Here is a 241,839-nt window from a genome sequence, read left to right as displayed (position 1 = left end):
CAGTCTCCATAATTAACTTGCTCTGTATCTCCACTCTCTCATTCCTCCCTAGCCACTATTTCAAACTGAACTAAACTGTTCACAACCTGGACATCCTGTTTTCCTCCGAAATGAGATTTCAACCCAAACTCTCTCGGCCAAGGCTCTGTGATAAACTCAGTCACTGCATTTCTCTTCTTTTTTATGTGTCTCCCCACGTCTTTGATTAAGCTTTTAATCACGCCATCAAATTTCAGTTTCAGGATCAATGCCAAATTTTATCTGAGCACATGTCAGCATGTGGCTTGAGATGTTGTGTTGTCTTATTGGCTATAATAATGTTGGTCACACAGGAGGAAATTGACTCCCACCACCCTCTTCTACTATTGTGGCAGCAGGACCAGGAGTTAATATTGAACTGTGTTCTAAGCAGATATAAATATGCTCCTTCCAGCTACCTGAAAATGGAATGATTTAACACAGAACATTTGCTTCAATTTGTAACTTGTTTTATTTGACAATGAAAAATTTACAGAGCACGTTGTATCATGAGACATTTTCTGTCAATGTAATTTTTTATCTAGTAATGCTAAAGTAGAAAATATTCACATGCCATACCATGTTTTGTGAACATGCAAACTCTGAGAAGGGCAGGAGTTTCCTATTTGCAAATTAATTGCTTCATATTTTTCACATGCAAATAATCATTCAACTTCCCACAGAATGAAATTTGGCAGAGGTCAATCTTGAGAATCGACATATGCTCAAATAATAATTTAAAATGATTTCTTTCCAAGTCTATTCTGTGGGGAAAATTAATGCTGGAGTCCTGTTGCTTCCATCATTGTCTGGCTATGGTCCAGTCTTACCTTTGGATTATTGAGTGAAGGAGGAAAGGAGATTTTTTATTTGTCAGTGCATCTATTATTCAATGAATTTGATTTTATTTAATATGGATTCTTATTTCTTAGAATATTTGGAATTTTCAATCATGTTTTCTCTAGTAAAAGGTAAAGTCTCTACAGTCTGACCAGACTATAGGCTGCTCTCTCATTACAGAGAGGTGACTGGTAGTGGTTTAACCCAAGGGTCACCATTGTCTCAGGTGAGGGACCAGGTCAAGAAGAAGAATCCTTCATGGTAACCTCAGCTGGTCTGGGGATTGAACCCATGCTGCTGGTATCAGTGTTGCAAACCAGCCATTCAGTCAACTGAGCTAACTGACCTCCTCTCTAGTGGTCATATAAATTCCTTGACTAAGCTCTAAACCCAAGCTTCTGTGCCCTTTTAAGGGAAAGAAATTTGCCATCATTGTGTGTTTTGCCTACATGTGACTCCAGACTTAAAGCAATGTGACTCTCAAGGGCCAAGCAAACTATCAGTTCAAGACTAATGAGGGATGATCAACGAATACAGTCCCTTGTCTGCAGTGTCTGCACCCCATGAAAAAAAGATAGATGAGCAGAATTTTTGTAATGCATCTACCAAAATACATATTCGGACTGCTTAATGTATCAATTTACAATCGTTCTTCATACTATAATTACATGATTTGATAGTAATGCAGAAGTTGCCATAGTCCTATCAGCTGTGCTCTCATTAGAGATAGATGACAGTTGGTGGTAGGTCATACTTCAGGCTAGGGGAGAGATTGAGAAGGAGAGTGTGGGAAATGAACCTAAAATGTTGGCATTACTCTGCATTGCATAATATGCAGATAACTGAGCATGGGTTTGAAAGTAATTTCTCTTTCTTTTTATATTTCATTTTCCAACACCTCACACTGCCACACCTTTCTGATGGTCACCTCCTGCTTTGCTGTGACCTCCCCCAACTTCTTCTGTAACTTTCACATAACTGCTGATGGTCATAATTTCAGCTGTGGTCCAAAGTTCCCTCTCAAAATATGCTCCGCCTACCTATGCTTCTTTAAGACACACCGTAAAATTCACATCATTGACCAAGCTTTTGGTTTCCTTCTCTTAGTTAAACCTTTAGCTCTGCATCTTTTATTGGTCAGGCTTCTGAAGTGGTTTACTACATTGTGTGTTGTCTGACCTTTCAGTCTCCCAATAGCTTACATTTTCTAAAAGCGAATGAAAATTTGGTATACTGATTTCTAATATGTTTATTTAACACATTGATTTATGGATACAGAGTACCTTACTTTGAATTGCATGATTCTTAGCCATGATTTATACTTAAACTAATTAAATAATTGCACTTTTGTGACTTGAATTTTTAGCTGTTTTCAGACCAGGTAAAAGGCATGGTATCCTTTATTCCTACAGAACGAAAGGAACAGTTTGGTGATACCACCACGTTGGCCATCCACCGAAGAATACAAGACAATTTCTAAAAAACTGCTTCCCTTTTGTGGGTGGTGGTGGTGGTGGGGGTGGGGGGGTGGAGTTAAGAAACATGTAATTCTTTCTCAGCTGTTTTGAAGGAGCTTGCATAACATGTTTAAATTTGAGTAAAAGTTTCATTGAGGTGAGGTCACCATCGTTCCATAGGGTTGTCTCTCATCAGAGAGATGACTGGTGGTTAACCTGTGGGTCACCGCGCCTTAAATGAGGGGCAAAGTCGAAAAAGTAGGACCTTCAAGGTAATTCCAGCTGGTAGGAAATTGAACCCATGCTGTTGGCATCATTTTGCATCACAAACTAGCCATTCTGCAACTGCACCAACTGACCCCAATTATAAAGCCTTATTCCAAGGTTTAAATATAGAATATTAAATAGTTGCTTCAGTTACAGAATGATTTCCTATCAAAGTGTGGAGTTTGCACATTCTCCCCATGTCTGCGTGGGTTTCCTCCCACAGTCCAAACATGTGCAGGTCGGGTGAATTGGCCATGCTAAATTGCCCATAGTGTTAGGTAAGGGGTAAATGTAGGGGTATGGGTGGGTTGCGCTTCGGCGGGTCGGTGTGAACTTGTTGGACTGAAGGGCCTGTTTCCACACTGTAAGTAATCTAATCTAAACAAAGTAATTGATATTCAGTTGCTCCAAATATCCTCATGTATGTAGCAAATCGCTGAGAATAATTTCTGTTCTGCATTTAGTTATCTTAAATCTAAATAGGTAATTGTAATTGTTTTTGGGTACATTAAGAAACAAACTTGGGTGAGATACCTGAATACTGCTGGTGCATGGAACTATCCCTCACTGTTTTCAGGATAGTTGGATGGAGGAGATGAAAAGCAAGTAAACTAACCATAAAAAACTTGCAACCACAGTAGTCTTTGATTTGAAATAATCCACTCTACATCTACTAATGCTTCAAAGGGCAAGAGTTTTAATAACTATAATATAGCTGATCTGAGCATTGTACCCGTAACAGGCCACACCAGCGCTACTTCATTTGATTTTGTTTCTTCATTTTTCTTTCCTTGACTGGGAAGTTGCGCGATGTCTTCAAGAGGCATGGCTCGGCCCTCGACGTGCAACAGCTTCTGTTCCAAGGCACCACAATCGAAATACTGAAAAGCAAATTGCAAATTTTTACACAATTATATTGTAATAAAACCTTGCATATTTTAAAGGAAATAAAATGACCTAAAGAGCTTTCAAAAACTATTTTGAACATTGGGTCACACAGAAAATATTTGGTCACATGGTCAAAAGTTGGTCAAAAAGGTAGGTGAGATAAGAAGAGAGGTTTGTGGAGGAAATTCCAAAGATTAGGGTCTATGCAGCTAAAGGTATGGTGGAGTGATTGAAATCAGGGATGGGCAAGAATCATTGAGCAGTTGTATAACTTGAGATGGTTATAGAGAGGGGAAAAGAGCAATGTTGTCAAAAGATTTGCAAACTAGGAGAAAAAATTTAAAATCAAACTTCTTTTAAATTTGTTCATGAAATGTGAATGACTTTGGCAAAGTCAGCATTGTTGTATATCCTCAACTGCTCTTAAAGGTACCTTACTGTCTTCAACTGCTATTGCCCATTGGTGCAAATACATCCATGGTACTGTTCAGAAGTGAGTTCCAGGATTTAGACCTGGAAGTAACAGTGAGGAAGTGGAAATGTAGATCCCGCAGCATTCTGGGGTAGAGAATTTCAAAGATTCACAAGTCTCTGAGTAAAATATTTTTCCTTTCATTCCTAAATGGCTTTTCTGTCTCCCAGTTCTCACCTCCCATACAATGCAACCATCTTACCTGCACCTACCCTGCCTATCTCTTTAAGTACTGGATATAAACTGCCATTCTGTCACCCCCAGTGGAATGCCATGATCCACTCCTTTATCAGCATTCTGCAAGGATCATTCCCTCTGGGACACATTGGTTTATTCTTCATTCCCAACACCTCTCCATACCCCAAGGTATTTTCCCATGCAATTGCCTGTTTACCTCCTCCCTCCTCAAGGCTCCAGACATACCTTCTAGGTGAAGCAGCAATTTACCTGCACTTCATTCAATCCAGTCTACTGTATTTGCTGTTCACGATATGATCTCTAATTTAGGGAAATAATATGCAGACTGGATGGCTGCTTTGCAGAACTCCTATATTCTATCCATAAAAAAATGACCCTGAGCTTCCATTTGCCTGCCACTTCAACATATCGCTGTGTTCCTATGCCAAAATTTCAGTCTCAGCTTGCTACATTGTTCTAGTGACCCTCAGCACAAGCTTGATTAAAGGGTCTCATTTTCCACTTGGGCACCTGCAGCGTCTAGGACCCAAAATCAAGTTCAATAAATTTAGAGACTGATTCCATCCTTCCATGTCTTTTAACCCTGGTCCTGTTATGACGTGCACTGTTTTCAGCACAACCAACCTTTCTCACTCACCTAGTCACATGATATGGGTTGCTTTCAGCACAGCCTTATCATTCTCTCCACATCTCAGCTATTATCACTTATTCGGTTTATCTTCTGTCTTGGCCTACTATCAATAATCCTGTCATCTGCCTACCCCTGTCATATCTCTCTGGGCTCCCTCCCCACCTTTCAGTATAAATACCACATTTCCCTAGCTGCTCTTAGTTCTGAAGAAGATTCACCAATCTCGAAACTTTAGTTCTATACTCTCCCCAAAGATGCTGTCAGAGAAAATGTCATAGAGTCATAGAGATGTACAACAAGGAAACAGACCCTTCAGTCCAGCCTGTCCATGCCGACCAGATATCCCAACCCAATCTAGTCCCACCTGCCAGCACCCGGCCCATATCCCTCCAAACCCTTCCTATTCATATACCCATCCAAATGCCTCTCATATGTTGCAATTGTACCAGCCTCCACCACATCCTCTTGCAGCTCATTCCATACACGTACTCTATGTGAAAATGTTGCCCCTTAGGTCTCTTTTATATCTTTCCCCTCTCACCCTAAACCTATACCCTCTAGTTCTGGATCCCCTCGCAGCACCTCGCATTTATCTGAATTAAACTCCATCTGCCACTTCTCAGCCCACTGGCCCATCTGGTCCAGATCCTGTTGTAATCTGAGGTAACCCTCTTCACTGTCCACTACATGAGTTTCATCAACAATTTCTATTTTTTCTTTGTTCTATATTTCCAGCATCTGCAGTTCTTTATTTTAATTCTTTACGTATTTTGTAGGTTGCAATGAGATGGGGTTATTCCTTACATTCTAAAGAATAAAAGGCCCACTTTGTCAAATTTGTCTTCATAGGATACTCCTGCCATCCTGGGAACAAGTCTGGTGAATTGTACTCCCTCTTTGGCAATAATATCTTTCCTAAGATAAGGGGGCCAAAGTAGCATTCACTACTTCAGATTCTATACTCAAATCCTTTTGTTATAAAGACCTTCCTATAATAGAGTGCTGACCTTGCTTGCTAGCCTTCAGTAACTAATTGATAGAAATAGCCAGATCTCTTTGTACATCTACATTTTCCAACCTCTTATCGCTTAAGAAACACTCTGCATATCTTTTTTCCTACAAAAGCTGATAACCTCTCATTTTTCCAAATTATATTCCAGCTGCCACATTCTTGCCCACTCACCAACTCTATCCAAATCCTCTTGAAGCTGCTTTGCATCTTCCCTACAGCACATGTGCCTACCTAAGCTTTATAACATCCACAAATTTGGAAATATTACATTTGGTTCACACATCTAAATCATTAATATAGTGTTGACAGCCTAAGCCCCATGTACTGATTCTTGCTGTAGCCCACTAATCACAGCCTCCCAATGCCTAACCTCTGATTGCAAACTGTTAGTCAAACCCTGATCCATGCCAGCATATTACCTCCTATCCCATGTGCTTTAATTTTGCTCACTAATCCCCTATTTTGAAGTTTATCAAAATCTTTATGAAAATCCAATTCCAGTCAGTAACATCCTCAAAAACTGTATTTGTCAAACACAAATCCATATTGACTCTATCCCAATCAGATCATCATTGTACAAGTGTCTGTTTATCACATCCTTTTTAACAGATATGATGTACTAACGGGATTAAAATTCAATCTACTGAAGTTACCTACTTTGAAAATTTGTGCATCCTACCAGGAAAAAGATGTATGGTTTACTTCACATTTTTCTTACAGCTGGTGGACAGTACAAAATGAATTTACAATAGATTCTGGGTTTAAAATATCTTTTTCATCTTAGAATTCCTTAGATAAGTCACAAACACACATCTGTGTCTTCTCCAAAACTGTTTGAATCTTCAGGCCTGGTTTCATCAGCATTATAGTGTTGAAATTACCCTGGCTTTGGCACTGTCACCCTCAAGCTCTCCACAATATTTGACATCACTGACCATAAGCAATATAATATTTATCAAACTGTACTTGTATGATTACATTCCAAGCTATGCAATAGTAAATAATTAACAACATGATCCAGCAATTGCTTTTCTTTATTTTACAGTCATCTCCATTTCCACTCTTGCCTCTGTGTCCTCAATAACAGCATCGGCAGCCCTCCATATGTATACATCCTGTGACCACTTTAGCCACACTGTCTTTAACACAACATGGAAATAAGTTGAACATTTTCTTATCTGAATGGCTTCTTCCCAACTTACATTCTGTTCGCTCCCACTGTAAACTCTGCAAATTTGTCATCAGCTTCACCTGCTTCCCTGGTCATGTGCTGTACTAAGCCATGCAAAACTTTAAAATGACCCACATGCTATCCATCCCTGCAGTTTAATTCCAGATCTAACCACACCACCACGAATAAAATCTTTGCCTACACTTCTGTTACTACTATGCAGTTTTCTGGCCTCCAGTTCACTCTTGCCATTCTGAAGAAATTTTGCTACCCTACATTGAGTTTCACTCATTCATTCATTCATGATCCCATCTCTGATCTGGATTGGCTCCATCAATTCTTGAACATACTGAATTGAAAATTTTAGTTCCCTTCCCCACACAATCTCTACAAGCTCAGCTAAGTTTTATGTCCTTTAATTTTACTTTGTCACATTTCCTGTGCAGAGTGTAGGTGATGGCCTCATTTGCCAGGATTCTTTTCCAAACCATTCTATTACTACACTTTCCATCTGATTAAAAAGAAAACATCTTTTCAACAAAGCCTGTAGTTGTCCTTTCCAATATTCTCAATTTGGCCAAGTAGCTTTCACTTACATTAACTGCCTGGGATATTTTCTGTACTAGATGTTACATAAATACCAATTGTAGCTATAAATGTACAAATTATTGGTTTGATATTACATTTTCCTTTCAATGGAAATAACTAGCTTTATAGAAATGAATGTACATGAAATCTACACATGTTCTTTTAAAATACTTTTGATGCATCACAGATATAAATGTTTATATAAATTTGACATAAATCTCCCAGAATTTTGAGGGAGGCAAGGAAACAAATTGCTGGAGCATTGACAGATATCTTTGTATCCTCTTTGGCCACAGGTAAGGTCCCAGGAGACAATGCTGTCCCATTGTTTAAGAAGGGTAGCAGGGACATTTCTGAAAATTATAAGCCTATGAGCCTCACGTCAGTAGTTGGGAAATTATTAGAAAAGATTCTCAGGGACAAGATCGATATGAATTTAGAAGCAAATGGACTTATAGTTTTAGTGATAGATGGTTTTGTGTGGGGGAGTTGTGCCTCACTAACGTGATTGAGTTTTTTGAAAATGTGATGATAACGATTGAAGAGGAAAAAGTGCCTGACGTTATCTACATGGACTTCAGTAAAACCTTTGACAAGGTCCCTCATAGCAGATTGGTACAGAAGGTGAAGTCACATGTTATCGGGGTGAACTAGCAAGATGGATACAGAACATGGGTCAGTCATAGGAGACAGAGGGTAGCAGTGGAAGGATGCTTTTCAGATGGAGGGCTGTGACTAGTGGTGTTCCACAGGGATCAGTGCTGGGACCTCTGCTGTTTATGACTTACATAAACAAATTGCAGGAAAATGTAGCTGGTCTGAGTAGTAAGATTGTGGACGATACAATGATTGGTGGACTTGCGGATAGTGAGGAAGATTGTCAGAGGACACAGCAGGAGAAAGATCACTTGGAGGCATAGGCAGAGAGATGGCAGATGGAGTTAAATCCAGACAAATGTGAGGTGATGCATTTTGAAAGGTCAAGTAAGGGTGGAAGCTATTCAGTGAATGGCAGAACCCTTGGAAGTATTGATATGCAGAGGGATCTTGGTGTGCATGTCTACAGATCACTGAAGGTGGCAACGCAAGTAGATAAGGTAGTTAAAAAAAGGCTTATGGAATGCTTGTCTTCATTGGCAGGGTCATTGAGTATAAGAAGAGGCAAGATATGCTGCAGCTTTATTAGTGAAACCACACTAGGAATATTGTGTACAGTTCTGGTCACCACACTACCTGAAGGATGTGGATGCTTTGGAGAAGTTTCAGAAAAGGTTTACCAGAATGTTGCTCGGTATGGGGGATCTTATCTATGAAGAAAGGTTGGTTAGATTAGGTTTGTTTTCACTGGAACGCAGGAGGTTGAAGGGTGACCTAACAGAAGTTTATAAGATTGTGTATGGTGTGGATAGAGTGGAAAGCATTGGCTTTTTCCAAGGGTAGAGGGGTCAGTTACTAGAGGACACAGGTTCAAGGTGCGGGGTGGGGGGGGGGAGGGGTCAGGGAAGTTTAAAACAGGTGCAAGTTAAGTTTTTCACACAAAGGGTGGCGAGTGTTGGAAAGCTTTGCCAGAGGAGATAGTGGAGACAAAAAAAACCCTGCAGATGCTAGAATCCAAAGGAGGAGAAGGTGGAAGCAGACTCAATAAGCAGCATTCAAGAAGCACTGAGATGGATAGAGGAATAGGAAGGGAATAGAGAGATATAGATCTTGAAAGTGAAGACAGTTTTAGTATGGAAGGGCAAAATATGGCAGTGGAGGCTTGGAGGGCTCTGTTCCTGTGCTGTATTGTTCTTTGTTCTTTTGTTCTGACATTGCAGGCTTCTCAGTTCTACTCAGCTGTTTTTTTTAAATAATGAGACTTATCAACAGCTATCACAAGGAAAAGAGAATTGTATTGCCCTGAAGGAGAAGAAAAAAAAATCTGATCTAGAAGAAAAATGGGCCTATTGATTAGATTTTTAAAAAAATACCAAAAATTGAAGACTAGGATTTGGACGGCCAAATGTGATTCAGAAATCTCACATGTAATCTTATTCTGCTGTTAAATGAAGTGGTTACAATTGTTCCCAACTTTTAATTCCTCAAAAACCAGCAAATTAGAGAAAGGGAATAAACAATTCCAGATACTTCTAAAATATCAATTCATGTGCAGTCAGTTCTTTTATAACATGGTGGTTCCGTTCTTGTGCAACCCCGCTTTATAGAAAAATCACACTTTAGAAACAGCACTTTAAGTGTTGGTGATGTAATAACATTATAGCCAATATATGTTTTAAAAGTTCATGCTTTAGAACAGCACCCCCAATTCATCAATCGTGTTACAGCGAATTGGTGTTGCTTAAATGTACATTATAGCAGAACGCATTGTTTCTTTAAACCTCAAAACATTATGACAACGGTTTACAGCATATTTGCAAGAGCAATTTTATCATAGACTACATTGTAAGAGTGACTAAATGTGTAAAGTTTCTAATTTGCTCTGATTTTGATTTACATGTTTTAGTATTTCAAACATAGAGTTAATTTATAAAAGAGTTGTTCTCTACTAAGGCATATTACTTTGTGAAAACCTAATAAATAGTAGCATAATAAGATTACCTAATGGTGCTGCCATAAGGAAGTCTCTGAAGGAAAGTGGGAGATCATTGTTGACAGTGAAATTCCAAAACATTTTGTTTTGTTTATCATTACTTAATTTTGGAACTGGACTCCAATAATTATCAGGATTTACACTTTAGCCAGGACTCTCTTTAACATGACAACATATGTCTGAACAATATTAAATTAAAAGGGAACATACATCATTGCGCCATTATCTTTATATAAATGTATATTTGATAAGTTTTCCAATACATTTATAGCTATAAAAATACAATTTTACAAATAATAACACTGAACTTCGTTCTGTATCTTCATACATGACCTATTATTGAACAGTATTATGGGTAACAACCAAAGATTTTAAAACTTTCTTTCAATTTCACTTAACTAACCTTAAAGTATTTTTCATCTTCCTGCAACAAGTAGGTGAGATTTTGTGATACAGACTTGCCCAGTTGGAACTGTGGTTCATCATCACTTTCTGTCATTTCCTCTTTAAAATACGGTTGCATTGATGAAACTTTCTTCTCTGATGCAAGCAATGTTGCACTCTTGAGTTTTGGTAGGCTGTAGCTAGCATCACGGATTTCCACAAGGGCATCTGTTTAAAAATAAAACTTTTATTACAATCCAAAAACTGATTGCCTGAAACTTGAGAACTTGAGATTGGCTTAACGTAGTGAGTAGCTGACTTTTGCAATTAGAGATCACATATTGAATGCTCGGTCTTGCTAAGCTAGTTGGTGGCAGTTTGGCATCAAGTGAACTTTTGGCTTCAATGAGGCTGGGCTACTGAAGCCCTTCATGACTCTTTAACCACGGTATTTTAATTATTCCATTGAGCAGAAACACCACTGTTTCTGTCCACCATTTTTCAGCATTTTCATTTTATTTTTAATGAAAGAAAGAGCATGAACCCTGTTCAAACAGTCCTAATAGCTGCACTTCTAAGTTCTGTTATCATCCATGTAAAACTCATTTGCACTTACCTCAGTGATTGCTTATCCTTTGATGACATGTTGAAACCAAGAGTGTGCACAGCATTATTCATGGTCTAGCCAAAGTTCTAAATTCTCTACTTCTGAATTGTATTCCTCTAGAAATGAACTCAAGTGCATAGTTGTAATATAATGATTTTATGAAGCTGCATTGATTTTTTTAAAAAAATAATTTTTATTGAAAAATAGATTTTTTAATATTACAACAAATATGAAACAATACAAAGAAAGAACACAAAACAAGTTTAAAAACCCAAACCGCTCTCAAGTACAAATGTATGAATATATATAAAAATATATTTTAAAAACCCAAATTAACTACTTAACTAAATACATAATAACTAACAACAACCTGATAAATAATATTATTCTCCCAAACTTTGAATAATATTACAGCTCAGCAAAACAAACACTAACTCTTGAATAGCGAGAGCATTAATTTTCACTTACATTTGCAGATCCCCCTCTCTGGATAGTGGAATCATAAAGCACAACCGTTACTGTTATATAAAAGCCCTTATTAGATGCTCCATAACAATCTTCCTCTAATGCAACAAGCCCAGGGATTTTCAGACACCCACCCTAACAAGATATTCTTTCTTGCACAGAAATTGAGGATGATGAAAAGTTTTTTCTTATGTGCATCTACAGGGATTACATTGGGCAGGCCAAGAAGAAGAGAGGTAGAGTCCTTCTCCACTCTTACATCCAAAATCCCCTCCATTGCACCCACCATAGCACTTCAGTATGTTTGATGCCAACCACAGGACTAGAGACAATGGGTAAGAGAACCCATACTAACTTTACACTTGGGCTATGTTGAAGATACCCCTGGTTTAAATTTTGATAAACGATCTGGAGCCAAATGGATCCTGTGGAGAATCTTCAACTGTAAAGCATGGGTCCTATTGCAAATTGATATCTTTCTTGTGTTTTCCCAAATATCTTCCCATGCCCCTGAAGAGACCTCAACACACTTCTCTCTCCCATGTTCTGAATTGAATTGAATTGAATAGAATTTATTGTCACATGTACCAAGGAACAGTGAAAAGCTTTGTCTTGCGAGCAATACAGGCAGGTCACATTGTGAAGTGACTAGATAACTAAATAATAGGTATACAACAGCAAAAACAAAAACACAGGTACAGGCAAATGTTAAGAGTTTAAGAGTCCATTCAGTATTCTAACAACAGTAGGATAGAAACTGTTTTGAAACTGGCATGTGTTCAGGCTTCTGTACGTTCACCTTGATGGTAGAGGCTGTAGAAAAACATTGCCATGGCGGAATGGATCTTTGAGAATGCTGGCGGCACTTTCCTTGATAGCGGGCCTGGTAGATGGATTCTATAGATGGAAGGTTGGCCTTTGTGATTGTCCAGGCTGCGTTCACTACTCTCTGTAACTGTGTCCAATCTTGAATGGTACAGTTGCCATACCAGGGAGCGATACATCCAGAGAGAATGCTCTTGATGGTGCATCTATTGGCAAGGGTATTTGCCGTCATGCCAAATTTCCTCAGCTGCCTGAGGAACAAGTCAACTAGTAAGAGGGCACTTTGCCTGAGACGTTTCAATATCTAACCCTATTGAAACAGGTCCCCACAAGCCCAATCACTCATGTAAGATAAAAGCAAACTTGGTTGATAGTTTTTAATGTCCGGGAGATCCACTCCCCCTAGACTGTAAGGCAATTGCAGTTTAGCTAATTTAATAAGGGGCCACTTAAGATGCCAATTAAAAGAGCTGAACCAGCCATTCAGTCTCCTGAACGATTGCTTATTGAAAATCGGGGGAAGCATCCGTATAGGGTCCAACAAACAAGGAAGAATCTTCATAAGAGCTATCCAACCTAACCATGAGACCGGAAGCACCTCCCATCTTTGAAGGTCTTGTTTGATTTTGTCAAATAATTGAACAAAATTAGCTTTAAATAACCAATCAAGAACTAGAGTGATGAATATGCCCAAATACATAACACCCCCCACCCCCTGTGACCACTTAAAATGGGAATCAAGATTTGCCCTCAAGACCTAGCACCTTCGTAACACCACCCAATGGCACAGCCTCTGATTTTTGCAAAATTAATCTTGTACCCAGAAAAGGTGCCAAACAAGCTGATGCATTGTAACAGACGAGGTACTGAAACTGCTGGATTTGACAAAAAAAATGAGAACATCGTGCAAGCACAACAAAATCTTGTGTAATTTTGACCCCACTGCTGGAGCTGATACATTGGGATCCCTATAAATGGCTTCCTTCAATGGTTCAATCACCAATGTAAAAAAACAATGGCGAAAGGGGACAGTCCTGTCGGCTGCCCCTAAAAATGATAAAATTGTTTGATTGTTCAAAATTTGGGAGAAGATTTGTAGCTCGGGTGCTCGTTGTTGTGGTTCTGTTCGCCGAGCTGGGAATTTGTCTTGCAAACGTTTCGTCCCCTATCTAGGTGACATCCTCAGTGCTTGGGAGCCTCCTGTGAAGCGCTTCTGTGCTGTTTACTCCGGCATTTATAGTGGCCTGTCTCTGCCGCTTCCGGTTGTCAGTTCCAGCTGTCCGCTGTAGTGGCCAGTATATTGGGTCCAGGTCGATGTGTTTGTTGATAGAGTCTGTGGATGAATGCCATGCCTCTAGGAATTCCCTGGCTGTTCTCTGTTTGGCTTGCCCTATAATGGTAGTGTTGTCCCAGTCGAATTCATGTTGCTTGTCATCTGTGTGTGTGGCTACTAAGGATAGCTGGTCGTGTCGTTTCGTGGCTAGTTGGTGTTCGTGTATACGGATCGTTAACTGTCTTCCTGTTTGTCCCATGTAGTGTTTTGTGCAGTCCTCGTTCCGAATGGAACGAGGACATGCCACAACCCAAAGGACTAGCCACACTACCATACATCAGGAGCATTTCTGAACTGACAGCCAGACTACTGCGACCACTAGGACTCATAACAGCACACAAACCAACAGCCACGCTCAGACAACAACTCACCAGAACAAAGGACCCGATACCCAACATGAGCAAAACTAATGTAGTGTACAAAATCCCATGCAAGGACTGCACAAAACACTACATCGGACAAACAGGAAGACAGTTAACGATCCGTATACACAAACACCAACTAGCCAGGAAACGACACGACCAGCTATCCTTAGTAGCCACACACACAGATGACAAGCAACATGAATTCGACTGGGACAGCACTATCATTATAGGGCAAGCCAAACAGAGAACAGCCAGGGAATTCCTAGAGGCATGGCACTCATCCACAGACTCTATCAACAAACACATCGACCTGGACCCAATATACCGGCCACTACAGCGGACAGCTCGAACTGACAACCGGAAGCGGCAGAGACAGGCCACTATAAATGCCGGAGGAAACAGCACAGAAGCGCTTCACAGGAGGCTCCCAAGCACTGAGGATGTCACCTAGACAGGGGACGTAACGTTTGCAAGACAAATTCCCAGCTCGGCGAACAGAACCACAACATTGTTTGATTGTACCCCAATGGTAATGACCACAGCAACAGGGTCACTGTGGAGAATCTTTACCCATCTTATAAGAGCTTTGCCCAAGCCAAACCGCTCACGAATACAAAAAAAGGTACTGCCATTCAACTCAGTCAAATGCCTTCTCTGAATCTAGAGAAATCACCAATCCCTATATTGACTGTTATTGATATGCTTGAGTTATATTAAGCAGCCTACTAACATTATTGGAAGGTCTGCAGCTCTTTATGAAGCGTGTCTTTAACAATAGAAGGTAACACAGTTTACAGCCGTAACACAAGAGTCTTAGAGAGGATTTTAAAGTCAACATTTAAGAGTGAAATGGGCCTGTAAGAAGCACCGTCCTCCAGGACCTTCCTTTTTAAAGAATAAACAAAATTTTGGCCTCTGTTAGAGATGGCAGGAGACAAGGGCCTGTCAAAGTAAGCCTTCTCGGCTGCCTTCAACCATGCTCCGAGGAGACATTTTTGCTCACCCTTCTACCACTTCCTAGTGGCAGAATAGGAAATAACTAGGTCCTGGCATTGGCTTTGGCAGTTTCCCAAAAGACGGATGGGCTATTAACCAAGCCTGAATTAATGTCTGGGAAAGCTCTAAATTCCTTAGAGAAGTACTCCACAAACTTCTTATCTTTAAGGATAAAGGGATCCATTCGCCAGTGCCTCAGACCCACTATAGCGTCTTTAATCTTAACCAACAGTACACTGGAGCATGATTGGAGATGGTAACATTACCAATCGCACAAGATGCCACCAAATCCAGGGTTGCCACAGGGGTCAGAAAAAAATCAATCCTGGTGTGACATCTGTGTGGATTAGAAAAAAACTGTAAGATCCCTGCTTGTAGGGTAGATACGCATCCAGACGTCCACCAACCCTAACTCCACGCACAGATCCACTAATTGTTTAATTTGTAGAAAGGGTATCTGGGGGCCTTCGGGAAACTGTTGGCTGTAGGATCCATAGTACAATTAAAATCTCCCCCTATAATGATATGCCGGGACTCCAGACTGATCAATTTGGAGAACACATCTACCAGAAATTTGTAGAGATGGCTGGAGGGCAGTAAACATTTAAAACACCATATTCTTCCCCGTTTATCAGGGCTTTGAGGATTACAAACCTCCTGTGTGTGTCTTTAATACACTCTAGTAACTTAAATGGGAGATTCCTCCTAACCAATATAGCAGTTCCCTACTTCTGGTATTAAAAGAAGAAAAGTAAACCCAATCAAAGCCATTCTGCTGTAGTTTCAAATGTTCCTTATCATTCAAATGTGTCTCCTGTAATAAAGCATTATCCACCCTTTCCTTTCTAAGACCCGAGAATACCTTTTTCCTCTTAATTGGTGAGTGACTCCCCTTGATCTTCCAGGTACACTATTTAATCAAGTCATTAGCCATAACCTTCTGCAGTAACATTTAGATTCCAGAGAGGAGGAACTCGAATTACAAACCGCTAAGCCTTAGTGTCGTAAGATCCATTGAACATAAAAACTGCATAAATTAAAACCACTACAGTAAAACAAACCCACAAAGCTATCAAAGACTATATACAACAAACAAACCCAACATATACAGCGCCAATGGCGCTGAAGAGGGGAACTCACCCCCTGCCCAAAGGGGGCATCTACACATCCCAAAACCCAACTTCCCATCCCACTGCCAATACTGAAGCTAGAGCATTTAAATACCTGAACCAGGCATAAACTGCCCGTAAGTAGGCATCTAGCCATCCCAACCATTTTCTCTCCTCCTAGCTAGAGCCGCACCACAAACACAAGCAGAAAAGTAAGAAAATACACCTTGAAATAGCAATGTGAACAAAGAAATTTTGAAAGAAAACAATAGGTGAGTACCCCATCCATATTTTGGTATAACTTAACTTAGAAATAGAAAGTACACACCTAAACCGCCCCGAGCATAGTTTAGACCAGATTATTACCAATAATAAAAAAGAAAAGAAATCCCTGACTGGACTTGCTCCTTTTTTTTTTAAGAGAAAAGTAGAGACATAGAGTCATAGAGATGTACCCAAACAGCATTATTATTTGTACATACAAAATTGTTTACATTAAGTTAATTTGTCCACAAAGTCTCTTGCCTCCTCCGATGTGTCAAAGAAATATACAGATCCATCTAAGGTGATCTGAAACACTGCCGGATACCTCAGAGAGTACTGGATCCTGAACTCCCTCAGTCTTTTCTTGATGCTGTCATAGGAGTTTCTTTTTCAGATCACCGCCGCTGAAAAGTCCTGGAAGAACATGATCTTAGAGCCCTCGTAAAATAGGGCCTTCGGATCCTTCCTTTGGATTCTGGAAGCTTCCTCGATTCTTTCCTCATCTCTATAGTGATGAAACGGCACCAAGATAGGACGAGGACAGTGGTCCAGACCTGACCTCCGTGCTGTGACCCAGTGAGCCCTCTCAATCTTGAAGCTTCTCATTCCAGCCTCCAAGTTAAGGAATTTCGCCAACCAGTCCTCAATAAATTCCACCAGCCGCTCACCCTCCTTAGCCTCCGGCAGACTGACAATCCAAATATTTTTTCTCCTGCCCCTGTTATCAAAGTCATCAACCTGGTCAAGCAAATTACAGACATGCATCTCCAGGGCCTGAATCCTATGCTTGGAGGAACCAGTATCAGCTTCCACCACTGTGGCTCTGTGTCCTACCTCATCTGTCCTTTCCTTTAGGTCTCCCAGCTGCTGTTCATGCTTCTACAGCATGATAGTGATCGGGGCCAGTTTCTCCTCTATCTGCTTGCTCAATATCTTGCAAGATTTCATGAGCTCCTTTACCAGGACCTGGTAGGAAATCAAGTCTGAGGATCCTGCAGGCTGGGTCCGGGCCTGACCTCAGACATACCTGCTCCCTTCTTCGGTATCCCTGGACACCGAGGTAAGTTGCTCTCTAACAGTTTCCTGGGACTCCACAACCTTTCCAGAGTTCCAGAATATTGTGTTGGTCTGGGTAGGGTGGGTTAGGACTTCGTTCCGCTTGCGATGCGATCTTCCTAGATCACTGCCATTTTGGATCCCCACAGCATTGCTTTTTAATGATTTGCTTTTCAGGACACCAAGATATCTTCGTGCATATATGTTGTAGTTTTATTTTCCAAGGGGTAGCTGGCCTCTTAGTCTGAAAAATGCACCACCATACACTTGCTTTATTGCAATTATGATTTACTTGCTCATTCTGCATAGTCAGAGCACCAATTGGTGTAGAACATTCATTCTTACCTTCTATCAGTCTAAGTAGTTTTTTTTTTAACTCTTTCACCTCATGGCTTGATCTTTTCATGCTCTGCTTGCCAGTTCTAACCTCAATGTGTTGCAACTCAGTCAGAGTGTCTCAGCTCACTTGCATCATTGCCAAATTCCATTGCCTCATTATAGTCCAGAAAATTGGTTTTAAGGTTTTTCCCCTTTTTCAGGTTCCTCTGTGACCAACTACTACTACCCTCTACTACCCAACCACAGTGACTGGGATTTAGATTCTCTCTCACATCACTTTATGTCTTGACATGCTCACTTCCTATTCTTTTGTTGTTTCTCTGCTCCTTTGATGGCTGCTTGTTCAATTCTTACATATCTATAAGTAATTTCTTTAAAATATGGTGATACTTGTAAAGCAATGCATTGGACACTGTTTCTAATGGTAGCAGATTGCTCTATCCTAGATAGAGGGATTGAGCATCTTGAATGTTAATGTGACTGCATCAATATATAGGTAATAGTACTTTTAGATGGTAAGTAAGGTTTAAGGTTAAGAAGGTGAACTATATTGTGACAGAATATGCAGCCTCTGCCCTGTTACAGCTACTGTGCTGATATGGCTGGTCAATTTGAATTTGTTGTCAATGGTAACCCCCAGTATGTTGATGATGTCATGAAGGTTGAGGATAGATGACTTGCCTTTCTTCTGTTTGTAATGATGTTGACATGATACACTTGTGCAAATATCTCTTGTCATTTGTCTGCCCCAAGCTTCCATTTTATCCAGATCCTGCTCGATAGACTAGTGAACACCGTTTCACTATTGTAGTAATTGTGATTGAAACTGAATGTAAGAATTGTTAGCAATTGGATCTACTCTGACCTTATGGTATATAAACGTCTATAGAAAATCTCCTGAATTCTGGGTGGTTTGGAAGAAGACAATTGTCATATTATTGTCTTGTTCAAAAAGCAGAGAAACATGCTCACATCCCAATAGTAACATTAGACTTTATCTTTCAGTCAATGAAGAAGCAAGACCACTGCTTGTAAAACAATGCCTTTTCATTGGCTCCAACAGGAATTTGCTCTTCTGGATTGATCAAGAAAAGTACTGAAGAGGCCTTGTAGCGTGGTACTTGCTAGCAAGGCTACACTGCCTCTGTCACAAATTGGGCCTGACCATTAAGGGGTAGCTTCAGCTCTATTTCAATTTCTGAATTATAGGCCCATTTGCAGACCTTTTGATAAATGGTTTTTCATCATTTTAGATCTTTGGTTCCCTTTTAGTTGGAGCTTTTCCTCAACTTTTTAGTTCCCCCTTTTCCTAAACCTGCAGGAGACAAGGGTACCCTAGGATGATAGGATCAACAGGGAATCTGGAAAGGACAGTAGTATATAACTGTTTCTCATAATCACCAAGCATTTTGTGTTGAATAATCTCCAGCTATTGGTTAAATCCATAGCAATTCACACAGGCTTCTTGAACTGCCAAACTCTATCACCTAAAAGGACAAAGATATAAGATCCATGGGAACACCATCTGTTCCCTCCAACACCATCCGAACCTGGGGGGACCATATCACAGTTCCTTTCCCATTGCGGATCAAAATCCTGGAACTCCCTTCCTAACAGCATTATGGATACCTAAACCCAAAGGACAGCAGAGTTTTAAGAAGGTACCTCAACACATCTTCTCCAAAGTAAATAGAGATCAGCAATAAATTCTGGCCTTTGCCAATGACATCCACATCCCATTAATGAATAAAAACAATTTGTATTATCCTAAATCACTGCACATAATTACTTGAATAAAGTAACTCAAATGATCTGTCTTCAATGTCAAATGATCTGTCCATTGTTAATTACTAACCAATACTTATAGTTTATATGTGCATGTGTCTGAGGGATTATGCGTGTCTGAGGGATGTGCAGATTATGCGTGTCTGAGGGATGTGCACGTGTTTGAGGGACACGTGTGTGTTTGAGGGGTGTGTGTGTGTGTTTGAAGGACACTTGCACACAGGCGTGTGTTTGGAAGGACGCACTGTTGGAGGGTCGTGCATGTATGTTGGAGGGATACGTGCGCACGTGACGTTACCAGGATGCTGCCTGGACTGGAGGGCTTATCTTATGAGGAGAGGTTGACTGAGCTCGGACTTTTTTCATTGGAGAAAAGGAGGAGAAGAGGGGACCTAATTGAGGTGTACAAGATAATGAGAGGCATAGATAGAGTCGATAGCCAGAGAATATTTCCCAGGGCAGAAATGACTAACATGAGGGGTCATAGTTTTAAGCTGGTTGGAGGAAAATATAGAGGGGATGTCAGAGGCGGGTTCTTTACACAGAGAGTTGAGAGCATGGAATGCGTTGCCAGCAGCAGTTGTGGAGGTAGGGTCATTGGGGACATTTAAGAGACTCCTGGACATGCATATGGTCACAAAGATTTGAGGGTGCATACATGAGGATCAATGGTCGACACAACATCATGGGCTGAAGGGCCTGTTCTGTGCTGTACTGTTCTATGTTTTATAAAATGTAGTATTACAGAAACATGAGTATTATTTAACAATGCAGAAAGATATATAATATTGTAAACTGAAATAAAGAATTCCTATGTGATTTACAATTTTTTTTCTTATTATTACCTGAAGGTTCACCTTTGAACGCTAATTTAGCTAATTCTTCTTCCAATATCCCACCATCTTGGCTCTTGGATCCAGGTGCACGAATTTTGAACAGGTTTCTATGACCATTGGAAATAAAGAATCATTGAATTATCATATAGGATCAATTTGTGGTGACATGAGTCTTATCTGGTGACTGGAGAGCTGGTAATCACATACATTGTCTTCTTTGGGGAAGGCCTAATGAATCCAGAGTCAACTAGGCACATGACAGGTCATTGGCAGACCTTTGCACAGGTGTCAGAAAGCTGTTCCTTCTCAAGGATACTGTGTCCTTGATGTTTTTCAGAGGGGTCATAAAACAGCCCAGGCTGTGAGTTGGCTGAAGTGGTACAGAGATGAAAGGGTTTACTGAGAAGCTTTTTGTGTATACGTAAGCAAATGAGTCTTTAGACTTCAGGCTTTCATGTTTTAAAAGTAACCTGTATACTGAAAGGGGAGTGGTCAGTCCTGGCAGCTGAGGCTTTTGGGACAGTGCAGCAGTGGGCTGTGTGGAAACAGGCTGCTCGACTCTCTCTCCTTCTGCCCTTCTAACTTCAACCTGTAAGCCCCTGTTTCATTTTTACTGTGTTTAAGGGGTTCGTTTATTGGGATTATTGCACTTATTTTTAAGAACAACATAATTAAGTCTAATTTGGGTGGACTGTTCTGTGGGTATTCTATATTCTGTTCTTTGTGTCTCATTTTGTAATTTTGTGAATAAATTGTTGGCTATTTTAAAACATGGTAGTCAAAATAGCTAACTTACTCTGGATAATTTTCATTGTACATTTACCAAAACAAATAGCAAAGTTACAGTCTGGGTTGCCTGCTTAAGAATGTTTTGAGTGGTCTGGCCTAGTCCATAGCACAGGATCAAAACTCTTGAGGCAGGGGTCTCTGCAACAGAGTATCACTGGCTACTCAAGGGCTAGCAGGAATCTTTCTCAGTATATTTTATATGCACTGGCTAATTCCAGGACAAGTACCTACTAAACAGATAATCTTATGGAGGGATCCAGTCAGGCCACACTAAAGTAAGGATGGGAGGAATTTTGCATTCCTTTAATCTGGAACGGAATGCCTTTGAGTGAGGGCCATGCTGCCACTCAGACAAACAGCCAATACAGATTATCTTGTTGTGCATACCACATGACAAACCTGCAGCTTGATCATTAAAAGCAGAAGCATTTGAGCCCCTGATGTGGTCACTGGTTGTTACCTGAGGGTTTCAATTGGTGGGTTGGTGAAGGATGATAAGAACCTTCCCATCCCATAATTAATTGGGGTGGAGTTGCTACCCTACTAAATGCTCTTCCTGCTTCCAAACATGCTACTAGAGAGGGCAGCAGGTTCTGCACATTGTATGAAACAAATGATTTTGCATCTATCAGGTGGAAACAAAAACATGTGATTTTATCGGCTGTGTCTTTTCTGACACTTTCAAAAATATGGCACAGTTGGCATAATATAGAATGGAGTTACATCTTACCAAAAATAAAATTTCTCCCTAAAATTTTGCTAAAAGGGTAACTTGTATATTATTTTGAGTATTACTACTAATATTTTGGGATTACAGTAAGAATTTATAACTTGGTAAATCCATTCACTCAAATCTTAATTACAGCCGATACCAATGCATTAAAAAGGCAATATAGCAGGTATAATAAACATTAAGAATAGCATTTCCTCCGGGTGCTCCGGTTTCCTCCCACACTCCAAAGATGTGCAGGTCAGGTGAATTGGCCATACTAAATTGCCCGTAGTGTTAGGTAAGGGGTAGATGTAGGGGTATGGGTGGGTTGCGCTTCTTCGGGGCGGTGTGGACTTGTTGGGCCGAAGGGCCTGTTTCCACACTGTAAGTAATCTAATCTAATCTAATCATTTAAGTATTAAAATTAAGACTGTACAGATCTATTAATAGTATATTGAGAAGGTAAGAGATGTCTAAATTACCTGCATACATTAAGGTCACTGATCTGGCAATCAAACAGTTGACTCAAAATTTTCAGATTATCCTGTTCAACTTTTTGTACTGCTTGTTCCAAATTAGTAACTTCGAGACTATATAGGTTTAGCTGCAGAAACATGAACATATAATAAGTTTATCAGTATCAAAATCTGACCAAACTTTCACCTGAAATTTCATCAGTGATGAAACAAGAGGTGGCTCACTGGTTAGCACTGATGCCTCACAGCACCAGGGTCCCAGGTTCTTTCCACCCTCGGCAACTGTGTGGAGTTTGTACATTCTCCTCACGTCTGCATGAGTTTTCTCCGGGTGCTCTGGTTTCCTCCCACAACCTAAAGATGTGCAAGTTAGGTGGATTTGCCATGCTAAATTGCCCACATGGTCCAGGCGTGTGTAGGTTAGGTGCATTAGTCAGGGGAAATGTAAAGTTATAGGGTAGGGGAATGGGTCTGGGTGGGATACTCTTTGGAGGACCGGTGTGGACTTGTTGGGCCAAATGCTTGTTTCCACACTATAGGAATTCTATGAAGTATGTTTGATACTAACCAGGAAGTCTCTGTGGCATGGTTTCTCCTGTAAGTTGACTTCCTCAACTTGCCTGTCAAAACAGTGACTTTCATTGAGTTCATTCTGGATTAGTGGTGCTGGAAAAGCACAGCAGTTCAGGCAGCATCCGAGGAGCAGTAAAATCGACGTTTCAGGCAAAAGCCCTTCATCAGGAATACAGGCAGAGTGCCTGAAGGGTGGAGCGATAAATGAGAGGAGGATGGGGGTGGGGAGAAAGTAGCATAGAGGACAATAGGTGTGTGGGGGAGGGGATGAAGATGATAGGCCAGGGAGGAGGGTGGAGTGGATAGGTGGAAAGGAAGATAGGCAGGTACGACAAGTCATGGGGACAGTGCTGAGCTGGAAGTTTGGAACTGGGGTGAGGTGGGGGAAGGGGAAATGAGGAAACTGTTGAAGTCCACATTGATGCCCTAGGGTTGAAGTGTTCTGAGGCGGAAGATGAGGCATTCTTCCTCCAGGTGTCAGGTGGTGAGGGAGTAGCGGTGAAGGAGGCCCAGGACCTTCATGTCCTTAGCAGAGTGGGAGGGGAGTTGAAATGTTGGGCCAGAGGACGGTGGGGTTGATTGGTGCAGGTGTCCCAGAGATGTTCCCTAAAGCACTCCATGAGGAGGCGTCCAGTCTCCCCAGTGTAGAGGGGACCGCACCGGGAGCAACGGATACAATAAGTGATATTGGTGGATGTGCAGGTAAAACTTTGATGGATGTGGAAGGCTCCTTTAGGGCCCTGATGGAGGTGAGGGAGGAGGTGTGGGTGCAGGTTTTGCAATTCCTGCAGTGGCAAGGGAAGGTGCCAGGATGGGAGGGTGAGTTGGTTGTAGGGAGGCATGGACCTGACCAGGTAGTCACGGAGGGAACGGTCTTTGCGGAAGGCAGAAAAGGGTGGGGATTTTACTGTTCCTCGGATGCTACCTGAACTGCTGTGCTCTTCCAGCACCTCTAATCCAGAATCTGGTTTCCAGCATCTGCAATCATTGTTTTTACCTTTCATTGAGTTGATGCCCAGGACTGATTTTGGTCCATACCCCACACTGTCACAACCCTCTTAGAAACTTACTGTAAATCTGGTAGTAAGTGCAGCAGCATTGATGTTAGTGAGCAAGTTAAGCAGCCAATGACATTGAAGTATTCACACATTAAACAAGATATTTAATATCCTTCAATTTTAATGTTCATTTTAGAATATAAAAATAATGATTATGATTGAATTTAAAAGGTAACATACAGATAAAATTGATTAATTCCACATTTTAAAAGAAAATCAGAATGGACAGAAAAATAAGGCTGAACATTCCCAGAAATCAATAAGTATCAATTTTGGTGTTTCTTGCTACAAGCCCTCACTTTCCCTGGGGGGGAAGGGAAAGTGAAAGCAACAGGGAGTATGGCGTTAAATGGAAAGACAAGCAGCAGGATAGCATGTGTCCAGGCGGATTTAAAATTGAGGCAGACTGGGAATGCAGAAAAAAGCAAGGATAACTTAGGACATCATATGACTTCCAATATCTCTTATGATAAGAAAGTTAGCATTAAGGTGCTTTACCTGAATGTGCGTAGCATTCATAACAAAGCAGATGAACTAATGGCACAGATCATAGTGAATAATTATGATGTGGTAGGCATCACAGAGACTTGGTTACAGGGGGGTCAGGACTGGCAGTTAAACCTCCAAGGATTTTCAACTTATCAAAAAGACAGGGAGGTCGGCAGAGAGGGTGGGGTTGCCTTGTTAGTTAAGAACAATATTAAATGTATGGCCCTGAATGACATAGCGTCAGATGATGTGGAGTCTGTGTGGGTGGAATTGAGGAACCACAAAGGCAAAAAAACCATAATTGGAGTTGTGTACAGACCTCCTAACAGTGGTCAGGAGCAGGAACGCAACATGTACCGGGAAATAGAGAAGGCATGTCAGAAAGGCAAGGTCACGGTGATCATGGGAGACTTCAATATGCAGGTGGACTGGGTAAATAATGTTGCCAGTGGATCCAAAGAGAGGGAATTCATGGAATGCTTACAGGATGGCTTTTTGGAACAGCTTGTCATGGAGCCCACAAGGGAGCAGGCTATTCTGGACCTAGTGCTTTGCAATGAACCAGACTTTATAAAAGATCTTAAAGTAAGGGAACCCTTAGGAAGCAGCGATCATAATATGGTAGAGTTCAGTCTGCAGTTTGAAAGAGAGAAGGCAAAATCTGATGTAATGGTGTTACAGTTAAATAAAGTTAATTATGAGGGCATGAGAGCGGAACTGACAAAAATAGACTGGAAGCAGAGGCTTGCGGGGAAGACATAGAGCAAAAATGGCAGGAGTTCGGGAGTATAATTAAGGACACTGTACAGAGGTTCATCCCCAAGAAAAGAAAGATTATCCAGGGAGGGATTAGATAGCCATGGTTGACAAAGGAAGTCAGGAAATGTATTAAAGAAAAAGAGAGATCCTATAAAGTGGCCAAGAGCAGTGGGAAATCAGAAGATTGGGAAGGCTACAAAAACAAACAGAGGATAACAAAGAGAGTAATAAGAAAGGAGAGGATCAAATATGAAGATAGGCTAGCCAGTAATATTAGAAACGATAGTAAAAGTTTCTTTCAATACATAAGAAACAAACGACAGACAAAAGTAGACATTGGGCCACTTCAAACTGATGCTGGAAGCCTAGTGATGGGAGATAAGGAAATAGCAGGAGAACTTAACAGTTTTCACAGTGGAAGACAGGAGTAATATCCCAACAATTAAAGGGAGTCAGGAGGCTGAGTTGAGTATGGTTGTCATTATAAAAGAGATAGTGCTAGAAAAGCTAAAAAGTCTTAAAATTGATAAAATCTCTGGCCCCGAGTTCTGAGAGAGGTGGCTGAGGAAATAGTGGAGGCGTTGGTTGAGATCTTTCAAGAGTCACTGGAGTCATGGAAAGTCCCGGATGATTGGAAGATCGCGGTTGTAACCCCATTGTTCAAGAAAGGATCAAGACAAAAGATGGAAAATTATAGGCCAATTAGCCTAACCTCAGTTGTTGGTAAAATTCTAGAATCCATCATTAAGGATGAGGTTTCTAAATTCTTAGAAGAGCAGAGTCTGATTAGAACAAGTCAACATGGATTTACTAAGGGGAGGTCATGCCTGACAAACCTGTTGGTATTCTTTGAAGAGGTGACAAGTAGGTTAGACCAGGGAAACCCAGTGGATGTGGTCTATCTAGACTTCCAAAATGCCTTTGATAAGGTGCCACACGGGACGCTGCTGAGCAAGGTGAGGGCCCATGGTGTTCAAGGTGAGCTACTGGGATGGATTGAGGATTGGCTGTCTGACAGAAGGCAGAGAGTTGGGATAAAAGGTTCTTTTTCAGAATGGCAGCCGGTGACGAGCGGTGTCCCGCAGGGTTCAGTGTTAGGGCCACAGCTGTTCGCATTATATATTAATGATCTGGATGAAGGGACTGGGGGCATTCTAGCAATGTTTGCCGATGATACGAAGATAGGTGGACAGGCAGATAGTACTGAGGAAGTGGGGAGGCTGCAGAAGGATCTAGACAGTTTGGGAGAGTGGTTCAGGAAATGGCTGATGGAATTCAACGTGAACAAATGCGAGGTCTTGCACTTTGGCAAAAAGAATAAAAGCATGGACTACTTTCTAAACGGTGAGAAAATTCGTAAAGCCATAGTACAAAGGGAAGGGAGTGCTAGTCGAGGATTCTCTAAAAGGTCAACATGCAGGTTGAGTCTGTGATTAAGAAAGCGAATGCGATGTTGTCGCTTATCTCAAGAGGGTTGGAATATAAAAACACCATTGTGCTACTGAGACTTTATAAAGCTCTGGTTAGGCCCCATTTGGAGTACTGTGTCCAGTTTTGGTCCCCACACCTCAGGAAGGACATACTGGCACTGGAACGTGTCCAGCGGAGATTCACACGGATGATCCCTGGAATGGTAGGCCTAACATATGAGGAATGGCTGAGGATCTTGGGATTGTATTCATTGGAGTTTAGAAGATTAAGGGGAGGCTTAATAGAGACGTACAAGATAATACATGGCTTGGAAAGGGTGGATGCTAGGAAATTGCTTCCGTTAGGTGAGGAGACTAGGACCCGTGGACAGTGCCTTAGAATTAGAGGGAGTAAATTCAGAACAGAAATGCGGAGACATTTCTTCAGCCAGAGAGTGGTGGGCCTGTGGAATTCATTGCCGCAGAGTGCAGTGGAGGCCGGACGCTAAATGTCTTCAAGGCAGAGATTGATAGATTCTTGTTGTCTCGGGGAATTAAGGGCTACGGGGAGAATGTGGGTAAGTGGAGTTGAAGTGCCCAGCAGCCATGATCGAATGGCGGAGTGGACTCGATGGGCCGAATGGCCTTACTTCCACTCCTATGTCTTATGGTCTTATGGTCTTACGATTTCTCATGCTATTCTCGAACCTTGATTCATTACCCTTGCACACCACCTCTATGGTACTCCTCTTGTCCTACCTTCCTTCTTGCTACAGGCGAAGGTACTCACTACTGTGGGAATCTCCTGGGATTTCTGGCATGGCGCAATTTTTAAAGCCTATTTCCTACATTCCAATCAATGAGTTTGGTGCCTGTCCCTGCCTACAAAATGTCCTGGCAAGTGTATTACAATGAAAGAAGACTGTGCACTCCAAGAAGCTGCACTAATATGGACAGCTATAATTGTAAGTGGATCAGGCATGTTCCATAAAGGGATGGTGAGGCTGGTATGTCCAATGCCAATGCCCATGGCTGGGTGTGTGGGCAATCACTGCCTATTGAATTTGCTCTGAGATATTAGTGACTGATGACCAACAGTCTAGTTTCAATCTGATGGTTGGGAGATTGGGAACTTGCATATCAATAAGGTGAGGTTGCGTAACAATAGCATGTTAATACAAATGGTTTTAAATAGGCCTCTGGCTATTCACTAATGAGATTTTTGTCTCATGGATCAAGACTTGGTTGGAAAATCAGACCTTTTCTTCTTGTTGAGAATCCCATTTCTGCAAATCTTACTCTATCTTTCTAACTGATTTGCTGATGCTTCGTTGTTCAGGGGCTGGGTAGATTCCACACAAAACGTTTATGGACAGTGAAGATATTTAGCAGCAATAACGCAAGTGGTACATTACTAAAAACCCAGCTTCACTTTATTCCATAAAATGTAAAAAATACAAGAAATTTTCCAGCAAGTCTAGAATTGAGAAGTGCATGTTTAATCAAATTGTGATGGCAATGCAAAGTGAAGTAGTGTCCTGAAAAAAAGGGCAGCCTGAAGTGAAGGGCAACCCCAAGGTGCCCTGCAATCATCTGTCATAAAGGTATAGTTTAATGCAGGGGGTCAAAAGAAACAGAAATAGCATAACATTTGGAAGTGAATCTAGATAAATCAACGATGGAGTTAAGTAGGATTTAGTGCAGATGAAGTATGAAATGGCAAAAGAACTAGAGTTACGGAAGCTTGATATTAAATTCCAGGAAGGAAAATTAACAAATGAAGAGAGAATAGAAATGAAAGCTTTGAAGAGAGAAGTAAATTAGGCAGCGGGATTTGGGTAAAGGCTTTGTTTACTTGAACTGGGAATGACTGGCAGATTGGACAATGATTTCAATTCATTCCCTGAATTTTGATTTGACTAGGAATATTTACCTTGCGCTTAAAATCAGTGTAAAAAGAGCTAAATGGTAATTTGTGTCCAGAATAAAGGTTCATTCTTTTGCAGAATATCTTAGTCGGAAAACCACTAGCATGAACAGTCTTCTGACTATGGAACAGCTAATACTTATGTTTCAGAACAAACTCATATCAATTCTGGATTTTCAAGAGAGGGTGGAATTTCTGCTTCCTTGAGAGGCATGGATAAGGGCAAAATAAGGTGAGAAAATGCAAGTAAAAATGAAAAACCCAGCAAGTCAATATCAGGGAAAAGCTATTTCTAATTATCTTGAGTTCAGAATCTTGTTGATGACTGGTAACTACCTTATTTCTGTGCATTTGCATCCCCTTAAAAATCAAAATTTCTTTATTTCTATGTAGCTTCCAAATTGCCTTTCCTTCTCAGAGAGTCTAGTTATCGTAAATTCCTGACATGAACATCAGAATGAATATCTGGCAATATGCATATTCCATGGACACAATCCTCTTTTACCCTTCCTTCATGCAAGTCAGCAACAGCAAAGCCACCAGATTCATATCACCATCTGCTGTGCTGTATGATTCTATGACCATGGCTGCTTTCAGACCAACTCTCAACTCCTTCAGCCAGTCAAGACCTTATTTTGGAACTCTGGAATACAATTGGTTTTGATATAACATGATAGTTCCATTTTTGTGCAATCTCATGCACCATGAAGATCACGCAATACCGCACCATTTAAACTAATGGGGCCAGAATTGCACCATAGCCAATACAGGTAAGGAAAGTTCATGTTCTACAAATAATGCTTTATATCCTTCAATCGTGTTAAAGCCAATTTGTGTTGAAGAAATATGCATTCTAGCAGAACTGATTGTACTGACGACTTGCACTCCTCTGCCAGGTTACATACCAAAACAAACATACAAGTCATGCATTTAGTTAGGATGCATCTTCTTAGTGCTTATTCACTTTATAGTTACTTGAAGGCTGCCAGCCTCTGTGACTTGCACGATGCCTGATGCTTTCTGCAGTCAAGGAGTTGGTCATTTGTCAAAGATGAGCAATACATGCTCATTACAACTGCTTTCACCTTTGGGACGCGTGAAGAGGTGCTCATCTCTCACTCATTCTGACAGCGACAAAGACCATTTAGACTTTGATGGCCAAAGCCTGCTGAGAGTGCCTTGCTCAGATTCAGGCTTATTCTCCTTGGCTTGGACACCTACAGTCTATGGAATCATAAACAAGGAGAGGTGGAAGGGCCAGGCATCTGTGGAGAGTCCTAAGGGGGAAGCTTCTGAGGTCTACTGATTGGTGCATGCTGATAACAACTGGTCACCTGAGAGGAAGGGGTACTTGGAATGTGATTCATAGAATCCCTACAGTTTCCAAACAGGCCAATCAGCCCAACAAGCTCACAGATGACCCTCTGAAAGCATCTCATACAGACTCACCCTCCTACCCTATTCCTGTAACCTTTCATGTCCCATGATTAATCTACCTAACCTGCACATCTCTGGACACAATGGACAATTTAGCCTGGCCAATTCACCTAACCTGTACATCTTTGAACTGTGGGAGGAAACCAGAGCACCTGGAGGAAACCCATGCAGATGTGGAGAGAATATACAAACTCCACACAGAGTCACTCAGGGTTGTAAATTGAACGCGGGTCCCTGTCACTGTGAGGCAGCAGTGCTAAGCTCTGAGCCACTGTATTGCCCCACATCCTTCACTCTCACCATGCCAGTGTTGTTGTGTATCAGTGCCTATAATGATGGTGTGCAGGTCCATGCACCTGTCTTACACACAATCCTGGATCTGGATCTCCATAATGGGAATCAGCCTGTTCTTAGAGGCAGCCAGCATGTATTGATAATGCTGGTGAATTCCTCCATCCTTTAATAAGCTTTCTAAGAGCCTCTAACAAACCCGTCTGATGTTCCTGTGGCTGTTTCTGAACTTTGACTAAGTCACTGATGCCGAGAATAGGGACTCATCTTCCTGCAGCTAAACAGGTACCTACTCTCCAGCAATCCTCGAAGTGTCACAGACATGGAACATTTCTTCCTTGAGCAACTGTGCAGATGTGTAGGTGATGCTCTCACCAGATTGTGCTCCTGAGTAAACACTGAGGTGAAAGTCTTTGAGCTGGAGAAGGGTGCAGGTGAAAGCCTTGATATTGCATCCTTTGAGGGAATAGTGGCTTCCTCTTCACATGAGGAAGTGGAGATGAGGGTCTTTAGTGCTGACTGCCTCAGGAGGGAGCTTTACTGGGAGCTGGTCGTACCCACACGAGAGGGAATTAGTTGTTGGATAAAAGCTGATGCCAGTTAAGAATGAGTGTTCCTAGTGAGTGAGTTGGAAATGCAGAGGACTAGATGGGTTATTATTTTGGGAGAATGAGGTAGCTAATAGCCACTGTGTGGATATGATGCATGCAATAGTGAAAGTTATTATTCATAGGCCTTAATGAGAGGCATGTGCAGTAATTTAGTTAAAGTGAGTAGTGACTCTGTGAGAGTGAGGCAAGAGAGAAAATGGTGGCACTTATCCTTGTGGAATGCAGGTTCCCACATTGCTGAACTGCTATGCCCAGTTCTGAATGGCAGTGGATAACTAAACAACTCACTGGAGACGAGGTTCCACAAATATTTCCCAGAGAAAAACTGTCACTGGTTAGTCATACCTGGCACAAAGGAAGTTGGTTGTGGTTATTGGAGGTCAGTCCTCTCAGCTCCAGGACATCTCTGCAGGAGTTCCTCAGGGCAGTGTGCTAGGACCATCTTCAGCTGCTTCTTAAAGACCTTCCTTCCATCCTAAGGTCAGACATAAAGATGTTCTCTGATAATTACAGAACATTTAACACCATTCGCAACTCATCAGATACCAAAACAATCCCTGCCCAAATGCAGAAAGATCTCAACAAGTGACAAGTAATAATTTGTGCCAGGCAATGGCAATATCCAATAAGAATTTAACCATTTGCCCTTGACATTCAATACTGTTATCATAGCTGATTCCCTCTCTATCAACATCCTGGGGTTTAGCATTGATCAGAAACTGAATTAGAGTCATAGAGTCAGAGAGATGTACAGCATGGAAACAGACCCTTTGATCCAACCTGTCCATGTTGACCAGATATCCCAACCCAATCTAGTCCCACCTGCCAGCACCCGGCCCATATCCCTCCAAACCCTTCCTATTCATATACCCATCCAAATGCCTTTTAAATGTTGCAATTGTACCAGCCTCCACCACTTCCTCTGGCAGCTCATTCCATACACGTATCACCCTCTGCATGAAAACGTTGCCCCTTAGGTCTCTTTTATATCTTTCCCCTAAACCTATGCTCTTTAGTTCTGGACTCCTCGATCCCAGGGAAAAGAGTTTATCTATTTATCCTATCCATGTCCCTCATAATTTTGTAAACCTCTATAAGGTCACCCCTCAGCCTCCGACGCTCCAGGGAAAACAGCCCCAGCCTGTTCAGCGTCTCCCTGTAGCTCAGATCCTCCAACCCTGGCAATGTCCTTGTAAATCTTTTCTGAACCCTTTCAAGTTTCACAACATCTTTCTGATAGGAAGGAGACCAGAATTGCTCACAATATTCCAACAGTGGCCTAACCAATGTCCTGTACAGCCGCAACATGACCTCCCAACTCCTGTACTCAGTACTCTGACCAATAAAGGAAAGCATACCAAACACCTCCTTCACTATCCTATCTACCTGCAGCTCCACTTTCAAGGAGCTATGAAGCTGCACTCCAAGGTCCCTTTGTTCAGCAACACTCCCTAGGACCTTACCATTAAGTGTATAAGTTCTGCTAAGATTTGCTTTCCCAAAATGCAGCACCTTGCATTTATCTAAATTAAACTCCATCTGCCACTTCTCAGCCTATTGGCCCATCTGGTCCAGATCCTGTTGTAATCTGAGGTAACCCTCTTCACTGTCCACTACACCTCCAATTTTGGTGTCACCTGCAAACTTACTAACTGTACTTCTTATGCTCGCATCCAAATCATTTATGTAAATGACAAAATGTAGAGGACCCAGCACAGATCCTTGTGGCACTCCACTGGTCACAGGCCTCCAGTCTGAAAAACAATCCTCCACCACCACCCCCTGTCTTCTACCTTTGAGCCAGTTCTGTATCCAAATGGCTAGTTCTCCCTGTATTCTGTGAGATCTAACCTTGCTAATCAGTCTCCCATGGGGAACCTTGTCGAATACCTTACTGAAGTCCATGCAGCTCACATCTACTGCTCTGCCCTCATCAATCTTCTTTGTTACTTCTTCAAAAAACTCAATCAAGTTTGTGAGACATGATTTCCCATGCACAAAGCCATGTTGACTATCCCGAATCAGTCCTTGCCTTTCCAAATACATGTACATCCTGTACCTCAGGATTCCTTCCAACAACTTGCCCACCACCGAGGTCAGGCTCACTGGTCTATGGTTCCCTGGCTTGTCTTTACCGCCCTTCTTAAACAGTGGCACCACGTTTGCCAACCTCCAGTATTCCGGCACCTCCCCTGTGACTATCGATGATACAAATATCTCAGCAAGAGGCCCAGCAATCACTTCCCTAGCTTCCCACAGAGTTCTAGGGTACACCTGATCAGGTCCTGGGAATTTATCCACTTTTAACCGTTTCAAGACATCCAGCACTTCCTCCTCTGGATGTCTTGAAACGGTTAAAAGTGGATAAAATTTTGAAATAGCTTTATAAATATCGTGGCTACAAAAGAAGCTCAGAGGCTAGGAGTTTTGCAGTAAATTCTCATCTCTGTTTCAGAGGTCATAATTGTCCTATAGCACAGAAGGAGCCCTTTCAGCCCGTTGTGTCTGCACTAGTTCCTCAAATGACCCTCATTACATCGTTCCTATAACCTGCTTTCCTCCATACTATTGCATATTATTTTTATTCAAAAAACCAAAACAAATGCTTCCATCACACTTTCACACTTTGCTGCAGTGCATTCAATACTCTACTTGAGTGAAAATCTTAAATGTTTCAATAAGGTCTTGTCTCATACTTCTAAATTCCAATGAGTACAATTCCAACCGACTCAACTTCTCCTCATAAAAATAATCCCTCCATACTTCTAGACTGACAAATCAGTATACCTTTCTTTCAATAAGAGGGACAAAATGGTTTTAACGGTCTTCCATCTATGGCCTGACAAATGCCATGTATAGTTTTTGCTGGACCTCCCTACTTGTATACTCCATTCTCTTTGAGATAAAGGTCAACATTCCAATTGCCTTCCTTATTACCCACTTAATGTGGATTCTATAGTTTCATAATTCATTTACTAGGATCCAAAAATTCTTCCGGGCTGCAGCTTCTATGGTCTTTCCTCATTTAAATAATCTCTTCTTCCTGCCAAAGTGCATAAGCTCACCATTTTTCCAAATTGTATTCTACCTCATTCAACCTGTGTATATGCTTATGTAGACTCCCTGTTTCAACTTTACTACCTGCCGTTCCAAGTATTTTATCATACTTCTCGACACTACAGTCACTTCCCTCATCTAAGCCATTAAATTACATTGCAAATGATTGTGGCCCCAGCACTGATCCTTTTGGCACACCACAAGTTACAGGTTGCCATCCTGAAAATGCTCCCTTCATCCCAACTCTTTGTCTTTCATTGGTTAACCAATCCTCCATCCATGCTAATATTACTAGCCACAATACATTATTAAAATCACAATTTCTTTTTAAATAGCCTTGTGTGTAATCCCTAATGAATGCCATTTGGAAATTCAAGTATATTACATTTGCTGGTTCTCCTTTATCTACTCTGCTTGTTACCTCCTCAAAGAACTGCAACACATTTTTTAGGCATGATCAACTCTTCATGAAGCCATGTTTACTGTATTTGATTATACTGAGTTTCTAAATGTTCTGCAATTACATCTTTTATAATAGATTATAACAAGTTATCAATAATAGATGTTGAGCTGACTGGTCTACAGTTACCTTTTTTTTGTCTTCCTCAATTTTTGAGTTGAACTGTTGAATTGGCAGTTTTTCCAATCTTCTGGGATTTTTCCAGAAACTAAGATTTCTTGGAAAGATTACTACCAGTGCATTCACCATATCTGTAGCTATTTCCTTAAAAATACTAGGATGCAACTCATATGATCTGGGGACTTATTATTCCTTTGTTCCACTAGTTTTTCCAGTAGTTGTTCTCTCGTGATAATTAATACTTATTTATTGCCACTATTCCATTTAGCTCATTAGTCATTTATTGTTTTTGCAATGCTATCAGCATCATTTCTATGAAGACTGATATAAAGTATTTCTTCAACTCATTTGACATTTTCTGCCTACCCACTAATATCTCCCCAAACTCATTCTCTAAGGGGCCTGTACTCATTGTTGTCTCTGTCTTTTTTTCCATATATTTAGAGAAGCTCTTACTGTCCATGTTCATGTTACTTGCTAGTTTGCTCTCATAGTTTGTTTTTCTCTTTAGTGGTTTTTAAATCTTCCCCAATTCTTTGCCACATTGTTTTTACTTTTAATTTAACTTCTCTGTTTATCTTCTTCAATTTATCCCTTTCCTAGAATCCTCCTCCTTCACTGGAATATATCTTTGCTATGAGTCATGAAGTAATTTTTAAAAAAGATTTACCATTGTTCATCAACCTTCTTTACAATTTCTGATCAAAAATAGCACGTAGGATGTTGATATTGGGAACTCAGGCACGGTAGTATCATCGAATGTCAGGGAGATGGTTAAATTATTTCCCACTGGTGATCATCACTATCTGGCACTTCTGTTGCTTAAGTGTTGCCACTTATTAGTCCAAGCCCACAAGTTGACCAGGTCTTGCTGCATATTGACATGGACTGCATCATAAGCTGTGGAGTTATGAATGGTGCTGATCATTAACTGTGAACATCCCACTAATGATCTTATGAAGGGGGGAAGGTTATTGATGAAGCAGCTGAGGATAGTTGTGTCAAGAACTTATTCTGAAGAACTCCTGTAATCATGTCCTTGGTCTGAAATGATTGACCTCCAACAACCACTAACATCTTCCACTGGGCTGAGTATCACTCTATTCAATGCACAGTGTTCCTCTGATTCCTACTGACATCCAGTGTGATGTCAGTCTTCAATATTGGAGAGATAGATTGTTTTTAACTGGGAAATAATTTGGTAGGCTAGAGAGTATCAATATCTCCAAGAGGTCTGAGTGAACCCATTGAGGTAAGACAAATTCAGCTTTCCAGGAGTATCTTGGACTTTTCCCATAGATTTGAATCCCATACTGGGAAGATGGAATTTAAATTCAATTAATAAACCTGGAATATAAAGCAAATTTCAGTAATGGTAATGATGGAAACTATTAGCTATTGTTGTAAAAACTTATCTTGTTCACTAGTGAAATCCCCATTCCTACACACTCTAGCCTACATTTGACTCCAGCACCACAGCAATATAGTTGACTCTTAAATGACCTATGAAATGGCTAAGCAATATTCTGTTCATGGACAGTTAAGGTTGGGAAATAAATGTTAGTCTTGTCAGCAATGACCATATCCCATGAGAGAATTTTAAAAACTTAGTGAATCCAATAACCAATTTTGGGCACAATCTAATTTTTATGCTGATGTATTCTCAGATATTGCAATGAAATATCACAATAAATAATAATTACAGCAGCACTGAATTTTTATTAATATTTTTAGTCATGAAATATTTAGTTAGCTCTGTAGTTTGGATATTTATCCAAAAATACAGTAGAGCACAGTACAGGCCCTTCAGCCCTTGATGTTGCATGAACTTGTGCAACCAATCTGAAGCCCATCTAACCTACACTATTCCATTTTTCATCCATATATTTATCCAATGACCATTTAAATGCCTTTAAAGTTGGTGAGTCTACTACTGTTGCAGGCAGTGCATTCTATGCCCTTACTACTCTGAGTAAAGAAACTATCTCTGACATCTACCCTATATCTATCACCTCTCAATTTAAAGCTATGTCTCCTCATGCAAGCCATTACCATCTGAGGAAAAAGGCTCTCACTATCCACCCTATCTAAATTTCTGATTATCTTATATGTCTCAATTAAGTCACCTCTCAACCTTCTTCTAACAAAAACAACTTCAAGTCCCTCAGCCTTTCCTCATAAGACATTCTCTCCATACCAGGCAACATCCTAGTAAATCTCCTCTGAACACCTTCCAAAGTTTCCACATCCTTCCTACAATGCAGTGACCAGAATTGTATGCAGTACTCCAAGTGTGGCTGCACCAGAGTTTTGTACAGCTGCAACATGACCTTGTGGCTCTGAAACTCAATGCCTCTACCAATAAAAGCTAACACATCGTGTGCCTCCTTAACAACTCTATCAACTCTGGCAACAAGATCCTCAATGCCTCTTCTTTATGCAGCTTGAATCCATTAACTCGATATCTTTGTTTAGTTAGGTATGATTGTATCTACTGAAAAGTCTTTTTCCTCTGATTGCAAATCATTCAAATAGATGATTAACTAATAACATTCTGCAGCTCACCAATATCTAGGCAATAGGGTTTAAATGATCGGTGGTCTTGCCATTGGACTCCAAGGTGTAAGCTTTTGCACATGGTCTAGAGAGGAAGTAGGCTTATGTGAAAAGAGTCTGTTGTGTTTAATACTTATAGATATTAATTAAAGAATGTAAGATGAAGTTAAAATAAATTGTATAATATTTGCTTACCTCTTTCTTTAGCCATGCATTTTCCTTTACTTGTTGTCGAGTGTATTTACCCATATAATTTACAGCATTCTGGACAGAAGAGCAAGTAGTTTTCAAAGAATCACATTGACAGATTGCTATATATTCATAACATAATTTGAATCATAGTAACCAGTTTAGACCAGTAGGAGGGCGAGTAGCAATAGAAGAAAAAAGTATCAGCAGAAACAGCAGCAATCAAAACAAGATAAACATAAAATGATAGTCCCAGATATTTCAGTAACACAATGTGGAAGATCATTAAACTAGCAAGAATACTGAACTCCAGGATTGAATCACATAATTGATTACTGACTGTACATGAAAAAGTATATTGTAAACATAAATAATTTGATAGCATCATGGATTGGAATTTCCAGAAAACCACGTAGGCCATTATTCCAATGTAGTAGTTCCACTGAATTCTGGCATGTCTGATTTATGCTGATTTTATTTGCTACGATCGTAGTTAAAATGGACTATCAGTATTCAACATTTTAATATCTGAGAATTTCATGGACAAAAAGCAATCTTTTTAAAAGGACAAGTAGTGACCTAAAGTAGTTGCCATGTTCGTACTTAACAAGTTGAGGCAGCTCATGGAACCATTAGTAGAGAGGATCAGTTTGAGCCAAAGTTAACATTGTTATAAAAGGGTGCTGAAACCCAATTCTGTGTCTCCTAGTTGATCCACACATTTCTATAAGTTACACATTGCGTTGAAAGTTTGCCTGTAGAGTATTCGGCTTGGAAAACAATGAGCATACTCAGGAATATACAAATGGACCTTTATCAACAGCTACTTAGAGTCAGAGTCATAGAAATATACAGCACGGAAACAGACCCTTTGGTCTAACTTGTCCATGCCATCCAGATTTCATAACCTAATTTCGTATCATTTACCAGAATTTGGCCCATATCCCTCCAAATCATTCCTATTCATGTACCCATCCAGATGCCTTTTAAGTGCTGTAATTGTACCAGCCTCCACCACTTCCTCTGACAGCTCATTCCAAACATGCACCACCCTCTGGGTGAAAAGGTTGCCCCTTAGGTCTCTTTTGTATCTTTCCCCCCTCACCCTAAACCTATGCCCTCAAGTTTTGGATCCTCCCACCCCAGGGAAAAGACTTTGTCTATTTATCCTATCCATACCCCTTTTGATTTTATAAATATCCATAAGGTCATCCCTCAGCCTCCAATGCTCCAGGGAAAACAGCCCCAGCCTATTCAGCCTCTCCCTGTAGCTCAAATCCTCCAACCCTGGCAACATCCTTGTAAATCTTTTCTGAACCCTTTCAAGTTTCATAACATCCTTCCGATAGGAAGGAGACCAGAATTGCATGCATTATTCCAAAAGTGGCCTAACCAATGTCCTGTAAAGTCACAACATGACCTCCCAACTCCTATACTCAATGCTCTGACCAATAAAGGAAAGCATACCAAATGCCTTCTTCACTATGCTATCTACCTGCAACTCTACTTCCAAGAAACTAATGAACCTGCACTCCAAGATCTTTTTGTTCAGTAACACTCCTCAGGACCTTACCATTAAGTGTATAAGTTCTGCTCTGATTTGCTTTTCCAAAATGTAGCACCTCACATTTATCTAAATTAAACTCCATCTGCCACTCCTCAGCCCATTGGCCCATCTGATCAAGACACCGTTGTACTCGGAGGTAACCTTCTTCGCTGTCCACTGCACCTCCAATTTTGGTGTCATCTGCAAACTTACTAACTATACCTCCTATGTTCACATCCAAATGATTTATATACATGATAAAAAGCAGTGGACCCAGCTTGTGGCACACCACCCTCTGTCTTCTACCTTCGAGTCAGTTCTGTATTCAAAAGGCTACTTCTGGGCAAAAAATGACTGGGAAAAATAGACTTAGAAGCAAGAATTGGAAGAATCTCCATCTTCAAGCTAATAGATCAGTGTTTGGTGGGGGAAAAAAAAAGCAACCTTAAAAAAAGTCTTTCACCAAGAAGTAAAAGTTATTTGTATACCATTTTGAAGAAAAAAAAAGGCAACAGCAATACAATTGTTTGTCAAGGTTTCATTTTTACAACTGAAGGAACCTAAAAAACTTTAAAATACAATTGTCTGTATAGATAATCAGCATCCTAAATTTTTAAAGCTTATTATCTTTGTGTGTTAGATATTGCATCTTTTTATTTTCCATGTGTTTAATAGATGGTAAAAATCCACTTTCACTCAAAGCCTTGGAATGGATTCTCCTTTGTTTTTGATCTGGATTTGGTTGATTAAGTTTAACTGCTGTGTGGTAGTTGCATGTTTTTAAAAAATATGTTTGTTGCAACTGACCATGATGGAGTTATAAAAGGGAATTAATTACCCACTTCACCTAATCATAAAAAGTTCCTCAGAGTGATTTTAGGTTTAATCATCTTCAGCTGCCTCATAAGGTCAGAAGTGAGGTGCTTGCTGATGATTGCACAATGTTCAGCAGCATGAAAAAATCCTCAGATACTTAAGCAGTCCATAATCATTGCTCAAAGGTTTTTGTCTTGCATTCATCAGGAGTAGAATGTAAAAAGCAGACTTCGGATGCTTGGCTTACATACCTGGCATCACACCTGCACTGAAATTCATATATCAAATTATTATTTTGTGTGGCTGGCAAAATGTCAATTTGGCTTGACTACAGCATACTGTTAGTGGGGAAAATCACTCAATGGCGTATGGCATATTATTAGTGCAAGACTGCAAGCTATACCTGCTGTTCAAATTTTTGACAAACTTCAATCTGAGAGAGGCTGGGCACATGGTGGACGTAGACCCTTTCATGAATTTTTGAAATTTGATCAGGATTTCTGTTATCGTGCAGGATATTTTTGATTTGCCCTAGCTCAGTGTCAAGCTTACTCAATGAGCAATGGCTATGGCACTGTCCAGGAGGTTGCCAATAGTAATGTGTGCGACTACAGAAATCCCAACACACGCATCGACCAGTACATGCAAGCTTCTGATAGATAATAGTTGACATTGGCAGACTGTACAATTAATATATTGAGGAAAAGGAGCTTATTTGACTGACCATTGAAATGGGACAATTTGAATGCAATATGGAGTTTATTGAGCTGTGTAAAGAAATTCTTTGCAGCTGTGAATTCAAATATTGCAAATATGTCACCTACACATTGGAAATATGCAAAGGATAAGAGTTTAGAAGTCATTCCATTGAAGATGCCCTACTCATGGTATGGTAGTAAGGCCTGGAGGGGATCCCATGGCAACGCCACCTATTTGGGCATAGATAATGTCACTGAAACAGAACTCAATTGCATGGGCAACTAAGTTTGTGAATTGGTTGACCACAGATTTAGGTATCGGTGGCACATCTAGATTGCTATGATATCGTGACATATTCTTTATAAAGTATTATTTAAACAAGCTGGTAATCTATCATGGCGTTATGGGTGTGTGTCTTAGGCTGTTTTGTCCAGTGACAGACTTTGATTTGTTTATTCAATCAGGAGCATGTATTCGGGAATACTCAGCATGGTAACCGCTTCTTGACTGTTTCATAGGTATGTGACTACAGCTCTGAATTTGGACCAAACAGCAGAAACATCCTGTCTATGCAGGAGAAAACATCTCTCCTCTCCCTTCTGTGAGTAGAGAAAACAATAGAACTTTCCAAGCAGCTAGGACTTTGGAATAGTGGGGCTTAATTTCCACCCCCCCCCCCGGCCAAGTGATTTGTGACTATGCTTAGATCAGGTTTACAAAATACAATTGAGTGCTAACTGAAATTAGTTTTAATTAATTTAATTGATTTTAATGTGAATTCAATATTTACTTTTATATTCAGAACATTGTTAAATGAATGTCATAAAACAAAAATAACTAATAATGTTATTGACTATAATTGTGAAAGTATTTGAAGTTAACTATTACAAATATATAAATAGTGATTAAAAATAGAATAGTGTACACATTTGAACTATAACTCTTATTTGGAAATCTTTGGACTGCCACTACCATCATGTAACACATATGATTTAATTTCCCAGAATATTTTGGTGTTTGATCAGTGAGGAAGTATTGAGGCAAACAACAATGATTATCAATAATGCCAACACAGCAAACTCCTGGGCACAGTATGTTCTGTTCAGTTTCACCATCTTTAATTTCGAGGAAAATTGTGAGCTTTCGTATTATATTTAAGGAGTTAAACTTATGCAGCACAAGCACTGCAATACATAGCTGTGCAACAAGAACAAAATAGAAACTGATCATTTTGGTTACCTCTGCAGCCATTGCCTTTTTCTCATCCATTTGTTCCTTCATTATTCTGTCAATTTCTTCCTTTGCTCGAGCTAAGGCTCGATGAAAGTGGTCTTTTAAAAACACAGAAAAGGTTAAAAATGGAAGAAAATACAACCCAGCTGCCTAATAACCTTTGGTAAATGAGTATAGTGCTACTCCATATGGCTCAGGAAGATCCCATTTACAGTGCCTTGCATATACTGAATTATCAAATGATTTTCCTCATCTGCAGCAACATAATTGGAGAGGAATTAGCACTCCAGCTGTGAACTCCAGTCTTTTGCCATGCTTACATATGATAAGTGGCCTACTAGACTATATGACACAGTAACAGTCTCACTTTTGAAATTGTACATTATAGTCAGTTCTGATATAACGTGATAGTTCCATTGTCGTGCCACATTGTGTTATAAGAAAACTGCACAATAGCCATGCCATTTAAACTAATGGGGATGGAATTACATTATACCCAATACAATTAAGAAAAGTTTGCTTTCCACAAATAACGGTCTAAATCTTTCAATCATGTTAAAGCCAATTCGCATTGAAGAAATATGGGTTATAGCAGAACCGACTGTACTTAAAATCAGATCTTTCAGATATGTTTCATTCACGAGCAGTGTGAATAAGGGTGAAAAAGTTGAGGAATAAAATGGCAAAAATTGAAAAACAAATTTTCAATGACAATAAATTTTTGGTTTTACTTTTAGGGTTTAAACAATAAGTTCTGAATCTTGTTACTGAGTGGCAGCTACCTTATTTCCATACACTTCCATCTCATTATTAGCTAACCATTCTTTATTTGTATACAGCTCCCACTTTTCCTCTCCTGTCTTGAAAAACTAAAAGGTCAAATCCCGACATGTAAGACTGGGCAATTGCTTGGCAGCAGTAGCTTGCCACTTGCTTCAGCAGACTTTCAGACAATTCTGTCTTCAGAACAATGTCCCTGCATGCACTTTGGACAGTGTCCTCTTCCACTGTTTGTTCAAGCAGGTCAGTACCAGAAAATTGGTCTTATCACCTCATCATGATTAATTTTGGAGCAACTAACCTACCACTCCAGGCCTTCAGATCTTCATGGACATTCATGATTTTCAATCCTCTGGAAGGTCATGGATATGGTCATTTGCCCACATGGACATCTACACACATCTCATTCACCTACCTAAATTAATCTTACACTATAAGACGACCAAGGAAATACAAACAGGAGAAGGTTATTAAGCCCCTCAAACTTGCTCCACAATTCAATAGGATCACTCCTGATCCAACATTCCTCACATCCGCTTTCCTGTCCTTTCCCTGTAACCTTTAATTTCTCGACTGATCACAAATACATCTGTCTCAACCTTAAATATACACAAGGACTCTGCCCCCACAACTCTTTGTGTGTTCAAAGACTTACAACTCTCTGACAAAAGAAATTCCTCCTCATCTTAGTTGTAGTTTGGCATTCCTTAATTTTGAGCTTGTACCTTCTAGTCCATGAGGGGAAACGTCCTTTCAGTATTTATCCTGTCAAGTTCTTCAAGAATCCTGCATTTCAATGAGTTCACTTCTCATTCTTTTGAATACCAAAACGTAGAGTCCCAACCTGTTTAACATTTGCTCACAGGACAATCCCTTTTTTTGTGCCCACTTAGACTCTGCCAACCTCTTACTTGCATTGTTTTTCAGTGCAAAGGGAATGGCAGACAATGCACTGTCAATGCGGGCTAGGTATTATGCTGTACGGCACCTTGCTTCATCAATGTTATACATACAGAATGTGCTCGGAGCATTTAGGACAAACACACTGCAGTTACTTTAACCAAATGGCCATTTCTGTAATTAGAGGTGCACCTTAGTGAGATCAAGTGGGACTACAATCAGTCAGGGGATACTTATATGCCCAATCAAGGCAATGATTCAATTCCTAGTGGATTGGCCTTGGTCAGCTAGGTGGTGAATTCTATCATCATCCAGTCCAAAACTATTTCTTGCTAATGTACTTATTCCACTTTGCACTCACATTGTGTATCACCTTAGTAACCTATAGAGTCATACAGCACAATAGAGTCATACAGCACAGAAACAAACCCTTCAGTCCAACCAGACCATGCCAACCATAATCCCAAACTAAACTAGTCCCACCTGTCTGCTCCTGGCCCATATCTCTCCAAACATTCCTTATTCATGACATATCCAATTGTTTTTTAAACATTGTAACTACTCGCATCCACCAATTCCTCTAGACGTTCATTCTGCACGTAAACCACTCTCTTTGAAAACAAAATTACACCCATATCTTTTAAAAAAATATTTCTCTTCTCACCTTAAAATTATGCGTCTTAGTCTTGAAATTCCCCACCCTAAGGTCCCCTCTCAACCTCTCCACTCTGGTGAGAAAAGTCCCAGCCTATCCATCTTTTCCTTATAACTCAAACCTTCAATTCTTAACAACATCCTGGTTAATCTCTTCTGAACCCTCTCCAGCTTAATAATATCCTCCATACAACAGGGAAACCAGAACTGGACACAGTACTCCAGAAGAGATCTCACCAACATCTTGTACAATTTCAACATAATGTCCTAACACCTATACTCAAAGGTCTGAGCAATGAAAGGAAACATGCTAAATGCTTTCTTAATTCCCCTATGTGTGATGTAAACTTCAAATAATTATGCACCTAAACCCCTAAGTCCCTCTGTTCTAAAACACTGCCCAAAGCCCTACTTTTAATTGTATCAGTCTTGTCTTTGTTTGTTTTACCAAAATGCAAACCTTCAATTTACCAAATTAAACTCCATTTGCCACTCTCCGGCCCATTGATCAAGATCTCTTTGTAATCTTAGAATCTTCTTCACTATCCACTATACCACAATCTTGGTGTCATCTGCAAACTTACTAACCATGCTTTCTATGTTCTCATCTAAATCATTTATATAAATGACAAACAAAAGTGGACCCAGCACCAAACCCCATGAAACACTGCTGGTCACAGGTCTCCAGTCTGAAGAACAACCCTCTATCATGACGTTCTGTTTCCTGACGTTAAGCCAATTTTATATCCAACTGGCAAGCTCACCCTGGAAATCCAAATATACAACACCTACAGGATTCTCATTATCCACATTGCTTGTTACATCTTTAAAGAACTTTTAGCAAATTTGACAAACATGATTCACCCTTCATAAAGGTTTTGACTTTCCAAATGTTTTGTTATTATTTCAATATTAGATTCCAATAATTTCCCAATGACACATGGTCTGTAGTTTCCTACTTTCTGCCTTCCTTTTTGAAGCATTTTTCTAATCTACTGGAACCTCTCCTGCATCTAAGGAAGTTTGGAATATTATAACCAATGGATCCACTATCCCTGCCACTACTTCCTTTATGACCCTAGGATGTAAGCCACCAAATCCTTGGGACTTGCCATAATATTGGTCTTTGTTGCAAAAGGATTTGAGTACAGGAGTAAAATTATCTTTCTGCAGTTATATAGAGCTACTTGAAGTATTGTATATAGTTGGGAGAAAGTGAGGACTGCAGATGCTGGAGCCCAGAGTTGAAAAGTGTGGCGCTGGAAAAGTGCAGCAGGCCATGTAGCATCCGAGGAGCAGGAGAATCGACGTTTCAGGCATAAGCCCTTCTTCAGGAATGAGGCTGGTGTGCCAAGTGGGCTGAGATATAAGGTGGGGGGGGGGGAATTTGGGGGAGGCGCACTGGGAATCCGATAAGTGGAAGGAGGTGAGGGTGAGGGTGATAGGCCGGAGAGGGGGTGGGGGCAGAGAGGTTGGGAATAAGATTGCAGGTCAAGTGGGCGGTGCTGAATCCGGGGGTTGGGACTGAGATAAGGTGGGGGGAGGGGAAAAAAGGAAGCTGGAAAAATCTACATTCATCCCATGTGGTTGGAGGGTTCCTAGGCAGAAGATGAGATGTTCTTCCTCCAGGCGTCATGTGGCCAGGGTCTGGCGATGGAGGAGGCCAAGAACCTGCATGTCCTTGGTGGAGTGGGAGGGTGAGTTAATGTGTTCAGCCATGGGGCGGTTGGGTTGGTTGGTGCGGATGTCCCAGAGGTGTTCCCTGAAACGTTCCGCAAGTAGGCGGCCTGTCTCCCCAGTGTAGAGGAGACCACATCGGGTGCAGCGGATACAGTAAATGATGTGTGTGGAGGTGCAGGTGAATTTGCGATGGATATGGAAGGATCCATTGGGGCCTTGGAGGGAGGTGAGGGGGGAGGTGTGGGTGCAAGTTTTGCACTTCTTGCAGTTGCAGGGGAAGGTGACGGGAGTGGAGGTTGGGTTGGTGGGGGGGTGTGGAGGTGTGGACCTGACGAGGAAAGTCGCGGAGGGAGTGGTCTCTCTGAAACGCTGACAGGGGTGGGGAGGGAAATACATCCCTGATGGTGGGGTCTGTTTGGAAGTGGCGGAAATGACGGGAGGATGATACGATGTATCCAGACGTTGGTGGGGTGTAAGGTGAGGACCAGTGGGGTTCTGTCCTGGTGGCGATTGGATGGACGGGGTTCAAGAGTGGAGGAGATGCGGTGGAGAGCATCGTCGACCATGTTGGTTGGGAAATTGTGGTCTTTGAAGGAGGAGGCCATTTGGGCTATTTGGTGGTGGAATTGGTCCTCCTGGGACCTCTCAGTCCCAACCCCCGGATTCAGCATCGCTCTCTTGACCTGCAATCTTCTTCCCGACCTTTCCGCCCCCACCCCTTCTCTGGCCTATCACCCTCACCTCCTTCCACCTATCGTATTCCCAGTGCCCCTCCCCCAAATCCCCCCCCTCAACTTTTATCTCAGCCCACTTGGTACACAAGCCTCATTCCTGAAGAAGGGCTTATGCCCGAAACGTCGATTCTCCTGCTCCTCGGATGCTGCCTGGCTTGCTGCGCTTTTCCAGCACCACACTTTTCAACTATTGTATATAGTTCTAGACCCTTATGTCTGGAGGGAAGTACGTGCCAGAGCTAAAAATGTGTTGGAAAAGGCTGGTGTGCCAAATGGGCTGAGATAAAAGTGGGGAGGGGGGGGGTGGAATTTGGAGGAGGAGCGCTGGGAATACAATAGGTGGAAGGAGGTGAGGGTGAGGGTGATAGGCTGGAGAGGGGGTGGGGGCAGAGAGGTCAGGAAGAAGATTGCAGGTCAAGAGGGCGGTGCTGAATCCGGGGGTTGGGACTGAGAGGTCCCAGGAGGACCAATTCCACCACCAAACAGCCCAAATGGCCTCCTTCTTCAAAGACCGCAATTTCCCCTCCGAAGTGGTCAACGATGCTCTCCACCGCATCTCCTGAAGAAGGGCTCATGCCCGAAACGTCGATTCTCCTGCTCCTTGGATACTGCCTGACCTGCTGTGCTTTTCCAGCAACACATTTTCAGCTCTGATTTCCAGCATCTGCAGTCCTCGCTTTCTCCTGGAAGTACGTGCCATGCAAGGAGTGTATTGGAGAGTTATCAGATTATTCCCTAGGATGGCAGGATTTTCTGATAAGGAAATTTTTAAAGGACAGGATTTTTAATTCCCTAGAGTTTTATAGAATGAGGGTTGATCTAATTGAAACTTACAAACTTCTTACAGAGCATAACAGGATTGATGTATCTTAGGTTGTTTCCCCTGGTTGGTGAGTCTAAAAGCTGGGGGCATCATCTCAGGATAAAGCCATTCAAGCCTGAGATGAGGAAGAACTTCTTCATTTAGAGAATGGTGAATATTTGAAAGCCTCTACCCCAAAGAGTTGTTGAAGGTCAATCATTGAATATGACAGAAATCAGTAGATCAAACTGACATCAAGAGATATGCAGATAGTGACGAGAAAATGGCATTGAGGTAGATGATCAGCTTTGAGTGGCACAGTGGCTCAGTGATTAGCACTGCTGTCTCACAACATCAGACATGACTCCCCGCATCTGCAGAAGTTTCTTCCGAGTGCTCTGGTTTCTTCCCACAGTCCAAAGAGTTGCAGAATAGGTGGATTGGCCATGCTAAATTGCCCATTGTGTCCAGGGAGGTGAAGGTTAGGTGGATTAGCCATGGGAAATGCAGTGTTGCAGAGACAGGGTAGGGAGGTGGGTCTGAGTGTGATGCTCTTTGGATGGTTGGTATAGAATCAATGGGCCCAATGGCTTGCTTCCATGCTGTAGAAATTCTATAATCTAAATGAATTGGCCTAATTGGTTGAATGGCTGTCTCTTGATTCTCAGACACTTAGGGATGAAGGAAGATTTTACCTGACAAGAAGGTGGATTGTTTGAGTAGGCTTTCAGGGTTAAGCAACAATCAGAATATTAACATATGATGGAGCAGACTCCATGATTGAGTGGACTACTTGTGTTCCTAATTTGTCTATTCATATGCTTTTCCTTTCAAAAATGATTCAAAATCTAGTTCCTGAATAACGATACAACTTGGGGTCAACAAGTGAGACATTTTAGGACAGAGCCAGAGCCTGGGGTAGGATGATCAGGGTAAGAAGAAGATCGATATGCAATAAAAATTAAGATTAATAATCCCAATGGTGGGACGGCTAGGCTCAGCAGAAATCAAGATTATGCTTTCCTTGAAAGTAACTTCTGCAGATGATCACTGTCGTAGATACTTTCTAAGTACAGTCAGTACTAGTGGGAAACCTAGGCCTTAGACCTCTTATTTGCATATATAAATAATTACTGCTTAAATTAATTATGACTAGAGGATGCTGACGATTATTTTGGACATTTAGGAAGTCATCTAGCACCTGCCTTAATTTCTGTTCTGAAATGTTAAACATATGACTCTATACCTTCGATTTCACGAAAATTTTTCACCAGCTCCACAAGTTCATTTTCTCGAACCGTAATAATTTTGCGATGTTCAATGCTTCCAACATTCTTGTACTCCAGCCAGTATGCTTTCACTTCTTCCTCCTTCAGAATTTTCTGCTCCACAGCTTTTAAAGAATTCAGCAACTCTGACTCAAACAAAAAAAAATACATTCAGTATTTGTACGAATTCTCAGCTCAGTACACAGCTCTTCCAGTTTGTCAGACAATCACAATCAAGAAGAAATAAGATAAATGTTAATAAAACAGGTACTCAAAGAAATCAGAATAGTTCATTCAAGAATTTGGAGAGAAGAAACGTTGAATAAATAAGTGTAATTTACATTTGAAAATTTCTTATTTGCAAACAAAACAAATGCTTCCAACAACATTGTTGTTTGTGAAGGATTAATGTATCAATTCAGCCCCTCTTATGGTTCCTAATTCCTTCATGGGAGGAGGGTGTCACTGGCTTGGCCAGCATTTATTGTACATCCCCAGTTGCCAAGAGGACAGTTAAGAGTGAACCACATAAGTCTGAGAGTCTGGAGTCACACGTAGGCCTGACCAGATAATGATGACAGGTTCCTTCTCAAAGGGCATTAGTGAAGCATATGGGTTTTTCTGACAATTGACAATGGATTCATGACTCTTAATGCCAAATTTTTATTTAATTCAAATACTACCATCTGTCATGGCCAGGATCACACCAGGGTCTCTAGAATATTATCTGGGTCTCTAGATTAATAGTTCAGTGATAATATCACAAGGCCATTGCCTCTCCAAAGGGCAAATACATACCTGTCTGGGCTGGAGAATCTGAGCTATGAGAAAAAGTTGATTAGGCTGGGTTATTTCCTTTGGGCAGTGAAGGTTGAGAGGTTTAAACTGAATTTGCAGGGGATTGGGGCACAGAGTAGTTGCAAGGTCTAATCAGATATAGAAGGAACACTAGGACAGTGCAGTAGGTGGAGAACAAATGGGCAGGGTAAATATATAGGAGGTCTAGAAAACTAAATTGTATCTACTTCAATGCATGGAACTTGACTGGTAAAGCTGATAAGAGCATTGATCAGCACATGGGAATATGGTAATGTTGCAATTGCCGAGACATGGTTCAAAGAAGGACAGGACTGACAGCTCAACATTGCAGGGTATTTGATTTGATTTGGTTTCATTTATTGTTGTCATATGTACCGAGATACAGTGAAAAGTTGTGTTTTATGTGCTCTACAGGCAGATTGTACCATACAAAGTGCATCAGGCTAACAGACAATGTGCAGAATATAATGTTAAAGCTGCAGGGACAGAGATCAGAATTAACATTTGAGAGGTCCATTTAAAAGTATGATAACAACAGAGAAAAAGCTGTTCTTGTATCTGTTCATACTTGTAGTCAAAATTATAAATCTTCTGCCTGATGGAAAAAAGTGGAAGAGAGTATAATCAGGGTGAGAGGAGTCTCTGATTATGTTGGTTGTTTTCCCAAGACAGGAGGAAGTACAGATGGAGTCAATAGATGGAAGGTTGGTTGATATGATAGCCTGAGCTCTGCTCACGACTCTCTGTAGTTCCTTGCGATCTTATGAAGGACAGTTGCCATACCATGATGTGGTGCATCCAGATAGGTTGTTTTCTATGGCACATCTATAAAAATTGGGAAGAGTCTTTGTGAATATACTGAACTTCCTTCACTTTCTGAGGAAGTAGAGGTGTTGTTGTGCTTTCTTGACCATCACATCAAAGTGATATAGAAGTTTTAGACACGATTGGGTGGGAAGTCAGAGGTGGGAGCATTCCATTATTGATAAAGGAAACCATGAATACAGTAATGAGGATAAAGCCCTGGAAGGGTCTTCAAATTAGGCCATTTGAGTACAGCATAGAGATAAAAAAGGGATGATTACTTCACTGAGTTTATAGTATTGGCCTCCTAAGAATCAGAGGAAGAAAGAGGAGAAAATATGTAGGCAAATCAGAGGAAGGTAAGAGAGATATAATGTTATAATTGTAAGGGACTTTGCTAACATTAACTGGGATCACCTTAAGTGTGAAAAGATTAGATGGGTGGAACTTTTAAAGTACATCCAGGAATATTTTTATGTCAGTCCGCTAGAGATGGGGCAGTTCTACACTTAAGCCTAGGGAATGAAACTAATCAAGTGGTTGAAGTTTCAGTAGGTGAGCATTTTGGGAATAGTGACCATAACTCTAAGTTTCAAAGGAATAAGGGTAATCCAGGAATTGGAGTGTCTAAATTAGATGAAGGCCAATACAGGAAATGGCAAACATAGATCAAGAGCAGATACTTCTAGTTAAGGCCACATATGGAAAGTGGGAGCCTTTTAAATGTAGAATAATGAGAATGGGGATTGGCAAGGGGTGGGGGGGGGGGGGGGGGTGGGGGGGGGGGGGGGGGGGAAGTGTCCTTTCAGAGTGGAGGGCAAGGACTGCAAGTCCAGGGAATCCTGAATGTCAGGGGATATCAATAGTTTGATAAAGCAAAAAGAGGAAGCATATGTCAGATCAGTGCATTTAATACAGGGAGATGGCATTCAAAAGTATAAAGAATGTGGGAGGTTGCTGAAAAAGGAAATTATCTTTGACAGATGAAATCAAAGCTTTTTATTGGTATATTAAAATTGATAAGATTACAAAGGACATGGTGGGACTGATTACAAATCAAAGGGACAATCTGTGCGTGAAGCCAATGGACATGGGAGAGGTCTTAAATGAATACTTTGCATCTGTATTCACAGGAGAGAAAGACATTGTAGCCAGGGATTTCAGTTAGGATGGTGAGTTTCTAGAACACATTAAGACTATTAAGGATTAAGTGGTAGATGTTTTAGCAGGCATACAGGTATATAATCCTTAGGGCCTGATGAGATGAACTCAGGCTGCTTTGGGAGGCATGGGGGGAGATTGATGGGGCTGTGGTGATATATTTAATATTTTGCCGGCCACAGCTGAAGTGTCAGATGACTGGAGGAAACAAATGTGGTTCTTTTGTTCAAGAAGGGCAGCAGGGATGGGCCAAATAATTACACACCAGTTAGTCTGAAGTCAGTGGTAGACAAATAATTGGAAAAAATTCAAAGGACAGGATTAATCAATACTTTGAAAGGTAGGATTGATCAGAGAGAGTAGCATGGATTTGTTAGAGGGAGATCTTATCTGACTAATTCAATTGTTTGAAACAGTAACTAAATATATTGATGAGGACAGTACAGTTGATGTGGTTTACATGGACTTCAGGTAGGCCTTTGACAAGATCCTGCATGGAACACTGGTCCAAAAGGTAAGTGCTCATGGAATCCAAGGCAAGTTGGCAAATTGGATCCAAAATTTGTTTACAAATACCAAGGCAAAGGGTGTTGGTGCAGGGTTGTTTTGGAATTGGAAGCCTGTGACCAGCAAGGTACCACAGGGATTGGTGCTAAAACCCTTGTTATTTGTTAGACGACTTGGATGTGAATGTAGAAGGTTCAATTCATAAGTGTGCAGATGATACAAAAATTGGTGTTGTTGATAGGAGGATGCTCTCAGACTACATTGTGATATTGATTGGCTGGTAATTTGGGCAGAATAATGGCAGATGGAATTTAATTCTGATAAGTGCAAGGTAATGCATTTGGGAAGTATAATAAGGGAAGGATATACACAATGAAGTATTGAGAAACAAAGGGACATTGGTGGACAAGTCCATAGATTCCTGAAGATGTCAGCATAGGTAGACAGGTTGGTGATGAAGGCATACAGGATGCTTACCTTCATTAGCAATGGTGCAAATTATAGGAGAAACAAAATCTTGTTACAACTTTATAAAACATTGGTTAGGCTACAGATAGAATACTGTGTGCAGTTCTGGTTGCCACATTATTGGAAGGATGTGATTGTATTGGAAAGGATGCACAGAAACTTCACCAGGATGTTGCTTGGGATGGAAGTCTCAGGAGAGACTGGATAGTCTAGATTTGTTTCTCTTGGAGCAGAGTAGGCTGAAGGGAGATCTGGCTGAGTTATACAAAATTATAAGAGGCATAGACAGAGTAGATCATGGGAATTTCTTCTCCTTGACAGTAACGTGGTGCTACTATTTAAGAAAGGTGGTAAGGAAAAGCCAGGAAACAATGTACCGGTAAACCAGACATCAGTGGTGGGCAAGTTATTGGAGGGAATCTTGAGGGACAAGATTTACATGTATTTGGAAAAACAAGGACTGATTAGGAAGAGTCAGCATGGCTTTGTGTATAGGAAATCATGTCTCACTAACTTGATTGAGTTTTTTGAAGAAGTAACATAGAGGATTGATGAGGGCAGAGTGGTGGATGTGATCTATATGGACTTCAGTAAGGTGTTCAACAAGGTTCCTCATGATAAGACTGCTGAGCAAGGTTAGATTATGTTGAATACAGGGAGAACCAACCATTTAGATGCAGAACTGAATCAAGGGTAGAAAACAGAGGGTGGTGGTGGAAGGTTGCCTTTCACACTGAAGACCTTTGACCAGTGGTGTGCCACAAGGATCTGTGCTAAATCCACTGCTTTATATCATTTATATAAATGATTTGAATGTGCACACAGGGGGCATTGTAAGTTTGTAGATTACACTAAAATTGGAGGTGTAGTGGACAGCAAAGAAGGTTACCTTGGAATACAAGGGGGTCTTGATCAGATGGGCCAATGGGCTGAGGAGTGGCAGATGGAGTTTAATTTTAGATAAATATGAGATGCTGCATTAATGGTAAGGTTTTGGGAAGTGTTGCTGAACAAAGAGACCTTGGAGTGTAGGTTCCAGGTTCATAGTTTCTTGAAAGTGGTGTCACAGGTTGATAGGATTGTGACGAAGGCATTTGGTATGCTTTCCTGTATTGGTCAGCGCATTGAGTATAGGAGTTGGGAGGTCATGCTGTGGCTGTACAGGACATTGGTTGGCCATTTTTGGAATATTGTGTGCAATTCTGGTCTTCGTCCTAAAGGAAGGATGTTGTGAAACTTGAAAGGATTCAGAAAAGATTTACAAGGATGCTGCCAGGGTTGGAGGGTTTGAGCTATAGGGAGAGGCTGAATAAGCAGGGGCTGTTTCCCCTGGAGCATCAGAGGCTGAGGGTTGACCTTATAGAGATTTATAAAATCATGAGAGGCATGGGTAGGATAAATAGACAAGGCATTTTCTGTGGGGTGGGGGAATCCAAAATGTGAGGGCATAGGTTTAGGATGAGAGTGGAAACATTTAAATGGGACATAAGGGGCAACCTTTTCACGCAGAGGGTGGTGCATGTACGGAAATGAATTGTCAGAGGAAGTGGTGGAGGCTGGTATAATTACAACATTTAGAGTCATAGAGATGTATAGCATGGAAACAGACCCCTCGGTCCAACCCATCCATGCCGACCAGATATCCCAACCCAATTTAGTCCCACCTGCCAGCACCCAGCCCATATCCATCAAAACCCTTCCCATTCATATACCCATCCAAATGCCTCTTAAATGTTGCAATTGTACCAATCTCCATGACATCCTCTGGCAGCTCATTCCATACACGTACCACCTCTGCGTGAAAAAGTTTCCCCTTAGGTCTCTTTTATATCTTTCCCCTCTCACCCTAAGCCTATGCCCTCCAGTTCTGGACTCATTTAAAAGACATCTGAATGGGTATATGAATAGGATGGGATTAGAGGGATATGGGTGTGGTGCTGGTAAATAGAAGTAAATTAGTTTAGGATATCTGGTTGGCATGAATGAGTTGGACAGAGGGTCTGTTTCCATGCTGTACATCTCTGTGATTCTAAGACTGTCTACGACCAGAGGGCATAGGTTTATGCTCAGGAGCAAATGGTTTAGAGGAGATCTGAGGAATTTTATTTTCTCCTGAGAGTGATCCATGCTGCCTGAGGGGTGATGGAGGCAAGTGCTCTTGCAACATTTAAGAAGCATCTCAATGAGTACTTAAAATGCCAGGGAATAATCGGCTATGGATTAAGTGCAAGTAAATGGGATTACTGTAGTCTGGTGTTTGTTCATTGACATAGACATGGTGGGCTGAAGGGCTTGTTTGCGTGCTATATGATTTTATGACGTTAAGATTGAGGGGCATCAATAAACTAGATAGGAAAGCATTTTCACTTTAAGATTTTGTCACATGAGATTTCTCATAGCAACACTTCTCACACGATGCTCATCACCTTGTTAATCTGGCATCCAAGGGACTGAAGGCACATCTCAGGGAATCGCGTAACCAGAGAGGTGAATGTTCTTGCCACTGACAGGTCCTTGTGACTTGTACGCCCCAGAGCCATGTTGAAAACTCAGCTGTACACCGTCTAAATGCTATGAACCAGGAATGACCCTCACTCTGTTCAGTCTCTAGAATCAGGACATGGCCCAGAGGAAATGGAAACTCACTCATTGCTTCATGGACAGTGATCTGAAAATCTTACGGAATGGGGAGGTGAAGAGGAGAACAATCCTTTTTCCAGCCAATTGACAAGGAGGCCATGTCACCAGACACAGCCAGCACAGACACAAATTGCAGCCCATGTCAGTGCTATGTCTCTGGTAAATTGGGATGCACAGCAGTGCAAAAAAGGTCAATAATCTTTTGCACTCCACAAGAATAAGTGCCATCACCTTCTCTCTGCTACCTCACAGGGATACCACTCACTCTAACTCTGCAAGTTCAGAAACATCTCCCCAAGGACCATGAGCTACAGCTCTCACCACTGCTTGCATTATGTCCACCCTAAAGGGTCTGACCTACCTTATGCTCCACACTAATAACCCTCCTGCCCCTCAGTGTTTCCAATACACTCAGTAGGGAAACTTCATTATCTCTTCTGCTCTTGCATCACCATTAATATCTCTGTCAAACACTTCTATCACACTTAATCTCTCCATTTTATCATAGAATAATAGCCTGCTTCCACCCTGTAGGGATTCTATCAGGCCCATCAAGTCTGCACTGACCCTCCAAAGAGCATCCCATCCAGACCCACACCCCTACCCTGTCCCTGTAACCCTACATTTCCCATGGCTATTCCACCTAACCTGCACATTCCTGCACACTGTGGGGTAATTTACTACAGGGAGAAAAAGTGAGGACTGCAGATGCTGGAGATCAGAGCTGAAAATGTGTTGCTGGAAAAGTGCAGCAGGTCAGGCAGCATCCAAGGAGCAGGAGAATCGATGTTTCGGGCATGAGTCCTTCTTCAGGAATCTTCCTGAAGGGCTCATGCCTGAAACGTCGATTCTCCTGCTCCTTGGAAACTGCCTGACCTGCTGTGCTTTTCCAGCAGTACATTTTCAGCGGCAATTTACTACAGCCAATCCACCTAACCTGCACATCTTTGGTTTGTAGGAGGAAACCACAGCATCTGGAGGAAACGCACAGAAACAAGGGGAGAATGCGCACTCTGCACAGACAGTTGCAGGAGGGTAGAATCAAAACCAGGTGCCTGGTGAGCTGTGCAGGAAGTAGGCTGCAACATCCAAGATAAGGAAGCTGTGAGAGTGGTCATCAGGTTCCTCACTCCTTACAAGTAGAATATTCTGTTTTAGCTGATAAGCATAACTGCTCATGTGGGGATGAGGGACCTTGATGGTGAACCAACCCAGTAAGCTCCATTGTGTTGTACTATACTGCTCCCATTCCATCAGTGCTAAATCATTCTTAATTGGTACAAGATTTTATCCTTCTGAGACAAATCCATGCTGGAACTCGTGGCACCCTGCAAACCTCTACAAAAAGACCAAGGCCAGAGATTCTCAGCTCCATCTCCATCTCAGAGTAGAATCCACTATGCTGTCTACATCTGCTACCTCCCTCCAGCTCAGAAGCTTTCACATTGGTTGGTACTTCATCTCGGTTGGCAGTCCAATCTGGTGAACAGTTCACAGTCATATCTCCTCAGCTAGTTGAGGGAAAAAAAACACCTTACATTTGGAAAATTGCTCGAGCTCAGGCATCTGCTCAGCCCAAAGCTGAAGGCAAGTCCCAGTTCTTGGCTAGTAATAACTTCATCAAATTGCACAGACAGGTAAAGGAACAATTGGCATAGTTGCCAAAACAATGTGGTACAAATGGATCAAAGGACAGAAGAATTCATCAACATTATCAGTACCATGTGGCTTTGGCATATTGATGAACACAAGTTGGCAACCACCTTGGAGAACCAGGTCCAGCATACTTGGTGTCTGACACATATGTGCACAGACCTGCACTCCACTGCCCTAGCCACAGGTGCTCAGCATCAAAGGCAAAGCGATGGTGTTGCAGTACCTTGACCTCACTGAAAAGGGTCCTTCCTCTTAGGGAAACAAGGTAGTATCAGTTGTCAGCCAAAATGGGGAGGAGCAACAGACAGACTCCCCACTAAACCCCTCAACCCTCAAGAAGCTTCTTCTCAGGGCACTCCCAGGTTCCTAACCCTTCCAGTTCTGCTTTGCCTGTGATCCCAAAGCTTGTATTAGTTTCAAGTGGAGTGGAGAGTGAGGGGGAGGTGGGGGTTGAGCAGGAATGGTGAACCTGCACTTGGGCAGGAGGACTTCAGCAGGCCCAAAGGCACCAGTGAGTGTGTGCCCAAGCCTTCCAAGACAGTATGGCCAACCACACAGCAGCTTCCCTCTATCTCAACTGCAGAAGTCAGGATTGCATTTTGACATAGTGGGAGAGAGAGGAAGAAGGAAACTTTTTGAGGACACATAGGTGGCATAGGTAAAATATAGTAAGAAACTTTTCACTTTTTAAAATATATGTGAAATTGCACTCTTGCATGAAAGGGCAAGCATCCAAAAATATCAACTTTACAGTCAAAGGCATAATCAGACATTTATTCAGCTACCCCAAAAGTCAAAGACTGCAAAGCTAACAAGGTCCCCATTTTTTTTTCACTAAGCAGGTGTTGCCTCCCATATCACAATCAGAACATTAAAGAATTAAATGAAGTCCAAACCTGGTTCATTCATCCTAGGTGTGGGTTTCGTTTAGGATATCCCTGGCCTCTTTGGCTCAATGATGCATTGCTTTGTCACACTATCTTGGATGGCCCTCCTGATCAGTATTCTAATCATCATCTTCATCCTCAGAAAATTTTGTCTGCATTCAACACATCTCACCTCCCACCTGTGTCCCCCTCCTTTGTCGGTTTTAGCTGTGAAGGGTGCAATATGTGACACTGGTGCAGAACATTTTCTTCAGGGTACACTGCAAATTTCCACCAGAGCTGCTAAGTCATGTTCAACCATTCACCTTTGCTCTGGTGGAAGTGTAAGCAACATTGTAGCCTTTTTTTGTTGATGAACCCTGCAGGTTGGTGAAAAGGCACTCTTTAAGCAACATTAGTGCAGCTGATAGAGCCCTGCACCTGTTGGAAGACAACAATGATCTAAAATCCTATTGCCTGGACTAGTTAATTCTTCTCATCACATTGGAAGAATATGATGAGCTGCGCTCTGGAAAAAATGACATCAGAAACAAATCAAATGCATTTATGAATTGAGGGCTGGGGGACAACACCACAGAACCCAACTTGCTTCCTAAAATGAGCTACTCGCATAAAAATTGTGGACAATTCCACCCTTAATAAACACTAGTTTGGGATTACAACATGGGGTTTCTGACTTCAAATCCAGTTCCTGCAGATTAAACAGTTAAGCGATGCTGTGCCAGAATGTCTTTAAATAATCCTTTCTGATAATTAAGATATTGAAAGTGTGGCCCGCAAATGCAGGATCTCCTGATTTTCCACCGCTTCCTTCACAAATATGTATCTGTTGCTAGTCCATGTATAAGTGGTGTGGCAGCTGCAGGAGGTTGTAGTCATTGCATGGGTTTCTTATATCTTCCACATTGTCCATGTAGTTGCATCAAGACCACAAGTACTCCAGCCACAGTGATCTTCATGTGAGATCTATAAGCAGATAATTTATAGCAAATGGCACAAAGGTAATACAAGTTTATTTGTTCATCCATCACAATGGAAGTATCCCAAGGAGGTCATTGTCGTGAGGGTCTTATACAATTAAAGCTTTCATGCATTGGTAGCAGAATTTTGCCAGAATGTGAACACGATTTCCCCGGAAAGAAAAGGCTCCCTTCCACATCACAGACCATGTCCCTGCATCCTTAGAATTCCATGTGAACGTGGCAGCTGCAATGCATTGTCCTACAAACCTAAGAATTCAGTATTTACATGAAATGAAAAGTTCTTATGCTGCTTTTAAGTGTGTTGTTCTCATGCTTAGATGAAATGACAAGGAGGCAATTGCTGCACACAATGTAATTATCATGATTGTATCAAGTCATAATTTTTGAAATGTATTTTTGCACAATGACCTGCCAATGCAATGCAAATTGAAGCCAGATGGGTGGCATTAGTGAATCAGTGGAGGCATGATCATTGAAATTACTAACAAACCCTCAACTTCTAAAAATATTACTCCACCAAAGAAAAAAGAATTTTTTTTTAACCAAATGTGCATATGGTCATATCCATTTGAATAGCTATTGCACAGTTTACTTCAATCTAACAAAGCAAGTTTCCAAATTAATTTCAATGTGAGTAAACTGTAGATTCTGACTGTGACGTACAAATTTCTGCCCTTTCCTTCATGTTCCCTTTGTGTTGCTTACTGTGTGGCACCCATGAGTTTTCAGCTGACCTCCTCACAACATTTCCTTTGTGCCATGTCTGTTAATGTGTCCACTTTACCTCCAAATCCTATAGCTTTGGAAGTTCCTGTGCACTTCATTGTCCTACACATGTAAAGATCAGAGTTGCTGTGAGCTTATGAACCTGCCTTTCCAGAGCTCCTCTCTAATTCACTACTGTCTATAATTGCCTCCCCCCCCCACTCCATGTGAATATTAAAGTCTTGAGAACAGAAATTCTGTTAATATAATTGAAAATACCTTGTGTTTGCTGTTTGTTTTGTTTAATTATTTCCAATTTTTCTTTTAAAGCTTGTGCTACTTGTTCATTGTTGATTTTCTCTTTGCGCTCTAGCTCTTTCTCCAGCTCCTTTGCTTTTCTGACTAGTATTCTGATGTGTTCCTTCTGCTCCTTCTTCAACTGTTCATTCTTACAAAAATGCAGATAAATTTAATATTATTAAAACAGCATTGGCCATGATCTTCAAGATATATTTGTCAAACCTTAGTTTGAAACCAACCATAAGTTAACAATGTAGATTGCATCAACACGTTAAGACATTATTGTAAAATGATATAGAACTCTGCTTGGTTTCTCCTTCATCAACCCCAGACCCAACTAAAAAATGCTAATTTGTTTCAAAGATGTTATAATCTGCATCTCATTAAGATGAAACTGTAATTTGATATTATAGTGCTGATTCTGTCAGTTGTGGCTTAGTTGATAGTACTCTCAACTCTGATCAAAAGATTGTGTCAGTCCAGTCCAGAACTTGAGCACAAAAGTCAAAGTTGACATCTAGAGCGGAGATGATTGACCTCCAACGATAACTGAAGTGTGGAGCTGGGAAAAGCACAGCCAAGTCAAGCAGCATCAGAGGAGCAGGGGAATCGATGTTTTGGGTCTGGATTCTTCATCTTTGTATTACGAAGGCACACAATCTGACGTTTCAAAAAATATAGGAAAATTTCATGGGCTACTTTTCATAAATGAGTTAGTGAAACCCAGAAGCAGGGAAGAAAACAGAAGTGTTTCTCAGGTACAGCAATAGGGGGATAAACATGCAATTGATATTGGAGGAGAAATTTGTACACAGTATTATTTCAAACACGTTTCTTTAATTATGTCTTCTGAGAAATCCACATGAGTTCTGAAGATAGCAGCCCCTGAAGGAACCTCCTCCCTTAGAATTTCGGATAGAATTCTATTTTATTACTTTTCATATTGAAATTGTGAATTTATTTACTATTTTGAGCAAATAAACTTACCCTGTATTTCATAATAATTGGGCCTGTCAAGTTTTTCTCATTGAGTTTATTTGTAGTTATAAAATACATGTAACTGTCCAATATAATTATGTCAACAGAATAAGAAATGCACACTTCAAATTTTAGAAAGACTGGTATCATAGTTCTGCACTTATTAGTGCAAAGTTTGAAAGTCTTATATAGTTGAAGAAGGGTTCTAATGAAGAGTCTGACCAGACTTGAAATGCGATCTCCATTTCTCTCTCCACAGACACACCTAGACCTCCTGAGTTTCCCTAGGATTCTCATTCATTTTAAACAACCTGCTTGGACATACCATAGCATGGCATATTCATGGCATGTGGATTGGACCTGGACATTTTAGCCCAGAGATAGGGGCACTACTACTATACCACAATCTCACAGGGAAAGCGGTGGCTTAGTAGTAACATCACTGAACTAGTAATCCAGAATCCCAGGTTAATGTTCAGAAGACATGGTTTTGAATCCACCTTGGCAGATGATAGAATTTGATTCAGTAAAAAGTTGGCTTAATGGTGGCCATGTAACCATCAATTGTTTTTAAGACTTATCAAATTCACCAATGTCCTTTAGGAAAGGAAATCTGCCATCTTTACATCGTCTGGCTGACATCTGACTCTAGACCATAGTAGTGGGGGCGATCATTGACTACCCTCCGGACAATAAATGCTGGCCTTAATTATTAAGGTCATAACATCCCATGAACAAATAAAATAGCACAAAAATAATGCCACATGGAAGAGCTTTACTAAGGTAACAGGCAGCAAATTGTCATAAATACAAATTATGCAGTAGCCAAGAGTTACATTACTCAAACAGTTTATATCAGCTGATTGTAAAGATTAGGTAGAGTTTAATTTGCTTAACATTACTTGTCTGTTTGGGAACTTTTTCAGATTTTTCATGATAATTATTTCGGCAAATAACATTTAGAATTTGCAAAGATGTTTAGAAAAGAATTTTAAAGTTATGCAAGTGCTATTGATTTTTATTCATATTAGTAACTTACATGTTCAATGTTTTGTGCCTTCACTTCTTCGAGCTGTTGTATTTCCTGCCTGAACCTTTCCTTAGCTTTTTCTTTTAACTGAAACCTGAGAATAATATGAATAGTTAACAAACTAAGCATAGTTCTTTTCCTTCACATTTTCCACCTGAATACTGTCAACTTTATCAGTGATTAAGGAGGACTGTAAAGTTAATTATTCACTATAAAGAGTTTTGAAGATGAAATAGTAAGGTGGGTAAGCAGGAGCCAAATGTATTGGTCAAGCAACAAGTTATAAAGTCGGTGTCACACAAAAGCTTAATGTGCCGTTTAAGATCTTGTGGAGCTTCCAGTGATATATCAACATGGAGGAGAATATTTTTATATTGTTTGTAAAGAGTTAGGAACCAGTTATTATGTTTAGGTGTCAGGGAGCCAAACGTACGGCTGTAGAATAGAATATCAGCCTAAAAAGTAGTCTTTTGATTACTAGACAACTTTCAAGTTGTATTACACACAAAAATTTCGAACCTTTCCATGTCAAATGTGTAATTATTTTTATCATATGGGAATGAGAAGATAAACAATGGCAGCAGTGAATGAGAAAGCCTGTAACAACTCAGATTACTGCTATTCAAGGTTTCAGACAGGAGTTGTGACCATATTGATGATTTTTCAACAAGATGCATCGTGAAAATGGAAGTTTAAGGACACAGATGAAAACTGATAAATTCACTAATCTGGGGTTCAGCCCACCCTGAAGCACAGAAAATATTAATTGGAAAGAATAAGCTAACAATATTTTAGTCTGTAGACATTGCCAGACAGATGAAGATTATAAGCATTATGAGCAGAGTGGGCAATGGGGACCCAATGGATATGGTGCATCAAGATTTCCAAAAGGCCTTCGACAATGTGCCGCACAAGAGGCTACTGCATAAGATAAGGATGCATGGCGTTAGGGATAAAGTATTAGCATGGATAGAGGATTGGTTGACTAACAGGAAGCAAAGAGTGGGGATAAATGAGTGCTATACTGGCTAGCAATCAGTGATTAGTGGTGTGCCTCAGGGATCAGTGTTATTCCCGCAACTATTCACAATTTGGAGTTGGGGATAATTTGGGGTTGGGGTTGGGGACCATGGGTAGGGTGTCAAAGTTTGCAGATGACACTAAGTGTGCAGAGGACTGTGAAACTTTGCAGAGGAACATAAATATATTGAGTGAGTGGGCAAAAGTCTGGCAGATGGAATGCAATGTAAATAAATGTGAAGTCATATATTTTGGTAGGAGTAATAGTAAAAAAAGGATTATTACTTGAATGGTAAGAAGTTGCAGCATGCTGCTATACAGAGGGAACTGGGTGTCCTTGTGTATGAATCACAAAAGGTTGGTCTGCAGGTACAACAAGTAATTAGGAAAGCAAATGGAATTTTGTCCTTCATTGCTAAAGGGAATGAGTTTAAAAGCAGAGAGGTTATTAGATTAGATTACTTACAGTGTGGAAACAGGCCCTTTGGCCCAACAAGTCCACACCGCCCCGCCGAAGCGTAACCCACCCATACCCCTACATCTACATTTACCCCTTACCTAACACTATGGGCAATTTAGCATAGCCAATTCACCTGACCTGCACATCTTTGGAGTGTGGGAGGAAACCGGAGCACCCGGAGGAAACCCACGCAGACACGGGGAGAATGTGCAAACTCCACACAGTCAGTCGCCTGAGGCGGGAATTGAACCCGGGTCTCTGGCGCTGTGAGGCAGCAGTGCTAACCACTGTGCCACCGTGCTGCCCACAAGATGCTGGTAATGCCACACTGAGTACTGTGTGCAGGTTTGGTCTCCTTACTTGAGAAAGGATATACTGGCGCAGGAGGGGGTGCAGAGGAGGTTCACTAGGTTGGTTCCGGAGTGGAGGGGGTTGGCTTATGAGGACAGACTGAGTAGATTGGGATGATATTCATTGGATTCAGAAGATTGAGGAGGGAATCTTATAGAAACATAAAATTATGAAGGGAATAGATAAGATATAAGTAGAGAGGATGTTTTCACTGACAGGTGAAGCTAGGGCAAGAGAGCATAGCCTCAAGATTAGAGGGAGCAGATTTAGGGCTGAAGTGAGAAGGAACTTTTTCACCCAGAGGGTTGAACATCTATGGAATTCCTTGCCCAGTGAAGTAGTTGACGCTGTTTTAGTAAACGTTTTTAAAGCTAAAGGTAGATTGTTTTTAACAATAAAAGGAATCAAGGGATATGGTGAGAGCGCAGGTAAGTGGATACGGAGTCCACGAAAACATCAGCAGTGATCTTATTGAATGGCAGAGCAGACTCAAAGGGCCAGATGGCCTACTCCTGCTCCTAGTTCTTAGGTTCATATGTTCTATGTAAGACGCTGACTACTCAAATGACTAACATTTAGTTAAGCCAAGAGAAAGGTAGCAGGTTTGATATAGTGAAACAGCATAAAAAGGAACAAATACCAAAGACAGAGAAAGATCTTGTGGAGCAGTGGTGACTATATGAATTCACAAATAGAAAAAGAAAATCCAGCATATGGATCATTCTACAGAGCATGTGTAAAGGCCAATCAAGGAAAGGATGAAGAATGAAGAAAGAAGTGACTGATAGATAAGTGACTGGAACCAGAATAATACGTCAAATGACTAGAAAAATAATCCAAAACATCCATACCCTAAAAGATGTTGGTGCATTGTGTAGGATCAAGCAAAAATCCCCAATATCTAAAATACCATGGACCTTTCAAAACTCTTAAAAGGGTAAAGGGGATTTCTGTGGAAAATACACAAACAACTCACAGAATTGAGATGTCTGGTTGGAACCATTGTTCAGCCTGGAATTCTAATTTACACCTCTCCAAAGGGACAATCAACCAAAACCAACAGACTTTAGCCTGAGACAGTTTTTACTCTTCAGGCTATACAGTGCAGACAGTACAAGCCTACAGAGATACCAGATGTTCAATCTCAATTGAAATCCATTCACCCAAACTCGAACGAATGATCAGAAAACTAATTAAGTTCAGAAGGAAACAACAGAAACACACGAAAAGCATACATTTGGCACAATCTGTATAATTGTTGGCCCTGAACTCACCTGAGAGAGCAATCTGAAAAAGCAATCCAAGCACTTCCAGAACAAGGCTACCAGACACAGGCCTGTTCCAAACCAAGAGAACTGACGGCTACTGACCACAACCAGCAGAACCATGGACTGAAAATTCTGCGATAACCGGCTTGACCCACACTACAAGTCCTCAGACACATCCGAGGTGAAAACCGGGCCTGTAAAACCAGCAGAAAGTAAAAACTAAGTACTTACCTGATAGATCCAAAAACAGACTCACTCCAAACAGAAAAACCTACACAGTCTGAAGTCTTCACCCAGGCTCCAGATACGGCAGGTGGGAACAACCAGGTAGCACTTCAAAACCATGATTTCTTTCTGGTGAGTTTAAATTCCTGAAATCCAAAGTTCCAAACTAGCAAACAAGGAGGGGAAGGTGGGTGGTGACAGTGCATTGGGACCCTAGGGTAGGCATTCTGATTAAAGACTAATTAAAACAGTTGTTTCCACGTGTATCAGTAGCATAAGGTTCTATCAGTATTAATCTCGATAATAGGGTATTTGATAGTACTGTTGTGCTCTGTACAATTGAGTCAATTTCCTTATTTATTGTATTTACCTATAGTTTCTTTAATTATACTTACCTTTTGTATTTTAAATAAATGCAGACATTTTTTTACCTTGAAACACCTGTCTCCTGCCTCTTCATTTCACATTCCCTAAGTCCAGTTTCTAGAACCAGGGATCAAGATTCGAACCACATAAACATCAGGAAATAATTGATTGCAAACAAGAATCCCGCAGTTGGGAATATAACATGCATAAGAATGATATATGAAATGTCTGTATGTAATAGTTCCGATAGAAAAGAAGTTCACACAACCATTCAGATCCAAAAAGGGTGAGAAATAAGTACTAACCATAAGTCAAAAGGTGAAGATTGATACCAGAGCACAAAATAACATTATCCGGTTCTGACTATACTAGAAAATTTTACTCGATAATTTGAAAGAAAATGGCTACCCAAGGAAAGGTGTTCTGAAAACAAACAATGTTAAAATGACAGTGTAAGGGGGCAACAGTGAAGAAAATCTAAATCAAAGGGTCATACAAAGGAAATGGTGTCAATTAGATATTCTATATAACTGAAACTGATGATCCTGCTATCTGAGAGTTGTGAAGGGATGCAATTATCTCAGTGAACCTGGATGTGAATGAGGTGGCACCAATTATATATCACCATACATATGTATACAGGGAGTTTGATGAAATAGTTGGATGTTTTGAAGATTTTATCATCATTGAGCCAGCAATAAAACTGATGATTCATTCTCCACTGAAAGTACCAATAGAACTAAAAAGAATCCTTGAAAGAGAGCTTGAAGTGATATAAGAAAAGGTGATCACTAGAAATACAGAGCCAAAAGATTGGGCAAGATCCCTGGTGCGAGAGAAGCCAAATAGATGGCAAAGAATTTCCTGGATCCCAAAGATCTTAACCAAGCAATAAGAAGGATCACTACCCTAATCGAACACTGGAGGAGATCACGCCAGCACTTGGGTTTCTTATCTGCTCATGGAATACAGGCATTTCTAACTACTCCAGGATTTAATGCTCATCCAGAATTGCCCAGACAGCAGTTAACAACATTTCTGTGGATCTGGAATCCCATGTAAGCCAGACCTGGTAAGGATTGGAGATTTCCTTCCCTAAAGCTCATTAGTGAACCAGATGGGTTTTTACAACAATAACCACATGGTGACCATTAGGCCAGTTTTTCACTAAACCAAATTTCACTATCTGCCATGGCTGATTCAAACCCATGTCTCCAGACATTAGCCTGGACTTCTGGATAACTAGTCCTGTGACACTGCCACTATCTCCTGAGCAGGGCAAAAAAGCATTCAGCAAGTCTAATGCTGCAAATGACGACGGTATTTTGAAGCTATATATGGAATCTTCACGGTTGACAACATTCAGCACATCCTTTGGATGCTACAAATTCCTGTGTGTCTATGTTTTGGCTATAAAGCAAGTTGAAATGTGTTTCTGTGAAAAGTAAATAAGACATGCAAGCACAGTAGATAGCCAGTTACATACAGTAAATGAACGCGGTCAAGGCTATATTTACATGAAGCCATGGAAAGAACCAGGAATGATGGGATCAAGCTAAACACACAAAAATACATCAAAGTAACAAAACGAGTTTCAGACCTGACAGAATCAAGTTGAATCCTGAGAGAATCAATTTGGAGATGGCAACTCTAAGAAATCAGAGAGGATTGAGAAGTTCCTTTGGTTTTATGCAATAGAGAATGTTTCCTCTCAAGCTTGGGGTTATGTTTCTGAATACCCTGACTTTAGGCAAAGGTTTGATTCCCTTCAGAATCTATTTTATATACAGAATTTTCCATGAACATTATCTGCCACCAACTTGTCAAAATTCTTTTACAGTTCTATACTATCCTTACAGCTTAGAATATTTTCAAGTTTTCTGTAAACTTGGAAATTGTCCCCTGCATACCAAGATCCAAATAATTTTTTTTAATCAGGAAAAGCTAGGGTCCCAACACTAACCCCTGGGGAACTCCACTGCAAACCTTCATCCAGCCCGAAAAATATCTATTGATCATTATTCTCTGTTTATCACTCAGCCAATTTCATATCCAATATCTCTTTTGTACCATGACTGACAACTTTCCTCATAAGTCTGTTGTAAGGCACTGCATTAACTCCCTTCTGGAAATCCATGTATATCACTTCATAAGTATTACTCTGATCAACCCTTTCCATTTCCTCCTCAAAAAAGTTTAAGTTAGTTAAACATGATTTCCCCTTTAAAAATCCATGCTGACTCTTCCTAATCAACCCACCTTTGTTCATTTTCAAAAGTTTTAAATTCACTTCTCGCACTTCGCCTGAATAAGGGGAAAGCAGAAAGATGATGACCCATGCAAATTCTACACTCACTTCCTTCAAAATCCTTGAATACATCTTAACCAGTCCATTAGACTGTAAGTAGTAAGAATAGAAGTAAGCTGTTCCACCATAAAACCTGCCCTGCAATTCAATAGGATCATGACAGAATTCAATATTCCTCATGTCTACTTTCATGCCATTCCCCTAAAACCCTTGATTCCCCATTGATCGAGAATATGCACAATGACTTTGTCCCCACAGCTCTCTATGACAAAGAGTTTCAAAGCCTCACAACCTTCTGAAATAAGAAATTCCGCCTCATCTCAGTCTTAAATTGGCACCCATTTATTTTAGGACACTTCTGGTCCTCGACTCCCTTTGCATTCAAGATTTTTCCAATCAACCTTATCAGAGACGTTATTGCACACTTCTGGAGCAGGTAGGAATTGAACCCAGAACTCCTGGTTCAGTGTTAGGGGGACTATCATTGTGCCACAAGCACCCTTCTCTTTCTGTTTAATACTGCTTGCCATGATGAGTGGTAAGAAGATTGATTTCAGTCAGCGTCCTCCTAAACATCACATAGTTCCCTAGTGCAGCCATGAATGTTGTCCCTTGGGATACTTACACATAAAAATATGTTAGTTCTTCGCTATGGTGTATATTGGCTCTTTACAGACAATAGAAAATATACAAATGTTACAACATGGAGTAAACTCTCCTGCGTAATTTAAAACCAGAAACACAAAAAAGATTTATCCCATGCAGTAATCTGTGAAAATTCATAGGCCAAGAACTAGTTAAAGTAAAAATTAACAACTTTATTTCTTAAAGTATAGCAGAGAATAATTAACTAACTACTATTTACAACTCCTTACACTAATTATCTTTTACCTTCCCTTCTATAATACGAGTCCAATAAAACTCCTGATTATAATTTACAAAACTAAACTTTTTATCTCAACACCAGGCAGCTTTCATTCTTCTTTGTATTTCAGTCTTCTTTTCTTCTTGGGGATTCTACTTCAAAGGTTACTGATCAATAAAGATACCTTTTAAGAGAGCTATTTTTTTGGGCAGTCTTTTTATATGCTGGTAGCTTGGCAGTTCTCCTCTTAACTGTTCAATTTGTCCAGGTATTATGCCCCAAAGCATCAGATTGTGTCATTGGTTTTTAAGGCTGTCAATATACTAAATTCAAACTGGATTGGAGTTTTTTTTAGGGGGTATAATTTAAACTGATTAGCTTAATTTGAATCTGTTTTGTCATTTCCAGGCATCCAGCTACCCCAGTAGCTGAAGCACCTGTTACATTGTATCTTATTGAGAACACTTGGTGCTGTCAGGTAAGTTTTGTTAGCTTTTAACTCTCAAAGGTACAGTACCATTTTTAAAAAGGTCTTTTATAGTTTTTATACCTTTAATTGAGATATATTACCTGCAAGGGTGAACAATAATCAGGAGTGAGAAACCAAGCAAGATTTTTGCCACCTAGCCCAGGAATGCTGAGGCTAATTACATCCTGCCACTACACTAGATGAAATTAATGAAGTAGCAGAACCATTAGTAAACATAAGATCTACATGGACTGAAAATCTAAACAATACATACACTGAATGAAGCCACAAAAGGGAATTACAAGAGGACAGTGCATGACAAAGAGAAACAAAAGTAAGCCGATTAGCAAAGATATCACAAAATAAGTCTGGTTCAAAAAGTAAATTCCTGCAAATTAAAATAACCCATATACTTACCGAAAATGGAGAAAAACTTCTGCCAAAGCCATTTTATCTTCACTGCCTCCTTTACTATCCTTTTTCTTTGCCATTTTCACTATATTGATTACTGTAATAAATATGTTTTCAAAGGAGTTAGTAAATTCAAAATATTCTTCCATGTTGTAAATTTGTTTGAAACTTAAAAAGCAATGCTCAGTAGTGAAGCAGTATTACAAGTATATGAGTACAGAAATAAATAACCATCCTGTGTTTTATTGGAATTCCTTCAAACATAAGAACTAGAAGCAAGTGCCAGCAATTCAGCTCCATAAGCCTGCTTCATCATTTAATACGATAAGGGTGTTCTCATCTCAGCCTCAACTCCACTTTCCTGCACTCTCTCTAATCTCTTAACCATTACTAATTAAAAGTCTGTGTCTCTCCTCAAAGGTATTCAACACCACCCTCTGTTTCCTGCTGTTAAGCCAATTTTGTATCCAATTGGCAAGTTCTCTATGAATCCCATCTGATCTAACTTTACTAATTAGCCTGCTATTGGAATCTTGTTAAAGGCGTTACTGAAGTCCAAGCAAAAATTGTCTACTGCTCTGCCCTGATTAATCTTCTTGGTTACTTCCTCAAAAAACTCAATCAAGTTTGAGAGACACGATTTCCTTTGCACATAATCATGCTGACTATCCCAAGCATTCTTCACCCCTCCAAAAGCATATAAATTTTATCTTTCAGGATCAACTTTCCCACCACTATGGCTTCTCCCTACATCCCCTCTTAAACAAAGGCATAACATGAGCCACTCTCTAGACATCCGGCAGCTCACCCTTAGTTGTAGGTGAGACGAATACTTTGCAAGGGGTCCTGCAATTTTCTCTGAGTCAAATACACACCTTGCACATTGCATTTGGCCTCACTGTTATCCGTACTCAAGTAAAACTGCAGTCAACATGGTGGTTAAAGAATCCCTTATGTCTAAGGCTGTCTGCAACTATTCTGGACATAACACTAAGTTCCCAGTATCATGTGATTTATGCCAGTAGCAGAAAAGTTTGTTTTTATGTGAATAATTAAAATGACTTCTCATTAGTTTAAAGTGAGAGTACTGGTTGGCACTTTGTAGCAACCCTGGGGGGAGTAGTAGTTCCTTCTTTCTGGGCACAACCCAAGAAGGGGCTTCCCTCTGGCAACTATCTGTTGGATGCCAGAATATGCCTGCTTGACCCCAATCCCACATACTTTTCTTTGATGATGCCTAGTCATTGAGACACCCTCTCCTGCAGCAGCAGTCTCAGCACTGGCCATCATGATAGTCTTTGAACTAAGATAGTAGCTTTTGGCCACTGCTGGTGATATGCCTCCTTGTGTCCTGTTAGCAGCTGGAGCTGAATTATTTCCCAGCCATGACTGCAGTATTTCCTGCTAATAAAAGCAAAATATTGTGGACGCTGGAAATCCGAAACAAACTCAATAAATGCCGGACAAACTCAGCAAGTGTGGCAGCTATTGGTTCTTCAGAAGAAAACTGAGTGGACTCGAAACGTTAACTTGGTTTCTCTCTCCACAGCTGCTGTCAGACCTGGCGCGTTTCTCTCGCATTTTCGGGACTTTTCTTCAATTCAGCCAGTTAACGCTGTCTCACTCTCTCTCTCTCTCTCTCTCTGCAAAGATACGGACAGAACTGACGATTTCCAGTGTGCTCTATTTACATTACATGAAAGGTATCTCAGTTCAGGAGTGTCTACTGGACCAGGAAAACAGACTTAGTCAAAGTGAGTTAACGGGGACGCTGTGACTTTGTCCTGGGTCACTTACCTCTCGGCCGATCTTTTTATCTCCCATTCGGACCAGATGAGCTTTCAGGGGCTGTACTTCCCGGTTGACAGAGATCAGATGGGCGGCCCCGCTCTGCCTTCGTCCTTCAGCGCAGCTTCTTGTTTGGACCTGGAGTCGTCGCTGAAGCCGTAACCATGGGCAACACGAGGACGCAACTGGATTGGTCAGAGCACCTCACGTTGCTAAGGGAATGGAGGGCAGCGCCTGCCCAGTGAACCCTGCGGGTGGGAGCATCGCCACTGAAGGTTTGGGTTCGTTGAAAGCGCTGTGGGTTAAAACTGCCAAAGATTCGGTGAAACGTGTTAGCATCTTTGTGTCCGTTGAATTTAATTTAAATCTGCTGGGAAAAAAATTGCAGTTTCAAAATAAGCAAGTTGGAGGTAACATGAATTATTCTGAAGCCAGTAATGTCGTCGTCATTGGACGCACTTCACTAATTCAAGATTAATCTTTTTTCGTATTATATTTACGGTACTTTGGAGTGCACTGTAGTGCAATTTATTTTTACATAGGAATAAGAATTTCATTTGATGCCTGTTAAATCCACAGGTTGCCAGTGCTCCAGATTAGGCGAAGGTGAGGACTGCAGATGCTGGAGGTTAGAGTCAAGATTAGGAATTCCTGATGAAGGGGTCCTGCCGAAATGTCGATTTTCCTGGTTCTCTGATGCTGCCTGACCTGCTGTGCTGCTTTTCGAGCACAGCTCCAGTTTACCCTGGAGTTTCGAGAAGCTAAAAATAATCTTTGAAAGCCTGTTGCGAAACACTCCAGTACATAATCAAATGCTTTAAAAACATATTCTACACTTAATTTTATTGGAACACTTTTCCTTCGGTTTATATTATTGGAGATAAGCAGAAAAGGCTTTTTAACGGATGTGGGAGAATCAATCACTTGGTACTGAAGGACCTGTTGGCTTCCCATTGGCATGGTGGGACCTTGTGGGACAGTGATAGCATTCCACCTTTGCACTTAGAGGTTCTAGGTTCTGGTCCCCTCTGCAATACAGGTGCACCATAACATGTCGAAAATATTCTTTCTTCGATTGAAATTGGAAGGAGATGCTCCTAAGGAAGGAAATGTGAAGTTAACAAAGTCAGGAGTCACACGACACCAGGTTATAATCCAACATTTGTGTATTTGAAATCACAAATTTTTAGAGTGCTGCTCCTTCATCAGGTGAAATGGAGGGAAGTGCACAGGGACAGAATTTATAGGCAGAAAGACATGGTGAGATAAATCCAGGTAATTAAGTTTGTCACCAGATAAGCACAAACAATGTGCACACACAACAAAAAGAAGAAAAAAAATACAAACAGTGTGAGTGAAGTGTGGACAGGCTGAATAACAAATCTTTGCAGGTGGTCAAAAGTGTCAAACGGTGTGAGTAAAGTGTCAAAAGATGAAGAGCAAATGAAGGGATGATCTGTGATTCACTTGATAGAGTTTTTTGAAGACGTAACAAAGAGAATTGATGAGGGCAGAGCAGAAGATGTGATTTATATGGACTTCAGCAAGGCTTTCCACAAGGTTCCCCATCGGCGACTGATTAGCAAGGTTAGATCTCACAGAATACAGGAAGAACTAGCCATTTAGATACAGAACTGGCTCAAAGGTAGAAGACACAGGGTGGTGGTGGAGGGTTGTTTTTCAGACTGGAGGCCTGTGACCAGTGGAGTGCCACAAGGATTGGTGCTGGGTCCTCTACATTTTGTCATTTATATAAATGATTTGGATGCGAGCATAAGAGGTACAGTTAGTAAGTTTGCAGATGTCACCAAAATTGGAGGTGTAGTGGACAGCGAAGAGGGTTACCTCAGATTACAACAGGATCTTGACCAGATGGGCCAACAGGCTGAGAAGTGGTAGATGGAGTTTAATTCAGATAGATGCAATTCTGGTCTCCTTCCTATCGGAAAGATGTTGTGAAACTTGAAAGGGTTCAGAAAAGATTTACAAAGATGTTGCCAGGGTTGGAGGATTTGAGCTATAGGGAGAGGCTGAACAGGCTGGGGCAGTTTTCCCTGGAGCTTCGGAAGCTGAGGGGTGACCTTATAGAGGTTTACAAAATTATGAGGGGCATGGATAGGGTAAATAGGCAAAGTCTTTTCCCTGGGGTCGGGAGTCCAGAACTAGAGGGCATAGGTTTAGGGTGAGAGGAGAAAGATATAAAAGAGACCTAAGGGGCACATTTTTCATGCAGAGTGTGGTACGTGTATGAAATGAGCTGCCAGTGGAAGTGGTGGAGGCTGGTACAATGCAACATTTAAGAGGCATTTGGATGGGTATATGAATAGGAAGCGTCAGTAAAAGAAAAGTGTCAGAAGGTTGATCCCCACAGTCAAAGGTCTAACTTATAAGGAAAGATTTGAGAAAAATTTGAACTATAAACCTGAATGAAGAAACTTGAAAAGTGATTTTCGTAGAAGAGCAAAAGGTAATTAATAATGGATAGGGTGAATAGCCAAGATGGTGATGCATGTATGAAACAAGCTGCCAAAGGAGTGGTGGAGGCAGGTACAATTACAACATTTAAAAGGCATTATATGAATATGAAGGGTTTAGAAGGATAGGGGCCAAATGCTGGCAAATGGGATTATATCAGTTTAGGATACCTGGATGGCATGGACATGTTGGACCAAAGGGTCTATTTCCATGCTGTATCACTCTATGACTCTGGAAGTGGAAAAATGGAAATTTAAACCAGAACTAAAAGATCCATCCATGCTGATTTGGAGATGCCGGTGTTGGACTGGGGTGTACAAAGTTAAAAATCACACAATACCAGGTTATAGCCCAACAGGTTTAATTGGAAGCATACTAGCTTTCAGAGCGCTGCTCCTTCATCAGGTGGTTGTGGAGTACACAATTGCAAGACACAGAATTTATAGCAAAAGTTTACAGTATGATGTAACTGAAATTATACATTGAAAAATACCTTGTTTGTTAAGTCTCTCATCTGTTAGAATGGACCATGTTAGTTTCACTAATTTTTTTTTAAAAAGTTACATTTTCAGGTTAACTGTAACAATTGGTGTCAGGCCAGATAAGATATTGAAGGTGTTAGCCCCTTTTGTTCTATTGTCTGTGCCTTAATGTTTAGACTGATTCTAATCTAAAAAATGAGTTAACAGAGTCTTATATGGATTTATGCAGTTTTTGAGCAAAGTACAATGTAACTCTGCAAGTACAAATTCACCCCACAAATGTGTCTGTGTGTGTGTGTGTGTGTGTGTGAGAGAGAGAGAGTGTAAGGGGTCTAAGTCTGTGACAGGGTGCATGTGTGAGTGTGGGAGCGTTTGTGTCTGTAGGAGTGTGTGTGTATGTCTGGGCTGGGGGGTTGTGAGTGTCCGAGAGAGTGTATATGTGTGTGTGTGAGTGTAAAGTGGTCTAAGTCTACGAGAGGATGCATGTGTGAGTGTGGGAGTTGTGGGAGTCTGTGGGAGAGAGTGTATATGCGTGTGTGTAAGTGTAAAGAGGTCTAAGTTTGTGAGAGTGTGTGAGTGCCTGTGTGCGTGACTGTGTATAGTTGTGTGTGTGTGTCTAGGGCGAGCCTTTAAACAACTGCCAAACCTCAAACAGATCATTCTTCGTAGCAAACTGCCCGGTTTTCATACAACCCTGTCATGGTAGGTGCTGCAAGACATGTCAGAGTGTGTACATGGATATCACCATTACGTGTGGGACACCTCTCACCATGTACGTGGCAGGTACTCATGCGACTAAGCCAACATTGTCTATCTTATTCGCTGCAGGTAAGGATGTCCTGAGGCATGGTACATTGGTGAAACTGTGCAGAGGCTACAGCAACGAATGAATGGGCACCGCACAACAATCAACAGACAGGAGTGTTCCCTCCCAGTTGGAGAACACTTCAGTGGTCCAGGACATTTGACCTCGGACTTTCGGGTGACCATCCTCCAAGGCAGACTTTGGGACAGGCAGCAGCGAAAAGTGGCTGAACAGAGACTGATAGCTAAGTTCGGTACCCATAGGGAGAGCCTCAACCTGGGTTCATGTAACACTACAGGTGACCACTATTGCACTATGCAGACACAGACATTCCTACACACATACACACCACTCCTATACACACTCAGACACACACACAGACACTCACACACACTCCTAAAGACACACACACTCCCAAACTCACACATGCACCCTCTCACAGACCTAGACCACTTTACACTCACACAAATATACACTCTCTCTCACAGACACTCACAACCCCCCATGCCAGACACACATGCGCGCGCTCACACACACACACAAAAACCCACACACACACATGCTCATATACTTGCAGAGTTACATTGTACTTTGCTCAAAAACTTCATGAATCCATGTAAGACTCTGTTAACTCGGTTTTTAGATTAGAATCAGTCTAAACATTATGGCACAGACAATGGAGCATGGGGGCTAACACCTTCAACATCTTATCTGGCCTGACACCAATTGTTACAGTTACCCTGAAAATGTAACTTTTAAAAAAAGTTTTGTGATTTACATATGAAAGAAGTGAAACTATCATGGTCATTCTAACAGATGAGAGACTTAACAAACAATCAAGATATTTTTCTATGTATATTTTCATTATATCACACTGTAAACTTTTGCTATAAATTCTGTGTCTTAAAATTGTGTACTTCACAACCACTTGATGAAAGAGCGGTGCTTCGAAAGCTAATGCTTCCAATTAAACCTGTTGGACTATAACCTGGTGTTGTGTGATTTTTAACTTTGTACATCCATTCTGAAGTAGTGTGAAAATGAAGTTAATCACTCAGCACCCTCTGGTGGCCTGGCAGAATGGTTCCTTACACAAAATTGACTGAAACTATCAATGCCTGTTGGAACTGAAAGCTGTTATTACAGTAGTAGGCAAAAAAAGTGTATCTCAAGCACTTATTTGTACAGTGACAAACCTTTCCCAGGATCAAGAATCTCTAGAATGGAAATCTTGCCAACTCTTTATAGTTGCCAGTCAATCAGAGGCCATCAGATCATAAAATCCCTACAATGTGGAAACAGACCATTTGGCCCAACAGGTCTACACCAACCCATCCCCATTCCCTATCCCTATAAACCTGCTATTCCCATGTCTAATCCACCTAAACTATGTATCCATGAATGCCATGGGCAATTTAGCATGGCCAATCTACCTAACTTGCACATCTTTGGAATGTGGGAGCAATGGGGAGAATGTGCAAACTCCACACAGTTGCTGGGATCAAACCCTGGTCTCTGGTGCTATGAGGCAGCTGTGCTAACTACCGAGTCACTGTGCTGCCCTGGGTCATTGACAGATCATTGAATTGTCTTCTTTTCAAATGCCATTTAAGGCTGGAACATATAAAATAGGAGCATAAGTAGACTGTTTGGCTAATCTGTTTGTGTTTTGAACTCTACACCCAATCTACCCCTGATAATCTTTGATTCCTTTGCCTAACAGGAATCTGTCTTTCTCTGCCTTAAAATATTTGATGACCATCTTCAGAGTTAAAAATCACACACCACCAGAATATAGTCCAACAAGTTTATTTGGAAGCACTAGCTTTTGAAGAACCATTTTGAAAGCTAGTGCTTCCACATAAACCTGTGAACTATAACCTGGTTTGGTGTAATTTTTGACTTTGTCCACCCCAGTCCAACACCGGCTCCTCCAAATCATTGCTGCCATTTTCTGAGGCAGTGTTCCAAAGTCACTGAGAGAAAGGTAATTCTCATCTCTGTACTGGTGAGGTGACCACAACATTTTTTTAAAAATGCCCCATGTCTGGACTCACCCACAAGAGGAAAATTTTCTTAAGCCCACCTTGTTAAGACCATTCCAACGTCGAAACGTTTAAATCAAGTCGACCCTCAATGAGATCAGCCTGTCTAACCTGTCACCATAAGTCATGCCAATTTTTCCTACTAGCAGTTTGGGAAACCTCTGAACGACTCCAACATTAAGCACATACAAACTCCCTTTTAAAAGAAAGAGATTAAAACTGCATACAAAATCCAAGATGTGGTCACACCAAGACCCTGTAAATCTGAATCATAACATTCTTACTTTAATTTTATTTCCTCTCAAAATAAAGGAAAGTATCCAATTGGGAAGCAATGGCCTCGTGGTACCATCACACCATCACTAAACTATTAATCCAGAAGCTATTCATTTTCCAAGTACCTGCATTTGAATCCTGCAGGAAGTGGAATTTTAATCCAATAAAAACCAAATCTTAGCAGGACTTATACACTTAATGGTAAGGTCCTAGGGAATGTTGCTGAACAGAGACCTTGGAGTGCAGGTTCGTAGCTCCTTGAAAGTGGAGTAGCAGGTAAATAGGATAATGAAGAAGGCGTTTGGTATGCTTTCCTTTATTGGTCAGAGTATTGAGTACAGGAATTGGGAAGTCAAGTTGAGGCTGTACAGGACATTGGTTAGGCCACTCTTGGAATATTGTGTGCAAATCTTGTCTCCGTCCTATCGGAAGGATGTTGTGAAACTTGAAAGGGTTCAGAAAAGATTAACAAGGATGTGGCCAGGGTTGGAGGATTTGAGCTATAGGGAGAGGTTGAATACACTGGGGCTGCTTTCCCTGGAGTGTCGGAGACTGTGGGGTGACCTTATAGAGGTTTATAAAATCATGAAGGGCATGGATAGGATAAGTTGACAAAGTCTCTTTCCTGGGGGAGGGGAGTCCAGAACTAGAGGGCAATAGGTTTAGGGTGAGGCGGGAAAAGATATAAAAGGGACCCGAGGAACAACGTTTTCACGCAGAGGCTGGTACGTGTATAGAATGAGCTGCCGGAGGAAGTGGCGGAGGCTGGTACAATTGCAACATTTAAAAGGCATCTGTATATGAATAGGAAGGGTTTGGAGGGATATGGGTTGAGTGCTGGCAGGTGGGACTAGATTGGGTTGGGATATCTGGTTGTCTTGGACGTATTGGACCAAAGTGTCTGTTTCCATGCTGTACATCTCTATGACTCTAAAAAAAAATCTGGAATTAGAAATCTATTGATGACCATGAAACCATTGTCAATTGTTGGTAAAAACTAATGCCCATCAGGGAAAAAAATCTGCCATAGTCACCTGATCTGGCCTACATATGATTACAGACCCACAGCAATGTGGTTAACGTTTAACTACCTTCAGAAATGGCCTAGCAAGCCATTCAGATGTATCAATTGCTACAAGGTCTCAACAAAGAAATGAAACCTGTGCAGATCACCCTAGCATTGACCAAGGCATCGGAAAAGGGAACAGCAGAAACAGTTCTGTTGACCCTTCACTGTTCTCCTTACTAACACCTAAGGCTAGTTCCAAATTTGGGGGAGCTGTCTCATGGACTACTCAAGCAAGAGCCTGATTCATGGAATCATATCTGACAAACAATGCTCCAGACACCACCATCATCATGCTTGGATATGTCCTGTCCTATCAGTGTGGCAGACCCAGCAGAAGGAGGGGCACTGTGGTATACAATCTGGAGGGAGTTGCCCTGGGAATCCTCAACATTAACTCCAGACACTGGGGGGGGGGGGGGGGGGGGTCACATGGCTTCAGGTTAAACACAGGCAAGGAAATGTCCTGATTACCACATAATGTCTGCCCAGAGCAGATGAATCCGTACTCCTCCACGTTGAATAATATCTGGAGGAAGCACGGAGTCCAGCCTTCACAATACTTCCAACATGTTGTGTGGCACTATTACTGTGCTAAATGGGATAGACACCAAATAAATCTAGCAACTCAAGACTGAACATCCACAAGGCGCTGTCCATCATCAACAGCAACAGAATTGTACTCAAGCATAACTGCAACTTCGTGGTCTGGCATAATCCCCATTCAACCAATATTATCGAGCCAGGGATGAATCCTCGCTCAATGGAGAATGCAGGAGGGCATGTAGGAGTAGCACCAGGCCTACCCAAAAAAGAGGTATCAATCTGATGAAGCTATCAAACAGACCAGAATTGAAATTGTATCCTTAATCTGTAAAAGTTCCTTGGTATAGGATCCTAGTCTAGCCAAGGTCTTGTGCAAACTTAAGGATCGGAGTCCAGAGTGAATTTTGTTAGACTGGTGCTTCAATCATTGAAATGGATGTAGTGGTATCAACCTCCATTAGGGCAGGGTGATCATTTAAACAGACATTTATTTTGATTGGCTATGATCTGGATGTTCCTATACAATTTAACTGTTCCAAACCAGATTTAAGTGGGCTTTCCAGTGTGTGCGATCTCCTAGACATGGGCCTATGAATTCTTTTACTGAATTTAGGTCTAGTGGGACTCTTTTGCTGTCTTGAGCTCATGTACTTGCAGCATCTACAATGGTTTGCCAGCTCGGATCCTGAAAAAAACGTTTAACCATTTGGCCAAGGATTTGGTTTTGTTTTGGGATTTTCCTGTGAGTTTACTGAGGGCACCTCTGTTCAGGATATGTCCTGAATGAGACTATGCAATTGCCTGTATTTAAATAGTGTTCCTCAAGCTCAGTCGGACTGGTGAAGGTGTCCATTTACATTGGAATACCCTGCAATAATATGCTTCACTTGCTGCATTTTTCATTGATAAACCCAATTGTAGTGCTTGTTTTAAGTCCTGATGTGGATGTGCTGGTATTCAATTGAGTGGACAAAGTTAAAAATCACACAATACCAGGTTATAGTCTAACAAGTTTATTTGGAAGTACAAGCTTTCGGAACGCTGCTCCTTCATTAGGTAGCTAGTGGGACAGGTTCACAGGACACAGAATTTATTGTAAAAGATCAAAGTGCCATACAACTGATGCAATGTATTGGGCAAACCTAAATTGCTGTTAAGTCTTTAGTCATTTAGAATGGGGATACATTATGGGGATTATTATGTAAATCCCAGAACTTTTTCAAGTCACAGTCCTGAGATGATGTAATGTTTGATTAAAAAAAGTGACATATCAGCTTAGACAATGCATTAAAGTTGTGAGGTTAGAGTCTATCTGTATCCCAACTTTGAGTCAGACTGGTTCTGTTTCCAAAGAAGGAATTTATAGACCGTCACATAGACTGACAACCTACAGATTGTGTGCTTTTTGAGCAAAATAGAATGTACCTGCAAATGCAAATTAACCCCATATACGTGTGCGAGTGTGTGTGTGTGTACGCACGCGACTGAGAGGGGAAGGGAGAGGGAGTGTGTGAGAGGGATGGAAAGAGCGTGCGAGTGTTTGTGTGCATGTGAGAGTGTATGTGCGTGTGTGCGCGAGTGTGATAGAGAACATGCCTGAGAGGGTGTGTGCGTGTATGTGTGTACATGTGAGTGTAAGAGAGAGTGTGCATGTCTCTGTGTCTGACAGAGCTCATATGTCTAAGAGAGGGTCTGTAGGTGTGAGAGTGAGAGAGAGAGAATGTGTAGTGTAGTAGGATCACCTATAGTGTGACATGAACTCAAGATCCCTGTTGAGGCTTTCCTTATGGGTACCCTGTCCTGTCAACCACTGCAAGATATGTCAGAGTGTTGACATGGATACTACTATTATACAAGGGGACACCATCCACCATGCACTTGGCAGGTACTGATGTGACTCAGCTTGTCAATCTCAGACACTGCAGGTGAGCATGCTCCAAATCATGGTTAATTGGTGAGACCAAGCAGATGCTATGACAACTGAAGAATGATCACTGCGCAACCATTGCCAGACAGTCATGTTCCCTCCCAATTAGGGAACACTTCAGCAGTCAAGGACATTTGGCCTGAGGTCTTTGGGTGCTTGTCCTCCAAAGTGGACTTTGGAATATACAATGCAGATTCCCTGAGCAGACGCTGATAGCCAAGTTCGGTACCCATGAGAACGGCCTCAACTGGGATCTTGGGTTCATGTCACACTAAAGGTGACCCCACTACTTCAATACACACACACACACACACATACTCTCACAGGCATATACTCCGTCACACTTGCTTACACACTGTCAGGCATGCACACACACACTCACTCCCTCTCTCTCCCTCACACACACATGTTCACACATGTAAGTCTATGGGGTTAATTTGCATTTGCAGATTTGTGTTTGTAGATACATTCTATTTTCTTCAAAAAGCACACAAGTAATTGGTAGTATTACAACACAGAAGTGAACCCCTGTTAATTAAATCAAACACTCAGAAAAGCTCACCTCATCTCGTAATCTGTTAAAATACGAAAGACAGAAAACTCTCAAATTCCACTATTTAAAGAAAATAACATCAATTTATTTTTTAACTCTAAAGGTGAACATTAAGCAGCAGTGCTAACCACTGTGCCACCCAAAGTCTGACAGGTCTACATCTGAATTCCTTTCAAAAAGAACAAAGAAAATTTACAGCCCAGGAACAGGCCCTTCGGCCCTCCAAGCCTGAGCCAATCCAAATCCACTGTTTAAACCTATTGCCCAATTCCTAACTATCTGTATCCCTCTGCTCCCCACCTACTCATGCATCTGTCCAGGTGCATCTTAAATGAATCTACCGTGCCTGCCTCTACCACCTCTGCTGGCAATGCATTCTAGGCACCTACCACCCTCTGTGTAAAGTACCTGCCACGTGTATCCCCCTTAAACTTCTCACCTCTCACCTTGAAAGCATGACGTCTCGTTATTGAAGCCTTCACCCTGGGAAAAAAACTTAACTCTATCTACCCTGTCTATACCCTTCATGATTTTGTAGACCTCAATCAGGTCCCTCCTCAATCTCCTTTTTTCTAATGAAGACAATCCTAACCTACTCAACCTCTCTTCATAGCTAGCACCTTCCATACCAGGCAACATCCTCGTAAACCTTCTCTGCACCCTCTCCAAAGCATCCACATCCTTTTATAAGGTGGTGACCAGAACTGTATACAGTATTCTAGATGTGGCTGAGCCAGCGTCTTGTACAATTTTAACATGACCTGCCAGCTTTTATACTCAATACCCCATCTGATGAAGGCAAGCATACTATATGCCTTCTTGACCACTACCCAATTGTGCAGCAATCTTCAGGGTACAATGGTCCTGAACTTCCAGCTGTCTCTGCTCATCAACTTTTTCCAAGACTCTTCCGTTTACAGTATAATTCGCTCTAGAATTAGACTTACCAAAATGCATCACCTCACATTTGTCTGGACTGAACTCCATCTGCCACATCTCCGCCCAACTCTCCAGTCAATCTATATTCTCCTGTATCTTTTGACAGTCCCCTATACTTTCTGCTACTCCACTAATCTTCGTGTCATCTGCAAACTTGCTGATCATACCAACAGTGCCCTCTTCCAGATCATTTATGTACATCACAAACAACAGTGGCCCCAACACTGACTCCTGTGGAACACCACTGGTCACCTTTCTCCATTTAGACAAACTCCCTTCAACTACTACTCTCTGTCTCCTGTTGCTCAACCAGTTCTTTATCCACCTAGCTAGAACACCCTGCACACCATGTGACTTCACTTTCTACATTAGTTTACCATGGGGAACTTTATCAAATGCCTTCCTGAAGTCCATGTATATGACATCTATAGCCCTTCCTTCATTTATCACTTGGTCACTTCCTCAAAGAACTCTATTAAGTTGGTAAGGCACGATCTCCTCTGCACAAAACCATGTTGCCTGTCACTGATAAGCCCATTCTTTTCCAAATATAAATAGATTTTATCCCTTTCCTCTCATGATTTCTGGTGGAAGACAAATTTCAGTTTAAAACTGAATCATTTGTATTGATATGTAGTTGTTTTGGTACAGTGAAACCAAAAATTAAAGTATTTTTATTGGATTTGTAATAAATGAAAAAGATGTGATCATCCTTTTCCTACAAGGCTATTTGAATGCAAAATTAAACACAATATGAGTTTCAATTTTTGTGCTCTTTTTGTTTCTTTAAAATTGTTTCTAAGACCAGCTGGAAGCATTTGTATGAAATATGAGATAAGCACATTCCTAAGATAACTAAATCTTCACCAAGCCCAGCTTTGTCTTCAAAATTCATTGAGCATTCCTGTATGTGTAGTTCTGGTTTGAACACATTTTTGTCTGACCCAACCCTTTGGGTATAACAAGATTCCAAGGTACATTTAAAAGGTAACAACTACTGCCTTTTGTCAGACTAAGGAAGCTAATGTATTCTTCTGTGTGAGAGCTTGGTTGCATTACTTTCATGACACATTTAATAATAAGTAATAAATTTAGTAGAGTAACAATAAATCAATGTTTGTTATCTCCAAATGTTTTCAAAGTTGTACATTTTATGACTCCTCCTTCTGCATACTTCTTGCTGTTGTAGCTTGCATTATCTACTTTAGTCACACCCAGAAATATCAACACATCAAAATACTTTTGAAATTACAAGGAGACAGCAACTGACAAACTGAGTTAAACAAAATTATTCTAACATTAACACAAATAATTTTGAAAAGGATGTATTGTTCCATTGGCATATTTGCAAGTTTACAGGAGGAAACAAATGTATTATTTTCTGTTGTCAAAATTGGATCTATACTATATGCACTGACTTAATGGCACAACTTTTCAGTCACGGAAATTCCTGGTTCAGTGTATATGCCTTGAGAAAAAGTGCCCAGAATTATGATCATTTCATTCCTGCTGGGTGCTGGGATGGAGCCAGGCCAACTAACCTCATAGGCTGACCCAGGTCTGTTGCGTGGCAGTCTGGCCTGTTTAAAAGATCTACCTTAGTTCTATGAGACTTAGTCCAATTTTTTGTTAAATATTAGGTCACCCATTCTTCACACCTCAAATCTGTGCACTATCCCACCTAATCCTATGCTCCATGCATGTCAAATTTGTGACAACCATAGACCTATGCCAAATTGCCAAAAACATAGACAGGAGCAGATTGAGGTCATTTGATCCCTTGAGCCTGATCTCAAAGTTGCTGATATGGCTTTAATTCCTTTTCCTGCTTGCCGGCCTCCACGCCCAAACCCTTGACAATCAAAACATGGCTAACACAGCCCTGAAAACATTCAAAGACCTGGCCTCCACTGACTGCTGGGAGACAGAATTCCAAGCATTGATAATCATTTGAGAGACAGAATTCCTCCTCAATGCCATAATAAATGGAATACCCCTTAGTTTGAAACTGTGTTCACTAGTTATAGATTCCCCCATGAGAGGAAACATCCTATTAGCATCTAGCCTGTCAAGCTCCCTCAGAATCTTACATGTATCATTTAGGTGACCTCTCATTCTTCTAAACTCCAATATCTATCGGGCCAGCGTAGTCAAACTTGCCCTATAAGACAAAGCCCTTCTCTCCAAGAGTCCACCCATAGAGTTTTGTCTGAACTGCCTCTAATGCAAGTGTGGTCATCTTGATGTAATGTACTTATAGAGTCATAGAATCATAGAGATGTAAGCACAGAAACAGACCCTTCAGTCCAACTCATCCATGCTTACCAGATATTCTAAACCAACCTAGTCCCATTTGCCAACACTTGGGCCCATATCCCTCTAAATGCTTCCTATTCATGGACTCATCCATGAACTTTTAAATGTTGTAATTGTACCAGCCTCCACCACTTTATCTGGTAGCTCATTCCATACACATTACCCTTTGCATTAAAAAAGTTGCACCCTTAGGTCATTGTGGAGGTAGTGAAGACTGCAGATGCTAGAAAGTCAGAGTTGATAAAATGTGGAGCTGGAGAAAGCAGGGCAGTGCATTAGAAGAGCAGGAGAATCAACATTTCAGACAGGACCCTTCATTAGGACTGGAGAGGGGGAAATGGGCTGAGAAATAAATGGGGGTGATGGAGCTTGGGGAAAGGTGGGTGGGGTGGTGATAGATAGATGCAGGAAGGTGGCTGGGAAGGAAGATAGATGGTTTAGGTCAGGTCAAAGGGGCAGTGCAGAGAGAGAGAGGGCTGGACCTGGGTTGAGGTGGGGATTGGGGAAATTTAGAAGTTTGTGAATTCTATGGAAGATGAGGTATTCTTATTCCAGTTTGTGTGTGGCCTTATTTTGACACTGGAGGAGGCCTAAGATGGACATATCATTGGGGGAGTAGGAGGGGGAGTTGAAATGGCTGCCAACTGAGAGGTGGGGTTGGTTGGAGTATGCAGGCTCCTGAAGTGGTCCCTGAGTTTGCGCTTGGTCTTTCTGATGTAAAGGAGACCACATCGTGAGCAATGGATACAGTAAATCAGTTTACAGGAAATGCAGGTGAATCTCAACTGGACTTGGAATGATTCTTAGGAGCCTTGGATGGAAATAAGTGGGGAGGTGTGGCGGTAGGTGTTGCACCTCCTGTGGCCACAGGGAAAGGTGTGGAGGAGAGATTGGTGGGGAGTGTGGACCTGACAAGGGAGTCACAGAGGGAACGGTCCCTATGGAAAGCAGATAGGGGTGGGGAAGCAAATATCTTTTTGGTGATGGAGTCACCCTGCAGGTGGTGAAAATGGCAGAGGATGATGAGTTGGATTTGGAGATTAGTGGGATGGAATGTGAGGACCAGGGGGACTCTGACCTTGTTGTGTTTGGAGGGTACGGGTTTGAGGGGAGAGGGATGGGAAATGGAGGGGTTGTTGTTGAGAGCATTATTGATAACGGAAAGGGGAAATTACAGTCCTTGAAGTAGGACGGCTTCTGGGATGTCCTGGAGTGGAATCATTCATCCTGTGAGCAGATATGATAGAGGTTGAGTAATTGAGAGTATTGGATCGCATTTTTGCAGGAATGGGGATGGGAGGAGGTGTAGTCAAGATAGCTGTGGGAGTTGGTGAATTTGAAATAGATGTTGTCACTAAGTCGATCAGCAGAGACGGAGAGGTCCAGGAGTGGAGGGAGGTGTCACAGATGATCTACATGAATTGGAGGTCAGGATAGAAAATGTGGGTGAAGTTGATGAATTGTTCGAGCTCCTCGTGAGAACACGAGGTGGCACTGATACACTTATCTGTGTAGTGGAGAGTTGGTGCCAGTATAGCTGCAGAAGAGGAACTGTATCCTACGAAAAGGCAGACACAGGTTGGACAAGTGTGGGTACCCATAGCAATCCCTATGGTTTGTAGGAAGTAAGAGGATCCAAAAGAAATTCTGTTAAGGTGGGAACCAGTTCTGCCAAGGGAATGAGAGTGTCAGTGGAAGGGGACTTGTTGGGTCTGTAGGAAAGGAGGAAGCAGAGGGATTCTGGGCCTTCCTCTTGGGGGATAAGGTGTAGAGAGACAACGTCCATGGTGAAGATGAGGTGTTAGGGGCTGGGGGATTGAAAGTCATGGAGAAGCTGAAGGGCATGGGTGGTGTCCCAAACATAAGTGGGCAGTTCTTGGACTAAAGAGGACAGGATGGAGTTGAGATAAACAGAGATGACTTCAGGAGCAGGTGGAGATAATCAGCCAACCAGGGCAGTCAGTTTATGGATTTTGGGTAGGATGGTGCAGGGTTGGGGAACTAGAAGGTTGGAGGCTGTGGATGGAGATCTTCTGAGGTGATGAGGTTGTCGATTGTCCTGGAGATTATTGCTTACTGATGGGAGGTGGGGTTGTAGTTGAAGGGGCGATAGTAGAAGATGTCAGTGAGTTGGCGACTGTCCTCTGCGAGGTAGAGTTCGGTGTGCCTAATTACCATTGCGCCTCCTTTGTCAGCCGATTTAATGGTGAGGTTGGGGTTGGAGCGGAGGAATGCGCATAGCATTGGGGAGAGGTTGGACTGGGTGAGAGGAGTGGAGAGATTGAAGCAGTTGATGTCGTAAAGGCAGTTGGAGATGAGGAGGTAAAAGGACCATCTATCACAATCCCACCTACCTTTCCCCTAGCCCCACCTCCCCATTTATTTCTCAGCCCCATTCCCCTCCCCAGTCCTGATGCAGAGACCTGCCTGAAACATCAACTCTCCTGTACTTCTGATGCTGCTTGACCTGTTGTGCTTTCTTCAGCTCCACATTTTATTGATTCTTGTGCCATAGCAGCTAGACTTCACTACTTTACACTTGAAATGGTAGCATGGTGTACACATTTGTAACATTGATGACACCGTATAATGCAGATGTCCCAAATTTTATCATATTTTTCCATAACTTCCATCTCTACCAGATATCTGCATAAGCATATCTGTTTACTGGCAGTTGCTGACAAAATGTATTACACTCCTTCTCACACTCCTTTTAACAGGTTATAGAGTGATGTACTCCCGTTTGGGTGATTTGGTTTTAGTTGTCAGAGAAGGGTGGTCAACCTCCGCTTTATAACAGCTACAAGTAGATGGAATAACTGTTAATACTGATACAGGAAGAGGAGAGGTGGAGACGTGTCCTCAATGAGTAAATGGGAAGTATGAATTGAAAGGATGTAAATAGTGAGAAGGAAGTTTGGGAAAATTAGATAAATGAGAGCTATTTATTGGACATAATGCATGCAATAGTCAGAATTGCAATCCATGAGCCTTGGTGAGAGGGGACCCTGTGAGTTTGAGGCAGCAGAGAGGAGATGGAGTCACTCACCTTTGCAAAGCAGAGAAGATCATCCACTTTCTTCCTGCACTGCCTTGTATTTTATTTTATCCAAGATGCAATACTGAGATAGGCTGTTACCTTGGTCTAGGCTATCTGAGTCTGATGGTATGCCTTCTTTGCCAGTCAGCAGAATCCAGCATAGCCTTCAACAGCACTTCTAGGTCTTTGTTGTTGAAGCAAGGACGTAATCTCTCACTAAGAGTCAGTCCTTAGTTTGCAGTGAACTGGTGTGCAGCTAGGCTTCAAATATTGTTCTGGCAGGATGAGAGGATTCTGGGTAATCCAAGATGGAGGACAGGAAAAATTTCTGTCTGTAACAGCTGCTCCATTTTTGAGGTATTTTAGGTGTTGGAAGTGATTTCCTCAAATTCCAGGAGCAGCAATTACTGTTTTATAAGCTGTTGCATTGTTTTATAACTTTGGAGGAAAAAATGTCAAAACAGCAGTACGTTTAAAAGGGAGAGGAAGCACTTGGTGAGGTCAGTGCAGGAGAGAGAGAGAGAGAGAGAGAGGAAAAAAAGAAAAAAAAGAGAGAAAAGAGAGAGAGAGAAAAGAGACTGCCATTGTTTTAAGGGTTTAGATGGAGAGGAATTTGTTAAGTGTGTACAAGGCAATTTTCTGATTCAGTACATGGATGTACCTACTAGAGAAGGTACAAACGTTGACCTACTCTTGGGAAATAAGGCAGGGCAGGTGACTGAGGTGTCAATGGGGGAGCACTTCAGGGCCAGCGTCCATAATTCTATTTGTTTTAAAATAGTGATGGAAAAGGATAGACCAGACCTAAAAGTTGAAATTCTAAATTGGCGATAGGCCAATTTTTACAGTATTAGGCAAGAACTTTCAAAAGCTGACTGGGGGCAGATGCTCGCAGGTAAATGAACGGCTGGAAAATGGGGAGCCTTCAGAAATGAGATAACAAGAGTCCAGAGAAAGTATATTCTTGTTAGGGTGAAAGGAAAGGCTGGTAGGTATGGGAATGCTGGATGACTAAAGAAATTGAGGGTTTGGTTAAGAAAAGAAGGAAGCATATGTCAGGTATGGACAGGATAGATCGAGTGAATCCTTAGAAGAGTGTAAAGGCAGTAGGAGTATACTTAAGAGAGAAGTCAGGAGGGCAAATTAGATGGCTTTGGCAAATGGCATTAAGGAGAATCCAAAGGGTTTTTACAAATACATTAAGCACAATAGGATAACTAGGGAGAGAATAGGGCCCCTCAAAGATCAGCAAGGTGGCCTTTGTGTGGAGCTGCAAGAGATGGGGGGAAATACTAAACGAGTATTTTGCATCAGTATTTACTGTGGAAAAGGACACGGAAGATGTAGGATTTGGGGAAATAGATGGTGACGTTTTTAAAAATGTCTTAATTACAGAGGAGGTTGTGCTGGATGTCTTGAAACACATAAAAGTGGATAAATCCCCAGGACCTGATTGGGTGTACCCTAGAACTCTGTGGGAAGCTAGTAAAATGATTGCTGAGCCTCTTACTGCAATATTTGTATCATCGATAGTCACAGGAGAGGTGCCGGAAGACTGGAAGTTGGCTAACGTGGTGTCACTGTTTAAGAAGGGTGGTAAGGACAAGCCAGGGAACAATAGACCGGTGAGCCTGATCTCGGTGGTGGGCAAGTTGTTGGAGGGAATACTGAGGGACAGGATGTACATATATTTGGAAAGGCAAGGACTGATTTGGGATAATCAACATGGCTTTGTGCATGGGGAATCATGCCTCACAAATTTGATTGAGTTTTTGAAGAAGTACCAAAGAGGATTGATGAGGGCAGAGTGGTAGCTGTGATCTACATGGACTTCAGTCAGGCATTCGACAGGGTTCCCCATGGGAGACTGGGTTAGCAAGTTTAGATGGAAAAGCACAGCAGGTCAGGCAGCAGCCAAGGAGCAGGAGAATCGATGTTTCCAGCATGAGCTCTTCTTCTGAAGAAGGGCTCATGCCCGAAACGTTGATTCTCCTGCTCCTTGGATGCTGCCTGACCTGCTGCGCTTTTCCAGCAACACATTTTCAGCTCTGATCTCCAGCATCTGCAGTCCTCATTTTATCCTAGCAAGTTTAGATCTCATGGAATACAGGGAGAACTAGCCATTTGGATACAGAACTGGCTCAAAGGTAGAAGACAGACATTGGTGGTGGAGGGTTGTTTTTCAGACTAGAGGCTTGTGACCAGTAGAGTACCGCAAGGATCGGTGCTGGGTCCACTACTTTTTGTCATTTATATAAAGTGGGGTCGCAGGTAGGTAGGATAGTGAAGGCGGCATTTGGTATGCTTCCCTTTATTGGTCAGAGTATTGAGTACAGGAGTTGGGAGGTCATGTTGCAGCTGTACAGGACATTGGTTAGGCCACTGTTGGAATATTGCATACAATTCTGGTCTCCTTCCTATCGGAAAGATGTTGTGAAACTTGAAAGGGTTTAGAAAATAATTTACAAGGATGTTGCCAGAATTGGAAGATCTGAGCCATAAGGAGAAGTTGAACAGGCTGGGGCTGTTTTCTCTGGAGCGTCGGAGGCTGAGGGGTGACCTTACAGAGGTTTATAAAATCATGAGGGGTATGGATAGGATAAATAGGCAAAGTCTTTTTCCTGGGGTGGGGGAGTCCAGAACTAGGGGACATAGGTTTTGGGTGAGAGGGGAAAGATATAAAAGAGCAACATTTTCACGCAGAGGGTGGTACTTGTATAGAATGAGCTGCCAGAGGAAGTGGTGGAGACTGGTACATTTGCAACATTTAAGAGGCATTTGGATGGGCATATGAATAGGAAGGGTTTGGAGGTATATGGGCCAGGTGCTGGCAGGTAGGCATAGATTGGGTTGGGATATCTGGTCAGCATGGATGAGTTGGACCAAAGGGTCTGTTTCCATGTGGTACATCCCGATGAGTAAGAGTCTAATTCCAAAAGATGATGCTGAAAAGCTCAGATCCATAATTAATGAGTTGAACAGCAGACAATTCCATGAGAGATGTGGCGATAAAGCATTGTAAGCTGAACACCAAGCATGTCACTGAAATAAATACTTTGTCTGAAAATGGGATAATTCAGCCCTACAAAGCATTTAGAATGTTAGTCCTAATTCCCAACTCTTAAAAATGCAAGTTGTACTTTCTGTTATGCCTTTGACGTTGATATTTCTTTGTGTGATCAACCAGCCAAGGCCCCAAAATTGGGCATTCTAAACTGACTACAGCCGGAGAAATCAGACCCGACACAAAATTAAACGGCAGCCAGCAACTATAATCTACAGAGAACAATGGAAAACAAGGTCAAATAGATTACAAAGGTTCAAGAGGAACCAGTTACAAGCATCTTGAGAGTTGTATATTGGCAGAAGGGTTGATTAGATTTTCTGACATCTTGATTGCCTGAGTATGTGCATGTTACAGCTCCTGGCATGGCTACAGGTGAAAGGTGGAGATGTGACCCCATTGGATGATTTGAACCCACTCATGACCCCAATGACTAATGGCCATAAAACATTCTGGAAGGTCTGTTGCAAGGGGTGATAAAAACACATACCTGGAAGCCAACTCCCTCGGTGAAGATTCAGTAAAGACTCAGTGAACACTCAAGGAAAACATGCAGCAAGGCCTGTGGCAGAAGACTGTGTAGCAACCCAAAATGATCTAGGAGAAGATCCCACTCTTACCTACAAGACACATCTTTGTAGAAGAGAGCCAGCCCGATGTCAGAGAGGTACGAGATTCAAACAGCCCAGCTCAATCACATGGACCATTGTGTCTAATTGTCATAGAGTCATAAAGATGTACAACATAGAAACAGACCCTTCGGTCCAACCCGTCCATGCTGACCAGATATATTCCAACCCAATCTAGTCCCACCTGCCAGCACTCGGCCCTTATCCCGCCAAACCCTCCCTATTCATATACCCATCCAAATGCCTTTTAAATGTTGCAATTGTACCAACCTCCACCACTTCCTCTGGCAGCTCATTCCATATATGTGCCACCCTCTGCTTGAAAGAGTTGCCCCTTAGGTCCCTTTTATATCTTTCCCCTCTCACCCTAAACCTATGCCCTCTAGTTCTGGACTCCCTGACCCCAGAGAAAAGACTTGGTCTATTTACCCTATCCATGCCCCTCATAATTTTGTAAACCTGTATAAGTTCATCCCTCAACCTCTGATGCTCCAGAGAAAACAGCCCCAGCCTGTTTACCCTCTCCCTGTAGCTCAAACCCTCCAAGCCTGGCAACGTCCTTGTAAATCTGTTCTGAACCCTTTCAAGTTTCACAACATCTTTCTGATAGGAAGAAGACCAGAATTGCACGCAATATTCCAACAGTGGCCTAACCAATGTCCTATACAGCCGCAACGTGACCTCCCAATTCCTGTACTCAATACTCTGACCAATAAAAGAAAGCATACCAAATACCTTCTTCACTATCCTATCTACCTGTGACTCCACTTTCAAGGAGTTATGAACCTGCACTCCAAGGTCTCTTTGTTCAGCAACACTCCCTAGGGCCTTACCGTTAAGTGTACAAGTCCTGCTAAGATTTGCTTTCCCAAAATGCAGCAGCTCAGATTTATCTAAATTAAACTCCATCTGCCACTTCTCAGCCCATTGGCTTATCTGATCAAGGTCCCGTTGTAATCTGAGATAACCTTCGATGTCCACTACACCTCCAATTTTGGTGTCATTTGCAAACTTACTAACTGTACCTCTTATGTTCACATCCAAATCATTTATATAAATGACAAAAAGTAGAGGACCCATCACCGATCCTTGTGGCACTCCACTGGTCACAGGCCTCCAGTCTGAAAAACAACCCTCTACCACCACCCTCTGTCTTCTACCTTTAAGCCAGTTCTGTAACCAAATAGCTAGTTCTCCCTGTATTCCATGAAATCTAACCCTGCTAACCCAGTCTCCCATGAAGAATCTTGTTGAATGCCTTACTGAAGTCCATATAGATCACATCTACCACTCTGCCTCATCAATCCTCTTTGTTCCTTCTTCAAAAAACTCAATCAAGTTTGAGACACATGATTTCCGATGCACAAAGCCATGTTGATTATCCCTAATCAATCCTTGCCTTTCCAAATACATGTACATCCTGTCCCTCAGGATTCCCTCCAACAACTTGCCCACCACCGAGGTCAGACTCACTGGTCTATAGTTCCCTGGCTTGTCCTTACCACCTCTCTTAAACAGTGGCACCACGATAGCCAACCTCCAGTCTTCCAGAACCTCACCAGTGACTATCGATGATACAAATATCTCAGCAAGAGGCCCAGCAATCACTTTCCTAGCTTCCCACAGAGTTCTAGGGTACACCTGATCAGGTCCTGGGGACTTATCCACCTTTATTCATTTCAAGACATCCAGCACTTCCCCCTCTGTAATCTGGACATTTTGCAAGGTGTCACCATCTATTTCCCTACTTCCTATATCTTCCATATCCTTTTCCACATTAACTACTGATGCAAAATACTCGTCCTTCTCAGGAGAGTGCTAGAAAGAGTGAATATTGTGGGAATTTGGGAAATGCTCACATGGTGTTTTAAAAGGGAATATTTTGTTAATAAAGTAGAGTTGAACCACAAACCAAATTCTGAGTCCCTTTGTCTGTCTCATTGACAACAGCACTTGAGTAAAATGTATTTAATACGTAAAACAGTCTAAGTGTCCAAGTCACGCACAGCATTTTCATTTCACTGATGTGCATTTTTGAGATGAAAGACTCAAAACCAGGAAGGAATCCAAGAGATAATGTTCGGACAGGATTTCCGTAAAGTAGAGTTTTGCACATATCCTGCTGAATATATCAGCAAACAACTTTTAAAATTCTTTCATCTGATTTCTTGTCTGACAGCCAACTAGATCAACAGGCTGTCTGTTTGTCTGTAAAGCAGCTGGGGGAGCACATACCTGCTAATGCTTATATTAGCAAAAATGATGTAGAGGTGCCAGTGTTTGACTGGGGTGGACAAAGTTAAAAATCACAACACCAGGTTGTAGTCCATCAGGTTTACTTGGAATTACAAGCTTTTGGAGTGCTGCTTCTTCATCAGGTAGCGAGTGGGGTAGAATCTTGGGACACAGAATTTATAGTAAAAGATCAAGGCGTCATAAAACTGGTGAGATGTATTGAACAAACCTAAATTTCTGTTAACTCGTTAATCACTTAGAATGGGGATGCATGTTTTGATTGATTACTGTGTAAATCCCAGAACCTTTTTCAAGTCACAGTCATGAGATAACTGAAGGTTTCATGAGAAAAAAGACATCTTAACTCAGACAATGCATTAAAGGTGTGAGGTTAGAATCTGACTTTATTCCAACTTTCTCAGACTGGTTCAATTTCCAAAGTAGGAATTTGTAAAATGTCACATGGGCTGATTGTGTGCTTTTTGAACAAAATAGAATGTATCTTGCAAATACAAATTTACTCTATCGACGTGTGTGTGTGTGAGAGTGAATGAGAGAGTGCACAAGTGTAGTGGGATCATCTTTATGTGACACGAACCCAAGATCCTAATTGAGGCTGTCCTCATGGGCCAAGTTTGGTGCCCATGAGAACAGCCTCAACCAGGATCTTAGGTTCATGTCACACTAAAGGTGATTTCATGACAATATACACTCACACAAACACACTTACACTCAAATACACAATCACTCTCTCTCACACGCACACCCTCTCATCGGCATATACTTCGTCACACTCAAACACACTTCACCGAGCAGACACAAACACTCTGTCTACGCACACACGCATAAAAGTCTATGGAGTGAATTTGCATTTGCAGATACATTCTATTTTGTTCAAAAAGAACACAATCAATCCATATGACACTTTATAAATTCCTACTTCGGGAATAGAACTAGTCTGACTCAAGGTTAGGATACAGACAGACTCTAACCTCAATCCTTTAGTGTATTGTCTGGGTTGAGATGTCAATTTTTTATTAATAAAACCTTAAGTTATCTTGGAACTGTGACTTGAAAGATGTTCTGGGATTTACATATTGTTATGAAGTTGAAGATGTGGCCTGTACCTTCAAGAAAGTGTGAATGCTGTTTTGGACTGAACTTACCTGTCAGATGACTAACTAGCATTCCCAGAGTGTACTGGAAAACTGAAAATATGTAACATTTCACTGTGAAATAGGTACCCAAGTTGATTGCTGTTCTGACAACAATTCAAAATTAACCAGTTTACGTTATGCTCAAGGATACTAAAACCTAATCAGGTTTGAATTTATTGTTTTCCCAACATTGAACCAATGAAATGATCCGATATTGGGTGGATAAAAAAGATAAACAGTTTGAAAGTCAGACAGTGTAACTGCCATCAAGTCAGAGAGAGAGACCCAAAATATTGAAACACTCGCTATCAAAGGTACCTTGTTATATGAAAGATCTTCACAGTAAAAAGAAAGAAGACAACTCAGGGAGATCTTCAGCCAGAAGCTGACAGACACTGATGATGACAACTGCTGTATGGTTTCAAAATTAAGTTGATGTAATCTTAGTAAGTGTTTTATTGGAATAGTGTATTGTTATAGAGTTGGAGGCAGATAATAAGCAGTTAACAGAAAGGGTGCCTTAGAGTTATGAATAGTTGTTGTTTAATGTTCACTTTTAAGACTTAAAGAGTAAATTGATATTATTTTCTTTAAATTGTGGAATTTGGGAGTTCTCTGTCGTAGAGTGATAGTGATATACAGCATGGAAACAGACCCATTGGTCCAACTCGTCCATGGTGACCAGATATGCTCTCCTAATCTAGTCCCATTTGCCTGCAAGTTGTCCATATCCCTCTAAACCTCTTCTTATTCATACACCTATCCAGATGCCTTTTAAATGCTGCATCTGTATCAGTCTCCACCACTTCCTCGAGTGGCTAATTCGATACACACACCACCCTCTGCATGAAAAAGTTGTCCCTTAGGTCACTTTTATATCTTTCCCCTCTCACCCTCAACCTATGCCCTCTAGGTTGACTACCTCACCACAGGGAAAAGACTTTGTCTATTTATCTTATCCATGCCCTTCGTGATTTTATAAACCTCTGTAAGGTCACCCCTGAGCTTCTGATTCTCCAGGGAAAACAGCCCCAGCCTATTCAGCCTCTCTCTGTAGCTCAAATTCTCCAACCCTGGCAACATCCTTGTAAACCTTTTCTGGTTCAGGTTTCACTACATCCCTCCGATAGAAAGGAGACCAGAATTGCACATAATATTCCAAAAGTGGCCTAACCAATGTCCTGTACAGCCGTAGCATGACTTCCCAACTCCTATACTCAATGTCACTCATATTTTAAGATTATGAGACAAAGTGAGCTTTTCTGCGTCTTTGGTTTAACCAACAAAAGGGTTCACCGCCATGTCATTACAAGATTAAATCTATTAAAACCTGCATCTCCATTTTACGTGATTAAAGACTTCACAGCAATCTGGGTTTGTTCAATACATGGTACCAGTTGTATGACACTTTGAATTTTTAACATAAATTCTGTGTCCTGTGATCCTGCCCCACTAGTAACCTGACAAAGGAGCAGTGCTCCGAAAGCTAGTACTTCCAAATAAACCTGTTGGACTATAACCTTGTGTGATCTTTAACATCAGCAAGAATGACAGTGGTCACTGGGTGCAAAAGGGGTGGTGGCAAGATAACTCTGAGTCAGACGTTGAGGAGAGAGCTGGATAAAATAAACAGTAGTGTTCAGTAAATTGAATATTGTAGACAATTATGGACATTGGAACAGGTGAATGAGGTGAATTGGATAGTCTAAGGAAGCACTCCTGGACAGTGATAAGAGTGTTACAATGATCATGAGGCTTCCATAAAAGATTTGTGTGACTGAGTATTTTCTCAGTAATTTCTAAAGTTAATAAGATATTACTTAAATACATAGAATCCCTATAGTATGGAAGCAGGCCATTTGGCCCCTCAAGTCCACACCGACCCTCTGAAAAGCACTCCACCCAAATCCACACCATTCCTGCAACCTTGCATTTCCCATGGCTAACTTGCCTTGCCCATCCCTGGACACTATGGGCAATTTACTTTGGCCAATCCATCCAACCTGCACATCTTTGGACTGTGGGAGGAAACCGAAGCACTGGAGGAAACACATGCAGACATGGGGAAAATTTGCAAACTCCACATAGATCGTTGCCCGAGGCTGGCATCAAAGGTGAATCCCTGGCACTATGAGGCAGTAGTGCTAACCACTGAGACACTATATAAACATTTACATGTATGTTTGCCATCCTAAAGACAAATTTTCACAAACATTAATAAAATTCCATTGGGTTTGAAAACTTTGAAATGTTTGCTTTTCCAAGCACATTCTACTCACCCATCCTCGGCGATTAAGATTTGACCCAAATTGTTAACTCCTTAGTTCATAATGAATTGAAAGGGAATCCACTAAAGGTGCAACTCATTCACTGCATTATTCTTATAAGTTAAAACCATCCCTGAAGGTGATTATATTATAGTCTGTTCTGCTATCATATGATAGTTGTGTTCTCGTGCAACCTTGTATTATAGAAAATTGTGCAATAGAAATAATGACACCTATGGGAAAAAGACGTTGGGACGAATCACCAAAAATATTAGTAAAAATTGAAACAAGAATAGTAGTTAGCCTGACACAAATTATAGCACAGTCTAAGTGAATGTTAAAATGATATATTTTAATGAAATAATACAATAGATTTGCCTTCCTATTTATACACCCATCCAGATACCTTTTAGATATTGCAATTGTATCAGCCTCCACCACTTCCTCTGGCAGCCCATTCCATACATGCACCACCCCCCGTGTGAAAAAGTTGCCCCTTAGATTCCTTATAAATTTTTCCCCTCTCACCTTAAACCTATGCCTTCTACTCCTACTCACCTCACCTGAGGGAAAAGAACTTGTCTATTTATCCTATCCATGCCCCTCATGATTTTATAAACCTCTATAAGGTCACTCTCAGCCTCTGATGCTCCAAGGAAAACAGCCCCAGCCTATTCAGCCTCTCCCTATAGCAAAAATCCTTCAACCCTGTCAACATCCTTGTAATTTTTTTCTGAACCCTTTCAAGTTTCACAGAATCCTTCCTACAGGACACAGACCAGAATTGCACACATTATTCCAAAAGTGGCATAACCAATGTCCTGTACAGCTGCAACATGACTTCCCAACTCAGTGCTCTGACAAATAAATGAAAGCATACCAAATGCCTCCTTCAATATCCTATCTACCTACAACTCCACTTTCAAGGAACAATAAACCTGCACTCCAGGTCTCTTTGTTCAGCAACACTCCCCAGGACCTTACCATGAAATGTATAAATCCTAACCTGATGTGCCTTTCCAAAATGCAGCACCTCACAGTTATCTAAATTAAACTCCACCTGCCATTCCTCAGCCCATTAGCTCAACTGATCAAGATCCCTTTGTATTCTGAGGTAACCTTTTTCGCTGTCCACTACACCTCCAATTTTGGTGTCATCTGCACACTTACTAACTACATCTCCTGTGTTCACATTCAAATCATTTATATGAAATACCGAAAAACAGTGGATCTAGCACTAAACCTTATGGCACACCACTGGTCATATTCCTCCAGTCTGAAAGGCAACTCTCCATCACCATCCTCTGTCTTGTACCTTTGAGCCAGTTCTGTATCCAAATGGTTAGTTCCCCCTGTATTCCACGAGATCTAAATTTGCTAGCCAGTCTACCATGAAAAACCTTGTTGAACGCCTTACTGAAGTCCAAATAGATCATGTCTACCACACTGCCCTCATAAATCCTCTTTGTTATATCAAAAAGCTCAATCAAGTTAGTGAAACATAATTTTTCACGCACAAAGCAATGTGGACTATCCTTAATCAATCTTTGCCTATGATTTATTCACTTTAGCCATCTCTGCATTCATGCCCTCATCATTTCTTTAATTTCAATTTTCTTAAACGTGTCTTAGACCCATTCCCATCTTCTTCAAATTAAAATGTAAAATTCAATATGTTATGATCTCTGCTACCGATGGATAGTATAGTCTGCTCTCTGGTTGGCTCCAGAATATGCTGTCTTAAGAAACAGTCCTGAAAACATTCTATAAACACATCCTCATCTAGGCTATCTTTGCCCATCTAACTTTTGCAATCCATATGGTGATTGAGATCTTCCACAATTATTGCCATGTCTTTCTGACCAGGTCACAACTTCTTCCTTTATGCTTCACTTACTGTTTTTTCTTAAAGGTCTGGTAGTCAATCCCCTCAAGTGACTATTTGACTTATCATTTCTCATTGCTACTCAACCAACCAGAATGCACTTCTCCTGTATCTCCCTCATTTAGCCTCACATTCATCTCTCTAATCTGATTTACGCTATATCAATCTGCATGTGGTTTGAACTTCCAAGACCTTTGAGCTTCTTCTAAATTTGTTGCCTTGCTCCTCATCCTGACAATGCAGAACCTCCTCTCTCATCCTACCCATGTCATTGATCCTAAATGGACCACGTTGACCAGATCCTCTCTCATCCATTGCAAGTTCCACCCCAGTCCTGAGCAAATGTCTGAACCTTCACATCTCACAGGCAACAGAGCCATAAGGACTTTGCTGCAAAGAATTATGTATATCTGACTATACTGATCCCTATTGCCACTGCATTTCTTTTTGCTACCTCTAGTTAAATAGCTCCTGTAACACCATAATTCGTTAACTCATCCTCCTGCAACCTTACTTTCATCTAAACAAGCTGAAGAGAAATAATTTGCCAATTGCAAAAAGGTTGAGATTTTACAGCTGTACAGGGTCTTGGGGAGACCACACCTGGATTATTGTGTACTGTTTTGGTCTCCTGGAATGATATTCTTGTCAGCCTGATTAATAGAATGACAGATTTAGTGTATGAGGAGAGATTTGGTTAACTTGGCCTGTGTTCACTGGAGCTGAGAAGAACGAGGTGGAGTCTCATTAAAATGCCTCAACAATTGACAAGGCTGGACAGACTAGAAGCAGGAATAATGTTGCCCCTGGCTGTGGGTTCTAGAATAAAGGGTCATGGGCTCAGGTTATGTGGTAGACTGTTTCAGAAAGAGATCAAGATATATTTCTTCTCTCAGATGTCCCTGGCCACAGAAGGCTGAATATATTGAAAAATAATTAGATATATTTCTCAAACCAAAAGGTATCAAGGGATTCTAGGGAGAGGCTGGAGGTATGACATTGTTATAATGATCAGCCACGATCACATTGAAAGGTGGAGTGGGCTTAATGGACCAAATGGCCTATTCATGTTTTTATTTTCCATGCTTCTAAAAGCAAAAACAGAATAAACCATAGTATACAAAATAATTAAGTAAATTGTGCCATATTCAATATCAATCACTTACCTGACTATTTCATGTGTTATTCTGTGTGCCTTTTCCTCTCCTATTATTCCTACATACTGATACCTTAGTGGCTGCAGGATGGCTGGTGGATTTCTGCTTGATTGCAACTGCAGGTGGTTTTGGAAGATGATTTCAAGGAAGTCTAGCCAATAAGGTCTAGCTGCAGGCTGCATAATGTTAGCAATGGGCAGCAGCAGACTAGGCTAACTGGCTGCTGGCAACTGTAAGGACAGTGAATAAGTGGCAGAAAGCATCCCTATCTGGATGCATGACGGTGAGGTCTGGCAACATCTCTTCAAGACCACAAGAAACTTCCGTGAGTTGTGAACACAGCTCAGTCCATCATACAGACCAACCTCCCATCCATTGACTTCATCTGTACTTCCCACTGCATCGGGAAAGCAACCAAGACAAACAAAGACCCTTCCCATCCCAGTTCTAGTCTCTTCCACTTGCTTCCATCAGGCAGAAGATATAAACGTTTGAATACATGTACAAACAGGTTCAAGAAAGCTTCTTCCCTGCTATTACATAGAAAAATACAGCACAGTACAGGCCCTTCGGCCCTCGATGTTGCGCCGACCGAAGCCTACCTAATCTACACTAGCCCAATAACCTCCATATGCTTATCCAATGCCCGCTTGAATGACCATAAAGAGGGAGAGTCCACCACTGATACTGGCAGGGCATTCCATGAACTCACGACACGCTGAGTAAAGAATCTAACCATAACATCTGTCCTATACCAACCTCCCCTTAATTTAAAGCTGTGTCCCCTAGTAACAGCTGACTCCATACGCGGAAAAAGGTTCTCACTGTCAACCCTATCTAAACCCCTAATCATCTTGTACACCTCTATCAAATCTCCCCTAAACCTTCTTTTCTCCAATGAGAACAGCCCCAAGTGCCTCAGCCTTTCCTCATACAATCTTCCTACCATGCCAGGCAACATCCTGGTAAACCTCCTCTGCACTCGTTCCAATGCCTCCACATCCTTCCTATAATATGGCAACCAAAACTGCACACAATACTGCAGATGAGGCCGCACCAGAGTCTTATACAACTGCAACATGACCTCAGGACTCCGGAACTCAATTCCTCTACCAATAAAGCCCAGTACACCATATGCCTTCTTCACAGCACTATTTACCTGGGTGGCAACTTTCAAAGATCTGTGTACATGGACACCAAGATCCCTCTGCTCATCCACACTACCAAGTAGTCTATCATTAGCCCAGTAATCCATCTTCTTGTTACTCCTACCAAAGTGAATGACTTCACACTTAGCTACATTGAATTCCATTTGCCACCTTACTGCCCAGCTCTGCAACTTATCTATATCCTGCTGTAACCTGCCACATCCTTCCTCACTGTCCACAACTCCACCGACTTTCGTGTCATCCACAAACTTGCTCATCCAGCCTTCAAGCCCCTCCTCCAGGTCATTTATAAAAATGACAAACAGCAATGGTCCCAAAACAGATCCTCGTGGAACACCGCTAGTAACTGCGCTCCAAGATGAACCTATACCATCAACTACTACCCTCTGTCTCCTTCCAGCCAGCCAATTCCTAATCCAAACCTCTAATGCACCCTCAATGCCATACCTCCGTAGTTTTTGCATTAGCCTACCATGGGGTACCTTATCGAACGCCTTGCTAAAATCCATATACACCACATCTACTGCTTTACCCTCGTCCACTTCCTTGGTCACCTTCTCAAAGAATTCAATAAGGTTTGTGAGGCACGACCTGCCCTTCACAAAACCATGCTGACTATCCTTGATCACATTATTCCTATCCAGATGTTCATAAATCCTATCCCTTACAATTCTCTCGAAGACTTTGCCCACAACAGAAGTGAGACTCACTGGCCTATAGTTACTCGGGCTATCCCTGCTCCCCTTCTTGAACAAGGGGACCACATTCGCTATCCTCCAGTCTTCTGGCACTTTTCCCGTAGACAACGATGACATAAAAATCAAGGCCAATGGCTCCGCTATCTCCTCCCTAGCTTCCCAGAGGATCCTAGGATAAATGCCATCAGGCCCAGGGGACTTATCTATTTTCATCCTTTCCAGAATTTCCAACACCTCTTCCCTACATACCTCAAAGCCGTCCATTCTAATTAATTGTGACTCAGTATTCACATCGGCAACAATGTCCTGTTCCTGAGTGAATACTGACGAAAAGTATTGATTTAGTGTCTCACCGATCTCCTCCGCCTCCACACACAACTTCCCACTACTATCCTTGACTGGACCGATACCTACCCTAGTCATCCTTTTCTTCCTGACATACCTATAGAAAGTCTTTGGGTTTTCCCTAATCCTACCAACTAAGGACTTTTCATGTCCCCTTCTCGCTGCTCTTAGCTCTCTCTTTAGATCCTTCCTGGCTACCTTATAACTCTTAATCGCCCCAACTGAACCTTCACGCCTCATCTTTACATAGGCCGCCCTCTTCCCTTTCACAAGGGATTCCAAATCCTTGTTAAACCACGGCTCCCTCACAAGACCCTTTACTCCCTGCCTGACTGGTACATACTTATCAAGGACACCCATTAGCTGTTCCTTGAACAATCTCCACATATCATTTGTGTTCTTCCCTTGAAGCCTATTTTTCCAATCCACGCATCCTAAGTCATGCCTCACCGCATCATAATTTCCCTGCCCCCAGCTATAACTGTTGCACTGCAGTGCACACTTATCCGTCTCCATCACTAGAGTAAAAGTCACCGAGTTGTGGTCACTGCCCCCGAAGTGCTCATCTACCTCCAAGTGTAACACCTGGCCTGGTTCATTACCTAGAACAAAATCCAGTATAGCCTCACCTCTTGTTGGCCTGTCTACATATTGTGTCAGGAAACCCTCCTGCACACATTGGACAAACACCGACCCATCTAACGAACTTGAGCTATAGCTTTCCCAGTCAATATCTGGGAAGTTAAAGTCCCCCATAACAACCACCCTGCTACTTTCACTCTTCTCCTGAATCATCCTCGCAATACTTTCCTCTACTTCTCTCGGACTATTAGGAGGCCTGTAGAAAACTCCCAACAGGGTGACCTCACCTTTCCTATTTCTAACCTCCGCCCAAACTACCTCAGATGGCAAGTCTTCCTCCATCACCCTTTCTACTGCTGTAATACTATCCTTGACAAGCAATGCCACACCTCCCCCTCTTTTACCCCCATCTCTGACCCTACTAAAACATTTAAACCCTGGAACCTGCAACAGCCATTCCTGTCCCTGTTCTACCCACGTCTCTGTAATGGCCACAACATCGAAGTCCCAGGTACCAACCCATGCTGCAAGCTCACCTACCTTATTTCTTATACTTCTGGCATTATACTTCTATTATTAGACTCTTTAATGGGTCTCTTAACTGTTAACATTTATCTCTGTCTAAACCTTCTTAGCAGCTGTTAGACTGTATTCTGAATTCTGTTTTGTTACCCTGATGGATTTGCATAATATGAACCACCTGTAAAGCATGTAAGACAACGCTTTTCACTGTTCCTTGGTACATGCGACAGTAATAAATCAAATCAAACCATCATCTTGAAGGGAGAGGCTGAACAGGCTGGGGCTGTTTTCTCAGGAGCGTCGGAGGCTGAGGGGTGGCCTTATAGAGGTTTACAAAATTATGAGGGGCATGGATAGGATAAATAGACAAAGTATTTTCCCTAGGGTGCAGGAGTTCAGAACTAGAAGGCATAGGTTTTTTGGTGAGAGGGGAAAGATATAAAAGGGACCTAAGGGGCAACTTTTTCACGCAGAGGGTGGTACGTGTATAGAATGTGCTGCCAGAGGAAGTGGTAGAGACTAATACAATTGCAATATTTAAGAGGCATTTGGATGGGTATATGAATAAGAGGGGTTTGGAGGGATATGGGCCGGGTGTTGACAGGTGGGACTAGATTGGGTTGGGATATCTGGTCAGCGTGGATAGGTTGGACTGAAGGGTCTGTTTCCATGTTATACATCTCTATGACTCTATGACCAGGTTATGGTTCAACAGGTTTATTTGGAAGCAGTAGCTTTCGGAGCATTGCTCCTTCATCAGGTGGTTGTGGAGTACAAGAAGGTACAACCACCTGATGAAGGAGCAGCACTCCGAAAGCTAGTGCTTCCAAATAAACCTGTTGGACTATGTCCTGGTGTTGTGTGATTTTTAACTTTATACACCCCAGTCCAACACTGGCATCTCCAAATCCTGAGAAAGGATGACAGCTTTATGCTGTAGAAAAACACTGATATTTTTATGGGTCACTTCCTCCAAAATCCAAATAATATATTGGAGAACAGGTTTTTGGTTTACTATGACATCTTGGAATTTTTTGTATGTGGAATCTACAGCCAATGCAGCAACACTCTGCTCATGATGGCAGCCATCTAACCTTGTATGTAACAGTTGAATTTCTACAATAATACATCAAAGATCCAGGAACTCACATGTATTCAGCAATATATTGTCAAATGCCATATCCCGTGACTACCAAATTTACCAGTAACCACAGGAATTTTGCAATACACCAGATTCCTGACATTCATGTACTATAATTACCATTCAGAATTGCTGCCAAATATTTATAAAGTGACCTCTCACACATGAACACGGCTGCAAGCCTCCCATCTGCATCTCATAGCTCACACATTACCAGATAACCAACCATGTCAGATCCACCCTACAAAAAAAAATTGGGCCACACACACTGACATGTTTTTCTCTCTTTCTTGCTGGACATGATAGTGTGCACAACAAAGGGAGCAGGATCAATCAGTACCGATCACAGTCATGGCTGCAAGTCCATCTGGAAATAGAAGAGTTAGCGTTCTCCATGATTTGGGTGGCCAATGTTAAGATATTCATTGCAGTGGGGCAGAAACAATAAGTAGCAGCAATATTGTCAAACCAAATCTTGAGCTTCTAACTCAAACAATGCACATCTTCCAGAAATAGAAAATAAAGCTAATGTGGATTTTTGCATGTCTTTGCAAATGGTAAAAGTGAAGACTATATTTTAGAAAAAGTATTTTGATATTAATAGGGATTACAAGTGCTGGCAAGTTGAATGAAGTGGTGTGTTTGCAGATTTCATAATACTATACTAAGCAGAGCTGATTGTTTGGTCTGCAGTAAAACCATAATTCACTACGTCTCTGACTGTGGAAGGAGAACATTTCACTCACAAGACACAGAGGTGGAATGTCTTTCATTAAATGTGACAAAGGTATTAGCTGATGCTAATGCACATTCATATTATGAAATTATGGTATTGGTATTTAAAATAATTTGGAACTTGTTTTTGACATATGACCTGTTAATGGAAAACTCTAAACCAAAAATGATCTTTTTTCATCTTTTGACCACTTCTCTCTGAAAGTATTGATTTTGATTGCTGTAGACTTTATGCACGCTTGTCATCTTCCACATCTTTCAAATGGTATTTCCATGTTGAATCTAGGTTTGATATTTTACTCTTCAGAGCAACATAACTAAGCCATTCCTGCCCTCACCAACATCCACACACACACACACACACACATGCAGGATATTTCTTTCTTCACTTAGTGAGACTGTGTTGCAGCACACTTGGCTTTTTAAAAATTAATTCATGAGTTGTGGGCATTGCTGGTTGGGCTAACATTTATTGCCCATCATTAATTGCCTTTAAGGTGGTATTGATGAGCTTCCTTCTTAGACAATTGCAGTGCATTTTGGGTAAGTAGACTCATGATGCTGATAGGAAGGGAGTTACAGATTTTTGACCCAGTAACACTGAAGAAACAGTGATATATTTCCAAGTCAGAATGGTGACAGGGTTGGAGGGGAACTTGGAGATGGTAGCATTCCCTAGTATCTGCTGTCCTTGTCTTTCTCAATGATAGTGGTTGTCAGTTGGGAAGGTGATGTCAAAGGAGCCTAGGTAAATTTCTATTGTGCATCTTGCAGAAGGTATACACTGCTGATGCTGAGCATTGGTGGAGGAGGGAATGGATGTTTGTGGATGTGATGCAAATAATGTTGCCTGATTTATCCTGATAGTGTCAAATTTCTTGGAGGTGTACTCACCATGCTAACTAACAGGAAACAGGAAGTAGAGATAAATGGGTCATTTTTAGTATGACAACCTCTTAGCTAGTAGAATGCCACAGAATCAGTGCTAGGGCTTCAACTATTTGTAATCTGGATTAATGGTTTGGGTAAAGGTACTGACTATCTTAAGTCAAAGTTGCTGATGATCTGAAAAATGTGTACGAAAACAGTTTGTGAGGAGCATGCAAACATCTTGAAAAACATTAATAAATAGGTTAAATGAGTGGTTCAAAATTTGGAAGATGGAGTATAATGTGGAAAAATGTGAGTTGTTCACTTTGGCAGAGAAAATAGAAAAGCAGAATATTATTTAAATATAGAGAGACTATAACATATCATTGTATAAAGGAATATAGGAGTCTTTTATACAGGAATCACAAACGTCAGCATGCAGGTACTGCAGGAAATTAGGAGGTCAAACTGAATTTCGAACAGCACTGATTATGGATAGTCAGCATGGCTTTGTATGTAGGAAATCATGTCTCATGAACCTGATTGAATTTTTTGAAAAAGTAACAAAGAGGATTGATGAGGGCAGAGAGGTAGATGTGATCTATATGGACTTCAATAAGGAGTTTGACAAGGTTCCTTATGGGAAACTGGTTACTAAGGTTAGATCTCATGGAATACAGGCAGAACTAGCCATTTGGATACAGAACTGGCTCGAAGGTAGAAGACAGAGGGTGGTGATGGAGGGTTGCTTTAGAGATTGGAAGACTGTGATCAATGGTATGCCACAATGTTCATTTCTGGGTCCACTGTTTTTCAACATTAATATAAATGATTTGGATGTGAACATAGGAGGTATAATTAGTAAGTTTGCAGGTGACACCAAAATTGGAGGTGTATTGGACAGTAAAGGTTACCTCAGAGTACAATGGGGTCTTGATCAGAAGGGCCAATGGGCTGAGGTGTGGCAGATGGAGTTGTGTTTACCTAAATTAAAGGTGCTGCATTTTGGAAAAGCAAATCTTAGCAGGACTTATACACTGAATGATAAGATCTTGGGGAGTGTTGCTGAACAAAGCGACCTTGGAGTGCAGGTTCATTGTTCCTTGAAAGTGGAGTTTGTAGGTAGATAGGATGGTGAAGAAGGCATTTAGTATTCTTTCCTTTATTGGTCAGAGCATTGAATATAGGAATTGTGAGGTCATGTTGCAGCTGTACAGGGCAATGGTCAGGCCACTTTTGGAATAATTTGGAGGAGTCGGTGTTGGACTGGGGTGGACAAAGTTAAAGAAATCACAGGTTATAGTCCGACAGGTTTATCTGGAAGCACTAGCTTTTGAAGCACTGCTTCTTCATCAGGTGGTTATGCAGCAGGACCATAAGACACCGAATTTATAGCAAAACGTTACAGTGTCATGTGGCTGATATATACTAAACAAAAGTAGATTACGTCTTTCATCTTTTAGAATGGGTTTGCTAGTTTCAGTTCGTTAAGATGTAAATCCCAGAACTCCTTTTAAGTCATAGTCTCAAGATAATTTCAGGTTTTCTAGCAAAAGTTGCCATCTCAGCTCAGACAATGCATTAAAGGTGTGAGTTTGTCAATCTTGAGTCAGACTGGTTCTATTTCTGAAGTGGGATTTATAGAATCTTACATGGATTGACTGTAAGTTATGCATTTTTGAGCGAAATAAAATACAAGGTTATGGGGTGAATCTGTATTTGCAGAATTATATGTGCGGGCATGCAGAAGAGACAGTGAGTGTGTGCATGTGAATGCATGCGTGTGGGTGAGTGCATATGAGAGAATTTGTTTATGTGTGTGAGCTTGATAAAGTATGTGTGAATGTGTGATGGGGTATAAGCCTGTGAGAGGGTGCATGTGTGTTGTGGGGGTTGTGGGGAAGTGTGTGTATACGTATGAGTGACAGCTTGGGTGCGAGTATGTACGAGTGTGTGTGTGTGTGTGTGTGCGTGTGTGTGTGTGAGAGAGTGTATAGTGCAGTGGGGTCACCTGTAGTGTGACATGAACCCAAGGTCCCAGTTGAGGCCATCCTCATGGGTACCGAATTGGCTATCAGCCTCTGCTCAGCCACGTTTGGTCGTTGCTTGTCTCGAAGTCCACCTTGGATTTGGTCACCCAGAGGTCTGACGCCAAATGTCCTTGACCACCAAAGTGTTCCTCGACTGGGAGAGAACACTCTTGGCTGGTGATTGTTGTGTGGTGTCCATTCATCCGTTGTCATAACGTCTGCGCGGTCTCGTCAATGTACCATACCTCAGGACATCCTTGCCTGCAGTGTATGAGATAGACAACGCTGGCCGAGTCACATGAGTACCTGCCACATAAACAGTGGGAGGTGTTCCCATGTGTAATGGTGCTATCTATGTTGACACTCTGATATGTCTTGCAGCGGTTGCAGTGACAGGGTTGTACAGTGTTGTGGTCAATGTTGTCCTGAAGACTTGGCAGTTTGCTGCAAACAATGATCTGTTTAAGGTTTGGCAGTTGTTTAAAGGTGAGAAGTGGAGGTATGGGGAAGGTCTTGGCGAGGTGCTCATCCTCATTGATAATGAATTGCAGACTGTGAAGAACATGGTGTAGTTTCTTGGCTCCTGGGAAGTACTGGACAAAGTTTGGGAGAAGATTTGTAGCTCGGGTGCTCGTTGTTGTGGTTCTGTTCACCGAGCTGGCACAATAAAGGGTATCTTCTCGGTTGCAACCCGTGTCTGTCTCCTGAGGAGGTCATTACGGTTTCTTGCTGTGGCACGTCGTAATTGGCGATTGATGAGTTGAGCATCATACCAAGTTCTTATGAGGGCATCCTTGAGCAGGTTCAGGTGTCCATCACATTCCTCCTCATCTGAACAGATGCTGCGTATGCATAGGGCTTATCTGCAGGGGATGGCTGTTTTAATATGTTTAAAGGTGGAAACTAGAGAAGTGTAGCATCGTGAGGTTATCTGTGGCTTTGCAGTAGAGTGAGGTGCTGAGGTGCCCATCCTTGATGGAGATGCATGTGTCCATGAATGAGACTGATACTAAAGAGTAGTCCACGGTGAGTTTGATGGTGAGATGAAACTTGTTGATATCACTGTGTAGTTGTTTCAGTGACTCCTCGCCATGGATCCAGAGGAAGAAAATGTTGTCAATATACCTGGTTTATAGTGTTGGTTGGAGGTCTTGTGCAGAAAAAAGTCTTTTTCGTATCTGTGCATGAAAATGTTGGCAAATTGGGGTGCAAATTTGGTCCCCATGGCTGTTCCATATGTCTGGATGAAGAACTGGTTGTCAAAGGTGAAAACGTTGTGGTTGAGGATAAAGTGGATGAGTTATAGGACAGTACTCGGAGATTGGCAGTTGTTGGTGTTGAGTACTGAGGCTGTTGCTGCAATGGAGTCATTGTGGTGGATACTGGTGTAGAGTCTGAAATGTCCATTGTGACAAGGAATGTTCCTGGTTCAATTGGTCCTTGGGTGCTGAGTGTTTCTAAGAAATCTGTAGTGTCATAACAGAAGCTGGCGGTCTCCTGTACAATGGGCTTCAATATGCCTTCAACATAGACAGAGAGGTACTCGCACAGGGTCCCATTGCCTGATACAATGGGACATCCTGGTGTGTTGGCTTTGTGTATCTTCGGAAGGCAGTAGAAGTTGCCTACACAAGAAGGATGAGGGAGCATAGGGAACTCTGAAGGACTAGACCAAAAGTCTTGACCAGTGTTTTTAGTTCATGAGTGTGCTCTTTGGTCAGATCAACCGGTAGTTCCTGGTTGTTCAGTTCTCAGTCCACTTCCTTGGTTCTATTCTGAATGACAACAGCTCCTCCTTTACCTGCTGGTTTGATGACAATGTTGTGATTGGTTTTGAGAGCATGGATGGTATTGTATTGTGGTGTTTGCTCTATCTTGTGGGTGCAGCTGATGAATCTGGTATTTATATATTTCCTGACGGTTTGAGCATACATGTCAAACCCAGTGCAGCGGTCCTTTTGGAATACAGTGCAACCTTGATTATCCGAATATCAATTCTCCTAATTTCAGGTTATCCAAAAAAAACTCAAAGTCCCATGGGACACACTGTTTGCTCACCGACTGGGGAGGAGAGATTGCGAGAGGACATGGCGGAGAGATCAAGAGAGGATGTCTGCAAGGCATTGTGGTGACTGGGGCCACACTGGCCTAAGCAATGACAGCCTGGCCGGCCCATGGTTGTGGTGGGTTGGGGACCTCAGGAACAGTTTGTCCTTCTTGCCCTTCCTCGCAATGCAACTTGTCCGCAAGCCACCAACCACCGATTGACTCCAGGCCCCGACAGAGAGCCTGATCTTTAAACCGCTGCCAACAGCCTGCAAATGAACAGAGGCCCTGGTGTGAATGTGCGAGTGATGTGCTGAAGGGAGTAGGCACCTTTTTGTGGGGGGGTGGTGGCAGGGGCGAAGGGGGTCTGATCAGTTATCCAAACGATCAGTTATCTGATAAAAATACTTCCCACCCACATTGTTTGGATAATCAAGGTTGCCTAGTAGTATATGCAACTCTGGTTTCCTTCCTGGAAGGATGTTGTGAAATTTGAGAGGGTTCAGAAAGGATTTACAAGGATGTTGCCAGGGTTGGAGGATTTGAGCTAATGGGAGAGGCTGAATAGGCTGGGGCTGTTTTCCCTGGAGCGTCAGTGGATGGGGGTAACCTTATAGAAGGGCAAATATAGCATAAACTGACAAGGTCTTTTCCCTGGGCTGGGGAGTCCAAAACTAGACAGCATAGGTTTGGGGTGAGGGGGGAAAGATATAAAAAGGGCCTAAAGGCCAACGTTTTCACACAGAAGGTGGTGTGTGTATGGAATGAGCTGCCAGAGGAAGTGGTGGAGTTTGGTACAACTACAGCATTTAAAAGGGCATCTGGGTGGTATATGAATAGGAAGGATTTAGAGGGATATGGGCCAAGTGCTGGCAAGTGGAACTAGATTAGGTTAAGATATCTGGTCAGCATGGATTAGTTGGACTGAATGGTCTGTTTCCAAGCTGTATATCTCTATGACTCTGTGACTCTTTATTGCTAGGTCGAGGGAGTGTAGAGGTTCAGGCAGCATTTGAGGAACAGTAAAATCGATGTTTTGAGCAAAAGCTGTATTCCTGATGAGGGGCTTTTGCCTGAAATATCGATTTTCCTGCTCCTTGGATGCTGCCTGAACTGTTGTGCTTTTCCAGCACCACTCTAATCTAGACTCTGGTTTCCAGCATTTGCAGTCATTGTTTTTACCGAGGGAGTATAGAGTAGAAAGGTCTTGATCCAACTACACAGGGTATCAGTCAGGTTGCTCCATCAAGACTGTGCATAGATTTAGTCATCTTACTTCAGGAGAAATATACTTTCATTGGAAGCCAGCATAGATTCATGACAGGTAGGTCATGCCTCACAAACCTCATTGATTTGGTTTTGAAAAGTAAGCTAAAGCAGAGGGCTGGGGAATGTTGTTGCATGTTGTTCAGGCTTCCAAAAGGCATTTAATAAAGTTCCACGTAAGAGACTGTTAACTAAGGTGGATTCCCACAGAATTGATGAGAAATTACTGACATGGCTGGGAAATTAGTTTTGTGGCAGACGACTGAAAGTAGGGATAATGGGTAGGTAATTAAATTGGCAGCATGTGATCAGTGGTGTCTGACAAGAATCTGTATCAATGTCTCAGTTATTCACATTATTTAGTAACAACTTGGCTCATGGCACAGAAAGTCATCTATCAAAATTTGCTGTTGATACAGTTAGGTGGTATTGTAGACAGTATTCATCACACGGAAACAATTCCTGATGAATCTGAAGGACCCTGTACCAACAACCAGCAGAACGAACGTCAAACAAAATACTCTGCGAGGACTGCAAAAAATATTACATTGGACAGACGAGCAGGAAACTAACCACCAGGATGCATGAGTACCAACTAGCCACCAAAGGACATGACCAACTGTCACTAGTACTTTTACACACAGATGAAGACAGACACCAGTTTGACTGGGACAATACATCCATCCTGGGACTGGCTAAACAAAGACATGCACGGGCATTCCTAAAGGCCTGGCATTCAAACCAGAATTCCATTCACTCATTTACCAACCTTTCAGAAAAAGAGCTGGAAGTGATATCACCCACCACAACAGATCAAGATGCAAATAGCAAGCGGGGCAGAACACCAGCACTTTACCGGAAGCTCACTGATGATGTTACCTAGCATAATGATGAAACATCTGAGAATAAATATACCAGCTCAGTGAGCAAACTTCCAATCTGAACCACAGCCTGAGCGACAAATCTTCTCTAAAATTGCATTTACTCTGTTTCAGATTTCCAGCATCTGCAGCATATTCCCTTTAACCATTGGAAGAGCCCTGTCTACATATTTTCAATGCTTTTATTATATACCAAATATAGAATAGAATGGGCACACTGGCAGATAACTATTATTTTTCAGTATTTGGTTATTACTCTTGGAAAAGGTAAAGCAAATTGTTCTGAATTGATCATTTATAGTCATTGGAAGCAAAAAAGGGATCACATGGTATCAGCTTTCGTGTATCGTCTGTTAAACAACTTGTAAATCAAAACTTAAATGAACGTATACAAAAGGACACAATACGATTAGAAAAAAGTATTCAATTACACATAGATCGCATAAACTCTTTCTCGCGGGTTTAGAACTGTTTATTTAACTGGGTTTGTTTAGGATTCCGGAGTCGAGCGGAAAATCCATGTGAGATTGCATTTCTTTGTTTGCATGCGATCCCGCCCAGTTTGGGCGTGAGTGTTTCAGGAATGCAGTGTGTTCATGAGTCTGTAGGGTGGAGACTGGAGATCTGGGTAGTCCGAGAGTACTCGAACTTGACGTTGTAAGGGTTTGTTGATTAATTCACTGTAGAACGTCTGTTGTCAGCTGGCTTTGTGAAGGTAAAGTATTTAGCTTGAGAAATCAGAAAAATATCTTCAGATCGGGAACCATTTGAACATTTTTTGACGTGTTGTTTGCGTTAGATCTTTTCTGACGAGGTTTGTTTTGGTGAGTTTAAGACCTGCATGTTTGTTCATGGAAATAGGAATGTTAGGCAGCTCACAGCAGGTGAGCACACTTGTAGGAGGTTTATTTGATTATAGGAGCGAGAAAATGTGAACATGCGTTTTTAACTGCAAACTAAAGGTACATTTTATACATACAAGTTGTGTCTTTAATATCGAAGTGTCCACAAATGGTTTATACAAGCGATCTACATTAAAATTAAAGCGACACGTTAAACAAACAGCAGTTCCTCCTAAAAGCGTAAAGGATAATGTATTAACTTCGTTCACAATAACTCTTTCTAAACTGTACGTCAGCTGTGCATAAAGTTGGATTGTTCACTGAAACGTAAAGCGAAACTATTTCATATCTAACTGTACTCTAAACCTGTTTTGTAATCACGCAATTGTATTTAACAATTTTATCTATTTTAAAATAGAAAATGGATACGTTGACTGGCCCATTGGAAACACTCGCCTAATGCAGAGCGTTTTGGGTTAAAATCCTGCTTCTAGCATTTAGATTTAAATTTATGTATACGTAGTACTGGGAATGTTGGTTTATTGTAGGGATCCTCTTTCAGACATGGTTTGAATCTTGGGTCCTAACTGCTTTTTAAACTGGGTGTTAACTGTCTCACGGCAATATTTGAAAGCAATAAAGTATTCTCCAGATATTCCTGCTTTGCCCAATGCCACTAAGAAAATGTTGAACATTTTATTTGTTCTTGGGGTGAGTTTTGCGTTCAATATCTAACCGCTACGAGGAAAGTAGTGGTGAACTGCTGAAATGTATCTGGTTTAGGGACATCCCATTGGGCTGTTGAGATAGGGGCCTTCGGCTTTTTGACTACTTGGTGAAGAAATGCCAATCTACTTTCAAGTCATGATGGTGTGTGGTTTGGAGAGTAACTTACAAGTAGTGGTGTTCCTACACCTTGTCCTTCTAGGGGACAGAAGATGTGTGTTTAGTGTCAAAGAAGCTTTGCACATTGCTGCAGTGTGTCATCTAGGTGATATTAAATGTTGTCACTATGGTGGTGGAAAAAGTGAATACGGAAGATGGTGGTTCTGAATGGGGCATGATCAAGCTGGTTGCTTTGCCCTCAATAGTATCTAGCTTCTTAGGTTTTTTTTGTTGTTGGAACTGTTCTCATTCAGGCAAGTAGAGAGTTTTCCATTGCAATCCTGATTTTTATCTTGTAGTTGTACAAACTCTGACCTGTCCTTGATGCCTTGATGCAGCTGTTTCTAGTCGATCGTAACCCCACCTCTTAAGTACGTTGGTGGAGGATTCAGCAATCGAAATCCATTGAGTGACAAGCGAGGTGGGTTATTGGCTGTCTATGTTACTTGTCATTTTAATAACCAAAAATTCTGTCCAGACTGCTGTCGAACGTTTTCAGCTCTTGCAAGGATGGAACAATATAGTGAGAGTTTTGGTCTCTTTACCTAAGGATGGGTATAATTGCCATGAAGGGAGTGCAATGGAGATTTAATGAAATTATTCCTATGATGAGGGAATTGTCCTATGAGTAACTTAAGCCAATAGTAATGAGGTTAGAATTTGAGGTGATGTCTTTGAAAAGTAGAAAATTCTTAATGTGTGGAAAAAGTGAGGACTGCAGATGCTGGAGATCAGAGCTTAAAAATGTGTTGCTGGGAAAGCGCAGTAGGTCAGACAGCATCAAAGGAGCAGGAGAATCGACGTTTCGGGCATAATCCCTTCTTCAGGAATGATTTCTGAAGAAGGGCTTATGCCCGAAACATCGATTCTCCTGCTCCTTTGATGCTGTCTGACCTGCTGCGCTTTTCCAGCAACACATTTTTAAATTCTTAATGTGAGTCAAGGTAGATGTTCGGAAGACCTTTCCCCGGTTAGGTTTCCAGATTGTAGTCTAGGTAGAGACTTGATCACTAAGGATTACTTTTAAGAAGAAATTTCTTCAAAGTATTGTTAATCTTTTGAAATTCGACTGTAGAGAGCTATTTAATGGCTGGTTGCTAAGTATATTCAAATCTGAGATTGATTGATTGATTGTTTTCCTTCGTATTCAAAAATCTAAGATTCTGAAGATGATGCAAGAAAATGGATTGAGGATTTGAAATCTGCCATGGTGCACAGCTGCTGATTGATCTATTGTTTGTATGTATTTCCAAACGTAAAATGATTCTCTTGTCTCCTAGTTATCTTCCCTTGGTCAGAGTAACTGTCTTTTGAATATGAATATTTCTATAAATGCAAATGTTTTGTCTAACGTTTGTCAAATGAATGTTGAAAAGATAGAAAGAAAAAATACTATTTGTTCCTGATAGAGGTCTAAATATCTGAAAGACTTTAATGTCACTGGGAATTTTGGGGATGTGGCATTTGTCAGTTTTTATTCTGTGGATCATTATGTTGTTGTTAAAATTTCAGGTCACTTAGTCATTAATTTTTGAGAGCCACGCTGAATTATTTTGTAGGTGGAAAAGTAGGCTTGCCTGAGCATTTATTACATTAACTTCACACACCTATTTCCTTTCACAATCCAGTCAGTTTCCTGTAAAGTAAGAATTCTAAGTTTTATTTGAGTAGAACTTTTAATTAGTAACTTTTTTTTATGCTGGAGAAAATGCTGACTGCAGATGCTGGAGCATCAGAGTCGAAAAGTGTGGCATCGGAAAAGCACAGCAGGTCAGGCAGCATCCATGGAGCAGGCAAGTCGACGCTCTGAGCTCTTCATTAGAAGGGCTTATGTTCGAAGCTTTGACTGTGCTCTTCCAACACCAAAGTTTTTGAATATGAAACGTTTCCAGTTTTAGAAACATAACTGGAGGGGGAAGGATTGAAGGGAAAAATATGGTTATGATCTGCACCAGTGAAAACCATGGCAAATGTATCACAAAAGCTTGCATTAAAGTTTGATTTTTTTTTAAATATAAAAATTTGTGCAGATTAAAATGAGGATGATGCAGTGAAGTATGCACATTTTCTACAACAATTGCTCCACTCATCACCAATGCCGAATGACAAGTGTCTCCCATTATTTTGGGATAAATATGACGTGGCCTTGACTCTATGTTGATTCCAGTAATGTAAAGCTGGCTACTGGACCGAACAGCGTTTTTTTAAAATTGAGAAACCAAGATGAAAACAGTAAATTACATCAGGAATTGTCCTTTGGTTTTCAATTTGGGCTTTAAAATTCTGTTGATTGAGATAGTGTGCTTTAAATTAAGTTTTTGTTATATCCAGAGACTGCTAGCATTTTCAGTCTGGCTTCCCAGTTACTTGTTGATTGTATGTCTAAATGATTTCCTGTGCTTTTCCAGTATGCTGACTCAGCCAGTCATTCTAGAGTGAAAACTAAATTTGCATTTGTTCTGAGATTAGGGGAAAAAAAGATTGAAGATTGCCAAAGCCCAGTTCCAGTAGAATCGAGCCATTTCAGTTTACAACTTGAAGTATAATGGCTCTGAAGAAGCTGCAAATTCTCTACTTTTTTGTTAGGATTACTTGAATCAAAGAAATTAATTCATAGAAATGTTTCTTGTGCTGTCAGTCAAAAATTAAGTCATTGCATGATTGTTGCTGATACTATGCAACAAAAGTGGAGATTTGTAATTACTCAGCTCTGACTCATTTACCTTGAGCACAAAGAATACATGTAATAATATCATTGCCTTTTTGTGAGTTGGACAGGTCTTGCTAGTTTCTCTATCCAAAATCACAGGATGTTTGTATGTACTGACATATGAAATATCTAAAGTTGTTTAAAAGACTTTGGTCATTGGGGTGACAGCAATTAAGTCTTGCTGGATATCTACTGTGTTTCAACTGATACTCAGCACTCTGTGTACAACAGACATTAGTAACTCAGAAGTAAATAGATAATTGTAGCTGTCTTTCTTCATTTTCTGATCATTCTGATGTAGAAATATGGAGCTTTCATCTGGCGTTTATATTATGTCACCATTCCATTTTAAGATGCAAAGCCATCAAATCCACATTCTTGTTCTAAAGGCCAGCAGCAAGCTGTGAACTGTGCTACCACCGAAGATGTGAAAAATTAAAATAATGTCACTTTCTACTAAACTTTTATTTGAAGTGGCAGGTGGAGTTGAATTTTAGATAAGTGTGAGGTGGAAAGGCAAAGCAGGCAGGGTCTTTATACTTAAATGGTAAGGTCCCAGGGAGTGTTGCTGAATGAAGACTCCTTGGAGTGCAGGTTCATAGTTTCTTGAATGTGGAGTTGCAGGTAAATAGGATAGTGAAGAAGGCGTTTGGTATGCTTTCCTTTATTGGTCAGAGTATTGAGTATAAGAGTTGGGGGGTCCTTTTTAGATTAGGTTAAATTACTTAGTGTGGAAACAGGCCCTTCGGCCCAGCACGTCCATGCCAAAGCGCAACCCACCCATTCCCCTACATTTATCCCTTTTACCTAATACTACGGGTAATTTAGCATGGCCAATTCACCTGGCCTGCACATCTTTGGACTGTGGGAGGAAACCGGAGCACCCGGAGGAAACCCACGCAGACACGGGGAGAATGTGCAAACTCCACACAGTCAGTCGCCTGAGTCGGGAATTGAACCCGGGTCCAGTTACAGCTGCTAAGGACATTGGTTAAACCACTTTTAGAATATTGTGTGCAATTCTGGTCTCCCTCTTGGAACACTGTTGTGAAACTTGAAAGGGTTTACAAGGACATTGTAAGGGTTAGAAGGTTTGAGCTATAGGGACATACTGAACAGGCTGGAGCTGTTTTCCTTGGAGTGTTGGAGGCTGAGGGGTGATCTTTATAGAGGTTTATAAAATCATGAGGGGCAAGGAAAGGGTAAATAGACAAGGTCTTTTCCCTTGGCGGGGGGGAATCCAGAACTAGATGGCATAGGTTTAAGGTGAGGGAGGCAAGAAGCAACCTTTTTCATGCAGAAGGTGACGCATGAATGGAATGAGCTGCCAAAGGAAGTGGCGGAGGCTGGTATAATCACAACATTTAAAAGACATCTGGATGGATGTATGAATAGGAAAAGGTTTAGAGGGATATAGGCCAAGTGCTGAAAAATGGAATGAGATTGGCGTTGGATATCTGGTTGTCATGGACAAGTTGGACCAAGGGGTATTTGCTGTGCATCTCTAAGTGCTAAGGAAATTGAATAATATTGATAGTGGTCATAAGAAGAGGAAGATTAGCAAAAAAATCAGACTCGTTATAAAAGCAGACAGGAGAGTAGTCTTCTTGAAGGCAAGCAAAATGCCCACTTGTGTAGCAAAGATTACTTTGTAGATTGTTTCAAGTTAAAACTATTATGGGAAAGGAGGCAGAAGTATATGCTAGAAAACATTAACTCAGGAACAAAGACAGAAAGTGCCTCCACATGATAAGATTTGTGAACCAAAATCTGAACCAGTCAAGAAGCAGTTGCATCCATTTGAGTGGATAATTTAGGTAGAATAGATTAACTTTTATCTGCACTTGCCTTGGAAATTCCACTATTCGATTGTAGGTATTTATTTTCATCAGCGGCTTTCCCCCTCCTGCACTACTATTTTCTGAAGGTAATTAAATAGACTTTTTTTTTGTTCATCAGCTGCACTTTTTAAAATTATACTGAAGACCTTGCAGTTGTGTTTTATCATGTTGTTCATAAGTGAAGCAATATTGTCTAAGCTGACTTTGGAAAGATTACAGAATAAATATTGGTCTTCCGTATAAGTTTAACTGTCTTGTCCTTGGACATATCTCATTTTTCTGGTCAATAGCACAAACTACATCAAATGATGCAAGATACTACAATCCTGTTTAGTCTAAATAATTTGCAAACCACGTGTAACATTACCAAAATTGGCTTATTTTATGACTCCAGTTTTGCCTGACTCAACCCCACTTCATCTGTTTTCACTGAATCCTTCTGTTATGGCTAGTTGCCTAAATTCTATGAATTCCTTCTTGCTTTTTATTTTATTTTGCTTTCTATTTTCAACATCCAAAACTCAACCACTGATGAAACACAGGTATTGGTAGGTGAACAAATGATTTGTTTCACTTTCCTAAACCAAGGATAATATGTGGTGCAAGAGAAACTATATTAGCATGTTTTGAACTTGTATCATGAAAAGTATAAAGTTGCGAATGTAATAATTTTACAGACATTGATGTAAATTAATGCTTATTTCTATTTAACACCATCTCTTCCGGGAGAAAAGACTTTTAATAAATAACAAATAAATAGTTGAAATAAGGCAGAAAATCTGTGATTTGGTTTAACGTGTTGTGGGTGATGAAAGCTTTTCTGTCTTGATCAACCATTCCTCTTTCTTTTAAAACTGCCGTTTGTGTTTCTTTGTGTATTTGTTAGTTCCATTCCCTTCTATTCATGGTTAGTATGCATTGGGCTAGATCTCAGGAATGCACTCAGATATAATAATATTTCTAATGGATTTCTAAAGCATTAGAGTGTCTTTGGTTAATGAAAGTGCTTTTTTTTTTGTAAGCCGGTCATCAGAGCCTAATCTCCAGTAGGTAACATGAGAAATAAGCAAATCGAGATTCAATTGTAATGCGATACTGAAACTAGCCAGTTTGTCAAAATGAAAGCACAACTACTCCGAGCGATAAGGGAGAATGAGTAGGTAGCTAGACAAGGTAGAGAATGGTACAGAGAAGATTGCAGGCTACTAGGTAATGAAGAGTGCCCAAGTTCACATTAGGACCGGATAGCTTGAATTTTTCTTCATGGCAAGGGAAAGCACAGGTACACAATATTTACTGGATTTTAGTAAAATATTTTACTGACCCCTCCCCTGCTCTGTCACCTTTGGTCTGCATTGCCCTTAACAGGGTGGGGGTGGGGGGGGAGAGACTTATTGGTGGTTAACAGATGGGGTTGGGCGAGTGGAATACCACAAATGATTTGATGATGAGGGTAAAAAGAAAGGTTTAGTTGTGATTAAGAGTACTTTGGGATTTTTTTTTAACAAAAGCATTGTAGTGCCATGAATGATAGATCTTAAAAGTTCAGTTGTGAGTGAGAGCACTTCTGTGTATAAAAATAAGTACCATAGTGGGGCTTTTGTTATGCAGTAATGTGGGGGGGGGGGGTGGGGGTGCAGATTCAAGACCTACCAGCTCCAGGTGTGTAAAAATATCTCTGAACAGTTTGATTAGAAAATATTTAAAGCATTATAAAGGGAAAAGTTCTTGTGGCAGAGTGACAGAGTCCCTGCCTCAGAACCAGGAAACCTGGGTTCAAGTCCCACCTGCTCTAGAGGTGTGAAATAACATCTCTGAACAGTTTTACTGAAACCGCAATGCTTTCATTATTTTCTATTTCCATTTGTGCTTTAATCTGGCTTCCTTGATGTCATCAAAACTATTAAAATTCCTTTATTTCAATGCAACAGACCAAACCGGTAAGGCAGATGAATTAAGGGTATGTTTGGGAACATGGACTGGAATATCTTAGCAATTAGAGACATGGCTCAGGAGTGGACAGGACTGGCAGCGGAATGTTCCAGGATACAAATGCTATCGGAAAGACAGAAAGGTGGTCAAGAGAGGACTGGCAGTATCATTTTTGATTAGGGATAACATTTTGGCTGTAGTTCGGGAGGATATTCCTGGGAATATGCCCAGGGAAGTGGAACAGAGAAATAAGAAAAGGATGATCATCTTATTGGGATTGCACTGTAGACCCCATCCCCCAGTAGTCAGTGGGAGATTGAGAAATAAATTTGGAAAGAGGTTTCAGCTAACTGTAGGAATGATAGGGTGGTTATGGTAGGAAATTTTAACTTTACAAACATAGACTGGAACTGCTGTGGGGTTAGGGGCTTAGATTGAGAGGAATTTGTGTGTGTGCAAGAAGTATCCACACACTGAATCAGAAAATGTACCCTACGAGAAAAGGTGCAAAATGTGAACTACTCTTGGGGAAATAAGGCAGGGCAGGTGTCAGTAGGGGAGCACTTTGAGGCCAGCAATCCTAATTCTATAAATTTTAAAATAATGATGGAAAAGGATAGACTGGATCAAAAAGTTGAAGTTCTAAATTGGAGGAAGGCCAATTTTGATGGTGTGAGCCAAGAACTTTCAAAGGTTGGTTGGGGATGGATGTTTGCTGGAAAATGAGAAGCCTTAAAAAATGAGATAACAAGAGTCCAGAGACAGTATGTTCCAATTGGTGTGAAGGGCAAGGCTGGTATATATAAGGGAATGCTGGATGACTAGAGAAAGTACGGGTTTTGGTTAAGAAAAAGGAGGAAGTATAGACAGCAGAGATTGAATCCTTAGTACACTTAAGAGGGCAATCAGAAGGGCAAAAAAAAGGAAATGGAATAGCTTTGGCAATTAGGGTTAAGGAGAATCCAAAAGGATTCTACAAATACATTAAAGGACAAAAGTGTAACTAGGGAGAGAATAGGGCCCCTTAAAGATCAGCAAGGCTGCTTCTGTATGGGGTCGCAGGAGATGGGTAGATATAAAATGAGTAATTTGCATCAGTATTTACTACGGAGAAGGATAAGGGAGATATAGAACTGGGGAAATAAATAGTGTCATCTTAAAAAAACATGCTTATGACAAAAGGAGGTGGTGTCAGATGTCTTCAAACACATAAAAGTGGAAAAATCCCGAGGTCCTAGAACTCTGTGGGAAGCTAGGGAAGTGATTGCTGGGCTCCTTACTGAGATATTTGTATCATCGATAGCCACAGGGTGCGATGCTGGAAGACTGGAGGTTGACTAACTTGGTGCCACTGTTTAAGAAAGGTGGTAATGAAAAACCAGTGACCTATAGACCAGTGAGCCTGACATCAGTAATGGGCAAGCTGTTGGAGGGAGTCCTGAGGGATGGGATTTACATGTATATGGAAAGGCAAGGACTGATTATGAGTAGTCAATGTGAAAGAATGTTGTTCATTTATGCAAATGTTAAATGACTGAGGTTCTAGCTTTTATTCCAATTGCCAGTTAAGTACCAAGATGTTAATGGTGACATCTGACAATTTATTAATTGAGCTAAAAGATGGTGTGTTTCTATCCCTAAATTATATTACCAAAGGACACTTCAAGTTCAGTTAAATAACTTTATGGTTTTAAGTACTTTAATCAATCTACTCAAAGATGTTATTACACAATTTTAGATTAGATTGGAATTAAACTGAGCCCCCAGCTCTGGTGAGGGTACTACCTCTATGCCACAAGAACCCTAATTTAGTTGTTTTGTATATCTTTAGTAATCCATTCTCATCAGAGATATTGATGGGAATGCAGATTGTATGCAAACACATGTGTTTGATAAACCTTAGCAGTTTCTTGTCTGGAATTTTCTGAATTACTTGAAGATTTGCTTTTGCAGTGTAACTTTCAGCTTTCTTTTATTTAAAAAAAAAAGCCCTCTCCTCTCCTTGTCCTTCTCTTTCCTTTCTTGTCCATATCTTGGATAAGGGAATAGCTAGTGTATACAGAATTTTCTGAAGATCCCACACACTCACTCAGTAATAAGTCATTTTTTTTCTCAGCATGAAAACATGGGTCAGATCCCAGCTCCAGTCCTCCCGTGAAGGCAGTATCAATCACTAAGAGTTGTACCTGAGCAGCCAGGTTTGTGTGTGTGTATGTATAATCACTTTATTCCCAATGAAGGAATTCCTGAGTAGCAATCATCAATTTTAAGGCCACAAAAGTAGTGTTTGACCCTGTGTGAATTCAGAAGGAATTGACCTGTCTTCACTCAATGATATGTCATGTTTTGTTATTTCCTTTAAAAGTTCCTTCTCAGAAGTTGGTGACACTGGCATAGGTGTATTTATTATCTAGCTTCAAATTTCCAGATCAGGTGGAGCTTTGTCTTCAACTTGCTGCTATCTTTGTGTCTTTCTGGGGGCAGGTGTTTTGAGTTGATAGTGTTCTTGTGGATATACTATCAAACAGCATATACTTTTGGTATTTTGCAACAAGAAAGATAGTATGCAAAAGCAGCAACCTGGCTTGATTTTTTTTTCCTCCTGTTCATTCAAGAATGATAAGGCTGAATTATTTGTAACTATCTACAGCCAGAAGTGCCAACTAGATGATCCATCTCAGCCTGTTTCACAGGATTCCACCATATGCCAGGCTTCAGTCAATTTGATTCACTCTGTATGATACTGAGAAAAGGCTAGAAATTATACAGCAAAGGCTATGGAACAAGATACTGTTCTGGCAATAGTACTGAAGACTTGTGCTCTGGAATCTTCCATGGCCCAAGACAAACTGGTCGAGTAAAACTACAACTCTGACTACCTGACAATGTGGACAATTGCTGAGGTTTGTTCTACAACACAGCAGGACAAATCAAACTCATCAATTATTGTTGTATCAGTTTACACTTGATTAGTAAAGTGATAGATTTTATCAAAAGTGCTATCAAGCAGCACATGGTTAGCAATAAACTGCTCATTGACACTCCATTTTGGTCCCATCAGGGTTTAGCTCCTGAACTCATTGCAGCTTTTGTTGCACTTGAAACGAAGAGCAAAATTCCAGAAGTGAGATGAGCGTGACTGCCCCGATATCAAGGCTCAATTTGACTGAGTACAGCATCAAATAGTCCTAGCAAAACAGGAACCAGTGTGAATTGATGGGGATTTGGCAGGGGTGGGGGGAAGAATCTCTCTCCTCTGGATGCTTGCATAGCACTAAGCAAGATAGTTTTGGTTGTTGGAGGTCAGTCATCATCATTAAAACTCCCCTCCTACGTGACCACCATCTCCTCAGGGTTGTGGCCGAGGACCAGCAATCTTCAGTTTACAAGTGCTATAAAATACTTTTTTTATTGAATTAAAGAAAGTTTTGTCTGACAAAATTAGAAAACAGTGTTAGGTCATCCAGCCCTTAGTGCTTGATCTGCCTTTCTCTCCATACCTTTTGTTTTGGTGGGGTGGGGTGGGGGGGGGGGCATCCCTTTTAGCTCTAAGAATGATACCTAATTCCTTCTTCAAAACATTCAATGTTTTGGCTTCCTCAGTTGCTTTCTGTGGCAGAGAATTGCTCAGGCTCACCACTCTCTAGGCGAAGAAATTTCTCCTCTAAATGGTTGTAAATGGCCTACCACATGTCCTTAGACTGTGACCCCAGTTGTGGACTGTCTGGTCATCATGAGCCCCTTCCTGCAATAGTTCAGTCCTGCAGTCAAAGCATTGACCCCTACAATACCTTACTTGTCACTGGCTGCCTCTTGGAAAATGACTCATTTACTGCTGCTCTTTGTTTCCTGTCTGCCAACCAGTTTCTATACATGTCAGTACACAACTCTCTATCTCATATTCTTTAACATGCTAACTTCACTGAGCTGCTGAGGAAATGAACAGAACCTTTCAATGGAAATTCATACCATTTCAAACTCTCCAAACTTCAGAAGAGACTATTACCCTTGCATATTTTCAGTGTTAAGCTGGCTGTTCATTGGGTTGAAGGAGATGTTCTTCCATGAATAAACTGCAGTAGATTTATGAATCTTTCATGAGTCACTAGAAGCCCTCCTTTTGGTGCTTTGAATCATGAACGAGAATCATTTGGACCTATGTTGGTTTGTAACAAAATTGTCCTGCTTTAGGACTTATACCGTTAGCATCTGAATAACAAGCCCATTGTTTTTTGCTTCTTCAACACTTCAGGAGTGCACAGTTTAAATTTAGGTCAACACTGTTAATGAAATTAACAATCACACACCAAAGGTTATAGTTCAACAGGTTTTGTTTGGAAGCACTAACTTTCAGAGTGCTGCTCCTTCATTAGATAGTTGTCAGGTAGAAGGAGCAGTGCTCCGAAAGCTAGTGCTTCCAATTTAACCTGTTGGACTATAACCTGTTGTTGTGTAATTTTTAATTTCGTACACCCCAGTCCAACACCAGCATCTCCAAATCATGACTGTTAATGAAGACAATGACCTGGATTTTGTGGCCAGTGATGAAGTAACAAAGCTTGCTACTGACTTGGGAAGGGGGTAGTGGGGAAAGCTGCTGCAGCAAGGATTTTTTAATCTTTTCTATGTTAATTTCATTCTTTCGAACACCACCTCAAGAGAATAATTGGCATCCACCAACAGTGATATCATCAAAACAGGTAAGCAGCCAATTGTCGTGAAGAATATCAGAACAATAACTAAGTAGTGAGTAACTTAGGAGCAAATTACTGCAATTGCTGGATTCTGCAGTAATTTTACATTTTTTTTGGTGCATTTTGTTAACTAAGGTGTAACAGATTTTGAAAGGCGTAAACTTTCTGCCTATCCCCAACCCCCCCCACTCCGCTGGAGATGAATGGTGTAAAATTGAAATTCATAATATTTCAAAAATCACTTGCATTTTCATCTGTTAGGACTTTTACAGTACACCCTATGGAGGAACAGGGTATCACAGATAATTTCTGCATTTAATGGCACATATGCAGAAGTCAGCAGTTAATCAGTTTTATAACTGTAGTGACGGTGAATGTAAGTTTTGTCATTCCAGCAACTAAATCTGTCCAGTTTCAGCATAAATGAGCATTGGCCCTTTTTAAAAATATAAGCCTTTCAGTGGATTAATTGTTTGCTTGATTTAATAAATCCTTTCTGATCTTATAATTGCTGTGTAATCAGATTTTCCTCCCAACTAACTTGATTATTCCAGTCCTAAATTTCAGTCACTGACGCAAGTTGCCTTTGATTTATGTGGTTATTAGAAATTTTTCTACTTCTGCATAAGACCATCAATGTAACAACGTTTTGGCATTGTACTCGAATAGTGACCTTCTCTCTAATCAAGTTTTAGTCATTCCAAAGCAATTTTTAAGGGCTACTTTATACTACAGTACATTAAATGGCTTAATGTTGCCTTTAAGACATAAAAGCTAGTCTTGATGCTTTTGGATATGCATGGAGAAAATTAGGAGTCAATCCTACTTTATGATAGCAGTGATCTCTGTTGAAAAATGTGAGTGAATTTGAGTGAGAACTTCGTTAAACTTGGTACAAGTAAGTAGCATCCCAGAGCTTGCTCACATTTGTAGGGTGCTATTAGAAGTGAAGAGAATAAAACTAATGCTAAAAAAAAGCGAACAGAAGGTGCTAGAAAAACTGCAGTCTGACAGCTTTTGTAGAGAGAGAATAAGAGTTAATGTTTTAAGTCCATTGACTCTTCGGAACAGTTCCAAAGAAGTTATTGGATTCAAAACATGTACTCTATTTCACTATCCACAGATACTACCAAACCTCCTGAACTTCTCCAAAACTACTTTATTTCATTTTAGATTTCTAATATCTGAAATATTTCACTTTCATTTCAGAGCTAGCGAAGTGCTTTTTATCAATGATGAAATTTGAACTTCAATCAAAATTTAAGACATAGTTTCAAGACAGACTTTGCTTTGGGCTTATTTGCATATACTTTATCTCATGATTTCATTATTTATTTGTAAATCATTGATTTTTGCATACAATTTAACCAGTTAAATATGAGAGATCAGAACACATACTATAGAAATGTTTAAGAGCAAGATAAGTTAAGTAGCTTCTAATTTAGAGAAGATATAAGTGGATATTCCTTTTCATCTCTAATGGCTGATAGTTAGTCATTACCTATCTGTACACATTTTGTGGTATTATTCTCTCAGAATCTGGAACAGAGTTATAAGTTTCAGTTGGTTCAGTTAAAGGTATCAGAATTTGATCTCTTCTCACAATAGTTTTGCTACACAGAGGAGGCTAGTTACCCTCCATGTTTGAACAGGCTCAATAAGCTGCTATTCTCCTGTCTTGTCTCCGTAACCCTGCACACACTTCTTTTAACAGGTTACAATCCATTTCCATTTTGGGTGCTTCAGTTGAACCTGCTCCCACCATACGCTGAGGCAGTCCATTCCAGAACTTAACCACTTGCTGTGTGGAAAACATTTCCTCCTGCATCACTTTTTTTTTGCTTTTACTAGGACTTTTGAATGTGTGCCTACTGCTGCCCCTGAGTTTCTCGCTACCTATTCTGTTCAAGATTCCTCGTGATTTTGAATACCTCCATCAAGTGCCTTTTCTCTGCCTTGCCGTTTATAAGAATAAAAAGGGAACACTTCTCTAATCTGCCTTCATAGAAGAAATTTCTCATTCCTGGAATCATTTTTATCAATCTGTAATGCACTCTTTCCCCATTACCTCCACACACTTAAATACAGTTATATGCTTTATATACGCTGATACAATGTACTCTCCTGCTTAACTGAAAACTAAAAGATGACACTCATTTGTAACTTAAACTTCAAATTTTAACAGGTTTAGTCAACTAGTTTTTCAAATTCTGAACAGCAATACTCACTTATAAATTTGCTATGATATCATTTTTAATTTTAATCAGGGCACCTCTGATCCTGCAGCTTGTGTGATACTGGATAATCCCAAACACGTGTACACACTTGCACTCTCTTATGCACACTTGCACTCTCTTATGCGCACTCGCATTCTCTTGCTATCTTTTACAGTTGCAAGCTCTCAAAATATTGAGGTAACTACTCAAGTTGTCCTGTGGAGCAGTGATCTAATATTGAATTGAGAACAGGTATCCTTGTGAAAACAGCCAATGTAATTAAGAAAACATCAATTCAGTGCTTCAAACTATAGTGTAAAAAAAACTCATCTGTTTTTGAATTGGAGGCAGCTAATATTTTCATTTTATCCAACCATCAAATCACAAACAGCTTCTAAATGTTTGTATCTCTTTTTTTGCCGAGAAGGTTCTTTTCCACTTAAATTCCTCTCCATCTAAACCCTTAATATAATGGCAGTCCTGGTCTGTTTGGAAGGTTAAAATTCCCGATCATAACCACCCTATTATTCACCAGAGAGCAAACTATCCTTGATCTGGTCCTGTTCAATGAAATAGGACTAACTAATGATAACCAATGAAACGGGATTAACTAACAGGAACTGAATACTTTTCCCTTTGATCTAGTTTCTTTGTTCTACCAAATTCCAAAATTTGGTTCCTTGCCCCCATTATCCAGTTTAATTTCCATGGACAGTGGAGACAATATTATGATTCCTTTTTGAATCTGCAGGCATAAAATTTTACCAATTCTGAGAGCCCAAACCTTTTTCATTGTAATAAATTCTATATTAGCTCTCCTAACTTGGAAAATCCCTGATTAGAAATACACATTTGCTGTGGTGACTGGTTGCTCTGAACTGAATTAACTTCTAGTACAGGGTAAAAACAATGACTGCAGATGCTGGAAGCCAGATTCTGGATTAGTGATGCTGGAAGAGCACAGCAGTTCAGGCAGCCTACTCTGTAATTCCTGCTCCTACCCACAGTTGGGTGAATCTTCCAGTCAAATTTCTACTGCTCCTATTCTACCCTGGAATGTTGCAGATACTGGGATAACTGGACTTTCAAGATTGATTTCTTTTTGATAGACAAGTTCATCTTGGGAAAATGGAGTTAAAGCCCAAATCAATATTATTTTCTTGAATGATGGAAGATGCTCTCAAGAATCTAGTTGGCCTGTTCCTTTATTTAAACACATTTATACTTATATATCTTGTTTGTCCAGAATCTGAATATTTTCTATATCTAGATGCTGCATCGGATAGATTTTATAGCTCAGAATTTTTTGAAAGAGACTTTTACTTGGAAGCCCATGATGCCTTATTTCATTATCTTGAGATGCACTTTTTCTGCATTTCACCATACAAACAAAATGGGTAAGAACTGTGTGTAACATAATTAGAACAGTACAGCACAGTACAGGCGCTTCAGCTCTTGATGTTGTGTTGACCTTTTATCCTACTGAGATCAAAATAACCTCAATACCCTTCATTGTTTTTACTACATGAGATGATAGTACAATGACTGCAGATGCTGGAAACCAGATTCTGGATTAGTGGTGCTGGAAGAGCACAGCAGTTCAGGCAGCATCCGAGGAGCAGCAAAATCGATGTTTCAGGCAAAAGCCCTTCATCAGGAATAAAGGCAGAAGCGTGGAGAGATAAGCTAGAAGAGGGTGGGGGTGGGGAGAAAGTAGCATAGAGTACAATAGGTGAGTGGGGGAGGGGATGAAGGTGATAGGTCAGGGAGGAGAGGGTGGAGTGGATAGGTGGAAAAGGAGATAGGCAGGTAGGACAAGTCATGGGGACAGTGCTGAGCTGGAAGGTTAGAACTAGGGTGAGGTGGGGGAAGGGGAAATGAGGAAGCTGTTTGAAGTCCACATTGATGCCCTGGGGTTGAAGTGTTCCAAGGCAGTAGATGAGGCATTCTTCCTCCAGGCGTCTGGTGGTGAGGGAGCGGCGGTGAAGGAGGCCCAGGACCTCCATGCCCTCGGCAGAGTGGGAGGGGGAGTTGAAATGTTGGGCCACGGGGCGGTGTAGTTGATTGGTGCTGGTGTCCTGGAGATGTTCCCTAAAGCGGTCTGCTCGGAGGCGTCCAGTCTCCCCAATGTAGAGGAGACCGCATCGGGAGCAACGGATACAATAAATGATATTGGTGGATGTGCAAGTAAAACTTTGGATGTGGAAGGCTCCTTTAGGGCCTTGGATAGAGGTGAGGGAGGAGGTGTGGACGCAGGTTTTACAGTTCCTGCAGTGGCAGGGGAAGGTGCCAGGATGGGACGGTGGGTTGTACGGGGGCGTGGACCTGACCAGGTAGTCACGGAGGGAACGGTCTTTGCGGAAGATGGAAAGGGGTTGGGAGGGAAATATATCCCTGGTGGTGGATTCTGTTTGGAGGTGGTGGAAATGTCGGCGGATGATTTGGTTTATTTGAAGGTTGGGAGGGTGGAAGGTGAGCAATGGGGCGTTCTGTCCTCGTTACGGCTGGAGGGGTGGGGTCTGAGGGCAGAGGTGCGGGATGTGGACGAGATGCTTTGGAGGGCATCTTTAACCACCTGGGAAGGGAAATTGCGGTCTCTAAAGAAGGAGATCATCTGGTGTGTTCTGTGGTGGAACTGGTCCTCCTGGGAGCAGATACAGAGGAATTGGGAATATGGGATGGCATTTTTGCAAGAGGTAGGGTGGGAAGAGGTGTAATCCAGGTAGCTGTGGGAGTCAGTGGGTTTGTAAAAAATGTCAGTGTCAAGTTGGTCATCATTAATGGAGATGGAGAGGTCCAGGAAGGGGAGGGAGGTGTCAGAGATGGTCCAGGTAAATTTAAGGTCAGGGTGGAATGTGTTGGTGAAGTTGATGAATTGCTCAACCTCCTCGCGGGAGTACGAGGTGGCGCCAATGCAATCATCAATGTAGCGGAGGAAGAGGTGGGGAGTGGTGCCAGTGTAATTACGGAAGATCAACTGTTCTACGTAGCCAACAAAGAGACAGGCATAGCTGGGGCCCATACGGGTGGCCATGGCTACCCCTTTGGTCTGGAGGAAATGGGAGGATTCGAAGGAGAAATTGTTAAGGGTGGGGACCAGTTTGGCCAAACGAATGAGAGTGTCAGTGGAAGGGTACTGTTGAGGACATCTGGAGAGGAAAAAATGGAGGGCTTGGAGGCCCTGGTTATGGTGGACGAAGGTGTAGAGGGATTGGATATCCATGGTGAAGATGAGGCGTAGGGGGCCGGGGAAATGGAGGTCTTGGAGGAGGTGGAGTGCGTGGGTGGTGTCTCGAATGTATGTGAGGAGTTCCTGGACTAGGGGGGATAGGACAGTATCGAGGTAGGTAGAGATGAGTTCAGTGGGACAGGAGCATGCTGAGACAATGGGTCGGCCAGGGTGGTCAGGCTTGTGGATCTTGGGAAGGAGGTAGAACCGGGCCGTTCGGGGTTCCTGGACTATGAGGTTGGAAGCTGTGAGTGGGAGGTCTCCTGAGGTGATGAGGTTCTGTCTGGTCTGGGAGATGATGGTTTGGTGATGAGGGGTGTGGTCATGGTTAAGTGAGCAGTAGGAAGAGGTTGGCGTTTGGCTTCAGCGGTGTAGAGGTCAGTGCGCCAGACTACCACTGTGCCCCCTTTATCTGTTGGCTTGATGGTGAGGTTGGGTTTGGAGCAGAGGGACTGGAGGGCTGCGCGTTGTGAGGGTGAGCGGTTGGAGTGGGGGAGGGGGGTAGACAGGTTGAGGCGGTTAATGTCCCGGCGGCAGTTGGAAATGAGGAGGTCGCGGGCAGGTAATAGGCCAGCGCGGGGTGTCCAGGTGGATGCAGTGGGTGCCTATCCAAGAATCGCTTAAATATCCCTAACGTATCTGCCTCTACTAACACCGCAGGCAGTGCATTCCACACACCCACCACTCTGCGTAAAGAACCTACCTCTGACATCTCCCTAAACCTTCCTCCAATCACCTCAAAATTATGCCCTGTTGTGATAACCATTTTTGCCTTGGGGGGATAAAAGTCTCTGACTATTCATTCTATGCCTTTCAACATCTTGTACACTTCTATCAAATCGCCCCTCATCCTTCTTCGCTCCAATGAGAAAAGCCTTAGCTACCTGAACCTTTCTTCATAAGGCATACCCTCCAGTGCAGGCAGAATCCTGGTAAACCTCCTCTGCACCATCTCTAAAGCTTCCACATCCTTCCTATAATGAGGTGACCAGCACTGAATACAGTATTCTAAGTGTGGTCTAACCAGGGCTCTATAGAGCTGCAGCTTAATCTTGCAGTTCCCCTGCTAATGAAAGCCAACACACCACACGCCTTAACAACCTGGGTAGTAACTTTGAGGGGTCTATGGACATGGATCCCAAGATTCCTCCTGTTCCTCCACACTGCCAAGAATCCTGTCTTTAACCCTGTATTCTGCATTCAACTTTGATCTTCCAAAATAAATTACACTTTTCCAGGTTGAACTCCACCTGTCACTTATCAGCCCAGTTCTGCATCCTGTCAATGTCCTGTTGCAACCTACAACAGCTCTCCACCAACCTTCGTGTCATTGGCAAACTTACCAACCCACCCTTTCACTTCCTCATCCAAGTCATTTATAAGAGCAGAGGTCCCAGAACCGATCTCTGCAGAACACCACTGGTCACAGAGCTCCAGGCTGAATACTTTCCATCAACTACCATCCTCCATCTTCTATGGGCCAGCAAATTCTGTATCCCCACAGCCAAATTTCCCTTTGTCTCATGCCTCCTCACTTTCTGAACGAGCCTGCCATGGGCTTATCAAACACCTTGTTAAAATCCATGTACACCACATTCACTGCTCTACCTTCAAATGTATTTTGTCACGTTCTCAAAGAATTAAATAAGGCTTGTGAGGCATGACCCGCCCCTCTCAATGTCATGCTTGACTGTCTCTAATCAAACAATGGTTTTCCAAGTTATCATTAAATCCTATCTCTCTGAATCCTCTCCAATAATTTGCCTACCACAAGACTATTGTAAGGTGTAAAACTGACTGGTTAGACAAAAACAAACTCAACAAAAGTAACATGAGCACATTCATAATCTGTTCTCCCATAAACAAATGTAAAATAGGTTGCTTTTATTTGCATAAGCTGAAATGTTGTTAATAGCAAACTCTAGAACTGGAATTTCCACTTTTACAGGGTGAGACAGAAGAGATGGAACAAAAGTCAGTGTCATGGTGGGAAGGCTTATCTTCAGCTATCCGGTGGTGAAGGAGTCCAGAACAGTTGTGACTCTGCTGTTAGAATTCTTCCTGAGTTAGTTGTAGGGATGAATAGGCAGGTAAGAGTTGATGTCCTGTGGGACTGAGATCCTGAAAGTTAGTTCATACAGGGGAGAACCCACAAGGTTTAGGAGAAGCCTTTAATCATTAATACTTTGGTGCATTTGAAAAGCTGCTAGAAGGATTTGTTTGATGCAACTGAGCAAAATTCCTGATGAAGGGCTTTTGCCCGAAACGTCGATTTTCCTGCTCCTCGGATGCTGTCTGACCTGCTGTGCTTATCCAGCACCGCTCTAATCTAGACACTGAGCAAAATTAGAGAGTTTAGTGGAAATTTGGGTAGATTTTAACTTGGTAAAGTTAGCTGTCAGTGAAAAACCTGATCTTGTGGCCATGGTTAAATACAAATTTGGAGTCCAGGGAAGGGTGAATATAGGCCAGGGGGTGATTGACTAAAGAAGGAACAATTGTTGAGACAGCCCATGACAAAGCAGCTCTTGAGATGGAGTCTCCAGGCTAGTCTACCAAAAGTGATCCTCCACGTTGGAGAGGCAGGACACCAACTTGTGGAACATTTCAGGGAACAATTCTGGGAAACACCAACCACTTCAACTCCCCCCTCCTACTCCGCCAAGGAAATGTAAGTCCTGCGCCGCCTCCACTGCCAAATCCAAACCACCTGACGCCCGGAAGAATGCCTCATCCTCTGCCTTGGGATCTTCCACTCTCACTGCATCGATGTCGATTTCACCAGTTTCCTCATCTCCCTTCCACCCACTTTTTCCCCAGATCCAACCCTCCAACTCAGCACCACCCTCTTGAACTATCCTACCTGTCCATCTTCCTTTCCACCTATCCGCTCTGACCAATCACTGCCCCCACCTACCATCTTCCCAGTTAACTTCCCCCTAGCCCCAACCACCCCCCCCCCCCCCCCCCCCCCCCCAACATTCCTGCTAAAGGGTTTATGTTCGAAACAGCAATTCTCCTGCTCCTCAGATTGGTGCCTGACCTGTTGTGCTTTTCCACTGCCACACTTTGACTGCTGAAGAGGAATTGTCATTGCTTGTGAAGCTCAGTGAGACTTGATAACCCACCATGTCATTAATGTTTGGGGTAGTTATCAATAAATGTATGGCATTAGACTTTATTGAATTACCTATTTGTGCACTGTGGGATGCTCAATAACTCTATATTACCCATGCTGATCACATCTTAATTCTGTGTTCAAAAATAAAATGTATATTTTATTGTAGGTTATATGACTGTGTTCTAACTTGTGTCATGAAGTATTATTATTTGTTAGAATCATGGAATCATCATCTTTTGAGTTCCCTGGGTCTCTCTCTGCCTACTTTATGAAAGAAAGGTTATTTTGTCTCTAACCAAATTGTGACATTGAGTCATACAGTACGGAAACAGACCCTTTTTTCCAGTTCATCCATGCTGACAACACAGTTGGCAGTCTGGGATCAAAACATAAATTGGAATATGGTATTATAGTCATGTAACAAACATAAACATAACATTACCTTCATTTTAAAAAATTCCTAATGCTTGCAGCCACAAATTAACTTTATTAAATCACTTGTCATTGCATGTCTATTCTGTAAGAGTTATTTTCTTCTTGTGCTATACAAATGCTAGATCTGTAATATGTCTTTTTGTGTTTGAGTCATTATACTTTTAAACTTTTTTTTTGTCAGCTTAAGTGCTTGATTTAATAGTTATTGTTTAAAAGTCAATGAGACAATTTAACTTTTCCTGCAGTGCACCATGTTTCCAAATTCCCTCTAAATGTAAGCAACACAACAGCAAATTCAGAATCTGAAAGTAAATGCTAAAAACTGTGGTGACTTTTATGCTGCAGAGATGATCAATTGATTCATCCACCCAATGCTAAAGATACTTCCTCTATGGTGTATGTTGATCGAAAGAATAAGAAAGAGAACTATCTGTTTTCTCCAAAGATTATTTTCCTCTCTCTCTCTCTCTCTCTCTCTCTCTCTCTCTCTCTCTCTCTCTCTCTCTCTCTCCCTATCCTGTCTCCAGGTTGTTAGATTACTTCTTGTCAGCATTGAGGGCTAATGCTCAATATCCTGAAGGTTCTAGAAAACAGACACATGCTAAAGATACTATGTGCTTTCGCCACATCATATGCTTTTCTGCCAGTGTATATTCTCGTGCATTAGTCTCCCCTTTGTAATTTGGCAATCCTCCACCCATCCAGTTTTTGGGTGAGATTTCCTGGTCTAACAAGAAGAGGATGATATGGCAAAGTTAAACAGTAGAAATTTAATCCACCTAACCGATTGTATCCATATCTGTAAGGTGAAAGTGTCTTGTTCTAATGGGATAATTAATGCTTTTGAAAAAGAATTGCAACAGGTATCGTCCATAGATCAGAAAGAAAATGTCATTTGCTAACCTACTAACACTATTTGGTTGCTTGAAAACCTCTAATCACAGCATGAGGAAAGATATTAAGGGATGGTCCAGGGTCACTTTTATCTTGTATGTTTGCACCTACAAAGATGTTGCCAACTTTCCAAAGGCCTTGCTGTGTTTACAAGGCAATGACTTTGTTTTTTTTTGTTTGAATTATCAAATGGAAATGCAATTCTGTCCCATTTATTCCAAGATGCCTTTTATTTTTGTCACATAATCTAGAGCTGGAGTACACAATGATAGTGATTAGCTATTACCAGCCATGCATATGGTGGCCTCTGCATATGGACAACGTGGATGTCCCATCTCCATGAGGCGCCATTTGTGCAGTCATCAAATTAGGTCAAATGCAAGTACGTTGCTTGCAGAATATCAAGAACACTGGTTTCCATTTCCTTCACTTTTGCCTGTATTTTAGACACCAAGTTCATATGCTTCCAAATTTGTTTGCAGTTCCAACTATAGCCACCATCATTGATTGTGTCAAATACAAAGTTAAACTGAGGCTATGGACAGCAACAGAAATTTGAGTGTTTGACTAGTTTCATTTTATCTATGTTCAATTTTCCCAACTTGTATTGGGACAACATGAATATAGTTCTTAATGAGGAGTAAGGAGTTCTTAATTTGGAATTAAGATGATGTGGGACAAAGTTCAAGATATAATTTAATTACTCAAACATCCTGTCAGACAAGGGAGACCTAAAGCCTGGCTAGAACCAGCCTGTATGTTAGGTGTCTGCTTTGAGGTGATTAAACTGTCCCCGTCTCGTTGGAAAACTAGAGTCCAACTGGAAAATCTCCACTTCATTTCAGTACTCTTTACAATATTCTTAAATGTTTTGAGGTAATGGTTTTGAAAGAGGTGATTATGAAGTTGCGTTAGCTCCACTTAATTTGCTGTCACAGCTTCAGAGGAGAAACCGGTAATCTTACCACTGTCTTGATGGAGACACATTTGTCATCTCTAGCTCCTGATGGTTATTCAAAAAAAACAATAGTAAAAGAGGATTACTGACCATGAAATACCCTGAATGTGTTTATTTTTGTGAGCGGTGCGGACAGAAGGATTGAGGCAGTGGAAATTACTGGCCCCAAATCTGTCTCCATTCCCAACTTTGGCACCAAAAAAAAATTTAGCTATATATAGTTAGCAAAATTAAATAGCCAGATTTTCTTTAAAAATCTGCAGATGCTGGAATTCAGATTCCATATCAGATAGTGCTGGAGAAACAAACAAGGTCTGGCAGCGTCTGTAGAGAGAAAGCAGAGTTAACATTTTGAGTCCAGTGCTCCTTCAGAACTGATGGCATCTAACATCAACCTCTTTCTCCCTGCATCATCTCCCACTAGCATTAAATATTACTTTTTTTCCTAGATGCTATCCATCTGGAGGAGGGTTACTGGACTCGAAATGTTAACTCTATTTTCAATCCACAGGTGCTGCAAAATTAGCAATATTGACTCGAAAAATAAATCCTGTGTCACAAAGAGATAAATAGCAGAACTCTGACTTTGATATGGCCCTTAAAATGGCACTACACAATAGTCATGAAATATGATTCATGCAAGCCTTAAATAGATCACAGGATGCATTTATTTGATTGCTCGAGTGTGTTAGGAAAAATTTCTTCCTAACCTGAAAATGAAGCAGCTGGTGTTTCTTGCCTGGGCCTCAATGATCATGATGAAGTCATGCTCGCAGGAAGTTAGAGGATTAGTTTTACTGCTGCTTCCTTCATTCAGGTGATAGCGTGTGGTCTATGACAATCTAAGCAAATTGTAACTTTTAAGCAAAATTTAGTTAAGATTGTTGGAACCATTGATTTTAAAATCATCAGGCATTACTGAATCAACAATTGTATAAATAATTGCCTTTTTGAGGTTATTCAATCAAAACTAACAATATTTTGAAAATGTGTATAATTAAACTGGAATTGATTAATAACACCTCTCTTGCCTTTTTCTGTTTTGTTTCAGAACCGGTTGACTGTTATTGGGAGCATCTAAGTGCATGGTGCAACTGAGGAACACTTACATCATTATGAACTTGTGGCCTGAACAATAAGGGAGTGAACAATTTAGTTTTGGCATATTTGAATATCTGAGGACATGAAGTTGACCTTCACTCAAAAGACTAGCATAACTTGGCTGATGTGTTGGAAACTTCCTGTCACTTGAAGTGTTATTGATAATATTTAGTAAATCTGAAAATGAGTCTCAAAGAAATGTAAAATCTAGATTTATTTTTTAAAAAAGAACTACTAACAGAAAGCATTTTGTTAATTGGGTTTAGTAAGTCTCATTTTAGCTGTCAAAATGATTGATTTAAGTCACCTAACGGAGGAAGAACAAGTCTCTATCATGAGGGTGCTACAGAGGGATGCAGAGTTACGAAAAGTCGAAGAAAAGAGAGTTAGGTAAGATTTGTAAAAACATACATCTGCTAACAAAAATCTGTTTAAATTGTTTATCATCTCTTTTTGGTATAATAATGAGCAACGTATGTGGCAGCACTCAACATGGTTCCAGAAGAGAGGCTAATGTCTGACCAAAATCATTGATTTTTGAGGAGGTGAACCCTATATCATATATTTGTACTGTGGAATGATGTGTTTTTTTTGGCAAAAGCACTAAAAAACTAATACACTAGCAGAAATCAGTGGAAGTTTAATGTAAAATGTACAAGTAGATTTTCAAAAACTGAAAGAGGAATAACTTTTTATTACAGGGAGGATGTTCCACTGTGGAGTACTCTGTGCAGTATCTAAAAGCCTGATTTATTTTGGTTAATAACCCAAATGCAGAAACTTATTGCAAAGCAGTCAAGTTCGCTGATCGTATCCATTGGGCTGGGGGTGGAAGTGAATGGACAGTGGAGAGTGAAACTAGGAGTCCCCGGAATAATTCAGACAAAAATTTACTAATGGACAGAAAGCTTCCACCAAATGAGTGTTGGAAAATTTTCCAAGCAAAAATGGCATGCAAACTTATTTTCTAAAAACATGAGGGTGTTACAGATGTGACAAAATAGAAAGATGCTGCAGAATAGCAATATTCAGTAAATTTTTCAGGTGAATACTTTCTCCGTAGTATGGGAATTTAGTGTGAAGCTTAAATCCATTAGATTTCCATTTTAAGGTTGCTGCATCAGACATACCAGCAATTGTCGGAACTTATTTAATCAGCCCATCAAAAATGACAAAAGCTTCTAGGTAAGAGTGAGGTAGTGATGCTGGTCCATCCTAAATTTGATAACTTGCACATATATTTCATTATGATTGTATGCCAAATACACACAAGGTTAGATGATCATCAAGTACAAGCATTGTTTAAAGGAAAGCTGCCGAATGTAAGTTTGTTTTTACAGACCCTTGGCTGTTTCTTTGAATTTGACAGCTGAAATTTGAAACATCCTCGTTTTTAATTGGGGAAATCCTCCTCTGTCTACAGACTACATTTAAAAAAAACTCATTCAAAACTGGAATGCCATTTGGATCAATGTATGACTTCTTTTGAAAGAACTCTCATATACCCTTTATGTAACCACGAACCCAATACCCAATAGGATTGGAGAATATTTTCATAAAAGATTTTTGAGAAAGTAAAAACTATTTTAATAAAGCCTGAATTCAAGTGCACTGCCTTATTCCTGCGGAAAAGAAAATTTCCAGAGCAAAAATCTAATCCTTTAAGTTCCTATTAAGTTTGCAAACAAGCAAGAAAGAAACCAGATTACAATCTCCTTCATGAAATAACTCCTCCAGAGAGGCCATGTCCCATCACCAAGTCCCCCTTTATTTACATACATGTGCCACCTGACACTGGACCAGCTTCCTCAGAGTCAACTTTTGGAGTCAACAGAACCTTTGACACTCCTGTTTGTATCTAGCAGCTCAGGCCCACCTAGACCCACCTAGCTGACCTTGTTACAGTCTCTACATCTCTGCCTCAAGGAGCAGGGACATTGGCCTGTTCATTTTCTTGTAGTCTCTCCCGAGGCATTTTTACACTGGGTTCAGTTCTTCCAACTCAGCCTCTGATACTGGCAACGTGTCAGACCGTAACATACCTTTTGTACCCAGAGCATGGGAGAAATTAATTCTTCTCATCAGGTAGTAAAGGCATCAAGGCTGCAATATCTGCTGTGTCCATCTTGGACTCTCTGAGGTTTCTCCAGTGATACATGGAGGGGGAGAACACACTGGTTCGGCCAGATTTTCTGGCTGTTCAGAGGGGCCGGTTATGTTTTGCTCTTGCCATGTTTGCAAGTTTGCAGCTTTTCATTTGATCCTCGTGCTTGTTTGGGATTGCCATGCCTACCCGAGGTTTCTCCGTTGGAGGACTTGACCACATTTCGACTACATCTCTTATCCATGTGGGTCTATTTCCCTGGTTTTGGTATGAAACTTTGTTTTCCTGTCGTCTGTGACCAACGTATTGTAAAGGTGCTTTCAGCTTTGTTATCATGGTTCCAGTGATTGATGAATGAACATTATGCATGTTCAGCCACTTTAAGTGGGCATTCACAATGACTAAGAATATTGAGCCCATGAAATGACAAGGGCAGCTGATGTGTAACTGAGCCCAGAGTTTACCTGACCATTCCCATGAATGTGGGGGAGATGCTGGTGGTAAGTTCTGTTCTTGTTGGCACATTGGGCATTGTCCCACCAAAGTGGTTATCACTGCATCCAATCTTGGACATAAAGCTTCCTCACCAACACCATCTTTTTGGACACCCTTAGACCCTGGTGGAGTTCTGGCTGTGACCTTTACTTGGGACAATCACTCCCCATAACAAAATACAATACTCTATGGTGATCTAGACTCTCTGGCTCCAGAAAGGTTCAAATTCTGGTTGTGATGGCCCCTTTGTTTCTCCCATCACTATCAGCTGTTTTAGTTGTTGCTTCCACAGTCTGATATTGTCAGCAGTTACGAGAAAAGTGTCCAGAAACGGACTATTCCAGTTGAGGCATCACCAATGGAGTATGCAGCGGGAGGCAGCTAAAGGCAACTGCACTTTCTACTTGGCCTCCTGGACAGTGTTCCAAATTGTAATAAGTCACACTGAGAGTGAGGGTCCACTGCGGATTTCGACCTGAAGCTAAGGGGTAGCATGGCCTTGTTCTTTTCTTTTTTGAGTAGACCTTGCAGGATTTATGGTTGGTTACTATTGCAGATTTATGTCTGTAAAGTTATTGGTGGAACTTTCTCACACCAAAGATGACTGCTAAACCTTCCTTCTCTATCTCCGGGATATTTGTGCTCTGCACTAGCCAAAGTATGGGAAGCATATGCTATTGGGAGTTTCTCTCCATTGGGCCATCTGAGAGTCAACATTACCAGATACTGTATGGGGAGGCTTCACATGTCAGCACCAGATGCTGCTTGAGATCAGTGTATCAATGTCTTAGACGGTGATAGCCACTTCTTCACTTCCAAAGGCTACACTCTTGGCTATAAGACCATTTCCCAGGCTTCCCCTTTTTCAATAGCAGATGTAAGTGTGCCAGAATGGAGTGCAAGGTACAAATTAACTTTTTGTAATAATTCATCAATCCAAGGAAGGACCTAAGCCCAGTATAGATGGGGGAGCTGGGCATCTTTGATCACCTTCAGTTTAATCTTCCAACAGGTGTAACCCAGTCTGGTTGACTCTGCAGCCTTAGGTAACTTGGGGTGCCTCGAATACATAGTTCCTCTCCTACGATGTATGCCCACCTTGGAGAAATGTCTAAGTACAATGTCCAAGTTCCTAATGTACTCTTTATTGGTCATCCTGTTATAAGCACATCATCCAGAAAAATGGCTTCTTGGGGTGGACTTTGGAGAACATTTTACATTGTCTGCTGAAAAATGGCGTCGGCTGATGATACCTCAAATGGCAGTCTCATATATTGGTACTTATGAGTATTAATTGTAATACTTATGGGAATTCTCAGCTAGTCTCAATTACAGGTAAGCATGGCTCATGGCCAGTTTTGTCAAAGACGAGGCAATTTTTTTTTTTTGCAATTGATTTGACCAATGCTGCCCATTCCACAAACTGTACTGGTTTGATGATTCCTTTGCTTTCCAGCGTCCTGATTTCTGCCTCCACTTCTGCATGTAGGATAATGGTACTGGGCAGAATCGTGGAATTTTTTCTTGGTGAACATACAAGGTGGCCTTGGCTCCTTTGATAGTCCCTTGACGATCCTGAAAAACCTCCAGGTACTAATTAGGACTTCACTCAGGCAGCCATTTTTTTTCTGAACACAAAATGTTGATTTAGTCAAGGTGCAGCTATCTCAACCAACATCCACCCCCCCCCCCCCCCCCCCCCCCCCCCCCCCCCCCCCCCGCCGTTCACTGTCTCCAATCCCCGTTCTGGCAGCAACTGCAATGGCTTGCCAGCTTGCATCCTGAAGAAAATGTTAGCCATTTGGCCAAGGCTTGGCTTGGCTTCATTTTGGGATTTTGCTGTGGCTGACCTAGAGTGCCTTTGTTCAGGATATGTACTGAGTGAGCTTATGCAATTGCCTTCACTCAATGGTGTTCTCCAAGCTCAGTCAGCTTGGTGAGGGTGTCCACTTCCAACAACAAATCTTGCAACTCATGATCCACTTGACATGTTTTCTTATGACAAAGCCAATTGTAGTGCATGTCTGAAGTCCAGCTTTTGCATGGTTATATCATTAATTCCACTCTCATCACCATTGAAATAACTCCACAGAGGCTTGTATCCCTTCGCCAAGTCACCCTTTATTTACCTCTGCATAGTACCTAACACTGGTCTGGCTTCCTCCGAATCAGCTCTGAATGAATAGAATCTCTGATACTCCTATTTATATCTATCCACCAGGGCTCCCTGATTGGGACTGTTAATCTTGTCCAATCATGGAACTCTTATTCTAAGGTCCAATTGCTAACCTTGTTATAAAGCTCTATACTTAGAATTTTGATAGTTTTTGGATCTGTAGGCTACCCACTGACTTAAAGCATACAAAATAGTTTATAATTGTCATAACAGGTTTTTAGCTATATTGCACAAAACTGAAAGAATAGTGTTTCATTTCAAAGCAAAGCCCTGGCCAATCGGTGAAAGGGAGCAGGGATAGACAGTTTCAACAGCTTTCAAAACCATTGGGGCTTTTCTTAAAGAGACAACTTTATCAATCAACTTAAATTGCAATACAAAAACAACACAGGACACTAAAAAGCTTTTCGTTTTTAAACATATTATAATTAGTATTTTTTCCATGTTATGGACCCTCCCTATCAAAGACTGACTTGCTCCTGTATCTCTCAATTTTAGGATCGAACATACTCCTCTAAGTACACATGACTAAACCTTACCCATACAGGTAAATTCTTTAAAGAGATCTGGAATTTTCTTACTAGCCAACCCCTGACCAGGCTGTTACATTCTTTTGCAGCTCTTGAGCATCCACTGGTATCTCCTTTTACCACTTTAATAAGCTCCACTGTCTGTCTTGTTTTACCACATCCATTTTCCCAGTGGTTTTCTTAAACAGCCAACATAACAACTTCATGTGTCCTCTATTATTGCAGTGAAAATCACCAGAGGGTTATTACATCTCTTCCCCACCCCTCATAGTTTACTACATGTTAAAAAGGAAACGTATCTTTACTATGTTCACTGAGATCTCTTTCCTTTATTACCTGAGGATTTCTCTGTTGCCTAATTTTTAATCTCTTGTACACCTGGAGGAGTAAGTTAAGAAATTAAAATTTTAAGAGCTAGAGGAGCAAATCAATCTTTGATAGTGAGGGGTTTGGTCTGGTCCATAACACAATGGAAAAAATACTATCAAAATATGTTAAAAAACAAAGTGTTTTTTTGCTGTCCTGTGTTGTTTTTTATTGCAATTTAAGTTTGTTGATAAAGCTGGCTATTTAAGAAAAGCCTCATGATTTTGAAATTGATGCTGGAAAAAAAAACAGAATCATCTGTCAGTTCTGCTAATCTTGCAGTTTTAACTCTGCACTTTCACGTGAATTATCATTACTTTAGGAAGTGAATTTTTGAACTCCTCCAATATAACAGTGTCTCTAAGAGCATCACATGTCTGATCTATTTTCAATGCCCTTATCCACCAAAGTTACTTAGGATTGGAAAGGATCAAACAATGTGCTTTGACAAGGTTCCCTCCTCCATTCCTAAAATATTATCTGAGGGTTCTGGCACTAGTTCATATGCACTTAAGATTGCTTTTTTTTTCCCATCTCCTCTCTCTTTCCAGACACTACCTTTTAGTGATACAAATATCTCACTAGTTCTACCTATCAATTTTGTTTGAATCAATCTACCCACATGGTCACTGGCCATTTCATTTGTTTAGTTACTTTCTCAAATGAAATGAATAAGGCTTCCTTGTCCCTCTTATCAAACTTTGGTAACACTTGGCCACATTTTAACAGATCCCCACCAGGATTTTGGCTATGATGGATTTGCTCTTTATCACTGTCCTTATCACTACTCTACCTTCCTACCTTCGTTTTATATCAACTGACCTCTTTCATTGTCAACTTCTGAAGTTCAGGAGCTCTCTCTTTGTCCCTCCTATTTTGCTAGGGCCTTTTTCTTCTGCATTTAATTGTAATTCAAACTCTCTCATTTACTTTTCATATTCAAGCTGCTTCATTTGCAATTGAATTTTGGCCATTTCTGTTATGGACTAGGCCAGACCACTCAAAACATTCTTAAGCAGGCAGCCCCAGACCATAACTTTGCAATTTGTTTCGGTGAGTGTACAGTGAAAATTACCCGGATTAAGTTAGCCAGGTTGACTACCAGATTTAAAACCGACAAAAAAAATTTATTCACAAAATTACACAATGAAACACAGAATAGAATAAAGAACTCCTACAGAACTCAGTCAGTCTGTCTATCTATCCTTAAGTATGCTGTTCTGGATATACACAACAGTCCCAATGAGCAAACCCTCTTTAAAACACAATACAAAAAAGGGTCAGATGCCTAAAGGTTGAGGTAGAAGGGCAGAAGAGAGAGTTTCCACACAGCTCACTGTTGAACTCCCAACCAGTTCTGGACTGAATTAAACTCTCAGCTAGAGAGCTGACCACTTCCCTTTCATTATACAGGTCACTTTTAAAACATGACCACTTTAGCCTGAAGTCTCATCTGTTTACATATAAACCAAAAGGCCTCTCAATACCCTTTAATCTCTGTACCAAACCAGCCTAATTGGAGCCCGGCCTGGTTTAGATTAGATTAGATTAGATTGGATTCCCTACGGTGTGGAAACAGGCCCTTTGGCCCCATCAGTCCACACTGACTCTCCTGAAGAGTAACCCACCCAGACCATTTCCCTCTGACTAATGCACCTAACACTATGGGCAATTTAGCATGGCCAAGTCACCTGACTTGCACATCTTTGAACTGTGGGAGGAAACTGGAGCACCCGGAGGAAACCCATGCAGACCCGAGGAGAATGTGCAACTCCAAACTGACAGTCGCCCGAGGCTGGAATCGAACCTGGGACCCTGGCGCAATGAGGCAGCAGTGCTAACCACTGAGCCACTGTGCCCCTCTGGAAAAAAAAGTCAAGGACAGAGTATCCTTGAGGCAAGGAATGGCTTTTAGAACAAAAAGGGGACTCGCGTTGTGACATTTCCAATTGTTGTTTGCATTTACAATTAGTAGGAATGCAGAGTTATTGCCACAGTCATCCTCCTGTTTCTCAGTGACGTAGACAACTCCCAACTTCAACTTGTTTACGAATTTCTGAAAGCTTTGCCTTGCTCATGTTTCGAGAACTCCCAGTGAGTTATTCAACACCCAGAAAACCTAGTGCCTGAAAGAGCCATTACTACTGAATGCAGCACCTAGGGGGGAATACAAACTCCAGCAGTCACCACTCCCTGTCTTTGAGCTCAATAATTCGAAAGCCAACTTGGAATTAGGGAGAGTTTGATCCTTATAAAAGCCCATATTTTTTTAATGGACCAGACCCAAGCCCCTTTCAAATATATCCTGATGAGGAGCTTATGCTTGACATGCCAATTCTCCTGCCTAATCGGTGCTTTTCCAGCACCACACACCTACTCTGACTCTGATCTCCAGCATCTACAGTCTTCACTTTCTCCTTATCCAGGAGATAGCCGAGATCCTAGCATTTTCTAATTTAAAGGTGAGTGCGAAGTGCTGTGTTCCAGATGCATTCAATTGGTGACACTAATTTGACTTTAGGCAAAACACTTTATTCCTACCCTACACTTAAAATACAAAAAAAAAGAAAGAATTTATGTAAATCTATTGGAAAATGTAACAGGCAATAAATTAACTGTTAAACAGCAAATGTTCCATTGTAATGACATCCAATAAACACACCCTTAACAAAGGCAAATTCAGTAAAACAGATTGTCTCTCACACTTTCTCCTGTCCACAAGGAAGCATTCCAAGCCATTTACTGTGGAAGGGAGAAATGTATAACAGATTCAAAACTGCAACTACTGAAAGCTAACTGAAAACCCTGGTCCTGTGGGAGCCTGACTCTATCCATTCATGCTGCTTCTATTGTTGCAACCTTTGTTAAATACCCCAAGGATACTCAAGCGGTTTATTGGCTTGGAACAGTTTACTCAGTATCTCTGTCTCAATCTCTTCATTTAAAAAATAAATCAGGACAAAATACACCTTCTAAAGCCATTGTATCATCTCAGTTGGAGAAACCAATAATATGACAACAGTTACACAATGATGTTCAGGGTAATGTTCCACTTGAGTTTACAGGACAGATACCCACGATAAATCATGCATTTAAAACACATTTCAGAAGAGGATTTAGTGATATTTGGGGATCTTGAAATATTTTACATTTGCATTTTAGGATGTTCTTTACTCCTCCTCCTCCAGCTTCCCCAAATGGTCGTGAACACTCCAATGAGACAAATTTTTAAACAGGGCTTCCAAAACCCAATGCACATCAATATCACACAAATAGTCAAGCCTTTCAAAGTCTGATTTGGATTTCCATTGTGAGATGGAAATTTGGTCCTGACCTCTATTTATAAAGTTCATGATTTGATTTGTGCTATAGATACCCTTGTGAACTTCGAACATTTGTAAAGTACTTGCCCAGCTCTGCACTCCCTTATGGAATTGCATCATTTTGTTGGTACTACATGCATTCCAGAAAGAAAAGTATCATTTCAAACTTTTCTACATTAAATTTAATTTGTTCACTTCATTAATTTGACTACCCTCCTGAATCTATCAATATGTTCCTGACTTTCCAAATTGAATTCCTCATTTTACATGTATATGTTGGAGAAAAGGGAAGCAATAGGAAACTTCAAAGGAATTTAGACAAGTCAAGCAGTTGGAATTAGTCTCATGAATTGTTATAGTCTGTCTTTTGAAAGAAATTGTCCAATCACCTGATGAAAGAGCGTCGCTCCGGAAGCTAGTGTGCTTCCAATTAAACCTGTTGGACTATAACCTGGTGTTGTGTGATTTTTAACTTTGTACACCCCAGTCCAACACTGGCATCTCCAAATAGTGTCACATTGAGTTACTAAACTCTCAGAATTCAGTTCATAATGCATTGAGTCTTAGAATTCTATAAGAAATGGGGAAACTGACTTCATTTACTTAACACTTGTAGCAGCTTAGAGACACAAAATATTTTTGAACAGAAAGTTACTGAAAATAAATTCTAACTACCAGTAACAAAGCAAGCCATAGGATTCCCTCCTCTTGAAAAGTCTGATTTACAAATTACTTTTGAAACATGCTTTGAGTTTATTCAGGATGAGTTACCATGTAAATTTGAGTTTGTTCATTGCATTCTTTGGAAGACTGTACCACAATCTCTAACTATCATATGACGTGTTTCAGCAATGATGCAAGAAGTCTTAACATTTTTATTTGTGTAATTTAACTCTACTTTCATTTAATTAAAAATGATTGAAAGGCAGTGAAACAGAGTAGCAATTGTTGCGTAGTTTTAAAGTTTGATCTTGTTTGTTATATTGCTGCGTTTGATAAAAACTCTGGCATCATAATTACTAATCTGTGACCACCTCATGATTCTGTCAAATTGAATTTCAAAAGATATTTTTTTGGGGCAGTGTTACTGGTAATGTATGCAGTTTCTCTTTACTGGGTTGTGATGTAACATAAATGTATGTATATTCTGTGCTACACCTACATCTTGGATTTCACTTTCCGATAATGTTGAGACATTCTAATTTACTTCTGCCTTTCCTGAAACATTCACACTGGGTACGCTGGAATATCTTTTCTATGTCAAGGCAATGAGCATCAGAATAATTAGTTGAATGCCACTAATTGCTGAATTTCTTTTTTTTTGTCCCTTTTTAGTCACTGTCATAATGACTTAGATTTATATCCCATTCAAGAATTGATTGCATGACAAGACTTTACTGTTACAAATAAGTTAATCAACACCAATTAAGTTACTTGTGCGACTCTCAATTACAATAGAGATCCTTCTTCCTAACCCCAAAAGCCCTGTGATATGTTTGTGTGTATATACACTGTACTTTTCACTGAATTGTCCTTACAGGAACCATAAGAAATTGCCCCCAACAGCCATCAGGCTGTCTTTTGCCTGTTCTGCTGAATCATAATGTCCAGTGTCCACCAAAAACATTGACCTATATCCTGAGAATTCCTAAACCAACTTCTGGCAATGTGACCCCATCCAGTAACTCCTTCTCCTAGCCACATCAGGTGAATCTTTTAGTATCCTTATCGCCCATTGGTCTTATCCCTTCAACCAGGGAACAAATCAACTTCTGTGTTGGGCCTCATGGCTCTCCCTTTCTGTGAAAGCAGGCCCATGGGTTTAAATAGGACTTGATTTGGTGCCCCCATTTTCCATGGTAACCAGGTCACATTGGCTTATCAGTGAGCACAACTGGTAGGCGGTCAGTTGCTTCATTTTATCTTGAGTTAAGAAAGACAGAAAGACATTACATGTGAGATTTTATAGGATGTTAATGAGATTTGTCTGCCAAAGTGGTACTGTGTTCTGAACCTTGTTTTAAAGTGTATCTTATGCTTGTAGTTATGATATTAAAACAAAACTCCAAAATCGAGCACTTAATGATCAATGGCAAGATACAGCTATGGATGGTTACAGCACAGAAATTGGGAAATAGGTCTACCCCAGTATTTATGCTTCATAGAATCCTGTTGGTGCCTTATTTCAGCCTGCTCTATGAACATATCCTTCTATTTAATTCTCCAAAAATGCCCCATCTTCCCCTTTTTTTAAATGCACTAAACTATGTGCTTTCAAATACTCTTACATGTTTGCCTTTGAGTCTTTCTCCAACAGTCTTCATTTGAACTTGTTAGTGATTCTATTTGTGTCCTCTAGTTTTGAACTAGAAACACTTTCTGCATCCTCTTAATGGCTTTATCCCTACCTGGGGACCCAGGACATAATTAATTATAAGACCATAAGACATAGGTGAAGAAATTACGCCATTTGGCCCATTGAGTCTGTTCTACCATTTAATCATGGCTGATATGTTTCTCAACCCCATTGTCCCACTTTCTTCCCTAACTCTTGATCCCCTTGACACTCAAACCTATTGATCTTGGTCTTAAATATACTCAATGACCTGGCCTCCACAGCCCCCTGTGGTAATGAATTTCATAGATCCATCACTCTCTCTGGCTGAAGAAGTTCCTCCTTATTTCTGTTCTAAAAGGCCTTTTCTTTACTCTAAGGCTGTGCCCTCAGGTTCTAGACTCTCTTAACAATGGAAACATCTCCCCTTCATCCTCTTTGACCAGGCCATTCAATATTCTATAAGTTTCAATAAGCCCCCCCCCCCCACCTCATTTTTCTAAACTTCGAGTTTAGACCCAGAGACCTCAAACGTTCCTCATATGTTTTTCTTTTCTTTTCTGGGACCATTCTTGTGAACTTGCTCTGAACCCAGTCCAGGGTCAGTATTTCCTTCCTGAGATATGGGGCCCAAAACTGCACACAATACTCCAAATGTAGCCTGACCAGAGCCTCAGAAGTACATCCCTGCTTTTATATTCAAGTCCTCTCAGAAATAAATGCCAAGATTGCATTTGCCTTCCTAAATACCGACTTAACCTGCAAGTTTACCTTGAGAGAATCCTGGACGAGAACTCCCAAGTCTCTTCGCACTTCAGACTTCACAATTTTCTCGTCATTTAGAAAACTTCCTATCAAAGTGCATGACCTCCTACTTTCCCATGTCTTACTCCATCTGCCACTTCTTTGCCTACTTTCCTAACCTATACAAGTCCTTCCGCAGCTTCCCTGTCTTCTTAATGCTACCTGCCCCTCTACCTATCCTTGTATTGTCTGCAAACTTAGCCAGAATGCCCTTATACATTAACGATCTAAATGAAAAGTTGTGGTCCCAACGATGAGCCTGGTGGAAAACCACTTGTCACCGGCTACCATCCTGAGAGAGACACTTTTATCCCCACACTCTGCTTTCTGCCAGACAACCAGGCATCTATCCATGCCAGCACCTTCCCTCTCACCATGGGCCCTTATCTTACTCAACCTCCTGTGTGGCAACTTGTCAAAGGCCGCCTTGAAGTCCAGGTAGATAACATCCATTGGCTCTCCATAGTCGAACATGCTCATTACTTCCTCAAAGAATTCTTGCAGGTTTGTCAAATATGACACCACCTTTATGAAACCAATGCTGACTTTGCCCTATTTAACCAAACACTTCCAAGTATTCAGAAATCTCATCCCTCACAATGGATTCTCGGATCTTACCAATGACTGAGGATGGACTAATCGGTCTGAAATTTTCCATCTTTTGCCTTGCTCCCTTTTTAAACAGGGATGTCACGTTAGCGATTTTTCCGTCATCTGGTTACGATTCCTGAAAGATCACCACTGACGCCGCTACTATCTCTTCAGCTATCTCCCTTTAGAACTGTGGGATGTAGTCCATCTGGTCCAGATGATTTATCCATCTTCAGGCCATTCAATTTTTCCAGCACCTTCTCCTTGGTGATGGCCACCATACTTATCTCTGCCCCCTCACTCTATTGAATTTTTGGGATATTACTTATGTCTTCCACTGAGACGACTGACACAAAGTAATATTCAGTTCCTCAGCCACTTCCTTGTTCTCCACTGCCATCTCTTTCTGTGTCATTTTCCAGTGGCCCAGTGTCCACCTTTGCCTTGCTTTTGCTCTTAATATATGTAAAGAAACTCCTACAGTCTTCCTTGATATTACTGGTTAGCTTAACCTCCTATTTAATCTTCCTCTTTTTATTTCTTTTTTTTTTGTTGCCCTGTATTGGTCTTTGTAAGCTTCCCAATTCTCTGGCTTCTTATTACCCTTCGTGACACTAGATGCTTTCTCTTCTGCTTTTATGCTGTCCATGACTTCCCTAGTCAACCATGGTTGCCTCATCCTCCCTGTACCATGCTGCTTTTTCCTCGGGATGAATCTCTGTTGTGTCTCTTGAATTCCTCTTGGAGACTCTTGACATTACTGTTCCACTGTCTTTCTTGCTAGGCTCCTCCTCCAATCAATTCTACCCAGCTCCTCCTGATGCCTGTGTAGTTGCCTTTATTCAACAGTAATACCATTACCTCTGATTCGATCTTCTCCCTTTCAAATTGCAAAGTAAATTCAATCATTATAGATACGGTCTCCGAAGGGTTCCTTCACCTTAAGCTGCCTTACCAAGTCTGCCTCATTGCACGTTAAATCCAGTATTGCCTGTTCTCTAGTGCGCTCCACCACATGCTGCTCCAAAAAACCATCTCGTAGACACTCTACAAATTCCTTTTCTTGCACCCCACTACCAACCTGATTTTCCCAGTCCACCTGCACATTGAAACCCCCCAAGATCACTAACTTTGCCTGTCTGACATATCCTTTCTATCTCTTGGTGTATCTTGCGACCCAATTCCTGACTACTGTTTGAAGTCCTGTACATAAGTCCTATTATGATTTTTAAAAAATCTTTTGCAGTTTCTTAATTCTACCCATCCAGAATTTACACCATCCGACCCTACTTTGTTTCTTACTATTGATTTAATTTAATTTTGTACTAATAAGGCAGCCTCACCCCCTCTCCCACTTAGCTGTCTATTCGATAGGATATATATATTCTTGAATATTCAGCTCCCAATCCTGATCCCTCTGAAGCCACAACCCTATGGTGTCCGTGATACCTTCCAATTTTGATCTGCGCCACAAGCTCATTTACCTTATTCTTTGTATGCATAGAGCTTGTCCATAGGGGATGGCTGTTTTAATATGTTTCAGGTGGAAGCTGGAGAAATGTAACATTGTGAGATTATCCCAGGGTTTGTGGTAGAGTGAGGTGCTGAGGTGCCCATCCTTGATGGAGATGAATGTGTCCAACAATGAGACAGATATTAAAGAGTAGTCCATGGTGAGTTTGATGGTGGGCTAAACGGGTTGATATCACTGCATAGTTGTTTCAGTGACTGCTCGCCATGGGTTCAGATGAAGAAAATGTTATCAGTATACTTGGTGCATAGTGTTGGTTTGAGGCCCTGCATAGGGAAGAAGTCTTGTTCAAACCTGTTCGTGAAAAATATTGGAGTGTAAATTTGGTCCCCATGAATGTTCTGTGTGTCTGGATGAAGAACTGATTGTCAAAGGTGAAAATGTTGTGGTCGAGGATAAAGCAGGTGAGTTGTAGGACGGTGTTCGGAGATTGACATTTGTTGGTATTGAGTACTAAGGCTGTTGCTGCGAGGCCGTCATCATGGGGGATTGCTGCGTAGAGTGCTGAAACATCCATTGTGATGAGGAATGTTCCTGATTCGACTGGTCTGAGAGTGCTGAGTTTCGGTAAGAAATCTGTAGTGTCACGACAGAAGCTGGAGTCTCCTGTACGAATTGATTTCAAGATGCCTTCGACATAGCCAGAGAGGTTCTCACACAGGATCCCATTGCCTGATACGATGGGACGTCCTGGTGTGTTGGCTTTGGGTATCTTCGGAAGGCAGTAGAAGTCGCTTCTGCGAGAAGAATGTGGAATGAGGGCACATAGGGAACTCAATGTCTGGATCCAAAGCCCTGATCAGTGTGTTTAGTTCACAGGTGTGCTGTATGGTCGGATTGGCTGGTAGTTGCCTGTAGTGTTCCTGGTTGTTCAGTTCTCAGTACACTTCCTTGCAGTAATCTGTTCTATTCTGAATGACAATGGCTCCTCCTTTATCTGCTGGTTTGACGACAATGTTGTGATTGGTTTTGAGAGCATGGATGATATTGTATTGTGATTCTGTGATGTTTTCCTCTACCTTATGCATGCAGATGATGAATATTATAAATAATTAGATTTTAGCTGTCGGTGAGCTATGAATGTTGACATATAACTCTATTATTTAGAATTCTAACTCTCTTGTGAAACCTTCCACCCTCAGTGTCCCTAGCTGAAGATTTAGCTGAAATGATCATTTTGCTTATCAGGATTTGTTATTTGTTGATGTCTCTTCTCCAGGTGTCATGGAGACACACGGAGTGATTTGTTCATAAATTGTAAACTCTCTTAGCTGCTGCTTAAAAGCTATAGCTTTCAGGAACTGGTGAGGAAAATTAAATTGGTTTTCTTCAAGCTTTAGTTTTTTTTCAATCAAATTGAGAGAGCAATGCTATCTCTCTCTTCTTGGAGGTCTGAAAGTCTCGGACAGTATTGTTCATGTCCACAAGCTGTTCTACTATCTAGGACCGAATCTCTCTCCTCTCCATTGCCATCAGTCAAAACTCTACAAACCAATCAGGTAGTTGTTTTCAGCTGTATCTCACTTTGAATCAATGTCTGGTGCCAACCCATCCACAGTAACCTTCCCCCACTGCCTGAACAAGCAGTATTTCAAACAGTACTTAGAATAAGTGTTCGTGACTTGTTTTTTTTAAAAAAAGGCAGCAATTCGTTTGACAATCTCTGACTTTTAAAATAGTCCTTTTTCCATTTCAGTCTGCAATAAAAAATATAGAAAAATACAGTGTTTACAAATTGAAGAAAAAATTCTAGGCAGGAGACTGGGGATCGATTTTCTGTTGTTGTTTGATATAGGACTAACTGACACACAGGGTTTGGGTTTAATGTCTCACCTGTAAGATGGCATCTTTGTCAGGGCAGTGGAAATTACTGTGGTTTTTCAGGTTTCTGATTGGAAGAATGTTATTTAATCATCATGACTACTTCAATTAGCATGTTTACTTTCTCACTATTCAACCACTAGAAATATCACTGGTCCTTTTGAGAAATCTGAAACATATCTTGCTGCATCATTGACAGAAGAGTTATTGAACATCTTCACAAAGTTACTTTTAAAAATAGGATTAGACCTTAGACTTGCATTGGAGTTTAGTGTTTCAAATTACAACAACATGTATTAATGTAATGCCTTTAAATTATGTATTCTAAAGGATTTTTTAATCCTTCATGGGGTGTGGGTGTAGTTGGCCTAATATTGCCTAATTTATATAAATTATGAACAGTTGAGGCCTCCACACTGTTCCCTTTGGTGCATCATTTCTTACAGTTTGCCAACCCAAAGTGTTGGGCTAACTGTCCCTTGATTGGGTTGGCTTGCTAAGGCTATTTCAGAGGGTGGTTAAGAGTCAACCACATTGCTGTGAGTCTGGAGTTACATGTATTTGGACCAGGTAAGGACAATAGATTTCCAACGGAGTATGAGTGGCATTATTTCAAAAATGCATTATTTTAAAAGCATTGAAATAATCTTAGTTGTGGTAGAGTCAAATAAAGTTTACGTGTTTTCCCACCTTCAAGTGTATAAAGTGATTTGTGGTTTACCTCTTCCAATGCAACTTGCTTTACGTTGACTTAATGTAATATATTCGAGGAAAATATGCTGGGTTAATTGGAAGCAATCTAAAGTAAAGTTAGCTACAATCATTATAAAGAATGTTTTCAATAACTACTCATTATATCCTAATGTTATAATGTCTTGGCATTGAGTATGTTAGATTCAATTAACATGTAAGATTCCATTGTGTAGGAGCAAGGCCTTTACAAAGCAACGTAAAATTGCAACTGTTTGAATGATTATTTGCAGCTTTATAACTCGATAAATGCCAGAGATCAATAAAAACTAAGTATCAATTGCTGGACCTAGTTCAGCAAATGATTTTTTTTTTGTCAAACATTACAAATTCACATTTACTACTGCAAACTGTGGCTTTTTTTTCAAAATGTGCTTTTGATCCTAAGGATACTTTTAAAACCTGATTTTTCCAGCTACATTTGATGTTGACTTTTTCTTTTTATAATACCCCTGTGGAAGAGGTTTACATTCTCCAAATGCTTTGTTTTGTTTGGAATTTGTCTTGGGTTTAATTGGAAATGGATGAATCATGAGAAAAAAATGACATTGTATTCTCTAAGTGCTTAAAATATCTGAAATGAGGAAGTCTATCAGAAAATTGCTTCGTTCTCAAAGGTGCTGGATACATTATCCATTGTCTAAACAAACTTGCATAACATGTTGTGGATTTGGCATCATCCGATATGTAACACCTTTTAAAATATGTTGCTGCAAAAAAAAAAGCTTTGAGCTGAATTTAGAGAACGTGGTGCTGATTCTTGCATCAGCCCCAGAAGCAGCCGGCATTACTGCACAGGAGAAATGTGACCAACTATCTGCATTCAGGTGATGCCCAGTCAATTACTAGCCTAGAGCCATGGGGATGGGTCACAAACTGCTGATCACCTGATACCAAATCTACATTCAGTCCTTCTTTAAATGTTACGAACAGCAAAGCAGAAAGACACTGCTCTAGAGTGGAGCCCTTCAATGTGAAGGCTCATCAGTGCATGTTGTAGGAATCTCAGAGAAGGAGGAGTGTTGAATCCAACTCCAGGATTATGGTTTCATTACAAAGTCAAGTAAACTGTCAGGATGGTGCAGGGTCTAGATTAGAGTGGTGCTGGAAAAGCACAGCAGCTCAGGCAGCATCTGAGGAGCAGGAAAATTGACGTTTAGGGCAAAAACCCTTCATCAGGAATAGAGGCAGGGTGCCTGCAGTATATCCCTGGTGGTGCGGTCCGTTTGGAGGTGGCCGAAATGTCATCGGATATATTTCCCTCCCCACCCATTTTCCCTTTCCGCAAAGACCGTTTCCTCCGTGACTACCTGGTCAGGTCCACACCCCCAAAAAACCCACCTTCCCTTCTTGGCACCCTCCCCTGCAAAACCTGCGCCCACACCTCCTCCCTCGCCTCCATCCAAGGCCCCAAAGGAGCCTTCCACATCCATCAAAGTTTCACCTGCACATCCACCAATATCATTTGTTGTATTCGTTGCTCCTGATGCAGTCTTCTCTACATCGGGGAGACTGGACGCCTCCTAGTAGAGTGCTTTAGGGAACATCTCCGGGACATTCTCACCAATCAACCCCACCACCCCGTGGCCCAACATTTCAACTCCCCCTCCCACTCTGTCTAGGACATGCAAGTCCTGTGCCTCCTCCACCGCCGCTCTCTCACCACCCGACGCCTGGAGGAAGAACGCCTCATCTTCCACCTCTGAACATTCAGCCCCAGAGCATCAATGTGGATTTGACCAATTTCCTCATTTCCCCTTCTCCCACCTCACCCCAACTCCAACCTTCCAGTCCGCACCGTCCCCATGACCTGTCCTACCTGCCTATCTTCCTTTCCACCTATCCACTCCACCTTCCTCTCTGACCTATCACCTCCATGTCCACCCCCATTCACCCATTGTACTCTGTGCTACTTTCTCCCCACCCACACCCCCCTCTCATTTATCTCTCCACTCTGCAGGCACCCTGCCTCTATTCTTGATGAAGGGCTTTTACCTGAAACGTCGATTTTCCTGCTCCTCGGATGCTGCCTGACCTGCTGTGCTTTTCCAGCACCACTCTAATCTAGACTCTGGTTTCCAGCATCTGCAGTCCTTGTTTTTACCAGGATGGTGCAGGGGACATGCCACAGGGAAAATGCTGGGTTTATAAATTCTCCGCCAGGATACAAGAGGAAGATGGGAAACGTTTTTTCCCCACGAGCAAAATGAACAGACAATCTTGTCTGACCAAAGTTGCCTGGTCAGAGGTTGTAGAGGAGGTCAGCAGCCACAAGGCCAAACAATTCTTCTGCAGTGCTGCAAATGTGTCAATCATCTCCGTTCTGCAAGAAAGATCCAAGATGGTGGCAGAGTACAGCACTCCAGCCGGAACTCATCCACTTTGTGTTCCTTTCTTGTTCTCTTCTTTCTGTTATTTTTCTCTTCTGTCATTTTCCTCTTCTGCCAGTGGCCTGGAGCAGAGCAGGGGGTGGCCATTGGAACAGGGATGGTGGTGAGCAGGCTGCAGTGGACTGACACCAGGGACACCAGAGCAAGGATGGCGGCTGGTTGGGAACCAGTGGAGCCTGGTCAGACAACGAGGAAGTCCTTTATAGAAAGACTACAATGACTATCTTTTTAGCTTTACTTCTTATTTTCCTAATTTACATTATGTATATCTGTAAAATAGTTTTTCCTTTATTTTCTCTATTTGTAGCTAAGATTTGTACCTAAGATGACACTGTGTGTTGACGACCATCTCCACTTTTCACTGTACTGCTGTTCTTTGTAACTTGAGGACATGTGACAATAAACATAATTCTACTTTGAAAGTCCTATATTCCATTCAAGTCACAGGGGATTGTATATAGCAATGTAGGATGGAAAGCTCCATGGGGACGAAGTGACCAATTCAAGCTGACAAGGAGAGCACCCCCACTGCTACATGATGCCTGTTACCTTCAGTGTAAGAGACAGACCTCTAGTTTTGCTTACCACCACTCTGCAGCTTAAGAGCAAATGTATGGAGAAGGTATTTAGGAGTCCACACACCACCTTGTCAGTCCAAACTGGGAGACTCCTGTTGTATGTTTTGGAATGCCAGCCACTGTCCACTAATGGTTCATGTCTCAGAATTCTCTTCCAAAGTTTCTTGGCAATCAAAGGTAGAAGTAATTGTTTTGATTTATTTAACCTTTTTCCGAAACTTTTGTCTCCTTTTAAATGAATACCATTGCATTTCCAAAGTTGTTCCAAGTAAAATCATATTGCATTTGTCGCTTTTATGAATATTTTGAAGAAGAAATACTGCATATTTAAACTGTGCTTACTTAAGTTTGAGATTGCTGGTATTAATTTAGAGTCACTGTTTCTCTGGCTGCTCATGTATTGTTAAGGTTTTTTAATGGGCCTCTGATTAGCTTTAAACATATTTTTGCATATTCTTTTTCCAGATGAGTATCTGTTTTCCTTTCCAGTCAAGGAGATTATTTTGATCCTCATTCTCACTGTTTTAAAATGTGCTTATTCATTTAGGGATGGGTTTGCTTTGTCTAAACTTGTTTGTTTTTGATATGTATTTGCATGCTCAGCATTACCTTTGTAAAGACATTGAATTGCACTTTAGATGTCAAAAAACATAATTTCTCTCCACTTATGTGCTATTTCATTTTCTTGTTTCATATAATTCAGTGTTTTTAAAGTCCGGAGTGTTAGAAATTTTAGCTTCACTGTTGCTTATCATTTTCTGTTAAGCAGACATGATCCCAGAGATAAAGGAAATGTGGGGGAAAACAAATGAATTTCATACCCTCAAATGTGCATAGTTAATGGTCAACAAAATAATGAATACTTTTATTTCTCCTCCCCTCAGACATGTGCAAGAATCAGTTAAAAATGATGTTCAGCGCAAGAATATGACTGGCGAGTGGTTTTACAAAGCCAAGGCAAAAAGACACAAAGACACATTACACGGAGCTGAGTTAATCAAAGCATCCATGCGGAAAAAGAAACCCATGACTATCTGTAGGTTTGCTTGATTTACTGATGTAATGATCCCTCTTTCTTGCCCAGCAACTGACGAGCTGAGTGTACCAGAGCATGGGTTAGGAAAAGTCCACTTGGACCCATTGAAGTGTACTTTGAGCCTTTATATCAAATTCATAAAGGTCTGGATATTGCAGTCCCAAAAGTGGTGAATGCTGAGAAATTCACTACCAATGAGGGCCACAGTGATACTGCAACTTCTGGGGAACCCACAGGCTTAAATATAGAATGTAGTGTGCCTAAACATGTTCCAGAGTAATCTAATGCTGCCTGGACCTGTTAGTCATGGGGCTGACTTAGCACTTGTATTTAGTTTTGATTTTTGTTTGCTGCTCCTCGCAGTCTCAGAGTTCCAATCATTAGAATCTCTGCATTTAGTTTGATTCAAAAGCATTCTTCCTCCAATTCCACACCCCCAGGTAGGGTGTGGGTGTGAGGGGGTGGGGAGGGAGCTACTGTCAGAACATTCTGCACCTGAACCATGCTGGGTCTAGTATTTTTGTGAGTTGCATAACTTGGGTAGCAGAAAGAGCTTTAAACTAAACAAGTAGTATGGGTTCAAGCTGAGCTGGATTTACCAAAACAAGGGGTAGAGTCCAGGAAAATATAAAGATCAGAGAATGGCAGGAAGGCACAGCCAAAAGAAAATCTAAGAATAACCAAGAGTCCTAGCTAGATCTTACAAAGATAATGAAAATCAAAACTAAAGATTCTTACTTCTGAATGTATGTAGCATTCATAATGAAGTTAACCAAGTTAATAGTACACATAAATAAATATGATCTAATTGATGATGACAAGGTTTGTGTTTTGAATATTGAGTATATCGCCCTCAAGAAGAATTGGAAGCTGGGTAAAGGTAGCAATGCTAATGAAGGATGGCATTGGTACAGTGGTTAGAGATGGCCTTGGTTCAGATGATTTAGGATGTTGATCAGTTAGGCAGGAGTGAGGGCTATTAGAGGAAAGAAATTACTAGTCTGAGCAGTCTACAGGCTGCTGAACTAACTAAAATGTAGGATAATGTGTACAAGAAGAAATATTGGGTGTTTGTGATAAAGGGATGGCAGTTAATCATGGGTGATTTTAATTTACTTAAACTTTGAATGCTTTTGAGAAAGTTTCTTAGAGGTGCATGTTCTGGAATAGACCAGAGAGCAGTTTATATTAGACTTGACAATGTAACAGGCTTAACTTGGAGTAAAGGCGGCGACTATAATATAGTTCGATTTTCAATTTGAAAGGGAGAAAACTGGGTACAAGATGAGGAACTTAAATGTGAAGTTGTCCATTCATGACAGGAAGAATAAAAAAGCAGAGTATTAATTAAATGGAGAATGACTGCAAAATTTCAAGATGCAGAGGGATCTAGTTGTTCTAGTGGATGAAACACAAAACATTAAAAAGGTATAGCATGTAATTAATAACACCAAAGGAAAATATCCTTTATTAGGAGATGAATTGAACATAAATATAAGGAAGTTATGCCTCAGTTATACAGGGGCATTTGTGAGATGACATCTTAAACTTTTGTGCTGCATTGATTTTGTTTAAGGAAGGATGTAAATATGTTGAAGGTGTTTGTGAGGAGGTTTACTAGATTGATACCTGGTTTGAGTGGGTTGTCTTGTGAGGACAGACTGGGCTTGTTTCCATTGGAATTTAGTTTGGAGAGGTGACTTGTGTGAAATCTGTTTGATCATGACAATCTGGTCAAGGTGGATGTGAAAATGGTGAGTTCAGAACTCTGAGACACTTGTAAGAATAGGAGTTGACCTATTAGAACAGAGTTCAGAGAGTTTGAAATTTTGATACTCTCTGCCTCAGTCGGTGGAGGTGGGTTAATTGAACATTTTAAAGGTGGAGATAGATTCTTGTTGGCCAAGTGAGTAAATGGGAATGTAGAATGTAAAACACATATCAGCCACGGATCTTATCGAGGGCCTGAAGGGCTGTATTTTCTAGATTTCATATGTTCCTAAGCCAGGGAAATGAACAGAAAATGTTTCCAAATTTAAAATAATTACAGGAATTCATCTAGCTCTGCAACTGTCAGGCACATTCTATGTGGACCTCAATAGGTGGAGAAGCCACAGGTAGCAAGATCAACAAAGCTTCAAAGCTCAAATTAGTGAGAACTCTTGTAAAGACTGCAAAAATAAAGGGAGAATCTCCTGATGAAATCGAATTGAAAATTTTAAGCGGAGGGGTACTGTATCACTGCAGTCATCTGTATGTGTGAGGAAAAAACATGAAAGTAGGAAAAAATATGCTACAGTTTTAAAAAATACATTCAGTTCCCCTCCTCCACCATAGTAAAGACCTGCTATGATACTGCTGCTCTGATATTGCTGATTTTTATAAAAAGTGAAATGCCCTCTTCATTTCTTGCTAATATATTTATCCTCAATTGACTTCTAACTTACCTAAGCTGTCATTATATTTCACTGAATAAATCCCAATTTTCACTCTCAGATGAACGGCTCCAGTCCAAGGAATTAAAAGAGAATTCCAAGAGCTTCATGAATAACATTGAAAAAAGTGTCTATGTATCTCCTGAACTTTCTGTTTTTCTAGAAGAACCAAAGTTGGAAGATCCTCACACAAGGTATTTTCTACAATTTGATGCAAACCACCTCCGCTGGAGCCAGTGGACACGTTCTAGTGTAGTGAAGCATTGTGGCTAACATTTCCGTTTCTAGATTTCTATTTTATTTGATTTTCTGTATGATATGAATTTTCGTGGTGGATGGCAAACATAATTTTTTTGGAAATAAAGTCCATTTGAAATTTTTGAGTAATCATCGATGTGAGTCTAAATTAAACCTGACCTGAAGTTTTATATTCAAAATCAGCTGAGGCATTATTTTGAATTATAATCTCAGGGCAAGTAGCTTGTTAAAGGATTATTTATCCCATAATGGAGACATTCCATCTTGAGTGTATTAGAGTAGCTTCTGCTGAAGAGTTGTGGTCCTTTTGCAAATGACAACCCCTTGTACATTGTTTGCTACCTCTAGTTGCCTATGTTACTGGCAAAGGTGCTTTGAGGTAATTTGCTGCCAACAATCTTCCTCCTCTTTGCTTTTACCTTGATTGTATCTTATTGGTAGAGGATATGCCACCAGAGTATCTGCAAAAGAGCAAGTGTTCCTGGATAGGTTCATTTAGTAGTGCGGTAAAATGTGAGGAGGAAAGCATAGATTATAGGATAATTATAGATAGGCTGGTCAGATAATTTGAAACATGGCAAAGGAATTTAATCATGAAAAATGAGAGATATTGTAGTTTGGGTAGATTCACAATGCAAGAGAATATGTAATAAATGGTAGGGCCCTAGGAAGTACAAAGGATCAGACTGATTTCTGTGTGCGTGTCCACAGATCCTTGAAAGTGATGGGATGAGTGGATAAAGTGGTTAAGGAAGCATATGGGACACTACTTGTTAAGGCACTGAACATAAGAGCAGGAGGTTATGGCTGAACTTTGTAAATATTTCTTAGGAGAAAATGAGGGCTGCTGATGCTGGAGATCAGAGTTGGAGAAAAGCACAGCTGGTCAGGCAGTATCCAGGAATGATGAAGGACTAATGTCTGAAATATCATTCATGGATGTTGCCTGACTGGCTGTAACTTTTCCAGCCTCACACTCTTCAAAAATATTTGTTAGACCACAATAGTAATAGCGTATGCATTTCTGGACATTACATCGTAATAAGAAAGCATTTGCATTAGAGAGGATCTGGAGGAGATTCAGTAGGATGTTGACAGAACTGGAGAATCTCAGCTGTGAAGTGAGACTAGATAGGCAGAAGTTCTTTTTCTTCGAGCAGGGAAGGTTGAGGGGGTGAGCTTTTCCCCTTAGTAGAGGGACCAGTAATCTTGAAAAACCTTTAAGGTAGAGAGCAGGAGTCTAGAGTGGGATTAAAGGAACATTTATTTTCCACCCTGAGTGTGGAAATCTGAAACTCATTACCTAAAAGGGTGGAAGAGGCAGGAACATACAGAGAATGCTGGAGAAACTTTGCAGGATTGGCAGCATCTCTGGAGAGTGAAATTGAGTTAATGTTTTCGGTCCAATATGACTTGCCTTCAGAACTGAAGAAGTGTTAACTTGGACTTGAAATGTGACCTTTCTCCATAGATGCTGCTAATCCTGCTGAGCTTCTGCAGCATTCTGTGCTTGTTTCAGACTTCTGGTATCTGCAGTACTGTGCTTTCTTTTAGTAGCAGCAAGATCCATTATAATGTTTTAACCAGTAAGACATAAACTTAAGTTAGAATTTTGGAAAACTAGACTAGTTGTAGGGAGAGAAAGGACCATTTTGTGATACTTGTTGAGAACAGTAGACAGGGATTCAAAAGTAAAGTTGTGGTGGTGTAATACCTTTTTGAGGTTTGGTTGGTTTATTGTTACTGTGTAGGGACATTGTAGTACTGCCTTCTATTGACTAGAAATTCAAATGTTCCTGATATCATAGTGTATCTTTCACATTGACCCGTGGTGTTTCTAATGCATCTCTAACTTGCTAATGGAGGGTGGGGTGGGGGTGTGGGGGGAAATCATCCAGACCACAGAATACTTTCCCACATTGAGTGAAAATCAAATTATAAGTCAAACTGTACCACGTTGAGAGAGTACAGAGCATTATCAGCCAGCATTGGGATGTAGTTGTCAGAGAAATTACTTTATAGTAAAATTAAAATGTAGAAATTGACTATTTGCACAAAAATGGCATAAGGTGGCACTTTGGGAGCACATTGAACTGATTATGTTTAGATTGAGCGTGTGGTGCTGGAAAAACACAGCAGGTCAGGCAGCATCCGAGGAGCAGGAGAGTCAACATTTCGGGCAAAAGCCCTTCAAACACGACTCTCCTGCTCCTCGGATGATGGCTGACCCGCTGTGTTTTTCTAGCACCACACTCTCGACTCGAATCTCCAGCATCTGCAGTCCTCACTTTTGTTTGATTATGTCTAGGTGTATAAATTAGAGACCTAGTAAATAAATAATGATTTCAGAATTGTAAAGCAACATTTTATTCAAAACTTCATTTCAAGGAGACTACAATGAGTTAAATTAGTATTTATGTTAGCGATTTAGACAATCAACACAGCTTTTTTGTTTAGGTGGGGTGGTAGCTGGTATGTATCAACAACTAACTACCAAGTCTATATAGAAGCCATTGTCAGACACAACCTGGTAGATCTAGGTTGGGTATGTTCATATCAAAACATGCTCCTTGATATTTAACTATATGTTAGTGCTTCGTACAAGTCGAGTATTGAGTGTGCACAACACATAGCAATTTTTAAAAATACTGAACATATAAAAAAGGGCAAATTTGTTAGTGTTTAGCTTAATAGGAGCTGGCAGACGAGAGCAGAGATTAGCACATTGTTGTTTCTACTTGCAAGATATAGTCAAAGTCTATCTAAACAGACTGAGTGAAGTTCCATTTCCCTCAAGGCTCTATGGGGGAAGGGATAATGAAAATGAGAGCACGGTCCAGCATGTAGGACTGCCTGTGCCAACACTGTATAAATGTTTTGGAGTTTTTCTTCAATGCCCTTTTTTTCCACTTTGATATCAGCTTTTATCACACTTCCTTTCAGACAGCTTATTCTGGATCATAACAAAATGCTTTTCTTTAAAAAAGAAAAAATCTTGCCACCTTGACTTTTGGTTTTTTTTGTCAATAACTTTAAATCTTTTGTCCTTTGGTTATTGATCCATCTGATACAGCAAAAAAACAGTTTCTCCTTTCCTGTATCAAAACCCTTAATGATTTTAAACACTTCAGTTAAGTTGGCCGTTGATATTCTTTGCTTAAAAAGGACAACCTCAACTTCTTTAACCTTTCCACATAACCAAGACCTTCCATAACTGTAGGGAGTTCGAGTAAATCTCTTCAGTATCTCTTCAAGGCTGCGACATCACTTCAGAAATGTGGGGCCTGGAACTGGGTATAATAAAACTGCCCTAATCGGTTATTTTATTTAATGTAGCTTGTTTCTGCATCTGATGTATTTGTACATTTAATCATTAAAACCAAGTAATTTTTGAGTTTATGTTAACTGTCTCTCAATATATTCTTCTCTCATCATAAATTTCATCTATCTGTTTCTGTGCCTCCTTTAAAATTATACCCTTTAGCTTATATTGCCTGTTCTCATTCTTTCTATCAAATTGAATCACTTCACTCTGCCTGTGTTAAATTGAAAATGCAATTTCTTTGCCCATTTTATCAGTCTGAGTCCTGATTTAGTCTGTAACTGTTGTTCTTTATTGCCCACTATATTTAATATTTGTGAAATTTGAAATTATGTGCTGTATTTCCCAATAGTGGACATTAAAATATAACAAAAAAGAATATGGTTCTAATACTCAACAAACATTGTACAAGTTTATTAAAGAGCAAGACAGCAACTAGAGCAAAAGTAGGAACCCTTAAAGAGGAATGAGGTCATCTTTTTGTTCAACCTCAGGAGGTGGAAGTGATTTTAAATGAATACTTTGCAGAGTTTTTAACTGTGGGTAAAGGAGTGGAGGTGAGAGAGCTCAGAAATAAATATTGATGTTTTGAGTTATTGAGTTATAAGGGAATACTGGATAGGTTGGAACTTTTCTCATTGGAGTATACGAATTTGAGGGATAACCTTTATTGAGATTTTTAAAATCATGATGGGTATAGATAAGGTGAATGGCAGGTGTCTTTTCCCTCAGCTGGATGATTTCAAGACTAAAGGGGCATATTTTTCAGGCGAGAGGAGAAAGATTTAAAAAAGACATGAGGGCAGGTTTATTTTAAGAGTGGTTTGAATGTGGAATGAACTTCCAAAGGAATGGTGGATGCGGGTACAGTTATAACGTTTAAAAGAAATTTGGATAAGTAAACAAAAAAGAAATGTTTGAGGGGTATGGGTTAAGTGCATACAGGTGGGACTGATCTAGTGTGGGATTATGGTCAGCATGGACTGGTTGGACCAAAAGACCAGTTTCTGGGCTGAACACTCTGACTTTGACTTACCCATGAAGACTCGAGTGAACAAATCTGAAACCTGATACAGTTGTTTAAAATTGTAATTTCCAGTGTCCTGTTTGGATGAAATTTTTATAGCAATAACTAATCTGCAGTATTTTTAGTGTTTGATTTTATTTGTGGCACATAATTAGTAGCAGACACGTTGATCTTAGAAATTACGTTCTTTGAACTTTTAAGATGGATTGAACTACAGCCCTTGGTTAAATAATGAATCAAAAATAGAGTGCTGGAGAATCACAACAGTCCAGCAGTACCTGTAGCGAGAAAAACACTTAATATTTAGAGGTAAAAACAGTGACTGCAGATGCTGGAAACCAGATTCTGGATTAGTGGTGCTGGAAGAGCACAGCAGTTCAGGCAGCATCCAAAGAGTTTCGAAATAGACGTTTCGGGCAAAAGCCCTTCATCAGGAATAAAGGCCGTGAGCCTGAAGTGTGGAGAGATAAGCTAGAGGAGGGTGGGGGTGGGGAGAAAGTAGCATAGAGTACAATAGGTGAGTGGGGGAGGGGATGAAGGTGATAGGTGAGGGAGGACAGGGTGGAGTGGATAGGTGGAAAAGAAGATAGGCAGGTAGGACAAGTCCAGACAAGTCATGGGGACAGTGCTGAGCTGGAAGTTTAGAACTAGGGTGAGGTGGGGTAAGGGGAAATGAGGAAGCTGTTGAAGTCCACATTGATGCCCTGGGGTTGAAGTGTTCCGAGGCGGAAGATGAGACATTCTTCCTCCAGGCGTCTGGTGGTGAGGGAGCGGCGGTGAAGGAGGCCCAGGACCTCCATGTCCTCGGCAGAGTGGGAGGGGGAGTTGAAATGTTGGGCCACGGGGCGGTGTGGTTGATTGGTGCGGGTGTCCCGGAGATGTTCCCTAAAGCGCTCTGCTAGGAGCCGCCCAGTTTCCCCAATGTAGAGGAGACCGCATCGGGAGTTAATATTTAGAGTCCAGTGACACGGCATCAGAACGGACTCAAAGTGTTAACTCTATTCTTCTCTTTATCGGTGTGCCAGACCTGCTGTTTTTCCAGCAGTCTATTGTTGATTCAGATTTCCATAATCCACAACTTTCATGTTGATTTAACTTAGTTAAATGTTTGCTTGCTTTTCTCATGACACCAAACAAGTTAGGTGAGCTTATTGTTAGTCATGGGTATGATTTCATAACTCAGTATTCAAACAGAACTCTCAGTAAACTTTGAATGACTAAATACAAATGAAGAGTTATCTAAAATGGATAATTCCAGTCATAATTTCATACTTTTTCTGTTGTGATTCTGTTCACCGAGCTGGGAATTTGTCTTGCAAACATTTCGTCCCTTGTCTAGGTGACATCCTCAGGTCTTGGAAGCCTCCTGTGAAGCGCTTCTGTGCTGTTTCTTCCGGCATTTATAGTGGCCTGTCTCTGCCGCTTCCGGTTATCAGTTCGAGCTGTCCGCTGTAGTGGCCGGTATATTGGGTCCAGGTCGATGTGTTTGTTGACAGTCTGTGGATGAGTGCCATGCCTCTAGGAATTCCCTGGCTGTTCTCTGTTTGGCTTGCCCTATAATGGTAGTGTTGTCACAGTCGAATTCATGTTGCTTGTCGTCTGTGTGTGTGGCTACTAAGGATAGCTGGTCGTGTCGTTTCGTGGCTAGTTGGTGTTCATGGATGCGGATCGTTAACTGTCTTCCTGTTTGTCCGATGTAGTGTTTTGTGCAGTCCTTGCATGGGATTTTGTACACTACATTAGTTTTGCTCATGTTGGGTATCGGGTCCTTTGTTCTGGTGAGTTGTTGTCTGAGCGTGGCTGTTGGTTTGTGTGCTGTTATGAGTCCTAGTGGTCGCAGTAGTCTGGCTGTCAGTTCAGAAATGCTCCTGATGTATGGTAGTGTGGCTAGTCCTTTGGGTTACCAGAACAAAGGACCCGATACCCAACATGAGCAAAACTAATGTAGTGTACAAAATCCCATGCAAGGACTGCACAAAACACTACATAGGACAAACAGGAAGACAGTTAACGATCCGTATACACGAACATCAACTAGCCACGAAATGACACGACCAGCTATCCTTAGTAGCCCCACACACAGACGACAAGCAACATGAATTCGACTGTGACAACACTACCATTATAGGGCAAGCCAAACAGAGAACAGCCAGGGAATTCCTAGAGGCATGGCACTCATCCACAGACTGTCAACAAACACATCGACCTGGACCCAATATACCGGCCACTACAGCGGACAGTTCAAACTGATAACCGGAAGCGGCAGAGACAGGTCACTATAAATGCCGGAAGAAACAGCACAGAAGCGCTTCACAGGAGGCTTCCAAGCACTGAGGATGTCACCTAGACAAGGGACGAAACGTTTGCAAGACAAATTTCCAGCTCGGCGAACAGAACCACAATAACGAGCACCCGAGCTACAAATCTTCTCCCAAACTTTGATCATACTTTTTCTTTTAAGAACTTTAAAGTATAATGGATTGTACATTGCAGGAGTTGGCCAGAGATTTTCCCCATTTTTGGTTTTATGCATGACAAATCACTTTTTGATCAGTAATGTCAGTGCTGATAGTGATTTGTTTGGTGAGGTAACTAGATCCAATTTTGCCAAATATGACTGAATATCATTTTGCTATTTGTCCATATTTACATGTGCAGTATGGTTATTGGACATAATATTGGTGAGCAGTAAGTGTCCATAAAATTATCAGAAATCATCAACTTTGGGTGTAGTTGGTTGGGGGGTGTGGGGAGAGGGGAATAGGGAGGAAGAAATAGTTATTCAAAATGCAATAGCTAATTTTGAAAAGTGTGATAAATTAAATTAGACTGCTCAACTCAGTTTGGGCCTTCGTGGACTGCTCTTTGGTAATAAATAAACATTTTTCTTTGCAGCACAACTTTACATAAAAATAACAGCGCTCCTAAACCGCAACCAACACCAAGACAAAGCACTCCATCAGGAAAGGTATGCTTCACTGTAATGGTCCAGACACTGAAGCCTCAAATTTATTATTATTATTATTATTAAAAGAAGAAACATGAGTTTGTTGATTGAACAAAACCGTATTTAGCCTGGGGTGGAAAAAGTAAGCACTGCCTTAAAGCTGAATAATGGACCACAGTAGCCAATACTTACCTTCACATTCTAGGAATTATTTGTTAAGTTTAAGAAATAGTTTCAGACCCAAGCTTTTTTTCCATTGTGTGGAATTCATCATGCTATAATTACTGTTACTTAGATAGTGCTTTAAGAGATTAATAGTTCTTCTCATTTCAACAGTTTCCTCATTTCATGTCCCCTCACATTATCCCAGCCCCAAGCCTTCAACTTGGCACCATCACCTTTCCTATCTATCCACTCCATCTTCCTCTCCGATCTAACACCTTCCCCCTCACGTTCATCTACCTATTACATTTTCAGCTACCTTTGCCAACCCCGCCCCCCGCCAGCCATTTATCTCTCCGGCCCACGAGCCTCATTCCTGATTAAGGGCTTATGCCCAAAACATTGATTCTCGTGATCCTTGGATGCTTCCTGACCTGCTGTGCTTTTCCAGCATCACACACTCGACACTGAACTCCAGCATCTGCAGTCCTCACTTTCTACTCATTACATATTATGTCTAAAATAGCCTTTTACTGGTTGGTTCCAAAATGTATTGTTCTAAGAAACCATTCTAAATGTGAACTGATCCTAGGCCAACTTGTCCACATGATTTGTCCAATCTATATGAAGAATCGAGTCATTCATGATTATTGCACTAATGTGCTTACAAAGTCACATTATTTTCTATTTCTACTTGTTTACAGTGCAACTATTGTTTAGGAGTCCTGCAGACTACATACACCAGAGACATTTTCCCCTTCTTTCATATTTTCACCCAATCTGATTCAATGACTTAATCTTCTGAAGTGGTAGCCTCTAGCAGTGTGGAGGTGTCCTTAACTGTTGACACTGCGCTGGTAATACAGCCTACAAGAATGACATGCTGTACTGCAAATAACAGTCTATTCCCTTATTAAAGTATTCTCTACAATCCTTTTCACATCCTGAATCCACCTCTATCATCAGTCTGCTCATCCATTCTGTAGGCCCTACTCTCCTCTACACAAGAACTCCAACCTGTAGGAGCTAAGGGTCCTTTCTGATCCCACACCTGCTGCACTCAGTCACAACCTTTCATCTGTGACTGAAGAATTTAACTTAAAAGGTATGACTGCTTCGTAGAAAGTATGTCCAAGTAACATTTTCATTGTTTTCTCATGCGTCCAGTATGCTGATTTCAGACTCTATCTTTTCAACTTTGCATTGAATTTCTTTGATACAGACACTTGCTGTACATGTTGTTGTGGACTGTGTTGGTGTTTAGAAGATCTCTCAGACTGCAGCTGGTACACATCATCTGTTTGATGTCTAATTTATTTAACTAGCTAAGCTTTCAGTTTTTAAAATATCGTGTCTAAAGTTTTTAATCTCGGTAATTTAGTTTATGAAATATAATTATATGCTTCGGGTATTAACCATAAATGAGCTTAAGACTTAGTTTGTTTTATCAATCCTCTTGGTTATCATTTTTATATCTCGGACAGTACCTCTTAGCTTCATTTCACCAACTTTCCATACTTCTTAAGTTCTCTTGAACACTGGTGAAATGCTTACTGAAGCTTATCTGTGCTAACACTTTTAAAATATTATTTTAAATCCGTTAAATGCTTAATTTCATACACTTTACTGCAATTTCTAATTTAGTGAAACAAAAATGCAACACTATATAAGCTGCTAAATTTAACTGGATTTCTGTAATTTTGTACATGAATTTTTTTCCCTACTTAATATGAACTCTTGATTCAAACACGGTCCATCCTCTCCCCTCATCCTGCTTTGGTTTTGCTCAGGTCCTGATCTCAGGTCCTGATCTCAGGCCTGCTGTGCCACCGTTCTTGATATTACTCTTCAGTCTTGAAGTCCTGCTCCTCCTGAGATATGATCCTCAACAAAACCCCAGTTTAAACTTGTGGACAACATAGATGTCTCCTGTAGCTAAAATGGAATAAACTATTTTTCTTAAGGGTTGAGATGTTCCTTTGGTATAAGTAGACAGGGTGGGGGGGGAAAGAAACATTTCCTCACAAAATCAGATTTGCAGACTTTGTTTTTATTTAAAATCTCTTCTGTTTCCTGGTTCTTAGTGCACTGTAAAACATAAGTGCAGTGTTCGACTGATAGTTTAAATGGATAAGCAAAGAACATGTTATAATAATTGTTGAACAAATGTTCCATTTAATAAAAGCTTTCTTTTTGTGGAGAATTCAGTGGACTTTGTTTTGGTTTCAATAGGAACACAATTTGTCAATTTGACTTGATGATTTATTAAAATATTGTTTTAAATTTTAAAATGTTTTTGCATAGTGTCAGCTTTGGCTTACAATAGCACACTTGTCTCTGAGTCTTGGTTGTGGGTTCTGTCAGATTAAAGATATATATTGAATCTAAGGCCATGTCTAATGGAATAAAAAAGTTGCCATTGTATCAGGGCTGCATGATCATAAGCAAGAGAATCCCCTACAGTGTGGGAAGAGGCCATTCAACCCACTGAATCTGCATCGACCTGCTAAAGGGCATCACACCTTGACCCAGCACCCCCCCCACCTTCCCCATAACCAACCAAAGAGAGAGACAAGTGGTGGTTAAACCTGGAGGTATCACACTTCAGGCTAGGATGAGGTTGAGAAGGAGAGTTCTTCACAATAATCTCAGCAGACACATGAATTCAACCTGTACTGTTTGTCTTACTCCACATTGCAAACTAGCTGCGCAGACAACTCAGGTAACTGATCCCCTCCAGCTGCATGTATGTTAAGTCTTTGCTTAATGTTGATTAATTTAACACTTTAACAATGTTCAAGTGAAGAAGAATATTATTTAACATTTGCCAACTTTAGGATTGTTTGCCACTGCCTGGTTGCACATATGCAGCATCTTCAGTCTCTTACCCTCTTTTGCCCACTGTTTTCTTCATAGTATCTCTTTCATTCTGTTCCTCCTCACCCCTGAGCCTTGTGTGTCAGAATTCCTTTTGCCCTGGTCTTGCTTTCCACCTCTGTTCTTATCTTAGACCTTCTTAGATTTGTCCTTGCTTTTGCGACCGAGTCTTCTGTTTTTTCCTAATGCTGATCAGTGCAAGTAATCCTGGGTAAAAGCAAATTACTGCGGATGCTGGAATCTGAAACCAAAAGAGAAAATGCTGGAAAATCTCAGCAGGTCTGGTAACATCTGTAAGGAGAGAAAAGAGCTGGCATTTCGAATCTAACTGACCCTTTGCCAAAGCTAAAAAAGGGAGAAATAGGGAGGTATTTATACGAGGCTGAGAGAAGGTGCGTCATGGCTCCAGAAGCAAAGGGAGCAATAAAAAGGTGATAATGACAGTGCATGGAGAGATTATAGGGAGACTAGGAGCTGCGAATGACCAAGGCTGAAGCCAGTGCTATGTGACAAAATATGTGGCGGATGGGGAGGATGGGTGAAGCAGAGGCAAAATGGAAAATGGGAGAAGGATAGCAAAGGGGGAAGAGGAGAGGAAACAGGTGATGAGAGTGTGGGGAGCGAGAGAAAGAGAGACAATCAAGAAATAAGAGGTACAGAACAGTGAGAAAATTATAAAAAAAATAAAATTACGGAGCAGAATGAAAAGAGGGGTCGGGATGGGATAATCATCTGAAGTTGTTGAATTCGATGTAACGTGTCTAGTCGGAAGATGAGATGCTGTTCCTCCGGTTTGCGTTGAGCTTCACTGGAACATTGCAGCAGGCCAAGGACAGACATGTGGGCATGGGAGCAGGATTGTGTGTTGAAGTGGCACGCCACGGGAAGCTCCTAATCTCCCCATAATCTCTCTATGCACCGTCATTATCACCTCTTTATTGCTACCTTTGCTTCTGGAGCCATGACTCACCTTCTCTCAGCCTCGTATAAATACCTCCCTATTTCTCCCTTTTTTTAGCTTTGACAAAGGGTCAGCTAAACTCAAAGCGTCAGCTCTTTTCTCTCCTTACAGACGCTGCCAGACCTGAGATTTTCCAACATTTTCTCTTTTGGTTTCAAGTAATCCTGGGACTCCCCTACTACTACCTGCACTGACCATCTCCTGGCACTAGATGGAGCCTGATCTATTTAAAAGTACTGTATTGGTGAGCTTATGAGAGTTTAAAATATTGTATTGTTTTTATTTTGGGATGTGGTGATTGAGAGTTGAAATAAATGTAAAATTCTAAAGGAACTGCTAATTAAATACACATTTTAACCAATTCATGCATTTGAATCAAACAGTTGAGCTCCTCCCTTGAACTTGTTTTTCAAAAACATTTGGCTCAATAAACTGTTTAATAACCTGAGAGCAGAAATATTTTGAGCAATGCTACTTTTTTATGTACAATAACAGAAGTAAACAAATTAATACCAAACTAAATATCAAATAAAAAAGTAATTATGGGGAACACTTAATTATTGATTAATAGAACAGCATTGAAGTCTTGTGAAATAAAAGTTGAATTTTGAAAACTTCCAGGTTTTTTGAATCTATTCTCTTAACTGTATACTGAGCAATGAGTATATAATGACTCATTAATTATTAAAATGTACATGTAATTAATCTTTTTTTTAAAATGAGTATGTTTTGTTCCTGCTTGTGGCAATCCCAAATGTATATCCTCGTGGATCAATTGGAATAATTTTCACAATTTTACTGAATCAAAATCTCTAGTTCTTTTGAATATTTGTACAAGGTTAACTTGTTCTGTGAAGAGCCTGTTTGCTGTAATCTTTCTATGTAATTAAATTCTATGTAATTTCAGTCTTTTCTCTGCACCCTCATTTTATAAAGAATATATGTAGTATGAGTTGGGGACAGGAGCAGGTCACTTGGCCTAGCAAGCATGCTCTCCCTTTCAATAAAATTGTGGATATTTTGATTCTGGTCTCAATACCACGTTCCTGCCTACTTCCATACTCTTTGACTCCTTTATTAGTCAAGAATCTATGTAAGTCTCCATTTAAAGATGACTAATCCTGCCTCCCCCACTCTCTGGAGAAGGGAGTACCATAAGCTCATGACCCTCTCAGAAGAAATTTCTCCTCCTCTGCCTGAAATGAGAGAGCCCTTCTTTAAAAGTGTTTCCCCTACTTTTCACCTGTCCCAAAAAGAGAAACATCCTGACAGTATCCTGCCTGTCAAGTCTCTTCGGGATATTGTATTTCAAATTAGTTGAGCTGACACTTTTTGAATGTCCTGTATTTGGCCCGATGTATGTTTACAGATAAATTGCCTGCAACCACATTGAATTTGTGTAGCTGTCAACTCCATCTTTGTTTTTGTATATTCATTCTAACACATTAATGCACTTAAATTTGTGAACATAATTTTTCAGCAAAGAGAAAATCCTTTCAACAGAACATTTTTGGCAGATGACATTCCAAATGGAGAGAAGAAATCACTGCAATTGGTTGGTACAGAGTCAGTGTCCGTGACTCCTTTAACAGGTAAATACCAAAGGTCCATTAAGAGAGATTAAGTATTTATGCTGGAGAGAAATATTCTCTTTAAACCACATCCTATTTTCTTAGCTTGGTTCAGAGATTTTCCACAATTGCCAGCAGTATTTTCTGAGTTGTGTGCTTAATATCCATATCTAATGATGGGTGTAGGTGGGCTAGGCTACTAGTCTTCATAAATATTCCATAAATGTGAACAGTAGTCATTCAACCATGAATGAAGTTGTTTTAAATATGATTTTAATCTTTTTGCGGCATTGTAGATAGTTGTTATTATTATTACCTAGTAGTTGGAATGAGTATTATTCACTTAAAAGATTTTGAATAAACTCCTATTTTCTTGGTTATACGATTTACAAAAGGAACTGAAAAGCTTTATCTTAAGACCATAAGAAAGAGAAGCATTCAATGTTTTGAGCATGCTTTACCATTCATTCAGATGAACTCTCTTTTCCTGCTATGTGTATCTAACCTGTCCCCTAAGCTATCACATAGCCCATAATTGTTTTGATCAAAAATCTTTTTACTGCAGCTTTAAACATATTCAATGACCCAGCCTACAGTGCTTTCCAAAGTCCAGAATTTCAATGACAAAGGACTCTTTTTGTGAGGAAATTTCCCCCCAAAAATCTGTCACATCTTCCACTCCTTATTTTGAAACTGTTCCAGTTCTAGATTTACCCTTTCAGCACCTACTCTATTAAGTCCCTTTCGAATTTTGTGTTTCACTAAGAAATATGTAATTATTCTGGACTCCAGTTCCTGTTAGCTGAAGTTGCTCAAAATATCCTCGTAATGCAGCCCCTTCATCCCATGAGTCAATGTAATGAGCCGTTCCTAAACTATTTGCAATGTAAGTGTAGCTAAGAAATTACTTGCGGAATAGTGTATAGCCCTCTAACAGTAACCACATGGTAGGCAGAACACAAAGGAAGAAATATCAGAACGTTGCTGCATTAATCAAGGGAAATTTAAATCTATATAGATTGGAAAAGTCAAATGGGCAGAGGTAGCTTCAGTGAGTTCCTAGAATATACTTGAGAGGGTTTCTAAGAACATCATGTTCTGGAGCCGATCAGAGAATAGGCTATGGTAAGTTTGATATTTTGCAACACAATCATATTAAGTAATGATCTCATAAGACTTCAAGGTAGCAGTGATCATAATAATTAAACTTTTTCATTTAGTGTGAGGGTTAGAGGAATGGGTCCAAGACCCTGCTTTTAAAAGTTAAATATGGCATTTGAGTGGATGATAGAGGAACTGGTTAAAGGGAATTGGCAAATTAGATTATAGAATCAGAATATACAGTAGATACATTCCAATGTGTAAGAACATTTCCGAGGTACAGACCCACCATCTGTGGCTACCTAGAACTATTAAAGATAGTTTCAGACCTAAAGGAAAAGCATATAATTGGGCACAGCCATGTGGCAGATCAAAAGATTGAATTTAAAAAAAAGAATGATGCTCAAAAAAATTCATGAGAGAAAAATTAGAAATGAATGGAACCTAGCTAGAAATATACAAAGAAAAAAAAAGAGAGCATCAGTTCAGTAGAGTCTGACCAATTATTGGAAAATAAGGAAATGGCAGATGAATTGAATGGGTCTTCACTCATGTAACATCTGAGAAACAATAATAAACCAGGAAGTGGACCAGGGTGGCATGGTGGCTCAGCGGTTGGCACTGCTGCCTCACAGTGCCAGGGACCCAGGTTTGATTCCAGCCTTGGGCGACTATGTAGAGCTCTCACGTTCTCCCCGTGTCTGTGTGAGTTTCCTTCAAGTGCTCTGCTTTCCTCGTGCAGTCCAAAGATGTGCAGATTAGGTGAATTTGCCATGCCAAATTGCCCATAGTGTTCAGGGATGTGTGGGTTAGGTGCATTGGTCAGGGGAAATGTGGAATGGTGAGGTGAGGGGATGGGTGTGGACGGGATGCTTTTTGGAGGTTGGTGTGGACTTGTTGAGCCAAGTGGCCTGTATCCACATGTAGGGATTCTATGAACTCTGTGCGATGGAGTATTATAATCATCAGATGACTGCTACAAAATAAATTGTTTTGTAGTTGCAAGCTGATAAGTGCCTGAGTGCACTAGAAGTGCTTCCTGAGTTAGTTGATGCTTTGGTTTTAATTTTCCAAAACTTCCTTGATCTTGGAAAGTTCTCCTTAGATTGGAAACTCGCAAATAAAGTTACTTCTTTTGATAAAGGGAGGGAGACAGAAACCAGAAGCTACAGGCCAGATGGGTTTAATAAAAATGATAGAAGCTATGATTTCAAGAAGTTATAACAGGGCACTAACATAAATTCAAGGTAATCTGGTAAAGTCAACCTTGTTTTCTGAAGAGAAAGTAGCGTTTAGCTAATCTGTTGGAGTCCTTTGAGAAAGGAGCATATACTAAGGGTAAAGGGTAGCTGGTGGATATACTATAAATGTGTTTCCAGAGGGCACTTGATAAAATTCTAAATACAGTTATTGTGGAGAATGAAAACAAATACAGCGAGTTGCATATGAGCATGAATAGAAGATTGGTTAGCTAACAGGAAATGGGAAGTACACATAAATTAGTCTTTTGGGTTAGCGAGCGTGGTGTGTTATAGGAATCAGTGCTGAGACCTTAATTGTTCACAGTTTATATAAATGAGATAGACAAAGTTTGTTTTCAACAGAATTGTGGGTTTTCAGGCTAGGAGAAAAGTGGAGTTAAGGCCACAGTGAAATCAGCCATCATCTTATTGAATAATGGAGCAGGTCAAATGGCCTTGGCCCAACTTCAGCTTCTTTATCATCTTATCTTGCGGTAAAGAGGTAAATGGAATCTATTTCCTCTATTTGGGCAACTGTCATTTTTGATGAAAAATTATGGAGGCACCCTTTAAAAACTAATGAGAAGAAGAATGGACTTTTACACAACATATTCATTTCATGCATAAAATATCTTAATTTAAAATGTTTTTAATTTGCTAATGTTTTGTACGTACTGATATGAAGAATATTCCTACTGGGGAACATAATGCTTTTCATGATTTTAAAATCGTGCACATCAAATGCTCCTGAATCAGGTACAGCACAGTTCGGCGTAGAGTAAATTTTCTCTTAATTAATTAACGATGTCCCAAAGTCTCAAATAGCAACAATACAAAATCTCTTATTCTCAGCAGTAACAATAACTGGGCCAAATTACTAAAGATGAATCATCATCCTTTAAACAGTATTTACATTTATTTAGATCCAAGAACTCGTGGGCTGAAATTCTGCAGTTATGCCAGAATTTTGACTTTTAGTACTTTGTGGCATTATTGAGGTGTGGAGATTATCTGGGAGGGCATCTGAACTGTACTTGTCTATGTCAGTATTGATGCATCTTGAGCACTAGGTTACACATTCGTCTGTTTGTGAACACTTTGCAACAAAGCTAATTAAGAATGATTTAACTGAGTGCTTTCCTGCCTTTCTGGGTAAAATTTTCATTTGACAGTATGGTTAATTATGTGTAATAATCAGGTTAATTTTATTGAATCTTAAAAAACTGGACTTGATGGTTTTTGAAGGATTCTATCACTTCCTCCACTATTAAATTATTTTTTTAAAATTCTAATCCAGAACATGCAAGCATCATCATCACCATCATTTCATTCAAATATATTGATTCCAATTATTTCATTTCCATGGTATTTTGTTTTCATGGAATACTTCCAGGATATATATGGCTTTATATTTTTTACTGGATGAATTCTTGGGAGCACATCATTTTGGGTTCAAGTATGTGTTACGTCACACTAATAAATTCCTCAAGCTTCTGGAATTGTTATCTTCGCCTGGAAAAGGGGTGTTCTTTATAATTATGCTGGTTAAAATACTCAGTTGTTTAAAATGGGGAATATTTTAAATACAAAGCAACTCTGCAGGAAATAAAGGATAAGAGATCCACGTATTTATATTTCCCATCCCTTGCTAATGTCAGCACCCAAAACTGGAAATTATTGTATTGTTAGCTGTGGTGCCATTAGTAGAGGCCTAACATTGCAGATTTTAGGCCCACTCCAAAGACCTAAGCACTCAAATCGATACTAACACTCATGTAGTATGATGGGATGAGATGTCCCACCAACCATCTACTTGTTCTCTAAGTTAAGCATGAAAGACACTGTAGTGTATTCAAGGAAGCAATAGAACTCTCTTTCACATCCTGGTCAATATTTATCCCTTTGTCAAAATAACAATAACATTGATTTATGTGGTTATCATGTTTTGATGTGGGAGTTGGCTGTGCATAAACTTACTGCTGGCTTTCAAACCTTGCAACAATAATTACATTTTAGAAGTAATTAATTGGCTTTAAAGGCCAATGTACCCAGTAAGTTTTTTTTTCTCCATATTATTACTATTTAATTTTGAATGTTGATTGGGAGAGGTATATGTCAAAAGCGTCTACAGCCATTTGGCACTGTTAAATTTTGACCTGGTACTGATTTCCCTTGGTATTAATGTTTACGTGACATTGGTACATGCTGCTACATAATTTTCAGCTTGCTGGACACATGTCTAATGTTGATCAAGATCAAATTACAATTATTACTATCTGTGAGCATGGTTGTGGTCTTTTATCCCACTTTTTTTTGTATTGTGACTTCTAATTTTCTTTCTTGCTTTTCATTATTGTTGCTTACCTGATATCAGTGCATGTTGTTACATAATTCTCAGCAGCCTTCCCAATTGATCTTTCATACATTTGCTAAATCTAATATTCTGTATATACAAAATTGGATTTAGAAACTATGGCTGATGATATAGACCAAAATGAGATCTGATGCATGTGTACATTTCTGCAATGAAACTTTTCAATGCATTTTCTAAACTACTTTCTATTTTAACACTTGAAAATTAATGCATCCCTGATGTCAACCAAAACAATTGGATTCTAACCTTAAATTCATTGGAAGCTCATGATTGTGTTTCTTATTTTCAAGTGGCTTTGTTTCTGCCCTCTCCCAATTTGTGCTGTTGCTGGTGTTACTGATTTGTGCAGGTTCAGTCATCAAAATGCTTGCTTGTGAAAGCAAGGGACATCGAGAACTTGATTTTATGACCTCCCCTCCACCAAATGATGGATGGAAGAGATTTAAGATGGAAAATGGGGTGTGAAATATGAGAATTGAATAAGTTAATGCCATTTATACCCTCTTCTTAAAATTTTAAATTGCAAAAAATCCATCCCTCAAAAGATAGACAGGGACCTAAATTTAACAGTGAGTTGGGTAAAGGTCTGAAATGCAGGTGATGACTTTCCGAGGTAGATAGATGTTTGCACTCCTTGTGAATGGGGCACTCCATTACAGTTTTTACTGGTCCCTCGCGAAAGCTTTTGGTCTAAGCCTGCCTCAAGGTCCAGTCTCTCAATTGTAGCTTGAAGATGAAGTTTCCTTGGCTCCTTGGCTGGATCATTCTTTTATTCTCTCAAAGGATCAGGGCATTACTGGCAGTACCTGTTCTTTTCTTTCATCCCTAACGCTTAGACAATTTCAGAAAGCAGTTGAGTGTTTCTTGAAATGGGTCTGGAATGTTTTTTTAAATAGATTCATTTTGTGGGATGTGGGCATTTATTATCTGTCCCTAGTTGCCCTTGAGAAGGTGGTGAGCTGCCTTCTGCTATGGGTTGATCCACAATGCCATGAAGGAGGGAATTCCAAGATTTGGATCCAGTGACAGTGAAGGACAATCAAGTCGGGCAGTCCAGTTAAGTAAGCCAGATTTAATTCCGTCAGTGGAATTGTAGTGGTTAGTATACCTCACTCTGACAGCTTAGTTGCTGATTGTTTCTGCTGGCAGTTAGTAGGATTCTACAAATCTTTGCTTTCCATAGTTGCTACAAATTGAAATTGACCTCTTCCTGAATTTGTGGCTTCTCTACAAACCAACTGCTGGACATGGGTGTCATTAGTCGATTTTCCCTGAGAAGTGGGAGGAGGAAGAGGTGGAGAAAGAGAAGGCAAGATGACAACATAGACAACCCTTTTTCTGCTCATGCTACTCATGGTGAGCTACAGAGTGAGGTAGTGAAACCGCTATTTCAATTTCCCCAGTCCTCTACAGTCCGTATTACCTATTTAGTGTACCATTGTCCATTACAACATCCTCTGGCCACATGCAATAATTAAATCCATCACCATGTAAACATTCCGATCTGCATTTTTCAATGAAATCATACTGCATTGCACATACAATTCAAATCACACTTGGACATTCAGTTAGTACCTGTCCTTTACTTCCCTTTGCATATCTTCATGCTTTACTGCCACTGAGAGCCAATGCCTCACCAAACCCAGTAATCTACTGGGAAGACTTGCTGGATTGCTATGATATCCTTCAAACCATTTTCCATGCTGTAATCCACAGTCAAAATGCCAATAATCAGCGCTTGCATGCAGCAAGCTGATCTTGCTTAGCTGCTTCTAATACAGCATTCAGGCAATGAGCGGCTGCTATTTGTGCTACCAAAGAAACTGAGATAGTTGCTTTTATTCATTACACAAGTGTACTAATGCTAATAAAATTAGCCACCACTTCCTTGTCTGAAAGGATGAGCTCAAATCTCTGTCAGCTGGTGCTGGCTCATCATTTGCACTTTATTGACACTTGGACTAGCCTTACCATCTCTGTTGGCTATAAACCACTTGGAGAAAGTGAGGACTGCAGATGCTGGAGATCAGAGTGGAGAATGTAGTGCTGGAAAAGCACAGCCAGTCAGGCAGCATCCAAGGAACAGAAGAATCGATGTTTCTGATGAAGGGCTTATGCCTATAAACCACTTCTCCAGTTTTTCACCACATCCTGCTCCTTTCTTACGATATTCACAAAAGTGTGTGCACAGGATCAGTATCTGAGCTGATGGCTGAGTGTGAGATCAGGTGATGATGTATCTTCACTATTGTTTTGCTGTTCCTACCTTGCTCTGTTAGGTTACATTTGCAAAATACCCCAAAAGGAAAAGGTGTAAAAGTAAGGTTGTGGTGAGTGGAAAGAAGGAAATGAAGAAGTGCATTCTTGCACTGTCAGTGTTTCACATCAGGGACAATTGTGGGTTGAAAAGAAAATAGAACGTGAGAGGAAGAATTAGGTTAGAGGATTATCTTCAATGACTTTAGACCCACTTGTGGTTATGGCCTAAAAAAAGTTGTCATTTCCAATAATGGCTGGCAGTGTATTGTCCTTCAGACTGTCCTGTCGATGTTGATTGTGGAAAAAGCGAAGACTGCAGATGCTGGGGAAGTCGGAATCGAAAAGGGTGGCACTGGAAAAGCACAGCAGGCCAGGCAGCATCTGAAGAGGAGGAAAGCCAATGTTTTGGGCATGAGCCCTTCATCAGGATACTTGGTCTAGCCTTGCCATCTCTCTTGGGTATAAACCACTTGTCCAGTTTCTCACCACGTCCTGCTCCTTCCTTATGATATTCACAGGATCAGTATCTGAGCTGATGAAGGGTTCATGCCCAAAACGTTGACACGCCTGCTCCTGGAATGCTGCCTGACCTGCGCTTTTCCAGCGCCACCCTTTTCGATTCCGATGTTGATTGATTGATTGTGCATCACTTTATCCTACAAAAGAGGAAGTGTTGTATGTCTTAAATATGTTGTGCAGTCTGTGTGGCTGATAAGATGTTATGCTTGAATAGCTGGCAGTGTGTAAGCTATGAGGTAGAGATGAGAGACTTGTATAAATGCCTAGGTTATGAATACATGAAAACCTTTGTTGAGTGCGAGCCATGATTGAAAATTTTCAGGAGGTGAGTGAAGGGATATGGTGAATTGAAGCATTTCAGTCAGTGTACACAGGTTATTTTATAACTTTTAGGGGCTATTCTAATTCCACTCTAAGTGATTCACTTGTTTCTCTAAGGTTACATTTTCCTAATTTTCTTTATGAATATAAATACCTATTATTTAGATGATCCCCTTCTTTCTTTAAACGTACAATTGAATCAATTGTCTGAAAGTCAGTTGACCACTGAAATAACTGAACTTTTGAAAATGTAAATTGGACAATTTAACGTTAAATCTGATTTTCACTTCACTAATACACTATTGTGCTTCTCACACCATGACTACTTGGAGGTTGTGTATGGATAGAAATAACAATAACAAATTATGGTTGATGTGTCTTTTATAATTGCTTTACATATTTTAAATTTTTATCTGTATTATCCATTCTTTTTGATTGAATTTCAGGTTTCAGAAAATATTACTTTTTGATATTGAATTGCTTTTAAACAGTTAACAATCTCTAAAACGTATAGCCTTCTGGATGTAATTTGCTATTAGTTTCTATTCTATAGTTGTTAAAATTGCCTTTATCCTTGCCCTTGTATACCCTTGTTTTCTTCCAGAGAAGTTATCTCAGCCAAAGGAAAATGTTTCCAGATTGCAAACTTCCTCAAATGAATTTCTTGAAACTAAGAAACCATCTCTTGCAGAGGATGGTATTTATTCAGAAGATCACCCAGTGCCAAAACCAAGGACTATTTCTTATAAACTGCAAGATTCTATACCCTCCAGTGATCAACATCACACTGCACCAGGACTCCTGAATCAAAATGGTTTTAATAGCAACTCTACAACTCCTAAAAAAAGCATTTTGAAACATAGCCCAAGTTCAAGTTCCAATGATTCTGAAATTCTACTAGTCAGTGTTCAGGACTCGAAACGGAAGATCGCAGCCTCTCCTCAAACCATTCCAGAAGGACTAGCAGAGATTAATGCAGTTGTGGACAATGAAGAATTGCTTGCACCCAATAGTCTTGAAAGATTGAAGCAAGTCAGATTTTCCACAAATGTGGATGAAAAGAAGAGATCGCCGACACTAGAATTTTATAATGAAAACAAGAGTTCCAAAATTGGTGAAGGTTCTCTTCTAGACACTGATTATTCTGAGGAAACTATTGAAGAAAATGCAGATGGCATGGATAATGCAAGGGAAGATGAAAGTCCAGATGAGCAGAAAACCCATTGGCCTCAGAGTCATTTATCTTTTTTATCAGAAGACCCATTGAACATGGATCAAGATGATGTTATGTCCAATTCAGACTTTCAGTCTATCCCAGCAACAAGTTCACATATAGTAAACTATACAAATAATCACTTAGCAAGTTCTGGTTCTGGTAAACTAACTAATCGAGTCCGTGAAATGGACACAGGCGAGATTCTAATAGAAAATAAAGTCAACAGGAGATTGAATTCTGCATCAAATCTGGCCAATCATAGTGTTGGTAAGATGGTTATTACAAAAGGAAAATAATCTAATCAACCATTTGTCAATTATTTTCTTATCTACTGGTGGTATGGTTACACGCTGATTTTATTTGATCAAAAAATAATCTTTCTTTCACAAAATCATTTAATCTAGGAAATTGTTGCAATTTCTTTTGGGGGAGAAAAGTGTAAGACAAAACAAAAGGAAGGCATTTGGAAATTACCTATTTTAAGAAGGCTAAAATGCGATAGTATTGTTTAAACAAGTACTTGTGTAAGAACGGGCATGAACATATCACTTCACCACTTACTACTGGGAACAATAACATTTGTTTGTTGGTCAAATATTCTGGTAAACATTTTAGAACATGAATTATCTGACTCTTAAAATAAATGTGAAGAAAATTGTTAGGCCTAAAAGGACAGTTAGTGGTTAATGAACTACATGAACTATATCTTATACAGATGTTCAAAGCGCAGTAGATGAAGGATTGGGAGCTCATTGTTTTGGAAAGCGTATGATAGAGAAAACATTAAATGTAGATTCCCCAAAAATTGCATTTCTTTTCTGAAGCATAATTGCTGACTTTGAAGGGAGCAGCAAATTCTGTATGTACCTTCAATCTGAGGTGAAAGCTTTTGTCTTGCGAGGGTCCAACTAAAAGCCTGACTTTGCACATAGAGACCATCTCATCCAAGTTTTGCAACCAGTTAAATCAGAGATTCAATTTATCTTTGGCTGAAGCAATATCATGGATAATGAGGCAAATAACTGTCATGGCAAATTTAAATTCTGACTTAAAAGCCTAGAGTTCTATGGACATGTGAAGCAACTTAAAACACACTTGTGCTTTATGTACAGTGTGCATGTTGAGTTTTATTTGCTCTTTCATGACTGTTTTAAAATTAATTTATTCATTTTAGATTCTCTTATGTGTGCCACTCGCAACAACTTTGGGCAATAGCACTGCCCATTGCTTAGGAAGACACTGGATTGCTGAAACTTGTTGCTTGAAATTTGATGTGTTGTTCCAAAGCAGATTGCAGAACTGCCATTGTTTTGGCGATGAGTTGATCCTTGATGAGAAAAGCAGTTCACCTCCGATTAACCTGGAGTAGTTCTCTCCTTTCTTCTTTTTCTCATTGAACTCTGTATTTATTTTTTGAAATTTGTGGAACTGCTTAAAACAAGCTACTTTATATGGTTTTGCAAGTGTCATATTTGGCAGCATTAATATCCATATCTTTACAAAAATGAGTACCAAAATTTTGTTGCCAAACTATTGTCTAATCTAATCAGAATGTATATATGGATATTCTATAAAATGCTTAATAGATTTGCTTGTTCATGGCATAGTTACACAAAAGGCATTTACATCTTTGGCTTTTCTCCTTTCCACAATAAAAAGGATTGCTGGATAGGTTATTTTTGTCACAATGATGCCTCTCTAATGCATATCTTCTCCTGTCCAGCTCCTGTAATGTTGTCTATAATTTGTTACAATTGATGTGCTTCTTTCCATTAAACTTGACAGTTTGTGAACTGCAGTTGTTAGTTACCCCTATCTGATTTCTTTTAGACAGTGCTAAATAAATGCATTTGTCTTGAGGTAGATTGTTCACAGACGTATAATAGAATTATGGCATTGATTATTCTACAATAGTTTAAAGCACACTAATAATCTTTGAAGAGAATCCAAAGAAAGCAATCCTTTTATGTTAACTTTATGTAAGCAAATTGAATTGTTTATTTTTTTCATAATATTTAACAACGTTATGATACTTTTTAATTATGTAAAGTGAAATTGTATTCTTCAACATTAATTTTTTTTATATAGCTCAAAACCTTGACAGCCAGCTGTTACAGTTACTTTTGGATCATATTTGATATCTGTTGTTTAGCATGCATTTCTTGTAGTCTATTAAAATGGAATAACAGATGTACAATATATTTAAAAATGCAGTTTTTATTATAAGTTGCCTTGTTATTTAACATGTCCATAAGCTGATTTGATTATTTAGAAATGTTTTTGAAAACCATAGCTTAGAATAAGTTGACAACGTCAACAGATGATTGCTAGTGTGTTTGTGTGACCTTCTGCCTATTATTGTATCAAAGGTATTAACCCAATTAAACTAAATGGGTCAATCACTCTTAACAAATAGAAAAAATGTCATGAACATGTTGAGCATTCATCTACTAATAGCAATTTGAATCTATGGTCTCATGCTTGATAATTAAATATGTCACCATTTTAAAATCCATTGATTTGGTTTCCTACCTTACAATAAATAACACATTTCTATGTATTTCATTGCAGATAAGCAGATACCTCACACTGAATTTGAATCTCCTCAGGTCTCAAATCAGCAGCCTGCAAAAATATCCCAAGGTAAGCATGTTAATTTTGTGGTGCCCCTCTTCAAGACAGCATCAATGGAACAAAGACATGAAGCTCACTCTGCGCAGTCCCAAATGCCTGATAAATATACTGCTGAGCACATGAAGGCAGCTGACGAATCCATATCCAAGGTATTGGATTGGTTCACCAGAAGCGAAGAAATGCCATCAGTAAATGAAAGGTTGAAAGAAGTGGAAACTCCACCTGAGGCGATAGTAGAGAACAAGCTACCATTAAATGCAAAGCCAGATACTGAGTTCTCACATACTGACTCTGATATATTTACAAAACGCCTTCAAGAGATGCAGAACGTAAACAGTGAAATCCAAAGATCAGGAGAACAAGGAATCCAATCAAAGGAAGTTCAGACTCCAACAAAGGTGAACATTTTTCACAAATCTGTAATTCCAGAAGCAATAGTTTTGGAGGAGAAAAGTAAAATGAAAACAAAAAATGGTTTTGAGAGCACTTATCCAATCTCGGAGAATGTAATCAAGTCTTCCAATAATCAACAGCAGCATATCAGACTGGAACGAGATGAGTCAAAACAAGGGCTATTAGTTTCTGAAAAAGGGAGAGTTGAAGCAAATGTAAGTGCCAATGGAGAGTCAGACTCTCGAGCAACTTCAAATGTCAACTTTTTACTTGCTGCTACTAATAAAAATGATATACAAGTGACTGAATCAAGATCAGAAAGTACTAGTTTAAATGTAGAAGAATCTAAAACATTACCAACGTCTGGTGTCAGTGATATAACAGAGGATGCACTTAACGCTTTTCAAAAACTTTCTTCAAAACACAGAACTTCATACCAGGAAAATAGTTTTGCGAATGCAGTGTTTAGAAAGTCAGCCGAGAATGAAGACACCATTGATATTAAGTCATCTAATTACAAATCAGCAAACAAAGCATCCAATGCAGTGACTACTGCAAGTTTGAACTCTACACTTTTCGACAATGGAGTAGAAAAAGAGTTAGACTGCACCAAAATAAAAAAACAGCAATCTGTTGATGGAAATGAGCACATAACTACAACACGTGAGAATCCTTTCTTGGAACAAGCAAGGCAAGGGTCAAATGAACATATAGATGTACCTGTATATGATGGTCAGTCAGCTTTGAGAGAAAACACAACGCTAAACAAAGCAAAAACAAAGAGTTCACTTAAGCAGAATGAAGAAGAAACCAATGTTTTACAAGATAAAAGTCACGTTAAAGCCGTAGATTTGAAGCAAACATCGAATAATGATGAAAATTCAACTAAGGTGAATTTCCACTTGGAGAAAAATGAAAAGCCTTTCACTATAGTTTCAATAAAGAAAAAAATATGCAACACATCAGATGATCCACATCAAGATCTCTCTCATTTCACAAACCTAAGAAACTTTTGGGATAAAGGAACTAAAACTCTTGATGATGCTGAACTGGGGCTTGCAAACACTTCAGATTACAAACATTCCATCTTGAAAATAGCAACAAATACTGAGCAAAAAATGCTATTAGAAGCAAAACCTTCGATAACTAATTATCCTGACGATCTTTCCAAAAACGAAAGTATGAAAACGGAGGAGTGTCATGGACCAAGTGTCCAAGAAAGAATGCAACAGATCCTTCAACAGAGAGAATCTCAACCTGATAAAAAAAGATTTAACACCAAATATTTTCCCAAAGTTCTCCCGACAGAACCTGAAGAGATCAAATTAAAATTGAAGACAGCAAATAATGCCTTAAATAAAAATGAACTTTTGTCTACTTCAAATGATTTCCAGAAACACTCCTCTGAAGTAGAGGAAAGTGCTCAAGAGAGAATAATTTGTGATCCAAAATCACAGGAGTCAAATAATTTGAACATTGGATTGCAGTGGAGACATCAGGAAAAAGATGAAAATGAAACGTCACTTATTGAGGAACAGCATAAACATGAGAGAGTTTTGCTATCAGACAACCAGACTTTCATGCTAAGTGATGAATCAGCTGATAGAATGACCAATTCACAATCTTTATTGGAAGATATAAACCAAAGCAGACCAAATACTTACAGCAAAATTGGAAATAATAAAGATGACAATATTTCAGAAAAGCTATTAGAAAGCCAAATTCCAAATGTTCTAAAACCACCTGAAAAATCTTTTCAAAATGAAAACTCATCAATTAAACAAATATCATCTAAGGAAGTGAGCAGTAATGAAGAAAATCTTGCTTTATTTGCAGGACGTTCCCCACTTGTAGAGGAAAATGACATTTCCCAAAAGAATTTGAACAATTCTGAGTCATTGGACAACATGATCCATGGTAATCTGAAGACAGTTGAAGAAGATAAATTATCATCTATTAAAAATGACAAAGGGTCTAAATATAATGAAAACCTAGGAATAGATTTAAATAAGGATAACAGAGGTTTTGATTTGCAAGACCAATTTCAAATGGAGTTAAATCTTCCATCTGGAACTACTAGAACAAGCATCTTCAAGGAAAATGGTGATAGTCCTACCAAAAAATCCATGGAAAGTTTCAAGGCAGGTGCACAGGACAATCCTGATCAAGATGCTTCATCAAAAAACGTATTGTTAGACTACTCAAGAGGAAGTGACCACTTACATGCTGAAACCTGGAGAAGTTCACTCAGTGAGCATCAGCATTCATTTGTTTCTACTGGCATTGTGGGTTATTCTATTCCTTTTTTTCCCCCTTTTGATCGGTTTAGGTTTTCTATCCACTTTTGATCTTGATTATCTGATTATGTAATTCCACCAATCCTCTCTTGATTTATGTAGATATTGGGTTTAACTTTGGGAACTCTGTGGTAGTATTAATTTTCTAAACAATTCAGTGCAATCCTATGCCAGCCTGGTTTCAAATCAGAAATAATGACACTTTCCCGTTGATTTGCCATGATGTCACAGAAGTTCAACTATTTCCTCCTGTTAAGTAAATGTGGAATGATTTCTTGTAATACAAATAACAAGTGATTTGGTGATGGTGATTCTGAAATTTAACAACATTTTTAATGAATTTTCTTTGGCCAGGTATTAGTATATGGGACTCAGTACAATTCCCTCTAGGTGAGAAGGTTTAAAGGTCAAGCATATTCTAGGGCTTGACTGGGATGATACTTCAGTGCAAAACTTAGATGGTACTACACATTTTTGCTATGTTGCCTTAAAATAAGACAAACTGCTGACTTAGCTACTTTTTAGTGTTTTAAGCAGACTTTGAAAAATCCCATTGCAGTGTCACAAAAAGAACAAGTTAGTGTCAGTTTTCTAACTTGAATGAACAAATAAGCTATAGGAAGATTAGCATATACTTGGAAATTGGCAGTAGGAAGGCAAATAAAATTCCGTGTAGAGGTCTACAAAATGCCTCACATGAAGACCAAACATCCAGGAATGTACTGTTAATTTAATGGAAATAAAATGATGCACTTGAAATGATCTGGGATTATAATCAGTAATTAACAAATTTCAGCCATTGAAATAGTGCTTGGTGGCAGAATACAAAACACACATTCTGATATGCACATCCACCGTAGCGTACCTGCTTGCCCAAACATGTTGGGCTGGACCTCAAACCTGTTGGACATCTGTAGAGGTAGATGTTTCTATCCTCTAGGTCCCCTTATCTGCTTCAATCACAGTCATACACTTCTGTTCCTGACTAAATCAGAAGATGTTTCCCTGAATGGAGTGACTGGCACCGGTGAAAGAGGTTTATGATATATTGGCTTCCACTTTAATTTCACATTTCAAGTGAAATTAATAATTGGGACAATCTGTAAAATTCCATCTTTACTTCTTGGATTGCTGTTAATGAGAATACTTCAATGAGATTGGCTGCTTATTCAGCTTGATGACCTCACTGCTGCTAGAGATCCTTTTGACTTGATGCCAAGTTCAACTGGCATTGGAAAAAGAGAAATCCACATCATAATAAATCATTAGATCGTTTTGTGAGCAGGTTTCTTCACTGGTTGATCCAATTGGACTGGAAGGAAGAGGGAGGGAAGGGGGTCAGGTAGGTTCTGTTGATTTTTAATGGCAGGATATATTTAGTTATTTTTCAACACATTTTCTGCTTCACAGCCAAACAAATTGACTGAATTGTATTCCAATATACATAAATCAGTAAACTTAGTGCTACGTAGAAAATACAGTAGTACATTCCTCCCACTGTACAAATCTGGGTCATGGACCATTTTTTTTTGTCTATGAACAGTAATCTGCTAGTAGGTTTGTTGAGAAGACATCATGGTGATTTGCCCTTCAAAGTTTTAAAATATTTCCTTTTGTATCTCACTCTTTTTTCCTCTTCAGTTGATAAAATGCCTGATTTCACCATATGTTGATTTATGAACTCTGTCTTCCACACAATAAACCACATTGTGATCTAAATGCCAATAATTATTTTTAAATTTAAAAAAAGAAATAAGTACATTAAGAGATTTTATCCCACTAGGTGAAGAAACATGAACATGAATTTGAACTTTTTCTCCCAAGTTGGGTGCACAGAGTGAAGAGATCCTAGTGTCTGCTAACCCAACTGATTCACAACTCCCCTGAATGGCCAGATTTTTATGCTAAATGATTGTGAGAGTTTCACTACTGGATTTGTAGCTTAGGCATCGTATTCATTCTTCTGTTTTTGTGAAATTTGGACTACTAGAAGTGACACAGTTTAATACGTGGACTGATGAATCCTAAAATAATGGCATATATTGAAATTGTCTTGCATTCACCTGCTTCTAAGAATCTTTGTCCAATCTTCCAGAAAGATCCCCTCCATTATGTACATCTAAATAAAGAAAATTCATTGGTACATAATGTTAATACACTGCACTTTTCTTTAACTTCAAGAATTAGTATACAAGCATAACTATGTAACATATGACACAAGCATATATGCTGTCTCATATGTACCAGTGTAAACTTTCGAAAATTTCCATGTCCTGAAACTTTGCTAATGAGTAAGCTAGTGCTTTTGCAAAGTAGCCATAATAACATTCAGTTCATCTATTCTGCATCAGCTGGTGTCTAAAGTCACTGTGCTGAATGAGCTGAAGCTAAATTAAGGTATTTTGGAATACCAAAGTGAGGGGTGCCACTTAAATTTGCTGCTTTCTTTTAGAATTTTCCATCTTGGCTGTTCGATTATGGTATAGTGCTGACCAGCAGCTGTGCAACTGAGGGCAGAGTAATTGTTGGACCACCATCCTACAGCTGTGATTGATATTCTTTGAAGAGATGACCAGCCAGTTGGTCCAATGAAAGCAGATAATTTGGAAGAAAATGGAAATATTTGTGCTATATTTTAAAGGCAATGTAAAATGACTCTAAGCTCTGTGCACACAATTCAGTTTCCTTAGAAATTGTTATTCCAGTAGTTACTGTCTTAGGTGATACTGGAGTAAAGTCTGTGGAAGATTTAAAAGCACTGGTTGTAGTGCTGGAACTGACAAGTAGTGTATCTAAGCTAGCAATATCATGTGATCTATAGTGGGAAAATACTTTTTACCACTTGAGTACAAAAAAGTCCTACATGGAGATAAATCAGATTCTGATCATGCTAATCAATATGTGGAGAAGTTATTCCTTAAATGTAGCATTTTAAGTTGTCATTGTGTTTTCCTTTCTAACAGGTGAGGAAGAAGAGGGGTCATCTTTGGCTTCGAAAAGAAACTCGCGCACAAGTGAAACTTACAAAAGTCTGCAAGATATCCATGTTATCTCCTCAAGAAGTGAGTGCATTAATTTATCAACTGTTCTATCCTTCTGTTTAAAACTTTAAAACTTTAATTCTATTAATCCATCACTTTAACCATATCAGAAGCATAAATAGTATCATTCATCAATTATAGTAATTTGTTTTGTCTTAAAGCTGAAAAATGTATATAATAAATAAATTTTTACTCTGTATCTGGCTTGCCATATGTTACATCTTCACTTTGGTTGTATTGTTAAAATGTAGTATTCTTCTGTTTGTCAAACAGTGCCTAATACCTTAGATTCTACAAACCAAGAAATGCTGCTCAGTGCTGACAATGGTAACTACATTGTTTTTTTGTTTTTGTAATAACACGTTGACACATTAAGCTTCAGTATTAACAAGATGTCCATTAGTGACTCCAGTGCCTTATCATGCTCCCACTTCTGATCTCTCGCTGGCTCTCTTTGTCTTGATCTCGAAATACTTTGTTTTGGTTTCTGTTTTGAATACTGTGTCTATTGAGGAAGTCAGCTGGAGAAACTGAGGTGATGTGGTGATATGCAGGGTTTGGAGTAGGTAATGAGAAGGTAATCCCAGCATGATTGCTGATACTTATTTTGGCTGGATTTTGGGAATGTATTCTATGTATACTTTAGTGTTGTAAGCTGTAGAACTTCTTGTCTGTAAAAGTATTTCATATGCTGCTTCATTCAAATGATTTTCTTGAATACATTTGGATTACGATCTGTTTATAATTGCTTAGTTTCCAGTATTCCAACAACCCCAGAAAACACATCTTTACAGTCAAAAAGGATGAAACGGCTGAGTAAGTCAGTACCTGCATTTCCAGAGGTAAGGAAGATGTAGTTGGTAACTTTGCTCTTTCATTCAATAATTTGGCTTTCATTAATCTGAATTAGGTGACCTTTGTCTCACATTCGGTAACAGCGATTGATGTGGTTCTGCAGGTTAAACAGTGACTTGTAAACAGACCAGTGCCTAAAGATTAAACATTCCTATGACCGATGGGAGGAGTTAGTTTTCAATGTGTGTGTACTATCACCACCATTGCAGCAGTGATTACTGGGGACTTTAAGCATCATACTATGGAGATAAGAGACTTCATTAATATTTTTAAATTGAATTCTCTATTCAGTTTGGAGTCTGATTTTTAAAATTCACCACTATCACTTTTACGTTAATTCACAGGATATGGGGAAAATTGGGCGATAGATTAAAAATCTATAAAGGAATCCAGGGTTATGGGGAGAAGGCAGAAAAGTTAAATTGAGGATTATTAGATGATCTCATTGAATGGAGGAGCAGACTTAATGGGCTGAATGGTATAATTTTGCTTGTGTATCTTATGGTCTTTCTTGCCAATGTAATCTATTACCCATTCTTAATTTCCCTTGGGGAGGTCGCAGTGGTGTGCTACCTTCTTGAACCACGTGAGTCCAGGTGCTATAACTACATCCACAGTACTTTTTGACAGTATTAAGGGTAATATAGTTCATGTCATGATGGTGTGTAGCTTGGATGGGAACTTACAGGTGGTAGTGTTCCTGTGTGTCTGCTACCACTGATTTTCTAGATGGTAGAGCTTGCAGGTTTGGAAGGTACTATTGAACAATGAAAGAGTTGAGAGCTGCTGACTTCATAAGGTGTGTCCCTCTTTCAGTCAACTTTGTATACCAAGAAGAACAGATGCCTTTGGCCTCCAACCTGCTGATACATCCTTTTGTTTTCCTCTTGCACCTACTCCCCAAACACTTGTGATCTGTGATTGTGAAGCGTACATATTTTTACATTTAATATATCAAAGACTCCACCTAGACATGCAGGATGAACTAGGTTGCTATTGGTTGTCCTGGTCTGTGTCAGTTCATGCTTAGTAACAAATAACTTCTCAACACAGTTAAGTTTCATCACATCTGTCCAATTTGTTTTTGCTTAATATATTCTCTCATATTTTAGAAGCTGCAGTTTGAAGTTTGTGAACAGGTAGTGGGTTTAAAATGTATTCTAAAATGGCTACCCTGCCAGAAGTGTCACATTGAAGTTTAATTTTAACTTCAAACATTGAGAACATGACTTAAAAGCATTTGTGCTTTCATTGCTACATGTAAACAAGCTTTAATCTTTAGCTAAGGCACATTAGATGGTTAGTTGTTTTACTAATTACTTCGAGAACATGAGATTTAAATTATTTCAATTAAGCAAGGTCACAAAGCAAAAATGGACCATGACCTCCTAAAATTGTGCCCATCCCACAGAATGAATAAATATTACCATTCAATTTCTTTTTCAGAAATCCAAATAAAATAAATATGAAAGGTGGATTTGGGCAGAAATAAGCAGGACTAGAATTTTTGAACAAGTATGCTGTCCTGTTGCCAGGACTGAAAGTGGAACTTGACCCTGTGTAGTTCGATGGCAGAAACTGTGCAACCTTTTACAAGCAGCACCCATTCAAAAGGAAGAAGAGTAGGTTGCACCTATGCACCAAGGACTGGTGACTGAGGAGTTGTACCCTTGATCAATGTTGACGTAGTCACAGAAGTAGCCATTGCTGCTAGTGATTCATTTGTGGACCATTATGCACACCCATGAAGGAGACTTCACCACACTGTCTCTCCCCAAGAATTACCTTACATGGTGACATCCATACATGAAACTGGTAAAATATTGAGAATAGGAAGTGACTCTTTATTAATAGCTCACTGGGTTAAATTGCCATGATGTGGAGGAGCCAGTGTTGGACTGGGGTGGACAAAGTTAAAAATCACACAGCACCAGATTATAGTCCAAAATGTTTATTTGGAAGCACTAGCTTTTGGAGCACTGGTATTTCATAATTGTGAAAGAGCAGCACTCCGAAAGCTAGTGCTTCCAAAAAAACCTGTTGGACTATAACCTGATTTTGTGTGATTTCTAACTTTGTTAAATTGGCCACATGAGATTATATCCTGGTGGAATGAAGATGGCAGAGTTTCTTTCTGTGGACTTTTCCCTTCTAAACCATTTCGAGAGAGCTGGTACAATCTATTTGTAGGGTTTAGAAGAGAAATGATGCTTTAGTGTAATTGACACAAGAGCTGTTACCATAATTTATTGAACTCCGTCGACACATGCACATTATTGTTATTAATCAGTGATTCAGCAGTGTTTTATTTAATCAAGGTTTATATAAAAATTAGTGGGTTGAAACTGGAGTTCTGGATGATTGAATGTCAAGCAGTCTCCTATTTAGAATGAAGTGTAGTTTGTCAGAATGGTTTTAAAAATGTTAAGTATTTGGCCCTTTTTTTAAAACAAATACAACTATTCTAATTAGACTGAATTGTACTAGTTATTTATAATTAATGTATTATTTGTAATTTGCTTTGCCAGACTCAGAATAAGCAATAAGATAAATGGAACTTTAACTTCAATTTTCAGTAATTCAGAGCCCTTGAGTTTACGCACTCTTACTTACAGCTTAAGTTATGTTGATGATGGAAAGCAATTGACAACACATGATTTATTATGGAATTATATAGAATGATGATGCAGACTCTATGTCGGAGGGCAGCTTCCAGATGGACAAGCATGGGACAATCGCCAGCTCTCTAACAAACATTAGCGGCTCTTCTGGCATGGCATCAAGATCCTCTGTATGTAAAAGTTTTGTAATAATGCTTTTACTAATCTTGCAACCTGATCTTTATATGTTCTTTCCCACACCCCTACTAATCCTGCATCCCTGATGAAATTAATAGCTCTACCATGTTGTTAGCTGCACTAACTGTATTTGACATGAAAGCTTGGATGAAATTTAATGGAGTTGATTGGAGTGGACATGATGATGAGGGAAACTGGAAAAGCAGCTGAAAGGACAGATGTCTGATTCCGGACATCGGGGATAACTGCCTGTTAAAAGGATTTGGGCAGCAAGGGCCTGATAATGGGAATCCAACACCACCAACCTCTCGACAGAAGTGACATGAGGCTTCACCAGGTCTGTAACTCTAAATCTTGGCACTTGATTGAAGAGTTCTGATGGAGCCATTGAGCAGAAGACATATGGTTCCCCACTGGGAAAGGCAAGCTGTGATAGTTCCTCAATAATCACCAAGAACATCACAGAAGTAGCCTATTTGGCTCAGGTGGTCTCAGGTGCTTATGTTCTCCATAAGCTTTCTCCTCCATTTTATCTAATCTATATCTATTTCTTTCCATCATCATCTTAACAATGCAGCTTTACTCTTTGCCTCAACTCCTTTTTTTTTTGAAGAAGTTCTACATATTTGCCACTCTTTATGTTCTTCTGAATTCCTTTATTGGATTTATTGGTGACTATCTTATACTTAAGGATCCTTGTTTTGGTGTCCAAGTGGAAACATATATTCTTGTGTCTACCCAATTAAAAACCTTTTAACTTTTATTGCTTTGCTTTCTCTTTCCTAGAGGAAAGAGCTTCAGTCCATTCAGTCACACCCAGAGACCTGATCTTCTCCATCCTGGTTAAGAGGAGAAGTGAAGAGGAAAATAAAACTGGCAAAGATAGAATATGAAAATAGAATGACAGTTGACAAAAATCTTCTGTTTATGTAAATGGTAAGCAGGGAGGAGGCAGAGTTGGAGATTATTAGGGACAAAAGAATGATATTCGTATAGCTGCAGGGCAAAGATTTTTTAAATCCGTGTTTTGTGAACGAGTGGATGCTGACAAAATATCAGTTGAAGTGGCAGAGGAAATGGAGGCAATGCAATTGGACAGGCAGGATATGGCGTGATATGATAGTTGATTGTCATCTATCCATGTTGTCTCCTGTAACATATGAATGTGGGTGAGTCGTATAGAACTAAAGAATTAAAAAGACCGTTTATTTGTACACTACAATCACAAGCACTTGCAGTCTGGGCTCAAGTGAAGCAATTTGGATGCACTGTAGCTTGGTTTCATCAATTTGTCATGCTGCAAGAGGACTCTGTAAGATGCAGTGTGCAACATTTATACCATTTGACACATACTGTGATATGGTAATGATATCATGGGCATATCCCTTAACAATATATTGCACTGTTACTACAATGACAACACAATAGGATGTACTGGAATAGCTAGCCATGTTTAATGACATGCTACCTGGTCCAAATGGCTTGCATCCCAGATTGCTCAGAGAGCTTAGAGTGGAAATAGGAGAAAAGCTATTCATGATATTTCAATCTTTCCTAGATATTAGAGAGGTACCAGAGTAATGGAAAGTGGCAAATGTGACATTCTTATTCAGTCCTTGTAACGAGAACCTGATCAGTTTAAGATCAGTGGACAAGCTTTTAGAAACATTTATGGGCAGCACGATGGCTCATTGGTTAGCACTGCTACCTCACAGCACTCGGGGACCCAGGTTTGATTCCAGCCATGGGTGACTGTGCAAAGTCCACACAGACATTCTTCCCATGTTTGCATGGGTTTTCTCCTACAGTCCAATGATGTGCAGGTTAGGTGAATTGGCCATGCTAAATTGTCCATAGTGTTCAGGGATATGTAGGTTAAGTGCATTAGTCAGAGGAAATGAAGAGTAATAGGGTAGGGGAATGGGTCTGGGTGGGATCCTCTTTGGAGGGTCAGTGTGGACTTTTTGGGCCGAATGGCTTGTTTCCACACTAGGGATTCTATGATAACATTAATCAGGGTAAAACTTAACAGGCATTTGGAGATGTTTCAGTTTAAAAGAACAGGCATGAATTTTTAAAAGGTAGATTATGCCAAACTAATTTAATAAAATTTTTTTGATCACGTAATGGGAAGAGGTGATAACAATGAATGGATGTCACATAGTATCAATAGGAGGGGTTTAGAGGGATGTGGGCCAAATGCAGGCAAATGGGGCTGGCAAATTGGTTTAGGATATCTGGTCAGCGGGGATAAGTTGGACCAAAGGGACTGTTTCCGTGTTTTATAAATCTATGACTCTATCAAAGGCTAGCTACTAAAATAGGTCATGGAAAATCAATGTCAGTTTTGATTTAAAAAGTTGATTTAAGGACAGAAAACAGTGAAATGTTCTTTATTCTCTGATGCAATGTGGGCATTCCTGTCATAGTCAGCATTGAGAAGAACAAGGAGTGTTTTGATTGAATGGGACTGAAGGCATTGTGGCTCAATTTGCAGATGACACAAAGCTAGGTAGGAAAGTATAACAAAGAAAACATATTATGAAGAAACGATAACCAGGATGTAGATCACTAGAGAAAACTTGTGCGATTAAATGAAAATCTGGCAGATGGAGTAAATTGTGGGAAAATATTAAGTTATTCGCTTTGGCAAGAAGAATTTAAAACAAAGTATTATTGAAATGGATAATTGCAGAATTCTGTGGTGCAGAGGGATCTAGGTGTTGTCATGCATGCAGAATAAATTAGAATACAAGTTCAGTAAGTTATTAAAAAGGTAAATGTGGTGCTATCATTTATTAAGAGAAGAATTGAACATACAGGTAAGGATGCTGTGTCATTTATAGAACATAGAACATAGAAGAATACAGCGCAGTACAGGCCCTTCGGCCCTCGATGTTGCGCCGATCAAAGCCCACCTAACCTACACTAACCCACTATCCTCCATATACCTATCCAATGCCCGCTTAAACACCCATAAAGAGGGAGAGTCCACCACTGCTACTGGCAGGGCATTCCATGAACTTACGACTCGCTGAGTGAAGAACCTACCCCTAACATCAGTCCTATATCTACCCCCCCTTAATTTAAAGCTATGCCCCCTTGTAATAGCTGACTCCATACGTGGAAAAAGGTTCTCACTGTCAACCCTATCTAACCCCCTAATCATCTTGTACACCTCTATCAAGTCACCCCTAAACCTTCTTTTCTCCAATGAAAACAACCCCAAGTGCCTCAGCCTTTCCTCATAGGATCTTCCTACCATACCAGGCAACATCCTGGTAAACTTCCTCTGCACCCGTTCCAGTGCCTCCACATCCTTCCTATAGTATGGCGACCAAAACTGCACACAATATTCCAGATGCGGCCGCATCAGAGTCTTATACAACTGCAGCATGACCTCAGGACTCCGGAACTCAATTCCTCTACCAATAAAAGCCAGTACGCCATATGCCTTCTTCACTGCACTATTTACCTGGGTGGCAACTTTCAGAGATCTGTGTACATGGACACCAAGATCCCTCTGCTCTTCCACACTACCAAGTATCCGACCATTAGCCCAGTACCCCATCTTTTTGTTACTCTTACCAAAGTGAATCACCTCACACTTAGCTACATTGAACTCCATTTGCCACCTTTCTGCCCAGCTCTGCAGCTTCTCTATATCCCGCTGTAACCTGCCACATCCTTCCTCACTGTCTACAACTCCTCCGACTTTCGTATCATCCGCAAACTTGCTCACCCAACCTTCTAACCCTTCCTCCAGGTCATTTATAAAAATGACAAACAGCAATGGTCCCAAAACAGATCCTTGCGGAACACTGCTAGTGACGGCACTCCAAGATGAACCTTTGCCATCAACTACTACCCTCTGTCTTCTTCCAGCCAGCCAATTCCTAATCCAAACCTCCAACTCACCCTCAATGCCATATCTCTGTATTTTCTGCAGTAGCCTACCATGGGGGGCCTTATCAAACGCCTTACTAAAATCCATATATACCACATCTACCGCTTTCCCCTCATCTACCTCCTTAGTCACCTTCTCAAAGAATTCAATAAGGTTTGTGAGGCACGACCTGCCCTTCACAAAACCATGCTGACTATCCTTGATCACATTATTCTTATCCAGATGTGCATAAATCCTATCCCTTACAATTCTCTCTAAGACTTTGCCCACAACAGAAGTGAGACTCACTGGCCTATAGTTACTAGGATTATCCCTACTCCCCTTCTTGAACAAGGGAACCACGTTTGCTAGCCTCCAGTCCTCTGGCACTACTCCTGTCGACAAAGAGGACACAAAAATCAAGGCCAATGGCTCTGCAATCTCCTCCCTTGCTTCCCAGAGAATCCTAGGATAAATGCCATCAGGCCCAGGGGACTTATCTATTTTCACCCTTGCCAGAATTTCCAACACCTCTTCTCTACATATCTCAAAGCCATCCATTCTACTTATTCGTGCCTCAGTATTCATGTCGACAACAATGTCCTGTTCCTGAGTAAATACTGACGAAAAGTATTCATTCAGTGCCTCCCCAATCTCTTCAGCCTCCACACGCAACTTCCCATTACTATCCTTGATTGGACCTATTCCTACCCTAGTCATTCTTTTATTCCTAACATACCTATAGAAAGCCTTAGGGTTTTCCCTAATCCTACCAACTAAGGACCTTTCATGTCCCCTCCTTGCTGCTCTTAGCTCTCTCTTCAGGTCCTTCCGGGCTACCTTATAACTCTCAATTGCCCCTATTGAACCTTCACGCCTCATCTTTACAAAGGCCGCCCTCTTCCATTTAACAAGGGATTCCAATTCCTTATTAAACCACGGCTCCCTCACACGACCCTTTCCTCCCTGCCTGATAGGTACGTACTTATCAAGGACACTCAATAGTTGCTCCTTGAACAAGTTCCACATATCAATTACGCTCTTGCCTTGGAATCTACTTTTCCAATCCACACATCCTAAGTCATGCCTCACCGCATCATAATTTCCCTGCCCCCAGCTATAACTCTTGCCCTGTAGTACACACTTATCCCTCTCCATCACTAGAGTAAAAATCACCGAATTGTGGTCACTGTCCCCAAAGTGCTCACCTACCTCTAGTTCTAATACCTGGCCTGGTTCGTTACCCAGAACCAAATCCAGTATGGCCTCACCTCTTGTTGGCTTATCTACATATTGTGTCAGGAAACTCTCCTGCACACATTGGACAAACACTGACCCATCTAACGAACTTGAGCTATAGCTTTCCCAATCAATATCAGGAAAGTTAAAGTCCCCCATAACAACCACCCTATTACTGTCACTCTTCTCCTGAATCATCTTCGCAATCCTTTCTTCAACGATTCTAGGACTATTAGGAGGCCTGTAAAAGATTCCTAACAGGGTGACCTCACCTCTCCTATTCCTAACCTCAACCCAAACTACCTCAGATGGCAAATCTTCGTCCATCTTCCTTTCCACCGCTGTAATACTATCTTTGACAAGCAAAACCACACCCCCCCCCTCTTTTACCCCCACCTCTGACCCTACTAAAACATTTAAACCCTGGAACCTGCAACAGCCAATCCTGTCCCTGATCTAGCCATGTCTCCGTAATAGCCACAACATCGAAGTCCCAGGTACCAACCCATGCTGCAAGTTCACCTACCTTATTTCGAATACTTCTGGCATTAAAGTATATACACTTCAAGCCACTCTTCTGTTTACAGGCACCCTCCTTTAAGATTGATGCCATATTCCTAACCTCCCTACACTCCAGGTCCTGCACCCTAAAGCTACAGTCTGGGTTCCCATGCCCCTGCAGAGTTAGTTTAAACCCCCCCCAAGAGCACTCGCAAACCTCCCCCCAAGGATACTGGTGCCCCTCAGGTTCAGGTGCAGACCATCCTGTTTATAGAGGTCCCACCTTCCCCAGAAAGAACCCCAGTTATCCAAGTACCGAAATCCCTCCCTCCTGCACCATCCCTGTAGCCACGCATTTAACTGTTCTCTCTCCCTATTCCTCGACTCTCTATCACGTGGCACGGGTACCAAACCAGAGACAACAACTCTGTTCGTTCTAACTCTGAGCTTCCAACCTAGCTCCCTAAAAGCCTGTCTAACATCCTCAGCACTCCTCTTACCTATGTCATTGGTGCCAATATGGACCACGACTTCAGGCTGCTCCCCCTCCCCCTTAAGGACCCGGAAAACACGATCAGAGACATCACGTACCCTTGCACCTGGGAGGCAACATACCAAACGTGAGTCTCTCTCGTTCCCACAAAACCGCCTATCTGTGCCCCGAACTATCGAGTCCCCAATTATTATTGCTCTGCTCTTCTCCACCCTTCCCTTCTGAGTAGCGGGGACAGGCTCCGTGCCAGAGGCCTGAGCCCCGTCACTTACCCCTGGTAAGTCGTCCCCCCCACAAGTATCCAAAACGGTATACTTGTTCTTGAGGGGAACGGCCGCAGGGGGTCCCTGCACTGGCTGCTTCCTCCCAGTCCCCCTCACTGTCACCCATCTATCTGCCATCTTTGGAGTTACTACTTCCCTATAGCTCCGATCTATGACCCCCTCTGCCTCCCGAATGATCCGAAGTTCATCCAACTCCAGCTCCAGTTCCCTAACACGGTCTTGGAGGAGCTGGAGATGGGTGCACTTCCTGCAAGTGTAATCAGCAGGGATGTCCATGGCATCCCTCACCTCATACATGTTGCAGGAGGAACATTGCACTGCCTTCATTGCCATCCCTCTAAAGCTAACCTTTATTTTAAAACAAAACTGGGTCTAAAGAATACAACAAGCAAGATTCAGCACTTACCTACTTACCACAACAGATCTTATTATTAGGTTAGAGGAGGAGGGCGGGTGGGAGGCACTACCTCCGTAGTGCCTCGGGTTCTTCAGCTGCGCGCTTTTAAAGGGGAAACAAACCTACCCAGGTAAGCTTACGCTCTACCTGCTTCCGGGTCTCGGCTGCCTCTCTGGTCGTCGTCCCTTCTCCCTGCTGCTCCCGCTCTTTCTGTGAAGAGAGAGTGAAAAAAAACACCGCTGCCCGCTACCGGTAAGTACTTTTAAAACAAACAGTCTTACCTTAGCTGCTGCTCGCACTCACTTATAGAGGGCATTGGTGAAACGACGTCTGTCACAGTTTTGGCCTCCTTCCTTAAGGATGTAAATATATTGCAAACCGTTCCAGAGAAAGACGTTTCATAGAATTCTTACAGTATGGAAGCAGGACATTTGGCCCATCGAGTCGACACCGACTCTCAGACCACCCAGATCTATCCCTTACCCTTGTAACCCTGCATTCCTTGTGGCTAACCCACCTAGCCTGGATGCTATGGTCAATTTAGCATGGCCAATCAACCTAACCTGCACATCTTTGGACTATGGGAGGAAACTGGAGCTCTCGGAAGAAACCTACGCTGACACTGGGAGAATGTATAAACTGCACACACGAGGCTAGCATTAAACCGGGGTCTCTGGAGCTGTGAGGCAACAGTGCTAACCACTGAGCCACCAGGCCATCCTTAGACAGTTATTAGATTGGTACTTGAAATGTGCAGTTATTATGAGGAAAGATTGGATGTGCTAGATCAATTTTCAATAGAATTTGAAAGAGCGAGGGGTGCTTTAATTGAATATTTTTAAGATCTTGAATGATCTTGAGATGGTGGACATGCAATGGATGTTGTCTCTTGTGGGTAAGTGCAGAACTAGGGGGCACTGTTGTAAAATTAGGACAAAGGTGAGTAGAAATTGTTTTATCCAGGTGTTGTGCATGTTTCAACCTGCCTCAAAGTAGTGGAAGCGAGGTCATTGGAAAACTTTAAAGCTGAGGTGTGGAATAACTCCAGTGGTTGATATCCCTTCACCAAGTCACCCATTATTTCCACGTGGAGAGTTCTTCACACTGATCCAGCTGTGAGTGAACAGGACATTCCTGTTCCTTTTTTTTTCTTTTTTTCTTTTCTTTTTGCCTACTCTTTTTCTTATTTTTTTTAACCCCCCACACTGCCACCTAACTGCGGTAGTGCTTATTTTTTCCCCAGCACCCATGTTGTGTGTGTGCAGGTGTGAGACAGACACTCCTGTTCTTATGTGTCAGTCAGGACACTCTGATTTGACCAGATTGACAGCTCCAGTCAGGGAACTTGTATGCTGAGGTCCACCTGGCTGACCACGTTGCAAATACTACAAGGTGGAACATTTTTATTAATAGAGGAGTTAATTATTGGGGAGTAAATGGGAATGTGCAGTTCAGAATACAAACAAATCTGCCCTGATCTTATTGAATGGTGGAGCAAGCTTGAAGGGCTGAATGGTTTATTTCTGTTAATAATGTGTATGTGATGCCCGTTCCTAATTTCCATTTTAAATGAACGACTTCCTCTGCTTTTTCAGAGAGCAGTGAAAATTCAACTACATTGCTGTTGATCTAGAGTTGCATGTACAAAATGGGAAATTTTCTTCCTTAAAAGATATTAGGGATGCAGGTACACTATTCTAATGACAATCAACAAATGTTTCATAGTCCGTATTACCAATCACTAAGACTCCAGATTTATTTATTCAAGTTAAATTCCATCAGCTGACATGGAAGAATCTGAAGCAATATCCTCAGAGCCTGTAGTTTGGAGCTACTAGTCCAGTGACATTAGTACTGCAACTGTTACACAGACTGGAGGAGGGTAGGCATTGACCTTCTGCAAAGGCCATTGCCAAGGTCACTGGTACTTTTTTTGTAAATATTCTTATTGAGAAAAAAGATTTTACATTTTATACAAAATTACAAAATCACTACAAAATAGTATAACCTTATAATATAACAACAAAAACAGTAAACAAACTACTACTCCATTCCACAAACTATGTGGAGAGAGAGGGAAAAATACCTACAGAAGCTACAATTCAATAAATAACAAAAAAACCTAAATCATTATATTAAATTACATTCAATTAAGTTACTGCAATCAGCGCAATCACACCAAAGCTCCCCACCACCGGGAGCATCAGTAGGTAAACCTGTATTTGTTTGGGATTCTTCCTCCCAGGGGCCCACGACTGCCAGACATAGTCCTCATGACTACGCAAAGGCCCTGACCAATATAGCTGACAAGTCTGCATCTTTATAATTCAGAAAGGGCCACCATGTTGTATAAAACAGTTCCGTTTTCTGGTGCACCATACTCATAAGGATGTCCAGAGAGATGTGCTCCATAACTAATCTATGCCATCCAAGAGTCCTGGGGGATTCTTCGACACCCAGCTCATTAGAATGAAAGAACATGAAACAGCTTCTTCCCACGCGCGTCCAAACAAGGGAGATTTGCAAGCCCAAAAGAATGGACACCGGATCCACCTTAACCTCAGTTCCCAAGACCCCTTGCAAAACACTTGCTATGGCACCCCAATACCTACGAAGCTTGTGGCATGACCATAAGCAGTGAGTAAGAGTTCCAACATCAGTTTTACATTTGGGGCACATTGGGGGTGCTCCTGTCTTAAATTTCGCAAGCTGCTCCAGTGTCAAATGAGCCCCGTGGAGTACCTTCAATTGCATAGCCTGCATCCTGTTACAAATTGAAATTTTTCTTGCGTTCTCCCGAATATCTTTCCATGCCTCTGACGAGATTTCCACCCCCAATTTTTAAGTCCAGATTCTGCACAGCCACTCACCGTCCTTTGAAACATCGCTTCCTAACAAGTGGTAGAGGGTGCTGACTGAGAGAGCGACCATAGGCCGAAGCGCACTCCTCTCCATATCCGACTTATAGGAACTAATCATCAATATAGTCTTTTTCTGTATAAAGTCCCTAACCTGAATGTACCGAAAGAGGTCCCTCCTAGATAGCTCATATTTCTGACTCAGCTGCTGGAAAGTCATCATGACCTCCCCGTCAAATAAATCTCCCAAATAGGTGACTCTTCTAGACTCCCAGAGGTTAAAGCCAGAGTTCATCGACCCTGGCCAGAATCCTAACTTCCTATTATAGGAGTGAAAGGGCAAGTTTTTTTTGTAAGTTGCCCTCACCTTTGTCGCATCATACTCCATGCTTTAACCATGTTAAGGACAATTGGGTTTCTGCAATGGTCCATAACAGTCGTCCTCTTGTCCATAAACAACAAATTGATGAGGAGGCATCTATGTCCAACCAGATTGACCGTGGTTCCTGGCAAGCCCAGTCAGCCACACAGGATAGGAAGGAACTCCACTGATATTTCTTAAAATGTGGGAAATCCAAATCTCCATCCCCTGTGGAAGTTGCAATTTAGCCAGTTTAATAAGAGGCCGCCTATGATGCCAGATGAAAGATCCAAGCCAACTGTAAAGCCTCCATAGTGCTTGCCTAAGCAAGTCAAAGGGTGCATTCGCATGGGATGTAATAAACGAGGAAGAACATTCATTTTGACCAGAGCTATTCTACCTAACCAAGATATTGGAAGATCCTTCCAGCGCCAAAGGCCCTGCCTTATCATCTTGAGCAACTGCTTTTCTTGATTTCTTGATATAATTGATTTCTTGATATTTCTTGTTTTCTTGATTTAATTGATTGAAGGCCGGGGTAATAAAAAAAGCCTAAATACAAGAAACCTCACTGAAGGTCGCTGATGTTTTTAATCTACAAAATGACCTGAATATTACAACACGGAATAAAATTTCCTTATTTACTAATGATACCAATCTCAAAGGTTTCACTAACATTGAGGAAGATGTCAATCAACTGCAACATTACATAAACCAGTAGAATTGACAGGCAGTTGCTAAACCGAATTTAATATAGAAAATTTGAGGTGATATGTTTTGCAGAAGGAATAGCGGGAGACAGTATTGATCACATTATATTTCTGAAGATTATTTGGGGCAATGGATCCTGGAGACTTGTGCTTGAATCTTGAAAAATGTCAGGACTTGGGATGGAGTTAGGAGAAAGGTTAACCATAATATATCAATCTTTTCTAGATATTTCAGAGGTGTTGTAGGAATAGAAGCTGCCAATTGTGAGACTCTTCAGGAAGGGATGCAAAAATATTTTTAGTAACTAGAAGCTGGTCAATTTAATGGTGGGACAAGGGTTTATAAAGAATAATCAGGGTAAAAAAAAAATAACAAGCACTTTTTGAGCTTATAGAAAAAAGTAATTTACAAAATATATGGGATTGTGGGCCTTCAAAGTAAAGCAGAAGTTATGCTACAACTTTATGAAGAATGGATTGGGCCATTCATAGATGATTATGCCCAGTTCAAGTCATCGTCTTTTAGGAAAAAAATGAGAGTCCTTGAGTGGATGTGTAAGAGATTTACCAAAAAAAAGGTTCCAGGCCAGGAGTTTTAACTACAAGTTTGATTTGGAAAAGCTTTAGTTGTTTTCAGAGTTATACCACATTAACCAGGCCCTTCGGTCCACCATGTCTAAGTCGACCAACAAACACCAAACTACACTAATCCCATTTACCTGTACTTGGTCCATAGCCTGTTATGCCATAGCATTTTAAGTACGCATCCGAAGGGCCTGGTTAATGTGGTATAACTCTGAAAACAACTAAAGCTTTTCCAAATCAAACTTGTAGTTAAAACTCCTGGCCTGGAACCTTTTTTTTGGTAAATCTCTTACACATCCACTCAAGGACTCTCATTTTTTTCCTAAAAGACGATGACTTGAACTGGGCATAATCATCTATGAATGGCCCAATCCATTCTTCATAAAGTTGTAGCATAACTTCTGCTTTACTTTGAAGGCCCACAATCCCATATATTTTGTAAATTACTTTTTTCTATAAGCTCAAAAAGTGCTTGTTATTTTTTTTTTACCCTGATTATTCTTTATAAACCCTTGTCCCACCATTAAATTGACCAGCTTCTAGTTACTAAAAATATTTTTGCATCCCTTCCTGAAGAGTCTTCAGTACATCTATAACTCTATGGGTAATTTTCTTTTTTAAAAATTCCTCCAATCTCCTTGAAACTACTTGCTCCTCACCTTAAACCAATGCCCTTAAACCTATGCCTGTCATGAGGAAGAGATTTTCATGATCTATTCTGTCTATTGCTCTCATAATTTTGTAAACCTCAATCAGATTCCCCCGCAGCCGCCTTTGCTCCAAGGAAAATAAACCCAGCCTATCCAGTCTTTACTGCTAACTGAGAGTTTTCATTTAGGCAACATCATGGTGAATCTCTTCTGCAGCCTCTCCATGCTACCCTGACCACCTTGTATTGTGGCAACCCAAATTCCATCCAATGTTTTATGAAGTTGTAACAAGACTTCCTTGCTCTGATATTCTGTGTCCTGGCTAAAGAAGGCAAGCATCCTGTGTGTCATTTTAACCACACTGTCTACCTGTGTAAACACCTTTAGAGATCAGTGGACTCTTAGCCAAGATCCTTCTTTTTCCTCCAATTAAACCTGTGCTTTCAATTAAACCTGTTGGACTATAACCTGGTGTTGTATGATTTTTAACTTTGTACACCCCAGCCTAACACCGGCATCTCCAAATCATTCTTTTTCCTCGGTATTCTCGAAGAACCCATTGTACATTGTGCATATCCTTCCATTATTAGACCTCCCGAGATGCATTAACTTGCATTTATCGGGATTAAATTCCAATTGCCATTGCTCTGCCCAATTTGCCAGCTGATCAATATCAGACTGTAGCCTGAGACCATCCTCCTCACTATCAATCACATCCCTAACTCTAACCCTTGGAGTAAAGGAGATCTGATGGAGGCACAGAAGATTATGGTAGTCTTGCAATTTAAAAAAAAGAAAAGTTACTATTAGCTAATGTCAGAAGGATGAGGGATAAGAGATTTAAGGTTTGATTAAGTGATGCAGAGTGGATGCAAAATAATCTTTTTTGCAATGTGTGGTAATGACCTGGACTTCGCCGCCGAGAAGAGTGATAAACTCAGACAGTTAATGATTTAACAAGCATATCAGGTGGTATTTGAGAGAAATAAACTTGCTACAAGGTTAGAACACGTGAATGGGACTGACTGGATTTTTCTGCAGAGAGAGCTGCTAAAGATTTGATGGGCCAAATTATTTCTTTCTGTATTACAACAACTGTGACTCACCTTTTACTTTGGTTTTGCTCAGTGTATGACTTCTTACTTTTAACCGAATCTGTGGCTTTTTCTTCTTTGTTTCATTATTGGCTAATGTGGTTCTTATTTTAACAGAATGTAATTCTTCTGAAATCATGATCCCTGTTTTTAATTTTTCTCTCAAATATTTTATCTCTTAGATTGTCCGGGGTGCTTTTTCATTTGAAGGACATTCCCTAGTTTCATTTCCCTCACTCCAGATCAGCGTTCTTCCAGTCACTATTTTGTTTTAAAATGGCAGAGAGATAGTCAAGTTCATTATGATATAATCACTATTTTCCAGCTGTTTCCAATGATTTTAAACCAAAGAACTTTGGATGCGGAAAATCTGAATCAAAATAAGAAATTGATGGAGTATTCAGCAGGTCTAGCAGCATTTATGAGAGAAAGCAGAGCTAATGTTTTAGGTCCAGTGACTCTTTGAAACCTTAATTCTGCTTTCTCGTCATAGTTTCTGCCAGACCTGCTGGAATTCTCCAGCAATTTGTTTTGATTTCTGTAATTCTCTTTTTTTCAGGTTTATTTCCTATTTGTCGACTTTTTTAAAACTATGGCATTCCCCTTTCCAGTATTGGATTCCTGTTCCCAAATGGAATCCCTGCTTCCCACCTCAATCTTTCTATTCTATTTCTGGATTGTCTCTCCTATTACACCAATTATCATGTGATTCAAGTTGTTAACGCTGAGACTACAACCCAGGAGGGCCTGTTTTATTTAAACTTTCTAAGCAGGACTCACATTCAAGATCATCACTTATTTTGTTGGGGCATATGAGGAGGACTAGTTCCAGTGGGGCTTACCTGTTGAGATGTTATTATGCAGAGGTGTAATAGGAGCAGGTGGAACCTGAACCTAGGACTCTTAATCCAGAGGTAAGGTTGCTACTCATCTGTTGGTTGTTAGATACATTAGGTGGACATTTATTTCTCACTCAAGGGCCTTAAGTGAGGACACCCCATGAATCAGGTTTATGCAGGGCATCAAGTAACATAAATCCTTTTCTATTCTGACATTGGCCCCAATAGGGAATGTGACAACATGATGTCTTCCACCCTTTTCAAATACTTCTCCAGTTATTCTTGATACACTTTATCATTGCACAATTTTTGCAGAAGGGCTTTGGCAGAAATCTGTCTGCTTTCTTGTTGGACTTTGCCACTGGGTTTATGAAGAGTACCATGTGGTACAAGAGATCTGGTTGCCAGGCCAAAAATATAGTATGTTTAGTACATCAAACTTGTCACATTTAATTCTTTCATACCAGTAATTGTGTCTAAAGTTTAACAATAACTTACACCTATTAATCTCCCACCCTCCATTCTTCATGTATCAGAAATGATGAGGGATGAGCAAATGACTTTGTGTCAAGGCATTTTTCAGCTGGTCATTGGATCATGCAGAGCTAGTTCTCTGATTCCCTTTTGTCTTCTCCCTGGCATTGACCAGCAATATTAATTTCCACCAATAGTGTGGATCCATGGAAGATTAAATCGGAGTTTTTATGCTGTTCTTCTTGTGCTTATACTGCCAAGAGGTTTTTCCGTAAACGTTGCAACCATTTGCATGAAATTACTGTATTATATATAGAAGCTCACTTGGCATTTTTTTTTACTAACCATGCAGGATAACTGCTGCTAACACTTTGACAAAATAATTGCAGAGAAGAAGAAGAAAAAAAGACCAAGTGCATTTAAATCAAATTCAGAGTTATAGGATTAAATTAAGAATCAAATGAATGGCAATAATAAAACATAACCTAAGCATGTTTCTTCTTCAAGTTGCTTCATAGAGGAAGGTTTGAGAAAATTGCATTCATTTGTTAATATATTTAAATAATAAAATCTATGTAATTCATTGCTGAAAGCCCATTCCATGTCATTCTTTCTTGGAGCTGCACAGCATAGTGTTTGAAAATTGAAGTCTGACTAGAGGGAGGAAAGGGAGAAATTTAGACTGTCCCTGGATATCAGTTTCAAATTTTAACTCTTGACATAGCAGGGAAGTTTTATTGATGTCATAGAGTCAAAGATCTGCTGCTCAGAAAAAATTGTCCTTCGCCCTACTGTTTTCATGCCGATCAAAATAACCACTTAAATATTCCAATCCCTTTTTCCAGCACTTAGCTGACAAACTGACAATCTTGAACAAAAACAGTAAAAATAAATGGACATTCATATTAGCTTTTTGTATTTTTGTATGCCTTTACACTGCAAGTGCGCATCAATATACTGATTAAATGTAAGGAGGGGTATCTGGTTCTACTACCCTTATGGGCAAAAGAGTTCCAGATTCCAGTCACTCTCTGGGTGAAAAGATATTTCCTCACCTCTCCTCAACCTTCTACCCTTTTACCTTAAATATATGCTCCCTGGTATTGATCCCTCTGTCAAGGAGAAAAGTCTTCCCTAACTATGCCCCTCAAACTTTTATACATATGGTGGCACTGTTGTAGTCTCTAAAAATACCAGGAGAGTCATATTGCTCAATTAATGACACATGCATATAAAATTCTGTAGTCCTATATTATATTTCTTCATTTAGCACAATTTATATAGCTTGACTGAAGTTTTTAAAAATTGCAAGAGTCTATTAGTAATTCATTTACTCCACTCCTTCTGTCCTAAATCTAATTACAGTTTAGTTAAATTAAGTCACTGGATCTGAAGATCAATAAGGTGTTTGCTTTTGGGTAAAGAGGTTGACTAATAAAAATGTGGAAGAATGAAATGTTGCTTAAATTCCTACAGTTCTCTGCATTAATTTGTTTCCTGTCAGAGTGCAATTTTCTTCCCTTGAATACAAAAAGCTAATATGAATGTCCATTTATTTTTATGTTTTTGTTCAAGATTGTCAGTTTGTATTCAAGATATTTTGCATGTATTTTACAGTTTGCCAATCTATTGTGCTTTTCTTAGTGGTGATAGTAATAATGATTCAGAAACCTTGCTTTGACATTTTCGTTTCTTTATTCTTTTTTTCATAATTATTCTACTTCTCACTTATTTTCACGAACCCAATAACATAAATCAGGTCCGAAGGCCATCATTCAGCATTTCTAAGTTGTGCAGGAAATGGCTAAATCTGAAAAATGAGAGAAAACTTTTAGTTAAATCTGCAAAACTGTAGCAGTGCCAATAATGGATTAGATTACTTACTGTGTGGAAACAGGCCCTTCGGGCCAACAAGCCCACACCGACCCGCCGAAGCGCAACCCACCCATACCCCTACATTTACCCCTTACCTAACACTATGGGCAATTTAGCATGGCCAATTCACCTGACCTGCACATCCTTGGACTGTGGGAGGAAACCGGAGCACCCGGAGGAAACCCACGCAGACACGGGGAGAATGTGCAAACTCCACACAGTCAGTCGCCTGAGGCGGGAAATGAACCCGGGTCTCCGGCTCTGTGAGGCAGCAGTGCTAACCACTGTGCTACCGTGCCACCCACAATGATGAATGATCTAATAAAATCTTTAGTTTATTTGCACACCCTAAAAAACTAATTTTGTTTTAATATTGCTTATTTAATTTTTAAACTATTTGAATGCTAACAGGTTAGTGGAAGTACAATGAGCATCTACAGCAGTGACATTGGAAATATTGATGTCAGAGGGAAGATACAGTTTTCATTGGATTACGTAGACAAGTTGAAAGAGTTCCATATTTTTGTCGTACGCTGCTCAGACCTAGCTGCTGCTGAAGAGAAGAAAAATCGATCTGATCCGTTAGTAATGCTTTCTTTTATTGATTATTCATTCCACATAGAATTCTCATGTATCTACAAGAATAAGTACTGTTTCAGATATAATGCTCACATTATGATGATCTGTACAGACACCAAACTTATGTTTGACCTAAGATCTGTACTGAGGTTTAACTGACTTTTGTAGGTCTTCATTCAGGGAGGAAAATGTTTCGTGGATTGCAAGAAATCAGGATGTGAAGGATCACTGGAGATGATTCTTTCAAATGCACTATTCCCAACTTTGCTACATAACTGATGACCAGACAGCATGACAATCTGGTGTCCACTAGTTTGCTTGCATTCTTTGGTGTAGATTAGAATATTTCCCTTACTATAACAGTGATTAATTTTTCCATGCTTTTTTTGATTGGACTAATGCATTACTCTGGAATTAATGTGGTTTTCCTTGTGGAATTTCTATTCAACTTGATTGGAGATGTTATGATATATCTTTTGAAGTAGGTGGCCCACCTGGTGGTAAAAGCGGGGGGAGGAGTGGCAGAAAGGACGTTTGAGGACGCATCTACTCAGATAGTATGGGCTGACGTTACAAACAGGAAAGGAGTAGTTACCCTATTGGGAGTTTTCTATAGGCCTCCAAAACATTCCAGAGATGTCGAGGAAAGGATTGTAAAGATGATTCTGGATAGGAGCGAAAGTAACAGGGAAGTTGTTATGGGGTCTTTAACTTTCCAGATATTGACTGGAAGTGCTGTAGTTTGAGTACTTTTAGATGGTCCAGTGTATGCAGGAGAGTTTCCTGACACAGTATCTAAGTAGGCCAACAAGAGGTGAGACCACATTGGATTTTATACAAGGTAATGAACCGGTAGGTAGGTGAGCACTTTGGTGATAGTGACCACAATTCGGTTACGTTTACTTTAGCGATGGAAAGGAATAGATGTATAATGCAGGGCAAGAGTTATAGCTGGGGGCAAGGCAATTATGATGTGATTAGGCAAGGTTTTGGATTATAGGATTGGGAAGGAAACTTTGGGTGATGGGCACAATTGAAATGTGGAGCTTGTTCAAGGAATAGCTACTGTGTGTCATTGATAAGTATGTACCTGTCAGGCAGGGAGGAAGTGGTAAAGTGCGGGGACCGTGGTTTCCTTCAGAAATGGATTCTCTTGTCAAGAGGAAGAAGGAGGCTTGTATAATGTTAAAATGGAAGGCTCAGTTAGGGTGCTTGAGAGCTCCAAGTTAGCCAGGAAAGACCTAAAGAGATAGCTAAGAATAGCCAGGAGGGGACATGAGAAGTCTTTAACGGATAGGATCAAGGAAAACCCTAAAGTTTTCTATAGGTATGTCAGGAATAGAAGAATGACGAAGATAAGGTTAGGGCCAGTCAAGGACAGTAGTGGGAAATTGTGCATGGGGGCAGAGGAGATAGGAGAGGTGCTAAATGAATATTTTTCATCAGTATTCACACAGGAGAAAGACAATGTTATCGAGGAGAAAACCGAGATACAGGCTATTAGAATGACCTACCTGCAATTGTAATAGACCTGCCAATGTTTAGGGCATTTAAATGGTCATTGGGTAAACATATGGATAATAATAGAATAGTGTAGGTTAGATGGGCTTCAGATTGGTTTCACAGGTTGGTGCAACATCGAGAGCCGAGAGGCCTGTACTGCGCTGTAAAGTTCAATGTTCTATCGCACAAAGCTCATCCAAAAGTGAAGTTCAAACACCCGTTGTGTCCATGGTGGGGCTCAGACCCACTTTTAAGAAAATGTCTGATGCCCTACTGACCAAGGTAGCCAGATATCCTGTAGCATTGAAGAAATTTTAATCAACACGTTCAGATATTGCATGACCAAACTTTGGAGCAGGTGGAACATGAACCCAGGCTCCTAGCTCAGAAGTAGGGATGCTACCACTGCACCACAAGAACCCCTACTGTGACATTGGAAATTTAGTGAGATATTAGTGAACTAGTTGGGTTTTTCCCAATAATGGACAATAATTTCAGTTTTCGACACTTAATTTTCTTATTGTTGAATTTAAATTGCACCATTTGCCACAATGGGTTCCCAAATATTACCTGGGTCTCTGGATTAATAATTGAATAATAATTCCATTAGGCCATCACCTCCCCTTCCTCAGAGACGTTATTATATTCCTATAGGGAAGAGGGGACTTTAATCCAGTGCTCCTGGCTCAGAGGCAGGACACTGCCACTGCATCACAAAATCCCCTCTATGGCATTGGATCCTCACCATTTGATTGGAAACAGATGTACATTTATGTTATTGAATATGTGATAGAGTGTTGAATGGGAAGGGGAATATACATTTAAGTAGATTAAACTTACTTTTAAGATGATATTTTAGTTCACATTTAATATATAGAATACACTTTCAAGAACCGGAGGCCCAAATTCTGGAGTCTTTAAATATTTAGATCATGAAATGAAAGGAACTTTGGCATATATTTGGATATGTCAATTATGATAGTCTAAATGGTTTCTATTTTATTATAATTGTGAGTGAAATGGCAAGATTCAACTGTAGGTTCCAGTAATGAAATGATCACAGAGTCTATCGGTTCAATTTTATCTTGTTATATGTCTTTCATTTTTAGATATGTGAAAAGTTACCTGCTTCCAGATAAAATTAAAACTGGTAAAAGGAAAACAACAGTCAAAAAGAGAACCTTGAATCCGGTCTACAATGAAATACTGAGGGTAAGAGTTCATAGTTTTCTTTCTCACGCTTGTTGAGCGGGGGTGTTAATAACTTGATGAAACATTTTGTTTTTAAATAAATAAATAATGAACCTAAATTAAATTTTCAAATACAAATTTACTTTTAGCCAGCTTACTGGAGGATGGCCCTCGAGTGATAACAACTTAGAGAGCTTAAAGGATTAAGTCTTGCTGTAACTATATAGGGCTTTGGTGAGATCACATCTGGTGAATTGTGTTAAGTTTTTGTTCCCTCACCCAAAGAAGAATTACTTCCCATCAAGGGATACGAGAAAGTTCATTTGTTAGACCATTTTCTGAATTGAAAGGAGGAGAGATTAAATATAAGGTGATTCTGCTCACTGGAGATGAAAGAATTAGAGGTAATATTATTGAAACATAAAATTCTGAGATGGTTTGACTGAGTAGATACTGAGAGGCTGTTTTGATGTAGGACTGAAGGTGATAAATCTTTGGGCATTAACAGCATCAATGTAAAAATTTGGCCATAATCAATGGTGGGGTAAGGGCAAAGTGGCCTACTTCTTCTTTCTGATAATTTTAAAACTATTTCCTCGTGTGGGTGGAACCAGGTTCAAACTAAATTTGGCCAAGGGAGAATGCAATTAGCAAGCAATTTGTTTTGTTGTTGACAAAGCTTGGTTTTAATATGGAGTAAGTTCATTCAGAAGGATAAGTTAAAATTATCTAGGTAAATTTGACGAAGTCAGGTGTATTTGGATTGAGGTATGACTTAGCCCTGAGAAAGGATTAAGGGATCAAATGGTCTACTTTAGTTCCTATGATGTCTTATTTTGTTATAGCAGCCCAGCTGTGTGGAAGTGGTGAGGGAAAAAGAAAGACAGAACACAAAAAATAAACTTTGACTATACAGTCCATTGAGTCTACTCTGCTACTCATTATGTTCATGAAAGATCATCAGGAATGCTATTGGCACAAATGCCAAGGTTTAGGTTCCCAAGTAGGAGGCTGGAAGAACACAGCAAGCCAAGCAGCATCACGAGGTGGAGAAGTCAATGTTTTGGATGTAATTTTTCTTCAGGATGGTGGGGTTGGTGTAAAAGGGAGCTGTTGATAAAGGCGGTGGGGGAGGGGGATGCGGGGTGGTGAGGTAGGGATTGGTGAACACAAGTGGAGGGTACGACCAGGTTGGTCAATGGGAGGAATGAATCCAGTTGATGGCTGGAAGGAAAGATCAATCAGAGGAATGGAAGGGAGGGGGAGGGGCTGAGAAGGGAGTCAGGGATGGGAAGGAGTTTATTTGAAATTGGAGAACTCAATGTTGAGTCCTCTGGGCTTTCGGCTGCCCAAGTGGAAGATGAGATGGTGTTCCTCCAATTTGTGGTCTGATTCGCTGAGGCAATGGAGGAGTCCGAGAATGGTCATGTCAGAAAGGGTGTGGGAAGGGGAATTAAAATGGGCGGTGACGGGGAGGTGCAGTTGGCCCTTGCGGGCCTGGCTGAGATGCTTGATGAAACGTGCCCTGAGTATGCGTTTGGTCTCCCCGACGTAGAGAAAACCACATTGGGAGCACTAGATACAGTAAACTAGGTTGGAGGAGAGGCAGGTGAATCCCTGTCTCAACTGGATGGATTGTTTGGGGCTCTGGATTGAGGTGATGGGTATGGTGTGCATCTTTTACAGTTGCTGGTGAAGGTACCTGGGGGTTTGGGGGCGTTGGTGGAGAGAGTGGCATGAACCTAGGATTGGTGAAGGGAATGGTCCTTACGGAAGAGAAGGTGAAGACTTTCTTGGTTGTGGGGTCTAATTGGAGTTGGTGGAAGTGTTTAAGGATGCGTATGCAGATTTTTTGTCACTAACAAGGTGTAGGATCCCAACAGATTTTTTCATATAATTGTTCTTGCTTCTATCCAAGACTGCAAAGAAAAATTTAGTAGTAGTCCCTAATGATGGATATCAGAGACTAAAGGTTGATTCAATAAAGTCTAAGCATATGTGTTTCTAGTTGGATTTTTTATTCCAACTCATGCATTACAAAGCTCAACTTACTGATTACTTGTTCCCCATAAATGTGTAACCGGTTCTCAGCCAATTAATCCTAAATTAGCACAGAATTTAGCATCTGTTCCCTATTCTGTTTGATCTCAGGGATCCATAGCAACCTAGAAAATAAAACTTTCAGAGCGTGCATCCCATTCATTATGATCATGACTAAGCATCCAACTCAACCTGTTTCAGCCTTTTCTCCCATATCCTTTGATCCTTTAGCCCTGAACGCTATCTACAAATCCTTCTTGAAATCATGGAATGTTTTGGCCTCTACTGCTTTGTGTGGTAGTGAATTCCACAGCCTCACCACTTTCTGGGTGAAGACATTTCTCCCCATCTCAGTCCTATGTGATTTACCCCATATCCTTAGCCTGTGACTCCTCTTCTGGACTCCCCCACCATTGGGAATGTTCTTCCTGTATCTACCCAGTTTAGTCCTAGGAGAATCCTATAGGTTTCTGTGAGATACCGTCCCTGCATTCTTCTGAAATGCAGTGAATGTAATCCTAACCTATTCAATCATTCCTCAACTGCCAGTCCCATTATCCAAGGAATCAGTCTGGCAAGCCTTAGCTGCAAACTCCTTATATAGCAAGAATATCCTTCCTCTGATAAGGAGACCAAAACTGAACACAGTGCTGCAGCTGGGGTCTCACCATGACCCTGTGTAATTACAGCAAGAGATCCCTTTCACTATGAAGGCTACAATACCATTTGCCACCTTTATCACATGCAGCACCTGCATTTAGATAATCTCCACACATGTGAAATAAATCAAACCACAACACTTGTGGAAGATAGTCAGAGATGACTATCATGATTTTAAAATGTACAATATTTTTCAAATAGCAAACAGTGACTCGTGTATAAACCGCTCAGGTCACATTGCACATTCCTTTCTCTCAATTTATAGCCATTCCGATGATAATCTGCCTTTCTGTTTTTGGTACCAAAGTGGATTACCTCCCTTTTTTTCACATTATAATTCATCTGCCATGCACTTGTCCACTCACATCCAAATTACAGATCTTGCTAGATGATGGTTGTGTTGGGATAAAAGCAGAGTGTCTTGTTGTGCTTTACTTTTCCCTCTAATTAAGTTTCTAGTTATTGTTGTTTAACTCTTTGAAGCTTTTATCTTTTGATGGCAGTAGCATAGGTTTTCTGGTATTACAGCATACCACAGTGAAAGGACTGCTTGATTTTTCCCTGTTAGTGACAGAATTTCTTTTTAGTGTCTGTATTTTGACTTGACCCTGCCAAATATGCCATTGAAACAGTATAAAATGACACTTCAGAATAGAAAAATTGGTCACCTGGGTCCATTGTTTACTATTTAGAAAATATTGTACATGTTCAAATAGTGAATGTGTATTTGTTATTTATTTACTGTGACATGTTTGCTGCAAACATAGAATGACGAAGTGTCTGACTAATGTCTGTGAATGTTCTTTCATGTAAAATTATGTTGTTATGACATTTTTTTTTTGATTTGTGCATTCTACATCTCTCACCCTACAGTATAAAATTGACAAAGCCTCCCTGATGGCTCAAACACTGAACCTGTCTGTCTGGCACAATGATACATTTGGCCGCAACAGTTTTCTAGGTGAAGTAGAAGTAGAGTTAAGGAAGTGGGATTGGAGCAACAAGAAAATGGACTGGCACGACCTGAAACCAAGGGTAATTTATAATATAAGTTAAAGAGGACAAGACTGCGAGGCTGGTCTTAACTGGTGGGAAGAGAGCATGAATATTGAGTTTGCTGTGTAGTAATGTGGGTTGTAGTATTGCTGATATAATTTTATCTTTTTTGTGTACCTGCAGCAATTTTTTATAAAACAATAATAATTGATAGAAATTTGAAATATTAGTTCAATGCTGAAACTTCTCAGTTTATAAGTCAGTGTCTGAAGAAAATGAAAAAGAAGGCTGAATATTTCAGGTGTGTATACTCATCATCAGTAATGAAAAGTAAAATAAGCAAACATCTCAATAAGACTGAGGAGAGAAACATCCGAGCAAAGAAGCAACATAGTCCAGTCAATGGAAAAACTGTAAATAATCTAGAAGATCGACTCAATAAAACAATATAATTGTAATGAAAGAAAGGTAGACTACTATAATAAATTATAAGTAGAATGTTCAGGCTAGAACACTACAGCGTTATCAGGGGAGTACTAAAATACTGTGCATGAAGATTGCTTTGAAAGTACTGAGAGCAGATTTCAAAGCCTAAAATATAGTTGTCACATTTGTGGTCAAGTTGATAGCATTTTATAATTGGTGAAAGCCAAATCCATGTCAGATATACAATGTACAAGAAGTCACATTTGATTTGAAAATGCTACTCGTTACATTAAACGAAATATAAGCAAATTGCCATTTTAAATGGCAGGGACTTAAATAATAATGTGGACAAGGCAATAGTCAGCTATTATGTTGTTCATCAGGATGAGAAAAGGACATCGTTTCAATTGATGCTTGATCCATTTTTACTAGACACTGATATTCCTCCTCTCATCTTTCAATTCCTGCATCTATTTCCTATGTCATTGAAGGGGAGAAGAATAGCCAGTTTGTGAACCTCTGTTTAAAAGTTTCTGCTCCAGTGCCTCAAATGGTGATCAAAAACCTGCGGAAGCCCCATCCCATTTATTATCTAATGTTTATGTTTCCTTCAGCTGAAATTTCATGGTTTTCCAGAATTATGTAATAATGCCGCCTTGAAGAGCAGCAAGGATTTGGTCCTTTCTATCATGTTTAGAACTTTTGACAAGCTGGTCACTTTCTATGAGAAAATAAATGTCAGTTTATCCATCTCAATATCTGCTTTACAAAAAAAAACTCAATTGATAACTCCATCAGCTCAAATTATCTTTCCGTCAGTAGGATATTGATGCTATTTGTGTCAGAGATCTGAATTAGGTCTCTATGTCTGCGTTGGTCCAGTGATTCCAAACCCAATGCACATTGCTCTTTTCTCTAGTTGTTGGACTTAGGCTGTTAGTCATTCGCATTCCTGCTATGTACCTCCTTTAGAACAAAGTTGTTATTTATGTTGGATTCAAAAAGGATACACCCTACTTCAGGCTATATCTGACTGATGCTTTGTGCATACCAGTTACCTTGACTTTCTATTGAACGGTGTGGCCAATACAATACAGGATAAATTTTTAAAAAGTACTGCAGACACTAGAAATCAGAAATAAAAAGAGGAAGTGCTGGAGAAATTCTGCAGGTTTGATGTGACTCATGTTTGATATGACTGCTCTTCACAATCCTGAATTCTATTTGCTTCAGTTACAATCAATTTTATTGAGGTGTTCTGTAATGATTTAAACTTTATGGTCAGTCTCAGGCTTTTCTTTCCCCATGACCATGAACCTAGACACATTAAATGTATCTCCTACCTGTGCATTTATTGCAATTACATGAAAGGGCAGATAGAATTGGGGGAAACAAAAGTCTTAAACAAGAGATGATTGGTAATGAGAACATATTGTAGATGCTGGAAGATGAGCACAATTTAAAAACTTGATATTTTTGAGATAACAAGGGAAGGCATCATCGAAATGGGTAGATAAGGCCAACCGCCGTGTAGATGGCCAAGTCCAGAGAGTGACAAGTCAAAAGTACATGTGAAAGTGAAGGCTACCTGGAAATTGATATTATTGTTCAGGAAATTCTCAAGATCGGAATATGAGAAGGAAGCACAACCTATGTAACTGAAAGAAATTTGGGAGAGGGCTTTATCGCAATTGGACAGAGTGTGACACCTTTTTGGTAAACTCCATTTGCACTTATGATTACTTTTCATTAATTACATACCTGCATATTTAAAAATAGCTTTTGACGTATCATGGCAAAGTGTTACCAACAAAATGTAGATTAAATGATGTTTCTTGGTCATGATCATTGCAGACAATTTCAGCTAACAGAACTGGTGATAAAGGCAGCTTAAAAGTGGCTTTCCGCTACATTCCTCAGGGATACAAAGGTATTTTCTCCTTCATTTTTCTTTTGGAATAATTTTTAGTTATTTCTCATTTATCAACATAGTAATTGATGGTTCTGCACACAGGCAAAAAAACAGGAGAAGTTCAAATCTGGGTGAAAGAAGCCAGTAATTTACCCCAGATTAGGCCAAGTCGTTTGGATCCATTTGTTAAATGGTAAAAGTATTACTTTATTACTATTGAACTTTATATGTATTTCCATATTATACTTGTGTTATGATCTCAGCAGATGTTACTACTGGACAGGTCACATCACATTCTGAAATCTAGTTTGATCATAATATTTCTTACCATTTATTGCAGTGGTCTTTCACTGAACCACAAGCACACAATGCATAGATTTAGTTTTAACAATAAAGAAGTTAATTACACACAAAAATGGAGGTTAAAATTGAATAAACCAAATTATTTACTTATAAGACAACTTGAAACATTTTGGAACAGGTAAAATACAATCTCATCTACTTCACTACATTTATCACTTCTCAGTACTCAAATACCAAAGAGTTCCCTTCTCTGTCATATCTGTAGATTTGACTTAACGGTTTCTTCAAATTCACATTGTTGAGAGTTTGATCACCTTTTCCTTGATTAGTATCACACTGTGCTTTCTCTTTTTCCCTTCCTTTTTACACATTCAAACTCCAAAATAAATGACATTGAAACTTCTTTAAATTGTCAACCTTCAACCTCCTTTCTCCTCCCCCCCCCCCCCCCCCCCCCAGGAATGAATGGAAATGTACCTCTAAGAGGTAGTTCACTACCCCACCTAAAAGTGATCTTAACAACATTTCTGTAATAGCAGTAACACATTGACATTAAACATGCAATGAATATACAGCAACTGTGAATAAACATAAATCCATGGGCAGTACATCATTTTTGTGTCCTTCATATCTGTTTTTGATAAATGGACTGCCATAGTCTGTCCTTTTTCCAGGTACATTAATAATTTTCAAATTATCTGGTTAATCTCTACCAAAACAATCTGTCATGATCTGTATAACTGACAGTTTCTTCCACATTGTTAGTGATTTTAAGTTTCAAAATGATATAGATCGAATACAAGACTCCATGTCTCTTTCTCAATTGTTGGATATTTCTGTTGACAGGCTTTGAGTTCCTTAGAAAAACCAATGAAGTTACACAATCCCCATCTGCTCCTGCAATAAAATCACCCCATGCTGATATCACTGTCACTGGCATCAGCAGACAGTTTGAATCGCTTCTCCTAAATCGGTATGACTAAAACTGTTGTGGCTGTCCGCGCAGATTTCTCATTCAAAGGCATTTTGACATTCTTGCATTCGTTCTAATATTCTGCCTAAATTTGATGAAGGTGCAAGGATTTTGCTGAAGTTCAGAACAAACTTGTGATAAAATCTACTTGGGAGATAGTAAGGACTGCTGATGCTGGAGAGTCAAAGAGTGGAGTCAGAAAAAAGCACAGAAGATCAAGCAGCAGAGGAGAAAGGGAGTTGATGTTTCAGGAAGCCCGATGAAAGGTTCCGACCTGAAACATCGACTCCCCTTCTCTGCTCCTTGACCTGCTGTGCTTTTTCCGGCTCCACCCTTTATCCACTCATAAAGTCTACCCAGTCCAACATATTTCAAAACTTTGCATTTTGTTCTAAGTACAGGAAAATCCAAAATAGCCTTTATGTTCACATCCTACTTACCTTGCCTGACAGCTCAAATAAGTCTCTTTGCATTGGCAAATTCACTTAGCCATACATCTAATCAAATTAGCTTTTTAAAGCTGATCAAATTGTTCAGTCATGTGTTGTAAATGTTCTTCACAGGTATGGCTTAAAAAAGGTTGATGTAAACCATGCAATTACGTAGTCCTTCAATTATCTTTTTTTGGTTGATTACTGGAATGTTGCTGGTGCATTTTTGATTCCAAATGGAATGACTTTGCATTGACAAAAATCTCTCCTGGGGTTACAAAAAAATTCTATATTTCTGTGGTCTAGTCAGTCAACATAATGTAATATTCTTTTTAGCAACTTACTTATGGTGACAAATCACAGACCTCCAAAATTTTCAATGCAGTCCTCAATTCCTGGAAGAGGTTGTAAGTCAATTTTCGTTACCACTTTGATTTTCTGACAATCTGTACAAAATACAAAACTATCCAGTTTCGGACCATCAAGCTTAGTCGGGTTGAGTTTGCATGGATGTTGTTTTATAGAACATTGAACGGTCAGGAATGAGCCCTATAAAACAACATCCACACAACTCAAACCAGAGAGATCAGCTCAAGTAAGCAAATAGATGAAGCTCATGATAGAACATAGACCAGTACAGCACAGGAATGGGCCTTTGGTTCACAATGTTGTGCTGAACATGATGCCAAATTAAACTTATCCTTTCTTCCCACCTTTAGTCCATATCTTTCCATTCCTTACATATTCATGTGCTTATCTAAAAGTCCCTTAAACACCCCTGTATTATCTGCCTCCTCCTTCACCCTGGCAGCATGTTCCAGACATGTACCATTCTCTGTGTTTTTAAAAAAAAATAAATTTGCCCCTCCCGTCTCCTTTGAACTTACCCCCTCTCATCTTAAATGCATGACCCCTAGTATTAGACACTTCAACTTTGGTGGAAAAACATTCTGACTGTCAACCCTATCTATGCATCTTATAATTGTATACACTTCTATCACGTCTCCCCTTAGGTGCCATCACTCCAGAGTAAAAAAACGAGTCTTTCTAGCCTCTCCTTATAGCTTATATCCTCTAATCCAGGTAAACCTCTTCTGCAAATTCTCTAATGTCTCCACATCCTTCATGTAATGTGGTGACCAGAATTGAATTCAGTACTGTCTAGCCTAACCAAAATCTGAAAAAGCTGCAACGTTACTTCCTGACTCTTGTACTCGGTGACCAATGAAGGCAAGCATGCCATATGTCATATTTACCACACTATCTACTTGCGTGGCCACTTTCAGGGAGCTATTGACTTGAACTCCAAGATCCCCCTGTACATCATAGGTAACACATCCCCACATTAACATCATAAGCAGCCAAAACTGTTTTTCTGGCCCCTCAAAACAAATTAATTTATGATTCTGTAATAGCCTTTGTGAGTCACATTGATAATTTTTGGAAGATAAGACATGATGCTACCTAATCTTTGTTTTAAGTGCCTCCAAGTTATCCAGTCTGATTGCCAGTAGGTCATTTTTGATTTTTAATTTCTAATTCATTCTCCAACTGCTCTGATATTTGTATTTCACTCCCTACGTCTTTCACTGCTGTAAATAAACTTATTCTCCTCACGATCATCCCTATCATAATATCTCTTCTACATGTGAACATAACACATTTGATTGTTTAACCAGTTTGAAGTACTCAATATCTAATTTACACCACTGAGTTTCTTTTTTGGTTATGCAAAATGAACTTTATTTTTAATGGTTCCCCAGAAACTGTTAGCAATACTTTCACCATCTCCAACAACAAATTTTGAACGTCAGCCTTTTTGTCGTCTCTAGTTTTCTTTGTTTGTTGACCACCTTTTAAATGCATTATGGTTAGCTCCATTTTGGTCCATTTTTCACAGACTGGAAGCATAGTCTCTGAGCTTTGCTTTATAACTTATTTTTTTTTCTTTCACCAGTTTAAGTGATTTTCTTAACAGAGTCTGTATGTTAGTTCAAAGGGACTAAATCCTGTAGGCACATTTAGGAATGTTCCCAATAGCAAAGAGTAACAAATGAATCCCTTATCTTAGTCGTTATGACAGTCTTGATGTTAAGCTCTCCTCATGGTCTTCAAAGTTTGATGCCATTTTTCCAGTCTACCTTGAGACTTGGGCCCTAAGCAGAAAATATAAATTGAATATTCCCAAACTAGTTATCAATTCTTTGGATTTGTTTTGCAAATATTCAATCAAGAGTTCAATTTTATTCCCTTGGGTAAACTTTGTTTTGTAAATTATCAAACTAACTTCCTACTCGTACTTTTGCAGCAATTTTTCCTTAAGTGACTGTTTCGGGAAACATTTTGGAAATATCCATTATCGTTAAAAGATACTGATTACCATTCCTCATTTTTGGGTAGGGATTCCATACATTCTATTAAACCCTAGTAAAGAACCATTCAAAAGTTAGTGTTGGAACTAAAGTGCAAGTTTATTTGAGGGTTCTAAACTGCCTAACATATGTGACATGTCTGACAAAATTTGACATCTTTATGTAATTCTGCCCAATAAATATGTTTTAATATTTTCATCTGTGACCTGCCAATGGAATTTTGTTACCAACTCATAAAATTTTCGCTATGGTACTCAGATGGAACTACCACCTGATGGACCACTGCCCATTACTCATTAACTGGAAGTTGAAGTAGTCTCCATTTCCTCATTAGTACTTTGTCTTTTAAGTGACATTTAGGTTTTGTTTCTTTTCTCAATTATTGAATAGGCTGTTTTGTCTAACTGTCAAAATTCTAAATCTGTTTGTTGCATTTCCATGACAGAAGATGACCTAAACATATCCGCTTCATTCTCTTTACCTCACCCTTTTTACCTCATTCTTGTTTAGTAAACTTTCCAAATATTTCATATAATTACTGAATTTCTAAATCAACTCTGTTAGGAAACAATCCAAGCTGTTTCTCCTGTAAAAGAAACTGAAATATTACCTCCAGTGGTTGTTCCTCCACCCTTTGCGAGGCTAATATACTTGATCCTTTCAGGGCATTTCTCAAACTAAAATCAATCCCTTCTTTGGTATTAGTTTCAAAACTCTTGCTACAAAGCTTCCATTTATCAAGTCCATTGATCTGAGACTGGTTTGTAACCTCCGTACTAACCTCCAATTAATACTTTCTCCTTTATTAACCTCTCTGGAAGAAGCACAGTATCATCAGCCAGCATCAGTTACTGATTTTGTCCAGTTTTTCAATATCTTTGTTGATTTACCTCCTTGATTTGAAGTCTTTTGAGAAAATATCCAGAACCTCTAATAATTTGATTTTCCTTATCAACATTAGAAAAAGAATTTTCATGACTGTCTTGAGTCATCTCTCCCATCTCAGTACATTCTAAGGAAACGTAATCTCTTTGTCCAGTTTTAATACTGCTTTCCTGATGCCCCATTTCTGAAGATTACTTGGATATTCCTACTTCTGTAATTTAATCTGTCTCCCATTTACCTTCCGACAATTGGCTCCAGTGTGTCCATTCTTTTCATTCATTAATTTATATCACTTTTTAAAATTCTAGTTTTTGACCTTCCTTCCTTTTGTCTGTTCTCTAAACGTAGTAACTGTTCCTTCTGCAGATTTCCTATTCTTGCAATTGCCTTATGGATTTCCATATGACCATCTCTCCATCTGTAATTGTCTGCCCAAGATATCATAGCTGTCAGAACTGCTGATTCTCTGATCTGGAATACTCGTGACTCATCCAAATCATTTTTATAAAAGTGTAAAGGAATACTATTTGAATTTTTCCATGATCATAGTTTCAATACAATCCTCAATATTTCTCTTGTTTTAGTGATGTAAACGATTTATTTCTCCCATGCAAATTTTTCAAATGTCTGTTTAGGTTCCTTTCTTGCCACCCAAAATTTAAAATGATGAACTTCAGACACAAGCTCACAAACATTGACTTGTCTTTTTGGCTATTTCATACTCTGCAGACTGTTCTTCTGTCAAACTATTGTGCACAGTCAGTGCTTATCTATAAAAATGCTTTGTAACATTAAGTTCCAAATGTCTTTTGGCTGCTTCATTTGTCCCGGCTACCTTTGACAAATAAGGTGAAATACCTTTTGATTCCACGAACATTAAATTTAGGCACTCCACATAAATTCTTTGTTAAATCAAATCCCTCATTAGAATCAGAATTATCCTTTTGTGCTATTCCTCCTTGTTCCTCCTTTTACTGTAGATTTTTCCTTGGGCAACTCTTTGTCTAAATTTCCTATCTTAAGTTCAAATAAACACAAAATATTACAGATGCTGAAAATTTGAAACAAAAACCGAAAACCTTAAATCAGAAAAGAGAAACAAATTACTGGAGAAACTCACTCAGTCTGGCAGCATCTGTGAAGAGAGAAACAAAGTAAATGCTTTGAGTCCAAAGATGACTCCTCTTCTTTGGACTCAATATTAACTCTGTTTCTCGCTTATCAGATGCTGCCAGACTGAGTGAGTTTCTCCAGTAATTTCTGTTTCGCTTTTTAAATTTAAGGTTTTTAAAAATTCTGTTAGCTTTTCCATTGTTGTCTGTTTTTCTTTTCCCCTCTTTTCATGTCAAGTTTTCTTATCCATGAGTCCCTTTCCATTATTCTTTATTTCTCTGTCTCCCATAACTCCAGTCTTTTTAATTTTTAACATTTTAAGGAATCAACAATCCAAACCATAGACTTGTGTTTTGTTGGTGTTGGGCAGATGCTACTCTCACATCCCCTCCAATCCCAACTCCTCCATGCCCAAAAGCACGATGGATAACATGGGCATAAAACATACTTTGGATGGGATTTTAACAGTTATCATCAAGAGTGGTTTAGCAGCTCCACTATTTATTGATTTGAGTTGGTCCAGTCCTAAGGGATACAGCTGCTAAACTGGGCCTGATGCAGGTGGTTAGGGAACCAACAAGAGGTGAAAACATTCTGCACTGTATCCTTGCCAATCTGCCTGTTGCAGTTGCACCTGTCCATGACAGAATGGATAGGAGTGCCCACTGCGCAGTTCTTGTGTAATGAAGTGCTATCTTCACATTGAGGATAATCTCAATTGTACTGTATGATACTAACATTATATTAAATAGGATAAATTTTGAAGGTATCTAACAACTCAAAATGTGCTGTGGGCCATCAGAAATAGAATGATTGCAGTCAAACACAATCTACAATCTCATAGCTCCATTCTATCATACCATCAAGCCAGGGATTAACCTTGGTTCAATGGAGAGTGCAGGAGGGCGTGCCAAGACCATCACCAGGCGTACCTAAAACTGAGGTGCTAACCTGGTTTGGCTAGAACCCAAACAGTTTATGAAGCAAGTGATGGACAAAGCCAAGTGATTTTGCAATCAACAGATCAGACTGAAACTCTGCAGTCCTGGCACATTTAGTCACTGGAGGATCATCCTTCACAAATATCACTATCCTTAATTGGACAACTACATCAGTCTAAAAGATAAGGCTGAAGCAATAGTAACAGTTTTTTTTAATCCAGATGTTTCAAGTGGATAAATAGAACTGTATAGCACAATACAGGCCCTTTGGCCCTCAGTGTTGTGCTGGCCTTTTATTCTGCTCTAAGATCAGACTAACCTATATACCCTTCATTGTACTATTTTCCATGTGCATATCCAAGAGTCGCTTAAATGTCCCTAATGAATCTGACTCTACTCCCACTGCTGGCAGTACATTCCACACACCCACCACTCTGACTAAAGAACCGACCTCTGACATCTACCCTAAACTTTCCTCCAAATATCTTAAATTTATGTACAGCCTTGTAATAGACACTTCCACTATGGGAAAAAGTCTCTTGCTATCCACTCCATCTATACTCTCAACATCTTGTACACCTCTATCAAGTCAACTCTCATCCTTCTTCGCTCCAATGAAAAAAGCCTTGGCTCTCTCAACCTTTCTTCATTAGACATGCCCTACAGTCCAGGCAGCATCCTGGTAAATCTCCTCTGCACCCTTTCTAAAGCTTCCGCATCTTTCCTATTATGAGGCAACCAGAACTGAACACAATACTCCAAGTGTAGTCACACCAGGGCTCTACAGAGCTACAGCATAACCTCGCAGCTGTTAAACTTAATCCCCTGCTAATTAAAGCCAACACATCATACACCTTCTTAACAACCCTATCAACCTGGGTGGCAATGTTGAGGGATCTATGGACATAGATCCCAAGATCCCTCCTCACTGCCAAGAAATCTACCTTTAACCCTGTATTCTGCATTCAAATTTGACCTTCCAAAGTGAACAACTTTGCACTTTTCCGGGTTGAACTGCATTGCCACTTATCAGCCCAGTTCTGCATCCTGTCAATGTCCTGTTATGATCTAAAACAGCCCTCCACACTATCCACAACTCCACTAACCTTTGTTGTTCTATCTTGGTCCTATCTGGATGTCCTCTGCATCATTAGGTGCCAGTCTTTAGCCAATTTAATTCATTCTGTGATATCAAGAAACCACTGAAAGCACTAGATTTTGCAAAAACAATACACCTTGACAATATTCTGATATTAGCACTGAAAGCTTGTGCTTCAAAACTGGTTGTGCCCCTAACAAAGCTTTACCAGTCCTGCACCTACACAGCAACGTGTAATATTGCCAAGGTGATTCCTGTAGACACCAGTTTCTTAAGGCCAGCTAGGGACAGGCAATAAAGGTTGACCCAGCCAAATTTGCCCACATCATGTGGTTGAATGATTTAAAAAATCAATCTGGCCAATCATTGCCCCATCAGTCTACTCTCAATCAGTTGTAAAAAAAAGGGAAGGAGTCCTCAACAGTGCTATCAAGTAGCATTTACATATAATAACCTGATGCTAGGTTTGGGTTCTCCTAGGAGTACACCAATCCCCTGACCTCATTTCAGCCTAGGTTTAAAAAATGAACAAAAATGAATTCTAGGTGAGATTGGCTGCCCTTGCTATCAGGTAGCATTTTGCTAAGCGTTGGATCAAGAAGCCTAAGCAAAACTGGAGGTTAGTGGGAATTGGGAAGAAACCTTCCACTAGTTCGAGTCATACCTGGCTTAATAGAAGATGGTTGTGTTTGTTAGATGTCAGTCATTTCAGTTCCAAGGACATTTCTGCAGAAATTGCTCAGGCCAGTGTCCTAGGCTCAACCATCTTCAGCTGCTTTATGGATGAGTTTCCCTTCATCTTAAGGTCAGAAGTGAGGATGTTCGCTGATTGCGCAATGTTCACCACCATTTGCAACTCCTCAGTTACTGAAGCAGTAGATATCCAAGTAACAGCAAGACATGCTGAGTTTCTCCTCCAATTTTATTTTCAATTTGATTACCAGCACCTACAATATTTTGTTTTGTTTTTCCAAGTCCTGACTTGGAAATATACTGACATTTCTTTACGGTATCACTGTTCCTTCACTGATGCTGGGTTAAAATCCTGGAACCTCCAACCTATCAGAACTCAGGTTCTATGTACACTAGATGGACAGCAACAGTTCAAGAAGGCAGTTCATTCACCAATTTCTCAAGGTCAATTAAGGATATACAATAAGTGCCAACCCACAAGTGAAGTTCACATCTTCTGAATGAATATAAAGGAAAAAGCGTCACCCCATCACCATGTCTCAATTCTTTAAGGCTGGAGTTTGGAATTGGCAGTGTCCCAAAGTTAATTTGAATGCAGAGACACAGAAAACTTGTGCATCTACACGGGATGCATCTTCTGGCTTTTAGTTTGCTTTAAGAGCACACACATACTTTACGTTTACTTGGAAGCTGTCATGTTCTGAATGACTTGGAATTGTTTTAAGTGCGCAAAGTCTTTAGTGCTTAGTTACATGCTTCCTGTGTCTTTGACTTGCATTATTTTTAATGGAAAGGGAGAGGCAGACAGGTCATCAAGGTGGGGAAAACTGAACATTTAAAGGGTTGACATGTTGACATAACTGCAGCATGTGCCAACAGTTTACTCAGTAAGTGCACTGCATGTGCTTCAAGCAAATGGCGGTTTGAAAGTCAAAGATGAGTGGTCGTTGGCAGGGTCAGTTGTGGTTACAGCCTAGTCAGTCAAAAGGGGCTTATCTGTTGGCCATGGTCAGGTAGGTGCTTGGTCCTTTCAGAGTCCAGGGATCTGTGCCCTTGCAGCCTGGTCATTGAGCCACTATCAGTTCTGCAGCCAAGACCAACTAATCCAAAGATTACAAGTAGGATCAGACTGGGAATTGGGCCAGTTTTTCCAGCAATGTGATGAAGTGAGGAATTGAGTATGATGGACATGGATGGAACAACAGTTATTGGTGTTCTAATGCAGAAATAGAAGTTGAGATGTCCCAGTACGTGAGTAGGAAACTCGGAGGGTAGGAAAGGTTAGCAGTTTGATAAGATGAGATTGGTGAAAGTAGTTCAGTGAACTGGAAATGTGCAACAGTGAAATAGTAATTCATCAACCTGGGTGAGATGTGTGTGCAGTGGCAAAGTTCCAATGATTAAGTGTCTGAATGAGCTTTAGATAGCATCAGGAAGATTGGGCATTTCCCCCTTGTGGAGTGTCAAAGATCATGGATGTCCTTCCTCCTCTGCTGGGTGTCCCTTTTTGACTTGGATCAGAGGACAGCTTTTGTCTGGTTGCTGCAGGAAACCATGCCATCAGCAAAATAAAGAACGGCCTTTCTCTCTGCCTTGCTGACCATGTGTTTCCCTTTTTTGGGTTGTGTTTGGTAATATAGGTGGAACATTACAGTGGGAGAGACCGTTTCTGGCTTGCAGCATCTGAAGGGATGTGCAGCTGGGTGTTAAATATGATGCATGTGTTGCGAATGTCACAAGGTCCTGGTAATGGCTAGCACTTCCATACCTCCTGCCACATAGTTTCATGAGAGATATGAAGACCCTTTTTATATAATTAATCCGATATAAGGCAGAAGATTACATGAGAATAGGTACTGTAAGCCATGGGGATCTGGGTACTACGAATCACACACTTTAAACACTTGAACTGAAAATGGGAAAGTTTTGCCCAGTTTGCATTATCTGCTCAGCACAGTGGCCAGTCTCTGACTTCCCTATGACTTGGTCCATGCCACAATTGTGACAGAGTCTTCAGTCATTATATCCTATACATTTGAGTTTTCTATCTGCTACATCTACCTAAATTCTTTTCAAAACCTACCATTCTAGCCATGTAGATCTCATTTCTCAATCCCAGTCTTTTTCACACACAATTTATGACATTAGAGATTCAGTGCAGAGGCGGGTTGATATTAGGACAGAATGTTTTCCAGACATTCTCAGGTTTGTACAAGATCCTGTCATGATTGAAAACTTTGAATTAATGAGCTGGAAGATCAGTTATGCAATGTAAGCACAATTTGGCAACGAGAGGACTGTCAACTAAAACACAAAAAATATGGCATTCTGTTATGTTGTGGATCTTAAATTATTTTCAGTAACACTTACAAATAATTGAAAATTTGACTATTCAGATTTCCTCTACTGAAATGTTTGAAAATATTTTTGGTGCCGAGTTCTCCAATTTTTGCATCAAGGTAAAAGTTAGAAGAGTAAATATTTGATTATTTTCTTCCTTTAGCAGCAAAATCTTACTTCTGAGACCTGTCAGTAGATACTTAACTGTTTGACTTAGTCATCCAATTGAGTAACAAAGCCCAAGTCCTTATTAGTATTCTGGGACATGCATGTGTCAAAAAGCAAGACTTTCCTTCATAGTAAACCTAAGTTTTGAGATTAGAAAAGCCTTTGAACATGCTATAATCATGTTTCTGTTTTACCCTACAAGCTTCATTCTTCCAGACACCAGCAGAAAAAGTCGTCAGAAAACGCGGGTTGTGAAGAAAAGCACAAATCCTGTATTCAATCACACCATGGTTTATGATGGTTTCAGCACTGAAGATCTTAGGGATGCATGTGTTGAACTTTCTGTCTGGGACCATGACAAACTAATTAATCATTTTCTTGGAGGACTAAGGATTGGCCTTGGCACAGGTAACAGCCTCTGAAACATGGTGCTGAAATTAGTACAGATTTGAATTTCAATATAATTTACAGTAGCTGTGTGGTAATTATTCCTGTTGTGAATTTCACAGCCTTGACCAAGAGAACTTCTGAAATAATTCTACAAATCAGAAATTGAAATTTGTAATTTCTTTTTAAATATTAATTGCTGTGTCAGTGCAATCAAAATTAGATTGCAGTTCACTGTCAGGTGATGACATAATCTCTAATTTGAAACCAATTGGTCATTTGTATCGTACAATTAGCATAATATATAAAACCGTTTCAAATATGATAACTTCACTGTGAGCTTTCTTTATGTGGAATAAAACTATTTTTCAGTTGTCCCCTATGAAATTAGTGGTTTTGGCCCCTAAAGGACCTGTTCCTCAATTTTTAATCCCAGTCTATGCAAATACATTGGCTTAGTTTACCTCTTGATGACCCTTTTTAAATCTAGAGAATTCATGTATATGAGTTCAAAATACGCAAGATTGTCATGAAGGATATTATTGACTGTCCATATTTAAATCTCAGGTACATATGAATGTACAAATGTATGATATAGAAGCAGAAGTATACCATTCAATCCCTTGAGCCTGCTGTGCCAATCAATACATTTTGTTCCCATCTACATCTAAATATCCTTGAATCACCTGCATAACCATAAATTATCCACCCCTTAAAAGTATTCATTGAATCTGCCTTCACTGCCCTCTGAGGCAATGTGTTCCAAAATCTCTCATCCACCAAAAGAACAAAATTCTCCTCATCTCTGTCCTGAAAGTTAAAAATCACACAACACTAGGTTATAGTCCAACAGGTTGAATTGGAAGCACACCAGCTTTCGGAGTGCCGCTCCTTCATCAGGTGGTTGTGATGAAAGAGTGGCGCTCCGAAAGCTAGTGCTTCCAATTCAACCTGTTGGACTATAACCTGGTGTTGTGTGATTTTTAACTTTGTACACCCCAGTCCATGCTGAAAATGTGTTGCTGGAAACGCACAGCAGGTCAGGCAGCATCCAAGGCTTATGCCCGAACGTCGATTCTCCTGTTCCTTGGATGCTGCCTGACCTGCTGCGTTTTTCCAGCAACACATTTTCAGCTCTGATCTCCAGCATCTGCAGTCTTCACTTACACCCCAGTCCATCACTGGCATCTCCAAATCTGTCCTGAAAGGTTGAGGAGTAATTTTAAGTCTTCCCAAGTTCTGATCAGATGAGCAAGAGGAAATTTCCATGTCTACCCTGTCAAGACCATTGAAGATCTTTCACACTTCAATAAAATCACCGCTTACTCTTCTAAATTTCACTGGAAACAAACCCAACCTTTCTAACCTATCCTTATAAGATAGTCCCTCTTCCCAAGTATCAATCTAGTGAACCTCTGATACTTTACAGCCTTCCTTAAAATAAGGAGACCGAAATCGTAGTCTTCAATTGAGCGATTTATCTGTATACGTGAAACATAACATTCTTTTATGTTCAATTTCTCTTGTAATAAAGGATAGCATGCCATTTGTGACTCCTCAGATACTGAAGAAGTCTGTGCCAAGTGCAGCAAATCCTATTATCCAGATTTGGACTGACAAGGTGGAAAGTAACATTGTTTGGCACTCTTATGGCATTAATGACCATCTCTAACCATTACCCCGATGTGCAATTGCATTACTGTCACTGATTACCCTACTACTGACATCCAGGTGGTTACAATAGACCAGAATCTGAACTGAACTAGCCATTTAAATACTGTGATTAAAAGAATGGTTCATAGTCAGTAACATTGAATCCTGCATGGAGTAACTCACCTGATGACTCCCCGCAGCCTATTCACCATCTACAAGGCACTAGTCAGGAATGTGGTGGAATATTCTCTACTTGGCTGGATGAACACAGCACTCAGCACTCAGAGGTCCCACAGCACTCTAGAAGCTTGACAACATCCAAAGCAGCCCACTCAATTGGTACCACATCCACAAACATTCTCTCTCCAATGCCAATAATTCAGTAACATTAGTGTGTTATCATTTACAAGCATGGTAGAAATTCACCAAGGTTGCTTAGACTGTACCTTCCAAATCCACAATCATTTCCATCTGCAAGGACAATGGCAACAGATACAATGGGAACACCACCACCTGCAAATTCCCATTCAAGCTACTCATTATTCTGACTTGGAAATATTTCAGTTTCTTTACAGTCACTGGATCAAAATCCTGGAACTCCCTCCCTTAACAGCCTTGTGGAGGTACTTTGACCAATAGGCAGCAGTAGTTCAAAAATGCTGCTCATCACCATCTTCTCAAATGCAACTTGGAATAGGTAACACATTTTGGCCCAGGTGGTGATGCTCATACCCCATGAATATTTAAAAATCAGTAGACTTGATTGCATGCCAGACCAGCTTTTTAACATTTTGGGACTTGAGCACCAGAACACATCTGCACCTCAGGATTCCACAGTCATTCTCTGTTTAAGTGATACTGTGTTTAAGTATTATTCTGTTATTTCTTTCAAACTTGTACCAAGCCTAATGAAGTCTAGAGCCAAGTGACTATTATGGAACCAAACTGGTGAAGAGGGTATTGCTGAGTCGGTGTTATTTGAAAGGATGTGTGCAAATACCTCACACTTGTTTGTATTGGCTGATGTTTATGGAATTTGTTCCTTTATTTAATTGACTGTCATCATTCACAACTGGATGTGGTAGGATGGTGGAACTGCGATCATTGGTTGCGAGATCATTGAGCTTCGTATATTAGTTTTATTTTCTTTGCTCTTTTATTTGTTCAAAGCCAATATGTGTTGTCCATCCATAATTATCCATCATCGCATTACTAGGATTAATTTTATATTCTGGATTTATTAATTTAACTTGTTCAAGCTGCCATGATGGGATTTGAAACCATTGCCCCAGGGTATTTGCCTTGGAATTACTGATCCAGTGACATTTATTAATAGAACTAGTTAAGCAGGTGATTGTGGTTAATATGATCAATTAATTGACTAGGTAGACATTTTATTTTGTTCAGCCACCACAATTGCCTGTTCAAAAGTTACCTCACCTTTCTATTCCACTCGGCACTCACATTTCAGTGCAGCTCACTATTTTAATTGCAGTTTGCTCCCTCAAGTGGCATTTGCATCTGTTTATTTTGTGCAAAGTGATTGATGTACAGAACAATGGAAGTCCTCTACATCATTACCTTGTACTTGTGACAGCAGTCATTTGTGTATATTTTTGGTGATGTAATAAATATGATGCTTTTGTAAACCAAACTCTATTCTGTTTGACCATTCTTTTTTTATTCTACAGGTAAAAGTTATGGATTGACAGTTGATTGGATGGATTCTACACAAGAAGAAATATCTGTATGGGATAAAATGATGACCCATCCAAATACTTGGGTTGAAGACGTGCTCCCTTTGAGAATGTTGATGCTCAGCAAAATGTCAGGAACCTAAACTGAATGTTTTACAAAACTGGAAAAAGATTTGCCAAATAAATTGTGTCTGCACACTAGTTCTAGTTATCTGGGACAAAAGGGCTTACGCCCGAAACGTCGATTCTCCTGTTCCATGGATGCTGCCTGACCTGCGCTTTTCCAGCAACACATTTTCAGCAAAAGCTTTTTCAGTTTTGTTGTGACTAGTTATTTGTACTAGGCTGAGAAACACATGGATTTACCTGAACAAAAATAAATTTATTTTAAGTTTATTAAAGGAAAAGCCAAAGCTATATACTGCAATGTTAATATATACACAATGCTGGAAATAATATTAATTCAGTTTGAAAAGGACTTCAAAAGTGAAGATTCAAATCAACCTTTTCAGTCAGATGCCACTTTATTGTATTGATACAGCAATGAATTAACTACTAACAAATCCAACTTTACTTTCATATCTATGTTCCTATTATGTATCAATGGCAGAAAGCCTATACAGTGATTATTTTCTATTGGAGCACTTAAACAATTGTCAAACTGACTATGAAGATTTTAAGAAGTTAAACAAGTAATAACAAATGAAGAAAAGAATTAAACATTCTTCATGAACTGTTGCAAAATATATACTGTAATATCAGTTTCAAATATCCATTTAATAATAAATTCAAATGATATGCAGTTGTTTGTTTTAGTGTTTTACATGGGGATTATTAGTGAAATGGCAATATTGTTTGCGGCTGGTACAGCAGATCCAGTTTATCTATTTCATGGAAGTTTTCATCTGTAATTCCCATGCACAGAATGTTGGAAATTTCTCTTGCTTTTCTTTGAGAAGTGCAGTTCTGACGATGCTGAAGAAATTTGACACCCTCCAGGACACAGCAGCCTGGTTGATTGGCATCCCAACAAACACCTTCAACATGCACTCACTCCACCAGCAAGGACATGCTGCCACTCTGAGATGAAATGCACCAAGTTTCAAAGGAGCTTAGGACAGCAACTTCCAAACCTGCGACTTCAACTAAAAGGACAAAAGCGATATACAGAAATACTGCCACCTGCAAGCTCCTCTCCAAGCCAAGCACCATCCTGATATAGACTATATAGCATTCCTTCAATGGAGTTATGTCAAAAATCCTCTCAATCTTGTGATCTCTTCCAAAGAGCACTGAGGGTGTACCCACACAACATGAGTTGCAATGGTTTTAAGAAGGCAGTTCACTGCCACTACCCACTGGACAATTAGGGATGGATAATAAATGCTGGCCAGAGCTGAAGCAGGGTCACTGGACTCGATGTTAACTTTGCTTTCTGTCCACAGAATCTGCCAGATCTGTTCAGTTTCAATAGCAACTTCTGTTTTTGTTTCACATCTTAAGGTGATAATGAGAATCCAGAGGAAGTATATTCTTGTTAGGGTGAAAGGCTGGGAGGTATAGGGAATGCTGGATAACTAAAGAAATTGAGGGTTTGTTTAAGAAAAAGAAGGAAGGATACATCAGGTATAGACAAGATAGATCGAGTGAATCCATAGAAGAGTATAAAGGCAGTAGGAGTATACTTAAGAGGGAAGTCAGGAGGGAAAAAGGGGACATGAGATAGCTTTGGCAAATAGAATTAAGGAGAATCCAAAGGGTTTTTTACAAATATATTAAAGACAAAAGGGTAACTAGGGAGAGAATAGGGCCCCTCAAAAATCAGCAAGACCGCCTTTGTGTGGAGCCGCAGAAAATGGAGGAGATACTAAATGAGTATTTTGCATCAGTATTTACTGTGGAAAAGGACATGGAAGATATAGAATGTAGGGAAATATATTGTGACATCTTGAAAAATGTCCATATTATAGAGGAGGAAGTGCTGCATGTCTTGAAACACATGAAGGTGGATAAATCCCCAGGACCTGATTGTGTGTACCTAGAACTCTGTGGGAAGCTAGGGAAGTGATTGCTGGGCCTCTCGTATCATCGATAGTCACAGGTGAGGTGTTGGAAGACTGAAGTGGTGTCACTGTTTAAGAGAGGTGGTAAGGACAAGCCAGGGAACTACAGACCAGTGAGCCTGATGTCGGTGGTGGGCACGTTGTTGGAGGGAATCCTGACGGACAGGATGTACATGTATTTGGAAAGGCAAGGATTGATTCGGGATAGTCAACATGGCTTTGTGCGTCTGAAATTATGTCTCACAAACTTGATTGAGTTTTTTGAAGAAGTAACAAAGAGGCTTGATGAGGGCAGAGCGGTAGATGTGATCTATATGGACTTCAGTAAGGCGTTCGACAAGGTTCCCCATGAGAAACCGATTAGCATGGTTAGATCTCATGGAATCCAGGGAAAACCAGCCATTTGGATACAGAACTGACTCAAAGGTAGGAGACTGGAGGCCTGTGACTAGTGGAGTGCCACAAGGATCGGTGCTTGGTCCTCTACTTTTTGTCATTTATATAACTGATTTGGATGTGAGCATAAGAGGTACAGTTAGTAAGTTTGCAGATGACACCAAAATTGGAGGTGTAGTGGACAGCAAAGAAAGTTATATCAGATTACAACAGGATCTTGATCAGATGGGCCAATGGGCTGAGAAGTGGGAGATGTAGTTTAATTTAGATAAATGTGAGGTGCTGCATTTGGGAAAGCAAATCTTAGCAGCACTTATACACTTAATGGTAAGGTCCTAAGGAGTGTTGCTGAACAAACAGACCTTGGAGTGCAGGTTCATAGCTCCTTGAAAATGGAGTCGCAGGTAGATAAAATAGTGAAAAGGCATTTGTTATGCTTTCCTTTATCGGTCAGAGTATTGAGTACAGGGGTTGGGAGGTCATGCTGTGGCTGTACAGGATACTATTGGAATATTGCATGCAATTCTGGTCTCCTTCCTATCGGAAAGATGTTGTGAAACTTGAAAGGGTTCAGAAAAGATTTACAAGGATGTTGCCAGGTTTGGAGGATCTGAGCTACAGGGAGAGGCTGAACAGGCTGGGGCTGTTTTTCCTGGAGCGTCGGAGGCTGAGGGGTGACCTTATAGATGTTTACAAAATTATGAGGAGCATGGATAGGAAAAATAGACAAAGTCTTTTCCCTGGGGTGGGGGAATCCAGAACTAGAGGGCATAGGTTTAGGGTGAGGGGGAAAAGATATAAAAGAGACCTAAGGGGCAACTTTTTCACGCAGAAGGTGGTACGTGTATGGACTGAGCTACCAGAGGATGTGGTGGAGGCTGGTACAATTGCATCATTTAAAAGGCATCTGGATGGGTTTATGAATCGGAAGTATGTGGAAGGATATGGGCCAGGTGCTGGCAGGTGGGAGTAGATTGGGTTGGGATATCTGGTTGGCATGGACGGGTTGGACCAAAGGGTCTGTTTCCATGCTGTACATCTCTGACTCTACCTGCAGGACTTTGTTTTATTTAAAACTTTATATGAATGGAGATTAGGAAAGGGGTAGATGCAATAAGATATGGGTTGCTGAATGTATGTATGCAAGTGCAGCAAGCAGTAAAGACAGTGAATAATATGCTGGCCCTCATAGTGAGAGGATTTAGTACAGGAGCAGGGATAACTTGCTGCAATTATACAGGATCTTGGATAGACAACACTTGAAATGTTGTGTACAGTTTTGGTCATCTTATCGGAGGAAGAATATTCTTGCTATGGGGGGAGTACAGCAAAGATTTACCAGATTGATTCCTGGAGTGACATGAGGACAGTTTGAGTCATTCAGGATTTATGTTTACTACAGTTCAGAAGAATGATGGGACTTCTCAAAAAAAAAGCTATAAGATTCTAACTGGGTAATTGCAGGAAAGATGTTTCTGATACCCAGGGAGTCCAGCACCAGATATCGTAGTCTAAGGATATGGGAAATGCAATTTAGGATTAAGGGAAAAATGTATTCACCCAGAGATTGGTGAGCCTGTGAAATTTTCTGTCACAAAGTGATTGAGGCCACATTTGAATGTCTTCAAGATGAGTTCAAAATAATTCTTAGGGCTATAGGGATCATTGGGTATGTAGAGAAAGTGGGAAAAGAGTATGGAGTTAGATGATCAGCCATGTCTGTGATTTTTGACATAATCTTCGGGAGGTGGCTTGCTGTCGAGTAAATGGTTGTCAGCTTCTAATGATCTTTGTAGTTATGAACTTACAGTGCAGATTGTTTCTTCCTCCCGAATTTGAAGGGCAGTTGTTTGAAGTTCTTTTGCATTCGTAGGTGTGACATTCATGATGATAAAATACTTTCCCAATGGATATTAATATTAGATCTTTTAATGAACAGCCATTTGCTTGGGACATTTCACTGCCTGAAACTTCTAAAGGCTAGAAGGTGGTTGCTTAAGTCTGGACATGAATGAAGGGAATGATGACTGAGGCAGATTCTTTGGCAATACCACCCTTAAGGCCTGCATTCAATGACACTTCAGATTTTTCTGGCTGCCGTGGTCTCTCAACTCCCAGTTTTCACCTCGCTTTGGATATATAACAACTTGCTAAGCCATCAAAGAATGATTAAAGATCTGGAGATTCTGAGGAGGGGCCAAGAATCTATTTCTGGATTATAGCAGGTGGAGGTTTATTCCCCTTCTGCATCCTGGTTAGGTTTGTAAAACCTAATAATCTACAAAAGGAAAGAAATGCACATAAAGAATTTGCTATGTGAGCATTACTGTCACAAGCACAGGATTGTAAAGTATTATGAAATATGATAGTTTGCTGTTGTCCACCTCACCATCTAATAGGATTTGTAGGGATTCATCACAGTCCTACAGTATTGGTATGCTGTGACCTTCATGCACAAAATGGTTTATTTTCAGCAAGTTGACTTGCTTTTGGACATTGTTAGCTTAACCTGGTTTGAATAGAGCGATATCACCCATTTTGTAACTGGATTGCTACACCATAGGGTTAACTTTGTCCACTATGCTACAGGGCAGCTCCTTAAATAGAATTTAAATACGACCACCCTCACATTTTTTGTATTCTATTGCCTTATCACCTATGCATCATTCCTATAGTTTGTTTGGAAATAGTTGCATCCGTTTTTTTTGATGGAATGTGCCAATATTGCTGGCGGCCTGTAGGTTCTAGTCTGATTTTCTCTAAGGTCTTTAAGCTTTCCTTTCATGAGCATCCAATTGTGGTTGTGTCTTATTCAGTGGAACTACTGCTAGACCCTTAACTGTGCCAATCGAAATTCCCTTTGCATTATTATTACTTCCTGCCACTGTTATCATTTTGATTATCAATAGCAAATTGATACATTCAATTATTATTTATTGACTTATTCCATGTGACTTAAGTTCATACTCATTTTAAGTGAGACATTGGATTAATTACCTTTTATCTTACTGAAGAAGTCTGGAGAATCTTTACTGCCCAATTACAGTAGCGCCTCGACTTATGAACTTAATCCTTTCCGGGACCCGGTTCGCGAACTGAATCAATTTTTCCCATTGTTCGGAATGCTTGGACGTAGCAACGAACGCTGTTCACAGAGCACGCGCCAAAGACGAACTGAGTGAGATCACGCGGGGCCCGAGAGCTTTTGTGTTCAACAAGCGTGCAGCAAAGCAGAACAATGAAACCACGTGGTCGCACATGGGCTTTTTGCATTTGTACCTTCGATTGTACCTTGAATTTCGTACGTACGTTGAAGCAAAATCTTACGTACAATCCTGTTCGTAAACCAATTTGTTCGTGAACGTAGGTTGTTTGTGTGTCGAGGCGCTACTATATAAACATGTTTTCATAATGTTTTCAAAACAGAAACCAAATATTTCCAAATACTTTGAGGCATTAGCATATTTTGTTTTTTTCTTTTCAATTTCTTCAATCTAACTTGTTTGATTTTTCAAATAAGAGTTGATGAACTGACAAGTTTTGTTATTGTCCAACTACTTGCTCTTTAAAAGAAACTTAACATTACCACATCACTGAAACTTTAGAGACTGCTTGTGTTAGACCATAAAATATTGGATTAGAATTTGACTATTCAGACCATTGAGTCTTCTTCATCATTCGATCGTGGCTGATATGTTTCTCAACCCCAATCTTCTGTCTTCTCCCTGCAACCCTTGATCCACTTACTAGTCAAGAACTTATGATTTGGAGATGCTGGTGTTGGACTGGGGTGTACAAAGTTAAAAATCACACAACTGAAATGAGGAGGAATTTATTCAGCCAGAAAGTGGGAATCTGTGAAATCCATTTCCACGGAAGGCTGTAGAGATCAAGTCATTGGGTGTATTTAAAATAGGGATAGATAAGTTCTTGACGTTAAAAATCACACAACACCAGGTTATGGTCCAACAGGTTTAATTGGAAGCACACTAGCTTTCGGAGTGACGCTTACCACGTGATGAAGGAGCGGTGCTCCAAAAGCTAGTGTGCTTCCAATTAAACCTGTTGGACTATAACCTGGTGTTGTGTGATTTTTAACGTCAAGAACTTATCTATCCCTATTTTAAATACACCCAATGACTTGATCTCTACAGCCTTCCGTGGAATTGGATTTCACAGATTCCCACTTTCTGGCTGAATAAATTCCTCCTCATTTCAGTTCTGAAGGATGATCCGTTTAAACTGAGGCTGTGCCATTGAGTACTAGTTCTGTCCTACTAGAGGAAGCATCTTCTCCACATCCACTTTATCCAGGCCTCTCAGTATTCTGTAAGTT

The 241,839-nt window shown here is 40.4% G+C and overlaps 2 protein-coding genes across 5 annotated transcripts; one reads left to right on the top strand and one right to left on the bottom strand.

Moving 5' to 3' along the window:
- Nucleotides 1–520: 520 nt before the first annotated feature.
- Nucleotides 521–71,125, bottom strand: ccdc83 (coiled-coil domain containing 83). Its single transcript, XM_072577721.1, has 11 exons — nucleotides 71,000–71,125; nucleotides 69,209–69,299; nucleotides 61,469–61,553; nucleotides 59,431–59,599; nucleotides 48,500–48,667; nucleotides 41,710–41,801; nucleotides 37,416–37,484; nucleotides 22,480–22,601; nucleotides 20,506–20,603; nucleotides 10,536–10,744; nucleotides 521–3,463 (listed from the first exon to the last, which is right to left on the bottom strand). The coding sequence occupies exons 2-11, from the start codon at nucleotides 69,280–69,282 to the stop codon at nucleotides 3,287–3,289; spliced, it is 1,263 nt and encodes a 420-aa protein (XP_072433822.1). The 5' UTR covers nucleotides 69,283–69,299; nucleotides 71,000–71,125; the 3' UTR covers nucleotides 521–3,286.
- A 41,605-nt stretch (nucleotides 71,126–112,730) lies between these two features.
- On the top strand, nucleotides 112,731–235,846 carry LOC140481474 (synaptotagmin-like protein 2). 4 transcript variants are annotated; one of them, XM_072577715.1, is made up of 20 exons: nucleotides 112,731–112,854; nucleotides 136,948–137,387; nucleotides 157,676–157,827; nucleotides 160,324–160,456; nucleotides 167,765–167,837; nucleotides 173,297–173,408; nucleotides 181,807–182,685; nucleotides 184,990–185,061; nucleotides 187,282–187,695; nucleotides 190,706–190,804; nucleotides 191,057–191,110; nucleotides 191,537–191,625; nucleotides 194,316–194,429; nucleotides 211,094–211,263; nucleotides 213,874–213,976; nucleotides 217,529–217,690; nucleotides 219,932–220,007; nucleotides 220,092–220,182; nucleotides 231,510–231,715; nucleotides 235,039–235,846. In XM_072577715.1, the coding sequence occupies exons 2-20, from the start codon at nucleotides 137,287–137,289 to the stop codon at nucleotides 235,185–235,187; spliced, it is 3,249 nt and encodes a 1,082-aa protein (XP_072433816.1). In that variant the 5' UTR covers nucleotides 112,731–112,854; nucleotides 136,948–137,286; the 3' UTR covers nucleotides 235,188–235,846. The 4 variants fall into 4 exon arrangements, with proteins under 4 accessions (XP_072433816.1, XP_072433818.1, XP_072433817.1 ...); XM_072577717.1 differs by lacking the exon at nucleotides 187,282–187,695; XM_072577716.1 differs by lacking the exon at nucleotides 194,316–194,429.
- Nucleotides 235,847–241,839: the final 5,993 nt, after the last annotated feature.

This window comes from Chiloscyllium punctatum, chromosome 9 (assembly GCF_047496795.1).
Source record: "Chiloscyllium punctatum isolate Juve2018m chromosome 9, sChiPun1.3, whole genome shotgun sequence".
In the NCBI taxonomy this organism is placed as follows: domain Eukaryota; kingdom Metazoa; phylum Chordata; class Chondrichthyes; order Orectolobiformes; family Hemiscylliidae; genus Chiloscyllium; species Chiloscyllium punctatum.
Note: the sequence above shows the minus strand (reverse complement) of the source record. Positions and strands in the feature narration are given on the sequence as shown.

What these genes read in the sequence shown, in the direction of transcription:
- LOC140481474 (XM_072577715.1), top strand. Translation starts at nt 137,287, where the DNA reads ATGATTGATTTAAGTCACCTAACGGAGGAAGAACAAGTCTCTATCATG. An exon ending in GTCCGTGACTCCTTTAACAG is followed by an intron (nt 173,409 to 181,806) that starts GTAAATACCAAA and finishes GTTTTCTTCCAG; the next exon opens with AGAAGTTATCTCAGCCAAAG. An exon ending in GCCTGCAAAAATATCCCAAG is followed by an intron (nt 185,062 to 187,281) that starts GTAAGCATGTTA and finishes CTTTATTTGCAG; the next exon opens with GACGTTCCCCACTTGTAGAG.
- ccdc83 (XM_072577721.1), bottom strand. Translation starts at nt 69,282, where the DNA reads ATGGCAAAGAAAAAGGATAGTAAAGGAGGCAGTGAAGATAAAATGGCT. An exon ending in GAAGTTTTTCTCCATTTTCG is followed by an intron (nt 61,554 to 69,208) that starts GTAAGTATATGG and finishes TATTATTCTCAG; the next exon opens with GTTTCAGTTAAAAGAAAAAG. An exon ending in AAACAAACAGCAAACACAAG is followed by an intron (nt 48,668 to 59,430) that starts GTATTTTCAATT and finishes TGTTTGAGTCAG; the next exon opens with AGTTGCTGAATTCTTTAAAA.